This window comes from Salmo trutta, chromosome 33 (assembly GCF_901001165.1).
Source record: "Salmo trutta chromosome 33, fSalTru1.1, whole genome shotgun sequence".
Taxonomy (NCBI): Eukaryota; Metazoa; Chordata; class Actinopteri; order Salmoniformes; family Salmonidae; genus Salmo; species Salmo trutta.
Genome location: NC_042989.1, coordinates 18,795,880 through 19,076,547, shown reverse-complemented (window position 1 = coordinate 19,076,547; position 280,668 = coordinate 18,795,880). Strand labels below are relative to the sequence as shown.

The 280,668-nt window shown below is 43.6% G+C and overlaps 2 protein-coding genes and 3 long non-coding RNA genes across 13 annotated transcripts; 4 read left to right on the top strand and 1 right to left on the bottom strand.

Moving 5' to 3' along the window:
- The first annotated feature begins 18,085 nt into the window (after positions 1 to 18,085).
- On the top strand, positions 18,086 to 18,872 carry LOC115172576 (uncharacterized). Its single transcript, XR_003871461.1, has 2 exons — positions 18,086 to 18,192; positions 18,422 to 18,872. It is a non-coding gene; the product is annotated as an uncharacterized LOC115172576 (long non-coding RNA).
- A 32,703-nt stretch (positions 18,873 to 51,575) lies between these two features.
- Positions 51,576 to 52,417, bottom strand: LOC115172126 (uncharacterized). Of its 2 annotated transcripts, XR_003871386.1 has the most exons (4): positions 52,355 to 52,417; positions 52,063 to 52,241; positions 51,783 to 51,825; positions 51,576 to 51,611 (listed from the first exon to the last, which is right to left on the bottom strand). It is a non-coding gene; the product is annotated as an uncharacterized LOC115172126 (long non-coding RNA). The 2 variants fall into 2 exon arrangements; XR_003871385.1 differs by having other exon boundaries at positions 52,063 to 52,417.
- Positions 52,418 to 57,509: 5,092 nt separating this feature from the next.
- On the top strand, positions 57,510 to 77,382 carry LOC115172574 (60 kDa lysophospholipase). 6 transcript variants are annotated; one of them, XM_029730134.1, is made up of 19 exons: positions 57,510 to 57,839; positions 61,084 to 61,222; positions 63,691 to 63,726; positions 66,171 to 66,282; positions 66,580 to 66,705; positions 66,785 to 66,868; positions 68,723 to 68,849; positions 68,954 to 69,066; positions 70,009 to 70,194; positions 70,277 to 70,390; positions 70,662 to 70,781; positions 71,068 to 71,163; positions 72,502 to 72,665; positions 74,326 to 74,412; positions 74,840 to 74,939; positions 75,111 to 75,176; positions 75,457 to 75,474; positions 75,758 to 75,781; positions 76,208 to 77,382. In XM_029730134.1, the coding sequence occupies exons 1-19, from the start codon at positions 57,524 to 57,526 to the stop codon at positions 76,250 to 76,252; spliced, it is 2,073 nt and encodes a 690-aa protein (XP_029585994.1). In that variant the 5' UTR covers positions 57,510 to 57,523; the 3' UTR covers positions 76,253 to 77,382. The 6 variants fall into 6 exon arrangements, with proteins under 6 accessions (XP_029585994.1, XP_029585997.1, XP_029585995.1 ...); XM_029730137.1 differs by lacking the exon at positions 63,691 to 63,726; XM_029730135.1 differs by lacking the exon at positions 75,457 to 75,474.
- Positions 77,383 to 78,831: 1,449 nt separating this feature from the next.
- Positions 78,832 to 80,443, top strand: LOC115172573 (uncharacterized). Its single transcript, XR_003871460.1, has 2 exons — positions 78,832 to 78,938; positions 79,162 to 80,443. It is a non-coding gene; the product is annotated as an uncharacterized LOC115172573 (long non-coding RNA).
- A 758-nt stretch (positions 80,444 to 81,201) lies between these two features.
- Positions 81,202 to 205,498, top strand: kif26ab (kinesin family member 26Ab). Of its 3 annotated transcripts, none has more exons than XM_029730131.1 (16): positions 81,202 to 82,374; positions 86,921 to 87,160; positions 150,044 to 150,520; positions 155,941 to 156,149; positions 182,372 to 182,564; positions 186,724 to 186,933; positions 188,209 to 188,302; positions 188,848 to 189,110; positions 189,990 to 190,173; positions 193,610 to 193,769; positions 194,282 to 194,444; positions 195,516 to 198,792; positions 199,744 to 199,937; positions 202,581 to 202,604; positions 202,936 to 203,086; positions 203,286 to 205,498. In XM_029730131.1, the coding sequence occupies exons 1-16, from the start codon at positions 82,240 to 82,242 to the stop codon at positions 203,468 to 203,470; spliced, it is 6,159 nt and encodes a 2,052-aa protein (XP_029585991.1). In that variant the 5' UTR covers positions 81,202 to 82,239; the 3' UTR covers positions 203,471 to 205,498. The 3 variants fall into 3 exon arrangements, with proteins under 3 accessions (XP_029585991.1, XP_029585992.1, XP_029585993.1); XM_029730132.1 differs by lacking the exon at positions 81,202 to 82,374 and adding an exon at positions 86,355 to 86,603; XM_029730133.1 differs by lacking the exons at positions 81,202 to 82,374; positions 86,921 to 87,160; positions 150,044 to 150,520; positions 155,941 to 156,149 and adding an exon at positions 176,189 to 176,737.
- The last annotated feature ends 75,170 nt before the right edge of the window (positions 205,499 to 280,668 follow it).

The window sequence follows — 280,668 nt, the reverse complement described above, 5'->3', positions numbered from 1 at the left end:
AGTAGGAGAGCCTGACGATCCGGCTGAGGCAAGACGCCTGTCGATCCCGCAGCAGAAGGGGAAGGGAAGCCCGATGATCCCGTTGGGATGGGAAGCCGCCGAGCCAGGAAAACCTCTCGAGCAAGCCAGGGCGTGAAAGCCCGACGGGCTGGCTTAGGCACCCCGGTTCCATCAGCGGCGGAATCCACCCCGATGTCACCAACAAAGCAGAAGACAAACAAAAAAACTCCTGGACCGGCTGGGCGAACAAAAACTGACGATCCAGCTGAGGCCCGACGTGGGATGGGCGCCATCCGAGCCAACCGGGGCAAGGAAACCTCTCGAGCCAGCTAGGGTGAGCTGGCTATGCATCCCCGGTTCCATCGGTGGCGACCCAGAACCTCTGCCACCATTCCAACCAGAACGCCAGTACTCCCCGATGCTTCGTATGTTGGCTGCTTCATTCTGTCACGCGGAATGACGCTGGAGGGACGATGCAGGTACGGGGAGTAAACATTTAATAAATAACTGACACAGAAGAGACAGGAACAGCGTCAGCAAACAGAAACTAAGACAAGAAACAATCAATGAAGCAGCAGGGAACAGAGCTAGGGAACTGACAAATATAGGGGAGGAAATAACAGGTGATAAGTGAGTCCAGGTGAGTCCAATAATGCTGATGCGAGTGACAAGGGAGGACAGGTGTGCATGATAGATGGCAGGAGTGCGTGATGCAGGGTAATCTGGCACCTTCAAGCGCCAGGGGAAGGGAAGAGCAGGAGCAGACGTGACACCATCAGACTATTCTTGATTTAATCTTGTCTTTACATATACTAAATAATATGTGTGACATATGTTTTGATTTAGAATGGACCATTATCATGCACTTGTATCGAAACAGGGGCAGCGGAAAAAATACATTGTCTTTGCATACCTGCCAGCCAGGTAGGCTATACTCTTGTTGTAAATATAAGCAATGTGCTTAATATTAGGAAACTTGAGAAAAATATAGTAGGCCTAGCCTATAGAAAGCTGATGGGATCCTCATCTTTTTATGTAGCGGCCATCACTCTGTTTTCTTGCATAATTGCATAGCCTATAGAAATGTTGCGCAACATGAGCTCATGGGCTCTCATGAAGTGTTTGATTAGATTTTCAAATACATTTGGATTGATGTCAGAGTGATTAGAGGGACAATCAAGTGCTGAGTACCAGGCAGCTAGCAAGTTTGGTAGGCTACTAATGACCAGCAGCAGCTTCAGAGCTTGGAGAAGCCTAATTACCATGATTAAATGGTATAGTTGAAAAATTACAAGATTATGTTATAGTATTGTTTATGCATCAAATAACTTTGAGTACCCTCTCATCTGTGTCTGTGGGACTGAGTTGGGTCTCTGGGGCTGAAACTGACAATTGATTTATGGCTTGGTGATAAAAACCTACAGCCTGCATTCCATAGACAAGATGTGGCGTGTGTGACCCAAGATGCAGATAGCCTGGAGGAGTAGAACGAACCCCTCATTGTTTCTAATCATCCTTGCATCTGGGAAACTAAGCCAGGTTGGGGGTAAAACAAGATGAACCCAAGGTGGCTTACGATGCCCCGATCTGCATGGGAGGGGTGGAATCAGCCATGACTAAGCATTTTTAGGCCTACTATATAAGACCTCTGTTTTTTCATTATCGTAAAGCCTCGAGTGTGGGGTCGACAGCTTCATTATTGCAATAATTAATCAATATTAAATAAAGATGATTATTTGAAGAAATGACAGTCTCTCTCACTTGATTAGAATATTCCATGACAACGGTAATGTTGAATTTGACTGCCTTCATGACTCGTGACCACTGGTGTGGCGGTAATACGGTCACCGCAACAGCCCTAGCTGTGGCTATTACTCTCCATACCAACACACCTTATTATAGAGCTGCATTTGTCCTCTGGTTGGGTGTAGAGGTAATACATATCAAGTCCTTCTCCTCTGTAAATACTGGAGTCATGAGAGGCTGTGGGGTAATGACTCCGATTATAACGTCCCAGTTCCCACTTCCTGTGAAGTCTTATTTCTCTGCTCACGGCCACATGCTGTTCATGGATGTGAAAACTCAGCCTCTGAGAGTAAAAGGCTGGTCTTTGGAAGTGGCTCATTGTTTTGCTAAACAATGCTCATCTCTTTATTTTTTAGGAGAGAGGGGTGCAAGGAGGGAAGAAAATAAGCGAGTGGCGTAGTTAAGGCCCATTTGACCTTCGCCATGCATTGAAAGTGTTCCTGTATGGCTCGCCCCACCATTCCCATCACTGTTAAATATAGGCCCTCAGACTTTTTGTTGTTGTCGCTTCTGCGTGAGTTTGCCCCAGGGATGCTTCTCCTTTGTTGTCCTTTGTTCTCCTTTGTTGTTGGAGGGACGGTCTCATGCTTAGCTTGGATTACAAACCATCCAGCCTCCTCTGAATCCCCTCAACACCTAATTTGTTATGGGAACAGGGAGATACGGGACGGGGAAAAACTTTTTGGAGGAATTGAACTTCTGTATGTGTGGTCTAGTCTCTATGTGGGGTGGCCTAAATCATATCAGATCTCTATATATTGAAGCACTAGGTAAGTCCTCCCTCCCCCAACAGACATACACTATCCCACCTGCCAGTCCTTCTCCATGGGAACTGAGTCCTCCTCTCTCAGTTACCTGTGTGGTCCTCTCCAGGTGTGGAGGGGTTGGAGGGTGGGATGGGGGCTGCCCCTTCCTTCTCCTATTATGCACATGTTGATGGCTAAATTGGGCCCTAATTCTAAGGTGGTAAAGAGCTCTTATTGCCTTAAGTTGTAACTTAGAGTAATACTAAAGTTTAACTGTCATGATGGAGTTTTGTCCTTGAGGTAAGATCCTGCTCTAAAGTAAAATACAGTGACTTGGACACACATTAATTAATTAGACATTGTTAGACAAAAGAGCATTAAAGAAGAATGGGTGTTGCTTAAGAGGCAGCATTAGTGGAGACTCAGGTTCTGCAGAATTGATTCTCATCCCCAATCAAAGGCGTTCACCTGGTTAATATCATTAAAAACTAACAAGCAACATCAAATGGTAAATGTGACTTGTCTTATGTAGCAAAATTTGAAATGGTGTTAACATTGGATAAAAGTAGAGACTCAGAGCTACAAAATTATATCATACACTGCATTCTTGTGGAACAACTGGAAAGTTATTCTGCTTTGAAAGTAAGAAACTTGTAAACTCACTTTTGAGAAAATGGCATTTTAATGTTTTTGTGAGGACAGACGCTGGGAGACGAGAAGCAGGTACAGGTAGTGAATATTTAATAAATAATAGAGGAAACATAACGACATTAATGCTGACAAAGGGATCAAATTGAGGCAAAGACAGAGGAGGCAATCAATAAAGTGATGGAGTCCAGGTGAGTCCAATGAAGCGCTGCCGCACATAACGAGAGTGACAGGTGTCTGTAATGCTGGGCAGCCTGGCGCCCTCAAGCGCCAGAGAGGGGGAGCGGGGACAGGCGTGACAGTTGGTATCTAGTGAAGAGCTCTTCTTTGTCTACACCCATTCAGCATCGTTCACACCCTCTTAAGCTTCATCCCCACCCATCTGATTTTGCTCGGAGCGTTGAGAGCGCACATTTGACGCTCTGGCCAATGATTTGTTTACCTATCGATGACATGAAAACAGCCCAACCACCTCTGCTGGCAACAATTTCATTACTCTTTTTTGCAGATGTTTACTGACACCGCCCATATTCAACGAGGGTTGTACACTTTAGCTTAAGACATGTAGCTAGCGAGGTAAACAATGAACCTAGCTAGGTAAACAATGTGTAAGTGTAACGCCCTGGCCATAGAGAGGGGTTTTTTGTTCTTTATTTTGGTTAGGCCAGGGTGTTACATTGGGTGGGCGTTCTATGTTCCTTTTTCTATGTTTTTGTATTTCTTTGTTTTGGGCCGTGTGTGGCTCCCAATCAGGCACAGCTGAAGCTCGTTGTTGCTGATTGGGAGTCACACATAAGGAGCATGTTTTTCCTTTGGGTTTTGTGGGTAATTGTTTCTGTTAGTGTTTTGCACCTGACAGGACTTTTTGGCTGTCGGTTTTTTTATTTTGTTGTATCGTGTTCGTTCTTAAATTAAAATTCAATGATGAACATTAACTCCGCTGCACCTTGGTCTACTCTCTCTCACGACAGCCGTTACAGTAAGATCACACATGTCACGTAACCTAACGAGCCAGCCAGCTAACTAGCTAGTTAAACAACAATGAACACAGTGGCATATTATGTCGTTTCTACCCCGCATGAATATGCTGGGAGCTAACCAACCAGGTTGAATGCTAGCTAGCTAACATTAGGCTCTAACGAGCAAAGCAAACGGCTCTGGTATACAAATAATGTCAGCTAGGGAGCCAGCCAGCTAAAGTTAGCTAGCTAGCTAACAGTACACTTTATCTTCAAATGAAACCACTTTGTCAAAATTAGAAACATCTAATATCTGAAAATGTAGCTAACTAACTTTAGACAATTTTACCTGTACACATCATCATGCATGACGGAGGCGTCTCCCTGTCATGAATGCCATGCCACGGTTGTCCGTAGTTTGAAGATGTAATCTGGAGACGGGTGTTTTCTCCATCTCTTTAGCAATCATACTCTAATTTCACTGATTTCAAAACTTGATCCTCCAGAAAGGGGAGAGCAACACTTATGCAGCTCCACTACACAATACATTTTTTAAAAGCTGCATTTGACAGGATTACCAATACAGACTGACCAGCTCAAATAGACAGAAGCCTTCTATAAGGCAGATCAATCCGAACTCCTCTCTCGGCATGTCCAGCCCACTCATTATCTCAGCCAATCATGGCTAGTGGGAAGGTTGCTGGCTTTTTCTGTGGCTTAACGAACAAGGCTCGTAATTAAACAATTGTATTTGTATTTACAGACGGCATACACATTTGTTGTTAAGGCACATGAAAGGTCACATGTTCGAGAAGGCATTTCTGCCAAAAAAACGCAATTTGATAAACAATTATTTTTTACGTTCAAACGGCTCTCCTGTGAAGTCGTGACTTGCGACATATGCCTAGTTTCCTGAATCGGGTCACAAATGGCAGACAGTCTGGATGACTACAGCAGACATTACACACTATATTTCAGGTGGATGGACAAAAGCAAGGTAATGTGATCACTTAAAGGCTAACCTCAGGTTCAAAGCACTAATTTCCCCTCTCCCGTAATCAGAGGATCTGTCAACATTCAATATTTTGTCAATGCCATGTGATGGATTGGGAGGAGGAAGGTTTGTTTTGTCTGCACTGTCAGCCATCTCATGAAAAGTTAAGGATCTGTCAGTGACAACAATGGGCCATTGGGTTTCTAAAGGCCCTAAAGCCCGGCGGTATTGTGACCCACAAGGGCTTTAATTCCTCAGCCATGGCCAGGCAGCAGCATCTGAAACCCCTGGTCTAGACATGCTGACAGTTACTTGATATGGTGGTTGAAATGAGTATCCTCCCTCTCTATCTCTATCACCCAAAGCTTGAAAGAGAAAAAAGGGCTCAGGGAAGGAAAACCATTGTTTGTTAGGTATACAAGCTGGTGTATCGACACTCTGCTTTCAAAGCATGCATCCCTGAAGCTCCTTGTGAAGCAAAGTTTATAGTTGATGAAACACACTGTACAAAGAATGTCCTTTAGAAACGTACCTTCATGTTTTCCTTCTACTTTCTTTGTATTCTGTGTTCAATGTAAGCGCATTGTAAGTTAAAACCTCTTAACGCACACTACAGCGATTTTTGAAAAAAATACGTGCCCATTTTAAACGGCCTCCTACTCAAACTCAGAAGCTAGGATATGCATATAATTAGTAGATGTGGATAGAAAACACCCTAACGTTTCTAAAACTATTTGAATGGTGTCTGTGAGTAAAACAGAACTCATATGGCAGTCAAAAGCCCGAGACAGATCCTAAAAGGAAGTGGAAATCTGATTTGTGGACTCAACTTCAGCACTTTGCCTATAAAACACACCGTGAGTTAGGATTCATTGAGCACTTCCTATGGCTTCCACTAGATGTCACCAGTCTTTACAAAGTGGTTTGAGTCTTCTACGGTACAAACTGACCGAATGAGAGGCTGTGGAACTTGGTCATAGGGGGAGGGCCATTACCATTATGACGCGGGCGCCCCAGGCTACCCTCCCCTTTCGAAACGTTTAGAAAGACAATGCAATCGTCCCCCGTGAATATTATTGAAGCTCTGGTTGAAAAAGGCCCTAAAGATTTATGTTATACAACGTTTGACATGTTTGAACGAACTTAAATATATATTTTTTGCACATTCGTGACGAGAAGTCCCGCGCACTATGGTACATTTTGAGTAGCCTTCGGAACGCGCTAACAAGAAGAAGCTATTGGGACATAAATTATTAACTTTTTTGAACAAAACTACATTTGTTGTGGACCTGGGATTCCTGGAAGTGCCTTCTGATGAAGATAATCAAAGGTAAGGGAATATTTACAATAGTATACAAGAGTAGATTTGATCTTCCATTGTTCCAAGATGGCGCTGACCTGTATCGCTAGCCTATTTTTCTGAGTATAGCATCCCCTTTTATTGCAAAGTGTGATTTCCCAGTAAAGTTATTTTTAAATCTGGCAATGCGGGTGCTTTCACGAGATGTTAATCTATAATTCTTTGAATGACAATATTACATTTTAAAAATGTTTTCGAATGGTCATTTAGTAAATTGTAGTGCTGATTCACCGGATGCATTTGAGGGAAAATATTTTCTGAACGTCACGCGCCGATGTAAAATGCTGTTTTTATATATGAATATGAACTTTATCGAACAAAAGAATGCATGTATTGTGTAACATGATGTCCTAGGAGTGTCATCTGATGAAGATTGTCAAAGGTTAGTGCTGCATTTAGCTGTTTTTTGGTTATTTGTGATGCATGTGGTTGGTTGGAAAATGGCGATGTGGCTACTTTGACTATGTACTCCTCTAACATAATCTAATGTTTTGCTTTTGCTGTAAAGCCTTTTTGAAATCGGACAACGTGGTTCGATTCAGGAGAGGTGTATCTACAAAATGATATGAAATAGTCCTATATTTGACAAGAAAAAAAATATTAAATTTTGTTATGGTTCGGTTATGAATATGGCGATATGATTTTTCGCTGGATGTTGATCCCACATGCGGGACGAGTGCTTCAAGAGGTTTTAAGAAGCCTTCCTGTTCTCCACTCATTACCTGTATTAACTGCACCTGTTTGAACTCGTTACCTGTATAAAAGACACCTGTCCACACACTCAATCAAACAGACTCCAACCTCTTCACAATGGCCAAGACCAGAGAGCTGTGTAAGGACATCAGGGATAAAATTGTAGACCTGCACAAGGCTGGGATGGGCTACAGGACAATAGGCAAGCAGCTTGGTGAGAAGGCAACAACTGTTGGTGCAATTATTAGAAAATGGAAGAAGTTCAAGATGACGGTCAATCACCCTCGGTCTGGGGCTCCATGCAAGATCTCACCTCGTGGGGCATCAAGGATCATGAGGAAGGTGAGGGATCAGCCCAGAACTACACGGCAGGACCTGGTCAATGACCTGAAGAGAGCTGGGACCACAGTCTCAAAGAAAACCATTAGTAACACACTACGCCGTCATGGATTAAAATCCTGCAGCGCACGCAAGGTCCCCCTGCTCAAGCCAGCGCATGTCCAGGCCCGTCTGAAGTTTGCCAATGACCCTCTGGATGATCCAGAGGAGGAATGGGAGAAGGTCATGTGGTCTGATGAGACAAAAATAGAGCTTTTTGGTCAAAACTCCACTCGCCGTGTTTGGAGGAAGAAGAAGGATGAGTACAACCCCAAGAACACCATCCCAACCGTGAAGCATGGAGGTGGAAGCATCATTCTTTGGGGATGCTTTTCTGCAAAGGAGCCAGGACGACTGCACCGTATTGAGGGGAGGATGGATGGAGCCATGTATCGCGAGATCTTGGCCAACAACCTCCTTCCCTCAGTAAGAGCATTGAAGATGGGTCGTGGTTGGGTCTTCCAGCATGACAACGACCCGAAACACACAGCCAGGGCAACTAAGGAGTGGCTCCGTAAGAAGCATCTCAAGGTCCTGGAGTGGCCTAGCCAGTCTCCAGACCTGAACCCAATAGAAAATCTTTGGAGGGAGCTGAAAGTCCGTATTGCCCAGCGACAGCCCCGAAACCTGAAGGATCTGGAGAAGGTCTGTATGGAGGAGTGGGCCAAAATCCCTTCTGCAGTGTGTGCAAACCTGGTTAAGAACTACAGGAAACGTATGATCTCTGTAATTGCAAACAAAGGTTTCTGTACCAAATATTAAGTTCTGCTTTTCTGATGTATCAAATACTTATGTCATGCAATAAAATGCAAATTAATTACTTAAAAATCATACAATGTGATTTTCTGGATTTTTGTTTTAGATTCCGTATCTCACAGTTGAAGTGTACCTATGATAAAAATTACAGACCTCTACATGCTTTGTAAGTAGGAAAACCTGCAAAATCGTCAGTGTATCAAATACTTGTTCTCCCCACTGTACTTGCAAGTTCCACACATTTTATGAAGCAGCATCACACTGACCTGATTGCAGCTAGCTTTTTTCTCTGCCGTCAAGCTGGTCTGGTGTCTCGATTATCAAAGTGGATAATTCTTGAAATAATGTTGAAGTTCTCTGACAGTTTCTGCATCCCACAGGGATTCTGTGGATTCCCCATTGGATCTGAGAACACCAGCAAGGATAAGAACCCCAAAGTATGCATGTAAATGAGTTCGGTCCATCTCCTTCCATCTCTCTCCAAAAACACGCCTTCCCTCCAAATTAGTGCAGTCCAGAATGATTTTCTGGATGGTGTCTTGGATGAACAGTTCAAAATAAGACTTTATGTCCTGCACATGAGTAACCGCCATCCACGTTGGCCCTGTTTGCATCCTTTTCACATTGGCAGCCAAGCGGGGTGCCTCATTCTTTGGACAAGAAGACCATTCAATTTCACAATTGTTTGACATCCATATTTCTCCTCCTTCAGGCTGCTGATAAGCTGGTTGCTGACGGGCTGGTTCTGGGGCTGGACGCTGATGGGCTGGTACTGGCGCTGGCTGAGGAACAATCTCATCTTCTTCCAACTCACTGTCAGACTCCGAACTAACAGAGACATGAGCCTCATATTCTGAAGATTCTTCATCTTCCAAAGTGGAAGACGCTCCTTCCACACTAGCTTCTATCTCTGCAAAAATAATTTCTAAGGCCCTATGAGCAGAGATGATTTTTGCCATAATGATTGATTGTGGTAAGGAGCCACACATTCAAAGCTATTTATTTGTGTCATTCCCCCAAATTGCAATTGGCTGGGGTAGAGGGTGGGAAAATACTGCATTTTTTACTATGTATTTACAATGTGACAACATTGTGCAGGTTCCCGCAAGACATTGTGTCGTTTCACACACTACAAATGCTAAAGAGTGCAAGGAAAGCGGGAGACAGGCAGACGGGAAGGGTAACTGACAGGTTATTGGTGCTATGTTGAAACAGCAGGCCCAGGGAGGACAGAGTGAAGGCACACAGCAAACCTTTTTGTTTAATTGTTCTTGTTTTCACCTACACACACACTTTTCCAGACTTTTATTACCCTCAGGTCCAGTGGACCTGAACACCACATATGTAATATAAATGTGTAGGGCATGCACAGCGTGCCCTCAATGAAAATATGTTATTGTACATGTTCTTCACAGAAAATGAGCCAAGGCCAATGAGTCTCAGGTTGTAAATATAATTAATTGTACCATTTTTCTTTTAGTAAACATTAAAAATGGGTCCCACAGACCTGAAAACCACATAAGGGTTAAAAGTTAATTTGTGGAATTTCTTTCCTTCTTAATGCGTTTGAACCAATCAGTTGTGTTGTGACAAGGTAGGGGTGGTATACAGAAGACAGCCCTGTTTGGTAAAAGACCAAGTCCATATAATGGCAAGAACAGCTCAAATAAGCAAAGTTTAACAACAGTCCATCATTACTTTAAGACATGACGGTCAGTCAATCTGGAAAATTTCAATCACTTTTAAAGTTTCTTTAAGTGCAGTCGCAAAAACCATCAAGCGCTATGATGAAACTGGCTCTCATGAGGACCGCCACTGAAAAGGAACACCCAGAGTTACCTCTGCTGAAGAGGATAAGTTCATTAGAGTTATCTGGACGTGGTTCGTCAGGAACTCCACCAACCGAAGCTAAGTAGTAACATTAACATTATGCCTTCTAATTGCAGTCGCTGTACTCATAATACACAGGAGAACGATCGCCTTATGGCAAGGATAGCCGTGATTCAAGCCCAGCTTCAGACGCAATAGTTAGGCAAGGGTAATTTAAGTGTAAGAAAGGATGAAACAGCGTCTGTTCCACCAATAAGTACAGATAGTAGTATAAATCCCTTCACACAGTCCCCGCAGCCGGACAATTTTGTCATGGCTCCTGGAAGGAAATGCTGTAGGAATGCTCAACCGGTGCCGCTCATTCAGCCGACAGAAACTTTCAACCGGTTCTCCCCATTAAGCAACGGGTCGGAGTCAGAGGCCGAGCCTTCTCTGGAGCCTCCCACCATTAGCTCTGACAAATTGAAAACCCTAGTCATTGGTGACTCCATTACCCATAGTATTAGACTAAAACGAATCATCCAGCGATCATACACTGTTTACCATTGGGCAGGGCTACCAATGTTAAGGCAAATCTGAAGATGCTGCTGGCTAAGGCTAAAACTGGCGAGTGTAGAGAGTATAGGGATATTGTTATCCACGTCGGCACCAATGATGTTAGGATGAAACAGTCAGAGGTCACCAAGCGCAACATAGCTTCAGCGTATAAATCAGCTAGAAAGATGTGTCGGCATCGAGTAATTGTCTCTGGCCCCCTCCCAGTTAGGGGGAGTGATGAGCTCTACAGCAGAGTCTCACAACTCAATCGCTGGTTGAAAACTGTTTTCTGCCCCTCCCAAAAGATAGAATTTGTAGATAATTGTTCCTCTTTCTGGGACTCACCCACAAACAGGACCAAGCCTGGCCTGCTGAGGAGTGATGGACTGCATCCGAGCTGGAGGGATGCTCTCATCTTATCTATGAACATAGACAGGGATCTAACTCCCCTAGCTCCACAATGAGATAGGGTGCAGGCCAGGCAGCAGGCTGTTAGCTAGCCTGCAAGCTTAGTGGAGTCTGCCACTAGCACAGTCAGTGTAGTCAGCTCAGCTATCCCCATTGAGACCGTGTCTGTGCCTCAATCTAGGTTGGGCAAAACTTAACATGGCGGTGTTCGCCTTAGCAATCTATCTCACTGGAATAAAGACCTCCTACATTACTGTCATTATTGAAAGAGATTGTGATATCTCAAAATAGGGCTACTTAATGTTAGGTCCCTCACTTCCAAGGCAGTTATAGTCAATGAACTAATCACTGATCATAATCTTGATGTGATTGGCCTGACTGAAACATGGCTTAAGCCTGATGAATTTACTGTGTTAAATGAGGCCTCTCCTCCTGGTTACACTAGTGACCATATCCCCTGTGCATCCCGCAAAGGTGGAAGTGTTGCTAACATTTACAATAGAAAATTGCAATTTACAAAAAAAACTACTTCGTTTTTGTCTTTTGAGCTTCTAGTCATGAAATCATTGCAGCTTACTCAATCACTTTTTATAGCTACAGTTTACAGGCCTCATGGGCCATATACAGAGTTCCCTGAATTCCTATCGGATCTTGTAGTCACGGCAGATAATATTCACATGGAAAAGTCCACAGACCCACTCCAAAAGGCTTTCGGAGCCATCATCAACTCGGGGTTTTATCCAGCATGTCTCCGGACCTACTCACTGCCACAGTCATACTCTGGACCTAGTGTTGTCCCGTGGAATGAATGTTGTGGACCTAACTGAGGAACTCAATTTAACCTTAATACCCTAGATGCAGTCGCACCCCTAAAAACAAAAAACATTAGTCATAAGAAACTAGCTCCCTCATATATATGAAAATACCAGAGCCCTGAAGCAAGCTTCCAAAAAATTGGAACAGAAATGGTGCTACACCAAACTGGAAGTCTTCCGACTAGCTTGGAAAGACAGTACCGTGCAGTATCGAAGAGCCCTAACTGCTGCTCGATCATCCTATTTTCCCAACTTAATTGAGGGAAATAAGAACAATCCAAAATGTATTTTTGATACTGTCACAAAGCTAATCAAAAAGTAGCATTCCCCAAGAGAAGATGGCTTTCACTTCAGCAGTGATAAATTAATGAACTTCTTTGACAAAAAGATCATGTTCATTAGAAAGCAAATTACAGACTCCTCTTTAAATCTGCGTATTTCTCCAAAGCTTAGTTGTCCTAAGTCTGCACAACACTGCCAGGACCTAGCATCAAGGGAGACAGTCAAGATTTTTAATACTATATCGCTTGACACATGATGAAAATAGTCATAGCCTCTAAACCTTCAAGCTGCATACTGGACCATATTCCAACTAAACTACTGAAAGAGCTGCTTCCTGTGCTTGGCCCTCCTATTTTGAACATAACAAACGTCTCCCTGTCCACCGGATGTGTACCAAACTCACTAAAAATGGCAGTAATAAAGCTTCTCTTGAAAAAGTCAAACCTTGACCCAGAAAATATAAAAAAACTATCGGCCTATATCGAATCTCCCATTCCTCTCAAATTTATTTTAAAAAGCTTTTGTGCAGCAACTCACTGCCTTCCTGAAGACAAACAATGTATAGGAAACACTTCAGTCTGGTTTTAGACCCCATCATAGCACTGAGACTGCACTTGTGAAGGTGGTAAATTACCTTTTAATGGCGTCAGACCAAGGCTCTGCATCTGTCCTCGTGCTCCTAGACCTTACTGCTGCTTTTGATACCATCGATCACCACATTATTTTGGAGAGATTGGAAACCCAAATTGGTCTACACAGACAAGTTCTGGCCTGGTTTAGATCTTTTCTGTCGGAAAGATATCAGTTTGTCTCTGTAGATGGTTTGTCCTCTAACAAATCAACTGTACATTTCAGTGTTCCTCAAGACTCCGTTTTAAGACCACTATTGTTTTCACTATATATTTTACCTCTCGGTGATGTCATTCGGAAACATAATGTTAAATTTCACTGCTATGCGGACGACACACAGCTGTACATTTCCATGAAACATGGTGAAGTCCCAAAATTGCCCTCCTTGGTAGCCTGTTTTTCAGACATAAGGAAGTGGATGGCGGCAAATGTTCTACTTTTAATCTTGGACAAAACAGAGATGCTAGTTCTAGGTCCCAAGAAACAAAGAGATCTTCTGTTGAATCTGACAATTAATAATGATGGTTGTACAGTCGTCTCAAATAAAACTATGAAGGACCTCAGCGTTACTCTGGACCCAGATCTCTCTTTTGACGAACATATCAAGACTGTTTAAAGGACAGTTTTTTTTCCATCTACATAACATTGCTAAAATCTGAAACTTTCTGTCCAAAGATTATGCAGAAAAATGTATCCATGCTTTTGTCACTTCTAGATTAGGCTACTGCAATGCTCTGCTTTCCGACTACCTGTATAAAGCACTACATAAACTTAAGGTAGTGCTAAACACAGCTGCAATAATCTTGACTAGAACCACAAAATGTGAGCATATTACTCCAGTGCTAGCCTCTCTACACTGGTTTCCTGTTAAGGCTAGGGCTGATTTCAGGGTTTTACTGCTAACCTACAAAGCATTACATGGGCTAGCTCCTACCTATCTTTCCGATTTGGTCCTGCCGTACGTACCTACACGTATGCTACTGTCAAGACGCAGGCCTCCTAACTGTCCCTAGAATTTCTAAGCAAACAGCTGGAGGCAGGGCTTTCTCCTATAGAGCTCCATTTTTGTGGAATGGTCTGCCTATCCATGTGAGAGACGCAGACTCGGTCTCAACCTTTAAGTCTTTACTGAAGACTTATCTCTTCAGTAGGTCCTATGATTGAGTGTAGTCTGGCCCAGGAGTGTGAAGGTAAACGGAAAGGCACTGGAGCAACGAACCACCCTTGCTGTCTCTGCCTGGTCGGTTCCCCTCTCTCCACTGGGATTCTCTGCCTCAAACCCTATTACAAGGGTTGAGTCACTGGCTTCCTGGTGCTCTTCCATGCTGTCCCTAGGAGGGGTGCGTCACTTGAGTGGGTTGAGTCACAGACGTGATCTTCCTGTCCAGGTTGGCGCCCCCCCCCCCTCGGGTTCGTGCCGCAGGGGTTATACTCGGCCTTGTCTCAGGATAGTAGGTTGGTGGTTGAAGATATCCCTCTAGTGGTGTGGGGGTTGTGCTTTGGCAAAGTGGATGGGGATATATCCTGCCTGTTTTGCCCTGTCCAGGGGTATCGTTGGATGGGGCCACAATGTCTCCCGACCCCTCCTGTCTCAGACTCCAGTATTTATGCAGCAATAATTTATGTGTTGGGGGGCTAGGGTCAGTCTGTTATATCTGGAGTATTTCTCTTATCTTATCCGGTGTCCTGTGTGAATTTAAGTATTCTCTCTCTCAGGACCAGAGCCCCTAGGACCATGCCTCAGGACTACCTTGCCATCTGACATTTACACCTGAGGTGCTGACCTGTTGCACCCTCTACAAACACTGTTATTATTATTATCTGACACTGCTGGTCAACTTTAAACATCTTGGCCATGTTCTAGTATAATCTCCACCCGGCACAGCCAGAAAAGGACTGGCCACTCCTCATAGCCTGGATCCTCTCAAGGTTTCCATGCTTCTAAGAAGGGCTTTATAAATACATTTGATTGATTGATTGACCAGCCTCAGAAATACATTTTTCACAGAGTTCAAGTAACAGACACATCTCAACATCAACTGTTCAGAGGAGACTTGCTGCAAAGAAACCACTACTAAAGGACATCAATAAGAAGAAGAGACTAGTTTGGGCCAAGAAACAGGAGCAATGGACATTGGATCGGTGGAAATCTGTCCTTTGGTCTAATGAGTCCAAATTTGAGATTTTTGGTTCCAACCACCGTGTCTTTGAGATGCAGAATATATGAACAGATGATCTCTGCATGTGTGGTTCCCACCGTGAAGCATGGAGGAGGAGGTGTGATGGTTTGGGGGTGCTTTGCTGGTGACACTGTCTGTGATTTATTTAGAATTCAAGGCACACTTAACCAGCATGGCTACCACAGCATTCTGCAGCGATACGCCATCCCATCTGGTTTGCGGTTAGGGGGACTATCATTTGTTTTTCAACAGGACAATGACTCAACACACCTCCAGGCTGTGTACGGGATATTTGACCAAGAAGGAGAGTGATGGTGCGCCGCATCAGATGATCTGGCCTCCACAATCACCCGACCTCAACCCCATTGAGATGGTTTAGGATGAGCTAGACCGCAGAGTGAAGGACAAGCAGCCAACAAGTGCTCAGCATATGTGGGAACTTCTTCAAGACCGGTGGGAAAGCATTTCAGGTGAAGCTAGTTGAGAGAATGCCAAGAGTGTGCAACGCTGTCATCAAGGCTACTTTGAAGAATCAAAAATGTTAAATATATTTTGATTTCATTTAAGCATTTTTTTTGGTTACTACAGAAAAACCCTTGAATGAGTAGGTGTGTCCAAACTTTTAACTGGTACTGACCAGTACTATATATTTTACAATATAAAGGACTGTTTTTTAAATGTTATTTTTCTGTTTAGTTTTGTCACCAGTTTCTGTGACCGCTGCTTTATTGCGGTAAGAGGTTGAGAAGTTGCCAGGAGAGATGGTGAATGTCATGCAGTTCATTTATAGAACATGTACTAAAATAAAATACTTTTGTTGCCAACATTGAAATCTGTATTTTGACATAATCATGGGGAATGTCTCAAACATCTTTCAATACTTACAGTTGAAGTCGGAAGTTTACATATACCTTAGCCAAATACATTTAAACTCAGTTTTTCACAATTCCTGACATTTAATCCAAGTAAGAATTCGCTGTCTTAGGTCAGTTAGGATCCCAACTTGAATTTAAGAATGTGAAATGTCAGAATAATAGTAGAGAGAATGATTTATTTCGGCTTTTATTAATTTCATCACATTCCCAGTGGGTCAAAAGTTTACATACACTCAATTGGTATTTGGTGGAATTGCCTTTAAATTGTTTAACTTGGATCAAACGTTTCGGGTAGCCTTCCAAAACCTTCCTACAATAAGTTGGGTGAATTTTGGCGCATTCCTCCTGACAGAGCTGGTGTAACTGAGTCAGGTTTGTAAGCCTCTTTGCTCTCACCTGCTTTTTCAGTTCCACCCACAAGTTTTCTATAAGTTTGAGGTCGGGGCTTTGTGATGGCCACTCCAATACCTTGACTTTGTTGTCCTTCAGCTATTTTGACACAACTTTGGAAGTATGCTTGGGGTCATTGTCCATTTGGAAGACCAATTAGCGACTAAGCTTAAACTTCCTGACTGATGTCTTGAGATGTTGCTTCAATAAATCCACATCATTTTCCTTCCACATGATGCCATCTGTTTTGGGAAGAGTCCCTCCTGCAGCAAAGCACCCCCACAACATGATGCTGCCACCCCCGTGCTTCATGGTTGGGATGGTGCTCCTCGGTTTGCAAGCCTTCCCCTTTTTCCTCCAAACATAACGATGGTCGTTATGGCCAAACAGTTCTATTTTTGTTTCATCAGACCAGAGGTCATTTCTCCAAAAAGTACGATCTTTGTCCCCATGTGCAGTTGCGAACCGTAGTCTGGCTTTTTTATGGCGGTTTTGGAGCAGTGGCTTCTTCCTTGCTGAGCGGCCTTTCAGGTTATGTCAATATAGGACCTGTTTTACTGTGGATATAGATACTTTTGTACCTGTTTCCTCCAGCATCTTCACAAGGTCCTTTGCTGTTGTTCTGGGATTGATTTGCACTTTTTGCACCAAAGTACGTTCATCTCTAGGAGACAGAACGCGTCTCCTTCCATAGCGGTATGACGACTACGTGGTCCCATGGTGTTTATACTTACTTGTGGAGGTCTACAATTTTTTTTCTGAGGTCTTGGCTGATTTCTTTTGATTTTCCCATGATGTCAAGCAAAGAGGCACTGAGTTTGAAGGTAGGCCTTGAAATACATCCACAGCTACACCTCCAATTTACTCAAATGATATCAATTAGCCTATCAGAAGCTTCTAAAGCCATGACATCATTTTCTGGAATTTTCCAAGCTGTTTAAAGGCACAGTCAACTTACTGTATGTGAACTTCTGACCCACTGGAATTGTGATACAGTGAATTATGAGTGAAATAGTCTGTCTGTAAACAATTGTTGGAAAAATTACTTGTGTCATGCACAAAGTAGATGTCCTAACTGACTTGCCAAAACTATAGTTTGTTAACAAGAAATGTGTGCATGGGTTGAAAACAAGTTTTAATGACTCCAACCTAAGTGTATGTAAACTTCTGACTTCAACTGTACCTATCTGATGCTTTTCATATGAATTGGAGTCTTCTGTTATTGGAGGTCATTTTCATTAGCTAGGTGAAATGCCTGCATTCAAGGAGATGGATGTGAATAATAAGGGGTTGGAGCTGCACCTCTCATGTAAACTACACACAGAGCCTTGGATTGATTATATCCTTCCCCCTGTTGGAACAGAATAGGGGAGAAGTGTGTGTGAAAACAATTTGAGATGTTTGAATAATCTATGAATATGGATAATCATAATTCAAGACTACTGTTCTATTGCACCTCAAAAAGTTACGCAACCCAAGACACCCAAAAGTATGCTGCCTAGTGTTTGCCTATATGATGTTGCCATCCATGCAGTATTTAATCTAGCTGTATTTATTAGTTCGTTGGACTATGTACTATAATAGGCTACATTTGTGTATACCCATCAGATAAATATTTAGCAAGGACCATCATTCTTTGTTTGGTACAGAGTTGATACTTCAGAACATTTCCAGCAATGTGCAGAGAGTGAGTGACTACACCTGGCGTCGTCATCAGGGCGGCTGTATGTTGTACAGCACAGGTTGCTGGTGGAACCCAGCTCAGCCAGTCAGACCTGCATGGCCTTCATTCCTCGCTGAATGAAAAGATTGTGTGAACCTACCCCCAAAACACTATATAAAGAGCTGCTGCTCCCTGAAGTCACAGCATAGGCATGGATGGCTCAGATGAAACCTCCACTAACGGTAAGATAACTTTTGTAAAAATATGCCTATTTAGCTTAGGGCCTACTACATCAGGCCTATGAAAATCTGTCAAGGCAAGGCACTTAAGTCTAATTGCTCATGTAAGTGGCCCTGACTAAAATGCAAGAAATGTATTTTCAAACTGCTCTAAAAATATGAAGTACTGGTGGTGTAATTTAGGCCTACAGTGATGGCTGTAACCTGAACAAAAATCTTTTGTCTGTTGCAGACAGTGCTCTTTATGCCAGTTTGGAACACCTGAAGTGACGCCTCCATGTAGTTTGGTCTCTCTGGTGGAGTGGTTCTTAACAGTTCAACAGTTCTTTGCCAAAATTGTGAAATGTTTAGGACCACTTGATCTGGTGGACAAATACTTCCAAGGCAATAGATGAAGTGCCCTACACTGAGTGTCATGAATCCTTGAGTATAGCCTAGGCTGATTAGATTGTTAATTAAGAAGAGTGGATTAGATTGATTTCACGCCATGTCTTTAGCATAGCTTAATCAAAGATGCCAGAAGTTTTGAGAAACTTGTTTTATTGTTATAACACCGTAGCCTACATTTGTACATCAATGTTCACCTGTGTATTAACCTTGTTTGATATATGAGTCTCTTTCTATCTCTCTCCCTGTCACAGGTGTAGAGAGGAGTAGGCAGGAGGCAGTCGCAGGTTTCGAACTACTGAATTTATTAAAGCACTATATATATATATGTATATATATACTGCTAAAAAAATAAAGGGAACACTTAAACAACACATCCTAGATCTGAATGAAATAAATAATCTTATTAAATACTTTTTTCTTTACATAGTTGAATGTGCTGACAACAAAATCACACAAAAATAATCAATGGAAATCCAATTTATCAACCCATGGAGGTCTGGATTTGGAGTCACACTCAAAATTAAAGTGGAAAACCACACTACAGGCTGATCCAACTTTGATGTAATGTCCTTAAAACAAGTCAAAATGAGGCTCAGTAGTTTGTGTGGCCTCCACGTGCCTGTATGACCTCCCTACAACGCCTGGGCATGCTCCTGAGGAGGTGGCGGATGGTCTCCTGAGGGATCTCCTCCCAGACCTGGACTAAAGCATCCGCAAACTCCTGGACAGTCTGTGGTGCAACGTGGCGTTGGTGGATGGAGCGAGACATGATGTCCCAGATGTGCTCAGTTGGATTCAGGTCTGGGGAACGGGCGGGCCAGTCCATAGCATCAATGCCTTCCTCTTGCAGGAACTGCTGACACACTCCAGCCACATGAGGTCTAGCATTGTCTTGCATTAGGAGGAACCCAGGGCCAACCGCACCAGCATATGGTCTCACAAGGGGTCTGAGGATCTCATCTCGGTACCTAATGGCAGTCAGGCTACCTCTGGCGAGCACATGGAGGGCTGTGCAGCCCCCCAAAGAAATGCCACCCCACACCATGACTGACCCACCACCAAACCGGTCATGCTGGAGGATGTTGCAGGCAGCAGAACGTTCTCCACGGCATCTCCAGACTCTGTCACGTGCTCAGTGTGAACCTGCTTTCATCTGTGAACAGCACAGGGCGCCAGTGGCGAATTTGCCAATCTTGGTGTTCTCTGGCAAATGCCAAACGTCCTGCACGGTGTTGGGCTGTAAGCACAGCCCCCACCTGTGGACGTCGGGCCCTCATACCACCCTCATGGAGTCTGTTTCTGACCGTTTGAGCAGACACATGCACATTTGTGGCCTGCTGGAGGTTATTTTGCAGGGCTCTGGCAGTGCTTCTCCTGCTCCTCCTTGCACAAAGGCGGAGGTAGCCGTCCTGCTGCTGGGTTGTTGCCCTCCGACGGCCTCCTCCACGTCTCCTGATGTACTGGCATGTCTCCTGGTAGCGCCTCCATGCTCTGGACACTACGCTGACAGACACAGCAAACCTTCTTGCCACAGCTCGCATTGATGTGCCATCCTGGATGAGCTGCACTACCTGAGCCCCTTGTGTGGGTTGTAGACTCCATCTCATGCTACCACTAGAGTGAAAGCACCACCAGCATTCAAAAGTGACCAAAACATCAGCCAGGAAGCATAGGAACTGAGAAGTGGTCTGTGGTCCCCACCTGCAGAGCCACTCCTTTATTGGGGGTGTCTTGCTAATTGCCTATAATTTCCACCTGTTGTCTATTCCATTTGCACAACAGCATGTGAAATTTATTGTCAATCAGTGTTGCTTCCTAAGTGGACAGTTTGATTTCACAGAAGTGTGATTGACTTGGAGTTACATTGTGTTGTTTAAGTGTTCCCTTTATTTTTTTGAGCAGTGTATATATATATATATATATATAAAAGCAGGACAAATCCCAAAGTGCAAATAATAAAGTACTCAGGAAATAGTACAAGAGATTCTTCTCAGGAATACAAGCAACATTTACAATGACCGACAAAGACAAATGACAGAGGGAGTATATATAGAGTGGAGATTGGATCCAGGTGTGTTTAATGATGACATTCAAGTCCAGGGTTGATGAGTGAAGGGAGTTTGCCAACAACAGGTTTGCTCCCACTCTCTTTCTTTCTCTCTCTCTCTCTCTCTCTCTACAATTCAAAGGGGCTTTATTCGCACCGAAAACATGTTTACATTGCCAAAGCAAGTGAAATAAACAAACAAGGGCGAGAAGAAACAAATTTAACAACATCAAAAAACTATTCGAAAATGAACAGTAAAGCTACACTTGATTTCCTTTTCTCATGACAGAAAACTTGCTATGTGATTGCACATTGTGGTATTTCCCCTAACAGATATGGGAGTTTATGAATGTTGGATTTATTTTCAAATTATTTGTGGGTCTGTGTGATCTGTGGGAAATACAGAATCTCTCTCTCTATCATTCTCTCTCTCTCGCTCTCTTTCTCGCTCTCTCGTGTGCCCCCTTGTGTTATTAATATCAATAGCCTCGCTGTGTCCAACTGTTTCTGAAGTCCAGACAAACAGCGCCTTGGGCATGGTCGCTGTCCGAGGTGCTGAAAGAAAGAGCAAATTGGATTCAATACAGTTTGACACATTTTCCGGTGACGGATAAGCATCTTTGTGCTTCCAGAAGGAGAGTACAATGAATAGGCTATTGATAACAAAAAAAAAAGCATTCTAGACAAAAATAATTCAATTTTACACCGCTATGAAAAATGATACCAATGTTTCTGTCGGAATAACATTAGCTTTTGGTGTTGACCCAGAAAAATCATTCATTAAAGCACCATCGAAAGATTATTCGCTGCATCCAAGGCGCAGCTTTCTTTCCTGTTTTCTCAGCAGTGCGCCAACAACATGACCACTATGTGGTAAATGGTTCTCATGAAGCCCTGTGTACTGCAAAGGTTAGCAAGTTGGAGAAGATATTGAGCGGTGTTAATGATATGCCAGAGCGATTTCCCTACATGCTCAAGGGTAGCAGATGTAGGGGTAGTAGTCCCATGGGATGTGGTGCTTGGAATTTCATCAGCGGCCCAGGGTGACCCGAACCTTCTCCAGTGGAGAACTGGGTGGTGGTCGGACATGGTAAATCATCTTTACTACGGAGAGTAATTATTGGTCTTCTGAAGCTTCAGTGAATCCTTCCAGTTAACAAGTCTAAGCTGTGGTTGTGTCTGTGCGTATTAGTGTGTGTTTGGTTGATCGTTTGTTTGTGGTGGAGTGGGAAATGTGCATAACTGGGTCACATATAGAGTTTATGATGGGCATCCCCACAACACTAATAAGCCTACTGCATCATTTAAACCATCTTGATATCCCTCAGGTTAATCTTGCTTCTAAATAGTGCTTTATCTCTATGAGACACACCTGATAAAGGCTGATTAATATTGACTACCCACTTCTTACATTTGCAAAAACCCAACCACGAGCGCACATAATTGTTTATCGAATTGTATTCCGCTCTGGCATAATAATGATGAAATACAATCTTAAATCAAACTTGAAAACATTCACACACACCAAACTATATATGTGCTTTAAAGAGACATCTTCAAAGGGCGTTGGGTACCAATGAGTTTATTATGGCGGTAATGACTGGCTGCTTATCTAATATGAGGTCCTCTGTGCACCCCAGATAAGATGTTTTATTAAGAGAACAGCCCTAATGTCCTCTCTTCAGCTTTCAAAGCACACAAAATATACATGTTCTACTTTGAAATTCCAGTTAAAACGGCTTTGTATTTGATAATGCTTTGAAAATAAGACATTATTGTCTTTCAAACATTTTTACATATTAACATTTGATCTGGAAGTGGAAGGCAGCTAAGCCAACAGCCTACATATGTTAGCGTCGTAATGAATCGCCCTAAGTTACACACACACCCACCTGAATGCAAGAGCTGACTCTGTGTGCACTGCACTGACCAACTCAGGGTTTTCCCTGCAAAATAGTTTCATTCAAAAAAACGGGAAGATCCAACTAAGATAAAAGGGACAAGTCAAAAGTTTAGTTCACCAAAGATCTCAAACCGGCTCATTGCGAAGCTGTTGGATTACGCAGGTCTCTCGTGCGTGTTTGCGTAGATAAATTAATGTTGGAGCCTCTAGCAAGTCCGCAGTAAGCGCAGCAAACCGCTGACTGACAGGGGAATTGCGCGACTGGGCGAGTGAGTGAGTGAGTGAACGAGAGAGGAGGAAAGAGTGAGAGAGGGTGTGGGACTGCAAAAGGTGGTCCTCCTTAGGCACATGCGATTTCGTTCCGAGACCTACGAGCTGAAAGACCAGGCATGCGAACAAGGATGGGTAAAAAAATGCTATACCTGTGGATATAAAGATATCGATTACGGATGGATTGTATTGGTTTATTGTCTTGCTGGACTGCTGGCCATGCACGGGAAAGATATATTTGCGCACACGTCGCTATTGTTGGGCATTGAGTGGAGTGGTCATGGAGAGACAGTGAGCTCTCTCTGAGTCATTGTTGGATGTCCGAAATAGCTTTTGAATTGAAACCATGCGATCTTTTAGGGTCTGAAAATATCTCCTGAAATGGAAATGAATATAAAAATATAGATGTCAATTCGGTAACCCGGGGTGTGGAATATTACGCACATTTCCCTCATGGCTTTACCAAACTCCTCGGGCTCCTCTGGAGCTGACAAGCCCAACCCCAGTCTCATAGATCTGGGAACATTCTTCGTGGACTCTGATATCATATTTGGATTTACCAGTCATCTTCTGAGGAGAAAAGCAAAGGTGAGTGAGTGCTCTCCAAATAACTGTAACATACTCAAAACATACAATTTAACCTAATACACACTACCTTGAAAATGATCATGCTAATAAATAAGTCAGTTGATAGACAAAGTGATCAGTAACGCTACAAACCTGGATTTACAGGTAGCCTAAACTACAAAGTCTATTGTCTCGGACCCTGTACATCTTAACATGACGGGCGCCAGGTATTTCAGGACCATGAACAGCTCCTCTGATTGTCCGATGCGTCTTATCAACCATGCCAACTTCGTAGCGTGATCGCTGGTTGGATTGCTCTTCTTCCAATTAATTTAAACAAACAGAAGAGAGTAACAGGGTGGATGGTGCTTTGTGGTCCAAAACAACCATTGCTTAAGCAATTTGACTACTGTAAACGAGGTGCTCATTCGCTGTGCGTGTAACGGTTGTCGTCGGATTTAGACCAAAATGCAGCGGGGAAATGTGCACTCATCTTCTTTATTATAAACGGACAAGAAGGAGAACCAAAACAAACACGTACACAAAGAAAACACAACGACTAATCACAGGCTGGTAAGGCACAAGGCTATACACAGAACAATCTCCCACAAAGTACTCAACAAACACATACCTATATATAGGACTCTCAGAGGCAACTAGAAAACACCTGCCTCCAGTTGAGAGTCCAACCCCAATTAACAAAACATAGAAATACAAGACTAGACAGAACATAGAAATATACTAACATAGAACAGTGCCCAAAAACACCCGGAATACATAAATCAAATACCCTACTAAACAAACCACCACCCCAAACCACATAAAACAAATACCCTCTGCCACGTCCTGACCAAACTACAATAACAAATAACCCCTATTACTGGTCAGGACGTGACAGTGCGCTCTACCTCCTGTTCAGAAAGTACCGAGCAGTGATAGCCAAAAATAAAGACTCGAAATCCATGACCACAATGACAGACTTGATTGGCCATAGTTTCAGATATTATTTATGACAAAATATTCTGAGTCAATTTTATAACTGCCTTTTTGGGGGAGTAGCTTATGTTATGTTTCATGTGTAATTGTAAAATAAACGTTAGACAGCATTAAATGTGTCTGCTTGTGTGAGAACAGGATACAGCCATTGACTACAATAATCTAAAATCACTATGAATATTTCAAATAATTATGTCATTAGGCTATAGAAATAACTCAGTCATTTCCCTACTATCATGCTATATAGGATGGGGTCTGATACCAACAAGGTCAGAGACAGTTCTATCCACAAGCCATCAAACTGCTGCACACTTGAACTGGACTGAACACCTGCACTACACTTTTGCACACAAACACTCACTCACTCACTAATAAAAATAAATTTGTCACAAAAGTAATGCACTGGTCCTTTACTACTCCTGTATTCAGGGCAGGTCCTGACCATTCCGGGAAAATAATATTGCCCCCCTGCACAACTAGAATAGTCCCAGTATGTTTATTTTTCTGTATTTGACTCTGGCGACAATAAAACAGTAATTGAAATTGTTGAGGGGTGAGGTCTTTTTGGTTTCATTCTACAAAATGTCCATTAGAGTGTAGTGTTGAGAATGTTGAGCTGATAGGCCTAGATGAAGTACACTATTTCATTTATAGGCTATAAAATAACATCTGGGCTACACCAAATAATTATAATCAAGTATGATGATAATGATAATAATGTTCCACAAAAATACATAAAACATGTTTTAAAACATTTAATTTGCATGAACAATTGACTTTTATAGTTAAAATATTGAAATTACTCATACACTCTAATGTATACTTCTTTACAATAAATAATTAAGTGTCCCACTTTGCCAATCAAGGTGTACCAATTTGCCAGGTATCGACTGAAAAAAAATTGGTCTCAGCACAATTTGTGTTTGAAGAAGTGTCACCCATCCTGATTTTTTATTTTGTACAGTTATTAAGTGTTTTAGCCATATCAAGTGTTTTACACATACAATTAAAGTGATCAGTTCCGATTTGCAATAACACCTGTCGCAGCACACCCTTTTGTTTTGTAACGCATTTAGCCTACCTCTGCAGATTGGTAATGCTCATGTCTACCTATTCATATTGACATTCATGCAATTTGTCAAGGTATTCAACAAACAACTCCAGACAAATAACGTTATGCTTCCACACCTGTGCTTGTGCGTCTACAAGTTTGAATCCATTGTATTTTCCTACATAGAAATCAATGAATCTATTTGAACTGACTTGCGTTTCTCTCCTGATGAAGGTGGAGGGTTGTCCCAGCGGAGAGTCGCCGTTTCCTCTTGATCTGAATACCAGGAAAATACTTCACTCATCAGAGTATGCAAGGTGTAACAGCCGGCCACCACCCGAGGGCGCTGGGTCGGTGACTGTCTCCGAGTCGGAGAGAAGGGACGGCAAAGGAAGCTTTTGCCAACAGTGTCAAATTAATGTGACTGAGCTGAAGAGGCAAGCGCTGGCCTTGGCAGACCCAAGTTCACTAAAGTTTTGTGAATACATGTTTAACTTTACTTTGAGTCTTAAGTATTGGTTGTATTTGACCAGTGGCGGTTCTAGACCATTTCAACTGGGGGGGCCAAGCTGGGGCCAGTTGTACTGTTAGAGGGGCCAGTTACATTAGACGTTATTGTTGTCATATTGTTTTCTTCACTGCATTGCAGGCATTAGCAGGCAAAAGAACATGTTCATAATCATCATCGTTGCCACTGTCTAATAACGGATGCAAAAAAGAATGATAGCAAAAAATTATGTAAAAATGATTTCATACTGCACATTTAGGGGGGCCACAAGGGGGTCCAAAATTGTTGTCACAGGGGCACTGCCCCCCCCCCCCCCCCACAGAACCGCTAGTGTATTTGTCCCGTAATGCTCGGTTGGGACAGGGACAGGCTGCCTTGGTTCCAACTTCCACTCATTTACTGCAGGTGATATAGGGGCACAGATGGCATGCTCAGAATAAAGCGTGCTGCCACCCTCCTCCCAGTGTAGTTAGCTGTAGGGATGCAGTGTGATTCTGCAGGTTTCTGACAAAGTCATGAGTCATGACCCATGCCCCAGCTTTGCCTTGTGGTCCATCACCACGTTTGTACCCACTGCCAATGTGCCTATGAGATAGTCCAGTGCAATGGGTACACAACGGCAGGGTGAGACATGGCTGTAAGACTTGTGAGCTCTGTATTTCCAGCATGTTGTAGCTGTGGCTGTGGTGATTGTCAAGCAAATAGCTGTTGGTCTCACGATAACTGACCGTTAATTAATATAAACACATTTATCATCTCCTGCCTTCCACACATAGCCTACAAGCCATTTAAAAAGTCTGATAAATCCCTGTAATATAACCTACACCAATGAATCCATTATTTGTTTTAGACAGTTCTAAAGAAGCATAATATGAAGAAAATCTGGTCTATTTCCGAATAAAAGAATAGCATACTCTGAGTTGTCCATATGTTAGGTCCTGATGTGACTATGCCAAATGGCTGTGGGCTACACTAGTTCATTTAGCAGACCAGATTTGATTATAATTCCGTGGAATTATTTTATAGTATGAAGAATACAATTGAACAAAGCTGAATAAAATATAAATATTTTCTCCAAACGATTTGAGGGAGTGCGCACATGCGGCTATTTTGTGACGGACTCCATCCTAGCTGGAGGGGTGCTCTCATCTTATCTACGAACATAGACAGGGCTCTAACTCCTCTAGCTCCACAATGAAATAGAGTGCAGGCCAGGCAACAGGCTGTTAGCCAGCCTGCCACCTTAGTGGAGTCTGCCACTAGCACAGTTAGCGTAGTCAGCTCAGCTTTCCCCATTGAGACCGTGTCTGTGCCTCGATCTAGGTTGGGCAAAATTAAAAATGGCGGTGTTCGCTTCAGTAATCTTACTAGTATAAAGACCTCCTCCATTCCTGCCATTATTGAAAGAGATTGTGATACTTCACATCTCAAAATTGGGTTACTTAATGTTAGATCCCTCACTTCCAAGGCAGTTATAGTCAATGAACTAATCACTGATCATAATCTTGATGTGATTGGCCTGACTGAAACATGGCTTAAGCCTGATGAATTTACTGTGTTAAATGAGGCCTCACCCCCTGGTTACACTAGTGACCATACCCCCCGTGCATCCGGCAAAGGCGGAGGTGTTGCTAACATTTACGATAGCAAATTTCAATTTACAAAAAAAAAACAATGACGTTTTCGTCTTTTGAGCTTCTAGTCATGAAATCTATGCAGCCTACTCAATCACTTTTTATAGCTACTGTTTACAGGCCTCCTGGGCCATATGCAGTGTTCCTTACTGAGTTCCCTGAATTCCTATCGGATCTTGTAGTCATAGCAGATAATATTCTAATTTTTGGTGACTTTAACATTCACATGGAAAAGTCCACAGACCCACTCCAAAAGGCTTTCGGAGCCATCATCGACTCAGTGGGTTTTGTCCAACATGTCTCTGGACCTACTCACTGCCACAGTCATACTCTGGACCTAGTTTTGTCCCATGGAATAAATGTTGTGGATCTTAATGTTTTTCCTCATAATCCTGGATTATCGGACCACCATTTTATTGCGTTTACAATTGCAACAAATAATCTGCTCAGACCCCAACCAAGGAAGATTAAAAGTTGTGCTATAAATTCTCAGACAACCCAAAGATTCCTTGATGCCCTTCCAGACTCCCTCTGCCTACCCAAGGACGTCAGAGGACAAGAATCAGTTAACCACCTAACCGAGGAACTCAATTTAACCTTGCGCAATACCCTAGATGCAGTTGCACCCCTAAAAATTAAAAACATCTGTCATAAGAAACTAGCTCCCTGGTATACAGAAAATACACGAGCTCTGAAGCAAGCTTCCAGAAAATTGGAACGGAAATGGCGCCACACTAAACTGGAAGTCTTCCGACTAGCTTGGAAAGACAGTACCGTGCAGTATCGAAGAGCCCTCACTGCTGCACGATCATCCTATTTTTCCAACTTAATTGAGGAAAATAAGAACAATCCGAAATTTCTTTTTGACACTGTCGCAAAGTTAACTAAAAAGCAGCATTCGCAAATGGAGGATGGCTTTCACTTCAGCAGTAATAAATGTATGAACTTCTTTGAGGAAAAGATCATGATCATTAGAAAGCAAATTACGGACTCCTCTTTAAATCTGGGTATTCCTCCAGGGCTCCATTGTCCTGAGTCTGCACAACTCTGCCAGGACCTAGGATCAAGGGAGATACTAAAGTGTTTTAGTACTATATCTCTTGACATAATGATGAAAATAATCATGGCCTCCAAACCCTCAAGCTGCATACTGGACCCTATTCCAACTAAACTACTGAAAGAGCTGCTTCCTGTGCTTGGCCCTCCTATGTTGAACATAATAAACGGCTCTCTATCCACCGGATGTGTACCAAGCTCACTAAAAGTGGCAGTAATAAAGCCGAATCTTGACCCAGAAATTATAAAAAACTATCGGCCTATATCGAATCTTCCATTCCTCTCAAAAATTTTAGAAAAAGTTGTTGCGCAGCAACTCACTGCCTTCCTGAAGACAAACAATGTATACGAAACGCTTCAGTCTGGTTTTAGACCCCATCATAGCACTGAGACTGCACTTGTGAAGGTGGTAAATGACCTTTTAATGACGTCAGACCGAGGCTCTGCATCTGTCCTCGTGCTCCTAGATCTTAGTGCCGCTTTTGATACCATCGATCACCACATTCTTTTGGAGAGATTGGAAACCCAAATTGGTCTACATGGACAAGTTCTGGCCTGGTTTAGATCTTATCTGTCGGAAAGATATCAGTTTCTCTCTGTGAATGGTTCGTCCTCTGACAAATCAATTGTAAATTTCGGTGTTCCTCAAGGTTCCGTTCTAGGACCACTATTGTTTTCACTATATATTTTACCTCTTGGGGATGTCATTCGAAAACATAATGTTAAATTTCACTGCTATGCGGACGACACACAGCTGTACATTTCAATGAAACATGGTGAAGCCCCAAAATTGCCCTCGCTAGAAGCCTGTGTTTCAGACATAAGGAAGTGGATGGCTGCAAATTTTCTACGTTTAAACTCGGACAAAACAGAGATGCTTGTCCTAGGTCCCAAGAAACAAATAGATCTTCTGTTGAATCTGACAATTAATCTGGATGGTTGTACAGTCGTCTCAAATAAATCTGTGAAGGACCTCGGCGTTACTCTGGACCCTGATCTCTCTTTTGAAGAACATATCAAGACTGCTTCAAGGACAGCTTTTTTCCATCTACGTAACATTGCAAAAATCTGAAACTTTCTGTCCAAAAATGACGCAGAAAAATTAATCCATGCTTTTGTTACTTCTAGGCTCGACTACTGCAATGCTCTACTTTCCGGCTACCCGGATAAAGCACTAAACAAACTTCAGTTAGTGCTAAATACGGCTGCTAGAATCCTGACTAGAACCAAAAAATTTGATCATATTACTCCAGTGCTAGCCTCCCTACACTGGCTTCCTGTTAAGGCAAGGGCTGATTTCAAGGTTTTACTGCTAACCTACAAAGCATTACATGGGCTTGCTCCTACCTATCTTTCCGATTTGATCCTGCCGTACATACCTACACGTACGCTACGGTCACAAGACGCAGGCCTCCTAATTGTCCCTAGAATTTCTAAGCAAACGGCTGGAGGTAGGGCTTTCTCCTATAGAGCTCCATTTTTATGGAATGGTCTGCCTACCCATGTGAGAGACGTAGACTCAGTCTCAACCTTTAAGTCTTTACTGAAGACTTCTCTTCAGTAGGTCCTATGATTAAGTATAGTCTGGCCCAGGAGTGTGAAGGTGAACGGAAAGGCTGGAGCAACGAACCGCCCTTGCTGTCTCTGCCTTGTCGGTTCCCCTCTTCCCACTGGGATTCTCTGCCTCTAACCCTCTTACAGGGGCTGAGTCACTGACTTACTGGTGTTCTTCCATGCCGTCCATGGGAGGGGTGCGTCACTTGAGTAGGTTGAGCCACTGACGTGGTCTTCCTGTCTGGGTTGGCGCCCCCCCCTTGGGTTGTGCCGTGGCGGAGATCTTTGTGGGCTATACTCGGCCTTGTCTTCGGACGGTAAGTTGGTGGTTGTAGATATCCCTCTAGTGGTGTGGGGGCTGTGCTTTGGCAAAGTGGGTGGGGTTATATCCTGCCTGTTTGGCCCTGTCATCGGGGTATCATCGGATGGGGCCACAGTGTCTTCTGATCCCTCCTGTCTCAGCCTCCAGTATTTATGCTGCAGTAGTTTATGTGTCGGGGGGCTAGGGTCAGTCTGTTACATCTGGAGTATTCTCTTGTCTTATCCGGTGTCCTGTGTGAATGTAAATATGCTCTCTCTAATTCTCTCTTTCTCTCTTTCTTTCTTTCTCTCGGAGGACCTGAGCCCTAGGACCATGCCTCAGGACTACCTGGCATGATGACTCCTTGCTGTCCCCAGTCCACCTGGCCATGCTGCTGCTCCAGTTTCAACTGTTCTGCCTGCGGCTACGGAACCCTGACCTGTTCACCGGACGTGCTTGTTGCACCCTCGACAACTACTATGATTATTATTATTTGACCATGCTGGTCATTTACGAACATTTTAACATCTTGACCATGTTCTGTTATAATATCCACCCGGCACAGCCAGAAGAGGACTGGCCACCCCTCATAGCCTGGTTCCTCTCTAGGTTTCTTCCTAGGTTTTTGGCCTTTCTCAGGAGTTTTATTAGGGAGTTTTTCCCAGCCACCGTGCTTCTTTCACATGCATTGCTTGCTGTTTGGGGTTTTAGGCTGGGTTTCTGTACAGCACTTTGAGATTTCAGCTGATGTACGAAGGGCTATATAAATAAATTTGATTTGATTTGATTTGTTCAAATCAAAGTTTTTTTGTCACGTGCGCCGAATACAACAGGTGTAGACCTTACAGGGAAATGCTTACTTACAGGCTCTAACCAATAGTGCGAATAAAGAAAGAAAAAAAGGTGTGTGTAGGTTAGTAAAGAAATAAAACAACAGTAAATAGACATTTGAAAATAAGAGTAGCAAGGCAGACACCAGTTAGTCTGGCTTATTGAGGTAGTATGTACATGTGGGTATGGTTAAAGTGACTATGCATATATGATGAACAGAGAGTAGCAGTAGCGTAAAAAGAGGGGTTGGCGGGTGGTGGGACACAATGCAGATAGCCAGGTTAGCCAATGTGCGGGAGCACTGGTTGGTCGGGCCAATTGAGGTAGTATGTACATGAATGTATAGTGAAAGTGACTATGCATATAAGATAAACAGAGAGTAGCGGGGGGGGGGGGGGGGCAGGGGGAGGGCACACAATGCAAATAGTCCGGGTAACCACCTGTTCAGGAGTATTGTGGCTTGGGGGTAAAATCTGTTGAGAAGCCTTTTTGTCCTAGACTTGGCACTCCAGTACCGCTTGCCATGCGGTAGTAGAGAGAACAGTCTATGACTGGGGTGGCTGGGGTCTTCGACAAATTTCAGGGCCTTCCTCTGACACCGCCTGGTGTAGAGGTCCTGGATGGCAGGCAGCTAAGCCCCAGTGATGTACTGGGCCGTACGCACTACCCTCTGAAGTGCCTTGCGGTCGGAGGCCGAGCAATTGCCGTACTAGGCAGTGATGCAACCGGTCAGGATGATCTCGATGTTGCAGCTGTAGAACCTTTTGAGGATCTCAGGACCCATGCCAAATCTTTTTAGTTTTCTGAGGGGGAATAGGCTTTGTCGTGCCCTCTTCACTACTGTCTTGGTGTGTTTGGACCATTCTAATTTGTTGTTGATGTGGACACCAAGGAATTTGAAGCTCTCAACCTGCTCCACTACAGCCCTGTCGATGAGAATGGGGATGTGCTCGGTGCTTCTTTTCCTGTAGTCTACAATCATCTCCTTAGTCTTGGTTACGTTGAGGGATAGGTTGTTATTCTGGCACCACCCGGCCAGGTCTCTGACCTCCTCCCTATAGGCTGTCTGATTGTTGTCGGTGATCAGGCCTACCACTGTTGTGTCGTCAGCAAACTTAATGATGGTGTTGGAGTTGTGCCTGGCCATGCAGTCATGGGTGAACAGGGAGTACAGGAGTGGACTGAGCACGCACCCCTGGGGAGCTCCAGTGTTGAGGATCAGCGTGGCAGATGTTGCTACCTACCCTCACCACCTGGGGGCGGCCCGTCAGGAAGTCCAGGATCCAGTTGCAGAGGGAGGTGTTTAGTCCCAGGTTCCTGAGCTTAGTGATGAGCTTTGAGGGTACTATGGTGTTGAACGCTGAGCTGTAGTCAATGAATAGCATTCTCAGATAGGTGTTCCTTTTGTCCAGGGGGGAAAGGGCAGTGTGGAGTGCAATAGAGATTGCACCATCTGTGGATCTGTTTGGGCGGTATGCAAATTTGAGTGGGTCTATTGTTTCTGGGATAATGGTGCTGATGTGAGCCATTACCAGCCTTTCAAAGCACTTCATGGCTACGGATGTGAGTGCTACGGGTCTGTAGTCATTTAGGCAGGTTGCCTTTGTGTTCTTGGGCACAGGGACTATGGTGGTCTGCTTGAAGCATGTTGGTATTAAACTCAATCAGGGACATGTTGAAAATGTCAGTGAAGACACCTGCCAGTTGGTCAGCACATGCCTGGAGCACACATCCTGGTAATCCGTCTGGCCACGCAGCCTTGTGAATGTTGACCTGTTTAAAGGTCTGACTCACGTCTGCTACGGAGAGCGTGATCGCACAGTTGTCCGGAACAGCTGATGCTTTCATGCATGCCTCAGTGTTGCTTGCCTCGAAGCGAGCATTGAAGTGATTTCGCTCATCTGGTAGGTTCGTGTCAATGGGCAGCTCGCGGCTGTGCTTCCCTTTGTAGTCTGTAATAGTTTGCAAGCCCTGCCACATCCAACGAGCGTCGGAGCCGGTGTAGTATGATTCAATCTTAGCCCTGTATTGACGCTTTGCCTGTTTGATGGTTTGTCGCAGGGCATGGTGGGATTTCTTGTACGCTTCCGGGTTAGAATCCCGCACCTTGAAAGTGGCAGCTCTTCCCTTTAGCGCAGTGCGAATGTTGCCTGTAATCCATGGCTTCTGGTTGGGGTATGTACGTACAGTCACTGTGGGGACAACGTCCTCAATGCACTTATTGATAAAGCCAGTGACTGATGTGGTATATTCCTCAATGTCATCGGAAGAATCCCGGAACATGTTCCAGTTTGTGATAGCAAAACAGTCCTGTTGTTTAGCATCTGCTTCATCTGACCAAGTCACTGGTGCTTCCTGGTTTAATTTTTGCTTGTAAGCAGGAATCAGGAGGTTAGAGTTGTGGTCGGATTTACCAAACAGAGGGCGAGGGAGAGCTTTGTACGCGTCTCTGTGTGTGGAGTACAGGTGATCTACAATTTTTTTCCCTCTGGTTGCACATTTAACATGTTGATAGAGATTTGGTAGAACTGATTTAAGTTTCCCTGCATTAAAGTCTCCGGCCACTAGGAGTGCCGCCTCTGGGTGAGTGGTTTCCTGTTTGCTTATTTCCTTATACACCTGGCTGAGTGCAGTCTTAGTGCCAGCATCTGTCTGTGGTGGTAATTAAACAGCCACGAAAAGTATAGCTGAGAACTCTCTAGGCAAGTAGTGTGGCCTGCAATTTATCACAATATACTCTACTTCAGGCGAGCAAAATCTAGAGACTTCCTTAGATTCCGTGCACCAGCTGTTGTTTACAAATATTCACAGACCGCCCCCTTCGTCTTACCGGAGTGTGCTGTTCCATCCTGCCGGTGCAGCGTATATCCCGCTTGCTGAATATCCATGTCGTCATTCAGCCACAATTCCATGAAACATAGGATATTACAGTTTTTGATGTCCCGTTGAGTGGTTAACAAAGTAGTATGTACTCCTATATGCTTATTTTAGAGTTATTAATGTACCTTTAGTTGTTCTACAAAGGTTGGGCTTCATGTTTTCATTTGTAATACATCGTAAGGCTGCATGATGAGACTAATGATGATTTTAAAAAAGTTGCTTGAAAGGCATGAGCTCTGCTTTGTTTTTTTTTACAGCATCTGTGCTGTAACGTGACACTTTCTAAGGCTTCCATTGGCTCTCTAAAGCCGCCAAAAAGTGGAATGGGTGTCTGCTGTCTCTGGGCAAAGTATAGGAGCAGAGATTGTGAGTGGTCAGCCTGGGGACAGTGAGACTGGAGATGCGCATTCACGAAACGTCTCCATTTTTGTCTTTCAGTCTTTGAATGAATACAACGTTGCCCTGTTGGAATATTATCACTATTTTACGAGAAAAATAGATTTTAAACAGCGTTTGACATGCTTCTAAGTACAGTAATGGAATATTTGTACATTTTTTGTCACGAAATGCGCTCGCTCGTTACCCTTCGGATAGTGACCTGAACGCACGAACAAAACGGAGGTATTTGGATATAACTATGGATTATTTGGAACCAAAACAACATTTGTTGTTGAAGTAGAAGTCCTGGGAGTGCATTCTGACGAAGAACAGCAAAGGTAATCCAATATTTCTAATAGTAATTCTAGTTTAGGTGACCCCGAAGTTGCCGTCTGGTGTTCAACCTTCCCAAGTTCTCTCACGTCACCCCGCTCCTCCGCTCTCTCCACTGGCTTCCAGTTGAAGCTCGCATCCGCTACAAGACCATGGTGCTTGCCTACGGAGCTGTGAGGGGAACGGCACCTCCGTACCTTCAGGCTCTGATCAGGCCCTACACCCAAACAAGGGCACTGCGTTCATCCACCTCTGGCCTGCTCGCCTCCCTACCTCTGAGGAAGCACAGTTCCCGCTCAGCCCAGTCAAAACTGTTCGCTGCTCTGGCACCCCAATGGTGGAACAAGCTCCCTCACGACGCCAGGACAGCGGAGTCAATCACCACCTTCCAGAGACACCTGAAACCCCACCTCTTTAAGGAATACCTGGGATAGGATAAAGTAATCCTTCTAACCCCCCCCCCCTTAAAAGATTTAGATGCACTATTGTAAAGTGGTTGTTCCACTGGATATCATAAGGTGAATGCACCAATTTGTAAGTCGCTCTGGATAAGAGCGTCTGCTAAATGACTTAAATGTAAATGTAATGACAAAATAGCTGGCCGTGATGGCAGAGCTATGTACTCAGAATATTGCAAAATGTGCTTTCGCCGAAAGCTATTTTAAAATCGGACATAGCGATTGCATAAAGGAGTTCTGTATCTATAATTCTTAAAATAATTATGTATTTTGTAAACGTTTATCATGAGTAATTTAGTAAATTCACCGGAGGTTTTCGGTGGGTATGCTAGTTCTGAACATCACATGCTAATGTAAAAAGCTGTTTTTTGATATAAATATTAACTTGATTGAACAAAATGCGTCTATTGTATAACATAATGTCCTACGAGTGTCATCTGATGAAGATCATCAAAGGTTAGTGCTGCATTTAGCTGTGGTTTGGGTTTATGTGACATATGCTTGCTTGGAAAATGGCTGTGTGATTATTTGTGTCTATGTACTCTCCTAACATAATCTAATGTTTTGCTTTTGCTGTAAAGCCTTTTTGAAATCGGACAATGTGGTTATATTAACAAGAGTCTTGTCTTTAAAATGGTGTAAAATAGTCGTATGTTATAGTTCTGTTATACTCAGACACCATTCAAACAGTTTTAGAAACTTGAGTGTTTTCTATCCAAATCTACTAATTATATGCAAATTCTAGTTTCTGGGCAGGAGTAGTAACCAGATTAAATCAGGTACGTTTTTTATCCGGCCGTGAAAACACTTCCCCCTATCCCAAACAGGTTAAACAATGCCACTTTATATCATGTTTACACACCCTACATTACTCATCTCATATGTATATACTGTACTCTATACCATCTCCTGCATCTTGCCATCTTGATGTAATGTATCACTAGCCACTTTAAACAATGTCGCTTTATGTTTTCATACCCTACATTACTCATCTCATATGTATATACTGTACTCTATACCATCTCCTGCATCTTGCCTATGCCGTTCGGCCATCACTCATTCATATATTTTTATGTACATATTCTTATTCATTCCTTTACACTTGTGTGTATAAGATAGTTGTTGTGAAATTGTTAGGTTAGATTACTTGTTAGATATGATTGCATGGTTGGAACTAGAAGCACAAGCATTTCGCTACACTCGCATTAACATCTGCTAACCATGTGTATGTGACAAATAACATTTTATTTGATTTAGGTGAGAATCAGTAAGAGATGATCTGTGCCTGACTTGTTATATTTCATCACTGCAAATGTCTGTTTACATACATATGTTGACCCAAACAGTACACACATCTTCTGAGCATGACTCTTAATCTTTGGAAACTTTTGTTCATCGAGAGATGCATAGAACCACGTCAGTGACATTGTTTTGAATAGTTCCACTCACTGCATCAGAGTGAAGATCGATAAGCTCAAGTTGCAGGTCAGTGGGAGCGTTAGGTGAAAAGGAGAGGAAACCAACAGCATGTCATTTTCCAACACTTTGTGAAATCCTCAAAACTACGAGAAAACTCATCATTCAAAGCACGCAGTAGCAATGTATACTTCTCCCGCTAGTCATCTGATAGGGAACAGACAAGTAGTGTCGGAAGGTGGGTGAGATTGTTGGCTTCTACTTGCCGGGTCAGGAGGAGTAGTTTTCCCTTGAAGGCTTTGACAAAGCTGTACATCTGATGTGCAAAAAGGCCCTTCCCTTGTAGTTTGGAATTCAGTTCATTCATGAGGGCCATGATGTCCACGGTGAAGGCAAAATCAGCCAATCATTCTTTATCTTGCAGTTGAAGGAAATCCACATATTTTCCATTCATTTGCACAAACTCAGCAATCTCTGACTTCAGGTCCCACACCATTTTAAGCACCTTCCCCAAACTCAGCCATCTCATGTTTGTGTGGTAGGGGAGATCTGCATGACCCGACTGTCTCTTCCAACTGTGACAAACTGCCTGGGGTTTAAAGAGTTTGCTCTTAGGAAGTTTACCACTTTAGTGACTGTATCCACAACATAGCACATTTACAGAGCACCTCCTGATAAATAATTCAATGCAGGAAAAAAATATTCTGATCTGGGTTCAGCTCAGCTACTTGATATTGTATCCTTTTCAAAAGGCCAACGTTTCTCCTATAAACTGTGCATAGTAAATAGCCACGCCCTTGAGTGAGGTCAGAGAGCATGTCAGCCTGACGGAACCGCCCTTTTGAATGAACTGTATAAAATTATGGGTAACGAATTAAAATGAGACCAGGAAAGATGGGGAGTTGCAGCCCAAAGTGTGGAGTGGTCGCTACACATTGGGAATGGTTGGAACTTTGAACCTCAACACAAGGTGAAGGAAATAAACTCACCTCCCAGACTAGACCAGAACGTCGCCAGGCTGCAGCCGCACGTGTAGAGTGGTTCAAACTCTGACTATCAACATGAGGTGGAGAGAGGAGAAAACTCCCCTCTCTGACAATCACTGGTACAGCTGATTATCTGTCTTGAGTCAAAAATCTAGGAATGCGAATCTAAGTGGGACCATCCTACTACTCTTCAAGTCATCCTACTGAACTAAACTTCTCAAATCACCATAGTATGCTATTCTCATCACCAATGGGAACTGTTGACACGGCTGGCTAACCACTTCCGAGGAGCATCTTCCAGAGTGAACAACAGTAGAAGACGGGAAAAGGGAGACCCCTTTCGGACAATCAGAGCCATACAAGCATGCCATAAAAGGCTAACAACCTTCCTAAGGAGGGCTGATTCTGACAGAGATAAATGGAGAACAAAGGCATTCAAATGTAAATACATTCATATTTTCTTACTTCAAAACAGGTGGTGGTTTGTGTGCAAAGTATATTTAAAAATATATATATATATATATATATATATATATATATATATATATATATATATATATATATATATATATATATATATATATATATATATATATATATATATATATATATATATATATATATAATATATATTTTCACCTTTATTTAACCAGGTAGGCAAGTTGAGAACAAGTTCTCATTTACAATTGCGACTTGGCCAAGAAAGCAAAGCAGTTCGACACATACAACAACAGTTACACATGGAGTAAAAACATACAGTCAATAATACAGTACAAAAATAAGTCTATATACAATGTGAGCAAATGAGGTGAGATAAGGGAGGTAAAGGTGAAAAAAGGCCATGGTGGCGAAGTACATACAATATAGCAAGTAAAACAATGGAATGGTAGATTTGCAGTGGAAGAAAGTGCAAAGTAGAAATAGAAATAATGGAGTGCAAAGGAGCAAAATAAATAAATACAGTAGGGGAAGGGGAAGTTGTTTGGGCTAAATTATAGATGGGCTATGTACAGGTGCAGTAATCTGTGAGCTGCTCTGACAGCTGGTGCTTTAAGCTAGTGAGGGAGATAAGTATTTCCAGTTTCAGAGATTTTTGTAGTTCATTCCAGTCATTGGCAGCAGAAAACTGGAAGGAGGCGCGGCCGAAGGAGGAATTGGCTTTGGGGGTGACCAGTGAGATATACCTGCTGGAGCGCGTGCTACTGGTGGGTGCTGCTATGGTGACCAGCGAGCTGAGATAAGGGGGGACTTTACCTAGCAGGGTCTTGTAGATGACCTGGAGCCAGTGGGTTTGGTGACGAGTATGAAGCGAGGGCCAGCCAACGAGAGCGTACAGGTCGCAGTGGTGAGTAGTATATGGGGCTTTGGTGACAAAACGGATGGCACTGTGATAGACTGCATCCAATTTATTTAGTAGGGTATTGGAGGCTATTTTGTAAATGACATTGCCGAAGCCCAGGATCAGTAGGATGGTCAGTTTTACGAGGGTATGTTTGGCAGCCTGAGTGAAGGATGCTTTGTGGCGAAATAGGAAGCCAATTCTAGATTTAACTTTGGATTGGAGATGTTTGATGTGAGTCTGGAAGGAGAGTTTACAGTCTAACCAGACACCTAGGTATTTGTAGTTGTCCACATATTCTAAGTCAGAACTGTCCAGAGTAGTGATGCTGGACGTGCGGGCAGGTGCAGGCAGTGATCGGTTGAAGAGCATGCATTTAATTTTACTTGTATTTAAGAGCAGTTGGAGGCCACGGAAGGAGAGTTGTATGGCATTGAAGCTCGTCTGGATGGTTGTTAACACAGTGTCCAAAGAAGGGCCAGAAGTATACAGAATGCTGTCGTCTGCGTAGAGGTGGAGCAGAGACGCACCAGCAGCAAGAGCGACATCATTGATGTATACAGAGAAAAGAGTCGGCCCAAGAATTGAACCCTGTGGCACCCCCATAGAGACTGCAAGAGGTCCGGACAACAGGCCCTCCGATTTGACACACTGACCTCTATCAGAGAAGTAGTTGGTGAACCAGGCGAGGCAGTCATTTGAGAAACCAAGACTATTGAGTCTGCCGATGAGGATGTGGTGATTGACAGAGTCGAAAGCCTTGGCCAGGTCAATGAATACGGCTGCACAGTATTGTTTCTTATCGATGGCGGTTAAGATATCGTTTAGGACCTTGAGTGTGACTGAGGTGCACCCATGACCAGCTCTGAAACCAGATTGCAGAAGGTGCGTTGGGATTCGAAATGGTCGGTAATCTGTTTGTTGACTTGGCTTTCAAAGACCTTAGAAAGGCAGGGTAGGATAGATATAGGTCTGTAGCAGATTGGGACAAGAGTGTCCCCTCTTTGAAGAGGGGGATGACCGCAGCTGCTTTCCAATAGGGGTTGCAACAATTAAGGCAGATCATTTTACAAAGAAAGGGTCCAGATTGTCTAGATGGATACTATCAATTTATGTTATAATAATCCAAAATTCAGTCTGCCTTGTGTTCCTGTATAGGTTATTATAGTTTTGTGGTTTTATATTCATTTGATATTGTAGGGGTGATTTGTAGGGGTCCAGATTTTGCAGCTCTTTCAGAACATCAGCTGACTGGATTTGGGAGAAGGAGAAATGTGGAAGGCTTGGGCGAGTTGCTGTGGGGGGTGCAGTGATGTTGACCGGGATAGGGGTAGCCAGGTGGAAAGCATGGACAGCCGTAGAAAAATGCTTATTGAAATTCTCAATTATAGTGGATTTATCGGTGGTGACAGAGTTTCCTATCCTCAGTGCAGTGGGCAGCTGGGAGGAGGTGCTCTTATTCTCCATGGACTTTAAAGTGTCCCAGAACTTTTTTGAGTTTGTGTTGCAGGAAGCAAATTTCTGCTTGAATAAGCTAGCCTTGGCTTTTCTAACTGCCTGTGTATATTGGTTTCTAACTTCCCTGAAAAGTTGCATATCATGGGGACTGTTCGATGCTAATGCAGAATGCCACAGGATGTTTTTGTGTTGGTCAAGGGCAGTCAGGTCTGGAGTGAACCACGGGCTATATCTGTTCCTGGTTCTACATTTCTTGAATGGGGCATGCTTATTTAAGATGGTGAGGAAGGCATTTAAAAAAAATAACCAGGCATCCTCTACTGACGGGATGAGGTCAAGATCCTTCCAGGATACCCGGGCCAGGTCGATTAGAAAGGCCTGCTCGCTGAAGTGTTTCAGGGAGCGTTTGACAGTGATGAGTGGAGGTCGTTTGACTGCTGACCCATTATGGATGCAGGCAATGATCGCTGAGATCTTGGTTGAAAACAGCAGAGGTGTATTTAGAGGGCAAGTTGGTTAGGATGATATCTATGAGGGTGCCCGTGTTTACGGCTTTGGGGTGGTACCTGGTAGGTTCATTGATATTTTGTGTGAGATTGAGGGCATCAAGCTTAGATTGTAGGATGGCTGGGGTGTTAAGCATGTCCCAGTTTAGGTCGCCTAGCAGCACGAGCTCTGAAGATAGATGGGGGGCAATCAGTTCACATAGGGTGTCCAGAGCACAGCTGGGGGCAGGGGGTGGTCTATAGCAGGCGGCAATGGTGAGACTTGTTTTTAGAGAGGTGGATTTTTAAAAGTAGAAGTTCAAATTGTTTGGGTACAGACCTGGATAGTAGGACAGAACTCTGCAGGCTATCTCTGCAGTAGATTGCAACACTGCCCCCTTTGGCCGTTCTATCTTGTCTGAAAATGTTGTAGTTAGGGATGGAGATTTCAGAGTTTTTGGTGGTCTTCCTAAGCCAGGATTCAGACATGGCTAGGACATCTGGATTGGCAGAGTGTGCTAAAGCAGTGAATAAAACAAACTTAGGGAGGAGGCTTCTAATGTTAACATTCATGAAACCAAGGCTATTACAGTTACAGAAGTCATCAAAAAGAGAGCACCTGGGGAATAGGAGTGGAGCTAGGCACTGCAGGGCCTGGATTCACCTCTACATCGCCAGAGGAGGAGTAGGATAAGGGTACGGCTAAAAGCTATGAGAATTAGTCGTCTTGGACGTCCGGAAGAGAGAGTAAAAGGAGCAGGTTTCTGGGGGCGATAAAATAGCTTCAAGGCATAATGTACAGACAAAAGTATGGTAGGATGTGAATACAGTGGAGGTAAACTTAGGCATTGAGTGATGATGAGAGAGATATTGTCTCTAGACACATCATTGAAACTAGGTGATGTCATCGTATGTGTGGGTAGTGGACCTGAAAGGTTGGATAAGGTATAATCAGCAGGGCTAGAGGCTCTACAGTGAAATAAGCCAATAAACACTAACCAGAACAGCAATGGACAAGGCATATTGACATTAAGGAGAGGCATGCTTAGCCGAGTGATCATGAGGGTCCAGTGAGTAGTGAGGTTGGTTGGGGTCCCGGCGATTCAGACAGCTAGCCGGGCCATGGGTAGCAAGCTGGCAGAAGATGGTCTGTTTTTAGCCACCTCGTGCGTTTCCGTCGGTAGATTAGTGGGGTTCCGTGTGGTAGAGGGGACCAATCCAATTGGCAAAATAGTTATATTGTCCGATAGACCTAGCAGCCGTAAGACAGCTAACGATTAGCGGGCCGCAGATGGGCGTTCAGGTTACGTCACGATGGAGGGGCCAGTTGGATAACTCCCTCGGGCAGATAACGTCAGTAGTCCAGTGAAGGCCCGGTGGGGCTCCGCATCGGCAGTAAAACGGGTCCGGATAGGTGATTGTAGCCCAGGAGTGGCTGATGGAACTCTTCAGCTGGCAAGCTCCGGAATAATTGATTTTTGCTCCGGGACCGACGTTAGCCAATAGTCACTCGGATAGCAGCTAGCTAGCTGCAAGATCCAGGTGTAAATGTCCAGAGCTTGCGGTACAAATCCGGGGATATGGAGAGAAAATAGGTCCGGTATGCTCTGGTCTGAGTCGCGTTGTACAAAAACTGGCGATAGCTATTCGAGCTAAAGGATAGCTGATGACTACCAACCGTGGTTAGCTGAATACTAACATTAGCCAGTGAACTGGCTAACTTCTGGCTAGCTTCTGTTGTGGATTTCAGATTTGAGGTGAATAATACCTTTTTTTTAAAACAATTGGTGAGGCGGGTTGCAGGAGAGTGTTTTGAAGTTGAGTTTAGAAAAAAATATATAAAAAGATAAGCGCAGAAAACATGTAAAAATATATATATATATATATACACACACATATATACACACACACACGGGACACGACAAGGCGAGGACAAAGGACTTCTGACTGCTATGCCATCTTGGAACCCTTACCATATATGATTACTGTGAGAATAGTTTAAAAAATGTATCAACGATAAGTGTCCCTTCCCCCCCCTTCATTTTCTTGTAACAAGACGCCATATGTTGTCAGTCCGCTAGGGACCTTTTTCTCATGCATTAAGTCTGTATGTTATCCTGTTTTATCATTTAGTTAGATAGTAAATAAATAATTTAACCAATTTGTGTAGTTCTGAATTATGAGTAAGGCTGGGGGGTTTTGCAGATCCAAGAAGGTTACGACTGTTCAGAATGATGATATGATAAGAGGTAATGATGAATTCACTGACTGTTTTTTGATGTGTTAGGTAAAGACCTTTAGAGTTTAATTCGCAAGATGGTAACTCTTTAAACAACCGCTCACTTGGTGCCCCAAATCCTAATGAGTTAATTGTTACTTGATTAATTTAAATCATGTAACAATTAAACATAGTTGACTAAAATAAATAACATAAATCATCAGATTAATGAAAGTAAAGTCACGACACCCACCTCCTTGCCCTATACTCCTGCCGTTCCGTTTTTGTGATGAGGAAGTCAGCCTGCCCCCTAGACAATCCCCCCCTCTGCTTCCTGTAGACTTATTTTTCAAGTACAGTAGCAGTAACAAGCAACAGATACATTCAAGGAACAGTTTGGGTTTAATGAGTGTGATGTGCTGAATCCCTAGGCAGGGACTGGCTTGGGAGACTTCACTATGAAATACAATGACCTGAGAGAGTTCTTTGAAAGACAAACAGGATAACACAAGCCACCTCTGAGGCAGTTCAGTGTCTGTCTAACATTGTTATGACTCATTGGGGAACTTGAAGAGCTCCTGTTCTCACTAGTGTCTCTATGCTCTGGGCCACTGGCTCAGTGTCAACCTGAAGGAGCTCAGAGTAGCAGCAGCCAGAATACACTACAGCTGGGCTGGGAGGGAGACGGCTGCTGCAGTGCTGTGAGGCGTTGTCGAGGGAAACGCAGGGTCAGCATTAGGACAATGAAGGTGACAGATTATTTTCTTTATGTCTGCTGCAGCTTGCACAACCAGTGACAGCAATTAGTATTTTTTCACTCTCGCCGACTTTAAGTACCTGCCTCATTTTCAGAGGAGCAGTTCCCATGTCGCCATGTCTTTTATTTTAATATTTATAGCTGGCATGTGCTTTGTCTGACATCACCCATTCCACTTCACCTCACTTAATGCAGACAATCACGTAATACCTACTCATCTTAATACAATATGTCAAATCTCAACTTAGAGTAAGACTAAAGCTCAACTCTGTCATGATGGAGTTTTGTCCTTGAGGTAAGACCCTGCTCTAAAGTAAAATACAGTGACTTGGACACACATTAACCAGACATTGTTAGACAGAACAGCATTGCAGCAGCCTGGGGAGAATGGGCTTTACTTAAGAGGCAGCATTAGTGGAGACACTGAGGTTCTGCAGAATTGATTCTCACCCCCAATCAAAGGCATTCACCTGGTTAATGTACAGTATTTGATTCATATCATAAAAAACTAACAAGAAACTTCAAAGGTAAATGGCAGACAGTCTGGATGACTACAGCAGACATTACACACTACATTTCATGTGGCTGGACATGAAGGCAAGGTAAGGTATAATAGGGGGAAAGATGGTCACTTAAAGGCTAACCTCAGGTTCAAAGCACTAATTACCCCTCTCCCATAATCAGAGGATCTGTCAACATTCAACATGCCTATAGAAAGACACTACCTGTACACCTGTCATAAATGTTGAAGCCATGTTGAATGGACCAAACCGCAGGCGGAATGTGGATACTCATCTTTTAATGTAAAGAATAATAAATTAAAGCAAAGTATACACAGGAAAAAAATAAACACGAACTTACGACAGGCTACGTCCAACCAAACGACTAGCAGTGTTAGCACAACCACCCACAAACCCAAGTGACAAACATACTCCTAAATATATGACTCCCAATCAGGAACAACAATCCCCAGCTGTTCCTGATCAGGAGCCACAAGACCAACACAGAAACAGACATACTAGACAACACATACAGACTTCTTCTGCCACGTCCTGACCAAAATACTACACCACTACTCCCTCTGCTGGTCCGGACGTGACAACACCTGGCTCAGATCCACCCGCACTTAATGAACAATACCCCCCTCCTACACTCCTTCAGATGGTTTCTGCCCTGAAAGGGTTACTCAATATTTTGGCCGTGCCATGTGATGGATTGGGAGGAAGAAGGTTTGTTTTGTCTGCACTGTCAGCCATCTCATGAAAAGTTAAGGAGCTGTCAGTGACAACAATGGGCCATTGGGTTTCTAAAGCCAGGCGGTATTGTGACCCAGAAGGGCTTTAATTCTTCAGCCATGGCCAGGCAGCAGCATCTGAAACCCCTGGTCTAGACATGCTGACAGTTACTTGATATGGTGGTTGAAATGAGTATCCTCCCTCCCTATCTCTATCACCCAAAGCTTGAAAGAGAAAAAAGGGCTCAGGGAAGGAACACCATTGTTTGTTAGGTTTACAAGCTGGTGTATCGACACTCTGCTTTCAAAGCATGCATCCCTGAAGCTCCTTGTGAAGCAAAGTTTATAGTTGATGAAACACACGTTACTAGGAATGTCCTTTAGAAACGTTCCTTCATGTTTTCCTTCTACTTTGTTTGTATTATGTGTTCAATGTAAGAGCATTGTAAGTTAACCAATTTGTTCATTGGTTGAAATTGTGTTGATTCCAGTCGCTTCCATTGTGTATGTTTAGAAATATGTCTTTGTGTTTGTGTATGTGTGTGTGTACTGTATGTCTTTGTTTTTCGTACAGCCAGGGCCAGTGCCAGGGCCAGTGTGAGATTATGCAGGGTTGTTCTGATGGCTAGAAGAGATAAGTAGGTATTGTGTTATGACTGCAACAAGGGTACAGGTCAGTCAAACAAGCACCATGGCCTACACCCCCACATAGGCACTTATAGTATGTACTAAGACATAAGAATATGAATACAGAGTGGACTTCACAAACTGCAATGATTAACCAGAATGATTAACAGAGAAAGCCTTGCAGCGGTTTAAGGGTTTGCAGACTTGGATTAATCTGAGCAGTTGGAGGTAGAGGTCATTGGCAGGCAGACCTCACCTCTCTCTTAACCTCTGACCTCTGGCCACAGGGAAACCAGGTTTACTGCCCCAGGGCAGTGTTTGTAGGTAGGTGGAGGAATGAAGCGTGCATTTTGGAGTGGTGAATGAAGTGTTTTATTGGTGTTTGCAGACAATGACTGAACAGTTTACAAGTCCTAGTCTATCTCTTGGAGCACCAATAGTGATGGGTAGGTTATCTATTATCTGTCAGTTTTGTTAAACTGTTTAAATCTCTGTGTGGATGCATGTGGATGTACTCTCTGTGTTCTGATGCTGGCTGACCTCATGACCTGTGGGCTGTTTGGATCTTGCTGGTTCCAGCTAGGCTCTTGGTTGGTGTCTGGCTGACCTGTAGATGACAAAATCATGTGTTTCCATTTCCTGAAGGGTTCCATCGTTTGGATCATGGCCATGTGCCTGTGTCTTATATCTGCAAACGTCAAGGTTGCCCAAGTAGGCTGTCTGACAACAGCCCTAGTCCAAATCATGTTAGTCTCAACACCGGCAGAATGGTCCAAGGACAATCTCGGGTCGGGTTGTGGTTCCTCAGTGTCACTCCTCCCATCCACAGATGTGGCCATCTGGGCCCTGGTGCACTCCATTCTCCAGCTCCCTGTATGTGTACCGTGGAGGGCAGGAAGATTGGAGCTACAGGGAATCTTTGCTCTAGACCTCTGGGATGAGGGACAGCAGCCAGGCCCCAGTCTCCCCAGAGCCCTGTAGTACTGTCTCTGCTGCTGCTCGATCCCCCTCATACAGTATCTATGCTCCAACTCCAGGCTACGGAGCAGGCCCTTATGTTGCTGGACTTGGTACCTGTGTAGTCCATGCTTCGTGGCAGTCAGCGGCTTCTGCATTTAGTTGTCAGTGGCTTCTGTAGTATCACCGTGTGGGGGAAGGGATTGCAAAACGATGGAAGTTCAATAATTAGCTATACCAGTGAAGTAACAGTGTATTTCCTGTGGGATCACCATTGTATTAACATGTGATAATTGCTTCGTAATGGAGTTGAGCATTTAGTTTTTTATATTATTACAAAAATGTAAAAAGGAATGGCCCTGACTCTTGTGTAATAACAAAGTTCTTGATCAATACATCTTTCTAATTTTAAAGGAATGTAAAATCATACTATGGATAGATACCTCATAAAAATATCATTGTTCAAACTAATTTATTCATTTTTCTCATCAAAGGATGTTTCAGAGTAAGTCAAATAAATGGCACTAACCTGAGAATGAAATCAGTATCCCTTTGATGAATTTGATGAGACACATATCTGCTACTGTGTCATTTCCCCAAATCTCACAGGGAACTCAAGAGGAAAGTTGGTTGTGTTTTCTCTACTTTATAGGGAGTCTCTCTCTCTCTCACTCTCTCTCTCTCTCTCATGATGTAATCTGATCCCCTGGCCCATGTAGATGTTGGTAGTCATGTGATCTCTTGATAAGCTTTATTTACAGCCCCCTGGATTTCATTAACTTTGCAATCCCTGCTAATTGACAGGTGACAGGTGAGGCTAAATCCAAACCCAATTTTATTTAAAAGAGCATGTAAACCCCAATATTGAGAGTTGGTATGTCCATTACTTAGCTATAGCTCTCAGGACATTGCAGGGGACTATACATGTGAGTTTCATTATTGTTGTGGTGTAAGAAAGAGCCAATGACAGACTTGTGGCAATGAAATATTTACAGAAAACTTTTAATATTACTTCACTACATTCCTAAATAAAATTATGTACTTTTTACTCCACACATTTTCCATGTCCCCCAAAAGCTACATTTCGAATGCTTAGCAGGACAGGAAAATTATCCAATTCACGCACTTATCAAGAGAACATCCCTGGTCATCTACTGCCTTTGATCTGAGTGTTGGAGTGTTACACTGGCTATCTGTAAATAAATAAAAAAACTGAAAATTGTGATGTCTCGTTTGCGTAATTTAAGGAATTTGAAATGATTTCTACTTTATTTTGATACTTAAGTATATTTTAGCAATTACATGTACTTTTGATACATAAGTATATTTAAAACCAAATACTTTTACTGAAGTAGTATTTTACTGGGTGACTTTCTCTTTTACTTGAGTGATTTTCTATTGAGATAACTTTACTTTTACTCAAGTTTGACAATTTGGTACTTTTTCCACCACTGCCCATGTTGACTCCAATGTTTACCACAGTTGTGGCAAGTTGGCTGGATGTCGTTTAGGTGGTAGACCGTTCTTGATACACATGGGAAACTCTTGAGTGTGAAAAACCCAGCAGATTTGCAGTTCTTGACACACTCAAACCGGTGCGCCTGGCAACTTGTCACGACTTCCACCGAAGTCGGTCCCTCTCCATGTTCGGGCAGCGTTCGGCGGTCGACGTCACCAGCCTTCTAGCCATCGCAGATCCACTTTTCATTTTCCATTTGTTTTGTCTTTGTCTTACACACCTGGTTTCAATTCCCCAATTACTTGTTCATTATTTAAACCTCTGTTCCCCCATGTTTGTTTGTGAGTAATTGTTTGTATGTAATACGGCCCGTTATTGTGGGCTCGCATTATTGCGTTGTATTTGTTTGTATTTTGAGTAAATACGTTTTTTACTCATATCTGCTGTCCTGCGCCTGACTCCTCCACACCAGCTCACACAAACTTTATTACACAACTACTACTATACCCGGTTCAAAAGCACTTCAATCTTTTGTCTTGCCCACTCACCGTCTTAATGGCACACATACACAATCCATGTCTAAAGGCTTAAAAATCCTTCTTTAACCTGTCTCCTCCCCTTCCCCTACACTGATTGAAGTGGATTTAACAGGTGACATCGATAAGGGATCATAGCTTTCACCTCAATTCACCTGGTCAGTCTATGTCTTGGAAAGAGCCGGTGTTCCTAATGTTTTGTACTCTTCTGTATATCCAGAAGAGTTTAATTCCAGAATTCCACATTTTTCCCATTTGTGTTTTTTCATCATAAATAATTGCTTATGTGTACGTTCATGTGTGTGTAAAATATTACTGTTCTCACATTTTTTATTCATAGATTTTAGACGTGTATGAAGATGTTTTTTTTTGCTAATTGCTATATAACCATTGTTTAGCTGGAATGGAATGTTCCCATCCTTCATATCCATTGGCAAATGACAGGAGTGGCAATGAGTGGAATTCAATGACAGGAGTGGCTTGGAGTGGAATGTAATAGCTGAACAGAGACGGCAACCAGGCTAACAGCAATCTCACTGAAGATATTCAAAATAGGTCAACAGTGAGCTGAGTTTAATGGACGTCTGTTAGTCACTTACTAGACACAATAATGTCGTTGTTATTGTCCTGTGTAATTACATTGTGTAATTGTGCGCCATCTACTGGCAAATAACGGAACATCCATTCAAGGACGATGACGTTTTAGTAGAGAGAAGAATGGAATAGAAAGTTTAGAAACGACTGTAGTTGTAAAAACACCAAACATTATGATAGCATTGAAAATATATTAACAGTAATATAATTCCATGCAATGGTAGGAATATTGCAGAAAGATAAATAAGAAGTTAAAAGAACAGGTTTTGGGCAAGGCAGAATGACACAATTGTGAGGCTGTTCCCCGGGCGACGAAGACGTGGATGTAGATTAAGGCAGCCCGCACCTCTGATTCAGAGGAGTTGGGTTAAATGAGGAAGACACATTTCAGTTGAATGCATTCAGTTGTACATCTGACTAGGTATCCCCCTTTCATTTTCTTTGATGGGGGTAGTCAGCGTAGCCTAGTGGTTAGAGCGAAAGGTTGCAAGATCGAATCCCCGAGCTGACAACGTACACATTTGTTGTTCTGCCCCCGAACAAGGCAGTTAACCCACTGTCCATAGGCCGTCATTGAAAATAAGAATTTGTTCTTAACTGACTTGCATAGTTAAATAAAGGTAAAATAGTCTAGGTCTCTAGTAACGCATTCAAAACATCTCGGAAGGCAGCAATATCCGACTTCAGTATGTTCAAGACAACTGGGAACTCTGAAAAAAACTAGCTCAGACTGGGATTTTTGTTTTGAACAGTCAACCAACTCGGAATCTCTGGCATCTTTCTCTGACCTGAAAATCACTGATGTCATGATTTGACCTCGTTTTCCCCCGTCTTCCCAGTTTACCGGATTAACAGACTGTCACCATGCAATCCTTAGTCTTTACATTTCTGTGGAGATGTTTTATGATTAAAAGCAGGGTTCGAATTGAGGGGTTATGTGAGGACATAGGTCTTGTTATAGAGACGTGAAAAAGCATATGCTACCACGTATTTGCTTAGCCATAGGAAAAGCAACAGTCCAGATGTTATAAAGCGGTCTAGGCTATAACAATGATAAACTCCACTATTATGTCCGTAGTCCACTAGCCTACCGAAGGTCTTGCGCAGCAAGATTGAACGGAACCGAAAACACCCCAGCCTGTTTTGATCACGTCATGATGAAGCCTGAACATTTAAACTGTTTGCCATTGATTTGGCCCACATTTGCCTACATATTTGATAGACATGAAGACACATATTTAATCTGGAATTGACAAACAAAATCCTGACTAGGATCCCGATTTTCCCCCACGTCATATTACCAATTAGGCTAAATGTATTCCTATTATTTGCATAAGCTAACCACTGCGATGAATGTTATTTATCATCTTAAACAGGCATCAGGGTAAACATAATATCATTTAAATGCCCCCCACACACATTAATGTTACTTACCTTACAGATCACAAAGTGAACTAATTTCCACTCCATTCATAAGCAAATACATTTGATTCATACACTGGCTTGTCTGGCTGGCATGTATTCATTTTAAACAGGCATTCCCTTACCTACACTGAAATAACTTTAGTCCTCAATTATGATTTAAAAAAATTACATTTAAATCATAGCTCATTAGTACACCCCTGTGGTTGAATATATATATATATTTTGTTTGTCTTATGATACAATTAATAATGTTGAACAAATACCATCAAGAGATACGTTACAATTTACATTAACGAACACCTTATGAAACAGCTGTGAAAACCAATCTAGCAATATTTTAGATTTAAATACATAACCATTGATATTTTTTTGGTACATGTGTGTCAATTTACATTCAGATTTTTTGTACACTCACATGGCAATCATAGACTGAAATACAGAATTCTGGTGTGTGGAATTGAGAGCAGGTGGGGCTTGTGTGGATGGGAGGTTCTGCCTGTCACTTGTTTTCAACAGGTAGTGGACTCGAAGAGGGAAACTGCGAAGTCCAGGCGCTGCTGCCCTCTTTGTTCTGAGTGTTTGCAGTGCTAGTGTTTTTAGCTAATCTGTGCAGCTCACATTATGTGCCCAGTATGATAGTTGTCTTGCTCTTTCTTAGCAGATAATGACAACTTGACAATAACAGTAGCTGATGTAATGAAAAGTTGGAGGGTGGTTGGTAATGGAGGACATCAGGTGGATCCATGTCTGGGTGTTAGGCAGAACCCCTAGGTCCTGGAGAAGAGGAGCAGAGTAAAGGGAACAGGGTAGGAGACAGACTTAAACAAGCAAACACACAGGTTAAATGATTATCAGGTATGTAAAAATACAGTTATTGAATTATTTAATTTAGATGTTTGATTAGACATGCAATAATGTTAATAGCAGACAGAAAAGAAAGGATACCTGTCTAATTTTTGATGTCAGTGGGGTTGGTAAGGCATGGTCCCTGGGAAAGATAAGAGAGATGAGTAGAGAAACTCGAGGGTGGTGTCATGATGACTGGAGTCATACACCTTAACAGTACCTAGCTGGAAGTGGCGGTTACTTAATGTGTTCCAGTGGTTAGCCTTGAGATTGACTATTTGTAAAAACCCCTGGGCCAGTGTTGGTACTGCTGACAGCATGGCGATGCCACCCACCACAAGGCAGCAAATGCAAATAGTTATGACATTTTTATATTCACCTTAACAGATGTTGATCCCAGCTAGGAGCGAAAGAGCACCAAGTTTTCCGGGGTCTCGCCTTCCTTTCGTCCTTCTTCCAAGCCAAGTAATTCACCCAGATGTCGAAGCACTTAGTCCCCTTGATTCTTCTCGGGTGGCTCTCCTTTTTCTCATGCGCTCAGTCCATGTTCAATCTCACCTTGATTGATAATAGAAATTAATGCAATTAAATTTCATATTATTAAAAATACATCTCTTATATATCTCCTGGAAGGCCAGAAAATAAAATTAACAGCGGACAATAATTTTTACCTAGTCAAAAACCTCCACATCCTTCTCAGTCCCATGCCTGAAACATTTACATTTACATTTAAGTCATTTAGCAGGCGCTCTTATCCAGAGCGACTTACAAATTGGTGCATTCACCTTATGATATCCAGTGGAACAACCACTTTACAATAGTGCATCAAAATCTTTTAGGGGGGGGGTTAGAAGGATTACTTTATCCTATCCCAGGTATTCCTTAAAGAGGTGGGGTTTCAGGTGTCTCCGGAAGGTGGTGATTGACTCCGCTGTCCTGGCGTCGTGAGGGAGCTTGTTCCACCATTGGGGTGCCAGAGCAGCGAACAGTTTTGACTGGGATGAGCGGGAACTGTGCTTCCTCAGAGGTAGGGAGGCGAGCAGGCCAGAGGTGGATGAACGCAGTGCCCTTGTTTGGGTGTAGGGCCTGATCAGAGCCTGAAGGTACGGAGGTGCCGTTCCCCTCACAGCTCCATAGGCAAGCACCATGGACTTGTAGCGGATGCGAGCTTCAACTGGAAGCCAGTGGAGAGAGCGGAGGAGCGGGGTGACGTGAGAGAACTTGGGAAGGTTGAACACCAGACGGGCTGCGGCGTTCTGGATGAGTTGTAGGGGTTTAATGGCACAGGCAGGGAGCCCAGCCAACAGCGAGTTGCAGTAATCCAGACGGGAGATGACAAGTGCCTGGACTAGGACCTGCGCCGCTTCCTGTGTGAGGCAGGGTCGTACTCTGCGAATGTTGTAGAGCATGACCCTACAGGATCGGGTCACCGCCTTGATGTTAGTGGAGAACGACAGGGTGTTGTCCAGGGTCACGCCAAGGTTCTTAGCACTCTGGGAGGAGGACACAAGGGAGTTGTCAACCGTGATGGTGAGATCATGGAACGGGCAGTCCTTCCCCGGGAGGAAGAGCAGCTCCGTCTTGCCGAGGTTCAGCTTGAGGTGGTGATCCGTCGTCCACACTGATATGTCTGCCAGACATGCAGAGATGCGATTCGCCACCTGGTTATCAGAAGGGGGAAAGGAGAAGATTAATTGTGTGTCGTCTGCGTAGCAATGATAGGAGAGACCATGTGAGGATATGACAGAGCCAAGTGACTTGGTGTATAGTGAGAATAGGAGAGGGCCTAGAACAGAGCCCTGGGGGACACCAGTGGTGAGAGCACGTGGTGCGGAGACAGATTCTCGCCACGCCACCTGGTAGGAGCGACCTGTCAGGTAGGACGCAATCCAAGCGTGGGCCGCGCCGGAGATGCCCAGCTCGGAGAGGGTGGAGAGGAGGATCTGATGGTTCACAGTATCAAAGGCAACAGATAGGTCTAGAAGGATGAGAGCAGAGGAGAGAGAGTTAGCTTTAGCAGTGCGGAGAGCCTCCGTGACACAGAGAAGAGCAGTCTCAGTTGAATGCCCAGTCTTGAAACCTGACTGATTAGGATCAAGAAGGTCATTCTGAGAGAGATAGCAGGAGAGCTGGCCAAGGACGGCACGTTCAAGAGTTTTGGAGAGAAAAGAAAGAAGAGAGAGAGAGCGAAGGTTGGGACGGCGCAATACCATCCGAGTAGGGGCAGAGTGAGAAGTGTTGGATGAGAGCGAGAGGGAAAAGGATACAAGGTAGTGGTCGGAGACTTGGAGGGGAGTTGCAATGAGATTAGTGGAAAGTGGACTTCGAAGGCGTTCTGATCTGGTTCGACAACTTCCACATCAGGTGGAGTATCAGTGACCTCAAAGTACGTTATACAAAAACAGCAAAATAAAAACACTAAGTCAATCAAACATTTTTTATACTACAGTATATGCAATAATGTTATATACAATTATATTGTTTACATCAGTTAACTGCTGCGGCTCCCTTCCATATAGCAGGCGATTCAGAGTGAATACTCTGGAGGCCTGGACACTGCTGTGTTGTGTGCAAAGATAATTACCTTCAGATTGTCCTCCTTCCACCATTCCTGGTACCCGTCAAGGGACTTGCCCATGGCAGTCCCGTTGGTCCATTCATCCAAACGTGAAGTCACCATACATCTACACATTCAGTTTATATATACAGTTGAAGTTGGAAGTTTACATACACTTAGGTTTGAGTCATTAAAACTCATTTTTTTCAACCACTCCACAAATTTCTTGTTAACAAACTATAGTTTTGGCAAGTTGGTTAGGACATTTACTTTGTGTATAACACAAGTAATTTTTCCAACAATTGTTTACAGACAGATTATTTCACTTATAATTCACTGTATCACAATTCCAGTGGGTCAGAAGGTTACATACACTAAGTTGACTGTGCCTTTAAACAGCTTGGAAAATTCCAGAAAATGATGTCATGGCTTTAGAAGCTTCTGATAGGCTAATTGACATCATTTGAGTCAATTGGAGGTGTACCTGTGGATGCATTTCAAGGCTTACCTTCCAACTCAGTGCCTCTTTGCTTGACATCATGGGAAAATCAAAAGAAATCAGCCAAGACCTCAGAAAACGAAACAATAGTATGCAAGTATAAACACCATGGGACCACGCAGCCATCATACCGCTCAGGAAGGAGACGCGTTCTGTCTCCTAGAGATGAACGTACTTTGGTGCGAAAAGTGCAAATCAATCCCAGAACAACAGCAAAGGACCTTGTGAAGATGCTGGAGGAAACAGGTACAAAAGTATCATTATCCACAGTAAAACGAGTTCTATATCGACATAACCAGAAAGGCTGCTCAGCAAGGAAGAAGCCACTGCTCCAAAATCACCGTAAAAATAGCCAGACTACGGTTTGCAACTGCACATGGGGACAAAGATTGTACTTTTTGGAGAAATGTCCTCTGGTCTGATGAAACAAAAATAGAACTGTTTGGCCATAATGACCATCGCTATGTTTGGAGGAAAAAGGAGGAGGCATGCAAACTGAAGAACACCATTCCAACAGTGAAGCACAGGGGTGGCAGCATCATGTTGTGGGGGTGCTTTGCTGCAGGAGGGACTGGTGCACTTCACAAAATAGATGACATCATGAGGATGGAAAATTATGTGGCTATATTGAAGCAACATCTCAAGACATCAGTCAGGAAGTTAAAGCTTGGTAGCAAACGGGTCTTCCAAATGGACAATGACCCCAAGCATACTTCCAAAGTTGCGGCAAAATGGCTTAAGGACAACAAATTCAAGGTATTGGAGTGGCCATCACAAAGCCCTGACCACAATCCCACAGAAAATATGTGGGCAGAACTGAAAAAAACCCGTGTCCGAGCAAGGAGGCCTACAAACCAGACTCAGTTACACCAGCTCTGTCAGGAGGAATGGGCCAAAATTCACCCAACTTATTGTGGGAAGCTTGTGGAAGGCTACCCGAAATGTTTGACCCAAGTCAAACAATTTAAAGGCAGTACTACCAAATACCAATTGAGTGTATGTAAACTACTGACCCACAGGGAATGTGATGAAAGAAATCAAATCTGTAATAAATTATTCTCTTTACTATTATTCTGACATTTCACATTCTTAAAATAAAGTGGTGATCCTAACTGACCTAAGACAGGGAATTTTTACTAGGATTAAATGTCAGGAATTGTGAAAAACTGAGTTTAAATGTATTTGGCTAAGGTGTATGTAAACTTCTGACTTCAACTGTATATATATATATATATATATATATATATATATATATATATATATATATATATATATATATATATATATATATATATATATATAAACTCATTGTACTATCAGTGTCAATTTCTAAAAAACTCCAAGCTAAATTTGGTTAGCATCAAGCTAGCAAACTGTTACACGCTATTTTCGTATAAATATTAACACTAACGCATTTGATCATGACATCACATATTTACATATATTACCTAAAGTAAACTGAGCCTTTGTTCATGGAAAATAAAACAAATTGGATCAATACGTTTGGGAAAAAAAGTACAGAAAGTTTGGACGTCATGTTAATTCCTTCTCATTCATGTAAACCATTAGCAACCTAGCCTAACTCCATTAACTTACTGACAATGGGGAAAATACCAACCAGTTTTTCACTCAGTTAATACTGCCTTCAAACATCACCAAACTCATGGACTATGCAATTAACCATGTTACCTCAATATTTTGAGTCATATAGCATTATCGCACATTACATGCCTGAATTAATAGGGTCAAATTATGAGACAGAGAAACGTTCGTTTTCAGAACTTGTCATTCTCCATAATGAAGAAGAAATGTTAAATATCTCACTAATCATCTAAGTCAGACACGTCACGCAGACGTTAGTAAAGCGTTGGTGTCATGTCATGTCAGGTGGTACAGTTGCCTAGGCTTATATATGCCTTCTTCTGGTGAGTCTCACATGCTGACCACAGAGCTTTGCAAAATACATTTACACATACATGTTATTCAATCATTGCATCCACACTGCTCAAGCGTGCCAACGAGCGTCTGTGTTGCCAAGCGCTAAAATAGAAGTCAGTTCTATTTGTGATGCTGAACACAGTGCAAGTCCTGACTCCCATGTCTTCATTGGTTTATAGAAGCAGATACCCACATGCCATCTCCACATTGGTTATAATTACGTGGGTGATTGAAAGATGAACTGAGGTCGGTCGGTAGTGGTAATACACCTTATTATGAAAGTTAGATGCCAATTGCCATATAAAGTCCAAAGAAGAAAAAGCCTGGAAGGAGGAGAGATGACTAGAAACGATTCCGTTGACCGTTTTATGTGTGGATCAATAGTCGGCGTAGAGGACCTTGTGCATTTCAGGTAAAATAACAGCAACGTTTATATCCCAGGACAAATTAGCTAGTAACTGCAAACTAGCTAGCTAAATTCCCATAAATGTTTAATGCTTTTCGACCTGTCCCCAAATTAATACAATTGTTTTGATATTTCATTGTCGTGATCGCGTTTGGTCTGGATGGACAAAATCAATTTGCACACGATGGTGCGGGTCTGGTTTGGGATGGTGTTAGTCTCACTGTTATCATGGCATTGCATGCGCTTTGTTTTACTTGGAAAAACATTTTGGGCAATATTATCATTGTGAATCATTATATTTGCTTAGGTTTATAATACAATCAAGCAGATTAACATTACAGTTTTGATATTGCTAGGTTTCTGTAAATTGCGTTTTGGCACATCACAGCAACCTGTCATTGGTAGCGGTCTGTCACTTTAAGCACATCCCTTGGTTCAACATGCACTCTTCCTCCGCCATCAGCTGTCTAGGAATCATGGCGGAATGTAAAAAGTCTACCTCATGTCCGTCTCCAGCTTCAGAAATGACTTCTCTCGCTAGAGCTTTGTCCCATTCAAGGTTGAGTCAACTTGATCAGTCTGATGTGTTTAAATCGCAGACTTCTTTTTACCGGAGCAATGTGGCACAGCCAGGCCGACGAAGGAGGTTGTCGAGCAGCAACAGTGTTGAGTCTCTGGATGTGAGCCCATGTGCTGAAGCGCGAGTCTTGGTCATCAACACCGGAGGAACTATCGGGATGATGTACCATAATAACGGTAAAGAGGTTTTGACCGGGACTTTTAAAATGTATTTGTTGTAGCCCAAACAAAGTACATTTATTTGATTTGAATGATGCTGTGTGACACGTGTGGATGCAACATATTGATGGAGGAAACTTGCTAGCTACAGTCGCAGTGTATTCATTACACAGACGAAACGTTTTGCAACAGAAACCATTTACTCCAAACGAAAAACTATTGCAACGGAAACGGGTTTATATTGGTCAAATTCTGGTAGGTCCCTCTCCGTTTCCTTCCGTTTGGTTCATAAACGGTAAACTGTTTCCGTTGCAAGACGTTATGAATACACCCCTGGCACTCAGGGGTCACGTTTCGTGAGTTGTCAAATGAAACTGCTGCTACACTTGTTTTGTAAATTATAACAATAAAACACTTAGACGTAATTATCTACCTGTAGAACAGGGATCATCAACTAGATTCAGCCGCGGATGGTCGTAGGGGGGAACATATTTACAAATAATCGCAAATTGATAACAAGAAGCCCAAACAGAGATAATATGTCATAGTCATTTGTAACATTATTATTTTTTTGTATAGATCACGTGTCTCTCTATTACGCGTGGAATACTTGGGAACACAGTTACAAAATTAAAGTCACTTGAGCTGATTTCCTGATGTTTTTACAGTTTATTTTTTATTTAACCTTTTATTTAAGTCCGTTAAGAACAGATTCTTATTTACAATGACGGCCTAACCTGGACGACGCTAGGCGCTGCTCTATGGGACTACCAATGACGGCCGGTTGAGATACAGCCTGGAATTAAACCATGGTCTGTAGTGACGGGTCTATCACTGAGATGCAGTGCCTTAGACCGCTGCGCCACTCGGGAGCCCAGCAATAAAAATAAAACATAAAAAAATATAATTTTTGTTCAGGAAACGTAGGGGGGAATAAAACCACCCACAGGCCACATTTGGGCTGCCAGTAGGGGAACCCTGCTGTAGAAGGTCATGTGAACCTCTTGCAACATATTTGTTGTACCTTGAAAATCATGGTCATGTTTGTCCATGCATGGTTAGTAAAGATTAAAGTTTCAACATTTGCTACCAACACACAGTGTGGATGGATGTGTACTGCCCTAACGGTCAACTAATGAATAACTAGCTATGGTGTACAAGATAATCACATTTGCGATACAACACGAACTTTTATCTGCCCATCTTTTCAACTCCATTCTTTGGATAGAGAGAGAAACTCTCAGCCTCTGTAATAGTGGCAGAGACTCCCAGTGGGGAGACTGCAAGGGCGGTTCTTCGCTCCAGTGCCTTGCCGTTCACCTTTGCACCCCTGGGCCAGACTACACTCAATCATAGGACCTACTGAAGAGATGAGTCTTCAGTAAAGACTTAAGTTTGAGACCAAGTCTGCGTCTCACATGGAGAGACAGACCATTCCATTAAAATGTAGCTCTATAGGTGAAAGCCCTGCCTCGAGATGTTTGCTTAGAAAGTCTAGGGACAATAAGGAGGACTGTGTCTTGTGACCGTAGCGTATGTGTAGGTATGTACGGTAGGGCCAAATTGGAGAGATGAGTATGAGAACGTCCATGTAGTGCTTTGTAGTTTAGAAGTAACATCTTGAAATCAGCCCTAGTATTAACAAGTAGGTGAAGAGGCTAGCACTGGAGTAATATGATACATTTTTTGGGGTTCTAGTCAAGATTCTAGCAGCCATATTTAGCACTAGCTGAAGTTTTTATTTAGTGCTTTATCCGGGTAGCCGGAGAGTAGAGCATTGCAGTAGTCTAATCTAGAAGTGACAAAAGCACGGATTAGTTTTTCTGCATTTTTGGATAGAAGGTTTCAGATTTTTGCAATGTTATGAAGATGGGGGGGGGGGGGGAGAAAGCTGCCCTTGAAAAATTATTGCTCTGTTCGTCAAAAGAGAGCTCAAGGTCCAGAGTAACGCTGAGGTCCTTCAATTTTAATTTGAGACGACTGTATAACCAGATCTTTGTTTCTTGGGACCTAGAAATAGCATCTCTGTTTTGTCCGAGTTTAAAAGTAGAACATTTGCCGCCATCCTCTTCCTTATGTCTGAAACACAGGCTTCAAGGATATGCAATTTTGGGGTTTCACCATGTTTCATTGAAATGTACAGATGTGTGTCGTTCGCATAGCAGTAAAAGGAGAGAGAGATCCTGAAACGGAACCTTGAGGAATACTGAAAGCTACTGTTTCCTGAATAGTTCATTTCCTGGAAAGGGAAATGGGGAAAGAATGAAGATTCCTTTGTGGGCCAAGGAAATGTGTTAACTGTTAAGCGCTTTGGATCAAATGTCTGCTGAATGAGATCTCTAGGCTAACCAGCCCTTCTCATTTCATTCAGCATCCATTACTGTGGATGGTACTTGGAGTAAACACTAGACCATAAATAACATGGCCATAGTTTCTAGGTCTACCGTTTTCACACCATTCCAAAGGTTCTGTTTGGAAGTCCCAAGAATTATCTTTATGCAATCTTTACATCTACTGTAACCAGTGGCTGGTGGTCCACTTTTCACAGGTCCTAATTTTAGCCAGCAGTTTATTCCAGTGGGTTGGACTCAGGTTTCACTCCTCTCAGCTGCCCTGCCTCATCTCTCCCATTGAAACGCATTTGCAGTCATGTGCCAGTGTGACACTTAGCCTGCAACCTACTCCGGCTACTTGGGGACTCATTTCAGGAAAGCGGCACTCAGTGGTAACTGACTTCACCATTGAAGACCATTGAAGACCCAGGCTCTGTTGTTGGTTTATTAGATTAGCATATTCTGGTAGGCTATTGACCTATGATGAGTTATATAAGACATTTCCCAATACATGAATGATTAGAACTATATTCCAAACAGCCTACTTTTCATATTGATGTAATTCTCACATTTGCCACTAGGGTTGAGTATAATACAAGGCATGATTTACTGGGAATAGTAAACCTGGGCAACATTCGATAGCCAAACTCATTCATAGCCAAACGTTATTGAACGTTGCAGATAGAAATGACACGAATAGAGCTGACGTGAAACCTTATTCTACATGTCAGAGAGTGTGTGTTGTACATAGGAATATGCTATCTGAATGCTCCAAAATGTTGCTTACTGCCACCCTCTCTTCAAAATAAACATCACACTCAGATCTATGTAGGCTGTTATTGGGCTCACCCTTCCTGAACTCTGATTAGTTATGTTGCTCTGTACACTAATGGCAACATCTTCTTTCTCTCTGTCACTCTCATCCACAGTGCTATCCCCAGAGCCTAACGCGTTTGTGAAGGCCCTGCGAAAGCTTCCCATCCTCCATGATGAGCAGTATGCCCTGCAGACCCGTATGTACGACTACTACAGCACGAGTGGCCCAGAGGAGAACACCCTTGTCCTGCCGTAAGTCACCCATACACTCCACCTCACCCCACCTCTCCTGGGCTCCTCTGCAGCCTTCTATTTCTGTTTATTCTGCTTCTTTTTGCTTTGTCTTTGCTGTTATTAATATATAGGCTAGCGTTAAATGTTGACATGTTTTACTTTATTGTACAGTCTTCGTACAATCATTCAAACTGTGAAAAGATTACTATCCATGTAACACATCACTGTAGAAAACGCAACCTTGTGCTGTTTGACTGACAAACTTCAGATGGAGAGCTTGGAGTTTGATACAGATGATGATACAATTAGAGAAGAGTAATAGTAGTTAGGCTATAACTGGTCTTATAGAAATATGGGGACCTCAACCTACCGGTACTACCGATACATACATTTTCACGCCCTTACCATTTCTTTAACCAGGAGATGAGTGTGTAATGTAGGGATGCAACGGTACACAGTGTGTTATCGAACCGTTCGGTACGCCCCGTACGGTTCAATATTTACACATGAACAGCAGAATTACGGAATGCCTGTCATCTTCCTATAATTTCCAAAATGTTGTTATTGCGCTGCAGACTACACACACGTTGTACATTCAGGGTAATGAAGACCATAAACAAACAAAGTACAGTCTGCAAGCGTTGCTTTGCCACTGTCGGCTACTCCAGTGGAAAAACTTCTAACATGTCATTTACGTGGCCATCACCCGGCCGTATCCTTTGCAGGTGGAGCTGGAGCAAGGAGAGTCCACTCGTTAGCCAAAACAGAACAATCTCTCGCTGCTGCCTTCCAACAACAATTTGTGACAAATTCAGAAAAACAAAGAAATAACGAAAGCAGTGGGAGTATTCATAGCCAAAGATTTGCAGCCCTATTCGGTGGTTACTGACTCGGGATTTCGTCACCTGATGAAAAATAAAAAATGATTACTGCGTTACAATATCACCTCCCGCACACATTTCAGCAGCAAACCAATTCCCAAACTCTATGAAGCATCACAGAGAGACATTGAAAAGGAATTGACACAGACACCCTATCTAGCTCTTTCCACTGATAGTTGGCCCTCCAGAGCAACTCAAAGCTACCTCTCTGTGACGGTGCACTATGTACTGGAAGCTACCTCACTGTGACGGTTCACTATGTACTGGAAGCTACCTCACTGTGACGGTTCACTATGTACTGGAAGCTACCTCACTGTGACGGTTCACTATGTACTGGAAGCTACCTCACTGTGACGGTTCACTATGTACTGGAAGCTACCTCACTGTGACGGTTCACTATGTACTGGAAGCTACCTCACTGTGACGGTTCACTATGTACTGGAAGCTACCTCACTGTGACGGTTTACTATGTACTGGAAGCTACCTCACTGTGACGGTTCACTATGTACTGGAAGCTACCTCACTGTGACGGTTCACTATGTACTGGAAGCTACCTCACTGTGACGGTTCACTATGTACTGGAAGCTACCTCACTGTGACGGTTCACTATGTACTGGAAGCTACCTCACTGTGACGGTTCACTATGTACTGGAAGCTACCTCACTGTGACGGTTCACTATGTACTGGAAGCTACCTCACTGTGACGGTTCACTATGTACTGGAAGCTACCTCACTGTGATGGTTCACTATGTTTGGAAGCTACCTCACTGTGATGGTTCACTATGTACTGGAAGCTACCTCACTGTGACGGTTCACTATGTACTGGAAGCTACCTCACTGTGATGGTTCACTATGTTTGGAAGCTACCTCACTGTGATGGTTCACTATGTACTGGAAGCTACCTCACTGTGACGGTTCACTATGTACTGGAAGCTACCTCACTGTGACGGTTCACTGTACTGGAAGCTACCTCACTGTGACGGTTCACTATGTACTGGAAGCTACCTCACTGTGATGGTTCACTATGTACTGGATTGGGAGATGAAGACCTACAGGTTGTCAAAGCTAAGAAGCACTTTTAATTGTTATATTTTTCATACAGTAGAAACAGAAACCAGGCCTAGTCAGTCATGCTGCCATTTTTCTGGATGGAAAGTTTGATTTGTCTATAGGCAAAAAGAAGTGTTCATTGTTTTAAGGGTGCCGTTTTTATTTTTTAGAATATAAAGATACCGAAACCATACCATTACCGTGGTAAAGCGTGATACCTACCGAACCGTGGGCCCACGGTACCGTTGCATCCCACAAGACTGAAGCTCTGCTTCCTGTTTTATAACCATTGACAGCTTTTATTTCATGGTTTTTTCAACCTACAAGGCATACGAGGCTTTTTCAAACGCTCTTTGAATAGCAACATATTCTAGTGCACAGCATATCATGTCAGGATAAAGGTTGACCTCCTCCCCCAAAATCTGTTCACTATGACCCCTCCATAGCAGTAGGCCTACAGGATATACAATGTTTGTTAGGGGATATCATACACACGTTTCTATTCCCTGCATGCCTGGGAACATTTCACTCTAAAACTGTCTGTTGTTTTGACAGGATGCCGACACACCTCGCTGATGAACTATCAAAAAGGTCCTGAAATACTGGTAGCATACTGTGCCTGCGCTACGCTGTGTGGTTTGACTCCTCTGTATCTGTCCCGCCTGGTGTCAAACAGTGCCTGGCAGGAACAGTTTGCTCTGTTGTCTGTGTGGACCTGTCAGGGAGTGATCATTGGAGCACACACCTGCAGGGAGTTGTGCTGCAGCATTTCAGTAGCGGTGTTCACGCCTGCCTGACATTCTACCCTTATTCCCTCTCTTCAGATACTTCGCCTCGCTCCCGCTGGAGGGAGCTACTCTCATTGGTTCATGTCTAGCTAAAACCAGTGCAGAACAGTCAAGTTCTCATAATGTTTCTGTAATGTTACAGTCGCAACCCCAGGAGTATTGCTGCTGCCAGAGAGAGAATAGGCCTGCGAGGGGTTGCTGGTGCCACGCTGGCAGAGAGCGAGGCTAATCTGTGTTGAGCGTGTTTGATTCCTGTAGTCTGGTTCTCAGTGTGTGTGTTCAGGAGAAGCGAGAGGGCCCTCTGCTGAATATGGTCCTGGCAGATCGGATTCAAGGGGTGTTGGCTATCGCCCCTCCAAATGGAGGTTGCCTGAGTCCAGGCCAATGCACCCTGGGTCAAATCCCTCCCAGCAACCTCCTCTCCTTTCTGGGCCTGCGATGCAGTGGGGGCGCCTCTGCCTGCCTGCTTGCTAATCTCTACACAGACACCCAGCACAGGGCTCAGCACCTCCACCTCAAACCCACTCAGAGCAGCTCAGGACCACAGATATAGAGACTGGAGGGGGCAGGGTGGGCCTGGGTTATAGGGGACAGATAAGAGAACTACACAAGCACGCTATTTTTAAGCTGTTTGAGTGAAGGGGGGCTGGTGGCACTGTGCCTGCTTGGATCATGGTAATGTTTGTTTGGAGGACTGCCATGTCACCTCCATAGCCTTCTACTCCTCATCGCTTCAACAGTCTCACAGGAGATTCATAGGACGTATGGATTCAGATTCCGTCCCACAGACAAATGTATCAGTCTCATTATGTTTTCAGTGTAATTTCAGAAGTTGGTTCAATCATACTCTTTCCTCCTTGCTTCTGTAAGGTTAATTTTCATTATTAACATCATTATGTTCCTTTTTGTGGCTTCAAGTTAATGTTGATTAACACATACTAGCTGTCACCAAACATTGCTATTAAATGTCCCTAATGCCTGAGTTATTTGTTTTTTGTTTTGTTTATGTTATGCTTTGCAGTGAGCATGTGCAGTGGACTTGAAATAACATTGACAAAGCTAATGTCAATATATCCTAACATTGCTTCAATTTTTTACATTGTGTGGAGTAGGAAGTTGGTTTGTTCATTTATTGAACAGCTGAGTGAAAAGCGGCAGTAGTGAGATTCCCTGTGGGAAGCCTTCACCCCAACCTCCCATATGCCTCTGTCACCACTCTGTTCCTCATCAGCAGGCCAGGCCACAGGGCAGCATCCTACCCAACCCTCGATATGCTAATACCCATTTCCCTGCCACACCGTCGGCTATACCAGGAGATAAATGAATCATTTGTGATTTGAATATTGTTTTCAGCGACACTATCACTTTAATATTATCAACAACATATGTCTGAGGATTGTGTCTGGAGCCAGGGCTAATTAGGTGGGTGTCTTTAGGCCTTTGCTTAGGTGCTGAGGGGTAAGCTTGCTATTTCCCCTGCTGTTCTATTGAACCCTCAATAAGGGGGGGTTCAATGGTTTGCACCCCCTGCCCTCCAGTGTCTTGTCCCATGTCTTAAAAATGGAGATTAGGCGGTAAATCTTTGCACAGCTGCTTAGTCCAGGCACAATCTCTTAATAGAGCGCAAGCAGGAGAATACGGGACGCCAACGTTACCTCCATCTAGAGGACATATTAATATGCATGGGAGGCCAGGATGAGCTGCCCGTCTAATTAGAACATGGGGTCTCGCTAAAACATGAACACACCCCTTTTCATCCCCCCGCCGTACTCCCAAAAGGCACCCCTTACCCCTCAGAACGCCCGCAAATTAGTAACTCCTCATGCAGCATCATAGACTTCCCAGGGAGTCGCCCCTTCCCTCATCATGTCCATAATTCACACCCAGCGCTTAGGAACTGTTTTGGGCACCCTGCTGCTGAAACAGAAGGTCCAACCAAATAGACTTTGTCTCGCTTCATAAAGTAGGCTAGGCTTGTTTCACTCTTTTCCTTTATCTTCAGCCTTTTCCTCATGTTAACAGAACCGGCTCCATGTCTTAATGAGGTTGTAAAGTAAACAGAACAACCAAGACAAAAAAATAGTTTATTTTTTATTTTTTTAAATGTAGTAGCCACATTTGCTTAACCTTGATTGTTTGTGTCTCTATGTAAACTGTCTTCTTTGTTGGAGACGCAGAGTTTCTTTGGGTGTTTTCTGAAGATTTGGTTATTATAGGATGATTATGACTCAACTTGTCTTTTCCCAGGCTGTGTAAACAAAATAAGAGGATAGTGTACACTGTTTTAGAGTACAGCCCCTTGCTGGACTCTTGCAATATGACCACAGATGACTGGGCTACAATTGGGAAGGACATTGAGGTACTTGGTGTGGTCATTTTATTTATCTTGCACTTCACCCCAACATTAACCATAACCCTGACTTTAACCATTTACATAAGCAGAGGCATTATGATGCAATAACACAACAATCTCAAGTCATTCACTGAAGTAAAAGTCAGCTGTCCCTTTCCTTTTATGTAAATGTACTGTACTGGAGCTTTTGTATTAAATACAGTACTTATTTCAAGTAGCCTGTGGCAAGATGTAGGCTACACATTTTGACCTTGGAACCTTTGATTAAAGTCTGATCCTGTTCTCTTTGTCTCTTGGTTCCAGAAACACTATGAGAAGTATGACGGTTTTGTCATTCTCCACGGCACGGACACCATGGCCTACACAGCATCTGCTCTGTCCTTCATGTGTGAGCACCTGGGGAAGCCTGTCATCCTCACCGGCTCCCAGGTACACCTGCCATCCGTACAGCTAAACTGCTTCATAAAGATAACAGAAGGGTGAAATGTTGTTTTATGACCTCTTGCAGGTGCCGATCTATGAGATGAGGAACGATGGAAGAGACAACCTGTTGGGGGCACTGCTGATCGCTGGTCAGTTTGTCATTCCTGAGGTGAGTAGAGGAGGGAGGGACACTTCTTCTTGGAGCAGCACTCGCACACAGCTGACGACATGTCACCTGCACTTGTTTTTGAATGCAATGTAGTTGAATCATCTTGGCCAAACATTCCTAGTTGCACATTTTTAGATGAACTATATCACATTTCTCTCTTCATTGAATGTGTTCATACTATCGTCCATGCTGTTGAAATGTGTCTAGCTTTTTAGCCTGCTATGGTAATAAGGTGATATGACTGGCTATGTCCTCCCTGATTGATGGTGTGAGGATGAACTTTGTTGGCAGACAATAGGCACCAAAAGCCTTAAACCACCTGTCTAACAAGACTGTTCAGTAAAGCATGAATGTGTGAGTGTCGCAATACAGGACCTGAAACTGCCAGATGAGACTTCTGAGTTGTCAAAGCATGTTTTATCTTTAAGAGTCACAGAATAACAACATGTACACGCTCACCGGGGCCTTTATATAATGCTGTATCTAGACAATGTGCTACTATCGATAAAGATGGAATGATAACTTTTAAATGAAGATATGAGGAAAATGTGATTGTAATTGTGTTTTATCAATTGGTTTGTCATATGCTCTGTTAAGTCAATAGCACAAAATGACTGTGACTGTAGAAGGGAGCATACAAAACATTAAGGATACGTTCTTTCCATGACAGACTGACCAGGTGAATCCATGTAAAAGCTATGATCCCTTATTGATGTCAATCAGTGTAGATGAAGGGGAGGAGACAGGTTAAAGAAGGATTTAAGCCTGGAGACAATTTAGACATGGATTGTGTATGGGTGCCATTCAGAGGGTGAATGGGAAGACAGAATATTTAAGTGCGTTTGAACAGGGTATGGTAGTAGTAGCCAGGCACACCACTTTGTGTCAAGAACTGCAACGCTGCTGGATTTTTTTACGCTCAACAATTTCCCATGTGTATCAAGAATGGTCCACTACCTGAAGGACATCCGACCAACTTGACACAACTGTGGGAAGCATTGGAGTCAACATGGACCAGCATCCCTGTGGAACACTTTCGACACCTTGTTTTGTACACTTCGTGTATATACTATACCACTAGTACAGGGGTAGGCAACCATGTTACTGGAGTGCTGCAGGTTAAATAAAAAACATGAAGTGCCTGCAGCACTCCCAGACCAGGGTTAGAGGGGGAGAGCGGCTGCGTGGCAGGACAATGGGCCTCAGGCTCTTGTCAAGGTATCTCTGAGTTACAATAGCATTTTTATCAAAGTAAATTTTATTTGATGTCCATAGCAGCCCATACCATAACCCCACCTTTACAATGGGGCACTCTGTTCACAACGTTGACATCAGCAAACCGCTTACCCACACAACGCCATACACGTGGTCTGAGGTTGTGAGGCCGGTTGAACGTACTGCCAAATTCTCTAAAATGACATTGAAGGCCCCTTATGGTACAGAAATGAACATTCAATTATCTGTGTAGGACATTCTTACAGTCAGCATGCCAATTGCACACTCCCTCAACTTGAGACATCTGTGGCATTGTGTTGTAACAAAACTGCACATTTTAATGGCCTTGTGTCCCCAGCACAAGGTGCACCTGTGTAATGATCATGCTGTTTAATCAGCTTCTTGATATGCCACATGTAAGGGGATGGAATATCTTGTCAAAGGAGAAATGCTCACTAACAGGGATGTAAACAAATTTGTACACAACATTTTTGTTTTGGGACATTTCTGAGATCTTTTATTTCAGCTCATGAAACATGGGACCAACACTTTACATGTTGCGTTTATATTTTAGTTCAGTGTATATGCTTAATGAGGATGTCTTAGGAGGTTTCATTCATTCTCCATATGCGTCTCTAGGTTTGTCTGTATTTCCACAACAAGCTGTACCGGGGCAACCGTGTGACCAAGGTGGATTCTGGGAGTTTCAACGCCTTCAATTCTCCTAACCTGGCTCCTCTGGCCAATGCTGAAGTGGATATTAAAAGTAATCAAGTGATGTAATACTGGGTCTGTCCTGTTATGTGTTCAAATCTTTGACGTGGCTGATGGATTGATGTTTTCACTGAACTCTTTCCCTCTCCCCCGCAGTTAACTGGGACACGGTGTGGAGAGCAAACACAACCTCGCGGTTCAGAGTGAGCACTCAGATGAACCGTAATGTGGGTCTGCTGAGACTCTTCCCTGGCATCACTGCGATGACTGTAAGAGGCTTCCCAGGGTGGGGGTGAGAAGGGGTGGATAGTGGCTCTGCCCTGTTTCTGTTGACTATTCAACCACATCATTAAATCACAACTGTCTTCCTACTTCTGATATACGGCAATAGTGAAAGTAATACCCTATTGTAGAAAGACTAAATCAGAACAGCCATTTGGGGTCATATTTATCTTAAACTCTTCATTGTAGCTCTGTTGTGGTGAATCCTCTCATGCAGGTCCTACTGTGTTTTCTGACGAGCCAGCACGTGTGGGCGTTCCAAGTGGTCTGCATACATCCGGGAGCTGCTTTGGGGCTGCCAGCGGTGTTTAGTCCAGTGAAAAATGAGACAGGGTTATGGGGCATGTCCAATTACCCACTAAAGACGAGGGGCCTGGCACAGACACTTAAACACTTAGATACGCCTCCCTCGCTACAGATTGAGGGGAGGATGGCTTTACTGTCTCAATCTGCTCCCTCTGCCTACGCTGGCCATCATGCTTTTTCAATTTGTTATCTGCCTTCCATGGTCTCTGCCAGCATGGGGTTTATTTGGGGTTCTGTGTTGCACACGTTTTTGGCTAGCTAGCCGCTTGATCTGAAATCCAATGGAAGATAACTTGCTATGATTCCCTCCCTCCACAAGTTAGGTCTCGGGACCGTTGCCAAGTGAAATGCTGCTGTCTCTGAACACCTTGAAGTTAATGGTTCCCCCTGCCTGGCCATTTGAGTCATCTCCTCCAGATGCCAGAGCTGGTGTTTTAAAGAGAGATCCTAGAGCCAGTGAATCACCCTGGGGGGCATATGCACCAGATGGGCTGGGGGTCTGGGCAGGTTGTTAAACCTGATCCTAGCTTCATACACTCCTTCTTTGTCCACAAGCCAGACTAAGATGGCCGCTCATCTTGCTGGCTGTTTTTGTGTGTGTGTGTGTGTGTGTGTGTGTGTAGGTGAAGTCCTTCCTGCAGGCGCCCATGGAGGGCATCGTCCTGGAGACGTATGGTAGTGGAAACGCCCCTGACAACCGTGCTGACCTGCTTGAGGAGTTCCGGAATGCCACAGAGAGGGGCGTGATCATGGTCAACTGCACCCAGTGCCTGAGGGGTTCTGTCACCACATCGTACGCCACCGGAAAGGTACCCCAGAACACTGTGTTCAGTGGGAGAGTGCACATGATGTGGATGGATGTGTGTTAACATGTTTTCCTGATCCCCTCAGGCCTTGAGTGACGCAGGACTGGTGGCAGGCTGTGACATGACTCCTGAGGCTGCCCTGTGCAAGCTGTCCTACGTGCTGGCCAGGACGGACTTCAGCAAAGAGGCCAAAATAAAGGTAGGAGTCCCAGTCAAACCACACTCATTACCTCACTACACTTTGTAGGCCCCTTATAGAAAATCTTTTGAAGCGAATGTCAACATTAGGCTGAACTTTAGAGTGACATCTGTGTTAGTCCTATTTTAAGAAGAAAATAACAGCAATAGATGGCAGAGATGATTCACATGCGGATAAAGCTCAGTGACATGATGGTGGAATCCTTGATCATGCTTGTCTGTATTGACTGTGTTTGTGTCTTATCTGTCCTTTGTCTCTTGTACCTGTCCAGATGCTGAGTCAGAACCTGAGGGGAGAGATGATTGCTGACCTGCATGGGGCCAAGCTCACTCTGAGCGACAGTCGCTTCATCCAGGTCATCGCCAAGTCCCTGAGCATCAGCTGTAAGGAGGTGAGGCCACCGCACAGCCAGCCACATTACACACACTCACCACCACTGAGTCTACAGGGTTACTTTCCATCTGACATGTTTTCATCGGGCTCTGGCTTATCTGATAGGACAGAGACATTTTTTGGGAGAAAAAAAACTATCGCTGGGCATTGCAATGTGTTAAATTCAATTTGATAGTGTATTTTTATATGCGTTACTTACAACACGTTACATAAAGCATTCCTCTACTGATTGTCAGTCTTTGTATTGACATGACAGCTGATGGTTTTTCTGCTGATGTTTCCAGGAGCTAGAAGCCGTCCGGGATGCTCTGACCCCCACCTTAGCTTGTGCCGCTTCTAAGGTGGGAGACGTGGAGGCCTTGGATGCCATAAAGGAGATGGTGAGGAACATTTACATAAATATAACATGTCTGTTAGTAAAAAGAGTCACTGCAACAACTGACCTCACATACTATAAGGAGGGGAGAAGAAAACACCTGTTCTAACCACATGATTACAGGACTGTAGGACAGAGTTCAAACCATATGTTTGTGTGTTATAAGACACGTTTCCATACTGATACTACAGACTTTGCACTGTACCATGAACATCACATATGTTATGATGACCTGACTGGTTCTGCTACATTCACTGGCTCAATGCAGAAAGCAGATAGATGCCTAGTAGCCCAAATTACTCTCAAAATCCAATGTTAAATACCAGTTCTATCTATTCCTGTTCCACTCTGAAGACTGTGTTCACCTATCCTGCTTGGTGAAAAGAATACAGCGTATTTGGTCTTCTTTTACGAGACCCCTCATGTTGATGGTCAATTTGACCCAGTAGTGAATTTAACAACTCTGAAATATTATTTAACTTCAATTTTTCACCATGACCCCTCATCTAGTCCTCTAGGTAGGGTTAATTGACTTGTAAGGATAGTGATCTGGAGTTTGGCTAAAAATTTGCTTAAAATTTCATTGATTTATGACTTTGGTTTAAGTATCAAACATCTGGCTCTACATTTTGAATAGTTTGGGATATAAACATAGCAAATACAGCATATTAAAGAGGACATCCTCAACTACTGAAAATGAATGTTTGGAGGTTATAATCATGTATTTATGTACTTACTGTATTTAGTGTATTGGGTCAAATTGACCCAGAACATCATCAGTGTACAGGGTAAAAGAGAAAAATGTGTGTGCTTGTATTACTTCCTCAGTCCCACGCTACAGTTGGTTGAACCTTTTTTATAGGTGATATATTTAAGCAATAAGGCCCGAGGGGGTGTGGTATATTGCCAATATACCACGGCTAAGGGCTGTTCTTATGCACGGCTCAACGTGAAGTGCTTGGACACAGCCCTTAGTTGTAGTATATTGGCCATATATCACAAACCAACCGAGGTTCCTTATTGCTATTATAAACTGGTTACCAACTTAATTAGAGCAGTAAAAATGTATGTTTTGTCATGCACGTTGAATACTGTCTGATATACCACGGCTGTTAGCCAATCAGCATTCAGGGCTCGAACCACCCAGTATCAATTCGAGATGAGTCTGAACGGTGACAATAAGGTGTGCAACAGGTCAATGTGTAGCACAACATTCACTACATGGGTTTGATACCTCAATACATGGTTTTAAAATACACAGTATTACCATGACAGCATAATATTGATTTATTATTTAACCTTTATTTAACTATACAGTACGAGATGTGTTTCTTGTCATCAGGGCAGTAACCTCAGTCTGGGGGACTATGATGGACGTACCCCTCTGCACATCGCTTCCTGTGAGGGCCACCTCAAAGTGGTGCAGTATCTACTGAGCCAGGGCGCCACTGTCTATGCCAAAGACCGCTATGGGGACACACCCCTACGCAATGCTGTGCGCTTCAGGTAGGACTGAGCTAACATGTGGGCAAAGACGAGAGCTTTACATTTTGGGGGGGGGGGGGGGGGGTGGCTGAGGTCCGTTGAGGAATAGAGGGATGGCGTTGGTGGAAATGGAGTATCATATGTCCTTAAAAGCTTTGCCTCTACAGTAGATGTTCACCCATCCCTTATGATTCAAGCCCCCAGTAGCCCATTCTAAATGATGGCTTCTATCTGCCCAGGGAGGGGGGTGTGCATCACACAGTAATGATATCATTCACACAGAATTAAGTGGGGCATTTGGCCATTAACAACCTCCTTATATTTCCATGGCAGTCTTTAGAGGGAATGGTGTACAAACAGTAGGCCGCTAGACTGCAGCTCATTACGGTGTCTGAGGCAGGGAGTCTGGGCCTGCTAAATTACTATCATGTCCAGGAGGGGAGGACTGCTACTGGGGCTCTCAGATGGGGGTTGAAACTAGAGGAATTCTGATGGAGTTGAGGCCACCACAATAATTAGCTGCTAGTTGTAATCTGCCAATAGCGCCAGTATTTATTTTCACCCAAAGTTGTTATTTTCATGTATTTATGATCATTTGTTGACATTGCCGTGTGCTCATCGCTTGGGGACAGTAAGCCATTCAAGGCTGCAGTCTTAAATATCATGCTGTGGGTGCCTCAAGGAGAAATACACAAGTGTGTACACTTGTACAAGTGTGTGTGTGAGAGCACTGAGAAAGGTGGCTGTAAACTGTTGGCAGGACAGGCACAGGCATGCCCATGTGGACTTGGAACTGAAGGACAGAGGGTTGCAGAGTGGGATTTTCAACCTGGCAGCATAATTAACCTCCGACACCTGTGTGCTTGGGGAAATAGCCTTGTCCCATTCTGGCTCTCTTACACTGTCAAAAATCAGTAAGTCTCTATGATAATGCAATATGTTCCATTTTGTAACAGTTACAGTACTTGCAATAAATAACAATTTATGGAATTTGTTAGTTTTTTTAGGCTTTATGCCATTTTAAGTTTAAACCACATTTCAAAGCCACCCATCTCTCCTTTCTTATGACCATATAAGGAGTGAAACTAAGTGGAGTGGCTTGAACCAGTCTTACCTGTCTGTCTTCAGTTTCATGGATGATAGAAACTGTGACTAGTCTCTTACAAAAGGACTGGAAATACATTAGCCTTAGCTTGCCACTGTCTCTATGGCCAAACCTTATCTCAAAGTGTCCCTGGTTCTGGCCATCTTTAGACATGCCTCTATTTGAGGAGTGTGCCAACTTGGAGCTTTGCTTTCTACCCCCACCATTGTGTAGTGTATCCTTGGAACTGCTGAGACGTTCTGTTAAGACTCCATGTGTGGGTGGTTAACTGGAACTTGTCCCTACTCGTTTAGCACCCAGTCACAGTGCCATAACCGGTCACTGTCAGCAGATACTATGAAAACTAGAAATATGACTAATACACATTGCAGTCCTAATAAATTAGACCTCAAACAATGGATCAGTAGTGTTCCACCTTATGGTTTCAGTTGAACTCTGACTCACACTGTGTGATGTTGATTTTCTTTCTACCTTTCATCTTTTCCTTGATTCTAGTACACTGTGTATAGCATCTGTATTTGAAAAGGGTCGGTCATATCTATGCGTGTGTGTCTGTCCGTCTGTCTGTCCATCCAGACACAAAGAAGTGGTGAAGCTGCTGAGAAAGACTGGAGCTCATTTCTCCAGGGATGAGTTGGAGGATGCCGGCTCAGAGCTGTGCAGGTGAGAAACACACAGCACTTTCTCACACATGTATTGCCCAAGACTGATCCTACATAGTTTGTGCAGGTACGACCAGTTGTCCTAGTTGTCTTGCGTAAACACTTGGAATGCTCCCTGACCACATAGCTTCAGACCTCTGCAGCATCCAAACATCACCAACACCACAGAACCCTGAATTGCTCCGTTTAGCTGATATCCTCACTTTTAGAAAAGATAGATTTAGTCTGTTACTGGAGCAAGATCTTTGTCTCTGGAGGCAAACAAGCACACTCAGTCCTATTCAGAATCGAGTAGCGTGTTTATTCTAAGATTATACTATAAAACCTGATGTTATTACTGTAGATATCTGATTGCTTGTTTAGTACCTTTATCATGGAACCTCTTGAATATCAACCCTCCCAATGAATTATCTGGTACTGTGTCGCAGTCTGGCAGCCAGTGCTGACATTGAGGGCCTGAAGATGTGGCACCTGGCAGGGGGAGACCTGGACACGCCAGGCTACGACAGGCAGACTCCGATGGAGGTGGTGAGTGTTTGGGACTGGGAGTCTCTCTCCAACTTACAAACATGGATAGTAAAGGATGTGTAGGCTAAGGGTAACCCAGACTAGTTATGTAACATGGATAGTAAAGGATGTGTACTGTAAAAGTAAACCAGACTAGTTATGTAAGATGGATCATTGGGTTTTCTCTCTTAGGCTAAGGCTGTGGGGAATGAAGTTGTGATTGACTTCTTACACCAGGTCAGCCAGTACCACGCCCAGGTAAGAGATGGACTGTGATCTAGCTTTACTGTTCTCCTCTGTGCTCCTCCAACAGCGTTCATCTCTGCCTCAATTAAGAGAGCTTCTCTCCCCGACCTGAGCTCACTGAAATCAAACAAAGTGAATAATATTTTACTGTACCGGTCTTTGTCAGTTTATATTGTGTGACGGACCTAAACCAGTTCAGCACACTGTATGATCCACTTTTTTTCTATCTTCAACTTGTTACAATTTCCTATTCATTAAAAACCTCCTAGTCACCACTGTTTTTCCTCATCAGTCAGATGAAAGAAATGAGGTAATCCATCTTTGGTCATTTTACTTTTCAACATGAGAATGAGTCTCATCTCATCCCTGTATTAACAGATTTTTTATAGATGTTTATCAGATTAGCAATATATTTACTAAAACATTACTATGATCCATGCTTGTGAATGAATGGTGTGGCATGAAGCATCCAAGAGGCAGCCTATAAATTAGATTTGACATATAGGCTAGTAAAACCATGTAGGCTACAGAATAGGGACGTAGTTTCAACTTTGCCATGTGCCCCAATAACATGTTTTCTTGCTTACTTCCAGCCTCTGTTTAAAGATATTGCTGAGGTAAATCTAGAAGGGCCACAACTAGCTCTTTGGATTCTCCTGTGCATGGTGGTCGTACCTTTGTCTCCTCTCATTGTATGGTGATGTGTTGCATCTGAGTATGACCTACATGAGTGTCACTCGTTGTAGCCTGGCTTGAACAGGTGTTTTCAAAATGGCTGCCTGGTTGAGTTCGATTAGACAGTGACACAAAGCTTTGCAGTTGTAGTCTGCCTGGCTTTTGTGATTTGTTCCTGTGATGGCCTCTAAGCTGTGTTGTCTGGTATGATGACCGCCTGGTGAGAAGTTTACTCTGAGATGCATTATGTGGATTAGTAGCAGAGATTGCAAAGAAAGCCTTCATTTGATGTCATCACTGCTGCCCTTTGTATTGAACAGCACTGCTTGAAATTCAGCTCTTAACTGTTTTCCCCTTGTGTGTTTCAGAATGGAGAATACATTGAGTTCTCAGCCTGTCCAAAAGAATCCTGAAGACTAAGACCCTCAACTCTTACCTTTCCATTTTACTCTCTTACTCTGGACATTTGCACAAGCCTGCAGATGAACAGTTTTTATTTAGATTCATCCAAACCATTTACAATTGATATATTTGTGTTAATCTCATATACAGTTGGTAAACTGTAGTTGTAGAAGCACTAGTAGCACAACATTGAATGTCAAGTAATATGGATGCACTGTGCCTAGAACGGGCAGCACTATATCTGTTTGTTTTGTATATACCACAGTATGTGATGCATGTGGAGCAATTCACTCTAATATGCATTATCAGAGATCATTGGAAGCACAGGGTAGAATGCTGTTCTTTATACTAGGCACTTGATGGGTAGAATGCTGTACCTTTAGATGTGCTTTATGAAACGCTTAGAGACATTTATTGTAAACGGAAATCATTGTGTGAATAACTGTTTGCCTATATGTTTATAGTCTCACTTAGACTGCATGAGTGATACATTTTTTCCACCTCCTGAAAGTACAGGTATCAGAGGTGTTTCCTGTTTATGAAACAGGACAATCCGTCCCTCTGTTCTGCTTCCACACAGCTCCTAGCATCCAAATCCAGCGTCCTCTATAGTTGATAAAAGCATCTGCTAAATTACATTTTTATCTAAAGCAACTTGCAGATACAAACGGTTACTCCAATCAATGTGAAATTCCAATCCACATTGTCTTCTGTTGTTGGGGTTGTGTACTACATCTTCTGCCTTTGTCTCATCCTGCTTACTTGTTTCCCTACTCTAACAGCCCGGGCAGAGAGACCAATGTCATATAGCTGGACATCACTACAGCTGTTATCCAGTAACTATTACTGAGTGGTACACTCCTACTCTCTATGTTCATGGTCAATTAACTATTTGATTCAATTAATTTCGCTACACTAATTTCGCTACACTTGCAATTTCGCTACACTTGCATTAACACCTGCTAACCACGTGTATGTGACAAATAAAATTGGATTTGATTTGAAATGTCAACATTATCATTAGTTTGTGTCAATCCATGTCATTGTTTTTGTCATGCATATTTGTACTATTGTGTAACTAGTAGAAAATGTATCATAACTTTATACTTGACTGTGATTAAATGTATACATCTATGCTGTATCTGAAGCACACAGGTTTGTGGACAACAGGATGTTCCCTGTTCGCTTCTACCATTCAAAAGTTTGGGGTCACTTAGAAATGTCCTTGTTTTTGAAAGAAAATCACATATTTTGTCCATTTTAAAATCATTGATCAGGTATACAGTGTAGACATTGTTAATGTTGTAAATGACTATTGTAGCTGGAAACGGCTTTAAAAAATGTTTTATGGAATATCTACATAGGCGTACAGAGCCCCATTATCAGTAACCATCACTCCTGTGTTCCAATGGCACTTTGTGTTAGCTAATTCAGGTTTATAATTTTAAAAGGCTAATTGATCATTAGAAAACCCTTATACAATTATGTTAGCACAGCTGAAAACTGTTGTTCTGAATAAAGACGCAATAAAACTGGCCTTTAGACTCGTTGAGTATCTGGAGCATCAGCATTTGTGGGTTTGATTACAGGCTCAAAATGACCAGAAACAAAGACCTTGCTTCTGAAACTCATCAGTCCATTCTTGTTCTGAGAAATGAAGGATTTTCCATGTGAGAAATTGCCAAGAAACTGAAGATCTCGTACAACGCTGTGTACTACTCCCTTCACAGAACAGCCCTTTTTGTTCTGTTTTAGTTTTGTCACCAGTAGATTCTGGTTTCTGACTGTTGCTTTATTGCTGTAAGAGGTTGAAGTTGCCAGGAGAGATGGTGAATGACATGCAGTTCATTTATAGAACATGTACTTCAATAAAATACTTTTGTAGACAGCATTGAGATCTGTATTTTGACATATACATGGGGAACGTCAGGCTCACAATTCTCAGATGAAGTCTCAAACATCTTTCAATACTTACCTATCTGATGCTTTTCATATGAATTGGAGTCTTCTGTTATTGGAGGTTAGTTTCATTAGCTAGGTGAAATGCCTGCATTCAAGGAGATGGATGTGAATAATAAGGGGTTGGAGCTGCACCTCTCATGTAAACTACACACAGAGCCTTGGATTGATTATATCCTTCCCCCTGTTGGAACAGAATAGGGGAGAAGTGTGTGTGAAAACAATTTGAGATGTTTGAATAATCTATGAATATGGATAATCATAATTCAAGACTACTGTTCTATTGCACCTCAAAAAGTTACGCAACCCAAGACACCCAAAAGTATGCTGCCTAGTGTTTGCCTATATGATGTTGCCATCCATGCAGTATTTAATCTAGCTGTATTTATTAGTTTGTTGGACTATGTACTATAATAGGCTACATTTGTGTATACCCATCAGATAAATATTTAGCAAGGACCATCATTCTTTGTTTGGTACAGAGTTGATACTTCAGAACATTTCCAGCAATGTGCAGAGAGTGAGTGACTACACCTGGCGTCGTCATCAGGGCGGCTGTATGTTGTACAGCACAGGTTGCTGGTGGAACCCAGCTCAGCCAGTCAGACCTGCATGGCCTTCATTCCTCGCTGAATGAAAAGATTGTGTGAACCTACCCCCAAAACACTATATAAAGAGCTGCTGCTCCCTGAAGTCACAGCATAGGCATGGATGGCTCAGATGAAACCTCCACTAACGGTAAGATAACTTTTGTAAAAATATGCCTATTTAGGGCCTTCTACAGTAGCCTATGTTAATCTGTCAAGGCAAGGCACTTAAGTCTAATTGCTCATGTAAGTGGCACTGACTAAAATGTAAGAAATGTATTTTCAAACTGCTCTAAAAATATGAAGTACTGGTGGTGTAATTTAGGCCTACAGTGATGGCTGTAACCTGAACAAAAATCTTTTGTCTGTTGCAGACAGTGCTCTTTATGCCAGTTTGGAACACCTGAAGTGACGCCTCCATGTAGTTTGGTCTCTCTGGTGGAGTGGTTCTTAACAGTTCAACAGTTCTTTGCCAAAATTGTGAAATGTTTAGGACCACTTGATCTGGTGGACAAATACTTCCAAGGCAATAGATGAAGTGCCCTACACTGAGTATCATGAATCCTTGAGTATAGCCTAGGCTGATTAGATTGTTAATTAAGAAGAGTGGATTAGATTGATTTCACGCCATGTCTGTAGCATAGCTTAATCAAAGATGCCAGAAGTTTTGAGAAACTTGTTTTATTTTTATAACGCTGTAGCCTACATTTGTACAGCAATGTTTACCTGTGTATTAACCTTGTTTGATATATGAGCATCTTTCTATCTCCCTCCCTCTCGCTCCTACTCTCTTTCTCTGTCTCTCTCTCTCTCGCTCCCACTCTCTTTCTCTCTCTGTCTCTCTCTCACTCAATACAAGTCAAAGGGGCTTTACTGGCACCGAAAACATATGTTTACATTGCCAAAGCAAGTGAAATAAACAAACAAAAGTGAGAAGAAACAAATTTAACAAAAAAAAAACTATTTGAAAATTAACAGTAAACATTTCACTCAAAAAGGTTTAAAAAGGTACACATTTCAAGTATTATATTATCAGCTATGTACATTGTTTTAGCAATGTACAAATAGTTGTATGAAAAGTGGGGGAAGATAAATAGATAAATATAGGTGGTATTTACAATGTTGTTTGTGCTCCACTTGATGGCCTTTTCTCATGGCAAGGGGCCACAAATCTTGCTTCTGTGATTGCACATTGTGGTATTTCCCCTAACAGGATATGGGAGTTTGTCAATGTCGGATTTATTTTCAAAGTCTTTGTGAGTCTGTGATCTGTGGGAAATACATAACGTCTCTCTCTCTCTCTCTCGCTCGCTCTCGTGTGCCCCCTTGTGTTATTAATGTCAATAGCCTCGTTGTATCCAACTGTTTCTGAAGTCCAGACAAACAGCGCCTTGTGCATGGTCGCTGTCCGAGGTGCTGAAGGAAAGGGCCAATTGGATTCCAGCCAGTTTGACACATTTTCGGTGAAGGATAAACATCTTTGTTGTTTCAGGAGAGTACAATGAATAGGCTATTGGTAACAAAAAAAAGCATCCTCGACTAAAATAATTACATTTTACACTGCTAGGAATAATGATACCCATGTTTCTATGGTAATAACGTTAGCTTTTTTGTGTTGATGTATGAATCATTAATTAAAGCTCATTCCAAAGATTATTCGCTGCATCCAAGGCGCAGCTTTCTTTCCTGTTTTCTCAGCAGTGCGCCAACAACATGACCAATATTTGGTAAATGGTTCTCATGAAGCCCTGTGTACTGCAAAGGTTAGCAAGTTGGATAAGATATTGAGCGGTGTTAATGATATGCCAGAGCGATTCCCCTACATGCTCAAGGGCAACAGTTGTAGGGGTAGTAGTCCCATGGGATGTGGTGCTTGGAATTTCATCAGCGGCCCAGGGTGACCCGAACCTTCTCCAGTGGAGAACTGGGTGGTGGTCGGACATGGTAAATCATCTTTACTACGGAGAGTAATTATTGGTCTTCTGAAGCTTCAGTGAATCCTTCCAGTTAACAAGTCTAAGCTGTGGTTGTGTCTGTGCGTATTAGTGTGTGTTTGGTTGATCGTTTGTTTGTGGTGGAGTGGGAAATGTGCATAACTGGGTCACATATAGAGTTTATGATGGGCATCCCCACAACACTAATAAGCCTACTGCATCATTTAAACCATCTTGATATCCCTCAGGTTAATCTTGCTTCTAAATAGTGCTTTATCTCTATGAGACACACCTGATAAAGGCTGATTAATATTGACTACCCACTTCTTACATTTGCAAAAACCCAACCACGAGCGCACATAATTGTTTATCGAATTGTATTCCGCTCTGGCATAATAATGATGAAATACAATCTTAAATCAAACTTGAAAACATTCACACACACCAAACTATATATGTGCTTTAAAGAGACATCTTCAAAGGGCGTTGGGTACCAATGAGTTTATTATCGGTGATGACTGGCTGCTTATCTAATATGAGGTCCTCTGTGCACCCCAGATAAGATGTTTTATTAAGAGAACAGCCCTAATGTCCTCTCTTCAGCTTTCAAAGCACACAAAATATACATGTTCTACTTTGAAATTCCAGTTCAAACTGCTCTGTATTTGAAAATGCTTGTCTTTCAAAGTTTTTTACATATTAACATTTGATCTGGAAGTGGAAGGCAGCTAAGCCAACAGCCTACATATGTTAGCGTCGTAATGAATCGCCCTAAGTTACACACACACACACCTGAATGCAAGAGCAGACTCTGTGTGCACTGCACTGACCAACTCAGGGTTTTCCCTGCAAAATAGTTTCATTCAAAAAAACGAGAGGATCCAACTAAGATAAATGGGTCATGGCACAAGTTTAGCTTCATCAAAGATCTCAAACTGGCTCATTGCGAAGCTGTTGGATTACGCAGGTCTCTCGTGCGTGTTTGCGTAGATAAATTAATGTTGGAGCCTCTAGCAAGTCCGCAGTAAGCGCAGCAAATCGCTGACTGACAGGGGAATTGCGCGACTGGGCGAGTGAGTGAGTGAACGAGAGAGGAGGAAAGAGTGAGAGAGGGTGTGGGACTGCAAAAGGTGGTCCTCCTTAGGCACATGTGATTTCGTTCCGAGACCTGAAAGACCAGGCATGCGAACAAGGATGGGTAAAAAAATGCTATACCTGTGGATATAAAGGTATCGATTACGGATGGATTGTATTGGTTTATTGTCTTGCTGGACTGCTGGCCATGCACGGGAAAGATATATTTGCGCACACGTCGCAATTGTTGGGCATTGAGTGGAGTGGTCATGGAGAGACAGTGAGCTCTCTCTGAGTCATTGTTGGATGTCCGAAATAGCTTTTAAATTGAAATCATGCGATCTTTTAGGGTCTATGAAAATATCTCCTGAAATGGAAATGAATATAAAAATATAGATGCAAATTCGGTAACCCGGGGTGTGGAATATTACGCACATTTCCCTCATGGCTTTACCAAACTCCTCGGGCTCCTCTGGAGCTGACAAGCCCAACCCCAGTCTCATAGATCTGGGAACATTCTTCGTGGACTCTGATATCATATTTGGATTTACCAGTCATCTTCTGAGGAGAAAAGCAAAGGTGAGTGAGTGCTCTCCAAATAACTGTAACATACACAAACATGAAATGTAACCTAATACACACCCCAACTACCTGGAACATTATAATGATTATAAATAGGTAAATTGATAGACAAAGTTATCACTGGTTGGCTGTAACGCTACAAACCTAGATTTACAGGTAGCCTAAACTACAAAGTCTATTGTCTCGGACCCTGTACATCTTAACATGACGGGCGCCAGGTATTTCAGGACCATGAACAGCTCCTCTGATTGTCCGATGCGTCTTATCAACCATGCCAACTTCGTAGCGTGATCGCTGGTTGGATTGCTCTTCTTCCAAATAATTTAAACAAACAGAAGAGAGTAACAGGGTGGATGGTGCTTTGTGGTCCAAAACAATCATTGCTTTAATAAGCAATTTGGCTTCTGTAAACGAGGTGCTCATTCTCTGGGCGCTCTCTCTCCTGTTCAGAAAGCACCGAGCAGTGATAGCCAAAAATTAAGTCTCGAAATCAATGACCACAATGACAGACTTGAACGGCCATAGTTTCAGATAAAAACACAATTTTCTTATTTATGACAACATATTCTGAGTCAATTTTGTATATGCATTTTTGGGTGAATAGCTTATGTTATGTTTAATGTGTAATTGCAAAATGAACGTTTGGCAGTATTAAATTCACCTCATTCTGTTAACCCCATAAGGACGCCTATAATTTGCTACCAGTTGCGCTGTCAAGCGTAAACCCACTCAACCCAGTCGACGACACAGACAGACAGACAGACAGACAGACAGACAGACAGACAGACAGACAGACAGACAGACAGACAGACAGACAGACAGACAGACAGACAAAGGGCTGCAACTGGGTCATGTGAGGGTAGAAGGGATCCTCACAATGAAGAACGAAGCCTCTGTCGCTTACATCATCAACATGAAATATTTAAAGTTTTTTAATGAAATATTGAACATGGCCCTTATTTTGGGAAATCCATCCTGCAATCTGTGTATTTACCAAAGGATGGCGCCAAAGTAGCAAGAACGGGACGCATTGGCTGTAAAGCTCAGTAGCTGAGGCTATGTACTGTGCCCATTGACTTGTCTGTGAAGCAATGTCTAAAAATGTGTCTGCTTGTGTGAGAACAGGATACAGCCATTGACTACAATAATCTAGAATCACTATGAATATTTCAAATAATTATGTCATTAGGCTATAGAAATAACTCAGTCATTTCCCTACTATCATGCTATATAGGATGAGGTCTGATACCAACAAGGTCAGAGACAGTTTCTATCCACAAGCCATAAAACTGTTGAACACTTGAAGTGGACTGACCACCTGCACTTTTTCTCTGCACCTTTGCACACATTCACTCACTCACTCACTCACTCACTCACTCACTCACTCACTCACTCACTCACTCACTCACTCACTCACTAATAAAAATACATTTGCCAGAAAGTAGTGCACTGGGCCTTTACAACTCCTGTGTTAGCGGACGAATACAGCCGTCTGCAGCGCGGGGAAAATGTTCTCTCACAAAAGTAATGCACTGGTCCTTTACTACTCCTGTATTCAGGGCAGGTCCTGACCATTCCGAGAAAAAAATATTGCCCCCCTGCACAACTAGAATAGTCCCAGTAAGCAAAATGATGTTGAAAAGATGTCTAAAATATGTCATTTCCAGACGTTGAAATGGAATGGATTAATTTTTATTGTAAATCAAAATGACTGTAAAATTATATATTTTTTTTACTACTTTCACCTTTTTAGAACATTGACATGTTGATGGTGTCCCAGTAGGCCAGTAGCCTACTGTGAAACTGCGAAACCCTGTTACTGTCAAATTGGGACACTCTCCTCTGCCATTTTAATGCAGAACAAATATTTTGGGGGTTATGAAATACATTTTTTCTGAACAGAAATCCATTTTGTAAATAGGATCAAATGTTCAATTTCATTTTCCTCAAATCTGCTATCAGCTAGCTTGCTAGAAAAAGCTAGCATAGCTGCACTTTACGTAGAAATATATTACCTCACCAAAATTACAAATCCTTGCTAGCTATATTCATAACCATACAGGTATATGATGACTAAAACGGTTTATTTTTCTGTATTTGACTCTGGCGACAATAAAACAGTCATTGAAATTGTTGAGGGGTGAGGTCTTTTTGGTTTCATTCTACAAAATGTCCATTAGAGTGTAGTGTTGAGAATGTTGAGCTGATAGGCCTAGATGAAGTACACTATTTCATTTATAGGCTATAAAATAACATCTGGGCTACACCAAATAATTATAATCAAGTATGATGATAATGATAATAATGTTCCACAAAAATACATAAAACATGGTTGAATACATTTCATTTGTATGAATAGTTTAAGTTTCTAGTTAAAATATTGAAATGACTCATGCTCTCTAATGTATACTTATTTACAATAAAGAATTGAGTGTCCCAATTTGTCAGTATTGACGGAAAAAAATTGTTCTCAGCACAATTTGTGTTTGAAGAAGAGTCACCCATCCTGGTTTTAACATTTATATATGTTTTATTTGGTATAGTGTAGTAGAGTTATTAAGCTATTTAGAATGGTATCGTGTTGGGCTTTAAGACAATAGGATGATTATGTAAGGTGTTCTGGAAAACGAAAGTGTCCCACTTTACCAATACACACCACACCCTGTGTTAGATGACTTTTTTGACTGAACGTTGGTAGAGCGTGCAGCGAGGATTCTCTCCACAGCACCCTGGAGAGGACGCTGGGAATGGAAACACAAAATATTTTGGTCCCCATGCATAAGCCAAAGTGGTCTCTTCTTTTCACTGGGCGGCATCAGCAATCACCTAAAAACCCATATACCACTGGTTGAGAGAATTATGTGAGGTTTTATGTGTTGTTGGAGGTGGGTCTTGGTCAGTTTAGCTCAGAAAAGTCATCCCTCTTCAATCTGCTGCCATAGGCGGCCGCCTAATCCTGCCCAATTAGCGGGCCTGCCTGGCCTGCATTAGCGGACCGATGTTTCCCTCTGCAGCGTAGGAAAACATATCAACAAAAGAAGTGCACTGGGCATTTACTGCTCCTGTATTAGGGGACCGATACAGCCGTCTGGGCATTTACTGCTCCTGTATTAGGGGACCGATACAGCCGTCTGGGCATTTACTGCTCCTGTATTAGGGGACCGATACAGCCGTCTGGGCATTTACTGCTCCTGTATTAGGGGACCGATACAGCCGTCTGGGCATTTACTGCTCCTGTATTAGGGGACCGATACAGCCGTCTGGGCATTTACTGCTCCTGTATTAGGGGACCGATACAGCCGTCTGGGCATTTACTGCTCCTGTATTAGGGGACCGATACAGCCGTCTGCAGCGCAGAACGAAATGTAGCATTCATGCCACACACACATCACAATTGCTGCTACTACCAGACTCTTATTTACAGTATATTGCTTATGCTGCACAATTTAAACACTTGCACCCCAATCCCCCCTTTCTCTGATAGATGTCTAAATATTGAACTATAATTTGTGCCTTCCTGTATTATACTCATGCTAAAATGTTTATTATATTCTACTGAGCCATTTACTTTATGTTCATATATCTTATATTTTATTATTTATGATTGTTGTTCCATTCTCGAGAAGGAACCTGCAAGTAAGCATTTCGTTGGACGGTGTACTGTATTCCATGTGTATTCTGTACATACGACTAATACAACTTGAAACTACTGCAATGCATTGATAAAAGCAGCAATTACAATGGGCAAGTTCAGCTTTATAAATATCTAGCCTAATAACCTATAAACCTAATACAACGATCACACATTGAACTACCCTGTCTGATCCACGCACCTACGGTTTTTACGTGATTTACAATTGCAGTGTCAAATCATGCGCCAAAAAGTTTCCCAAAAGTTGTCTTGTGAACCCCACCCATTTAAAACAGTTGATTCCCGCCCACCGTGCGCAGTGAGGACCAAAACTTCACTTCACTCGTATTGTATTGTCATGGGACTGATCCAGTGCAGCACACAGCCATGGTTATCAGTCTACTCTACAGAAGTGGTAGCCAGCAGACGGTTTTGCTTTAGTCACAAGTGTGTAGGGACTGACACTTCAATTTACAACTACGCAGTTGAGTGTATGTGAGAACTACGTCTAGTAGGTATACCCAGACCTAGGAGAATGAACTCATTTTGGGGAAATGCAACTCATGGACGGGACCCTGACAACTGCAGGTTTACTGTAAGTGTTTTAAGCATGTAAGCATTGTACACATACAGTTAAAGTGATCAGTTCCGATTTACAATAACACCTGTCGCAGCACACCCGATTGTTTTGGATCGCATTTATCCTACCTCTGCAGATTGGTAATGCTCATGTCTACCTATTCATTTTGACATTCATGCAGTTTGTCAAGGTATTCAACAAACAACTCCAGACAAATAACGTTATGCTTCCACATCTGTGCTTGTGCGTCTACAAGTTTGAATCCATTGTATTTTCCTACATAGAAATCAATGAATCTATTTGAACTGACTTGCGTTTCTCTCCTGATGAAGGTGGAGGGTTGTCCCAGCGGAGAGTCGCCGTTTCCTCTTGATCTGAATACCAGGAAAATACTTCACTCATCAGAGTATGCAAGGTGTAACAGCCGGCCACCACCCGAGGGCGCTGGGTCGGTGACTGTCTCCGAGTCGGAGAGAAGGGACGGCAAAGGAAGCTTTTGCCAACAGTGTCAAATTAATGTGACTGAGCTGAAGAGGCAAGCGCTGGCCTTGGCAGACCCAAGTTCACTAAAGGTTTGTGAATACATGTTTAACTTTACTTTGAGCCTTAAGTGTTGGTTGTATTTGACCAGTAATGCAATGTAATACTTTTCATAAATTTTACACCAAGGCTACCTACAGTTGATCAACCTGAATTGACAGCACCATGACTCTGCTGATCTGTGCTCTTGGTTGATTTGTGTGAATATTGCAATGACATGGAAATAACCTCTTCTTTCCTCCCCCCTCTTGAAATGAGCCCAGTGAGGTGGGTCTTACGTTTATTATGAGGCATGTGGTAATGGGAGATCGGTGTGTGTTTGTTCACCTCATGCTCTGTTGGCGTAACAGGGACAGGCTGCCTTGGTTCCACTCATTTACTGCAGGTGATATAGGGGCACAGATGGCATGCTCAGAATAAAGCGTGCCGCCACCCTCCTCCCAGTGTAGTTAGCTGTAGGGATGCAGTGTGATTCTGCAGGTTTCTGACAAAGTCATGAGTCATGACACATGCCCCAGCTTTGCCTTGTGGTCCATCACTGATGGGCACCGCTCTGATGGTTTTACGTTTGTACCCACTGCCAATGTGCCTATGAGATAGTCCAGTGCAATGGGTACACAACGGCAGGGTGAGACATGGCTGTAAGACTTGTGAGCTCTGTATTTCCAGCATGTAGTAGCTGTGGCTGTGGCGATTGTCACGCAAATAACTTTCGGTCTCACGGTAATTGACCGTTAATTAATAAACACATTTATCATCTCCTGGCTTCCACACATAGCCTACAAGCCATTTAAAAAAAGTTTAATAAATCTATGTAATATAACCTACACCTTCACAATACATCTATTATTTATTTTAGACAGGTCTAAAGAAGCATGCAATGAAGAAATAGGTACTCCTATATGCTTAATTTAGAGTTGTTAATGTAACTTTAGTTGTTCTACAAACATTGGGCTTTATGTTTAGATGTTTAATACATTGTAAGGCTGCATGATGAGACTCATGATGATTTGAAAGAAGTCCCTTGAAAGGCACGATCTCTGCTTTGTTTTTGTGCAGGATGTACACACTCCAATAGTCTCTCATTCACAATTTGACAAGCACTTGATAATGCCGCACATTTCACGGAGGCATCCCCTTGTTGGCCGTAATGCACCCTCAAATAATTCATGCCTTTTGCGGCCGGGAGTGCTGCATAGTGCCCTTCTCCCTGAGTGTGCTGCGCAATCCGAAGCGTCTCTCACACTTTCATGGCTCTCTGTCACGTGATCGGGTCTTCTCACAGGCTACAAGTCAGACACATCAAATCAACGTTTATTTGTCACGTGCGCCGAAGAGAGAAATGCTTACTTACAGGCCCTAACCAACAGTGCGATTTTTTTTAAAGTAAAAAATATGAATTAGGTGAACAATAGATAAGTAAAGAAATAAAAACGACAGTAAAAAACAGTGAAAAATAACAGTAGCGAGGCTATATACAGGCACCGCGGAACTGCGTGCGTCCTTATCAAATTCCGAGGTGCATATTGAAGATATTGGAAGAACTGTCTACATTTACTTTTCGTCAGCCAACAAGATGATTAGGCCTAACAAACGGCAAAAGCACTAGCCTATGTCAATCTGCTATCCCCATAGTACAAAAGTCGACCTATTCTATTCTGTGCGATAAATAAATATTGCAAACATAGTCTGGGACATTGTGGGATGAGAACGATCCCAAATGAATACAACAACTAGCATCAAAAAAATATTTTTTTTATGAAATGTGGCTGACGCAACAGATCAGAATGTTTACCTTAAAATGTTGATAAACTATTAGGCTATTTCTTAACATTGTAAGTGCAGCATTGCACACATGGTAGTAGGCTATAAGCGCAAATGTTCCATTAGCGGAAAACACCATTATCAAAAGTGACCGCAAATGCAATTATGCATGTAATGCTTTTATTATAAAGGTGCATTTTTTATGGTGTAAATTATCTTCCCCAAACTTGAAACTCAGGTGCTGCTTATATATGCCAGTTAGGCTCTACACCCCTTGTAAAACGGATTAATGTGCTTAATTTTAAGAAATAATTTGGCCATGGGACATGCTTAACACCCCAGCTGTCCTACAATCTAAGCTAGATGCCCTCAATCTCACACAAATCATCAAGGAACCTACCAGGTACAACCCAAAATCTGTAACCATGGGCACCCTCTTAGATATCATCCTGAACAACCTGCCCTCTAAATACACCTCTGCTTTCTTCAACCAGGATCTCAGTGATCACTGCCTCATTGACTTCCCTTGACCAGCACAAAAACATCCTGTGGCATTCTGCATTAGCATCGAATGACCCCCGCGATATGCAACTTTTCAGGGAAGTCAGGAACCAATATACTCAGTCAGTTAGGAAAGATAAGGCTAGCTTTTTGAAACAGAAATGTGCTTCCTGTAGCACTAATTCCAAAAAGTTTTGGGACACTGTAAAGTCCATGGAGAATAAGAGCACCTCTTCCCAGCTGCCCACTGTACTGAGGATAGGAAACACTGTCACCACCGATAAATCTAAGATAATCGATCATTTCAATAAGCATTTTTCCACGGCTGGCCATGCTTTCCACCTGGCTACCCCTACCCTGGCCAACATCTTAGCACCCCCTGCAGAAACTTGCCATTACTAAATAATATATATTTGTTTTGATTTAGAATGGACCATTATGATGCACCTGTATCGAAAACGGGGGCAGTGGAAAAATTACATGTCATCTATGCACTTAAATAACGAATGGAGGATGCTTTTCCCGTGGTTTATTTTCATGCCAGCCAGGTAGGCTGTACTCCTGTTGTAAATATAAGCAATGTGCTTAATATTAGGAAAGTTGAGAAATAAATACAGTAGGCCTAGCCTATAGAAAGCTGATGGGATCCTCATATTTTTATTAGCAGCCATCACTCTGTTTTCTCGCGCAATTGCATAGCCTATAGAAATGTTGCGGAACATGAGCTCATGGGCTCTCATGGGGCGGCAGGTATCCTAGTGGTTAGAGTGTTGGACTAGTAACCGAAAGGTTTCAAGATCGAATCCCTGAGCTGACAAGGTAAAAATATGTCATTCTACCCCTGAACAAGGCAGTTAACTTCTTTGGGATAGGGGGCGGTATTTTGACGTCCGGATGAAATGCGTGCCCAAAGTAAACTGCCTGCTACTCAGGCCCAGAAGCTAGGATATGCATATAATTGGTAGATTTGGAAAAGTTTCTAAAACTGTTAAAATAATGTCTGTGAGTATAACAGAACTGAAATGGCAGGCGAAACCCCGACGACAAACCATCCCCTCCAAAATAAATGTCATCCTACCATTGATTTCAGTGGCTGGCACTTTTATAATAGGGCAAAATCGTGCCCAATTGCAGTTCCTATGCCTTCCACTAGATGTCAACAGTCTTTAGAAAGAGTTTCTGGCTGGTTTTTGGAAAAATGAGTGTCTAAGTGTCTCCCATTTTGGCTGTAGTGTTTCCAAGCGCGCGAATGAGAACGCGTTCTTTGGTATTTTTCTCCGGTAAAGACAATAACGATTCTCCGTCTTAAATTTGATCGTTTATTTGCGTATTAGGGTACCTATTGTTTGATTATAAACGTTGATTGACTTGTTTGGATAAGTTTATTGTTAACGTTTGGGATTAATTTTGTATGCATTTTGAAGGAGGGAAACCGAGTGGATTATTGACTGAAGCACGCCAGCTAAACTGAGTTTTTATGGATATAAAGAAGGACATTATCGAACAAAAGGACCATTTGTAATGTAATTGGGACCTTTTGGAGTGCCAACAGAAGAAGATTTTCAAAGGTAAGGCATATATTATATAGCTATTTCTGACTTTCGTGTCGCAACTCCCTGGTTGAAAATGATTTGTTATGCATTTGTGTGCTGGGCGCTGTCCTCAGATAATTGCATGGTTTGCTTTCGCCGTAAAGCCTTTTTGAAATCTGACATGGCGGCTGGATTAACAACAAGTTTAGCTTTATTTTGATGTATTGCACTTGTGATTTCATGAAAGTTTAATATTTATAGTATTTTAATTTTAATTTGGCACTCTGCAATTCAACCGGAAATTGTCGAAATGGGACTGTAGCGTCCCACTAATCCACAAGAAGTTAACCTTGAAAATAAGAATTTGTTCTTAACTGACTTGCCTAGTTAAATAAAGGTAAAAAATAAATAGAAAGTGCTTGATTAGATATTCAAATATGTTTGCATTGATCTCTTAGTGATTAGAGGGACAATAGAGTGCGGAGTACCAGACAGTTAGCAAGTTTGGTAGGCTACAAATGACCATCAGAGCTTGGAGAAGCCTAATTACTGTGACTAAACGGTCATGTCAAATTTGACTGCCTTCATGACTCGTGTCCGCCGGACTGGCGATAATATGGTCACCGCAAAAGCTGTGGCTATAACTTCCCATACCAACACACCATATTATAGAGCTGCTTTTGTCCTCTGGTTGGTTGTAGAGGTAATACATATCAAGTCCTTCTCCTCTGTAGATACGGCCACACGGTGATCATGGATGTGAAAACTCAGCGTCTGAGACCGAAAGGTCTTTGGAAGTGGCTCATTGTTTTGCTAAACAATGCTTATCTCTTTATTATGTTGTCGGGGAGAGGGCTCGGGGGGGGGTAAGGAGGGAGAAAATAAGCAAGTGGCAGAGTCTGAGGAGGAAGTTAAGTCCCAATTGACCTTCGCCATGCATTGAAAGTGTTCCTGTATGGCTCGCCCCACAGTTCCCACCGCTGTTAAATATAGGCCCTCAGACTTTTTGTTGTTGTCGCTTCTGCGTGAGTTTGCCCCAGGGTTTCTTCTCCTTTGTTGTCGTGTTGGAGGGACGGTCTCATGCTTGGATTACAAACCCTACAGCCTCCTCTGAATCCCCTCAACACCTACTTTCTTATGGGAACAGGGAGATACGGGACAAGGAAAAACGTTTTGGAGGAATTGAACTTTTGTATGTGTGGTCTAGTCTTTATGTGGGGTGGCCTAAATCATATCAGATCTCTATATATTGAAGCACTAGGTAAGTCCTCCCTCCCCCAACAGACATACACTATCCCACCTGCCAGTCCTTCTCCATGGGAACTGAGTCCTCCTCTCTCAGTTACCTGTGTGGTCCTCTCCAGGTGTGGAGGGGTTGGAGGGTAGGATGGGGGCTGCCCCTTCCTTCTCCTATTATGCACATGTTGATGGCTAAATTGGGCCCTAATTCTAAGGTGGTAAACAGTCAAGGCATGGTGCTCTTATTGTGCTTGCCTCATGGTATCAATTTCTCCAGCTGCAGGAGAAAGGGCTCCATTGTCCTGTTGGGCCTGTGCTGCCCACCTGGAGGCTCTGGACTGGATGTGGTGGTGGATGGATGGCTTTCACAGATTTCCTTTTGTGGAAAAGGGCCAGGTGATGTGTGGTGGAAAGATTGCTGTGCTAGGTTGTTGGTGCTCCTGGCATCAAAGCTACAGAGTTCTGCTGTACCTATCATGTGAGAGCGGAGGCTGTTTATGTGAGGGCTTTCCCCCTTCCTTGCCCTATCCTCCTGCAGTCCCGTTTTTGTGATGAGGAAGTCAGCCTGCCCCGACTTCCAGTAGACTAATAGTTTGAGTACAGTAGCGGTAACAACCAACAGATACATTCAAGGAAGACAGTTTGGGTTTAATGAGTGTGATATGCTGAATCCCTAGGCAGGGACTGGCTTGGGAGACTTCACTAGGAAATACAAAGACACTGAACTGCCTCAGAAGTGGCTTTTGTGTTATCCTGTTTGTCTTTCAAAGAACTCTCTCAGGTCAGTCTAACGTTGTTATGACTCATTGGGGAACTTGAAGAGCTCCTGTTATCACTAGTGTCTCTATGCTCTGGGCCACTGGCTCAGTGTCAACCTGAAGGAGCTCAGAGTAGCAGCAGCCAGAATACACTACAGCTGGGCTGGGAGGGAGACGGCTGCTGCAGTGCTGTGAGGTGTTGTCGAGGGAAACGCAGGGTCAGCATTAGAACAATGAAGGTGACAGATTATTTTCTTTATGTCTGCTGCAGCTTGCACAACCAGTGACAGCAATTAGTATTTTTTCACTCTCGCCGACTTTAAGTACCTGCCTCATTTTCAGAGGAGCAGTTCCCATGTCGCCATGTCTTTTGTTTTAATATTTATAGCTGGCATGTGCTTTGTCTGACATCACCCATTCCACTTCACTTAATGCAGACAATCACGTAATACCTACTCATCTTAATACAATATGTCAAATCTCAACTTAGAGTAAGACTAAAGCTCAACTCTGTCATGATAGAGTTTTGTCCTTGAGGTAAGACCCTGCTCTAAAGTAAAATACAGTGACTTGGACACACATTAACTAGACATTGTTAGACAGAACAGCATTGCAGCAGCCTGGGGAGAATGGGCTTTACTTAAGAGGCAGCATTAGTGGAGACACTGAGGTTCTGCAGAATTTATTCTCACCCCCAATCAAAGGCATTCACCTGGTTAATGTACAGTATTTGATTCACATCATAAAAAATTAACAAGAAACTTCAAAGGTAAATGGCAGACAGTCTGGATGACTACAGCAGACATTACACACTATATTTCATGTGGCTGGACATGAAGGCAAGGTAAGGTATAATAGGGGGAAAGATGGTCACTTAAAGGCTAACCTCAGGTTGAAAGCACTAATTACCCCTCTCCCGTAATCAGAGGATCTGTCAACATTCAACATGCCTATAGAAAGACCATACCTGTACACCTGGCTCAGATCCACCCGCACTTAATGAACAATACCCCCCTCCTACACTCCTTCAGATGGTTTCTGCCCTGAAAGGGTTACTCAATATTTTGGCCGTGCCATGTGATGGATTGGGAGGAGGAAGGTTTGTTTTGTCTGCACTGTCAGCCATCTCATGAAAAGTTAAGGAGCTGTCAGTGACAACAATGGGCCATTGGGTTTCTAAAGGCCCTAAAGCCCGGCGGTATTGTGACCCAGAAGGGCTTTAATTCCTCAGCCATGGCCAGGCAGCAGCATCTGAAGCCCCTGGTCTAGACATGCTGACAGTTACTTGATATGGTGTTTGAAATGAGTATCCTCCCTCCCTATCTCTATCACCTAAAGCTTGAAAGGGCTCAGCCCAGGAAAACCAGCCAGGCCATTGTTTGTTAGGTTTACAAGTTGGTGTATCGACACTCTGCTTTCAAAGCATGCATCCCAAAAGCTCCTTGTCAAGCAAAGTTTATAGTTGATGAAACACACGTTACTAGGAATGTCCTTTAGAAACGTTCCTTCATGTTTTCCTTCTACTTTGTTTGTATTCTGTGTTCAATGTAAGAGCATTGTAAGTTGACCAATATATTCATTGGTTGAAATGTTTTGGTTCCAGTCGCTTCCATTGTGTATGTTTAGAAATGTGTCTTTGTGTTTGTGCGTGCGTGTGTGTGTGTGTGTGTACTGTATGTCTTTGTTTTTCATACAGCCAGTGCCAGTGCCAGGGCCAGTGTGAGTTTATGCAGGGTTGTTCTGATGGCTAGAAGAGATAAGTAGGTATTGTGTTATGACTGCAGCAAGGGTACAGGTCATGGGTTTGTAGACTCGGATTAATCTGAACAGTTGGAGGTAGAGGTCATTGGCAGGCAGACCTCACCTCTCTCTTAACCTCTGACCTCTGCCCTCTGACCAAAGGGAAAGCAGGTTTACTGCCCCAGGGCAGTGTCTGTAGCTATGTGGTGGAATGGAGCGGGCATTGTGGAGGTGGTGAATGAAGTGTTTTATTGATGTTTGCAGACAATGACTGAACAGGCCTGCTATTTGCTCACAAGCTGATAATGAATAACTACATTGATATGTGTAAGAGCAGACGATGAACAGGTAGGCCTAGTTTGTCGACAGTATGTATTTATATATAGACACGATAGAACTCTAATCTTGTGCTACATGTCCTTTAAGGAGAGTGGACTCCACCATTCTGCACTGAGGCCCTCTGGCCACTAGGGACTTGTGTGCTGCACTGGGCCTGTTTCCCAAAAGCATCTTATGGCTAAGTTCATTTTTAGAACCTTCGTAGGAGCATCGTTAAATCTCAGAGATGTTTCCTAAAACCATTGTTATTAACGTTGCACTTGAAAACGCTCATAATCTAATGCCTGCCTCAGACCACTCGTAGAACAGCATTTTTAGATTTAGATTTTAGATGCATTTTTGCCCTCCCGTGTCACTTTATACACAGAAGGTCCACTAAACATATTTTATCCATGGTTTATCCATATCTCTATGACCGCTGATAACTTCCCAACAAAGTTGACTACAAATACCAAGTTGCCAATGTTTTTGCAATTGATACAAACAAACATAAAAACTGAGATGCCTGCATTAAAATATAAACAATAAGCTATATGCCTATTTCAATCATATTGAAATTAATTTCATGTTCAGTCAATTGAGATCTATTTTGCTACTTGTAAGCTACTGTCTGTCATTTGTCACAATATATTTAATGATGTGTAGCCTACAGTGGCGATTTTAGCATGGAAATCTTGGTGCTAAAATATAACAATATATTAATTGCACTATAACGGTGAGAAACGGTGCCCACAAACTGTTTGGGCCTACATAAAGTCCCAACATCTTACCACCGCTACAATGTTAAAGAAAAAAAATGAAATAAATACACCTGGCTATCAGCTGAGCCTTGTCTGGCAGCAAAACAGTTCATTCAGCCTCATTTACTGCCTTTTTAAAAAACATAGCTGGTATGGCTGACTTGCTTAAACAAATGTGGCTTCTAATGACAATTGAGATGTACAAACTATGGCATAAGGGGATGACAAGCGGATAAGAGGCAATCCGTAATTTTGATTAAGACATTAATGAGCGAGCTAGGATGGACGTAGTGAATATAACTATTTGTTTAGCACTTTTGAAATGTACAGCGACAGAATTCAGAACATGGGCAGTTCTTACAGTGTTCTCCCTGTACACCAAGTCAGAACCGTAGGATAAATAAAGTGGGGAATATAAGCAAACAATGAAAGCTCTTACAATATTCAATGATTACATTTCTCTTAAACAGGTTATAGGCTACATGTACACCACCAAGTTAGAACAGTAGGTGAAATTAAGAGGGGTAAATGGACCAAATTATTAGGGTGAGGCACATGGGCTACTAACATCTTACTACACAACATGCACTTAGTATTACTTTCTTAGCTACGGTATACATATCTCGCTAGCATATCATTTATGCAGCAGCATACAAGACATTTCTGGACTCACCTTGTTGGGCTGTGGTCACTTGAACAGGAAGGTGGCGCGGCGGTCTTTTGTGGGCAAATTTTGTCATCAAAGTCTGGCATTTTCTGGATTTATGGTGCTTTCAAAACAACTGTGAACTCTGAAAAAAACAAAGCCAAATCATGATGACGTCATTGATCTTCAGGTTGTAGCTCTAGAAAGAGGCCAGATTTACAATTCCAAGCTGGATGACCGTTCAAAACGTATTTTCCCAGTCGGAGCTCATTTATTCCTGACTTCCCAGTTGTCTTGAAGTCACTGAAGTCAAGTTTTGAGCACGGCACAAATCATGCTTCATTGACAGCATGGCCAATGTTGAATGTTTATCACTTTAAACTTGGAAAAGAGCCCTTTAATCCCAGACTTGGACCACACAGCCACTCCACTGAATAGCAAGCTAGTGAATACTTTGCAATGCTTGCAGTTAGCTACTGTCACTGATTCCTTCCAAACCACTCATTGTTGAATTTGCGATTTCCAACTTGTTGTGTAATGTTTATGTCCAATGGCCGATGAGCACCGATACATTTTATCTATAATTTCTCTTCATTATTTCTCTTCATATGATAAGGATTAAAAAGGATTTGCCAGTAGATTGTTGACTTAATTCATGATGATTACTGCTAGCTAATATTTTGAAAGTATGATGTTGACATGATTAGTCCAATCAAAGCTAATGTGATTTGACTTCATTTCATCTGTGGCCAATGACCTTGAGCCTTCTTGGATGGGCACTTCTAATGTAACTCTATGGCAGCACCCAAAGGGCTAGAATTTTCTAGCTCTACCCTTAGACTTGGCGGTGACGTAGTGTCCCCATGAGTGACAGAACACTGAGCCAATAACGGCGCAACGCTCCGCATTTTCTGCTGGCTTGCCCCACCACCACAGAAAGCACTGAGCTAGGCTGAAACACCTGCATTTTGGAGCTGCCTTACTCAAGAAAACAAAAAAGAGACCATGTTAGTATGTGGCTTTATGAACTCAATGATATATATATTTTTTTTACATTGTTTGCAAACTGATATGTGACACGTATTAATGCTAAAATTACATGTAAAACAGGCAAGCCCAACATTTATTTTTAATTATTATTATTATTACTTTTTGCTAAATATGTGTGGCTCAATAAAGCCCCACCTGCCCTGAATGACAGGTCACCACTGGTAGCCTAACATGTGCGCAATGATCTGTTATTTAGTACATTTGTATTGGGTAAGCATTAGAATGATCTCCCTCAATATTTGCAGCCGTAGGTGGTAATATCTTTCTATGAGCTGATCCTTCGTCAGTATTGTCAAGTAATTATAATGTTAAGGAAAGATTTGAATGGAGAAAGCTGATCCGAGTGCAGCGCTCCCTTTTTCTTTTGATCCTATCATAATTGACATATGTTCCAACGATGCACTTCCTGACCGTTGTCTCTGGGTAGTGTTTTGGGAAAAGCATATTACATCGGTCGTTGTAGGAAAGATGCATCGTTAAATACTTCTAAGCCTAAGTTCCATCGCAATCGGGAAACCGGGCACTGGTCAAATAAAAGCCATAGTACCCATGTACAGGTGTGTGAGATTGCTTGGTCAATGGTTGACTTGAGAATGTGCATGTAATGTATTTGTAACATTGTCATGCAATTTCTCACCTTCGTGGATTTCTTTCAGCTGAAGATGTTAAAAACGGTTTAAAAGGGTTACTTTGATTTCAGCCAAGTAATTGTCACACATTTTTTCTAAAGTAAGGTGAAAATGAAATTACTTAACCGTGCTATATCTGTTTGTATGTCCTTGTATTTGCTTATCCATCTGTTTATGTCTGTGCTAATGTATATTTATCATTTGTGTGTGCGTGTGCCTGTATGTCCAGGCTAGGTACAAACTTTCAGTATTTGCATCACCACCTTTGTAGCCCTGGGTGACATTTCAGAGCTTATAAAACCTTAATTCACTTCTCATCTGCCTCTTCCATGTTGAGTTGTCAGGGTCAGTGCTCACCATGCATCCAAACCAAGAAAGTGAAGTATCTGAAGAGATTGAAGTCATGAGTGGTGTTTTCAAAACTTTGGGGATTTTTGGGGGGCTTTGCATAATTCATGTGTGTATACACTGAGTGTACAAAACATTAGGAATGCCTGCTCTTTCCATGAAATAGACTGACCAGGTGAATCCAGGTGAAAGCTATGATCTCTTATTGATGCCACTTGTTAAATCCACTTCAATCATTGTAGATGAAGGGGAGGAGACAGGTCAAAGATGGACATAAAACAGTTGAAACAGTTGAGGCATGGATTGTGTATGTGTGCCATTCAGAGGGTGAATGGGCAAGACAAATATTTAAGTGCCTTTGAACAGGCTATCATATTAGGTGCCAAGCGCACTGGTTTGAGTGTGTATCTATAATGGTCCACCACCCAAAGGACATCCAGCCAACTTGACACAACTGTGGGAAACATTAGAGTCCATGCCCCAATGAAGTGAGGATGTTCAGAGGTAGAGGAGTGCAACTCAATTTTAGGAATTCTTAATGTTTTGTACACTGTGTATATACAGTATGTGTGAAATGGAGAGAGAGATGGAGAGTTGTAGAAAGAGAGCGATAGAGAGATAGAGGGGTCAGACTGAGTGAGCCTGTCTACCTGGCTGGCTGCTGTTTCTCTGGCTTGTCTGGGGGGTTACCTCTACCTTTGTTGTTTAACACCTGCTTCATTTTTCAATCATACCTGTAGATCTATTCATGAAGTCAGACTTTGTATAACAGTGGGGGTACACAAACTGTCTGGGGGTCCTACTCCTGAACATTTTTGCATCTTTAAAACCATTTTCCTGCAATTCTATGTTGTTTTTCAACAGGGGTTCCATGTTTACTTGACATAACACAACCTTTTTTCTTAGGTTTTTGCCATAATAACCTACATTGAAAAAGTAGACTAGATTTAGTTTTTGGCACAATAAAATTTAATTGAAAGAGTAGACTAGACTAGTTTCTAGACTAGACTTCCCTCAAAGTCCCACCCACAGTGATTGATTGACAGGTCTGAAACCCTACCAACTCTGTGACTCAAACATCCTGTCCCCTCTCCTGACAATCCCACCCACGGTGATTGATTGACAGGCCAAACTGTTAAAGGGATAGTTGACCCAAATTACAAAATGACAAATTGGTTTCCCTTAGTATCCACAGCAGCAGAGCCAATGAAATACATAATTTGAAGAACAAAAATCATTGTGTCAATCCAACACAAAACTGTAAATAGAATTTTAATCTGAAGAGTTTATTTTACTTAGAAAATAGTCCTGGTCAAGTCGTTAACGTATTCAATAATTTAGCTGTGTATTTCAGATGGAATCAAGGCATTAGAATGTACCAGAGGACACGAAAATGGAGCCCAGAACTCCCTGGCTGGCTACTTTTTACTTTTTGACTGACTACGTCATGTACTTACTGAAAACACTGGGGGAGGATTGTGGGATGTCATAAAACCTGAGCTGAAAGGTAAATACAGAGCATGACCACATTCAAGAAAAAAGTAGGCTCATACATTATTTTGTTCATTATATGAGCTATGGATCCTCAGGAGTTTGTTGGTTTGGTTGTAACCGGTCTGGGATGGGGGTGAAGGTGTAGGCGTAAGGTCCCACCCTGCAGAGCCTGCTGAGGGAGAGCCCTGCCTGGGGAGAGAGGGAGTAGACTGCGGGCTGGGCTGTCTCCTCCTCCATGCCCACCCTGAGGCTGGCTAGGCTGTGCTGCTGTGCTTTATGGCATGTGTGCAGTGTTAAACTGCAGAGCAATAATCTGATGTCAACCAGTGTAGAGAACACAGGCATCAATCAAAGCCCTGCTGTGTCTGTGTGGCTCAGTCAGCAGTACAGAGCTGGAGCAGAGGACAATCTCATCACACTCTACCTCTGCATTCAGAGACTCTTTTGTTTTCCTCTTGCTTTGCTATTTTCTTTACCTGGTCACCTCATTAGTACCTCATTGCTGTACTGTGCGGTTTTTGTATTTATTTACATTTGATTTAACCTTAATTTAACCATTTGATTGTTTACTTTGCTGGATGGGTGTCTGCACAACAGATGACCACAATTGTGACCGACCGGCTCGATTCGGTCATACGTAGAAAAATGTGAAATTGTGTTTTTTACATAGGATTAAAGTAGAGACTCAGAGCTAGAAAATGGTGTATCATACACTACAGTTGAGGAACAATGGGAAAGTAATAATGCTTTGAAAGTTGATAAACTTGAAACCCCACTTTTGAGAAAATGGCCCTCGAATGTTTTGGTACATGTACTGGAGATTTCTTCTTTGTCTACACCCATTCAGCATCGTTCACACCCATCTCTTTAAGGATTCACATGTGAGGCCATGTGCTAAACAGAGTCGGTATGGTAGTGTACTAAACAACCAACATTTTTAAGACTGAAGGCTGGTTTATACTACGTTTATTGACATGTCTGTAGACAGTTGTCGCAGTGACATCATGAACATTCCATTGTCGTCCAACATCAAACTTGCTGTTGTCGTTATGAAAGAGAATAAACACAAAAATGACAGGCTGCATGACATCAGCAGCCGGTGGTGTATTTTAACACCAATAAACCCATCCGTTTAAATAATGTCAATCTAGCAAACCAGGCAACTAAAAACAACTTTCTAAACAATTCTTTGGTTCGTTTCTATCTTGTTAGCTGGCGAGCTCATGTTAAGTTAGCTGGCTAGCCAGTTCAGATAATGACGATATCATATAGCTGACAACGTCTTAACTTTAGCTAATTTGTATTCATTATTGAAGGAAAATAAACTCACAACAAGATCATTATTTACAAGTTAATGGCAAACTAATTACAGAAAATATTTTACGGTTGTGAGTGTGATGAAATATAAGCAGGGCATTCTACCAGAGAATTGTATAACTTGGACACTGTCTTGTTGGCCTAACGTTATATCCTAATTTGACTTTGGTGCAGATCATGTTGTTCTTCTTATTACCGTCTCTGGTAAACAAACACTATATAAAATTAAATAATTAAAACAGTTGATTTGTCACATGCACAGGATACAGAAGGTGTAAACGGTACAGTGAACTGGTTACTTGCATATTGTAGTCTTTTTTTTAACATGTAGGTAGCTAGCTAGCTAGCTAAACAATGAACCATAATCCTAACTCATAACGTTACTACCCTGTATGAATCTGTAGCTAAAGCTAGCCACCTAGGTTCAATGTTAGCTAGGGTTATAACTAGCAATGCAAATGGCTCTGAGATAAGAATAATATTACTACACCGATCATACAAGTAACGTTAGCTAGTGAGCCAGCCATCTAATGTTAGCTGGCTAGCTAACAATACGCTTTAACTTGCAATGAAAATTACTTTCTGACTAAATTAGAAACGTATAATATCTGAAAATATAGCTAGCTAGACTCTCTTACCCATATACATGGATGAACACTTCTCTCTGCCACGGATGCAATGGTTGCCCTTAGTTTGAAGATGTACAGTTGAAGTCGGAAGTTTACATACACCTTAGCCAAATACATTTAAACTTAGTTCTTCACAATTCCTGACATTTAATCCTAGTAAAAATTCCCTGTCTTAGGTCAGTTAGGACCACCACTTTATTTTAAGAATGTGAAATGTCAGAATAATAGTAGAGAGAAATATTTATTTCAGCTTTTATTTCTTTCATCACATTCCCAGTGGGTCAGAAGTTTATATACACTCAATTAGTATTTGGTAGCATTGCCTTTAAATTGTTTAACTTGGGTTTTGGGTAGCCTCCCACAAGCTTCCCACAATAAGTTGGGTGAATTTTGGCCCATTCCTCCTGATAGAGCTGGTGTAACTGAGTCTGGTTTGTAGGCCTCCTTGCTCGCACAAGCTTTTTCAGTTCTGCCCACAAATTTTCTATGGGATTGAGGTCAGGGCTTTGTAATGGGCACTCCAATACCTTGACTGTGTTGTCCATAAGCCATTTTTGCCACAACTTTGGACGTATGCTTGGGGTCATTGTCCATTTGGAAGACCAATTTGCTACCAAGCTTTAACTTCCTGACTGATGTCTTGAGATGTTGCTTCACTATAGCCACATAATTTTCCTGCCTCATAATGCCATCTATTTTGTGAAGTGCACCAGTTCCTCCTACAGCATAGCACCCCCACAACATGATACTGCCATCCCCGTGCTTCACGGTTGGGATGTGTTCTTAAGCTCGCAAGCATCCCCCTTTTTCCTCCAAACATAACGATGGTCATTATGGCCAAACAGTTCTATTTTCGTTTCATCAGACCAGAGGAAATTTCTCCAAAAAGTACAATCTTTGTCCCCATGTGCAGTTGCAACCCGTAGTCTGGCTGTTTTATGGCAGTTTTGGAGCAGTGGCTTCTTCCTTGCTGAGCGGCCTTTCAGGTTATGTCAATATAGGACTTGTTTTACTGTGGATATAGATAGTTTTGTACCAGTTTCCTCCAGCATCTTCACAAGGTCCTTTGCTGTTGTTCTGGGATTGATTTGCACTTTCACAGCAAAGTACATTCATCTCTAGGAGACAGAACACGTCTCCTTCCTGAGCGGTATGATGGCTGCATGGTCCCATGGTGTTTATTCTTGCGTACTATTGTTTGTACAGATGAACGTGGTACCTTCAGGCGTTTGGAAATTTCTCCCAAGGATGAACCAGACTTGTGGCGGTCTACAATTCTTTTTTCTGAGGTCTTGGGTGATTTCTTTAGATTTTCCCATGATGCCAAGCAAAGAGGCACTGAGTTTAAAGGTAGACCTTGAAATACATTCACAGGTACACCTCCAATTAACTCAAATGATGTCAATTAGCCTATCAGAAGCTTCTAAAGCCATGTCATCATTTTCTGGATTTATCCAAGCTGTTTAAATGCACAGTCAACGTAGTATATGTAAACTTCTGACCCACTGGAATTGTGATACGTTGAATTATAAGTGAAATAATCTGTTTGTAAACAATTGTTGGAAAAATGACTTGTGTCATGCACAAAGTAGATGTCCTGACCGACTTGCCAAAACTATAGTTTGTTAACAAGAAATTTGTGGAGTGGTTGAAAACAAGTTTTAATGAATCCAACCTAAGTGTATGTAAACTTCCGACTCCACTGTAATCCAGAGACAGGTGTTTTATACAACAGCCTTCTGTGTGTTCTCTTTTCGACTCCCTCCGCATATTTGCAATCAAACGGCAAAATGTTCTCCATCTCCTTAGCTATCATACTCTGCTTCCATCGGGCATTCCACTGATTTCAAAACTTGGTCCTCCAGAAAGTAGAGAGCATTAGCAACACTTATGCAGTTCTTTGTGATATCTTTAAAAAAAACCTGCGATAGAAAGGATTACCAACACATACTGAGCAGCTCATGTTATAGACAGAAGTGTGCTACATGGCAGACCAATCCGAACTCATCTGTCGGCAATTCCAGCCTATTCATTATCTCAACCAAACATGGCTAGCGGGAAGGTTCCTCGCTTTTTCCGTGGATAAACCAATTAGGCTCGTAATTTAACAATTGTATTCATATTTACAGATAGCATACAAGTTTGTTAATAAAGCACATGAAAGTTCAAGTGTTCTAGAAGGCATTTCTGCCCCAAAAATATTTTTATGGAAAATAAATGTTTCCATTCAAATTCCTCTCCTGTGAAGTAGTGACGTGCGACATACGCCTAGTTCCTTGACACAAGTCACATTTGTAGTGTGTAAGAGACAGTGTTTCTATACATCTGTAAACAGGACAGCATGTGGTTGAGAGAGAGCAATATGTGTTGGTCTCCCCCCCGATCCCGCCCCTCCGGATTCTATTCTTGTCTGGCAACAACAAAAGGAAACGGCTGTCCGCTGCAGGGCGGTGCCACAGGAAACAACCTTCGAGGGGGACTTTGGTTGATTGGCCTGCATGGCATACATCAACTCAATCAAATGTATTTATAAAGCCCTTCTTACATCAGCTGATGTCACAAAGTGCTGTACAGAAACCCAGCCTAAAACCCCAAACAGCAAGCAATGCAGGTATAGAAGCATGGTGGCTAGGAAAAACTCCCTAGAAAGGCCAGAACCTAGGAAGAAACCTAGAGAGGAACCAGGCTATGAGGGGTGGCCAGTCCTCTTCTGGCTGTGCCGGGTGGAGATTATAACAGAACATGGCCAAGATGTTCAAATGTTCATAGATGACCAGCAGGGTCAAATAATAATTATCACAGTGGTTGTAGAGGGTGCAACAGGTCAACACCTCAGGAGTAAATGTCAGTTGTCTTTTCATAGCCGATCATTCAGAGTATCTCTACCGCTCCTGCTGTCTCTAGAGATTTGAAAACAGCAGGTCTGGGAAAGGTAGCACGTCCGGTGAACAGGTCAGTGTTCCATGGCCGCAGGCAGAACAGTTGGAACTGGAGCAGCAGCACGACCAGGTGGACTGGGGACAGCAAAGAGTCATCAGGCCAGGTAGTCCTGGGGCATGGTCCTAGTGCTCAGGTCCTCCGAGAGAAAGAAAGAAACAAAGAAAGAAAGAAAGAGAGAGAGAGAGAGAGAATTAGAGAAAGCATACTTAAATTCACAGGACACCGGATAAGACAGGAGAAATACTCCAGATGTAAAAGACTGACCCTAGCCCCCTGACACATAAACTATTGCATAGGTCCGGAATTATTGGATCCTTTGATAAATATAAGCAAAAAATACTGTATAAAATAAATAATAAATACTGAAGTATATTGTATGCTCCAAAAATGAAAAAATTATATTATTTTATACAAATAAAATAGATTTTGTTTAACAAGTAATAAAACATTTAAAATAAATGATAGTGGTCAAAATTATTGGATTCCCTGTTTTCAATACTCCAGCACAATGCCCTTGCGAGGATAGCGACACTGAGCCTTTCTCTAAAATGTTTTATGAGATTTTAGAAGACATTGGGAGGGATCTTAAACCATTCCTCCATACAGAATCCTCCCATATCCTTGATCTCTTTCATCTACACTTATGGATTGCCCTCTTCAATTCAAACCATAGGTTTTTAATGGGTTTTCAATGGGCCAACAATTTCTTTGTAGATTTTGATGTGTGCTTGGGGTTATTGTCTTGCTGGAAGATTCACTTGCGACCAAGTTTCAGCATCCTGGCAGAGGCAACCAGTGCGTGTGTGTGTGCGTGTGTGTGTGTGTGCGTGTGCGTGTGTGTGTGTGTGCGCGTGTGCGCGTGCGCGTGTGTGTGAGACATAGATTGTTGTGTGCTTTCAGGCTGCCCTGCTGCTGGGTTCCATATGACATAATGAACTGAGATGTACAATAGTCTGGCTGTCAGGAGCACATCTCTGGAACTGATTCAGAGTATAGGAGAAATTATTGTTGAGCTACATTTCCAGTGTTTTTCTCAGAGAAGTGCAGTAAGTTAATAACAGGCCTTGTGACAGTAGACAAATCACCAGCCTTATAGCAATGTGCTGAACGAGACCACCAGCGCTGTGTATCCTTGCCAAGATGGATCTGCATTCAGCAAACTCCCAAGTCCAGCCTTTCTGGGCACGGCAAGGCTCCCCTCCGCACAACAAACATTGGTGTGTTTGTGGGGGGCACGGCTCCCCCCCTTTGTCTCACTGGCTCATTGCCCTGTTTGGCAAGGTTTACCTGTTGTAAGTGCATGTGACTGTGTGTGTGTGCATGTGTTTTTGTGGTGTTTGATGGTGGTTAAGTAGTATAAATCTGTACTGTGTGAAAATGTCAATAAAAATTCACGCTGCTGCTCTTTTCATGGTTGCGCATCCCGCTCCGTGAGGAGAGAGAGAGATACACAGATACTTTATGGAACACAAAGCCTTCACTATCTCATGCTGGAATATCCAAGGCCTGAGGTCATTTGCCTTTCGCCTAAAGAGCAGGAACCTGGACTTCACCAAAGAAATCAGAAATACAGACATTGTCATTCTACAAGAAACATGGTATAGAGGAGATGGACCCACTGGTGGCTGTCTAGGTTACAGAGAGCTGGCAGTCCCATCCACCAAACTACCAGGTGTGAAACAGGGAAGGGACTTAGGGGGTATGCTAATTTGGAAGAGAGCAGACCTAACTCACTCTATAAAATTAATCAAAACAGGAACATTTTACATTTGGCTAGAAATTCAAAAGGAAATGATCTCAACAGCGAAAAATGTCTTCCTATGTGCTACCTACAGTTGAAGTCGGAAGTTTACATACACCTTAGCCAAATACATTTAAACTCAGTTTTTCCACAATTCCTGGCATTTAATCCTAGTAAAAATTCCCTGTCTTAGGTCAGTTAGGACCACCACTTTATTTTAAAAATGTGAAATGTCAGAATAATAGTAGAGAGAATGATTTATTTCAGCTTTTATTTCTTTCATAACATTCCCAGTGGGTCAGAAGTTTACATACACTCAATTAGTATTTGGTAGCATTGCCTTTAAATTGTTTAACTTGGGTCAAACGTTTCGGGTAGCCTTCCACAAGCTTCCCACAATAAGTTGGGTGAATTTTGGCCCATTCCTCCTGACAGAGCTGGTGTAACTGAGTCAGGTTTGTAGGCCTCCTTGCTCGCACAAGCTTTTTCAGATCTGCCCACACATTTTCTATAGGATTGAGGTCAGGGCTTTATGATGGCCACTCCAATACCTTGACCTTGTTGTCCTTAAGCATTTTTTGCCACAACTTTGGAAGTATGCTTGGGTCATTGTCCATTTGGAAGACCCATTTGCAACCAAGATTTAACTTCCTGACTGATGTCTTGAGATGTTGCTTCAATATAGCCACATAATTTTCCTGCCTCATGATGCCATCTATTTTGTGACGTGCACCAGTCCCTCCTGCAGCAAAGCACCCCCACAACATGATGCTGCCACCCCGTGCTTCACGGTTGGGATGGTGTTCTTCAGCTTGCAAGCATCCCCCTTTTTTCTCCAAACATAACAATGGTCATTATGGCCAAACAGTTTCATCATACCAGAGGACATTTATCCAAAAAGTACGATCTTTGTCCCCATGTGCAGTTGCAACCCGTAGTCTGGCTTTTTTATGGTGGTTTTGGAGCAGTGGCTTCTTCCTTGCTGAGCAGCCTTTCAGGTTATGTCGATATAGGACTCGTTTTACTGTGGATATAGATACTTTTGTACCTGTTTCCTCCAGCATCTTCACAAGGTCCTTTGCTGTTGTTCTGGGATTGATTTGCACTTTCACAACAAAGTATGTTCATCTCTAGGAGACAGAACACGTCTCCTTCCTGAGCGGTATGATGGCTGCGTGGTCCCATGGTGTTTATACTTGCGTACTATTGTTTGTACAGATGAGCGTGGTACCTTCAGGTATTTGGAAATTGCTCCCAAGGATGAACCAGACTTGTGGAGGTCTCCAATTTTTTTTCTGAGGTCTTGGCTGATTTCTTTTGATTTTCCCATGATGTCAAGCAAAGAGGCACTGAGTTTGAAGGTAGGCCTTGAAATACATCACAGGTACACTTCCAATTGACTCAAATTATGTCAATTAGCCTATCAGAAGCTTCTAAAGCCATGACATCATTTTCTGGAACTTTCCAAGCTGTTTAATGGCACAGTCAACTTAGTGTACATGCACTTCTAACCCACTGGAATTATTATACAGTGAATTGTAAGTGAAATAATCTGTCTGTAAACAATTGTTGGAAAAATGACTTGTGTCATGCACAAAGTAGATGTCCTAACCGACTTCCCAAAACTATAGTTTGTTAACAAGAAATTTGTGGAGTGGTTGAAAAACAAGTTTTAATGACTCCAACCTAAGTGTATGTAAACTTCCTACTTCAACTGTATATATATATTTCGCTTTTTCTGAATCTGGCCCATTGTGTGAATATGTCTACAGGACATGTCTTCTCAGTTAGTAGTGAAATGACTGAAGCAATATTGCCCTGGAAAAAGCCTCCATTGAAGACAATGACATTGCACTCCTCCTCACAATGAAAGCAAGGTCACCATTACACTGAGAAACTGAAGCTGAATTATTGGAAAGAGAGAACTCTGAAGAGAGCAACTCTGGCTGCACAGTTAAATAGATTTTCATCAGATGCTATCTCCTCAGTTGTTATATGAATGTATTTTTTACAAATGTCAGGCTTGACTACTGCTGCCCTGGCAAGTGAAGCTATGAAGTCTCTGGACCATTTCCAGAGCTGCCAAGACTAGACTGCCTTATCGTTGTTTTACTGACCGGGATATTCAGAGAGAGAGTGTGTTTCTTTGCTTACACAAACAGGAGATTAACTGTATCATAAAGAGCTGATAACTCTCCCTCCGTCCTTAGCGACCATGCTGTTATGCAAATGTTAAAGTCTTTATTTTGACAACGTTGTTATGTCTTCCCTAGTCTCTTTAGATTACTGATAAAGATGACTGATAACATCCCAATATGACTGCTTCTCTAAACACTTTATCCTGAACGATAGCTTCCTATTGGCCCGGAAGGTGTTTGAAAGATGTGCGTTGAACTTTGATAGTAAGAAATTACACCTGATAAATTCTCCTCATTATCCCATGTCTGTTTATCAGTCACCTGTCATGGAATTGCCAAGGGTTGTGCCAGGGGTTTCTTGGTTGACAGAATGTTTTTTGTGTGATGAGGAATCCTCAGATGAACCTTATACAGAGCACTGGGTGGGGTAACATTATAGCTTGGCAGAGTTTGAGAGGGAGAAAGAGAGAGTGGAATGTACTTGAGATAATCAGAGTCTGTCATTAGTTCAGAGAATGGTTGGCAGGATTATGCACCAGTGTGTGTGTGTGTGTGTGTGGGGGAGGGGGGGATAACATCAGAGGACAGGCAGACACTCACTCACTGACATACAGTACCAAGGTGACTAGGAATCTGTGAACAAAACACACACGCACGCACGCACACACACACACACTCAAACCCTTCACTGTGACTCTGTAACTAACACATAAATGAGTAGGATTCTTTATTCATCCCCTCTGTTACAGTGAGGCTGGTTTATGATGTCACTCTGTCCTCACATGCTTCTCCTGAAGAGCCCTGTTTCATCCCTTCTCTGTGCTGGGCACTTAAACTCACACCTCTCTGTCTCTTTACGAGTCCCAATCTGCTCCCCTCCTCAACGTTTACTATCAATTCACCACAAACAATAAAAGCCATCCAGTTACTCCTCATTCCCCTCTCCCTGTAGCCTGGGAACTCAGACTCAGCACACACCATCCGGCCCTCCAGCCAAGTGCCGTCCCACTCCCCACTCTCAAGCTGTGTGTGTGTGGGTGTTAATGGCCTTATTTTTAGCTCTCTGTAACAGCCAAGCTTGTAAGTTGCTCTCTCCAGAGTGGCCATTGGCGTTGGCTTTGAGAGTCTCTCTGCTGATTCCTCATCCCCATCACTCCTCTCCCTGGTTTAGGTTCCTCTCCCTGCTTATCTCCATACTGTTTTTATACTACGCCATGATAACAGCCTCTGTTTCTAATGGGATGTTATGAATTTGCCTGCAGATATCACTCTGAGCATATTTTGGAGTTGGTATCAGTGGCCATTTAGTTGTTAGGTGTTTCTGATAGCATTTTGCCAAACACTGTATTCTCACATTGAACCTACAAGCCTGGCAAGTAAGCCTAAAGCTAGCTGTCTTATAATCTTTAGACGTATGGTTGCCATGGAACTTCCCATGCCATGGTGTTTCGTGTACTGCAGAGAATTTGTTTGGACTCCTTTGTTTACCACTCTAAATGTATGCATCCAACATAACATAGCTGGAATGCCTTTGAACGTGTCTGTGCAACATGGAAATCCTTCCCCTCTTCAGATGCACAGTGAGAGGGGAGGGAAGCTCTTGGTGAGTACACCTGTGCCTGTGGCCTTCATGGATTCCTGCGCAACTTTACTGCTGGGAGGGGGGATGGAGTGGTAGGTGGGGGTGGAGGTGGTGGATGATGATCTGAAATAGTTTGTGTCCTGCCTGGCCGTAGACCCTGACCCTGGGCAGCCTCCAGCCCACCTCCCCTCTCTGAGTCATCTGTGCCTGGAGCCCTGGAGCCTGTGGTGGGAAACAGATCCTATACAAACCAGGGACATCTTGTAATGTCCACCACAAGTCCAGACAACCAGCGGGCTGTAAAACTTATGTGGTCAAGCTTAACTGCGTCGTTTTATTTACGCACAGTGTTTTACTAGTTGCTTCAGTTTGGCATCCAACTATTGCTCTGGTTTCCAAGGGAGGCCTTAGTCATACCTAGCAATGCTGTTCTTTGACTAGACCTCAGGAGCCTTTCAGGCCACAGTATTGTGTTGCCAATTTCAATTATGTTTCAGTTGATTTGCTCTGAATAGATTTAAAGGGATACCTGTGAGTCTTCATACAAGGTTAGAACTTCAACTGATTATGAAACCGTTGTATTGTGCTTCACTAACTTTGTCTTTTCTTTTCCTTTCTGTGTTAATGGACCTGACCTCACCTCTGGCCTCGGTCCTAAACATGTCAATATTTCCTTCACTCTGTGTGTCCTTGTTTCAGTTTTAGAACACCCCTGTCCTCAGCTATGTAGCTCCTGGTCTCTTTAACAGGGACACAACATCCAGTTCTTACTCTATCTCAGAGTAATATATTGCACCAACATGACTGTCAGGCTGTCGATCAGTCTCCAAGATCAGAGAGACTACACAGTATGTCAGGAAATCCTGCAGCTGAGACGTTGTCCTCTTCACTGACCGTCCAGTGACCCCTCTGTGTCTAACACGGAGCCATCATGCCCTCATGTCTTTTTTCCTGGGAGGCTTGTGGGGCCCCAGCGTCCTATAGTGGGGTCAGACAGGGGCAGACTTGAACTCCCAATAAAAGACTTTGGGTCACTTAAGACATGATAGCACATTTGAACTGTATTTGAACTGTGTATGTGTGAATATGAGCCCTCTCTGTCTCTATCTTTTTGATCTATGTCATGTTCTCTCACTCTCTATATATCTATATCTATAGGCTACATTTTATTTTTACATGCTTTGCATGGTAATCTACATGATATTGCATTCATGAGTTAGATAAATAGCCCCAGCAGTTCATTTAAACTTTTTTTTTTTTTTATGTAACCTTTATTTAACCAGGCAGGTCAGTTAAGAACAAATGTTTATTTACAATGACGGCCTACTCCGGCCAAACCCGGACGACCCTGGGGAAATTGTGCGCCGCCCTATGGGACTCCCAATCACGGCCAGATGTGATACAGGGCTGGCCATGTGGCGCATTTCTATATAGGGTTTACCCCAGTGTTTTACCCAAAAGGCTCAGACTTTTCTGTTTCCATCTATGTTGTCTATGGCTCCCACCTTCCTTCTCTCACCTGGGGTCAAAGCCAGGCCACTGGTACTTTTCAGCTTGCCTTTACATAACAATGGCTAACTGTGAACTTTAACACTTCACAAAGCAATTGTTTTGATTATGCAGGGGTTGTTTATTCTGCTCTTCAGAAGTCCTCACTGTCAGCCCTACTGTAGCTATGGAAACACAATTTTCCTAGTGTAACACGAGGGGGTATATACTAGTGTAACACGAGGGGGTATATACTAGTGTAACACGAGGGGGTATATACTAGTGTAACACGAGGGGGTATATACTAGTGTAACACGAGGGGGTATATACTAGTGTAACACGAGGGGGTATATACTAGTGTAACACGAGAGGGTATATACTAGTGTAACACGAGAGGGTATATACTAGTGTAACACGAGGGGGTATATACTAGTGTAACACGAGGGGGTATATACTAGTGTAACACGAGGGGGTATATACTAGTGTAACACGAGGGGGTATATACTAGTGTAACACGAGGGGGTATATACTAGTGTAACACGAGGGGGTATATACTAGTGTAACACGAGAGGGTATATACTAGTGTAACACGAGGGGGTATATACTAGTGTAACACGAGAGGGTATATACTAGTGTAACACGAGGGGGTATATACTAGTGTTACACGAGGGGGTATATACTAGTGTAACACGAGGGGGTATATACTAGTGTAACACGAGGGGGTATATACTAGTGTAACACGAGAGGGTATATACTAGTGTAACACGAGGGGGTATATACTAGTGTAACACGAGGGGGTATATACTAGTGTAACACGAGGGGGTATATACTAGTGTTACACGAGGGGGTATATACTAGTGTAACATGAGGGGGTATATACTAGTGTAACACTGGTGTTACAGTCAAAAAGCAGAAATAGTGAGCTGTAGGGGGTAGAGCACTACACAGTCACTGAAAGCTGTTCTAAAGGGGGTGTTATGTTATAGAGGGGGCGTAAAGGAATGAAAGTCATGCTTATGGTGGTACTTATGGTGGTATGAGTAGAAGGAGGGAGGGGGTGTTGGGGAAAGAGTTGAACAATGGTTAATTATCTCATAAACAAGGGGAGGGGGAGATAAGAGAGGGCAGTCAAGTGTCCCGTCCTTTTGTGGCTCTCACACCGTCAACAAAGGCCCTCCTAACACCCCCGTCCCTCTTCTTGTTGTGTCTCACCGCCAGGGGCTTCCTGAGAACATGAAAGGCACACATTCCAAAAAGAGGCCCGGAGTCAGACAAGAGACGGAACCCGTCCACACCTCCCTTGGCCTTCAAAGCTCTCCTTTCAGCCCCAGCCAGATATTGACATTGCTCCATCGCTGACCCCCCCAAATTTGTCCTTAGGGTCCCTGTATTGACAGACCACACTTGCTTTCATCTATCTCCTCTTCTGTTGCTTCCATGACTTTGGAGGTCTGTTTTATTACCCAGTGGTTTGTCTGTGCCTTGTTCCTCTGACAAACCGCTGGGAGGCTGGAGGGATGTGTTTTGCATGCACACGACTGTATTGGTGTTGTGCTAAAAAAAAACAGGAAAATGGACAAGTCATCTAGGGTTTGCAGATGAAAACAAGTGGAAGGTGTGTGTGTGCAGGGGGTTAAACATTTGTGTGTATGTTTTTGAATATTTGTGTGTTTCAATGTTTGTGTGTGTGTGTGTGTGTGTGTGTGTGTGTGTGTGTGTGTGTGTGTGTGTGTGTGTGTACGTACTCCCCTATTGATTGAGATTTCCTACCCTGGTACGGCCACTTGAGGACAGCTGCTGCCGTGGGTCGGAGGTAATCTCTCCTTGTTTGTGTCGATGTGCTATCATCCCCGGCTTCCTGTCAAAACAGGAAATGACAGCGGCGAGATGGAGGATAAGAAAGTACTGCCTTGATGTGTGTTGGCTGGATGTCCAGCAGGCCTCCCTGAAAGTGACCCTCCTAGCTGGGAAAACAAGCCTGTAAAGGGCGTTACCCACAGCGGGATACTCCACCGCGTTGTTTTTATCATTTTCACAAAGCACAGACAGGGAGGAATCCTTTTCCCAGCTGTTGACACAGTTTTGAGAGAATCGTCCCTTCAGAGAAGCAGACACGGGCAGAGGAGTTTAATCATCCTCCACCTATAGCCAGAGTGGGTGGCCAGCCTCATGAGATTTCAGCCACTGTTTAGGAAAGGAAGTCACTGCTGGCATTTTGTTAATAATTTTTTAAACGGGACCCTCCTTTTCAGGATGATCCCCTGAACTTCAAACACAATACGTTTTCCACAATGTAGGGAATGGTCTTATTATTTTATCGTATTCAATGCATCACACCTATTTGTTAATAGTTAGAACAGGAAGACAACTCCCCTGCTCACACCTAGTGTCTGGTGGGAGATTTGCTTTTATAATGCCATCAAATAAACTACTAAGAGTGTGCATTCCAGCGTGAGCTAAACTAGCGGTGTGGTGCAGGCAGCAGAGTCAGAGCTGATGCTATGGAGAATCATGGCACAGCGTCTGCACCCATATGGGTTAATGAGAAGAATGGACAGGTATGCTGCACAAACAGCTGATTAGAGAGCTGGCTAAATATTGACTCCTGTTCTGCCTCTGCTCCAGATTAGGGTTTAGGAGCCAGCCAGAATAGCTGAAAGGTATTCCTGTGGAATGCCAGGAGTTAGTGGCAAGCTTTAGTTAGGTTATTTATGGTTCTTTAAAAGGCTGCTTACTCAAGAATGTCATTGTTAGATTGATCAGATTGCAGCAAACGGCCCTGTCGTCGTGACCTACGTCCAAAAAGCAGCCTGTGTACCTGCTTATTTAGGTGACAGGTTGACCGAAATGCTTGGCTGTTACAAATGGGTAGAGTGGAGCAATTTCAGCATGTTTAGAGATATATAGATGTCTGTCCTGCAGCTCCGAGTCAGTCTGGAGAGAGTTGCTGGTCATGGGCTATCCATAGAGGGCCACTGATGAGACTGGCTGAGATGAGATGGAATAAGGTGTTTGTGTTCCAGCCTTCATATTTTTATAACTAACTGAGAACACGACCAGAGAAGTATACATCACAGAGAGCCCCATCAGCCCTGTGTAAACTTGCAGGTATCAGCGATCTGCTCCTTACCCAGATTAAGACGTGGCCCGTGTTTGCTGACTGAGGTTGATGTCATCAGCAGAGAGGTCATAGTTCATTGTCTTCCTAACAGACCTTCAGGTGATGTTCTACAGCTAAGACAGAATGCCACAGTGATGCTGACCTCCAGGAGTCACACAATTAAGTGACCTTTGACCCCACAGCCCCACAATCAAATCCAGAGCACGGACAGAGCATGCTCCTGCATCTTTGAACCATATCAAATCAAATCACATTTTATTGGTCACATACATATGTTTAGCAGATGTTATTGCAGGTGTAGCTAAATGCTTGTGTTTATAGCTCCACCAGTGCAGTAATATCTAGCAAGTAATATCTAAGAATTTCACAACAATACACACAATACACACAAATCTAAGTAAAGGAATGGAATTACGAATATATAAATAATGGACGAGCAATGTCAGAGCGGTTTAGACTAAGATACAGTAGAATAGAATAGAATACAGTACATACATATGAGATGAGTAATGCAACATATGTAAACATTATTAAAGTGACTAGTGTTCCATTTATTAAAGTGGCCAGTGATTTCAAGTCAATGTATATAGGCAGCAGCCTCTAGTGTACTAGTTATTTAACAGTCTGATGGCCTTGAGATAGAATCTGTTTTTCAGTCTCCCGGTCCTAGCTTTGATGCATTTGTACTGACCTCGCCTTCTGGATGATAGCGGGGTGTACAGGCAGTGGTTCAGGTGGTTGTTGTCCTTGATGATATTTTTGGCCTTCCTGTGACATCGGATGCTGTAGGTGTCCTGGAGGCAGGTAGTTTGCCCCAGGGATGCGTTTGGCAGACCGCACCACCCTCTGGAGAGCCCTGCAGTTGCGGGTGGTACAGTTGCTGTACCAGGCGGTGATACAACCTGACAGGATGCTCTTAATTGTGCATCTGTAAAAGTTTGTGAGGGTTTTAGGTGCCAAGCAAAATTTCTTTAGCCTCCTTAGGTTGATGAGAGGCTGTTGCACCTTCTTCACCACACTGTCTACGGGTGGACCATTTCAGTTTGTCAGTGATGTGTACGCCGAGGAACTTGACGTGTTCCACCTTCTCCACTGCGGTCCTGTCGATGTGGATATGGGAGTGCTCCCTCTGCTGTTTCCTGAAGAACGCGATCATCTCCTTTGTTTTGCTGACGTTGAGTGAGAGGTTATTTTCCTGGCACCTCACTCCTAGAGCCCTCACCTCCTCCCTGTAGGCTGTCTTGTCATTGTTGGTAATTAAGCCTACACTAGTTGTGTCATCTGCAAACTTGATGATTGAGTTGGAGGCGTGCGTGGCCAGGCGGTCATGGGTGAACAGGGAGTAGGGGCTGAGCACGCACACTTGTGGGAGTGTAGGTGTTGTGGAGGTGTTGTTTCCTACCTTCACCACCTGGGGGCAGCCCGTCAGGAAGTCCAGGACCCAGTTGCACAGGACGAGCTTGGAGCGTACTATGGTGTTGAATGCTGGGCTATAGTCAATGAACAGCATTCGTACATAGGTATTCCTCTTATCCAGATGGGATAGGGCAGTGTGCAGTGCGATGGCGATTGCATCGTCTGTGGATCTATTTGGGCAGTAAGCAAATTGAAGTGGGTCTAGAGTATCAGGTAAGGTAGAGGTGATAATGCTCTGAGGACGTGCTCTGAGGAAACGGCTAGGGATGCCGTCTGGGCTGGCAGCCTTGCGAGGGCGCTTAAATGTCTTACTCACGTCGGCCACGGAGAAGGAGAGCTGATAGTCCTTGGTAGCAGACCGCGTCGGTGGGACTGTGTTATCCTCAAAGCGGGCAAAGAAGATGTTTAGCTTGTCTGGAAGCAAGACTTTGGTGTCCGCAACGTTACTGGTTTACCTTTTGTAGTCCGTGATTGTCTGTAGACCCTGCTACAACATCTCCTATGCACTTCCTGATAAACTCAGTCACCATATCAGTATATTCATCAATTTTATTCTCTGAGGTTTCCCAGAACATATCCCAGTCCGCGTGATCAAAGCAATCTTGAAGCGTGGACTCCGATTGGTCAGACCAGCGTTGAATATTCCTTACCACGGGTACTTCCTGTTTGAGTTTCTGCCTATAGGACGGAAGGAGCAAAATGGAGTCATGATCAGATTTGCCGAATGGAGGGCAGGGGAGGGCCTTGTAGGCATCCCGGAAGTTGGAGGTGCAGTGGTTGAGTGTTTTAGCAGCGCAAGTACTACAGTCGATGTGTTCGACTGTAGTACTTCGGTAGCACTTTCCTCAAATTTGGTTTGTTAAAATCCCCAGCAACAATAAATGCGGCCTCAGGATATGTGGTTTCCAGTTTGCATAAAGTCCAGTGAAGTTCTTTCAGGGCCATCGTGTTATCGGTTTGAGGGGGAATATACACGACTGTGACAAGAATTGAAGAGAATTCTCTTGTGAGGTAATACGGCCGGCATTTGATTGTGAGGTATTCTAGGTCGGGTGAACAAAAGGACTTGAGTTCCTGTATGTTATCACAATCACACCATGAGTAGTTAATCATGAAACATACAACCCCGCCCTTCTTCTTCCCAGAAAGATATTTATTCCTGTCTACGCGATGAACTGAGAACCCAACTGGCTGTACGGACTCAGATAGTAAATCCCGAGAGAGCCATGTTTCCTTGAAACAGTGTATATTACAATCCCTGATGTCTCTCTGGAAGGAACTTCTCGCCCTCAGCTCGTCAACTTTATTCTCCAGAGACTGAACATTCGCGAATAATATACTCGGGAAGCGATGGGTGGTGTGCGTGCCTCCTGAGTCGGACTAGAAGTCCACTCTGAGTACCTCTTTTCCGTTGGCTATGTTTTGGGTCAGCCTCTGGAATCAGTTCAATTGCTCTGGGGGGTACGAACAAAGGATCCGATTCGGGAAAGTCATATTCCTGGTCGTAATGCTGGTAATGCTGGTGAGTTACCGCCACTCTGATATCCAAAAGTTATTCCCGGCTGTATGTAATAACACAAAAAATGTTCTGGCCTAATAATGTAAGAAATAACACATAAAAAAACGAAATACTGCAAAGTTGCCTACGGGCCAGAAGCACGGCTGCCCTCTCTATCGGCGCCATCTTTCATCTTTATATGTGTGTGTGTGTGTGTGTGTGTGTGTGTGTGTGTGTGTGTGTGTGTGTGGTACCATCGAATAATTTACAGGCTCATTTTTATGTTCTTAGAGCAGGAGACATTGATGTAGTATGTGATTTGGCATGACATGATAGCACTGCACTCACATTTCACACTCAAACATAATGCATAAAATGGGCAGCTTTGAAATGCATAATCCCAGGCACCCCTGACATTATGCTAAATGCAGCTGTTCTCCACTGTCATAAATGTACAGTATAATAGATATTTTGCACTTTGGCATTGTAAGCATTTGGGCTGCAGATGACTGTGATGCTCTCCTCTTGTAGTGAGGATTGTTATTTCTCTGCTCTGTTACTCGTGCTCTTAAATGGACTAAAATCCTTACATCAGTATAGGGCCTGGGGGCCGTGTAGACAGAGGATCAGACAAATGCCACTGTACCCTTGAGCAAAAAATATAAATCATGCTGCTGGAAAGCGTTTCCGCCCGACTTTCTATTTTCACGTCAACTGCCATGTTCCGTTTTACTGCTGTGGAGGCAAGGCCATGCACTCACAAAGCAGCTGTGAACCTGCAGGTCTAAGCAGAGGGCAGCCAGTCTGCTTCTCTCATTGCTCTCTCTGTGTTAATGCCAGCCTGGCCTGCACTCCCTGGATCCCTGACTCCCACAGGCTCTGTTCTGACAGGCGATGTGAACAGATAGATCTGGAGGGAAGGGAAAAGCAGAATCTAGTCAACTTAATCCTGATGAAAACTCCACACCCATCTCCCAACCCCATTCATTCATATGCAGATGAGAAATGACTGTTGCGTATGCTTTTATCTGCTAATATTTACATCTGTGCCATGACAATAGGAGTTGGATTGTAACTCTTTTCCTGTGTTATTGGTTGTACAGACTGAAGGCCAGTCTGGTGCTGTTGGTTACTGTTGCTCTACTGTGGCAGTGATTTGTCAGTGCCTTTCAGCACATGTACAGTACCGGCTCGCTCAGACAGGTGGATAGTCTAAAGCTTCAGCAAACTGACCTACCTTTTTTGTGCAAAAAAAAGAAGGTGTATTATATACCTAGCTAATCCTCACTGTAGAGAAGAATGGTATTTTGTCACCTGAATTAATGGCCCATGAATGAGCCTGTAAAACATATAATGCACATTTAGCAAAAATCCCCAATTCCTTTCTCTTCAGGACCAATTTGGTCTCACATCAACTCACCAGGCCACCCCCAACTCATTTGAATGTAAAGTGAAATGGTGGAAGTAGCTCATTGGTTTTATTGTGGGCTAAACAGCCACTTGCAGTATTCCATTGGTTCTAGCAGACAAAGTGGTGAAATGGCCATTGTAAACACCCTTGATAAGCGTAGTATTCACTAGGAAAAAGAAAGAAAAGTCTTTACAATCATTAAGTGGATTAGTAGTCTTGTTTCCATCCCAGATAGAGGGGGTTCTGCCTTTCCCCTTATCCCTTTATCTTACAGAGATTCAATTGTATATGTCTAGACATCTCAATTAGCCAGGAGAAAACAACCAGTCCTGGTAAGCCACAGTACACTTTGTCTGGAGATGTTTTCCTGTCAATGCTCTCTCACCATTAACATGCCTCCAATTCAAGTCAAGTCCTGATAGCCAAATCGACTGCAATTTTCAATTAAAATGTCATTTCCTGACTGAGAAGTCTAAATTGATGCTAAATGCTCAAATTATTAATGATAATTGCATTCTCTTAGAATCCATTATTAGAATGTTAATATAATTTTGTTTCATGGTTAAATTGGTATTTCCTTCTATACCAGGCCTCGGTGTTCCTGCTGTCACGCCCTGACCATAGAGAGCCCTTGTTTCTCTATGGTGTATTAGGTCAGGGCATGACTGGGGGGTATTCTAGTTTATTATTTCTATGTGGGGTTGTAGTTTATTATTTCTATGTTGGTGATTTGTATGATTCCCAATTAGAGGCAGCTGGGAATCGTTGTCTCTAATTGGGGATCATATTTAGGTAGCATTTTTCCCACCTGTGTTTGTGGGATATTATTTTGTGTTTGTGCACCACTTAGTCACGTTTTGTTTGATCATTTATTGTTTTGTGTGGTTCACTTAAATAAAATATGTGGAACCCAGATCACGCTGCACGTTGGACCGAGTATGCTTCCAGTTCGTACGACGAGCGTGACACCTGCATGCTAACCTGTGCTGCAGTTGCCACACTGTCTCTTTCCACTGTCTGTTCTATTGTTCTGCTCACACACCAGCTCTGTGGAGACAGCCTGGAATGGAGCAGGGCAACTCAGCACAGCTCAAAGAGATGCAGTGCTTTATAGTACAGTGCACACAGGACAGTAGAGCAGAGTACAGGACAGCGCCAAATGTGTCAATAATAAGAGACACTGGCAATATGCCAGCATAATTACTGTCCATTCCACCAGGGGAGTGAAGAGAATAATTATGTGTATTCAACATTTCACCTTGTCGTCAGTTGCATACAGCTTTATTCTGACAAGTACATATAAATATTTGGTTGGGGCTTTTTTTCCTGACAGTCACAACGATTTCAATGAAATAATTAATATTGTTTTTCAAAGACAAAGGAGGTTTAGTAGTCTGCTTTTGTTGTTGTTCTTGTTGCAAAACTCGTCAGTACATTATGAATTCTGTTCATGCTGATGTGTTGATTAAGATGAGACAAAGTTCTCCATAATGCTATGGAGAAATCTCATGCAATTACCTCTGTTCTAATATTTTCCTCTGTATTTGCATTTTTATTCAATAATTAACCTTTTCCTTTCAGAGTCAGTCTCCTACTGGCTGCAGCTGTAGTTTGCCATCTCAGGGGGTTTAAGAGAGCTTTTCTGTGGATTACCAGCCGAAAGGACCAGTGCTGCTGCTGATTCATTTTTGTGATGGTTCCGTGTGGCACCGTTGGTATAGCATGGCGTGTGCAACACCAGAGTGGTGGTTTGATTCCCATGGGGGACCAGTACGAAAATGTTTGCACTCACTACTGTAAGTCACTCTGGATAAATTACTAAAATGTGATTGCAGATTTGCTCATCATCAGATTTTATACGTCACATGCTTCATCAACAACAGATGTGGACTAACAGTGAAATGCTTACTTACGGGCCCTTCCAACAATGCAGAGAGAAATAAATACTAAAAAAGTAATAACACGTAGTAATAAAAGTAATAATAAATACACAGTGAGTAACGATAACTTGGCTATATACACGGGGTACCAGTACCGAGTCGACGTGCAAGGGTACGAGATAATTGAGGTTAATATGTACATATAACATGGAATAAAGTGACTAGGCATCATGATAGATAATAAACAGTAGCTGCAGGGTATGTGATGAGTCAAAAAAAGTTAGTGCAAAAAGGGTTAATGTAGATAGTCCGGGTAGATATTTGGTTAACTATTTATCTAATTAGCATTCTTATGGCTTGGGGGTAAAAGCTGTTCAGGGTCCTGTTGTATCCAGATTTGGTGCATTGGTACCTCTTGCCATGCGGTAGCAGAGAGATTAGTCTATGGCTTGGATGGCTGGAGTCATTGACCTTTTTCTGACAACGCCTGGTATAGAGGTTCTGGATGGCAGGGAGCTCGGCCCCAGTGATGTAGTGGGCCGTACGCACTACCCTCTGTAGCACCTTGCGGTCGGATGCCAAGCAGTTGCCATACCAAGCAGTGATGCTGCCAGTCAAGATTCTCTCAATGGTGCATCGGTATAACTTTTTGAGGATCTGAGGGCCCATGCCTCCTGAAGGGAAAGAGGCGTTGTCTTGCACTCTTCATGACTGTGTTGATATGTGTGGACCCTGAGATTCCCAAAGGCTGGCCAGCTCCAATTTCCCTCCAGTAGTGCTCACTTCACAAGCTCAGGGCATGCCCGGCCCAGCATGCATTTGTAGTCTACTTGTGTAAAAAGATGGAAGGTTGACATTCCTGAAGGAAATTACAGAACAGCGCAAAGTTCTGTACCTACTCTTCAAGGAGAATAGATTAAAAGGGAAATGTGTAGCTCTCGAAGTCAATAAACTATATTTTGATAACCAAATCTTCCGTGACACCAAGACTACTCCATGGCTATTCTAAATATTACAAAGTTCCCATAGAGGAGTCGAATAATGGAACATCCAATATTATCCATGGTAGAGATTGTAATGAAAAAATATATAAGAAAACAATCAGAAACGGCAATTGATAAAGAAATAAACTACAACTACACCATTCAAGATAGGGAATGTTGTAAAATAATTTGTATTTGACTTACTATTTATAGTATTTTATAAATAGATAAGACAGCATTAGAAGAAAGGACACTTAGCGAAAGAATAAATCTTCAAATATAAGGAACTGGAACACAAAAGTACTCAGAATTAACAGAGAACATAGAAGTCACAGTTTGTGTATTGTGATGGAAGGTGGGGTGTGTGTTTTTGTGTTTGGAAAAGTATGGAGTTAAGTGAGTGAAAAAGGAAAATGGTTGCAAATCCCAGAGCCAATGTGTGTCTGCGAGCAGGGGTTGTGAGAGAGGGCTTTCAATTTTGTGCATTTGGAAAAAATCCTGCCCCCTTCACTTTTTCCACATTTTGTTACGTTACAGCCTTATTCTAAAATGGATTAAATAGTTTTTTCCCCTCATCATTCTACACACAATACCCCATAATGACAAAACAGGTTTTTAGAACATTGTGCAAATGCCATTTTTTTTTACTGAAATATAACATTTACATAAGTATTCAGGCCCTTTACTCAGTACTTTGTTGAAGCACCTTTGGCAAACGATTACAGCCTCGAGTCTTCTTGGGTACAAGCTTGGCAAACCTAGATTTGGGGAGTTTCCCATTCTTCTCTGCAGATCCTCTCAAGCTCTGTCAGGTTGGATGGGGAGTGTCGCTGCACAGCAAAACTTTATTAAAACCTGTTTTCACTTTGTCATTATGGAGTATTGTATCTAGATTGATACATGAATTTAATCCATTTTAGAATAAGGCTGTAACATAACAAAATGTGGAAAAAGGGAAGGGATCTGAATACTTTCCGAATGCACTGTACATTTTAAAATAAATTATAAATGTTGTTTATTTATTAATTGTCCTATCATGATGGAATGGTCCCCAACCCTACACCCTAGACACCCACCTGAGCGACCCATACACTAAGGAGAAGTCCTTATCTGTTTTATGAACCTACTTTAAGTAGCCTATATTCACCCAAAACAGAAAGATAACTGCGGTCAGAGACCCACTAAAGCAGCACAGTCCATCAAGATTCTGAGCCTGCCTGGCAGGGTTGGTCCTACAAAGCCAAAGCCCCCGGATGGGTGAGCATAATGTACAAGTAATTTCTCAAAGCTGCTAATGATAACCTTGACGACCTTGTACCTAGCTGGTAGGGATTTCGGTGGGGTGCCCCCACCCAGGTAGTGGCAGTGCTGGCAAGACTAGCTGCAGTAACCCATGGGGTGGGGGGGTCACACTCGGATAATCAGATAGGGGGCTAATTATTGTGGCCCTGGTGACACAAAATAATCAAAGGTCTGACTGCACTGAGATGCTTGGGAAATTGGTCACAACTGGGGACCAGCATGTGTGTGTTTTAGGGGAAGGGGGTGTATCTGATCTCCAACAGCTAGGACTTGACATTGGTTAATCAAAACAACAGTCTCAACGTCAACAGTGAAGAGGCGACTCCAGGATGCTGGCCTTCTAGGCACAGTTGCAAAGAAAATGCCATATCTCAGTCCGGCCAATAAAAAAGAAAAGATTAATATGGGCAAAATAACACACACCGGGCAGAGGAACTCTGCCTAAAAGGCCAGCATCCTGGAGTCGCCTCTTCACTGTTGATGTTGAGACTGGTGTTTTGCCGGTACTATTTAATGAAGCTGCCAGTTGAGGACTTGTGAGGTGTCTGTTTCTCAAACTAGACACTCCAATGTACTTGTGCTCTTGCTCAGTTGTGCACCGGGGCCTCCCACTCCTCTTTCTATTTTGGTTAGATCTAGTTTGTGCTGTTCTGTGAAGGGAGTAGTACACAGCGTTGTACGAGATCTTCAGTTTCTTGGCAATTTCTCGCATGGTATAGCCTTCATTTCTCAGAACAAGAATAGACTGATGAGTTTCAGAAGAAAGTTCTTTGTTTCTGGCCATTTCGAGCCTGTAATCGAACCCACAAATGCTGATGCTCCAGATACTCAACTCGTCTAAAGAAGGCCAGTTTTATTGCTTCTTTAATTGGGACAACCATTTTCAGCTGTGCTGACATAATTGCAAAAGGGTTTTCAAATGATCAATTAGCCTTTTGATATGATAAACTTGGATTAGCTAACACAACGTGCCATTGGAACACAGGAGTCATGGTTGCTGATAATGTAGATATTCCATAAAAAAATCTGCCGTTTCCAGTTACAATAATCATTTTTTCTTTCTTTCTTTATTTATTTATTTCACCTTTATTTAACCAGGTAGGCAAGTTGAGAACAAGTTCTCATTTACAATTGCGACCTGGCCAAGATAAAGCAAAGCAGTTCGACAACATACAACGACACAGAGTTACACATGGAGTAGAACAACATACAATCAATGATGCAGTAGAAAAAAATAAGACTATATACAATGTGAGCAAATGATGTGAGATAAGGGAGGTAAAGGCAAAAAAAATGCCATGGTGGCAAAGTAAATAAAGTATAGCAAGAAAAACACTGGAAAGGTAGATTTGTAGTTTGAAGAAAGTTCAAAGTTAAAATATAAATAATATGGTGCAATGGAGCAAAATAAATAAAATAAATAAATACAGTAGGGGAAGAGGTAGTAGATTGGGCTAAATTATAGATGTGCTATGTACAGGTGCAGTGATCTGTGAGCTGCTCTGACAGCTGGTGCTTAAAGCTAGTGAGGGAGATAAGTGTTTCCAGTTTCAGAGATTTTTGTAGTTCGTTCCAGTCATTGGCAGCAGAGAACTGGAAGGAGAGACGACCAAAGGAGGAGTTGGCTTTAGGGGTGACCAGAGAGATATACCTGCTGGAGCGCGTGCTACAGGTGGGTGCTGCTATGGTGACCAGTGAGCGGAGATAAGGGGGGACTTTACCTAGCAGGGTCTTGTAGATGACCTGGAGCCAATGTGTTTGGCGACGATTATGAAGCGAAGGCCAGCCAACGAGAGCGTACAGGTCGCTTACAACATTAACAATGTCTACACTGTATTTCTGATCAATTTGATGTTATTTTAATGGAAAAAAATGTGCTTTTCTTTTAAAAAACAAGGACATTTCTAAGTGACTCCAAACTTTTGAAAGGTATTGTACTTCTCCCATCAGCAAAGAAACTCAAAATAATAATTTTTATCCGAATGTGCAAATTGTCTGAACAGATCTGCAGGGTCGATGGATCATTTTAAATATGTTATTGGACCATAAACAGATATTGTTCATTAATCTATAATAGAGGTCGACCGATTAATCGGCATGGCCGATTAATTAGGGCGGATTTCAAGTGTATATAACTAACTAATTAGCATTCTTATGGCTTGGGGGTAAAAGCTGTTCAGGGTCCTGTTGTATCCAGATTTGGTGCATTGGTACCTCTTGCCATGCGGTAGCAGAGAGAACAGTCTATGACTTGGATAAAACACACAGGTGCAAAATCAAGGTGACTAACAAAGATGAGGACCAAGAGCAGGAGTGCGGTGATGTAGTGTCCACAACTAAATATATTATATTTTTTTATTTAACTAGGCAAGTCAGTTAAGAAAAAATTCTTATTTACAATGACGGCCTAGGAATAGTGGGTTACCTTCCTTGTTCAGGGGCAAAATGATTTTTACCTTGTCAGCTTGGGGATTCAATCTAGCAACCTTTCAGTTACTGGTCCAACACGCTAACCACTAGGCTACCTACCACCCCATAGTGGAATCTGAAAAGACATGTATCTCAAAAGCATGATGGTGTACTTACTACATGCACATGCTAAAAGAAAGGAATTTGGTTGGTAGATAACTAAGAGTGTCATTGTAGCAAAGTATTTCAAAACTAAAAATCAAATCTCTTAAACGTTTAGTTCATTTTTATTCTATTATCTATTAGGCCTGGCATATTCCCACATTCAAGGAGCTTACCATTTTGATTGGATCGTTTTGCCTAGAAAACTTTTAGGCCTACCTATAGAAAAATAAAAAAACAACTGCATCTCTGCCCAGCCTGACAAGAGTGGCCAAAAGAGTGTTTAGCATCCCCAGTGTCTGCAAATGTGGAGATGATAATTCATTTTTTGTCCTTCTTAGGCTCCCTGTCTGGCTCCTGACGTATTTAGAGTGTTTATATGCTGTTTAATATGACATGTAGCCTATTTGAAATTATGTGAGCTTCTTACATTCACCTTCTCATGTTCATTCAAATTCTTTTCTTTCAAATCTTATGGTTTGGTTTCAATACTTCAAAACCAAATGGTAGGTTCAGGTAGTCACAAATATAGATGGGTATTGGTTCAATTGTGATTATAGTGAATGGAGCAAATTTCTTCTGTGAGCGCGGAGTGGTTGGAAAGGATGTGGAGCGCCCCGGAGTGGTGGGCAAGTGAGATTTCCAACCGCTCAACTCCTCTCACATACTCTGGTGTGGACCATGATCGATCCTTAGTGATGTGGACACCGATGAACTTGAAGCTCCCGACCTGCTCCACTAAAGCCCTATCCTGTAGACTATGCTGCCAGGTCTTTGACCTTCTCCCTATAGGCTGTCTCATCGTCGTCTGTGATCAGCGCTACCACCGTTATTTCATCAGAAAACGTAATGATGGTGTTGGAGACATGCACGTCCACAGAGTTGTGGGTGAACAGGGCGTACAGGAGGTAACTAAGTACGCACCCCTGAGGGGCCCCGTGTTGAGGGTCAACGTGGTGGATGTGTTGTTGCCTACCCTCACCATCTGGGGGCGGCCCATCAGGAAGTCCAGGATCCAGTTGCAGAGGGAGGTGTTCAGTCCCACGGTCCTTAGCTTAGTGATGAGCTTGGAGGGAACTATAGTGTTGAACACTGAGCTGTAGTCAATTAACAGCATTCTCACATAGGTTTTACTCTTGTCCAGGTGGGAGAGGGCAGTGTGGAGTGCAATAGAGATTGCGTCATCTGTTGATCTGTTGGGGCGGTATGCGAATTGGAGTGGGTCCAGGGTGTCTGGGATGGTAGTGTTGATGTGAGCCATGACCAGCCTTTCAAAGCACTTCATGGCTATAGATGTGAGTGTTACAGGGCGAATGTCATTTAGGCACGTTACATCATCATCTTGTGTTCTCAGTTAGTTTGTCTAGCAGAATCGTACTTGGAGATAATGTAATGCCACCCATATAAACAATTAACAGATTCACAAACCTCCAAACTCTCAATGGCTATAATGGAATGGAACTTGAGTGGGACAATTCACACAGAGAGGCAGCTGGCTGTTATTACTCTGTAAAGATTGGGTAGGAAATGAAGCACTGTGCTGGAGCCACTTCAGCTATAACTGTTGTATCAGCATCCTCCTCTGCACTGAAAGGTCTGGAGTGGGTTCTCCTCATGTACAGTAATAGGTCTTGTTACAAGCCCCAGTTTATGACTTCGAATACCAATATATAAAGTTAATGCACAGCTATGAGAGCCCACTTACTACTGTATAAAACATCTCATAATGTCACTCCAGTTGGTTTTCCTTGATAGGGGACAAGGCCTTCCGCCTCCCAGCTGTAGCCAAGCTATCCATACCAAACCATGAAAGCTATCAGACCGATCTGACAGACATTTTGTTGTGGGAGCAGACATGATCCTCTGCCAACATTTAGTTTCTGTCCTCTAACCTCCTGCTGCTCCCTGAGACACTGCAAGTCTAGGAGAGGCAGGTTTCTGACAGACTCAAAACTGAATGGGTGGAGAGGGAGAGCGACAGATGAGAGAGAGTTGTTATTTTTCTTCCTTTTGACACTTTCAAGAGGTTTACTTGAAACAATTACTTTTCTATTTCATTACCAGCAAGCACCAACAAGGAGGGCAGGATGAAGTTGGACTGGTTCTTTGACAAGGGCCTTCCAGTGTGTAGAACTCCAACCAGTACAGCTCTTATTAGCATGGTGCTCCTGGACTGACCCTGGGGGCTCTAGCCTCCTTCCCCCTACCATCTCCTTCTCCTCCTCCTTCTCCTCAATACCTGCAGAGCTTAAAACAACACCTGGTTCTCCAGTTTGCCTGCTGAATTTTTCATGATTTAATTTTGTTTGTTTCAGTAAACCTAGTAAAAAAATAAGAACTATCTGGAGAGTTTCCAAGAGTGGTAAATCAGGTATTCTAATTAGAAGTGCTGAGTAGCTGGTGAGCAGCATGCATTGTCTCCCTAGTGGGAGAGAGCAGTGTGAGTGCTGCTGCCGCTGCTGCTGCTTGGTCTCTTCCAGATTGGCCACAGGCAACAGAGTAGAAGATCTCTGGTATAAGAGAAAAACATATATATTTAATCATACTTGCTGTATGTGTACTGCTGCACTGGCGAAATAGAGAGGCACATGTAGAGCAGTTGCTGAGACTTTGCTGTAGAGCAGTTGCTGTGGTCTGATGTGTTTGAATCTACCTGCTCCCCATCACACTAACCCACCTGACACATCTCATGTGCCTCCTCACTCTAGAATCTCAGGGTGGGCAATTCCAGTCCTTGAGGGCCTGATTGGTGTCAGAGTTTTGCCCCAGCTCCAGCTAACACACCTGACTCCAATAATCACCTACCGTAATTTCTGGACTATAAGCCGCAACTTTTTTCCCACACTTTGAACCTCGCGGCTTAAACAATGACGCGGCTAATATATGGATTTTTCCCGCTTTCACATTTTTTTGAAAGGAGATGACTTCAGTGGTTTCAGTGCACAGGAGGAGGAAGATAGTGACCAATGACTTTCTTGGTAGGCTACAGTTTACTGCAAATGTTTTATTTTTTGTTACAAGCCGTGTTTTGTTAACCTGTTATGGATAGGGGGCAGTATTTTCACGGCCGGATTAAAAACGTACCCGAATTAATCTGATTATTACTCCTGCCCAGAAACTAGAATATGCATATAATTATTAGCTTTGGATAGAAAACACTCCAAAGTTTCTAAAACTGTTTGAATGGTGTCTGTGAGTATAACAGAACTCATTTGGCAGGCCAAAACATGAGAAGATTCTGTTCAGGAAGTACCCTGTCTGACCATTTCTTGCCCTTCTTGATTATCTCTATTCATTACAGAGGATCTCTGCTGTTACGTGACACTTCCTACGGCTCCCATGGGCTCTCAGAGCCCGGGAAAAAGCTGAATGACTTAATTCCAAGCCCTGGCTGAAACACACGAGCGCTTTTGCTAAGTGGTCTATCAGCGGACAAAGGGACTCATGCTCGTGCACGATACGACACCATGTTTTTATTCTATCGTCTCTGAACGGATTCAACGACTCCCGGTCGGAATATTATCGCTTTTTTACGAGAAAATTAGCCCGGCATCACAGGGCTAGCTATTTAGACACCCAGCAAGTTTAGCCTTCACCAAACTCCGATTTACTATTAGAAAAGTTTGATTACCTTTGGTGTTCTTCGTCAGAATGCACTCCCAGGACTTCTACTTCAATAACAAATGTTGGTTTGGTCCAAAATAATCCATAGTTATGTTCCAACAGCGGCGTTTTGTTCGTGCGTTCAAGACACTATCCGAAGTGTAAATAAGGGTCACGAGCATGGCGCATTTCGTGACAAAAGATTTCTAAATATTTCATTACCGTACTTCGAAGCATGTCAACCGCTGTTTAAAATCAATTTTTATGCCATTTTTCTCATAAAAAAGCGATAATATTCCGACCGGGAAAGTGTGTAAACGTACAAAGAGAGAGAAAATAAAAGCATGCTATCCTCTCGTGCACGAGCCTGAGTCTCATAGTACTGTTACTGGCCACTATCCAAACGCGCTAATGTTTTTCAGCCAGAGCCTGCAAAGCCACGATTCAGCTTTTTGACGCCTTCTGAGATCCCATGGGAGCCATAGGAAGTGTCACGTAACAGCAGAGATCCTCTGTAATGGATAGAGATAATCAAGAAGGGCAAGAAATGGTCAGACAGAGTACTTCCTGTACAGAATCTTCTCAGGTTTTGGCCTGCCAAATGAGTTCTGTTATACTCACAGACACCATTCAAACAGTTTTAGAAACTTTGGAGTGTTTTCTATCCAAAGCTAATAATTATATGCATATTCTAGTTTCTGGGCAGGAGTAATAATCAGATTAAATCGGGTACGTTTTTTATCCGGCCGTGAAAATACTGCCCCCTAGCCATAACAGGTTAAACTAAATATTACATTTAGTCGTGAATGATAGTAGTAATTCTAGTAGTGTCCACTGATGTGATGTCATTGATGAAGATGTCAGTTGATTAAGTCATTCACTCTCTTACAGGGGAGTCTAACCTGGATCCACTGCTCCCCAGCTCTCCAGCCTAGCCTATAGCCTAACCCAGCTGATAACAGATTGACTGATCTGGAGTAAAAACAGAGTGCTGACGGCTGGCTTAGGTCTCTGCGGGAGAGAGAGACATTAAATGGGAGAGGGATGGATGAAATCTGCCCAAACAGTCTGAAAGGAGCTTGTTTTCTTTGTGTGCATGGGTGAACAAGAAGAGGTAATTAACTGGCCAAGTGGCGAAAGGTTGGAGTGATGGATGGATGGGTGTGGTGTAAACGGACACACACACACACACACACACACACACACACACACACACACACACACACACACACACACACACACATACACAAGGTTCAGTCACTCACCCTCTTATTTTCACCCATTCCTCCCACCTTTACAGCTGTACAGTGATTCATATCAGGCGCTGCGTGTTCTTGTAATCACAGACATGACAAAGTTACTACGAAAGTTAGCTAGAACCCTATTGTGTTTACTCTTTGGTAACATGAGTGACAATGACAAATGGGCCAGCCATATGGAGTTGTGACTAGCTTTGGGACACAACATTGGGAGTCTTGTGTCTGAAAGCTAGTTGTGACATACAATATCATTATATGAGGTCATTTGACTGCAGGAAGGTTGTTTTACAGAGGTCCATTAATTCTTGCATCCTACTTGGCCCATAGCGTCTATCTATGGCTGACTGTTTGATAGACAGTGGCATCTGGTTGTATAAATAATGGAAAAGGAGTGGCTCTGTAATAGTAGTGTAATAGGCTTCTTCTTGCATATGTCAAATTATACATAGCATATTACACACATACTGTAGCACTGTGGTCACCAACCTTTTCTGAGTCAAGATCACTTTCGCCGTCAAAAAGCAAGCCGAGATCTACCGCTAAACATAACTTTAAAAAAATGTAACATTAACCTAATAAAAACAGTTCTGTAGGAAGGAGGTTTGTGCATTAGGCCTAATAGATTATCACAGCATATTGGCATATATGCCTGGCAACATTGTTCCTCTCAGACCATATTATATTTCAAAACTTACATTTACATTTAAGTCATTTAGCAGACGCTCTTATCCAGAGCGACTTACAAATTGGTGCATTCACCTTATGATATCCAGTGGAACAACCACTTTACAATAGTGCATCTAAATCTTTTAGGGGGGGGGTTAGAAGAATTACTTTATCCTATCCTAGGTATTCCTTAAAAAGGTGGGGTTTCAGGTGTCTCCGGAAGGTGGTGATTGACTCCGCTGTCCTGGCGTCGTGAGGGAGCTTGTTCCACCATAGGGGTGCCAGAGCAGCGAACAGTTTTGACTGGGCTGAGCGGGAACTGTGCTTCCTCAGAGGTAGGGGGGCCAGCAGGCCAGAGGTGGATGAGCGCAGTGCCCTCGTTTGGGTGTAGGGACTGATCAGAGCCTGAAGGTACGGAGGTGCCGTTCCCCTCACAGCTCCGTAGGCAAGCACCATGGTCTTGTAGCGGATGCGAGCTTCAACTGGAAGCCAGTGGAGAGAGCGGAGGAGCGGGGTGACGTGAGAGAACTTGGGAAGGTTGAACACCAGATGGGCTGCGGCGTTCTGGATGAGTTGTAGGGGTTTAATGGCACAGGCAGGGAGCCCAGCCAACAGCGAGTTGCAGTAATCCAGACGGGAGATGACAAGTGCCTGGATTAGGACCTGCGCCGCTTCCTGTGTGAGGCAGGGTCGTACTTTGCGAATGTTGTAGAGCATGAACCTACAGGATCGGGTCACCACCTTGATGTTAGTGGAGAACGACAGGGTGTTGTCCAGGGTCACGCCAAGGTTCTTAGCACTCTGGGAGGAGGACTCAATGGAGTTGTCAACCGTGATGGCGAGATCATGGAACGGGCAGTCCTTCCCCGGGAGGAAAAGCAGCTCCGTCTTGCCAAGGTTCAGCTTGAGGTGGTGATCCGTCATCCACACTGATATGTCTGCCAGACATGCAGAGATGCGATTCGCCACCTGGTTATCAGAAGGGGGAAAGGAGAAGATTAATTGTGTGTCGTCTGCATAGCAATGATAGGAGAGACCATGTGAGGATATGACAGAGCCAAGTGACTTGGTGTATAGCGAGAATAGGAGAGGGCCTAGAACAGAGCCCTGGGGGACACCAGTGGTGAGAGCACATGGTGCGGAGACAGATTCTCGCCACGCCACCTGGTAGGAGCGACCTGTCAGGTAGGATGCAATCCAAGCGTGGGCCGCGCCGGAGATGCCCAACTCGGAGAGGGTGGAGAGGAGGATCTGGTGGTTCACTGTGTCAAAGGCAGCAGATAGGTCTAATAGGATGAGAGCAGAGGAGAGAGAGTTAGCTTTAGCAGTGCGGAGAGCCTCTGTGACACAGAGAAGAGCAGTCTCAGTTGAATGACCAGTCTTGAAACCTGACTGATTTGGATCAAGAAGGTCATTCTGAGAGAGATAGCAAGAGAGCTGGCCAAGGACGGCACGTTCAAGAGTTTTGGAGAGAAAAGAAAGAAGGGATACTGGTCTGTAGTTGTTGACATCGGAGGGATCGAGTGTAGGTTTTTTCAGAAGGGGTGCAACTCTCGCTCTCTTGAAGAGAGCGAGTTGGTGTAGCACTTGCAACGCACAGCCGAGCATAAATTGAAATAATTTGCAAATAATTGGCTTTTTTATTTTACAGGACTGATGGTACCAGCGTCTAATGGTCATGTTGCTTTCAAGACAACTGTGAACTTGGGGGGGGGGGGCGACGACGACGACCAGGTAAAATCATGACGTCAGTGATCTTCAGATTGCAAACGATGAGCTCTAGAAAAGACGCTAAAGTTTCCGACTTGGAATTCCGAGTTGGATGACTGTTCAAAACTATCATTTTTTCGAGTTCCCAGTTGTCTTGAACGCACTGAAGTTGTAAGTCTGAGATTTCCGAGTTCCCAGTTGTTTTGAACACCGCATTAGTCTCAGCGGTGGGAGGGTGAGAGCAGCAGAGGGTCCGCCTCTCATGGTCCCTACTCTCTCCTTCCTTTCCTCCGGTGAGACTGTTCAGAGAGAGGGGACAACATCTTCCACCTGATAGCGAAGCTGGAGACGCACCTCATCTGCCTCATGCACAAATTCATGTTTTTCTATGACCAGAGAAAGTTAAATATTCCTCGACATTAAAATGGAGGGCTATCAATACACTTGGCTACTCATTCATTGCAGCTGCAGCGTAAGTGGAAGTAGGGAGAAGTACGTTTTATGTTTTGTAATAGTGTTGAATAAAAACAGTGTTGACAGTGCTGAATAAAAACTTACACATGAACTCACTTATAAAAACAGCAGCTCTTTGCTGTGTTCTTTGACAGTCTCTCTCTGTGGTCATGGTTTTAAAAGTCATAAAATGTTATTTAGGCTAGTATAAAACTTTGCTGAGGGCGGAGTTGTGGAAGCTGTTGGTGTTTTGAGCTATCCGATTGGTAAGTGCAATAGGCACACTCGATTTAGCCACAGATCTCCCGGTCCGCCAGGTAGTCATTGTTTGTCTTTTCAAACAAACAAAATGGTTCAAAATGGGAAGTTCTGGGCTGGCGTGTCTGAATCCAGTGCACCTATTGCCAACAGCGCAACATGAATACAATAAAAAGGAGCGCAAGTCTTTATCATTGGCTTTTCTACAGAGATATTTGGTGATCGACTGGGAATGTTTTGAAGATCGACCAGGTCGGTGACCACTGCTGTAGCATTATCTATAACTATACTGAACTAAAATATAAACGCAACATGTAAAGGATTGGTTTCATGAGCTGAAATAAAACATCCCAGAAATGTTCCATATGCACAAAAAGCTTATTTCTGCACAAATGTGTTTACATCCCTGTTAGGTGTGGCATATCAAGAAGCTGATTAAACAGCATGATCATTTCACAGGTTCACCTTGTGCTGGGGACAATAAAGGCCACTTTAGAATGTGCAGTTTTGTCACACAACACAATGTCTCAAATTTTAAGGGAGGGTGTAATTGGCAAGCTCACTGCAGGACTGTCCACCAGAAATGTTGACATAGAATTTTATATTAAGCGGCATCCAACATCATTTTAGAGAATTTGTTCAACCAGTCTCACAACCGCAGACCACGTGTAACCATGCCAGCCCAGGACTTCCACATCCGGCTTCTTTACCTGCGGGATCGTCTGAGACCAGCCACCCGGACAGTTGATGAAACTGAGGAGTATTTCTGTCTGTAATAAAGCTCTTTTGTGGGGAAAAACTCATTCTGATTGGCTGAGCCTGGCTCCCCAAGTGGGTGGGCCTATGCCCTCCCAGGCCCACTCATCATGGCTGCTCCCCTGCCCAGTCATGTGAAATCCATAGATTAGGGCCAAATTGATTTATTTAAATTGCCTGATTTCCTTATATGAACTGTAACTCAGTAAAATCGTTAATTGTTCCATGTTGCGTTAATATTTTTGTTCAGTATTAACACTGCACATAACAGTCATAAAAATACTGCACACATAAATCCATTCCAAGGTGGCGTAGCAGTCAGGCGTCTTTTGTCTTCGTCTTGTCGTGTCCCGTGTATATATCTGTCTAGAGCATACCGGACTGTTAGCTGAAGTGGTCCTTCAGTCAATTTCTATGGCTACTATACCTATTTTGCCAATTGGCCTGAACCTTTTTACTACACAGACCCCTGCTGATCCATCACGACTGGTCTGCCGACGTAACCACACGAGGAGTCTACAACAACAGACTTCTTCCGTCGCGACATCCTTCTAAGGCCCTTCTGCTAGCTCTGGCTGAATTGTCGTGTCTCCATCCAGCTACTCATTGGACCCTATGATCACTCAGCTATGCATGCCTTTCCCTAATATCAATATGCCTTGTCCATTGCTGTTTTGGTTAGTGATTATTGTCTTATTTCACTGTAGAGCCTCCAGCCCTGCGCTATATGCCTCAGCTAACCCTCTTGTCCCACCTCCCACACATGCGGTGACCTCACCTGGTTTAATTGATGTCTCTAGAGACAAAACCTCTCTCATCGTTACTCAATGCCTAGGTTTACCTCAACTGTATTCACATCCTACCATACCTTTGTCTGTACATTATGCATTGAGTCTATTCTACCGCTCCGAGAAACCTGCTCCTTTTACTCTCTGTCCCGAACGTACTAGACGACCAGTTGTTATAGCCCTTAGCCGTACCCTTATCCTACTCCTCCTCTGCTCCTCTGGTGATGTAGAGGTTAATCCAGGCCCTGCAGTGCCTAGCTCCACTCCCATTCCCCAGGCCCTCTCATTTGTTGACTTCTGTAACTGTAAAAGCCTTGGTTTATTGCATGTTAACATTAGAAGACTCTTCCCATAGTTTGTTTTATTCACTGCTTTAGCACACTCTGCCAATCCGGATGTCCTAGCTGTGTCTGAATCCTGGCTTAGGAAGACCACCAAAAACCCTGAAAATTCCATCACTAACTATAACATTTTCCAACAAGATAGAACTGCCAAAGGGGGCGGAGTTGCAATCTACTGCAGAGATAGCCTGCAGAGTTCTGTCTTACTATCCAGGTATGTGCCCAAACAATTTGAGCTTCTACTTTTAAAAATCCACCTTTCCAGAAACAAGTCTCTCACTGTTGCTGCTTGCTATAGACCACCTTCTGCCCCCAGCTGTGCCCTGGACACAATATGTGAACTGATTGCACCCCATCTATCTTCAGAGCTCGTGCTGTTAGGTGACCTAAACTGGGACATGCTTAACACCCCGGCCATCCTACAATCTAAGCTTGATGCCCTCAATCTCACACAAATTATCAATGAACCTACCAGGTACAACCCCAAATTGTAAACACAGGCACCCTCAAGATATCAACCTAACCAACCTGCCCTTTAAAAACACCTCTGCTGTCTTCAACCAGGATCTCAACGATCAAAATCAAATCAAATCAAATTTTATTTGTCACATACACATGGTTAGCAGATGTTATTGCAAGTGTAGCGAAATGCTTGTGCTTCTAGTTCCGACCATGCAGTAATATCTAACAAGTAATCTAACCTAACAATTTCACAAGAATAAGAATATGTACATAAAAATATATGAATGAGCGATGGCCGAACGGCATAGGCAAGATGCAGTAGATGGTATAGAGTACAGTATATACATATGAGATGAGTAATGTAGGCTATGTAAACATTGTACCTGGTGGCATTGTTTAAAGTGGCTAGTGATACATTTATTACATAATTTTTTTCATTATTAAAGTGGCTAGAGTTGAGTCAGTATGTTGGCAGCAGCCACTCAATGTTAGTGATGGCTGTTTAACAGTCTGATGGCCTTGAGATAGAAGCTGTTTTTCAGTCTCTCAGTCCCCACTTTGATGCACCTGTACTGACCTTGCCTTCTGGATTATAGCGGGGTGAACAGGCAGTGGCTCGGGTGGTTGTTGTCCTTGATGAACTTTTTGGCCTTCCTGTGACATCGGGTGGTGTAGGTGTCCTGGAGGGCAGGTAGTTTGCATTGTGCAGACCTCACTACCCTCTGGAGAGCCTTTCGGTTGTGGGCGGAGCAGTTGCCGTACCAGGTGATGATAGAGCCCGACAGGATGCTCTTGATTGTGCATCTTTAAAAGTTTGTGAGGGTTTTTGGTGACAAGCTGAATTTCTTCAGCCTCCTGAGGTTGTGTGGGTGGACCATTTCAGTTTGTCCGTGATGTGTATGCCGAGGAACTTAAAACTTTCCACCTTCTCCACTACTGTTCCGTCGATGTGGATAGGGAGCTGCTCCCTCTGCTGTTTCCTGAAGTCCACGATCATCTCCTTTGTTTTGTTGACATTGAGTGTGAGGTTATTTTCCTGACACCACACCCGAGGGCCCTCACTGTAGGCCGTCTCATCGTTGTTGGTAATCAAGCCTACCACTGTAGCGTTGTCTGCAAACTTGATGATTGAGTTGGAGGCGTGCATGGCCACGCAGTCATGGATGAACAGGGAGTACAGGAGAGGGCTGAGAACGCACCCTTGTGGGGCCCCAGTGTTGAGGATCAGCGGGGTGGAGATGTTGTTACCTACCCTCACCACCTGGGGGCGGCCCGTCAGGAAGTCTAGGACCCAGTTGCACAGGGCGGGGATGAGACCCAGGGTCTCGAGCTTAATGGCGAGTTTGGAGGGTACTATGGTGTTAAAGGCTGAGCTGTAGTCGATGAACAGCATTCTTACATAGGTATTCCTCTTGTCCTGATGGGTTAGGGCAGTGTGCAGTGTGATTGCGATTGCGTCGTCTGTGGACCTATTGGGGCGGTAAGCAAATTGGAGTGGGTCTAGGCTGTCAGGTAGGGTGGAGGTGATATGGTCCTTGACTAGTCTCTCAAAGCACTTCTCGATGGCGGAAGTGAGTGCTACGGGGCGATAGTCATTTAGCTCAGTTACCTTAGCTTTCTTGGGTACAGGAACAATGGTGGCCATCTTGAAGCATGTGGGAACAGCAGACTGGGATAAGGATTGATTGAATATGTCCGTAAAACACCAGTCAGCTGGTCTGTGCATGCTCTGAGGACACGGCTGGGGATGCCGTCTGGGCTGGCAGCCTTGCGAGGGTTATCACGTTTAAATGTTTTACTCACGTTGGCTGCAGTGAAGGAGAGTCCGCAGGTTTTGGTAGCGGGCCGTGTCAGTGGCACTGTATTGTCCTCAAAGCGAGCAAAGAAGTTGTTTAGTTTGTCTGGGAGCAAGACATCATGGTTGCGGTGGAGATTGTTTTCCTTTTGTAGTCCGTGATTGACTGTAGACCCTGCCACATACCTCTCGTGTCTGAGCCGTTGAATTGCGACTCTACTTTGTCTCTATACTGACGCTTAGCTTGTTTGATTGCCTTGCGGAGGGAATAGCTACACTGTTTGTATTCGGTCATGTTTCCGGTCACCTTGCCTTGATTAAAAGCATTGGTTCGCGCTTTCAGTTTTGCGCGAATGCTGCCATCAATCCATGGTTTCTGGTTGGGGATTGTTTTAATAGATGCTGTGGGTAGAACATCACCGATGCACTTGCTAATAAACTCGCTCACCGAATCAGTGTATTCATCAATGTTATTGTCTGACGCAATGTGGAACATATCCCAGTCCACGTGATCGAAAAAATCTTGAAGCGTGGAATCCGATTGGTCGAAGCAGCGTTGAACAGACCTGAGCATGGGCACTTCCTGTTTTAGTTTCTGTCTATAGGCTGGGAGCAACAAAATGGAGTCGTGGTCAGATTTTCCCGAAAGGAGGGCGGGGGAGGGCTTTATATGCATCGCGGAAGTTAAAATAACAATGATCCAGGGTTTTGCCATCCCGGGTCGCGCATTCAATATGCTGATAAAATTTAGGGAGCCTTGTTTTCAGATTAGCCTTGTTAAAATCCCCAGCTACAATAAATGCAGCCTCAGGATGTGGTTTCCAGTTTACATAGAGTCAAATGTAGTTCCTCATTGCTTGCGTCCGTAATGGGTCTGCGCTCAAACGACCACCCCTCATCACTGTGAATCGCTCCCTAAAACACTTCAGCGAGCAGGCCTTTCTAATCGACCTGGCCCAGGTATCCTGGAAGGATATTGACCTCATTCCGTCAGTAGAAGAGGCCTGGTTATTCTTTAAAAATGCTTTCCTCACAATCTTAAATAAGCATGCCCCATTCAAAAAATGTAGAACCAGGAACAGATATAGCCCGTGGTTCACTCCAGACCTGGCTGCCCTTGACCAGCACAAAAACATCCTGTGGCGTATGGCATTAGCATCAAATAGCCCCCCGATATGCAACTTTTCAGGGAAGTTAGGAACCAATATGCACAGGCAGTTAGGAAAGCAAAGGCTAGCTTTTTCAAACAGAAATTTGCATCCTGCAGGACAAACTCCAAAAAGGTCTGGAACACTGTAAAGTCCATGGAGAATACGTGCACCTTCTCCCAGCTGCCCACTGCACTGGGGCTAGGAAACACTGTCACCACCGATAAATCCACAATAATTGAGAATTTCAATAAGCATTTTTCTATGACTGGCCATGCTTTCCACCTCGCCACCAATACCCTGGTCAACAGCCCTGCACCCGGCACAGCAACTTGCCCAAGCCTCCCCCATTTCTCCTTCACCCAAATCCAGATAGCTGATGTTCTGAAAGAGCTGCAAAATCTGGACCCCTACAAATCAGCAGGGCTAGACAATCTGGAGCCTCTCTTTCTAAAATTATCAGCCAAAATTGTTGCAACCCCTATTACTAGACTGTTCAACCTCTCTTTCATATCGTCTGATTGGAAAGGGGGAGACACTCTAGACCCAAACTGCTACAGACATATATCAATCCTACCCTGCCTTTCTAAGGTCTTCGAATGCCAAGTTCACAAACAGAAAACCAACCATTTCGAATCCCACCTTACCTTCTACGCTATGCAATCTGGTTTCCGAGCTGGTCATGGGTGCACCTCAGCCACGCTCAAGGTCCTAAACAATATCATAACCGCCATCGATAAGAGACAATACTGTGCAGCTGTATTCATCAACCTGGCCAAGGCTTTCGACTCTGTCAATAACCACATTCTTATCGGCATACTCAACAGCCTTGGTTTCTCAAATGATTGCCTCGCCTGGTTCACCAACTACTTCTCAGACAGAGTTCAGTGTGTCAAATCGGAGGGCCTGTTGTCCGGACCTCAGGCAGTCTCTATGGGGGTGCCACAGGGTTCAATTCTCGGGCCGACACTTTTGTCTGTATACATTAATGATGTTGCTCTTGCTGCTGGTGATTCTGTGATCCACCTCTATGCAGACGTCACCATTCTGTATTCTTCTGGCCCTTCTTTGGACACTGTGTTAACTAACCTCCAGACGAGCTTCAATGCCATACAATGCCAAACTCTCCTTCCGTGGCCTCCAACTGCTCTTAAATGCAAGTAAAACTAAATGCATGCTCTTCAACCGATCGCTACCCGCACCTGCCTGCCCATTCAGCATCACTACTCTGGACGGTTCTGACTTACAATATGTGGACAACTACAAATACCTAGGTGTCTGGTTAGACTGTAAACTCTCCTTCCAGACTCACATTAAGCATCTCCAATCCAAAATTAAATCTAGAATCGGCTTCCTATTTCGCAACAAAGCATCCTTCACTCATTGCTGCCGAACATACCCTCGTAAAACTGACCATCCTTTCGATCCTTGACTTCGGCGATGTCATTTACAAAATAACCTCCAACACTCTACTCAGCAAATTGGATGCAGTCTATCACAGTGCCATCCGTTTTGTCACGAAAGCCCCATATACCACCCACCACTGCGACCTGTATGCTCTCGTTGGCTGGCCCTCGCTTCATATTCGTCGCCAAACCCACTGGCTCCAGGTCATCTATAAGTCTTTGCTAGGTAAAGCCCCGCCTTATCTCAGCTCACTGGTCACCATAGCAGCACCCACCCATAGCACGCGCTCCATCAGGTATATTTCACTGGTCACCCCCAAAGCCAATTCCTCATTTGGCCGCCTTTCCTTCCAGTTCTCTGCTGCCAATGACTGGAACGAATTGCAAAAATCACTGAAGCTGGAGACCCATATCTCCCTCACTAACTTTAAGCACCAGCTGTCAGAGCAGCTCACAGATCACTGCACCTGTACATAGCCCATCTGTGAATAGCCCATCCAACTATCTCATCCCCATGTTTTTTTTCTCCTTTGCACCCACTATGGCCTATTTATTGCCTTACCTCCCTTATCTTACCTCATTTGCACACACTGTATATAGACATTTTCTCTATTGTGTTATTGACTGTATGTTTGTTTATTCCATGTGTAACTCTGTGTTGTTGTTTGTGTCGCACTGCTTTGCTTTGTCTTGGCCAGGTCGCAGTTGTAAATGAGAACTTGTTCTCAACTAGCCTACCTGGTTAAATAAAGGTGAAATAAAATATATATTTTTTTAAGTTGCACAGCAGGCAGGAACTAATAGCTTGACATATTTGTCTTTATTTTAAGAACTGTCAGTGCTTCCATTTGCCTTGATGTTTAGGCTTGATGTTGGAAAAATGTCAAAACAGCCATAAATTGTTCATGTAGGCCCGTCCTGCTAAGTTATGTTTCTTCCAGACACAGTATGACAGGTATAATCGATTCTGAGTAAGTAATTAGACTCGATTATATAGGCCTTGAGTCAGTGGGGCTTTTGCGTATTAGGTTCCCAAAACACCCCAGTCAATAGGTTGCGCTGCACGATAACCTACCCCTCCAATGCAAATTGCAGAAGCATCTCGAGAAAGTTCAGCGCAAGCGTTTGCAGCAGTCTTCTCGTGCTCACAACAACATCAAAGCACATGAGGGATACAGCAACTCAAAAAGTCCACCCGCTGTCATCTGAAAAGCACAGTTAAATTAATGTTTGCATAGCGCTAATTAAGCAATATACCATGGCTAAGGGTTGCCCTCACACGACGCAACGCGGTGTGCCTGTATACAGCCATTAGCCGTGGTATATTGGCCATATACCACAAACCCCCAAGGTGCCTTATTGATATTATAAACTGGTTACCAACAAAATTAGAACAGTAAAAGAACACCTCTGCCCGCTGGGAGGGGGTTCTACTAAGCTATATGGAATGTTTTAAGAAGGTCATGCCAAGGATCATTTAGTTATTTGATTTAGAATTTTAAGAATGACAATTTTTGGGCCTTACTGCTATTAGCCCATAGAAACGCATTGAATAACAGATTCACTACATGGAACAACAGATAGAACAAACTTCCTTTCGATTTTTGGGGGGACTGAGGTGCCTGTCCGATATCTGAGAGATATAAGAAAGATCAATAAACATATTTTGAGAATTTAACCCCTTGATTTTTGGCACAAAACAGTCTCCATATATACTGTACTTCTATTCCTTTTTCAACTGGTACCGGGGGACCTTCAGACGAGTCTTGTGAGGCCTGTGGGCATCCTAGAGCAAAACATGTACGTGTTCATGAGTCTCACCTTTCCACAGAGGGGTCATATTAGTGTGTAGCCCAAACTGTTCAGACACTACAGACAGAAGTTGGCAGATCAGCTGTACCGACTTCAGACGCTTGTGGAGGTCGTAGAGCAAAACGTTTGTAGGCCAAACTGTTCGACACTACAGATGATTTTGTGAGAAGACTGATTTTCGGGATGTATCATGGTCTGACAAACACCTCTCTAGCTCTGTCACCTTTCACCGCTGATGTGGAAGTGTGACATCTGTGGATGTGGTGGATTGAGATGCAACAGATATCTCTATCTTAAACTGATGGATTTTTATGGGAATTCTTGTATTATGCTAATTAGATTTCCTCGGGGGTGCAGACATCGACTCTAGGGGGTTATTAATATAATAACTGTCTGCCTGTCTGAACTCGCTGTCTGCCTGTCCGAACTCGTTGTCTGCCTGTCCGAACTCGGAAACAGTGTTTCACTTTTGAATTTCTATCTCTGTAGTACCATACACGTGCCCAGAGGAGACAATTTTTCTGAGCCAGTCGAAATCACGGACCAACGTCATTATCAAATCAAATCCAATTGTATTGGTCACATACACATGGTTAGCAGATGTTAACGCGAGTGTAGCGAAATGCTTGTCATGGACATAGCCAAGTAAATGCCAATAGAGAAAAAGCTCAAATGAATATGCAGCTAGTGTACTGTTATTCCAGGTTCATTGTTTGACGTGACTAAGTTAGCTGAAGTTGGCTAGCTAGCTAGCAAGTGACAAGAACATTATCCAGCCTGCATAGCAACCATTTTGTTTAGAACGGACAACCAGTCCTTTTGCATAGATACTATGCAAAAACAACTGAGTTGCATCTGTAGAAACATGGCCAAAATAACTAACAAGGAGATTTGTCCAGACTATATCTTCTGGTGGAAGAATGAAATTGTATGAATTGACTTATCAAAATAAAGTTTTAATGAAAGTATTTCATTTATTGTTATTTTAGTATGTTGGTAAAAGTGTTATTAAAGCAATAGGGCACAAAAGGCAGTGCTGTATCATGAACACAGTCACAGGTAAATGGCGATGATGGGCCCGACACAATATCAGAGGGCCAGTCAACCGATTTACCTGTGACTGTATTAAATAATGATGCAATTTGCTGTTGCTTTTTTGTTGGAAAGTGACTTGAGGTAGGTCTGCATCCATTGGTTTGACTAGAAAAATGAAATAAACAATTGTCAACCATAGTTTTTCCGCAAGTAGAGTCATAGCCTAATAACGTACTTAGTTAGACATGAAAGCATTTGTTCATGTATTGACTAATAGGGATTCACTTTGATGGGACATAAGGATGACTAAGCAGAGCACATACCCTCTATAACACATTTGTTAAATGACAAAATTATATTGTCTAGGTTATTTGGGGAAAATACTGTAATGTACTACTTTAATGTTTTGTTTTCCAGTACTTAATGGGGTCCAGATATCATCATGAATCATGAAAATAGGGCAGTCTAGAGTACTGTAGCGACGCTAGTAAGCTACTTCAACTGAGAACTTAGTTATTTTGTCAGTCAGGAGTGAATTAAGTACTTCAGTGGTGGATATTCTATCTCTGGAATTATGTTCTTATTTTGTCATGCAGACAAATAACAAAACTCCAATGCTGTTGCTATAATACAGAGTTTCTGCTTGGGAAAGTGTTCTGCGTGCTACAGACAGACAGGCAGGCAGCAGTAAACATCTATTTGATGTGGTTTGATGACCCTCCCAATTTGTGTGGCACAGGAGATGTTTCCACAGAGGTAAACAGCATACCAGTGTGATATCCTGACTCATTGTCTTCTCTAGCTCCACAGCACAGGACCTGGGTGGTTAAACTTAATGATCTGTTGTCCTCTGCTTCTACTGGTGGTTCAGCATTAACTGCTCCTGAAGTCAAATTAGATCTACGGGTCTGCTGAGGCTGTCCAGCCCACTGCTGCTCCAGGGGATGGCTGAGGGGTGAGAGAGTTGAGGGTATGAAGGGGAGGGATTACCGCTAGATGTGGTCCTTTTATCCTGGGAATGTAATCTGTCTTAATGGCCTGTGGTCACCCAGGGCAGGTCTGCAGCTGTGCTCGTTTTTCTCTGGCCTGGATGTCAGGGAGAGCCCAGGCTACCTGTGGGAAAGTAGGCCTGTTGGCGGCTCTCGTCCTCACTGTGGGAAATGTCTGTAGGCTCCTGTGGTTTATTGGGGCCTAGTTCCATTGAAACACACTGGGACAGTACTACTGACAGGGCCAAAGGTGTCAGAGAACAAGTAAACAGATACGGCTCAGACTTTCTTAAGCTGTCCTTATGGAGAAATAAGAGAAGGGAGAGTGGAGGATTTCCAGTTTTTAAAAGGCGTCAGAATAAGCAGCTGTGTTGTTGTGTGGTCCTGTTGGTTTTATACGCCGTTATAGGAAGTATGAAAAACTCTGCCGGATTCTATTGTGTTAACATCAATAATACTATTGAGAATGGGCTCAAGTGTGGAAAGACAGCACTGTGTTGACCTACTGAGTCATCGGGGGGAAAGTTTCCCTCTACAATAGTGTAGGAAAAAACTGGAAGAAGGAAGGAAGGAATAAGAGATTGCACAATTGAATCTTATGAAGTCAACTCTTGGGTGTGCTGTGGCTGTACTGCCTCTTGCTTCCTTTAACTGAATGGCCACCACAACACAGAGACCTGCTCTGTGGTAAAGGTCACTGCTTCCCATCTGACAGGCGCTCCGCAACTCAATGGAATATAAATGATTGTTTCCAAGAGTTTTCTACTTTTAATGGAGCGTGCCTGAAAGTCTTTAGTCTGACAAGGGGCCTCATGCATTTGAAATCGCTTTGACCGCTTCCTTAATTAAGTAAGTCATGGTTCGGCTTTCTGTATCCGGTCGGTCGATCCATGGCTGAATTTCATCAGACGGTAAACGTAGATTCCACAGGCCCTTCTTTTCCATTGCATGCTGGCCTATTTTCCATAATAAGGCCACAGCATCTGACTTAATTCGTCCCCAGAGTTTAATAAAGATCCTCGTCGACAGGCAGTAAACCAACACAATGACCCACAAGCCCCCAGGCAAGGGGCACAACCCCAACCTGCCTCCCTCTCTCTCTCTCCATGTCCCTAACTCATGCTCCCTCTCTTTCTAGAGTGCTTGTGCTCTGAAGGCTAGTGGTCTTCCACTTGTACCCAACAATGGTTGAAGAAGCTCAGGCCTTCATGTCCCTCTCAATGGATGGAACACTTGTATTGTGTTGATGCAGCTCTCAAACTGGGCTATTATTTACACTCACTTGCACCTGTCAGCAATAGATCACATGGATAATAAAAAAACGCATCAGGCCTCAATACATGCATAGTACAGTATGTCACGTCTCATGTATTCCACATTAGGAATTACACAACTTCCTTGGGTCATCGGTTTGTGTTAAAATATCTTGGAACTTGCCTGTACAATCCAATTTTGTTATCTGTACATTGGAATCAGATATCACCTAGGAAACAGATATTGGAAACCGCTTCCTACAGACAGCATTCATTTTTGAGGTGTGCATTTCTGAGAATTTTGACAAGCTGCAGTTCAGGCTGAAATCCTTTAAGAAACCTTAAAACAACAGACAGACAGAGAGTCAAGGTCATGCCCTTTCGGATTATTTTTGATTTACGGCTTGCTTTCCTCATACCTGATGTGGAGATAATCACATATTATCTGCCCTTCAGACTTTCCACCTCAAAGATGGGCTAGCATCATCATCTCCACTATCATAACCATCATCATCACCATCAGCATCACTATGATCCACTTCCTACCCCTGACCTCTAGCTCACTCTTCCCCAGAGCATAATGCTCACAGACAGACAGCTTTACAAGGGAAACTCACTCGCTAACCTCCAGAACCTCCAGAATAGCAGATGGGCTGAGCTTTGTGGCTGGTTTTATTGGCACTCCTAAATCAACACCTAACAATACATGGAGGGAGGAAGGTATAGGATGTATGGGAGAGAGAGAAGGAAAGAGGAATTGATTTATTCCATATAGTCTTGCCCTGAGGTGGGATAGGGTTGGCTTGGTGGGAGGGTGAGGGGTGAGGAATGGGTGGAGCTGAAGAAACCAGGGTGGGTTACTCTGATTATGACTGCTCACAACTAAATACATTTTCCAGACTGAAGCGTGTCCGTGGTGATATGTTATCCCCGCTCTCTCTCTCTCTCTGATTTCTCCCCTGATTTGTCACAGACCCGGTGAGTTCAGAAACTGCCCTCTGTTAAACGGGTTGAAATAGAATGCCTTCACATTAGATCCCTCATACGTATCAGTGTCTTTCTCCAAAGCTCAATGGTGTTTACATTTTAAGCCTCTTTACATAAATGCATGTTCATGTGAATTTCCTCCTAAATCCTCCTAAGAGGATAATTGTAGCTAACATATCCTGCATTAAATCCAAATCCAAATCAGATTTATTTGTCACATACACATGGTTAGCAGGTGTTAATGCAAGTGTAGCGAAATGCTTGGGCTTCTAGTTCCGTAGCCAGCATAACCCCACCGAACACTATGATAAGAGCTGTAGGATGATCTACAGTATGAGCTAGTTATCCCAACTATCCCAGCTTTACATACTAGCTGTTACGCTCGTCGTTAGAAATGGACCAAGGCGCAGCGTGCGTAGAGTTCCACATGATTTAATGAATGAAACTCACCAAAGCAAATACAGAAGCAAACGAAACGTAAAGTAATGGTGTGCTCACAGGCACTACACAAAAACAAGATCCCACAATCACAGGTGGGGAAAAAGGGCTGCCTAAGTATGATCCCCAATCAGAGACAACGAAAAACAGCTGCCTCTGATTGGGAACGATACTAGGCCAACAAAGAAATAGAAACCTAGATATGCCCACCCAAGTCACACCCTGACCTAACAAAATAGAGAATTAAAAAAGGCTCTCTAAGGTCAGGGCGTGACACTAGCTATGCATTGCCAATAGTGTCAGTATCATGTAATTAATCATTTATCAGAGTATATCACTAAGTATACAGTATTAAACCCATTTTATCCCATGAAAATCCATATTGGAAGAGGACCAGCACAGTCGTGTCCTGCCCAGGGCCAATCCGAGCAGCAGCCTCTCCTTGGGCAGGCCTATGTGCTCTGTGGTTCCCTCTCTAGATAATCTGCTTGGTGATCTATTTCTCTCATCGTGAGGGCTGGATCAGTATTGTGGATAGATCAGTGAGATATAGGGACTCCTTACACTGCTTAGATACTCAGGGACCAAATGAAGATGATGATGTCCCCTGCCCTGGCTTGGCTGTTAGTTAGAAAGAGCAGGGCCGGGACGATACCAGTATCGCAATACTCGTTAGTATCGTGACAAGTAAACAAAACATGAAGCAGATTTAACTTTAGGAAAACAGCCCTAAAAGCTCAGACACACCTGTAGGATTTTCAAACAATTTCAAACCCCTTAACAGTGTTGGCAGTCAATCTCTTTTGTGTTCACACAGCAAAGACCTTGGAAGTCGTCAGCCACTCAGCCTTGTTAAAATACTCCAAACCAGAAAGTGTCTGTAGCGTTGTTTAGTAATGCATATCCGTGCGTATTGCTTATGGTCTAGATTCCAAGCTATGTGCGCAAATGTTGCAATTTTTAGAAAGCCCTTGTTGATACTAATCAGATGGTCACAGCTAGATAACTACCTAGCAAGATGATTATCCCATACTGCCAGTGCCAGCCAATAGCCAAATATTTAGCTAGCTAACATTAGCAAATTCCATAGCTAGCACAACATAGCATAGAAAATGGGTTGGCTCTCCCGTGCTCTCTGATTGGCTCAAAGTCAAGTTGTTGGCCACTGAGGAGCATTGCGATTCTACAAATAGAAATGGCAGGTTTGTCGCTATCGGGTCGGCACGCAGCAGGTACCGCTTTTGACTTAGCAAGAGAAGGAACGGCCTCCCACTGTGATAAGTACCGGCAGTCTATCGGCTGTGAGATTCTCAGTGTGTTCCATGCTTAATGTTAGAAGCATTCAGAGTCACATGTATTTATTTTCCAAGCTATAGGACACACTATTTGACATACAGCAGGTTTTTAAAAAGAGTTTGGTCTGCTTTGTGTTTTCATTTTTGCCATGGAAAAAAATGTTGTGATACTGGTATTGTCCCAGCCCTTATAAAAGGATGAGGATAGAGAAACTGGATAGAGAAACTGGTCAGTTTGTATTCTCTCTGTAATGATACCCATTTTTACTGTAGTTATAAGCGTTGATAGAGGTCACCTGAAAGTCTCTGTATTGAGCTGTCTTCAGAGGGAGGAGATTTAAAGTCTACGGGTTGTGTCTCTATGGAGACTGCTATATTGGGCCTGCTGTATTAAGTGGCACTGCATTAAAAGCAGTGGATTGTTGTTTGGCCAGGCCGTCTCACTCCTCCTAATCACCACAGAGGTTCACTGGAACAGAGGCCTAATAAACAATATGTATCTGTGGTCTTCTGTCTTAGAGCTCCACTCCAATGGGTGGGAGGTTACCGCGCCTTTATACCCCTTCAGAGACTGGGACTGTATGTTTGTGAGTTTGTGTTTGTGTGTGTGTTTGTGTGTGTGTGTGTTTGTGTGTGTGTGTGTGAACGCGTCTGTGTGTGGGCGTCTGCGTTTACGTCTGTGTACACAGAGTATTTGAGAGTGTAACTACCAATTGGATATCATGAAATTGGGGATAAAAAGGGGTAAACAACAACAACATAATAATAATAAAAATAAAATTATAATAATTAAAAAAGGGGTGTTAGAACTTCACTTGCATGATGAGGAAAAGCAGCGATGACGTGACTTGTAATCACTAGTGAAAGGCTGGGTGTTGTGAGTGATCGTCAGAGACTCTATGAGCCTCTAGCTGTCAGGGGGAGATTCTTTTTTCACGCTGGGCATCTTATCGTATGTTTTCATACTGACTATCATCATATGTAAATAGCACGCTCTGAGCTCCTAGGATCGGCTCAGCTGTTGTTTTATTTTGTGGTTCCTTCTCTAAACCCCCACAACTCCCTTCCTACCCAACTGTGAGGGACACTCCAGGGAGTCTTTTAACAGGCAGAGGGAAAGGACAAACCTCCACTGGTTTCCTTCTCTAATTTGGTGCCGTGTAAAACCCTTATTCAGGGTCTGGGGCCTTAAGCAGCCTTGCAGAAAGTTGGAGAAGAGTCTGGCTGAGTTGGTGTTCCAAAGGAATGCTCAGACTTTGATTTGGTGGAGTCTCTCCCACTAATCCCCCAAACTCCCTTTTCGTTATCTCTTCTGATTTGCCCCTGTTGTTTGACTTGGGTCCAAGGCCCAGGCAGGGTCATCCACCAGCAACATGATCTGCTGTCTCTGGTTGCAGGCGGAGCAGCTCTAGACAAACTGAGTTCCTGAGGGGGAGGATGTGAATGTGGTTAGGGCAGGCAGGCAGGGGGGGAGGGAGGTTGAGCTAGGATCACAGAGGGCAGCCTCCGGGAGGCACCACACCAATAGCCACTGTCTGACACGCCTGGAAAGTATTAACATCAAGGAAACCCCCTAATCACACTGATATGGAGATATGACGTAGTCTACCATGCTTTTCTCTGAATGGGACCATGTTAAGTCTCTCTCTTTATTTCCTCTGCAGGATCCTGGCTACGCAGCCTTCCTATTCGACCAGCTCCAAGTGCCTGGGAGCCATGAGGGCTGCTGTCAGGTGTGTTCTACGCCTCTCCACCAGCTGAGGCAGGAGGCCCTGCAGACAGTAGGCGCCACGCCCGCGGCCCTGACCCTGAGCCACGACATGCCTGCTCTGCCCTCCACCAACCTCTCTGGGCAACCTCATAAACTGACACTCTCCTCCGCCAGTGCCCATGTGAGGCAGCCTTCCAAAGCTCACGCCCAAGCCCACACCATCCTGCCCCTGAGGGAGAGTTGTCACAGGGGGCAGGGCTGTCCACAGGGCTCCTCTGTCTCTGCTGGGCCCAAGACCAGTGTCCAGGTGACGGTGGGGGGAGGGCAGCTGACTGGGACCCTGGGATCGGTCACTATCCAGGCCCAGCAGTACCTTGAGGGCATGTGGAGCATCTCCAGAGTCAACAACTTCCTCCCTCAGCCCAGCCCAGTATGTATTCAGACCTTCAAAACTCATCATTATCACTATTGATACAGATACACTATGTCAAAGCACATCTAGGAATATTTTGTATAGACAGCTTGTTACTCTTGTCGATGTTGTTTTCAAAGTTATTTGTGAACCTTGGCTTGAGAACTTTGAACGAACAAAGTCTGACAATGGAATGATTACATCCTTTAGAGAAATGAGAAGAACCTCACTCAGACCCTGAGCCTCAAAACTCTGCAGGAGAGGTGACCTCTCATTCCTCAGGAGTCATGGCTCCTGGGTGGTACTGGCTACTTGGGGAGACCAAGACTAATGTACTGACCTCCTCCTCAAGGGCAGCTCAGAACCAATGACCACCTTACAATCTTCCTGTAACTCTCGTCTCAGGCATACTACAGTATATTGCTCCATACAGACATATTCCCCATGTCTTGTAATATACTTTATTCCAGGGTTATCATTATGGGATGTTGTCCTTTATATTGAAGAGTTTTCTTCCTGCAGCGAGAGAGAGATGGGACAGCTGGACCAAGCCTCTAACCTGTCTCTTATACATTGCTGTGACATTCTACACAAGGGAGTCTGAGAGCACTGAGCAAAAAGCAGTCGTCAATTGCTAATATTTTCTACTTCTGTCATTTTTATGTTCTCAATCAGAAGCTGTTTATGGCTCCTCCATTTTATTTCTGTTTTGGGTGCTTCTACTTAATATGGCATTGAAAATCGCTGTCTCGAAAATTGCACTCAATTACGGCATCCATCAGTGTTATTCCTTATTCTGGACTCTGAAGATTACAAACAGGTTTTCTCTTAAACTGTCAACAAGTGCTTTTAGTGGCAGTTTATGTGCGGCTTCCAGAATCTTTTAACAGCATGTGTGCAATCTAGGGCAAATCAAAAGGTCTTGCATAAAGGGAGAGAGACTGACTTGTGTTCTCCTATGTGTCTAAAAGCAATTAGAGCCGATGGGAGCTAGGATGAAGTGTTGCACAATGCCACACGGCTGAGCCTGGGCCTCCTCAGAGACACATGTTCCTTCAGGATACCACGATACAAACAGCAGAAATGTGCCTGGTGTTACTTCTAAAGCCCATTTCTTTCATTAAAACAAGATCCCTCAGAATGACAAAAACCCGCACAGGCCATAGATGATTTGGTGCTGCGCTGTGCCCTAAAGGCAAGTGCTTTAATTCACAATTCCCCACTTGAATACTTTGTGGGACGAGTGTTGAGCTCTGTAGTGCAGACAAAGGAAGGGAGATGCCACCTGTTTGACAGCAATCTTACAGAGTGTCTTATTCCGAGGGCTTTACGACTCAGGCACACCAATAGCGTTTGCTGGTCGGGAGTGCTTAGCACCCGTGAACGCAATTTGTGAACCGTGTGCTCACCAATTTTACAAATAGAATCGCGTGATCGGCAGACGAACGCTAGATTCATTTTCGGTGTGATGTGTGCCAGCCTTAAGGCTCTATCTAGTCTACCAGCACACAGCCCATTATAGGACACCATGAAACTTTCATACAGTGAAAAGGCTCTGGCTTGGCATTAAATGTGTTCATTTACACTACAGTTAACAGCTGGGGCAATGGGCTCACTGAGAGAATGAGTCATATTTGGGTTAAATGGAGGAAACAGCACATCCATCCTCTGGGAGGTCCGCTAGAGAACTCCAGTCTCCCAAAAACCTGATGAAGCAAAATCAAAGCATCTGTTGTTGAATTCCCCCCTCAGTTGATAATTTAACACATATGACTTCTAACCCCTGATGTCAGGTTTAGTTAGATTAACAACTCCGTCATTCTAAGCAATGCAGACAACAGTTTGAGTAGTGAATACTGAACTTAACAGTGGACACTACAAAATGACTAATTGATTGACACAAATCTGGGATTTGCTCTCTGCTCCACAATCAAATGCGCGCTAATCTGCTAAAACCAAGTGCTCTTGACCCTGGGGGTTTAGAGTGTGTTGTTGGCCGCTAGTGGCCCTGTGTGACCTCTCACTTGTCTGGTACCCACTGGAAGCCCAGTGGACCATCTGGGCTGCTGTCTGCCACAGTACAGCTGGGCCTGCATGGCACCCTGCCACACATGGAGAGAGAGAGTGAATGATGGCGGAGAGCGAGAGTGAGAGAGAAAGAGAGAGAAGGATAGAGGGAGAGAGTGAAGGATAGAGGAGGGAGAGAGTGAGTGAAGGATAGAGGAGGGAGAGAGTGAGTGAAGGATAGAGGAGTGAGAGAGAGTGAAGGATAGAGGAGGGAGAGAGTGAGTGAACATTAGAGGAGGAGAGAGAGAGAGAGAGAGAGAGAGAGAGAGCATTAGAGGAGGAATGAGAGAGAGAGAGCATTAGAGGAGGAATGAGAGAGAGAGAGAGCATTAGAGGAGGAATGAGAGAGAGAGAACATTAGAGGAGGAATGAGAGAGAGAGAACATTAGAGGAGGAATGAGAGAGAGAACATTAGAGGAGGAGAGAGAGAGAGAGAGAGAGAGAGAGAGCATTAGAGGAGGAATGAGAGAGAGAGAGAGCATTAGAGGAGGAATGAGAGAGAGAGAGAGCATTAGAGGAGGAATGAGAGAGAGAGAACATTAGAGGAGGAATGAGAGAGAGAGAACATTAGAGGAGGAATGAGAGAGTGAAGGATAGAGGAGAGAGAGAGTGAGTGAAGCATAGAAGAGGCACATTTTTATTTGAACTCTTTTCTGATGAGTCCATCCTATACTGTTCAGTCCCCAAAAAAACATTTTCTAGGGCAACATTTAAGGAAAATCAAGAAAGAAATGTATTTATTGTTGTGCATCCCAGTCTACTGTATACACTCCTCCTCCACCATTTGTAGTTGTTGCAGAAGCCATTGGAGCAGGACGGGCCCAGATTAGCAGGGTTTATTTCACCTCAGCAGTAATGGCCTGTCGGACAGTGGGATCAGAGGTCACCGGGGATCCCTACTAGGCTCCGGCTCTGAGAAGCGGATGCTCTTTAGAATGCTGATGGGAAGGGAGTCACTGAGCCCAGCTGGCCTGAGACAGTCTGTATTGAAATCATGTTGTCTCTTCTTCTCCCCCTCATTGCTGGGGAACAGGAGCTATCGGCTGTGCGGGGGGCCAGGGCGTTGGGCGTTGAAGGGTGGTAGGTCCCCTCATTACTGACACTCTGGACACATGGCACCACTGTCAGTGCCTAATTACCTGACCAGGGCCCTTAACCAGGGACAGCAGTGGTCTTACTGGCCTACCGCCTTGTAGAGCAGGTTGCTTGAAGAGCTTAAGTCCTGAGTCTCTCTCCTGACAGGCATTATGATGTGTTTTTCAACATCATATGGGTGTCCGTGTGTGTTACAGTGAGCTGTTTATTCTGGTTACACCCCACAACATCCCTCCGCCACCCTCACTCCCTACCCTCAATGGGCTCCTCAAACCTGCTGCCGTTTTGATTCTAAAACCTGACACCACAATTGGCTTAATCTATGACAGGGTTGTGGATGAGCTGTCCAGATAGGCTTCCTGCCTAAGTGTGTGAAGTATTTCAGTCTTTCTGGATGATGTGACATGGGTACACCTGTCTGGTATGGGTTGAGTTCCTGTCCTGTCACGGACACCCGCCTGCCGTCGTGAGTCTTTCCGCTCCGCCAGGTGCGTGTGAAGAATCTACGCTCGGCTCATTTCAGTTTGCACCTCGTCTCTCCATCACGCACTTCACAAATCATAACCCTGACATGTACACGTACAAGAGGCCCTCGCTGTCTCACAACCCACCAACCACCATGTTGGACATTCAACACAGCCAAAACACCATCCTAAATAAGCATGTTCAATGATTAGTCTTGTTTCCATGGATATCCGGAACAACACAACACAGGTGTCTGGCATCTAACAAAAATAACTTCATGTGATTATTAATAAGAAGAAGTGGCAAGCACAAATGGCTCTCTGAGGTACAGTCAATGAGCAATTCCCTTGGGATTCAAAACAACCACATTTTGATTGTGGTGATCATTACAAGCTTCTAGTGTCAGTGTTTGTGCTGAGGTATAGCCCTACTGCCGGAGGTGCCTGTGTTCATGTGAATGTCTGAATGTATGCCCCTGCATATTGATGTATAGCACTCGCATGTCAGTTATGTCATATAAATAGTTCAGCTGTCAGCCTCCGTTGATAGATGGCGTACACCAGTAGAACACTTTATACAAATATTGTAAATTATGTTATTTTACTTACATGAACATGAATCTAGGGCAAACATTGAGCAAGTACATTTGCAGAGGGACTGGATAGTGTTGACAAAATATATACTGTGAAGCCGCATGCCGTGTTTGACTCCAGGTTGCTGGTTATCCAGTGTGGAGGTGTCACCAGGATAAATGTAAATGAAAACAGAGGCTTAATTCTACCATTTGTTTTGGGCTGACCCACAAAACTGGTTCTTGTCAAGTTTCATTGATCACTGTACAGTTGGGTATACTCGTGGTTAGGGTGAGGATTAACCCTGTGTTGTCATGGTGAACCTGGTAGGAACAGGGATGTGTATTATGGGCTGCCTGGGTGATCAGTGGACTTTGTCAGAGATAGACCAACTCTGGCCCCCTTCCCCCAGACTAGCACTCCGAGAGCAGCCTGGGACCTGCCTCATCACCCCTAGTCATTACCACCCCTGGGGCCTGGGGCCAGGCTGAGGCAGCTTCCTTCTGCTCCTGACTCATACCCCAGCTGTCAGGCAGCGCTGCAGACAGGCTCTGCTCTGTTACCCCTCTACATCTGAACCTTAAGCATACCTTCACAGAGCAGTAGTCATCATGGGCCTATCAGAGAAAAGGGTTGCGTCTACTATGGTATTCTACTGCTTATGGTTTGTGTGTAGATATGGAGATGTCTTTTGTTGTTGGATGGTAAATATTTATTTTCCTGTTTAAATCAAGTTGTGATTTACAAAGCTGCTCACACATGCCACATTAGCTGCTGATGCATGTATATATGGACAATGATTTAACGGCTAAACTGTAATTAGATGTTGACTATCACTTAATTATCATTCACACCGTGCATCCTCCTTAGTGTTGCCAGAATCAAGCAGTCCAGTCTAGTCCAGTCTAGTCGAGTCTAGCCCAGTCCAGTCTAGCCCAGTCCAGTCCAGTCTAATACAGTCCAGTCTAGTCCAGTCCAGTCTAGTACAGTCCAATGCCCTTGCCATTCTGTGGGGAGTTAGTTGTTGCTGAGGTGAATAGTTGACACCCGTTTACTGGGATTGCCATAGCAGCTGCCTGCCCATCTGTGGCGGAGGAGAGGAGAGAGGGAGTAAATGGGCTGGAAGAGAGGTGTTGGGGTCCAGTAGTGGTGGTTAACTCTTGAGGCCCACTCATTGCTAACTCTCTGTCTCTCTCTGTCGGTCTCTCTGTCTGTCTCTCTCGGTCTGTCTCTTTGCAGGCACAGGGTCTGATGGGGGACTTAGAGAGGGACGTCCCTGTCCCTGCTTCGGAGGCCCCTGTCCCCAGCTCCAACTGTAGTCTGACCCCCAGCCAACAGAGGAGCGCCGTCCAGCTGGGACAGTGTGACGTCACCCCCCCTGCCCCTGGCCACACCTCCACACCCACCTCCACTCAGAGTGCATCTGCTGCAGCCTCCTTCTTCATCAGGTAAGCACCATCCACAGTACACACAACCCGCCTTTCACTCAAATCACACCTGAAGAGAGAGTCTGACACAGGGCTGAGAGTGATGATGATTATGGTCTGTTGTGCTGTATCATGTTGGCTTTAAGGCGTGTTTGGTTGGTTGCCTCTGTATGGCGTGCTGCTGTGGAAGGGATCTGTGTGGAGACTTGTCTTCACACAATGAGGTCATGGTTCATTATTGCACTAGAGTCTAGCGTGATGTGGACCTATTCCATGAAGATGTTGTCCTTGCCATGGTTGAATTATGGCATGATTTTAGGCTGTGCTGGAACAGTGTGTGGAATATGCAGTGAGTGTACATTTAGCAAGGCACCAGTGACTATGAATGGATAATGTCTCACAAAAGGGCTTAGGTTCAAGCAGTTTGTTTTTCTTTGATGCACAGCTGTGTTTTCTTTGTTTGGCTCTATTTAAAGTCAGTCAGTTTTGCCTCTCGTGCAGTTTAGCTTGTATTCAGTCTTGCTATTGTCTAAATTCCCAGTGAGTTGTCTACTGCTCCCTGTATGTAGTCAGTCTCAGCAGACACTCAGTGCTCTATTTGGCTGTGGCAACACTAATGCTCTGGATGATATGTATGCCTCCACTGGGAGTACAGACAGCTCTCAAATGGCTTCTCTAATGCAGAAGGATGTCATTGGTAGATTCTCAGGCAGGTTGGTCAGTGTGTACATTCACCGTCCCTGTACAGCCTCAAATCCCCAAGGAGCTGTGTGCCCTAATGAATGTTAGCCTGAGGGAAACTGGGGGAAGCTGGTAAGGATGATGCATAGGGCTGTTAGCGCGTTGCACCCTGGGAGGCAGAGGACACAGGCGAGGGGGACGTTGTGAAGTGTGACAGTACGGCTCAGCTTTCTCCCCAAATGCTCCAAATGAGCTCCCCTTGTCAACTTTAGCGGGGTCAGAGTATATGACTGGGACTGTGGGGCCTCTCCTTTGGCAGGGAGGATATTCCAAATGCTCTTCTAAAAATGTCACTTCCTGTACGTGTCACTTCCTGTGAGCGAGGCGGTGGGTCAAGTGTGAACAACGGCAAGCTGTGACCTAGATATGGACAGGGTTAATTTCAGAAGGTGATTTATTATTTCTACTGTTTTCTTTGGACAAGGGCTCAAAAAGCGAAGGCTGGACAGCCATGCTGTGTGTGTCTCTCAGAGGGAAACAGAGGGAAAGAAGGGAGAGAGACTTGTTTTCCCCCTCATTTGCGTCCTGGTGGGATAGGAGGGGAGGTGGTGTAAGCGTTGAAGGGTTCCTCCTTTCATTTCATCCCAGAGATACTTCCCTGCCAAGAATGTGTGTTGTTTTGCTTGGCGAGGAGACATATGGTGATGACAGGGCTCAGTCAGCTTTAAACAGCATCACATTCCACAGATACAGATACAGGAAAGGGCGGTGGACGGCTAGGTGGTGGGGATGCACTGGAAGAACACCCACTTCCTCAGTTACTGCAACTGTTGCCTCCACAAGCACCTCCACTGCTTCCATTACTAGAATGTAATCATCATCATCATCTTCATCTTTACTCTAACAATGTAAAAACCTGAAGACCAAATTAGCCTAATCACGTTTTGAAGGTGATTGAAAACTAATTTGTAATTAATATTCCTTTTTGTGTCTTCCAAAGATAAAATTTGTTAAATCCATGTGAAAGTGGATATTTGAGCTGAATAACCAAAGTGTCTGCTTCCCTCTGGAGTGTAGCTCCACAGACATTCAGGAAAGCTGTTCAACTCACAGATTACATTTTTGTTAGAATGCAATTATGGAGATTCTGAGAAGAAAGAGAAAAATGTGAGAGAGGGAAAGAGAAAGAAAGAAAATACTGGTTCCTCTCAGTGATTGCCTCTGGTGCAGATAATAAAAAAAATCAAGCATTTGAAATGATTTTAAACTTGTCTGTTTCATTGAAAAAACATTTTATTATAAATGTTAATTTGATAACCCATAAACTCCAACTACCATTACTCTTATTGTCAACTGCTGGGAGAGTTCTCCCACAGAGCATTATCTCATGTGGCTTCCCTACTCTCTGCCCAGGTACAATGGTTTAGGTTGAGTCCCCTCTCCATAATGGGAAAGGGAAAGGGAAAGGGAGATACCTAGTCAGTTGTACAACTGAATGCCTTCAACTGAAATGTGTCTTCCACATTTAACCCAACCCCTCTGAATGTCTCTAGTCATTATGTAGACAGGAAATGGGCCTCAGTATGAATTCAACAATTGAAACTAAACTATTGCTACCATTTCATTACTAGTTGCTGATTCCTCATCAAACCTCTTCTCCTAAGCTTTCATTTTTTTCCTCACTTTTTTCGTTCATAAATCAGTTATTTTCCCAAACTCACCATACAGACACATGAAGAATGGGTCTTATAGCGCCAGTAAAAATAAAATGTAGAGGTAATGTTTAATGAAATTAATGCTTGGGTCAAAGCTAATAAAGATGCATCACATACAGTTAGGGCTGGGTGATATGGCCAATTATTATATCACGGTATTTAAATAGAATTGGACGGTATGACGGTATTTTTAGTTTTTGAATAACAGAAGTTCTACATTTGCTTTATGAGTAGTGAGTGATCCTAGGGTGGCAATACATACATTCTAGGTGATATCAATGAGTCTGTAACGATGTGCACTGAGAGTCGGGAAGCAAGTTCAGAGAGTGAGTGTTTTAATAAATAACCGCAAAACAAGAAGCACGAACAACGCACAGACTTAACACTGGAACAGAAACAATAATGCCTGGGGAAGGAACCAAAGGCAGTGACATATATAGGGAAGGTAATCAGGGAGGTGATGGAGTCCAGGTGAGTCTGATGAAGTGCAGGTGTGCGTAATGATGGTGACAGGTGTGCGCCATAACGAGCAGCCTGGTGACCTAGAGGCCAGAGTTTTTTTTTTTTTTGGAGCTTCAGCTCAAACGACATAAGAGTTATCCAATGTGTTGGATGAGTAAACTTTTATTTTTGCCCTCACTTTGACGGAGTAGTAGTGCGTCTCAGCTGGACCCTGAGGGAGTGTCCTCTGGGAAGATTGATTGGCTAGGCCTTGCTCCGAGCCGCCACCCCCAATCCCCAATGTTGTAGCTGAGCACACACATTTGGCTCGACTCATTTCATGGCCAGATAGCATTTCAAGTTAATTTATGGAATAAGAGTTTATATGCAGTTTCACGCATATAAACTCTTATTGAGGTGGATGTCTGCTTTATCTTTTTTCATTTGTTGATTGTTTTATACTGTTCAATTCAACTTCAACCAAAACAAATTTCAGCACTTTTATAATTTCTGCATTTCCTGCACTCAATTGTTGTGGTGGAAAAAGTACCCAATTGTCATACTTGAGTAAAAGTAAAGATACATTAATAGAAAATGACTCAAGTGAAAGTGAATGTCACCCAGTAAAATACTACTTGAGTAAAAGTCTAAACGTATTTGTTTTTAAATATACTTAAGTATCAAAATTACATGTAATTGACAAAATGTACTTAAAGTATGAAAAGTAAAATTATAAATCATTTCAAATTCCTTATATTAAGCAAACCAGATGGCACCATTTTCTTGTTTTATTTATGGATAGCCAGGGGCTCCAACACTTCGACTGTCACGCCATGACCAGGTGAACTCTGCTATTTTGGTCAGGGTGTGGCATTTCTATGGTTTATTTTCTATGTTTTGGTTATAGCTTTTCTTTGTGTTTTATTTCTATGTTGGGCTCGGGGGTGATTTCCCAATCAGACAGCTGTCGCTTGTGAAGTCTGATTGGGAATCACATTTAAGTTCCTTTTCCCCCACGATGTTTGTGGGTTGTTGTCTCTTTGTTTCGAGCACGTAACGTATCGACAGTTTTCTTGATTTTGTGTACATGTTTAATTCCAGTGTGTTCAATAAACATGTGTTCGCTCCCAGCTGCGTTTTGGTCCGCTTCCTCGTCACCAGGCGACGAACGTTACAGAACAACCCACCGAACCAGGACCAAGCAGCGGGAGGAAAAGGAGCGCGAGAGATGGGCTCGCGAGGGGAAGGAGTTCTGGACCTGGGAGGAGATCATGTCGGGGAAAGGACCCTGGCGGAAGGATTCCCAGGTCGAGGAGGTAAAGCCAGCCGGTAGACGGAGTGAGCAGAGTTCACCTGGTCAGGGCGTGACAGTACCCCCCCTCCAACGGTGCGTACTCCCGGCGCACCAACCTAAAGTCTATTAGGGGGGGGACCCGGGTGGGCGCCTCACCCTCGGTGGAGGCTCTGGCCCCGGGCGTGTTTCTCCCCCTGCCTCCACCCTAGCCCTACCCCTCTGGCCCGGACTGGACCACGGTGGAGCGGCATGCTCAGGCTCCGGAGCGGAGCCGCCGACCGGAACAAGACTGGTCACCGGTGGACCGGACACAGGCCGTGCCGGACTGTGGACACGCGCCGTGGGCCTAGTGCGGGGAACAGGGACGGGCCGGACAGGACCGGGGACACGCACCACCAACCTGGTGTGGGGAGCAGGGACGGGCCGGACTGGACTGGGAACACGCACCACTGGCTTGGTGCGGGGAACAGGAACGGGCCGGACAGGACTGTGGACACGCACCGTGGGCTTGGTGCGGGGAACAGGGACGGGCCGGACAGGACTGTGGACACGCACCGTGGGCTTGGTGCGGGGAACAGGGATGGGCCGGACAGGACTGGGGACACGCACCACTAACCTGGTGCGGGGAGCAGGAACGGGCCGGACAGGACTGGGGACACGCACCACTAACCTGGTGCGGGGAGCAGGGACGGGCCGGACAGGACTGGGGACACGCACCACTGACTTGGTGCGGGGAGCAGGGACGGGCCGGACAGGACTGGGGACACGCACCACTAACCTGGTGCGGGGAGCAGGGACGGGCCGGACAGGACTGGGGACACGCACCACTGACTTGGTGCGGGGAGCAGGAACGGGCCGGACAGGACTGGGGACACGCACCACTAACCTGGTGCGGGGAGCAGGGACGGGCCGGACAGGACTGGGGACACGCACCACTAACCTGGTGCGGGGAGCAGGGACGGGCCAGACAGGACTGTGAACACGTACTGGTGACCTGAAGCGTGGAGCCGGTTTAGCCACTCGTCCTGGCTGTATGCCCATCCTAGCACGGCATGTGCTGGGCATGTCCACCGGACGCACCGGGCTGTGCGGGCGCACTGGCGACACAGCGCGCAACTCCGCATACCATGGCTTGGTGCGGGGAGCAGGGACGGGCCGGGCAGGACTGTGGACACGCACCGTGGGCTTGGTGCGGGGAACAGGAACGGGCCAGACAGGACTGTGAACACGCACTGGTGAACTGAAGCGTGGAGCCGGTTTAGCCACTCGTCCTGGCTGGATGCCCATCCTAGCACGGCATGTGCTGGGCATGTCCACCGGACGCACCGGGCTGTGCGGGCGCACTGGCGACACAGCGCGCAACTCCGCATACCATGGCTCCTCCTCCAGATCTTCCCTCTGCAGGTCCTCAATCAACTGCCTCATCATCTTCGTCTCTTCCTCCGCCGTCATACCCTTCCCCAGATCTATGCCTCGACACAGTCCTGTCTCGGAGCTCTATGGACAAATCCTTCGACATCATGGCTTTTGCTCTGACATGCACTGTCAACTGTGGGGCCTTATATAGACAGGTGTGTGCCTTTCCAAATCATGTCCAGTCAATTGAATTTATCACAGGTGGACTCCAATCATGTTGTAGAAACATCTCAAGGATGATCAATGGAAACAGGATGCACTTGAGCTCAATTTCGAGTCTCATTTTTATTTTTTTATTTTATTTCACCTTTATTTAACCAGGTAGGCTAGTTGAGAACAAGTTCTCATTTGCAACTGCGACCTGGCCAAGATAAAGCATAGCAATTTGACACATACAACAACACAGAGTTACACGTGGAATAAACAAAACATACAGTCAATAATACAGTAGAAAAAAAGAAAACAAAAAGTCTATATACAGTGAGTGCAAATGATGTAAGATAAGGGAGTTAAGGCAATAAATAGGCCACGGTGGCGAAGTAATTACAATATAGCAATTAAACACTGGAATGGTAGATGTGCAGGAGATGAATGTGCAAGTAAAGATACTGGGGTGCAAAGGAGCATGATAAGTAAATAAATACAGTATGGGGATGAGGTAGATAGATGGGCTGTTTACAGATGGGCTATGTACAGGTGCAGTGATCTGTGAGCTGCTCTCATAGCAAAGGGTCTGAATACTTATGTAAATAAGGTATTTCTAAAAACCTGTTTTTGCTTTGTCATTATGGGGTATTGTGTGTAGATTGCTGAGGATTTTTATTTATTTAATCCATTTTAGAATAAGGCTGTAACGTAACCAAATGTGGAAAAAGTCAAGGGGTCTGAATACTTTCCGAAGGCACTGTAGTTTAGTGTTACAATTTTCCAAATCCCCGTTCAAACCTTCTTCTTGCCCTATCAACCAGAGTGTACTGAAAGAAAGATTGATCCGGATCAATAATGAGATGGCCAATAAAATAGCCTGAAGACAGTAGGTGTTAAAGGTCAGGGTCTGTCCTAGCAGAGTGGTGTGTGTGTGTGTGTGTGTGTGTGTGTGTGTGTGTGTGTGCGCACGTGCCAGTGTTTGTATCTCAGTATAGCGAGTGAGGGCAGTAGGGAGTGCTCATTCAGCTCACTAGCGTGCTGAACACTGATTTCTTTGTGACGGAGCATGTGATTAGTCCATTGACACAGCGTTCAGTAATGAGAGCAGGCACCGCTCACAGCAGGGGCCCTGGCAGCTCAGCTAAATGACGTGTCTCCGCTGCCACTGCTGCCGCACTGACCGCCCTGCTCATCCCTCTGTTCCATTAATACCTGCTGATTGGGAATGAGGTGTGTTTCTATCCCTAAGGACCCATGCAGGGAGGGAGAAAAAGAGACAGAGAGAGGGGGAATGGAAGAGAGAGGGCGAGGGAAAGCAACTGGAGCACAAACCACTGAGCAGTTCTCCTCAATGCTCAGAACTACATTTGCTGTTCTGAGTAACAGAGAGCAAACCGTACAGCTAAGAGGAGTGTTTGCTGCAGAGGCGGTGTGCAGGGCGGCCAGAGGAACAGGGATAACAGCTGTTAGGAATGTGGCCCTGGAGGAGTGTCAGCACAGGAGGAAGTGTCTTTACGGCCCTGTGCGGCCCTGCAGCTGCTGCTGCCCAGGTGAGTGTGTGTGTACTGCTGTAATCACTGTGATTGTGGGTTGGGGAAGGCAAGGCTTTATCCTGTAATTACAGTCGAACAATCCAGCCTCTCCCCAGACAAGACCTGCCTGGTCTTTGTGTCAGAAATTTAAAGTGCTGCTTCATTATTGAGGCTGTGGAAAGTAACCATAGAAACAATTGTTTTGCCTCCTTACAACTAACATGAAAGCTGGTCAATGCAGAAATATGTAGATGTACTCAGAACACATGATTCCCTGTGATCCATGGTGAATGTATTTGTTTGACTTACAAATGGGTAATGTTTGGCCGTTGGGAACTCCAGCCCTGATGCACTAATCAAACTATGAGAAGATCTCCATACAAATACCTTAATCAAAGTTTTGTTGCAACAACTTCCTTTTAAAAGCTGTGGGCCCGGGCTGCAATTCATTAAAGTATAATCAAGTGATTGTTGCTGTAGAGAAGTCTCTAGAAGTTGTTCTTATGGTGTGTGTGTGTGTGTGTGTGTGTGTGTGTGTGTGTGTGTGTGTGTGTGTGTGTGTGTGTGTGTGTGTGTGTGGTGTGTGTGTGTGGTGTGTGTGTGTGGTGTGTGGTGTGTGTGTGTGCGCATGTGCGTGTGTGCTAATGTCCTTGTGTTCTTCCTGTGTGAGGTTGTTGGTGGGGGCTGGTTTGGGGTTGGGATTGGTGTAGTGGTGGGGGTAAGTGTTGGGGGCAGGGATGTGGGGGTGAAGTGTAACATGGGTCACTCACACCCACACTCCACTTTGACTACAGAGGAGACAGGAGAGAGAGGGAGATACTGTGTGAATGCAGAAGGGAAATGCAATGTGTTTGTCCGGCTGTGTTGTGAGTGACAGTGGAGATCTGTGTCAGGGATAAATTGGCGGACAGATTAATGCTGAGTGGAGTTGCGGAGTGGCTTTACTCTGCTCTGGGCTGGACCTGCTGGCTAGGGGATAAAGAGACTGAGTGGACGCAGGCAGGGGAGTGGAGTTCTACTGAGAGCCTCACACACTCTCTCACACACACACACACAGTCAGCATGCTCGGGGTGATGCTCCAGACTTCCAGCTTCAGGAGGAGGAGGTCAGGACCTGTGGAGGGGAACACCGGACACACCACCACCATGGGACTCAAGTAAGTCACACACATACCAACCCAGGGCTGGAGGAGATCTTAGTTTAGATGGGTGATGCAGCTGCAGTGTTTTTGTGTTTGTGCTCCTCATGTTAGTCATGCAGTCAGTGTGTGTAGTGTTGATGTTGTGGTGGCGTTGTTCTGTGTGATCCCTGAATCCATGGTAAAAGGGTAATGGTTTGGTTGCTGAGCTTCACAGAGATGGATGTTTCAACGGATGGGAGAATGTGAGCAGAATGCTTAGTCAGGAGAGAACGCTGTTAAAATGCAAGTTAAGCCTCAGCTTTATTATGAGGAGAGTAAGCGGAGTGGAGCTGCATAGTTAATGCTAGCTTCTGTGTTGAGCATTGCCTGACTGGCAGGGATTCATTTAGCCAAACCTTTAGTTGTATTGTTGTTGGATTTTTTTACATAGAATCTGTTGATTCTTAGCTGTTGAACACATGTCTAAGGCCCTCAATAGACGCGCTGGAGAGTTGGTAGATGATGGTTGGTAGAGGATGCTTTTGGTCTCTTTGTTTACTGTCGGATAAAATACCAGCTGGTATTTTCCTGTCATAATCAGGCTATCAGCCTGCTGGGGCTAATGTCTGGCAGTGGAGAGCAGAGCTGAGCAGCCGTAGCAGCAGCAGCAGCAGCTGAGCCTGGGGAAGGGACTCTAGCACTATAGCCTCCGGATAAGGCCAGGTGTGAAAAGCTATCAGGGCCCTGTCTAGCGTCATCAGTGGGGAGGTGTTGATGGAGATCCAGCCTAGACCCACCGCCTCTGGGATTTGCAGCAGACCAGCAGGCAGGCCCCATCCTTTCCTGAGGGGCCTACTACTACCACCCCAGCCTAGCACCAACCAGATGGATCACCCCACGTCCCTTCTACCCCAATATCACACCTTCCACCCCTTCCTCAAGCCCGTGTCTATTGCCCACACCTCTACCCACCTCTCAGATCCAACCCCAGTCCCCTTCTTCTGTTATAGTGTCAGGTGATAGATCCCCTCATTTGCTAATTCATATTTTAGGTTGAACTGAACAGGAAATGCCAAGTTTGTTTAATTGATTATTTAGTATTGGCAGCTTTAAATAGTTGTAGTTCTTGTTTTCTTGGAGGAAATTGGAGGGAGCTAGGTTATCTTAGAACAGCCTGAGTGTATCCCAAATACAGACTCTCCCTCTCAAGCCAGTCATACTTCCTCTGGCTGTCCTGGGCAGTACAGTCTGCTGCACAGTGGAGATAGCGCCACCTCATCAGACCACCACTGAGGAGCTCTACCACCCGCTACCACTGCTGTGGTATAGACTGGCTCTGCCTTCCCTTGGCGCGACTCTGCTGTGCCCCCTGGGTGTCTGTGTGAAGGCCAGTGTTGTGACGGCCAGGGTGGAGGCGGTTGTGGCTGTCACCCTGCATGGTAAACACATCAAGAGAGAGGACTGGTGTAGGGGCGACCAGAGGGAGGGCGAGGGCTGTGCTCTGGGTCCACTGTGAGCTGGCTGTTTGAAGGGAGAGAGACCCCCGAGGAGGGCGCTGACTACCACCATGTCTACTTCCCCTAAACTCCTGAGTCAGGAAGTCTGGTTGGCCTGGCCCACTCACATAGCGGGGGGGGGGGGGGGGGGGGGGGGGGCTGACAGACAAAGGCTGAAATGCTGACTCAAGGTAGAGCTATGGCTAACACTGGGTCATAGAGATCCCTGTAGGACAGGGGGAGGCAGTGAACAGGCAGTGACAGATCCCTTTCACACAGGGGGAAACGAGGGAATATGGAGACCCTCTACCCACTACATCCTGTGTGCCTGCCACTTGACATAAGAGTGCCTTTGTCTCTTCGTGTGCTGTTGGTGATGATCTGAAAGGCCAGGTTGTGTTTGACGGTGTGTGGGCTGGAGACGGACTGTGGCCTCAGCATTTAGGTAGTACATGACCAGGCCTGCTAGGCTGTTCCTCTACCCACGGCCAGCCAGGACTTCACCGTTCATTCACACAGACGATGAGGCTACTAATGGAGGGACATAGGAATCCTGCTGGGCTGCAGGGATCTGGGCATTAGTGTTCAGTGATAGGAGTCTCTAAACTGATATTTTCCCACCCCGGCTACCCCCACACCATGTAAATCTCTATGGCATCCCTCAGTTAGAGGTGTCATGCAAATCTATTATCATTGTTCTGGAGACAAGAGAGAAAAGCTGGAATAAGAATACAAGTTAATTGCCCAGTAGCTGCCTGCATGGAATATGCGTTGAAGAATGTTATGACCTATTGTCTCCCTGTGATCCCTGCTCCCATGTGCTCACCCTGGCTTTACTGCCTCAGTCTGCAGAAACAAGATGGCTTCCGGTGGGCTGCTGTGTTTCTGTGTCCTCCAGACCCCCAGCTCCACACTGTCAGCCCTGTCTGTCCCAGGTCCCAGCCTTGCACTACATATGAATAATGAATAGCTGCCTAGGCCTAATCTGTGTGAGTTGATTTCCCCAAATGGTAGTTCTCTATATATCAGACCAAAGCGATTCTTATTCACACAAGGATAGAGAGCCATTTGGGAGATAGAGAACAAGAGAGCCATTATCAGGCCAGGCAGTTAAGCTTTTACCTCATCATCACTAACAGAGGGAATTTCTCTGCCACTGCTCCACCACCACCTCTCTACTGTCCTCCTGCTTCTCTAGCTGGCTCGGGGGCTTGGGGCCTGGTTGACTTTACAAACAGCTGTAAAGAGAATTATACTTCTCTGCAGAGAGGAAACCATGCAAAGCCAAGGTGGACAGGGATTGTATTGACTGTGATTGTCTACCTCCACTATGGGAATGCACTTACGAACATCTCTTGCTGTTCTTTCTGCTTGCCTTGGCTGGTCGCTACTGTTGTTCTGCTACAGGGTCCTCTTTGTGTTGTGTAACACTGGCCATGGTTGGAGTTTTGAATCAGAGATGAGACAGTGTCTCTTATTCTTGGTAAAGGATCAAAATAGGATCAACATAAAAACACTAGTTGGAACACGGTTTATCTTGTGTTTGTATTTACAGCCTGCCTGCCACTGGCTCCATGCAGACTGTCTGGGTGTAGTGGATTATATAGCTTGTAATCAGTTCATCACCCAGCACGTGAGAGTCTGCTGCAGAGCTGACTATGTGACTGAGTGTGTGTGGGTGTGTATGAGGATGTGTGTGTCAGTAGGTAACATTGTGCATGTGATTTAGGTGTGTGTGTGGGTGAGTGTGTAAACCGTTTATTAACCTGAATAATACTGTAGAAGTCACTGACCCCTGGCTCTGTTTACAAATGTCTACATCTCTAGCCTCATGTGTTGGTTTGGTACAGCTCTGTAGTCCTTCTCTACCTCTCCTTAGCCTCTCAAAATAGCTTTTTCAGAACCTAGGAATTCCTCTACCCTTTTGGAATCCCAAATCCATTTCACTGGACTTGGATCCCTCATGTTTACCAAGGGGTGCATATTGACTCGGATGGCAGATTTAGGAAGAATTTAATCTGCCATCTACAGTATATCAATGTTTGAATCCCCCCCTCGATTTGCTGACTAATCTTTCCCAAATGTTCCCAGCGGCCCGCGGGGCTCGACCAGGACTGGTCGTTGTGATAGTCTCGACGTGGAGGAGAGCAAATAAATAATCGCTAGGTGTCTTACCCTGCCAGGCCCTGATTAATGATGTAGAGAAGTGGAGAGAGAGAACTCTCTCTCTCTACGATATGTTGATTAATAAGGAAAGGAGCAAGTGTCTTTAATAGAAAAGGCATCCAATAGGAATATTAGATGTCTTGCTCTCTCACGATCTCATCAGATATGTTTTCTCCATTGGTCAGTGGAATTGATTATTGGAGATATAGTGAAATGTCAATCAGCCAATGACAGCTTAATGTTATGGTCTTCATGGTAGTGAATGAATGTTTCACATTATCTGATATGTGAGTGAATACAGAAAGTTTTTCTTTACAGTAGTTTTGCTCTGAGTAAAAATGTGCTCTTAAGGCTTACAGCGAAGACGTGGGCGAGTGAGTTTCAGCTCAGGAAGTGTTGGGCGTGTAATTTTATTCCACATACTCTACGACCTGTGAAGACAACATAACAGTGTGGTGGAGTACCTGGGAACAGCGTCGGCGAAGCAGTGGAAAATATTCTGCAGGAGATGAAAGTAGCTCTTAATCTTTGTCAGAAGTAGCAGGGGTGGGGATGCTACAGCCCAGAGAGAAGGAGAGAATATCTTCATTATCATCTGTCACATGCTGCATCAAATCAGGGGGGAAATACTATGTTCTCCAAACTCAGCAGCGTACATCAAATCAGCATGCTGACTGTGTATTTTCTCCCTTTCCTCCCAAGCTTCTCTCCTCTCCTGGTGGGACTTTAGTAAATACGCTATTGTCAATCTGTAGAAGAGAGATTGTCCTACTGTATGAAGACCTGTTGACTCCACTGTAAAGATGTTCAGCTCTCTCCTCCAAGGCCCTGAATTGGTCCCTCTATCTCATTGACTGACAAATAAAGGCTGCTGAGCTAAAGCTCTCTGCTTGGACTGCCTCACCAGGGCTTAAGCAGATGCTCGGAGAGGCCACATTAGCACAACATGTTTGCAGAGGCCATTAAGGAGGCAATTTAGGAAACAATAAAATGAACTGCAAATGGAATTATATTGTACCTTCCTCCGATCCCTCCTGTGGCCACCCTAAGCCCTCCTTAAGCCCATGGCTTGGCTAGAGGGGTGCTTGGCCTCTCAATTGGATGGGGGTTGAGTGGGAGGGAGCTCGGGTATGGAGGGGACCTTAGGGTGTGGGTATGTGTGAGTTCTGGGCTTGACTTCTGGAGACACAATGCTTTATGGCTATTGGAGGAAAAACACAGGCACAGGAAGCTGTACCAGGGAGGAGTTTCAGCTCACACATCCCTTATAGAAACCTGGCTGCAGCTCCATCAACACACCCTCCCTCATCGCTAAGGGGTTAACCTTGGCATCCCAGAGTCTGTTTCATGCTACATTCATTGGGATTGATTATTTTAGCATCGTTGGCATAAACCTCTTCTCCTTGATCTAGTATCCAATAAAATGGCTCCAGGACCTAGACAACAAGAATTTGTTGAAACATTCTGGAAAATGTGTCTTCAAATTTAGAATAAAGTCAAACAAAGTTGAAAAAAGACCAACTTCCACTCAGTGGATACAAGCAACTGACAATGTCTACCTCTGCCCAGTGCAACACAGAACCAGGAGTAATGACATTTTAATTAGAATGTTTTCCATTTAGTTTCCAACTGTTTCATGTATTTTAGGTCAACAGGGGATTCCCGTCTTGGTGCACTTTGGGAATAAAGCAACTCCAAATAATTTTTCTGTTTCTTTCTCAGGCATAACATTATTTACCTCCTCTCAGACAGCCCCCTCACTGGCACTGGGCCAACTCAGTAAGGACCAGGCTATACAGAACACCGTACATAACATCTCCTTCATTCTTCCTCTCTCGCTCCTGTGGTCCCGGTCTGTTTTCTACCATCTAGTTCTCTCTCACCTATTTCATCTCTGTTCTCTCCATCATTTCCCCTCCTCCCCATCTTTACCTTGCTCTGCTTTTACACCATATTCCTCTCTCCCATTGTATTTTCCTTATGCCCCCTCTTTCTGCTGAACCCCTGTTTCTCTCTCTCTCTCTCTCTCTCTCTCTCTCTCTCTCTCTCTCTCTCTCTCTCTCTCTGTATGTATGTATGTATGTATGTATGTATGTATGTATGTATGTGTGTGTGTGTGTGTGTGTGTGTGTGTGTGTGTGTGTGTGTGTGTGTGTGTGTGTGTGTGTGTGTGTGTGTGTGTGTGTGTGTGTGTGTGTGTGTGTGTGTGTGTGTGTGTGTGTGTATGTATGTATGTATATATGTATATATGTATGTATGTATGTGTGTGTAAGGAAGGATTATGGGAAAGGAAGGATTAAGGCAACTATATATATAGTTGCCTTAATCCTTCCTTTCCCACATCACTCCACATGCAGTTTCACTTGAATGCTAAGGAGATCATGAGAGATTGTTGTGTCTTTACACATTTCTGCTTTACTCAACCAAAAGGGGATAGCAGTATGTGATCAATCAAATTTGATTTGATTTGATAAACCCTGCACTGTGTGTATTTGTATGTGTATTGCTTTAGCTGGCCAGGGATCAGTGCAGCAAAAATACCCGCAGCCTTGAGCAGTCAGCACACATATTATGCCCCATTTGGTATTCTGTCTACAAGGCCAGACATGTGCTTTTGTGATGAGGTAAACAGGTTATTGGTCAGATAACAGGACATCACATTCATAGCTGCCTGGTTGGCCTGCCAGGGATTCATCAATCTATTTCTGGTTAGGCTTTATAGAAACTCAGTAAATCCTAGCCTAGAGGTATTTGTCCACTTCCTCTCAGATGCTGTGTGGACGAGCCTAGGAGAGAGAACCATCCCTTTAGACCACCATTAACATGGACTGTGGGACGGAAGCAGGCGCTCAGTTAAGAGGTAGAAGCTTAAGATTGATAAAATTTGATGGACAGCGAGATAAGCCTGTTAGTTTTCTCCTCCATTTTAATGTTCTGCAGAAAGCCGACTGGAGAGACAGACACTCCTCTATAGTGACCAAGAAGATAATGATCTAGAGTTGTTAGTTGAAGGGAACCTGATGCAAGAGAGGAACAGATAGGGATAGTGTGTAAAACAGAGATAAGAATAAAAGCCCCATTCAGTTTGTGGCCTCAATGAACATTTAACAAATTCTGTGAATTTTCTTTGATGAGTTGCCATTTTAGGCATGAGTTTAATTTAGCGAGATGGGGTTAAGTAGAGAGGAAAGAAAGAAAGGTTGAGAGACACCAGAGGAATATTTATCCCTGTGGTGCCATGATTGCACTGATGTTAACATCCCCGCTAGAGAGGAAGCATAGCTCATGGCCAGACTAAACCGTGGTGACACATTGTCACATGTCAGCCTTGTCATTCCCCCCTCCGATTTGAGAAGTGGACATGAACAGCGCCCTTTCCTCCCCTCCTCCCATATGGGGGCCCAGGTAACACTAGCCCCCGCCACACTATACAACAGCAATTTTCCCACATCCCTTCAGGTTATTTAAAGAGCCCACTCTATGCACTCCACAAGTAGTCAGTGTTGGGGCTAATGAATGTATTAATACATCACCCAACATACATCAGGAGAAACTGTCACTCGGTGGAACCAAAGATTCATGGGGAATTAGATGAAGTCTCTGGTCCACTGAGATATAGCTAGCTACCTCAATTCCCTGTGGTGAAATACTTGTTAAGGTATGTGAGTGTTTTACCTGTCCTTAAAGTGACACCCCAGTTTAACTTTGAACTCATTTAACACCTGATTTAGTTAACAAAAGTCACATCTCAGTAGGTTGTCATGGTAAGTCATGACATGGCACATACTTTTGTTGTATATTGATCCTCAAGCAAGGGGGAGGCCGATGACATCACGACTTCCCATCAGACCAACTCCTTGAATGCCCTACTCCTTGAACTTTGCGGTTGCGTCTAAAAAACACTATTTTGCAAAAAATATATATTTTCTTACCCTTGAGTGTGTGTACTTTATGGTATTTATACTTGGGATATCGGTTTTCAACAGTAAAAGTTAAACAAATCGCTGGAGGACGTCTTTAATGATCAACCCGATGACCCTGATACTTAATCTTGGCGTTGTGTGGTGGTGTGCTCTGTCTGCGGCCAGACCCTGGCTACACTATGACATCATCTCTGTATCCAGTCCCCTGCCCAAGCCTGTCCCGATGTCATCTCAGCTTAATCAGAGGAAGGCTTAGTGATGGTCTGTCTGTTGGGTCAGTCTGGATGTGACCTGGTTCTCTGGCCGTCCAGGCCACTGCAGAGATGCAGATGCTGTTTAATTTTGGCGAGCTGTTGTTGTCCTCAACACTGTCGGTGTTCTGTAGAGGTGGACGATTGGCGTTGTTTTGGTGCCCAGCTGTGATGATCTAATTCAGCAGCCCCACAAACCCTGTGTTTCACCCTTACAGTTGAGCCACTGTGTCAGCTGTCCATAGGACTTCATACTACATGCATGTATTTAATCAGGGGAGCCCAATTGAGACACGTGTCTCATTTGCAATGGTGCCTTGAGGACAAAAGTTAAATCAATACAACAACAAAATGTAAAAAACTACAAGACAACTATAAATACATTACATCAGGTTATGACAAGTTCTAATTGTCAATTGAAACAATTGCACACTTTAGAGAACTAATTTAATAAAATAGTTTTAAACTGCCCTATCGGCACCAGAGAATCAAGGTGTAATTTGTTTTGTAAGGTTTTCCATAACTGTGGTGCGTTAAAACTAAAGGCGGACTTACCAAACTTTGTGGAGACAAGCGGGACCTCAAGAGTTAACCAACCCTGTGAACGGGTTTGGTATCTCATATTTGTATATTTCAACAGGAAAGTGAAGTTGGAAGTATGTTGGAAGCTTGTGGAGCAGAGTTTTTCTAAACAAGAAGGGAGTAATGAAGTGATCTATGGGATTTAAGTGAGGTCCAGCCATCCTTCTGATACAGGTTGCAGTGATGAGTATTAAACCTGTCACCTGTAATAAAGCGAAGGGCGTTGTGGTAGACGGCATCCAATGGTTTAAAAGTAGTGGCTGCTGCAGTCTGGTAAATGGTGTCACCATAGTCAAGAACTGGCAGGAAAGTTGACTGTGCAATCTGCTTCCTGCTGTTTAGGGAGAGGCTAGATCGATTTCAAAAAAAATTAAGCCCACTAAATCTTTATCAATCCAAACGACCAGATATTTATAGGCGGGAACCTGCTCGTTAAGTGAGCCATCCAATGAGTGAATATGTAGCCCATCTGAGACATTTTTAGAGAACAACATATATTTCCTTTTTCCCACATTAAATACAAGTTTTAAATCAACAAGGGCTTTCTGTAATGCAACAATATCAGATTGGCCTCTAACAGTCAATGCAATGGCATACATAACCGTATTGTCTGCATACAGATGAATAGTACACAATTTAATACATAGACTAATGTTATTTATATAAATAGTAAAGAGAACAGGTCCTAATACTGACCCCTGTGGTACATCTTTCATAATATTGAGGAAACACATAGTAGTATGTTTTTCTCACACTTATGGTGGCTAGGGAGATGCCCTCCAGGGGGGGAAATCCTATTGATTGTTCCTTTAATTAAAAACACACCTTTACTGATTGACAAACACATGCATGCAATCAATCCTGAACACATGTGGAACTTCTTTGTTTGCTACCCATAAGCCAATGTTTTAGCCATTCCTTTCATTCATTACAAACCTATAACCATTTCACCTCCAGACTCTCCTGTTGAGAGCAGCAGAGACTCCAGCAGGTCTGCTACTACATTGAGCCGGGTTCATTGTGATGTGGTTGTTATCAATGTGTTGTACATGTACAGTCTGACTGGGGCCCAGAGCTTCCATCTCCATTCAGACAGACAGGAGCTTGGCTGCTGCTAATCACCAGAGAAGGCAGACCCACGCTGGGGAGGCTAATGCAGTCTGATATCAGCCCCAGTGATCTGATCCCTGCATGAATGGCCAGAGCACCGTTATCTTGTCTGGGGAGAAAAGAGGGGGAACCAAAGAAAGGCAATGTCAAGGATGGTAAATGGGGCCAACATGATAATTAGGCTGGAAAATGCCCTGTTACCTAAAGAGCCATGGTGCTGGGCTGAGGAACAGAGACACATTTTCCCAAACAAGCTAATGGGTGCGCCGGCTAATGACTCTCCGGTCCAGAGGAATTTATCTTGCTAATTTGACAAAGCCTGAATAGGGGGCTAGGGACATTATTGACAACAGGCCAAACTGTGAAACAGCAGGCGGGCACCCCCCTGCAGGCAGCCCCAAATATAGATGTCCATTGTGTCATTAACAAAAGCCTAGCAGAGCCTTTATTTCTGATGCCAGTGCTGCTCTTCCATTAATCTTACCTTGGCTCATTTATATATATATTGCAATAGTTATCTGTCCAAAGGGTCTATACAGAGGGTGACATTGAGGAGCTGGATGGACAGTTTGGCCCAATGGTGACTCCCTATACTTACCCCGTTTTGATGTACACATGAAACCACACCAAGCATGATCCCAATGGGTGACACTGTCACAATGACCAATGTCCACATTAGGTTGGTCTTACAGATATTGATCGCTGTCAGCATTGGTCTGAAGGTGGTCTGTGGATTTGTAGGTAGGTGGTGGCCAAGGGTGGGTGGGGTTTGCCTTATCACTGCCCAAAACACCAAGGTTTCATATGTGAAATGAATTGGATTTATCTCAATGTAAGACACTGCACAAAAATTGTTGTATGCGTTATGGGGGTATTATAGATGATATATTCTAGATAGTTTTGTGTCTCACACTCGACTGTAGCTCAGATATGGGGCAGTGTGTCAGAAGGAAAGCTCTGTAGTCACTGGATATGTCTGCTCAATGGCAGAGCCACTCTGCTCGCCCTAATGGTGTCGAAATCAGACTGCCTATTAAACAGGACCAGAGAAGAGCTAAAAGGCTTGCTGGTAAATTGGCAGTTGTGGGAATACAGGCTACTTTCAAACTAGCTTCGCCCACTCACACACAAAGCTTTCCCCTTTTTACCCTTGACCAGACCACTGAGTGAGTGCACTGTCTGTCTCTGTCGGCCCTGCATAAATCTGCCTCTCTACCTGTCATCTGTTCATTGTCTGTCCTCCTCTCTCTCTTTCCATTGAGTGAAAGCATCGTTCAGCCAGCATCTGATTCAGTGGTCTATCCATCTTCACACACTTAAGTATCTCCCTTCTTATCTATCTGTCACTCCTTACAATTAATTACATTATCTCAACTAACTAATTACATCCTCAGTTAAAGACAAATACACACACACACACACACACACACACACACACACACACACACACACACACACACACACACACACACACACACACACACACACACACACACACACACACGTGTGCACTGTAGGCATACTAACCTAATCTGTTTGAAGCAAAAGAAGAGAGGGTTCCTTTATGCATGAAGTATTTATGCGACGTGTGTGTGTGTGTGTGTGTGTGTGTGTGTGTGTGTGTCTGTGTGCATGTCTGTGTGTGGAGACAGAGAGAGCGACCGGGAGCAGCCAGCAGTAGCGCACTGACACCTCATCTGGCTGTCGGAGGGAAAAGGGGCTGGGCTGAGAAGAGAGAGAGAGAGGAGAGAAAGACACGGCAGGACAGCTACCAGCATTTCTCCGGCAGAAGGAGCAGGGTTGAAAGCCGGAACAGGAGCAGGAATTCTCCCCATTCCCAATCCCCCCCCAGCCCAGGCTAACACTGGTTCTCTCTCCACCTCCTGGCTGTCTCTGACTGATACCTGCTGCCGAGCCCTCCTCCCTCAGCCTGTGGCACGGGGCACAGGAAAGGACACAGCCATCAGGACTCCCTGCTACAGCCACACGGCAGAGATGTAGCAGCATGGATTAACTGGGAGAGAGAAAAAGAGGGAAGAAATAAACACAAACCAATGGCTATTGGATGAAAAGAGAAAAGGAAAGTAGTGAAAGAAGAAGACAGAAAAAGAGACAGTGAAAGAGAAGAAGACAGAAAAAGAGACAGTGAAAGAGAAGAAGACAGAAAAGGAGAGTGAACGAGAGAGAGAGAGAGAGATCTGAGTAGGACCGTCTTGCCAGACTGCTGGAGAGCCTGCCTCTGTTGGAGGTATTGCATCTTTGAACTGAGACTGAACTTTTGTTTGTGGAGAGGTGTGGACACAGAACAGGCGTTTGTTTCACTGGAATATGTACAGAGGAGGAGGTGCTTCTCTCTACTCGGACCTCTTCTCCTCCTCTCCCTCCATCCTGAGAACCTGTCTGGACCCCCTGGACCTCCTTACTGGGACCTCTGCTATCCACCCCATCCTCTCAACCCTTCTTGGATTTGTCTCAGTCCACTATGATGACGTTGGTTCCCCCCTTCCTCTGTCCCCTTGGCTCCTTACAAACCGCTGTGCAATCAAGTGGAAACCTCAGTGATTGCAATCGGGGGTAAAAAGGACACCCCTTGCCCCCATCCGTGACGGCCCCGCCTCTTTCTGCTCTCTCCCTGCGTCTCTGATGCTAAAGTAATGGAGAACCCTGGACATGGAGACATGGACCCTAAAGTTGAACTTGGGCACTTTCATTAGATAATGGATTGGAAAGAGCTGTAAGTACTCTCTTTCTCTCCATCTCTTGCACTATCTTGCCATTTTATTAGATTGTATTTAGGCACTATTGGACAATTTACTCTTCAGTAAACCTTCTTAATTTGCCATGTATGAAAAAATATCAGAGGGACTGAGGCTTCTTGTTTACTGCCTACCCGCAGCGCTGTATTGCCTGATAATCCTCTAAACTGGCTGAAATGTGTTTGGTGTATCTGAGCATGCATTCAGATATTCAGACCCAAGGTGTGTACTGAAACGGCTTCATTAGTACAGAGATGGGTGTTGAACAGGTGGGCAAGCTGTAGTGGGTGAGGGAATCCGAGCCTCTCCTCCCTCTACATTTTCCATTGAGCGCACACAGGCAGCTCCCTCTTACTGGGAAGGCGAGAGTGAGAAAGAAAGAGAGAGAAAATAGAGAGGGAAAGCCATGTGACAAGCAATTAATTTCCCCATTAGGGTATGTGTGCGTTGTTACAGAGGCGAGCACTCAATGTTATTGCTCATCACCCATTGAGTGGTTCTGATGGAACAACAGAATTAGACACAACCCTGACTCTCTCTCTGATCTCTCTCTCACCTTTCTCTTTCCCTCCTTTCAAATAGATGCACATGCATTTTCTTCTCATTGTGTGACTGGTTTTAACCCTCAAGGTTACAGGCATACCCTGCAATGCCGTATGGGCACTTAGAGGGACCGGGGAATAAGCAAAAAATGGAACCTGTGAATGCTATGCAAATGTTAATTGTAGTTCACTGTTTGTTGCCGTGTGTCTTTGTCATGTTGGCAGATTCCTTTCATCTCTACGACAGCACCTCTGAATGTATCTAATCTGAGAGAGAAAGAGAGAGAAAGGAGAAAGAGGGAGAGAGAGAAGAGAGAAAGAGCCTTTGTCTTGAGCAATGAATGTGTAATGCAAACTCCCTGTCATACATGTGCAGACTGACATCTACACACACACACACACACACACACACACACACACACACACACACACACACAGAGAGAGAGAACATTGCTGAGTTTTTCTTTCCTTTTCTTCATCTCACATTCATCTATTCCATCTCATTTTCTCCCTCACACTCTCCTTCTCACATGCTATCACACACAGACTGGTCCCTAGGGAGAGCCTCCTCCTGTAGCCCTCTTGGATGTAATAATAATTTCATCAGCCAGCGGTGTGTTCCCTGATTGTGCTCTTGGGCTGTCGCTGCAGGGGGCGTGCTGTGCTGTACTGGGGAGGTGGGGAGGGGTGGGGCTGTCACTCCAGTGGGGTAGACGGGGGTATATTTTGATAGCCGCCCACCTTGTCCGGAGGAGCCCAGAGCAGCACTAATGAGCTCAGGCTGCTGGGTTCTCAAGCAACAGTCTCTCGCTGAGACAGACACACGTGGATGGACAGGCTCTCTCTCTCTTTCTCGCTCTTGCTGTAGCCCTCCCTCTTTTCATCTCTCATTCCATCTTCATTTCTCTCTGTCTGTTCCTCTTGTTGACAACCATTTTTTGTCTCTTGCGACTCTCCAATTCTGAACTGTGTGACTGAAAAGTGTTCAGTGCATATGAATTACCTGTAGATGTTCCTTTACTCTGACCTTGACTTTTAAGTTGAGGTGTGGTTGTAACTGACACACAGTAGTGCCATATCGCTGGCTGTTATAAGTGTGGCTTAATGTTACAGATTTACATAGCTGGTAATATTGCAGTTGGACTAAAAGGAATGTGTGCGTCTCGCTCTGTTGGCCTTGTGACCAGTCTGTGCCACTCCAGCGCTAACTCTGAGTCGTAGAGAGAGATAGACGGACAGAGTGAGAGAGAGTGAGAGAGAGGGAGAGAGAGGGGAAAGAGTGAGAGAGTGAGAGAGAGAGAGAGAGAATGAGGGAGTGAGAGAGAGTGACAGGGACTTAGAGAGAGAGAGAGAGAGATGACCGTGGATTAATGTAGAGTCCCATCACACAATCGGATCTTACCCTGAGAGGCGTGCTAAATGCCAGAACAGTGGAACTGCGTTAAGACAACCACTTAACGAGATGGACTAACTAGCCCACAGTACTAGGAGAGATCTATCTACAGTGCCTTGCAAAAGTATTTATCCTCCTTGGCGTTTTTCCTATTTTGTTGCATTATACAACCGATTTCAAAAAGCCTTTACAGTGAAAGCAAAACATTAGATTATGTTAGGATACCACCACAGCAAAAAAACAACAACACAGCTATTTTCCTAGCAAGGACAGCCATTTTCCAAGCAAGGGTAGCCGTCCAAAAGCACAAAACCAGCTAAAATTATGCACTAACCTTTGACGATCTTCATCAGATGACACTCCTAGGACATTATGTTAGACAATACATGCATTTTTTGTTCCATCAAGTTCATATTTATATAAAAAAAACATTTTACATTGGCGTGTGACGTTCAGAAAATGTATTCACCCCAAAAACTTCCGGTGAATTTACAAAAATACTCATCATAAACGTTGACAAAATACATAACAATTATTTTAAGAATTATAGATACAGTACTCTTTTATGCACCCGCTGTGTCAGATTTCAAAATAACTTTACGTAGAAAGCACATTGTTCAATATTCTGAGTACTGAGCCCCAAGCTATTCAGTTAGCCGTCCAGCCACGGCATCCACAAAATGCTGAAATATGTTAAAAATATTATCTTACATTTGCTGATCTTCGGCTGAATGCACTCGGAAGGTCTCCCACTTCCACAAGAAATGTTAATTTGTTCGATAAAGTCCATCATTTATGTCGAAATAAATCCGTTTTGATGGCGCGTCCAGATCACCATTCCAAAATGCATCTATCCACCGTCGACGAAAAGTTATAAAGTTCCCTCAGCGTTTGTGGAAACATGTCAAACCATGTTCACAATCAATCTTTAGGGTGTTATTATCGTAGAATTTCGATAATATTCCAACCGGACAATAGCAGATTCATTACAAAAGAAAAAGAAAAATGGCTAATCCTTCGTGAGCGCGGGCGAGGTAAGGCAATGACCCCAGGTTGACCACATACTGTTCCGGGTATTATTCAAATTGTATTCTAGATGCCTCAAACGAGGTTCTAATGACTGTTGACATCTAGTGGAAGCCTTAGGAAGTGCAATATGACATCACAGACACTGTAGTTTAGACAGAACATCATTTGAAATGACTACAGCCATCTGAGGTCAAACTTCCTGGTTGGATTTTTCTCAGGTTTTTGCCTGCCATATGAGTTCTGTTATACTCACAGACATCATTCCAACAGTTTTAGAAACTTCAGAGTGTTTTCTATCCAGATCTACTAATAATATGCATATCCTACCTTCTGAGTCTGAGTAGGAGGCAGTTTAATTTGGGTACATTTTTCATCCGGCCGTGAAAATACGGCCCCTATAGTGAAGAGGTTAAAAAAAAGTGGTGCGTGCATATGTATTCACCCCCTTTGCTATGAAACCCCGAAATAAGATCTGGTACAACAAATTACCTTCAGAAGTCACGTGATTAGTTAAATAAATCCACCTGTGTGCAATCTAAGTGTCACATGATCTGTCACATGATCTCAGTATATATACACCTGTTCTAAAAGGCCCCAGAGTCTGCAACATCACTAAGCAAGGGGTACCACCAAGTAAGCAGCACCATGAAGACCAAGGAGCTCTCCAAACAGGTCAGGGACAAAGTTGTGGAGCAGTACAGATCAGGGTTGGGTTATAAAAAAATATCCGGAACTTTAAATCACTATTAAATCCATTATTTTAAAAAATGAAAGAATATGGCATCCCAACAAATTTGCCAAGAGAGGGCCGCCCACCAAAACTCACGGACCAGGCAAGGAGGGCATTAATCAGAGAGGCAACAAAGAGACCAAAGATAACCCTGAAGGAGCTGCAAAGCTCCACAGCGGAGATTGGAGTATCTGTCCATAGGACCACTTTAAGCTGTACACTCCACAGAGCTGGGCTTTACGGAAGAGTAGCCAGAAAAAAGCCATTGCTTAAAGAAAAAAATAAGCAAACACATTTGGTGTTCACCAAAAGGCATGTAGGAGACTCCCAAAAAATATGGAAGAAGGTACTCTGGTCAGATGAGACAAAAATTGGAGCTTTTTGGCCATCAAGGAAAACGCTATGTCTGGCGCAAACCCAACACCTCTCATCACCCCAAACCCAACACCTTCATCGGCAGGGACTGGGAAACTGGTCAGAATTGAAGAAATGATGGATGGTGCTAAATACAGAGATATTCTTGAGGGAAACCTGTTTCAGTCCTCCAGAGATTTGAGACTGGGACGGAGGTTCACCTTCCAGCAGGACAATGACCCTAAACATACTGCTAAAGCAACACTCGAGTGGTTTAAGGGGAAACCTTTAAATGTCTTGGTATGGCGTAGTCAAAGTCCAGAACTCAATCCAATTGGGAATCTGTGGTATGACTTAAAGATTGCTGTACACCAGCAGAACCCATCCAACTTGAAGGAGCTGGAGCAGTTTTGACTTGAAGAATGGGCAAAAATCCCAGTGGCTAGATGTGCCAAGCTTATAGAGACATACCCCAAGAGACGTGAATAGTTATGCATGCTCAAGTTTTCTGTTTTGTCTTGTTTGTTTCGCAATAAAAAATATTTAGCATTTTCAAAGTGGTAGGCTTGTTGTGTAAATCAAATGATACAAACCCCTGAAAAAATATTTTATTTACAGATTGTAAGGCAACAAAATAGGAAAAATGCGAAGGCTGGTGAATACTTTCGCAAGCCACTGTTTTTCTCACTCTCCTCACCAAGTCTGTCTATCAGGGGACTCAGTGAATGGGGGATCCAGGGATCAGTCATGTTTTTCATGGGACATGACCAGGGCCCCCCTAACAAGCTTCACCTATAATCCTGAGTAACATATGAAATGGCAGAACATTTCTTATCACAATCTATAATGTGAACATTCTATGAGAACAAACATTTCCATTGCCTGTAAGGCAACATTGTGCCAGCCATCCTTACCTGTCATGTTCCTGTCATGTCCTGTGTTGTTTGAAGAAGATACATGGATCCGTTTAGTGTACATTAGCACCATAACAACCACCAGCTGACCTACTAATAACACAGGTGTCATGGCGGCTTGTCTTATGTAGAAACCTGCAAAGCTCTGCTGCAGAATTGGGCTTGATTGTGTCTTTAGTTCCATAGCAGTGCGTTAGCAATTGCAGTGCTGAAATTAAAGCATTTGAGATGTTTATGTTTGTACTGTTTTGAATTGGATAACTGGAGAATTTTACAAAGCCTTGGCCACAGGTAGGGAGTGGGGAGTTGAAAGAGAGGTAGCGTTGGGAGTGGTGGCACAGCGCCCTTCTCCTGTCGACTTTGTTTACTTTGGCAAAGAGAAAAAGGAGCTTGTTGACCTTTCCGCTACAATCTCAGTGTGGCTTCTAAAGGCTCTGCACACCCTCACAAATGTCAACCCTGACCATTAAATCAATCAGCTGAATGATTATACAGCCTTCTCTCTGTTGGATACCTCACTATGAAAAAGATAAATGCCTGGTGGCTCCTATGAAGTTTATCTTCCTTCCTGCCCAGCACAATACAGATGACTGGCTAATGTGTATGTTTTTGAAGTTAGGCTGAAACCTTCTTGTGTTTGCTCCTCCCAGGGCAGCTCAGAAGCTGAACCTCTCGTCCAAGCGGAAGAAGCACCAGCCTCCCTCCCTGCTGCACCCTGGAGCCCAGGAGCCCTCCATCTACCCCACCAACTTCTGCGGCATCCTGCAGCTCTCGCCACCCCCCGCCCCGCCATGCCTGCTCCGCGCTGTCTCAAAGGTCAAGGAGAACCCTGGGATGGGAAAAGTAAGGAGCAACAGGCATTACTTGTATACACAAACAGGCCTACAGTATGAACACACACGCATATGTTTATTATTGACTGACATTTAAATGGGAGAATGCACAGTGGCGACGCATTAGTACATAGACAGCCAGTCGTCTGGCCCAGTCCATACAGATGCAGACAGATAAGCCTGCTGGAATGTCATGAATTCACTCAGTTTGTTATGGCCGCATTCCTCCCTCTGAATGGACTACAGTTTGTGAGTGAAAGAAAACACAACACTTCAATCCAATTCACTTACCCAGAGTCAGATGAACTTGTGGATACCATTTTTATGTCTATGCTTGCAGTATTAAGGAAGTTAGCGGTAGTTTCGAGAGTCAATGCTAACTAGCATTAGCTCAATGAATGGAAGTCTACTGTTATAGTAGCAATGCTACTGTACCTGAAGGAAGTTTCGCTAGCTTCCTTCATACTGCATGCAGAGACATAAAAATGGTATCCACAAGTTCATCTGACTCTGGGTAAGTAGAACAATGACAGAATCTCACAGTATCTCTTTAAAAGTTAAAAGTTTGCAAACATTACTACAGCGTATTCCAATATTCATTCCAATGTTCTTACACATCACTGCATTTTTTTATAGTTCTATTGCCCAGTATTGGCTACTTTTTGTATATAAAGCAGTTCTTCAGAGACTCTCCCACTACCCCAGCTCACGTATCAACTGAAGATCAAGCAATTTTCAGACCCACTCTTTGGACTGGCTGGTTCTAATTTTTCCCCACTGATCTGGGGAAAAATTATTTTAGTTTTATGCACCCAGCTCATGGAATAGGCTTCAAGCCACCTTGAAATTAGACTCGTTGGTCTCCATTGGACAGTTTAGATGGAGTTTAAGGGAGGTGATATGTGAGAGTTGTTTGTTCTGATGAATCTTGTTGTATGTATTGTATTGATATTATTTATTGTATGTTCATGTTCACAGGGCTCCCTTGCAAATGAGAGCCTGGTCTCAATGGTGACCCACCCTGTTTAAATAAAAGTTAAATACAATTCCTGCTAGCTGCGTTCCATAAACCTCTTGATGAAATCGAGCAGGATGGCGATGATTGGTCTGTCAATAGCGTTAGTGCTGTATAAACACACCCTTCCTCTAGGGTTTATTGGGTATTGTTTGCTGGGCTGAGATCCTGTATTTACATAGCAGAAGAAGTCCCCTAACAAGATTAGGTCCCACCTGGTTGGGAAGTTGTTGCTTACTCTGCCAAATTTCCACACCATTGAGAAATTGTGAATCTCACTTCATAAAACACCAGCATTATTAACAAGCTTCCTCTCCCTCCACCTTTTACTGAGCTAGACATTATGTATGTGACAACCACAGGGTTGTTTTGAAAAGGAAAATCAGCTTGTTTACAGCATTGTTCTGAGTTTATAACCTCAGGTTACCTCTTCATTAACTAAGCTGTTATGGGAAACTCAATCTCTGTCATTGTGTCTCAGACAGTACTGCAGTTTGGAGTCACCTGGTTCAGACAACCAAGAGTTCACTGCTGTGAAACAATGCATGTTTGAGGAACCACAGCCAACACGATTTGAGTTGCCAACATTCTTTTGTCTACGGTAGACAATTAATCCCAGCTCCTTTCCCTCTAATCTACCGTATGCATTTTCTGTGGTCAAGAATTGACTGAAACACTGAGAGGCATAGGTGATGTTTTGTTATGTATTTATTTAAGACACACATGTCCATCCATGTGTAGTTGATGTCATTGCTGACCCAGGCGATGTGTCAAGTGGAGGATTTGGACATGAGGAGGGGTGGCTGCTGGGGTAAAATCCCAGCTAATGGATTTCTTGGTGGGATCAAGACATAGGAGAACAGGGCCATTAGCAGAGGGGCCGAGGTGTTAAAATGCAGCAGAGGCTCCAGACGATCCTCACCGGCCACTGGTATCACATCTCTGCCAATGTAAATATAGAAGCTCTAGACATTAGCTATTGCTCCCCCGCCCGGTTGGTGGGCCGGCCAGGCTCAGCAGTCATATATGGAAACCTGTTTAAATGTAATTTGCTTAACATATGTACACGTCAGTCATGATAACAGCCCCCCATGGAGCACAAAGAGAGTTTGCACTCAGCTGCCGGAAAGCCAGAGAGGAATTCCCTCTGTGGCAGAATGGGGTCGCCACCACACATTGTTCCTTAACGCCAGAGCCAGGATTTGTGGCAATATTTATAAACAAGCCAGGGGAAGAATGGGCCTTTTGTGTGTGCACGGATGGCACAGGAGAGACACACAGAGGATGAAAGGACCAGCCCTGTGTCAGTTTTGCTGCCTTTGCAGAAAGGGGAGGTGGGGGAACAGTTAGAGTTGTAATCGGCAGCCTCATATCGCACAGCCTCTCACTGGCATCATAGTCGTTTTTGTGTGATGTTTTTTAAAATATTTGTATTATCCCAGGTTTAATTTGTTATCAATGCATAAAGCTCGAGCTGTTTGTAACCATGGAGGACGAGGAGAAGTGTGCCGATGCACTTGTTTAGTGGATTGACTACCACTATGCTAAACCCTAAACACACTGAGCTGTCAGGGAGGAGAAACACCACTATCCATTCCTCTTCCTGACAACACAGATGTTTATGTCTCCTGTCTGTCATCCTACAAGATAGTCAAGGTTGAGTTTTCACAATCAAATGTTGACAGAATGAATGAGGATGTTTTTCTTATCAGAGGAACCATCCACTCCTACCTGTTCTTTATAAATGGTGTTGCAGTTGTCATAGAATAAAAAAAGGTGTGATTGTGTTTGAGGAGGCTTGGCAGGAAGAATGACAGATGAAAACACACACACACACACACACACACACACACACACACACACACACACACACACACACACACACACACACACACACACACACACACACACACACACACACACACACAGCTTCCATATAACGTGGTGTGCATGCAGATGAAACCTTACTCCACTTTCTCCAGTTCAGGAAGTACCATCAGACACAGCTGGCAGAATGGCTCTGCAAGTCATGGCCATAACATAGTTACAACATTAGACTAGATGAGAAATGTCATGGCCATAACATAGTTACAACATTAGACTAGAGGAGACATGTCATGGCCATAACGTAGTTACAACATTACACTAGATGAGACATGTCATGGCCATAACATAGTTACAACATTAGACTAGAGGAGACATGTCATGGCCATAACATAGTTACAACATTAGACTAGATGAGGCATGTCATGGCCATAACATAGTTACAACATTAGACTAGATGAGACATGTCATGGCCATAACATAGTTACAACATTAGACTAGAGGAGACATGTCATGGCCATAACATAGTTTCAACAACATTAGACTAGAGGAGTCATGTCATGGCCATAACAGAGAGACATGTCATGGCCATAACATAGTTTCAACATTAGACTAGAGGAGATATGTCATGGCCATAACATAGTTACAACATTAGACTAGAGGAGACATGTCATGGCCATAACATAGTTTCAACATTAGACTAGAGGAGACATGTCATGGCCATAACATAGTTACAACATTAGACCAGAGGAGACATGTCATGGCCATAACATAGTTACAACATTAAACTAGATGAGACTATATGTTCCCATGTTGCAGAGCTGCAGTCAGAGTTGCTCTTGGTCCAGAGAGCAGCCTGCTGGTTGGATAATCCCTCAGCATGGTGGGCGGCTCAGAGTCACAGTCATTTAAGGGCCCATATTACATTCACTGTTATGATTTACAATATCATCGTTACATTAACACCATTAGGCCCATGTGTTGACCCACGAGTGGCAGCTTAAATTGCAAAGGTGGTCCATTTGTCAGGGGTAACCTTTGTCTCCATGGTAACAGGCACTGTTGTGTCCATCATCGTTGACTTGATGGAAATGATGTTTATCAAGATTCAGCGTTGCCATGTGATTTCAAGATGTCCATTTTCTCCCCACTACAAATTCCTGCCATGTCCCCTGTAGCTCTGTGTGTATCATGTTAGCTATTTTATGTGCCTGCTTTATCTGTGTTTAATGTGTGTTTTTTCACCATATGTTTGCTTAAATGTATGTTCTTTGCTCTCTCTCTCTCTCTCTCTCCCTCTACTCTCCTCTCCTCTCTCCTCGTGTTGCAGGTAAAAGTCATGATGCGTATCTGCCCCTCCCTGGAGGCTCCTGATTCGTCAGAGTCCATGTCTTTCCTGAAGGTGGACCCCAGGAAGAAGCAGCTGACCCTTTACGACCCCTCGGTCAACGACCGCGCCAACTCAGGGCACAGGAGAGCCACCGTGGCCGTCCCAAAGATCTTCGCCTTCGATGCAGTGTTTACCCAGGATGCCTCTCAAGTAAGGACCAAGCAATTGAGGAGTGTGTGTGTGTGTGTGTGTGTGTGTGTGTGTGTGTGTGTGTGTGTGTGTGTGTGTGTGTGTGTGTGTGTGTGTGTGTGTGTGTGTGTGGCGGTGTGTGTGTGTGGCGGTGTGGTTGTAGGGGGGCACTCTTTCAAGGGTAGGAGGATATCTTCATGCTGGCTGGGTGCGGTCCAGGGGCTTAGTAGAAAAATGCCTGCCTTTGGTTGGGGGCATTCTTCCCATTATGGGCCCTCAACAGCTGGCCCTTTTAAGTCTGGGGAATTAATTGAATTCAGTCCGGTTATATCTAACCTCTCTTCTCCCAGTCCAGACCTTATAGTCTATTCGAGCCATGCCCAAATTAAGATCAAAATGGAAGGGCCAGACATTGAGGACATGTAACATCCAGACAAAAATTTTCCATAGAGGTCTGTTTAGAAACATTTGTCAACAAAACCATTGAGATTTCCATTGATCACTCAGTATCTTCTGAACTGATTGTTGAAGAGATGAGATCTAGCAGTGAGGCAACATGCTGTTAGTACCTACTAAAAAGGGAACATGAACCATTGACTCAAGCTTTGTGTTGCTCCCCATAGAGCGTACAATCTTTAGGTTTGAGAAGCTGAACCATTAGGGATCTCATCAAGCATTGGTAGAGTCAGTAGCTACAGGGTCTACAGCATGGGTCAGTGTCTCCACAGTGGGGGTAAGGTTCAGAGCTTCCTCCATCAGATACATCTCCTCCACAGTAAGCCAGCTGATATGAGCTGATAGCCCTGCTCCTGCTCCAGTAAGGCAGACTGAGACGAGGCTGCTAGATTGTGCCGCTGGGACCACACTGCTGGCGGCTAACAGTAACAGAAAGCTGTTCTGCAGTAAGAGGCCTTGTTATCTGTGTTATGTATGGGAGGAGATCTCTGTCTGCAGCAGAAGCCTTGCCCCCAGTGGAGCCATGGTGGTGAAACAGATTGTAAAGATGAGCCACACATTCCAGCATTTGTTCCTTTTGACGACGCCCTCTGAATCTGTGATCAGAGCCTGTCTTCCTGATGCTCCTCCTGTGTTTGATAGCTAGAATAATGTTTTTGTAGAAATAATTGGGAATTCTCAAATAGAAAATACTTTGTACGTGTATGTGTTTGGCAATGACTTGATATTTCCTATTATGTTGGAATGTACACAATTCTAAAAGGGGAATGGCAGATATACGCTCTTTAACCACTCCATCTCTCTCTATCTATCTCTCTCTTTCACCCTCTCTCCTTGCAGGCAGAGGTGTGCTCAGGGACAGTGTCTGAGGTCATCCAGTCTGTGGTGAACGGTGCGGACGGTTGCATCTTCTGCTTTGGGCATGTCAAGCTTGGTAAGCAAGCCCCGCTACTCAACTGAAAACTGGCAAAAGGACTTTGTTAGACAAAGAAAAGTCTCCCTTTATCGGTTTGATGCCCACATTCACAAATGGATTAGTGGTGCAGTGGAGTGGGCTGTGGAGAAAAGAAGACAGTGGGGAGGGGCTAGTGAGAGATGGTGGGGGCTGGAGGGAGAGAGACTTCTATATAGAGGCTGCAGGGAACAGTCTTGAATTAAAACCACTGTAATTCACCTGGACTCTTCACCCAGTCTGGGTGAAAAGTCTAATTGAGTCACCCTTTTCTTCTCCACTGTGCTCATCCTCCAGGGATTGCTCCTTGAATCACCCCCTTCGTAAGTTCTTAGAGATACAGTAGATTCCCAATCAACAGGTGTAATGCATTTTCCTCTCCTCTACACATTCCAGACAGTATTACTAGTGTTTCTTAGTTTATCGGAGGGAAATTAGCAGCAGGCTGCTGCCAACAGCACAGGACTTGTATATTAATATCTCCATCCCCCTTCCCCGCCGCCTCTCACCCTCTCCTCCGTCTCCAGGCAAGACATTCACCATGATTGGCAAAGATGGCTCCACCCAGAACCTCGGCATCGTGCCCTGCGCCATCTCCTGGCTCTTTAAGCTCATCAACGAGCGTAAGGAGAAGACGGGCACGCGCTTCTCTGTCCGTGTGTCTGCCGTGGAGATCTGTGGGAAGGACGAGGCGCTGAAGGACCTTCTGTCTGAGGTGTCCACGGGAAGTGTTCAGGACGGACAGTCCCCAGGGGTCTACCTGCGTGAGGACCCTATCTGTGGCACTCAGGTGAGGAAAAAAGGTGGCCAGACGCGTGCCTGTTTTCCTCCCTTTCTTTGTTCTCACTCTCTATTTACTCACTCTCTGTCTCTCTCTCTCTGTCTGGTATATATTAGTGTCTGTGTATTGATCTGATTCTCACTACTACCTACATCTTGTCTACCCCAAAGATTATCTGTTTTCTTTCATATCTCAGGTCTTTCCTCTGTATAATCTGATCCCATATTTCACTGTTTTACCTATCTCAATAATCCCTGCGCTATATTCTCACCAAAGCCATCCACAATGTCGCTGTCTTTCTTCATACCTTTTTATTAACTCCCCTGTCAGCATGCTTGAGCATCTATTACTCCTGCATTAGCTCTGGCCCTCTGGATAGCAATGGGACTAATTGGGGGGTGGGGGGGATTTGAAGACACTGACAGGTGTTGCCGTCAGATGTTGTTTTTTTGGGCTCTGTGTGGACCGTGACCTCAAAGGCTGCCTGGAGTCCTGTGAAGCTCCTCAAGGCTTCTCCTCCAACCACGTGATGTGGGCCTCCTACTAGATGCTCCCCTCTCCCCTCTTTCCTCCCATTCCCCACTCCCCCCTCTCCATACCCCACCACCACAACATCCGTGTGGAGGGAAGTGCCCCTGCCTCCTGCTCCTCCATTACCTTCCATAATCCCCCTCCCTCTGTGTGCATACCTGTTTCTTTAATTGCCCCCAAGACCCAATCTAATGGGTAAGAAATGTGTGCCTAGGTCCAATTACCTGGCTATCCTCTCTCTGTCCTCTTTCTCTTTCCTTCCTCCGATTCCTCCGACTCTTTTTCTAACCCCATACTCTCTCCTTCTCTTTATTCTCCCCCCCTTACCCTTACCTCGCCTCTCTCTTCCCCCCTCAGCTCCAGAACCAGAGTGAGCTCCGCGCCCCCACGGCAGAGAAGGCAGCCTTCTTCCTGGACGCGGCCATCGCAGCACGCAGCACCAGCAGGCCCGACTCAGATGAGGAGGAGAGACGCAACTCTCACATGCTGTTCACACTGCATATCTACCAGTACCGCATGGAGAAGAGCGGCAAGGGAGGCAGTGAGTACAACTGCTACTACTTCTACAGGTAGTCTAGCAGGTAAGAGTGTTAGGCCAGTAACCGAAAGGTCACTGGTTCGATTCCCCAAGCCGGCAAGGTGAAAAATCTGCCGCTCTGCCCTTGAGCAAGACAGTTAACCCCCAACAACAACCCCGGGCACCGATGATGTCAATTAAGGCAGCCTCATGCATCTCTATGATTCAGAGGGGTTGGGTTAAATGCGGAAGACACATTTCAATTGAATGCATTCAGTTGTGCAACTGACTAGGTATCCCTTTTACTACCACTACTACACTAAGCATATCTATCATTACTACATGATTTGAGGCGCTCTCTGATCTCTAGTGTCACTCTGTGTGTTTTTGACAGTGATGGTGTCGTATTTTCATTCATCATTCTACTATACTATTTATCATTAACCCATTCGATTCAACAAATGCTCTGGCCTTTTCGATTCATCCTACAGAGATGAATGCACGGAACCATATTTCTGCACATGAACAGAATTTTTTTTCTTCCACTGGCTGATTACGGACTTAATCGAGTAAAAGAAATGACCAAGAATTGAATGAAGACTTTATTATGCCTTAATGATAGTGTTAATTAGCAGATGTAATTCCCCCCCATCAGTTCTGCTGCTGATAATGGTAGTTCTACAGATATCTGTGCTGTCAGAGATTACCATCATAGCCAAAGGAGACTGCACTGGGCGAGATGGTGGATAAAGCCGCAATAAATCTGAATGGATAACAAGCCTCCAGCCTCTCATTTGGAATGTTTATGGATGGGTGAAAAAAATAGACTTGTTTGCATTCATGGGTTGTGCTTAGCGGAACGAGAGCGTGGATTTGAAGCACACAATTTCTAACTCTTGCTGACAAGAGTTTAATGGTTCGCCGCTGCCGCCTAATCCCTCGGGAGGCTGAAAAGATTTGTCATGGGACTTCGGATCCTCAAAAAGTTCTACAGCTGCAACATTGAGAGCATCTTGACTGACTGCACCACTGCTTGGTATGGCAACTGCAGCACCCTCAGTCACAAAGCGCTACACAGGGTGATGCGGACAGCCCAGTATATCATTGGGGCCGAGCTCCCTGCCATCCAGGACCTCTACAGTGAGGGAAAAAAGTATTTGGTCCCCTGCTGATTTTGTACATTTGCCCACTGACAAAGAAATGATCAGTCTATAATTTTAATGGTAGGTTTATTTGAACAGTGAGAGACAGAATAACAACAAAAAAATCCAGAAAAACGCATGTCAAAAATGTTATAAATTGATTTGCATTTTAATGAGGGAAATAAGTATTTGACCCCTCTGCAAAACATGACTACTAAGTCACTTGGTGGCAAAACCCTTGTTGGCAATCATAGAGGTCTGACGTTTCTTGTAGTTGGCCACCAGGTTTGCACACATCTCAGGAGGTATTTTGTCCCACTCCTCTTTGCAGATCTTCTCCAAGTCATTAAGGTTTCGAGGCTGACATTTGGCAACTCGAACCTTCAGCTCCCTCCACAGATTTTCTATGGGATTAAGGTCTGGAGACTGGCTAGGCCACTCCAGGACCTTAATGTGCTTCTTCTTGAGCCACTCCTTTGTTGCCTTGGCCGTGTGTTTTGGGTCATTGTCATGCTGGAATACCCATCCACGACCCATTTTCAATGCCCTGGCTGAGGGAAGGAGGTTCTCACCCAAGATTTGATGGTACATGGTCCCGTCCATCGTCCCTTTGATGCTGTGAAGTTGTCCTGTCCCCTTAGCAGAAAAACACCCCCAAAGGATAATGTTTCCACCTCCATGTTTGACGGTGGGGATAGTGTTCTTGGGGTCATAGGCAGCATTCCTCCTCCTCCAAACATGTTGAGTTGATGCAAAAGAGCTCCATTTTGGTCTCATCTGACCACAACACTTTCACCCAGTTGTCCTCTGAATCATTCAGATGTTCATTGGCAAACTTCAGACGGCCATGTATATGTGCTTTCTTGAGCAGGGGGACCTTGCGGGCGCTGCAGGATTTCAGTCCTTCACGGCGTAGTGTGTTACCAATTGTTTTCTTGGTGACTATGGTCCCAGCTGCCTTGAGATCATTGACAAGATCCTCCCGTGTAGTTCTGGGCTGATTCCTCACCGTTCTCATGATCATTGCAACTCCACGAGGTGAGATCTTGCATGGAGCCCCAGGCCGAGGGAGATTGACAGTTCTTTTGTGTTTCTTCCATTTGTTATTCTGTCTCTCACTGTTCAAATAAACCTACCATTAAAATTATAGACTGATCATTTCTTTGTCAGTGTACAAACGTACAAAATCAGCAGGGGATCAAATACTTTTTTCCCTCACTGTATATCAGGTCAGAGGCCGGAAAAATGGCCAAAGACTCCAGCCACCCAAGCCAAAGACTGTTCAGTCTGCCAAACAGTACTCTCGCACCAGCAGGCTCCGAAACAGCACTACCCACAAGACCGCTAAATATCTTACACTGACACAGAAACTACACACACGTCACTAACATAATTTTTTATTTATTTTACTAGGCAAGACAATTAAGAATACTTTCTTATTTTCAATGACAGCCTAGGAACAGTGGGTTAACTGCCTTGTTTAGTGGCAGAACAACAGATTTTTACATTGTCAGCTCAGGGATTCGATCTTGCAACCTTTCAGTTACTAGTCCAACGTTCTAACCACTAGGCTACCTGCCACCCCATACCAACACACAACACACACACACTTTTACACTCATCATATGCTGTTGCTACTCTGTTCTTTATTTTACTCTTATTATTATCTATCCGGATGCCTAGTCACTTTACCCTGCCTTCATGTACATATCAACCTCAAATACTTCATACCCTGCACATTGATCTGGTACTGGTACTCCCTGTATATAGCTTCATTCTTGTGTAAAGGCTCTTAAGCAAGCATTTCACAGTTAAGTCTACACTTGTTATATTTGATTTGACTGGATTTTAATCTGAAATAAAATATCAGTGACCTACATTACAATGTGCTGCCCCTCTGCTGAAAAACATTTTGAGAAATTCTGCTCCCCTTCCGTCTAAACTGAATCAATGTATACTTTTGCTTTCATAGCACAGCCCCCCAAACTAGTCATCATCTCCAATGACTATTTAGGTACAAAATACAGAGATTGTCCTCCTTTCTTTTGTATGTATGTGACAACAAGATACTTTTATGTGTCTGGAACGTTATTACCTGTCTGTTAAACTGAGACAATCTCAGCCCAGGTTTGAATCACTTCAGACCGAGAGGCTTACTCATGAATAAATCAGACTGCCATGTCTGGTCTGGTCTGGGCTGTGCCACTCCTGCCTGTAAGGCGCAGCAGCAGCATGTGGGAACCCCTCAGAGGGAGTGTCTGACTGTGTCTGTGCTGAGATATAACCTCACCTGGCTCTTCCTCCTGTGTCATCTACAGTGTCGGGCGGACGGAGCAGGCTGCACCTCATAGACTTGGGGAGCTGTGAAAAGGTCCTCAGTAAGAGCCGAGACGGAGGGGGGGGCCTGTGTCTGTCTCTCACCGCACTGGGAAACGTTATCATGGCTTTAGCCAATGGAGCTAAGCACGTACCTTACAGGTAGGGAAACTAGTACTGAACTTTCTGTCTATACCTTAAATATATAATATGCAAAGGAGTCGAGTCATGTAATGAAAATGTTCGAGACAAGTTTATGCAAGTACATTTAACTTGACTATCAAGGCTGTGTTTATCTAGCGTGCTATAGACTTAAAGAAATATCTCAGTCTCAGCTATGTAGTTTGCTACACTATGGAATCAGAAATGAGGTGAAGAGATAGAATGTTTCATTTGGGGAATGCATTGCAGACAAAGTGTGAAATGGGGAAAGCGAGCTAAAACGGGAGGAAATATACTGTAAAAGGAGTGTTCAGCTTAGAACCCGAGATAACAGTCGAAGAACCAGTTGTTCCAAATGTGAAATTAAAAAGATCTCTGGCAACCCAGACTAATATAAGGCGTAGAGAACCGTGGTTGAACGTAAACCGACACTGATATAAGGCACTGAAACATCCTGCCGTTTCCTGAGCAGTGATGATGATGATGATAGTGTGTGAACGTTTCATATCTAGGGACAGCAAACTGACGATGCTGCTGAGAGAGTCACTGGGGAACATTAACTGCAGAACTACAATGATCGCCCACATCTCTGACTCCCCTGCCAACTACACTGACTCCCTCACCACCATCCAGCTGGCCTCACGCATCCACCGCATGAGGAAGAAGAAGTCCAAGGTCTGTGTCTGGACTTGCAGAGCTTTCAGTATCGTACATTGTTTACATTGAGTAAGAGACATGGGTATTCTCCATTTGAACAGTAGCATATTTCGATGTACAGGGAACTGTTTTGATGAGAGGAAGCCATAGATTGTCACAGTTATAATAAGTATTTAGTGATCTCAAGAGTGTATTACAGTGGCTTTATTAGCAGAAGTTGCACTGTTCACCATTTCATGTAGTAGCCTATTCGTAACTGAGATCTTGAAAAAGCTATTCCCACTTTACTGTAAATTGGAGGCCATGGTATGAAATGAATCAGGGCCTCTCTTAATGCAAGGTTATTAATTCAGAGTTCGTTTTTCTTCCTTGCTCAACACATAATCATGTAATCAATAGGGCTGCCTAACAGGGTTGGGCTCAATTTCAATTTAAGGCAGTCAATTCAGGAAGTAAACTGAAATTGCAATTCAATGATTGAAAAAATCTGCATACATTTTTACTGACTTCTCAATTAACTGAAAAGGAGAAGCTATTTATGTCAAAAGTTAGAAGAATGTGAGATTTTAAATTTAAATCACTTCCTGAATTGACTGGCTTCCATTAGAATTGATCCCAACCCTGCTGCCTAAGGATGTGTGTAGTGCATGCCCTCGGATTCGGGAAATATATACTCCAGATAATTAGGTGTAATGACAGCATGTATTTATTTAGCATCTGTCTTCGGCATAATTATAATGCATTCTACGCACACTGATTCATATTATTGACATTAATTTCAGTGTGCCTATTGATGTTCATGTGTAACCTTTAAATGTATGGACTGGCAATTTCAAAGTAATTTATATTTGCCTTACGATGTATTCCACCGTGAATTCATTATGCGATTGAATTAACTGTAAATCTACAGCAGGAAATAGGAAAATGGTGGAGAAAATTATATAGACTTTTTCAATAAGTCTAAAGTAATAATGTTATGTCTTGAACATGTGAATTATGCAGAAAGTCTAAGTATGTAGCGCATTCATGTGCTAAGCACATTTCCTATATACACTGTTTTGTAAGTCTCTGTACGTTTCTGTGTTGTAGTATGCATCCAGTTCCTCTGGAGGGGAGAGCTCCTGTGAGGAGGGGAGGATCCGTCGGCCACCTCACCTCAGACCCTTCCACCCCCGGACGGTGGCCCTGGACCCGGACCTGCCCTCCCTGCTCAGCGACCCAGACTACTCCTCCAGCAGCGAACAGTCCTGTGACACTGTCATCTATGTGGGGCCAGGGGGCGCCGCCATCTCAGACCGGGAGCTGAGTGACAACGAGGGCCCCCCCACCTTCGTTCCCATCATCCCCTCCCTGAACAGGAAGCGGTCTGGGAAGGATGGCCCCCTGGACAGGGATCACTTCTTCAAGTGCAACACATTTGCTGAGCTGCAGGAGCGCCTGGAGTGTATCGATGGCAGTGAGGAGCCTACAGCATTTGTTGGAGAGGGCAGGGGAAGTCAGGCCAGCCCCAAGATGGACAGCAAAGCAAAGGAATGTCCTGGCTCTGTTTCCCCAAAGACTGTAACTAAAGCCTCCTCCTCACAGGAGAACATATCACCTAAACTTGCTCCTAAATCTGTAGCCACTCCTCCATCCAGTAGCCCCCATATCAGCCCTTCTAAGTCTAAACTGGAACATTCCAGAGGGGTGTCACAGAGCATATGTAGAACAAGTGCTGATGGTGAGAAGGTGATGACGTCAGAGAGCAGAGCAAGCCCAATCAAACAGGGTGTGGCCACGGTGCCGGTCTCTGAGCCAGTAGTACGGGAGAAGGTTTACTTCAACAAGAAGCCCTTACCCAAGCCTGCTCCCCCTCCCCCACAGCAGAGAGATTCACGCAGGGGCAACGGAGAGGCAGAGGAGAGGTCCCCCACTAGAATGCCCCCTGTGGGAATGAGCCATCAGGTTGGAAAACAGGGGGAATCTGGGGACCCTTTCCTTGATAGGACGCAGACCAGGGGACCTGTAGAGGTGTGCCAGCTACGCTCCACCCTGAGAGAGAGGTGCCTGGACAGGGACATCCTCCGGGCTACGGTCACCCTGCAGCAGCCTGTAGAGCTGAACGGAGAGGATGAGCTGGTGTTCACTGTGGTGGAGGAGCTGTCCATCGGCAGCATCATAGACAACGGGCGGCCCTCCAGCATCATCAGCTTCAACAGCGACTGCTCCCTGCAGGCCCTTGCCTCCGGCTCCCGGCCCGTCAGCATCATCAGCAGCATCAACGACGAGTTTGACGCCTACACATCTGCTGTGGGGGGTGAAGAGGTCAACATCGAGGTGCTCACCCCCTTACAGGATGACTCATTTGTGTGTGTGGGCAGCAGGGGCTCGTCCATCAGCTCCTGGCTCAGCGAGGTCAGCGTCTGTACTCTGGAGAGTGAAAGGGTACACTCTGCAGACGTTTTCCTCCCACAGACTAAGCACATCGGCCCAGACGGCATCTTCTACCTGGATTCCCTGGGTATGTTCCACTGTGAATCATCCCGAAGGGATGCCAAGAACTCCCTGAACGACAGTGGCTTTAGCTTTTCTGAACTGGACAGTGACAGTGCAGCATCTAGCAAACTGTCCCTGACAAAGTGCCCTCTGTCTCCCGAGTCAACCAAAGGATCCCTCAGATTCCCATCCAAAACAGCTAAAGTTAACTCTCTCAGCTCCTCCTCCCAGCCCTCCCAGGGCCCTTACATAGTCCACTCCAGTCTTCCCAGGAAAGTAAAACCTACCTCATCAATTGCCTATAGTAGCAGCAGCAGTCATGAACCACAGAGACAGGAAGTCAAGCAGGAGGACCCATGGCAGCGCATCGTCAACCCCTCTGAACCTCAACTTCCAGACTCCAGCGCCACCAGCAAGCTCCCCAGAACCCCAGTAAGTGGCATTCCCTGCCGCAAAGCTGGTGTTGTCAACAGCAATGGTGTATCTCGCCCACCCAAGGTGCAGGGTTCTACCTCAGCCCAGAGGGTGGTGGACGGCTGTGAGAAGTCCACCAGTAAGAAAGTGGAGCCCCCCAGCAAGATGCCTCAGCTCAGACGAGGGGCCACCACCCTGGGCACTGTGCCTGTCATCCACGTCTCCCCAGAGACCAAGGCCACAACCAAGAACATCATCACCACAACCAACATTCTCAAGTTCTCCTCTCTGGGGAAGAATGGAAAGGCAAACGGGCAGCAAGCCAGCATGCTCCCCAAACCCGGTGGTACCTCACCTCCTCCACCTCCAGTGCGTAAGTCCAGTCTGGATCAGAAAAACAGACCTCTGCTGCCCCAAAGTGCCTTAAAGTCTGCGTACGGGGAAGCAGGGAGGCCCAAACTTACCAGGGGGGCGGTGTCAGAGGATGAACTAGAGATCCGCTGCAGAGGAGACTCCAACAGCCTCAAAATCTCCAGCCTCAGAGGTGACTACACCCCGGCCAAAGCCACATCCAGTCTGAGGGCCAGAGGAGATGCTAGTCGGCAGCATTACGGCAGTCAGATGTCTCTGGAAAGGTGTGACAGCATGTCAATGGTGGGCTCCAAGCCCACTCTCAGTCGAGAAAACAGTGGAGCCAGCCTGGGCTGCAGCAAGTCCAGCAGATCCATTCCCAGATATGGTGTACCAAACTCAACCAGCTCTCCCATTGCTACATCCCCAACTTCCCCCTGTTGTGCTACAGGTGCTCTAGGTAAACCTGGGCAGGTCAAAGGTAGTGTTAACCCCAGAGTGCTAGGAGCGGTCAATGGAAGTAAGGCCCGTTCGTTGTCAGCGAGCAACTCTAAGGGCCTGAGCTCCTCCACCAAGTCCCTGGCAGCTCCAGCCACCAGGAACCCCAATGCCAACCTTCCCCCGACTGGCAAGACCTCCGCCCCGCGAGCCAACGCAGCCGTCAGCAGCAAGCCTGGCCGGGGGACTATCATGGGCACCAAGCATGCTATGCGGGCAGCCAACAGCCGGGTCAGTGAGCTGGCGACAGGCAGCACATCAGGCAAACACCTGAGGGGCTCAGGGGACTCTGACAGTGGTAATGACAGTGGGGTGAACCTGAGTGATGACAAGTCCCCCGTGGCCATGCTGCCCTCCCCCTACAGTAAGATCACAGCCCCCAGAAGGCCGCAGCGCTACAGCAGTGGTCATGGCAGTGACAATAGCAGTGTTCTGAGTGGAGAGCTGCCCCCAGCTATGGGCCGCACAGCCCTCTTCTACCACAGCGGGGGCAGCAGTGGTTATGAGAGCATGATCCGGGACAGCGAGGCCACAGGCAGCGCCTCCTCTGCACACGACTCAATGAGTGAGAGTGGAATGTCCTCCTCAGGCCGCCCCAGGACATCCAAATCCCCCAAGAAACGCAATGGTAATAGCTCTGAATCTGTATACATCATTATGCATTATCTATCTGATAATATTCTGAACAACAGCATACTGTAGGTGTAGTCTAGGAATGAATTGAGGCATTCAAAAATGTGAAAGTTCTATAAAATCCCAAGAATTATCCAGGTCCTTTTCCAAGTTGTCTTGTTTAAGCCCAGTCTTTGTTGTTATTTACAATGTCAAACAGTCCACTTGTTAAATAATGGAGAAGGTTGTTCAGGGAGGTCATAATTCTAACTGTTTCTACCACTCCTCAATAAAGCCTATTGTCTAAATGTCACACAGCACGTATATAAATACCCCTGATTGCTGTGCAGATCAGCTTAGACAATCTCTTGTTAAGGGTTGTTAAGTGTCAAGGTTCACTGCTGTTGACTTTAACTAGATGTGTCATGCTGAAAGCAGACTGAGTGGTGTTCCCATCTGAAATAAGAAATACAGATCTACTGAATGAAGTAGTATGCCAGAGAAGTATAGCACAGAATCTCCAAGCAACATCAAGGACAAACTGTCGCTTTCCCCAACTCCCCCAGGAAATCATGTACCTCATCAATCTAACTTTTTAAAATGTGATTCTTATAGTTGGTTTTGTCACCTTTCTGATTCAGCAGAAATTAGATGACTTTGAACTCAGTTGAACAGCAGCAGAATCTTCCACTTGTTCCAGCTCTCTTAGATTTATGCAGTCAATCTTTTAAATTCATATTGTTTGGTAGGGATTTAAAATAGACAGTGGTGAAAGCCTTATACATATGCAATCAACAGCACGCTCAGGAGGCCTGTGTAAAGTGTGCTATCTCTTTACATCTCAGTCTCAGCTTCATACATATTTACTAATAGATAGAGCTGTACAGCTCGGCCCTGGCAGATATTACCATTGTATATTTCCAGCAGTAATTGAGGTGCCTGTCTGTCTGTGTCTGTGTCTCTCCAGGGCTACAGCGGAGGCGGCTCATCCCGGCCCCCCTGCCAGACACCTCGTCACTGGGGAAGAAGGCTGGCACAGCTGGCCAGTGGGTGGACCTGCCGCCCATGTCAGGACCACTGAAGGAACCCTTCGAGATCAAGGTGTACGAGATCGATGATGTGGAACGGCTCCAGAGGCGACGACAGGAGGACTCGGCTGAGGTGAGTGAAGGGTCATGCTTACTGTCTGTAATACAAGCTCCCCGTACTGTTACTCCACTTATTTTAGAGTCATTAGGTTTAAGTTCATCCCTACATACAGTACATGCTGCTTAGCAATGTCAAGCTCAGCAATAGTCTGCATGTGTCACATTGATCTCAGAAATATTCTGAATGTGCTCCGTTGAAGTCAGGCATGCAGACCCAGTGCCAGGATAAAGTGACTAAGGGGGCAGTGAAAATTGGTGAGGGGGCACAATTATTTGTGGTTCTTGCATTTGAATTATATTAAAGTCTGCTTATGTCACGCAATACCATAATAAACATAAAAGTTAAAATACCGAGACCATAGAGTGCTTTTGACCAAGAAGTGACAAATTGTTGCGCTCTATCAGTACCATGGACAGCACCCTGGACAGCACCCTACGCACTAAATCAAGGCTTTTGAAAACCTAGGCTGTTGTCTAAGGAAGTCATTTTGCCATTCCATACCCTAGGTTTTTGCTGAAATGACACCACTGGCTATACCACCAAGATTTTGATTAAAAAAACAACCAGCTAGATTGTTCTTACCTTTTCAGAAGATTTTGCAGCCTCGTTGATTCTCTGTGGAACTTCCTGAGTAATCGATCATTCCATTCTCCCCAAAATCTTCATGTATGATCCCCTCAAATGCCAGTTGGATTAGTTGAGCTTTCCTCAGGTGCAGCATGCTTCTTCTGTGCTGACTGAACACGTTTGTCAAAGTGGAAATGAGTTCTCGCATGTAGCTGTGGACGCCCCAAAGGTCAATCCATGTGTCAGTCTAGTAAGCACGGTTGGCATAGCGGAGAGAGGCCCAGATAATCGTTTCAGGATATCAAGTGGGGTCCATATCATCTTCATTGGAGCCAGAGGGGGCAATTTCAGTCTGCAAAAACTGGCGAGCGACACTAAACTCAGCTTCCACCCAAATTTTTTTTTAAAATTATTATTATTATAATTTTTTATTTAACCTGTATTTAACTAGGCAAGTATTTAACTAGACAAATTCTTATTTACAAAGATGGCCTACACCAGCCAAACCCGGACGACGCTGTGCCAATTGTGCACCGCCCTCTGGGGCTCCCAATCACGGCCGGTTGTGATACAGCCTGGTTTTACTTAGATCTAGCAGTGGTTTCAACTTTTTCAATCTAGAAAGTCATGGCTCTCTGGGTCAAGGGCACACAAGGCCTCCACCAATTGGCTGTTGCGTTCTCTGAATAGTTCTGAAATTTCACCACTGACAGCATCCAAGAACATTATTTTATACTTTGGCTTTGTGTGGGTATGTTGGCGAAGGCAATTTCTGATATCCATCGTGGCAGTGAGCTAGCTAAATAGGCTAAGGTTAATAACACTCATGTTTTTAACAGCTAGATAGGAAGCTAACTAAACTCTGTAGTGGTAGGGCGTGAGGCAGAGTTGAGTGAAGCAGCTTCAACAGTAAACTTGACTGCGCCCGTATAAATCAAAATCAAATATTACAGGCAGAGGCGTATTACGTTATTCGCTTAGCCTACCACAGATGAAAAGTGTTTTTCCCGCTTTTATGGAAACCCAAAGGATTCATACCTAACTGCCCAAGTGGCTTTCCATTGCCCCCCTACACACACCGCGGCACGCTCTGTCCATTGTGCTGACACAGCGCAGCGGAGATACAGATTTTGCATCAACCCGTCACTCAATTATTTTTTTATATTTTCGTATCGGAACATACAACTAAAACTGAGGGGGCACAAGTTTTAACTGAGAGTGTTAAGCCTCCCTTAGCCCCCTGGTGAAGTCGGGCTGGTAGGCATGACATCGTGGGAAGGTCTTAGCTCACTCTTTCTCAGGTTCTTATTAAAGAACAAGGTGAAAATATGCATCTGAGATGTTTGACCTTTAGTCTGGCCAATGGCGAATCCCAAAGTCTTTATGTGTCTGTGTGACCAGGAATGTGAAGAGATCAGGAAGCAATTACTGTCTGGCGTTAATTGCTTTAGATATGACTGATCGCTGGGGCTCACTGCTGGTGCTGATTGACAGAGGGGGAAGGAGTGGTGGTGGTGGAAAGAGCAGTCCAGGAATGTATGATGAATGTGCATCCCCGCTCTACATCCCCACACCCTATCAGCCATCACCATGGCCCATCCCTGGCTGCCTGATGGCTCTTTATGGCTGGCTCCACTTGCCACGGGTCATTAACTGCTCCCACAAGTTAGAGGCAGCCAGACAGGAATTTGTTAAGAGAAGATATTACATCAGCTGAATGGTGGTTTGATTTAGTTTCAATTAGGAAAAGATGATCTTCAATTTGTCTTTCCCAACCATCACTGGCTGAATGGCTGGTAATGAAGTGCTTGGCCTTGCACATCCCCCACTGTTCCCGGGCCAGTTTTGGAATACCATGCAATGTGTGCATCATGGCTGGTTTCCGTGCTTGTATTCTCAGATGTCTATTTGTATGCACATGGCTTTTTCTGTCTACATACAGTATACATGGTTTAGTACTCTGTATATTCATGCATGTTTGTGTGTTGTATTTGTTTGAGTTTTAACTGTGAGATCATTACTCTTTCTAGAGTACAAGCATATTTTTTACATTATGTATTTTATTTTCCTCTCTTTTCTCATCTTTAGCAGCCATTCCAGGATGTTGAGAAGGTATGTTGATTTCGCTGGATGGCTGAGGCTTGATTATTCTTTAATGGGAGTTGGGGAATAGTTTGGAGTAAGGGTTAAGAGGGGAAGAACAGGAAGTAATTGGATTGTTCGAGTTGCATGCACATATCTCAAATTAGGTTTGTTCTATTGTGACAGGAAATGTTAATACACACGACTGTGTCTGTATATCCTGCAATTCTTCAGCAGCAACAAAAATGCTAGTGAATGACTATTATTATTCTTTATTTCAAACAGTTCCTCAGTCACTCACCCTCTCTCTCTCTCTCTCTCTCTCTCTCTCTCTCTCTCTCTCTCTCTCTCTCTCTCTCAGGGCCTGCTGTACTTCAACAGTAAGCTGAAGGTTCTGGAGCGGCGGCAGCAGCAGATCAGGGAGCTGAAGGTCAAACATGAGGCACTTAAGGAAGAGCTAGAGGACACCAAGACCCGGTTGATGATGGACCCTTGCAAGTGGATAGGAGAGTGTGAGTGTCTGCTACATTATTCTACCAGGATTGGGGCATATGGAGATGTACACCTTTTTATTATTCATATTCCCTACAAAAATATAAAGTTATCTTCCTATTGAAAGTTAACTTGATTCTGTGGACAGTCTTCCAGTTTTCAGTTGATTGTGTGTGACCAGGACTTTACTCCTCTGCTCTCCTGTCTCTTCTCTTCCAGTTGAGGTGGACCAGGATTTGGACAAGGAGTCCCAGGAGTACCTGCAGGCCCTAGGTCAGGTCACAGAGGAGCTGGAGTTCTGTGTCAACCTATGCAAGTCACGTGTCATGATGGTGACCTGCTTCGACATCAGTGTGGCATCACCGCCCAACACTCAAGAGGGACTGCGAGAAGTGGAAGTCTGACAATGAGCAAAAGAAGAGATGGAGAATCCAGGAAGTGAGAAAGGAAGAATTATGAAACGTAGCAGCCAGTTCATATTGCTGGAATGAAGTGACAAGAAAAACAAAAAAGACGAAGATGAGACAAACGGGTTGGGTGTCTTTGCATGGAGACAGGAGATCTGAACCGACTTATCTGCAGTGCCTCGTTCTGGACATGTTCATGTTGGAATGGGAGATAAGTGTGTGCACAGACACAACAGTTTCTGTGTTCCAGCATGATGAGAGAGAGGCCATCATTTACCCAAGAGTCATTCAACGAGACCCGGAAGTGCCTTTTTCACTCGACTTATTTTGAGTCATTATTTTTTGTATGGTGCTAGTATCATAACCAGCATACCTAAGCAAACCCTGAACATATTCCTTTTAAGAAATAATTATTTTATATTGCATTGTATAGTGTATTTATATGATTATGCTGTGTGTAAATATAATTTCTAGGTAAAAAAAGAAAAAAAAGAAGAGCAATAAGCTAATGTTATTGCGTTCCCAAACTTTGCCTTTTCTCATGTTTCAAACCAACCTCAGTCAGCATTTTGCCCATGTTCATCCAGCCTCTTGCGCCTTATGTTATCTTTCTGGTTCAGTAGTCTACCTTTTAAAACAGGTCTGTGTTATCTTGTCAAGGACTCAATTTACTGTTATCACTCAGCCACTGCCAGCTGAAAGCTAGCAGGGTTGAGTAAATGTTGCCTTGATCACAAAGGGCCCCAGTGGAGGTGCTGAGATGGGTGATGGTGGAGGTGTAGAGAAGGGGAGAGGAAAGTATGTGGTATGTGGGGCGGAGCTGTGTTTGCCCTTGTTTATTTAATTGGAGATGTGGCAACGGCAGAACACATCAATCAGAGGGGTCACCATACAGGGCCTGCTCCCAACAGGCTGTGTGTACGCCATGATTCATGGGTGTGACAGTTGGCTCTCCCCAGTGCTCTGTGCTAGGGGTGTCCAGAGTCAACCTGACAGACCTCTGTCACCCTCCCTGTACCCACAGAGCGATGGGGAAAGCATGCTGAGTATTTTTCCCAGGCACAGAGGTGCTCGTCAGTGCGCCTATTTTATCCCCAGATGGGCCTCTATTGCGTTCTACTGACACAAACAAAAGGGCATAGATGAGATGCCACAAGCAAGCGTCATTCAATGGCTATTTTGTGGTGTGCTCTTTTAAGTGGGGCCAAGCCTTGGTTCTATGCATTCCAACATTCTCACTTCCACTATAGGAATAACCTCCATAAAGCACTAAGATCAACAGCACAGACGGTTTGCAAGGACTCAGAACCCTCTCTGAGTTATGCTTCAAAACTACACATATTACACATATAACACTTCTCTCCAACCTACTTTCTTTACTAATTTAACCGGATGTCTCAATCAAAGACTAGGATAGTCTCCAAGAGGACAGTGTCCTAAATAAAGGCCATGAGAAACCACAGTTTCCTGTGTTTACATGCAGTGAAGAAATTGCCGCCTTCAGATTTAGACGTTGTTTGGCAAATACAATCAATCAACTAGCTGTATGTAGCTGCCAGAATGTTTGTGTTTTAATCACTTCTCTGAAAACGGTGTGGACAAAGAAGATTAACTGGATTTGGTTATCTAGAGTAAGAAACTGGATTTGGTTGTATTTTGATGTGTTTGATTTATATAATTAAAATATTCCTTTGTTTTGTTTCCTCTTACAAAGATATACCCTCAGGCCCTTTCTGAAGATGCTGCATGAGATTTTTTATTAATTTGTAAGAATGATTTCTATTCCATTTTTACCATTTTCATTTTTATAATATCTTTGGCTCTCGATCATGCTGGGTTAGTTTCATGACTATTAGCAAACTAAAACATTTTTTTCAAGAAAGTTGATGTATGTCATATTTCATATCAAAACCCATATTTTCTAATGTCTTTGGTTTTCTATAGGATTTTCTGACCCTGTGTACAAATGTATGATATGGCAGCTCGTGTTGAGTTTTATCTGTGAATAAAATGTTTCTTCTTATAGCTGACTTGGAATGATTTTTCCTTTATTGGTTGTCTTGAAATAAACCATTATGTTTGGCCTACATAATTCAAAACCACATGACCTATTGGTCATTGGTATCCTATCCTCTGCCAAGTCCCAAACAACCAGATGTTCCCGTGTTCAGGGGAAATGAAAAGAGCCTGTGACGCAGCTTCTACTTTTGGACTTTAACAAAGCTACACCACAGATTTTCTAAACCCAGAGGTGCAACATCACAAGACTTCTGGGAACTTTTGCGAAGCAGACCAAGCAAACCAGGCTGGCGTTTGGGGCTAGAGAAGTCAATGAGAGAAGTGAAACATCTTCCTTAGTTGTTCATTTTCTAGCAATCTAAAGGCACAATCTATATTAAGGCATCCCCCCAGTTGGGTTAAATGCGGAGGACACATTTCAGTTGAAGGCATTCAGCTGTACAGCTGACTAGGTATCCCCGAGTAGATGATGTGTTTCTGCTCATGAGTTTAGCTGGCCAACGTCACCATGACATCACCTAAATGCGTGATCGGGGATTTCTATTGGAGAAGCAGTTTCTGCCTATCTTCATACTCCTGAGGTTGAAGAGGCGCTGTTGCACCTACTTCACCTTGCTGTTGATGTGAAGGGACCATTTCACTCCATCTTAACTCCTCCATATTTACTTGATTGGTTGAACAGTGCAGAAGGGAACCATCCATGACAGTTTGTTTTCTTCTTCTCAAGACCAGTATGTAGGGAATCTAGTTTCAGGCATTTATTTTATGCCTGCTACATTAGGTATTGGTACCCATAACCGTCCTCAAACCAACTAGATATGAATGTCATCGAGTTAGGTTGAGGAGAATGTAATGAAGGCCTTACCAAAGACAGTACAGTATGACAGTACAGCAGTACAGCAAATATTTAACAACAACCTGTTCCCACAGATACGTTTTCCCCATCTGATTAATGGTACCAAAGAGCTGCTTGTGATGATTCATCTCCCAGGTGCATATGTAAGCATTTTTGTGCAATGATTTATGAAGAATAAAACTTTTTGGGGTGGGAGTTTGACAAGAATGAAATATGCAGCCATCAAATAGATATTAGAGGTGCAGCAAGATTAATGACGCCTCTATCAAATATGGTTTTCTACTCCGTGTGATGCCAGGTCTCCTGGTGTGCAATATATCGTAGATGAGTGGAGATGTTGAAGTCCACCATGCTGAGTGATACCATCTTGCTTCCTCCCTGTTCATTTAATTTGATTAAAAGCGTAGTGGGATGATTTGGTGGCCTGGCAGGAGAAGCTGGTTGCTGTGTTTCTAATCAAATCCATGGGTGCATTTAGCCTTTAGCAGCGCTGGGTCTGGGTGCTCTTTGACTCAGAGGGAAGGAGGGCCAACTCAGAGCTCTCAGTGGTGAAGAGAAGTGCCCCACTCTCTTGCACATTAGATTCCTGGTGATGAGTACCATATGTTTCAAGTTTTATTTGTCATATGTACAGGATGCACATGGGATACACCGTCCAGCGAAATGCTTACTTGCAGGTTCCTTCTCGACAATGCAACAACAATGAGAAATAATAAAGGAAAAGAATACAAACATAAAGTAAATAACTCAGTGGAATAGAATACACATTTTAGCATAAGTATATTACAGGAAGGGACAATACCATATGGCACCATATGACGACACAACAGGGTGTCGTCATATGGTTACCAACAACGATGATTACCAACAACGATGAGACAGCCTACAGGGAGGAGGTGAGTGCCCAGGCGGTGTGGTGACAGGAAAATAACCTCTCCCTCAACATCAACAAAACGAAGGAGCTGATTGTGGACAACCAAAGTCATCAGAGAGAGCACGCTCCCACCCACATCGAGGGGGCCGCAGTGTAGAGGGTCAAAAGTTAAAAATCCTTGGTGTTCACATCGCCTCTTCAACCTCAGGAGGCTGAAGAAATTCGTCTTGGCCCCTAAGACCCTCAGAAACTTCTGCAGATGCACCATCGAGAGCATTCTGTCGGACTGTATCACAGCAACTGCACCATCCGCAACCGTAGGGCTCTCCAGAGAGTGGTGTGGTCAGCCCAACGCATCATCGGGGGGCCAGTACAAAAAAAAATCTATGAAATGAAATTGTATGAAATGTATGCACTCACTACTGTAAGTCGCTCTGGATAAGAGCGTCTGCTAAATTACTAAAATGTAAATGTAAATGAATCGGGGGCACACTACCTGCCAGGACATCTACAACACACTGTGTCACAGGAAGACCAAGAAGCTCATCAAGGACGTCAGCCATTTGAGCCAAGGCCTATTCATCCCGTTACCATCTAGAAGGTGGAGACAGTACAAGTGCATCAAAGCTGGGACCGAGAGACTGATTAACAGCTTCTATCTCCTGGGCAGCAGACTGTTAAAGTCATCACTAGCCGGCCTCCACCCAGTACCCTGCCCTGCACCTTAGAGACTGCTGCCCTATGTACATAGTCATTGAACACTGGGCACTTTAATAATGTTTAGATACTGTTTTACCCACTTTATATGTATATACTGTATGCTAGTCATGGCTCATCCTATATAATTATTGCTGTACACACCTTTTCCATTAATATACTGTCCATACACACCATCCACATATATATATACATATTTATTTATATTCTGCACTCTGATATTGCTCGTTCTAATGTCTTAATTTCTTGTTCTTTTTTTAAACATTGGGATTATGTGTGTAGTGTAATTGTATTGATAGATATTTATTTATTTATTTATTTATTTTATTTCACGTTTATTTAACCAGGTAGGCAAGTTGAGAACAAGTTCTCATTTACAATTGCGACCTGACCAAGATAAAGCAAAGCAGTTCGACACATACAACAACACAGAGTTACACATGGAGTAAAACAAACATACAGTCAATAATACAGTAGAAAAATAAGTCTATATACAATGTAAGCAAATGAGGTGAAATAAAGGAGGTAAACGCAAAGAAAGGTCATGGTGGCAAAGTAAATACAATATAGCAAGTAAAACACTGGAATGGTAGATTTGTAGTGGAAGTGCAAAGTAGAAATAGAAATAATGGGGTGCAAAGGAGCAAAATAAATAAATAAATACAGTAGGGGAAGAGGTAGTTGTTTGGGCTAAATTATAGATGGGCTATGTACAGGTGCAGTAATCTGTGAGCTGCTCTGACAGCTGGTGCTTAAAGCTAGTGAGGGAGATAAGTGTTTCCAGTTTCAGAGAATTTTGTAGTTCGTTCCAGTCATTGGCAGCAGAGAACTGGAAGGAGAGGCGGCCGAAGGAGGAGTTGGCTTTGGGGGTGACCAGAGAGATATATTGCTGCACTGTTGGAGATAGAAACATAAGCATTTCCCTGCATCTGTAATAACATCTACAAAACTGTGTACGCGACCAATAAACTTTGATTTGATTTGATGTACAGTACTGGATACTTTGATTTAATCCTTCTATGCGCTGACATTTCTACCTTTATAACTATAGTTTTACTGATTTTACACAGCACACTTTTATTTACATTGGAGAGGAAATCTAAGCCTGCAGTTGTTTGGTGGAAAGTGAGTGTCTTGTGACAAGTCATTCATTCCCCTGACAGCTCAGACGGTTTCCCACTGCTCTGAGCGAAGTGCTTTGTGTCTACATGGAGACAGTTGGTCAGGCCTGCCGCTGAGTACTAATGGCTGCTGAGTCCGTGGGCTCCTGGCCCACTAGACCCAGTCTTCCCCTGCTCTCTTTGCCTCAGGGCTCTTCTCATATGCGCAGGGAGTCGGATATTATGAGAATAAAAATGAGTTCATGGAAAAGTCAAGTAGGCCCTCCTCCCTCACCCCTCGGCTCAAAAAAGTTTAATCATAATTTAGATTTTCCCTTTCCTGTCATCTGAAAATAAATTGAAGGATTTTTCAGCTCACACTGAACTGTTCAAAAAAAGTATCCTAATAGTGTCCCACTTCAATTATAGCACATTTTGATCTCTCTCTCTCTCTCTCTCTCTCTCTCTCTCTTTCTCTATCTCTTTCTCTCAACCCCACCTCTCCAGTGGATGTCTTCTACTAAGTTACCTACTGATGTTTGATGCTACGCTATTGTGTTTCTCTGTCACTTCAACATGGGTGCAACTTTAAATCATGACAGAAACAGTGTGCTCTCTGTATTTCCTAGTTAATTTAGAAGAAAATGACCCAGCTGACGGCCCAGGAGTGACTGAATGTAACCATTTCATAAATGACATTGGAATACCCCAATGAGTTGTTTACAACAGCAGCACTGACTGTCTCTGTCAATGTAGTAGATAACACTGACCAGTTGTTTGCTGTATCCACTGTCCATGTAGATGGGAAAAAAACTGAATTTATGAGTCCCCTTGCTCTATTGGGGTACCTGGAAGCTGGAGCTGCCCTGGGCATTGGATTTACTGCTCTGACTGAAATCACATAGATTGCACAGTCTAAACCCAAGCCTTTTCTCTCAAGAAAAGCTATACATTTGACCAAATGTCGCCACTTATTCCCAGTAATTAAAGCAAGCTGGTTTGGGAAAAAGTCCTTAAATGATCAAAGGCTTGGGGAGATGTAAGACTCACACGTCTCCCTCCCCCTGTCCCTGCTCTCCAAAACAGATGACATTAGTGAGTCCACTTCCACTCTTAAATAGGGCTTTAAGATCTAGGGTCCCATAAGATGTAGTGTAAGGGCTGTAAGTTCTGGGTGTATAGACATAAAGGTCTAACGCTCTGACATTGAGTTCAGATAACACTACAGGCACCAAATCAAAGCCAGACCTATTCATTATGTGAAAGGGAATGAAATGCCTGTGGAGACAGCCGAAGTGATCTATCACTTAACACTTAACCTTGTTTATTGAATCCTCCTATGCAGAGCATGACCAGATGAGGGTAAAGGCATGAACTAGGCCTCTGTCACGTGGCAATGGGAATATAATAGAGATAATTGGCATAATAGATTGTAATCTTCGCACCGGCCACAAAGTGAAACATCTTGTAGCCTCATGAAGAAAGCCCCCCCACGCACACGCACACGCACACACACACACACACGCACACGCACGCACGCACACACACACACACACACACACACACACACACACACACACACACACACACACACACACACACACACACACACACACACACACACACACATACATCCCAGTTCTGTTCACTTCTGACAGGGAGCTGGCAGTGGCAGCCGACAACAGAGCAGTGTCGCTCTGCCTGACTGACCAGCTAGGTGTCCAAGATGGACACATACTGACTGGCTCTGAATGGGCTGTCATGGAAACATGCAGAGTTACATGGGAATACTTCACTTTACTTTGACTCGGTTTAAGATATACAGAAGTCATTAGTATGCTTGCTGAGTACATTTGTAATTTGTCCTGTTGACAAGATGTGTGTTTGAAGTAGGGAAATAAACAACTGCTAGTAGCTACAGACAGGAGTTTGGGTTCTTCTTTGATCAGCAATACGGTAAAGGTATGAAAGGCCATTTAATTAACCTCATGTGCCACTGTTGGAAAACAACCGAATCGTTGTTCTATGGATCTCCACTGACCTGTGGTAGACCTTGTAGATAAGGTATCTAGCAGCACAGTGCATGAATAGATGAGTAAGATACGGAAGCAAATGAGCGTGGTCACCTTCTGGCCACCTGCTAGCCCCCTCACTGTCACTTCTAATCCTCCTGATCTCAGAGGATTTTAATCGGCCTCTATCTCTGCATCTTACAACAGGAGGGAGAGACTGGGCCGGGTGGGGATCTAATGCTCAAATTATGCACAGATAAAACATGGTCAGAAATCGACCAGACTACCACAGAATATTTGACCTTATGAAAATGCTGATGACAGCTGGGAACTATTGTTTCTATCGCAGTGCTCTTTTTGATTGGTCTTTGTATCCCTGGCTCCAGATTGATTCATGTAGATAACTGAAGATTTACATAACGATGCACTTTGTTTGAAAGAGTTATGTGTGAGATGCTTTTAGTATACTGATTGTAAATGTTAAGGCAATGTCATCTACTATTTGAATTACACATGTAAGAGTTTTTGTGATTAGCCTATTCAGATTGGCTTAATACCTAATTGAGTGTGTGTAGTAAGGTGCATTACATCCAACAGATAGGTTGCTCTACTGTACATCAGAGGAAATCAGGCTAATGACTGTGTCCTCCTGCCAGGGCGTGTAAAAGATCTGTAGATGGCCCTCCTAAGACCTGGTGTTGCTGAAAAGGGCGGCCTACTTTGATGTTCCCTATTGGTGACTATTTTGTCAACCCACCATAGAGCTGGCTGGGATCAATGTGGGGATTGGGGTCTATACCTTCTGAATGAACTCTGAACTGAAAGTCAGCTGGATTTGTTGATGGGGTTACACACCATTGCTCTGCATTAGGTCTAGATTAGGAGATGTGTAACTGGCTTATCTGGCTCTGTCCTCATGTTTATCTAAAGATCAGATCTGGTAAGTAGTGTGGGGAATACACTGTGGATTAGCTTCAAATAGTAACCTGGCAACCCTTTTCCCTTATTGCCGGCATTCTATAATTGCATCTCATAGTCCACAGTCACATTCTGTTATATTGACGTAACAATGTTGACATAGCAATGTTGACATAACAATCTGTCATGTGTGTTCATCTCAAAAGTAAACAAGGGTAGAGACCTACGTTAAAGACATTATTTGTCACATATAGGAGTTGAAGAATCTGACTTCTCACTTCCCATGAGGCTTGCACAGCCCATATGCATCATTTGTCTACTTTTTGGGGTTAACTGTAACTCAATGAAATCAGAGACTAATGTGGTTGCAGGTCTCCATTATAGAAGTGGAAAAGATGAATTGAATTTCCCGTTTTGCTCATCACAGAGCAGAATGGAGTGTGTTTGGCTTCACTCTGTCTTTTCACCAGGATGAACTCTTTGTAGCACGTTGTCGGAGGGAGACAGAGCTTTGATTGCTTTCTCAGCAGCCCTTATGCAGCAGGCAGGCAGGTCACTGCTGTCTGTCTCCCTCCATGATGAATGGCCTGTTCTGTCTGAACAAAAACAACCTTCACAAGTCGCACAAGTTTCTAACCCAGCCTCTCAAGAAAAGTTTCCGCTGTGCCTCAATGTTTCATTTGCTCGGTGGTGCCGTCTCCACCTTGAAGGCCAGGCAGGAGTGCTATATTGGGAATGATCTTTCTTACTGTATTAGGCTACGTGTCAGTCAGTGCATTATAATCCACATTCACAAAAACCTGAATATAGATACCCACTTTGAGGAGAGTTAGTATCTAGGCTATATGATATTCATAAGATATCTGCAGGGTTTTCATGAGAAGGCTAGTGGAAATGGACTCATCAACAAAGGACAGAGGCAGGCAAAAAAGCCACACACCTATTAAAATCTCATTTCTGATGACATGCCTACAGAAGTAATAGGAGAGGAGAAATTATTCATTGAATTGTCTCCAGGTCTGTATTTCAACCACTTGATTACCTCATCCTCTTTTTTTTAAATTTTCTGTCCATTTTTTGTCTCTTTTTCACATGCATAAATATGATGAGGATGCTTACTCAGGATAATTCATTAGAATTTCCCCAAATATACATCTCAGTAGCAAAGAGCTCTTTCATTGTCAAAATGGAGATGTTGATACTGTACGTCAGCAGTGTGTCTCCTTAGACTCTTTCAGTGACACCACGACGGTGACAGCCCCAACACTGTCTTTGTGTTCTCTCTCTCTGTCAGGGAGATTAGCAGCTGATTGGTGCAGGCTGCTGACAGGAAGCTGTCACTCGTTTTGATTTCTGAAGAGGAATGTGGCAAAGTGAAGAGGTTAATTACACAACATTTAAGCCCCCCGTCCCTACCTCCTTCCTTCCCCCTCTCATCCTGGCAGCATCACATCCGAGCCTCCGCTCCGCAGGCAGATCAAACCAAGGCTGGCAGCTCTGTACCGTGGCAACAGTTGCCGTGACGATGGCCTGTCTGGCAGGAAGTATCATGTCCTGCTGTTTGCCTATTTGAATTGGCTGGCAGACTGGTACAATCCCCTCTACTTCTCATGACTATTCATCAACAGCCAAAGAAGGGGGAGAATCAATGCATCCTTTGATGCCATGATAGGTTGGATCAATCTGCCTTGTGTCTTGTCCTTCACTAGTCGGGTCTTTGGGACTACTAGGTACTGCCCTGCTTTGCATTTATTTACAGCAAAGGTGTTTTCTTTTAATTACTTTCTTTGATTCAGCCGCAGGACTATCTATAGTTACTCACTCTCTGCAATTTATAACATGAGCACAAGTTCTTTATGGACCTCTAGTTAAGTGAATGCCATGTTAGTACACTCAGTAAAATCATACATAACATACCAACTATGGTACGAGTGAGCATTTCTTGTACTGGACTGTTTATAGCTGTTACAAAGTCAATATTAATATTTGCCATTTGTTTTCATGTGAACACATTAAGATATAAAGGGGGAACATATGTACATGTTGAAACCCTTTCTCATACTTGGAGAATTCACAGATTTGGTCAAAATTGTCTGACATAAAGCATATCCTTTCTTTTGTAATGACATGTGCTGAGAGTCGGGAAGCAAGTTCAGGGAGTGAGTGTTTTAATAAATAAACGGAACATAATACAAAACGAGAAACACGGACAAAGCATAGAGATGAAACAGAAACAATGAGGCTTGGGTAAGGAACCCAAGGTAGTGACATATATAGGGAAGGTAATCAGGGAAGTGACAGAGTCCAGGTGAGTCTGATGACACGCAGGTGCGCGTAACGATGGTGACAGGTGTGCGCCATAACGAGCAGCCTGGTGATCTAGAGGCCGGAGAGGAAACACACGCGACAGTACCCCCTCCCCGACGCGTGGCTCCAGCCGCAGGACACCAACCAAATGACGTTCCCAGGGATCTGGAGTGGACCGGTCACCTCTGCTGAGGCGTGGGAAACCTGTCCGGCTGAAACGCGGGAGCATGGAGTCCTAGAGCGCCGGAGAGAGCATACGTGACGGTACCCCCTCCCCGGCGTGTTCGGTCTCAGCTGCAGGACGCCAACCAAAGGGACGATCCCGGGGATCAGGAGCGGACCAGTCACCCCGGTCACCCCTGGCAATCCGGTTAAGGCATGAAAGCCCGACAAGCCAGCTATAGCAGGGGAGCCTGGCGATCCGGCTGAGGCATGAGAGCCTGACAAACCGGCGGAGGCAGGGGAGCCTTGTGATCTGCTTGAGGCATAAGAGCCTGTAGTGGCTCCCGAACCCGAAGACATTCCCACCGGAACAAAAAAAACTCCCTGATGCTTCCCTTAGGTGAGGCGTCATTTTGTAACGATGTGTGCTGAGAGTCGGGAAGGACGGTCAGCGAGTGAGTGTTATAATTAATAAACAGAGTATAATACAAAACAAGATACACGGACACCACACAGACATGAAACAGCAACAGAAACAATGATGCCTGGGGAAGGAACCAAAGGGAGTGACATATAGGGAAGGTAATCATTTACATTTTTACATTACATTTTAGTCATTTAGCAGACGCCCTTATCCAGAGCGACTTACAGTAGTGAATGTATACATTTCATTTCATACATCATTTTTTTTTTTTTGTGCTGGCCCCCCGTGGGAATCGAACCCACAACCCTGGTGTTGCAAACACCATGCTCTACCAACTGAGCTACAGGGAAGGCTAGGGAGGTGATGGGAGGTGATGGAGGTGATGGAGTCCAGGTGAGTCTGACAACACGCAGGTGCGCGAAACGATGGTGACAGGTGTGCGCCATAATGAGCAGCCTGGTGACCTAGAGGCTGGAGAGTGAGCATACATGACATATTTCCATACATTTATGATACTGTTGTTTGTTGTTATATCGCATACTAAGCACTTAAAAATGTAATTACACATTGAAGTTGATCCTGTCAAATTCCTGGATATTGCTGTTGGACACTTTTTTGTATGGAGATCTCGGAAGTGCACTGTCACCTCGTAACATTTCGTATCTCCCTATGCTATGGTGTGAAAACACACACATCTCCAAAATAATGCCAGTGATTACAAAATCGAGTAACTTTAACATGATTAATAAAAGAAAAATCCATACTGTCATTAACGGGGTTCTTCAATAATTATCTATAATAGTTGTTTGATGCACATTTCATGTCTATCTGTTAAGTTACAAGGGGACAGTATTGCGCAACATCAACTGATTCAGGAGAGGAATCAGTTGATTGTCATTAATCAGATTGTCATTAATCAGATTGTCATTAATCAGTTGTCATTAATCACTTGACTTAATGACAGTCAAGTGATAAAGAGCTTGTGTGATACCATACACGATTAAGGGAGGTCCTGTATAAACACAAACTCCCTTCCTTGACAACTTCCTTCACAGCAGCTCTGCTCAACAGCTCTGCGCTTCTCAGCGAAGCGCAAGAAGTATGAATGCCCTGACTTCTGCAGAGGTCATATCACTGCACGGCCAATGCAGACCAGCGCATTTTATGGCAGATTTGTTACATTAATCAGAGAAAGTGTCAAGTTCGTGAGTGAGTGAAAGTGATGGGTGATGGAACGCTAGCTGACTTGTGATGGGACAGTGAGTCTGTGTAAAAGGCTCTGCATGGTCAATCGACGTCTGCAGTGGCAGTACAGTATTTACTGCGATCCGGCCTCCGCAGAAGTCAGAGCATTGATTATATACTTCTTGCACTTTGTGGAGCAGTGTAGAGCTGTTGTGAAGGAAGTTGTCAAGGAAGTGAGTTTGTGTTTATACAGGACCTCACGCCCTCACCTACCGTCAAACAATCATGTCAAAGCGGAGCTATACAGAGGAGCCCTCCCCATTGATAAAACATTTGGGCGGTGCATGGTGATATGGTACGGAGCTCGATTTGGGATCCGCAAGCCAGCAATTTTGACAAACCCTCCACACGGAGCCTCCAGATGCATTGCCAGAGCAAGCATAAATTGGCTTTTATGTGGAGCCATCATGACTGCTATGCACATACAAAACGTTCATTTCTAAAGGCTATTCCAAAAATCTTTCCCAATTAAATGTTGACTGCAAAGGAAGCATACCTGGCAGAATGATTACATGATGGTTTGTGTAAATTGGGTGGGCGTTCGTTTGTTTTGCAAACTCTCCCATCACATGTCTAGTCAATTTCTCAATTGCAAGGTGCACAGTTTAATTAAAGAGGAACTACAGCAAGTGGTCTACTGATGTTGTTTAAGCATTGTTGTGGATATACAACATCCAATTTGCTATATTTTCTATAAAAAGTGTGATTTTGAAAGGGAAACCTACAATATTTGAACATTTTCTAAATCTCCAGTTTTCCATAGGCCTACTTGTCGTCCTTTATTTATGATTAATCAATATTATAATATTATTATTATTTTACATAGCCTTCCAGAATATATTGTTAGACAGTTTAAAAATGTATTCATTTTTATTAAACCTTTATTTAACTAGGCAAGTCAGTTAAGAACAAATTCTTATTTTCAATGACGGCCTACTCCGGCCAAACCCCAACGACGCTGGACAAATTGTGCGGCGCCCTATGAGAATCCAAATCATACAGCCTGAATTTCGAACCAGCTACTATAGTGACGCTTCGAGATGCAGTGCTTTTGACCGCTGTGCCACTCGGGAACCCAATCCTATTTGATGGAATTTTGTGTGTATTATTTACAATTACATTTTATTTTAAATTTTACAGGTTCAAAGTTCAAAGTTGAATAATGTCCCAAAACAAGCTGCCATATATGCTACACATAAGAAGTAATAAGGTAGATGAATGAGTCTCATCCTCTCCGAAAATAACAAGTGGAACCACAAAGTCAAGTTGGAGAAGCAGCATGAAGACTAAAGACCCTAAAAAATATGAGGAAATATAAAACAAAGGACGAAACTACAACACAAAATAGAGACATGAGATGTCCCTTGCTGATAGCATCCCAAAAAATAGGAATATTTCAAGCGAAGACAAAGAGAAGGCAGAAAAGCTGCAGCAGCAGAAAAAAATATATAATGCCAGTGATTCCCAGAGAATGCGGAAGATGAGAGCAAAGCGAAGAGAGGAGAGCAACCAAAAATGTGTTAAGAAAACACTTACAAGAACAGAATTGCAGAAAAAGAAAGAGAAGAATGTGAAGCTGGCTTTAAAAAACATGAACAGAGAGCAGCTAGGTCAAAAGAGGAAAATGAAATTGTATTGGTCACATACTCATGGTTAGCAGATGTTAATGTGAGTGTAGCGAAATGCTTGTGCTTCTAGTTACGACAATGCAGTAATATCTAACAAGTAATCTAACAAATTCACAACAACTACCTTATACACACAAATGTAAAGGGATGAATAAGAATATGTACATATAAATATATGGATGAGTGATGGCCGTGCGGCATAGGCAAGATGCAGTACATGGTATAGAATACAGTATATACATATGAGATGAGTAATGTAGGATAAGTAAACATTATTAAAGTGGCATTATTTAAAGTGACTAGTGATACATTTATTAAGTCCATTCATTAAAGCAGCCAGAGATTTGAGTCTATATGTTGGCAGCAGCCACTCAATGTTAGTGTTGGCTGTTTAACAGTCTGATAGCCTTGAGATAGAAGCTGTTTTTCAGTCTCTCGGTCCCAGCTTTGATGCACCTGTACTGACCTCGCCTTCTGGATGATAGCGGGGTGAACATGCAGTGGCTCGGGTGTTTGTTGTCCTTGATGACCTTTTTGGCCTTCCAGAGACATCGGTTGCTGTCGGTGTCCTGGAGGGCGGGTAGTTTGCCCCTGGTGATGTGTTGTGCAGACCGCACTACCCTCTGAAGAGCCTCGGTGATACAACCTGACAGGATGCTCTCGATTGTGCATCTGTAAAAGTTGTTTGTGAGTGTTTTAGGTGACAAGCCAAATTTGATGATTGAGTAGGAAGCGTGCATGGCCGCGCAGTCATGGGTGAACAGGGAGTACAAGAGAGGGCTGAGAACGCACCCTTGTGGGGCCCCAGTGTTGAGGATCAGCTGGAGATGTTGTTTCCTACCTTCACCACCTGGGGGCGGCCCACCTGGGGCCGGTTAGCAAATTGGAGTGGGTCTAGGGTATCAGGTAGGGTGGAGGTGATATGATCCTTGACTTGTCTCTCAAAGCACTTCATGATGACAGATGGGGCGATAGTCATTTAGTTCAGTTACCTTACTTTCTTGGGAACAGGAACAATGGTGGCCATCTTGAAGCATGTGGGGACAGCCGACTGGGATAGGGATTGATTGAATATGTCCATAAACACACCAGCCTGCTGGTCTGCGCACGCTCTGAGGACGTGGCTAGGGATGCCGTCTGGGCCGGCAGCTTTGCAAGGGTTAACACGTTTAAATGTTTTACTCACTTTGGCCACGGAGAAGGAGAGCCCGCAGGTTTTGGTAACGGGCCATGTCAGTGGCACTGTGTTGTCCTCAAAGCGAGAAAATAAGTTATTTAATTTGTCTGGGAGCAAGACGTCGATGTCCTCGACGGGGCTGGTTTTCTTTTTGTAATCCGTGATTGACTATAGACCCTGCCACATACGTCTCATGTTTGAGCCGTTGAATTGCGACTCTACTCTGTCTCTATACGGACACTTTGCTTGTTTGTTTATACGGAGGGAATAGTTGCACTGTTTATATTCGGTCATGTTTCCAGTCACCTTGCCATGATTAAAAGCAAAGGTTCACGCTATGAGTTTTGCGCGAATGCTGCCATCAATCCAGGGTTTCTGGTTAGGAAAGGTTTCAATAGTCACAGTGGGTACGACATCGCCGATACACTTGCTAATAAACTCGCTCACCGAGTCAGCGTATACGTACATCAATATTATTGTCTGAGGCTATCCGGAACATATCCTAGTCCACGTGATCGAAGCAATCTTGAAGTGTGGAATCCGATTGGTTAGACCAGCTTTGGATAGACCTGAGCACAGGCGTTTCTTGTTTTAGTTTCTGTCTATAGGCTGGGAGCATCAAAATGGAGTCATGGTCAGATTTGCTGAAGGCATGGCGGGGGAGGGCTTTTTATGCATCGCGGAAGTTAGAGTAGCAATGATCCAGAATGCTCCCAGCTCGTGTCGCACATTCGATATGCTGATAGAATTTAGGAAGTCTTGTTCTCAGGTTAGCTTTGTTAAATTCCCCAGCTACATTAAATGCAGCCTCATGAAGTATGGTTTCCAGTTTACATAGAGTCCAGTGAAGTTCTTTCAGGGACGACGAGATATCTGCTTGGGGGGGATATACATGGCTATGACTATAATCGAAGAGAATTCTCTTGGAAGATAATGCGGTCGGCATTTGATTGTAAGGAATTCTAGGTCAGGTGAATGAAAGGACTTGAGTTCCTGTATGTTGTTATGATTAAACCATCAGTCGTTAATCATAAGGATACACCCCCGCCCTTCTTCTTACCAGAGAGATGTTTGTTTCTGTCGGCGCGATGCGTGAAGAAACCGGGTGGCTGTACCGACTCAACATATCACGAGTGAACCGTGTTTCCGTGAAACATAGAATGTTACAGTCTCTGATGTCTCACTGGAAGGCAACTGGTGTCCTAATTTCATCCACTTTGTTATCTACAGATTGGACATTGGCGAGTAATATGCTCTGAAGCGGTGGATGATGTGCTCGCCTTCAGTGTCTGACCAATAGGCCGCGCCGTCTGCTTCTCCTGGGGTGACCGCGTTGTTTTGGGTCAGCCTCTGGGATAAGATCTCATGTCCAGGGTGGAGGTCCGAACAAAGGATCCGCTTCGGGAAAGACGTATTCCTGGTCGTAATGTTGGTAAGTTGACATCGCTTTCATATCCAATAGTTCCTCCAGACTGTATGTAATAACGTTTGAGATTTTCTGGGCTAGCAATGTAATAAATAATACATAAAAAATGAATAACTGCATAGTTTCCTAAGGACCTGAAGTGAGGCGACCATCTCTCTCGGCACAAAGAAAAGGCAAAGCAGGTGAAAGCACAACAAGAGTATGCCAAAACAGGCAGCACAGTATGTCACTACTACCATGGACCTTATTGACAAGGCCTCATCAAGGAAGTCAGCCATTTTCCATCAGAAGAACATCCGAATCACAACAGAGAGAAAGTTGAAAGTGGCAGTGGTTGAAGCAGTAGCCAAAGGCCTACCAAAGTCCAGACAATCTGCAACTAGGAAGCCTTTGGCTTGTTATCTGAATATGATTAAGAATTACAACCTAAGAGACAGTTAAGAAAACTCTTAAGGCAAGCATTAAAAGCCCAGGAGTTCCACATAGATTACCTAAATTTACAGTCTCATCAGTGAAAAAATTATATGAAGCAGTCTCTCATAAAGTGCCAGATATGAAAAAGGTGAGCAAGAAGACTGGGAAGGCAGCCAGCTTTCTTGATAGCTCCATTGCTTGGCTGCACTAAGAATTTCTCAAAGCCAACCCTGGAATCTCAATAGGATCTGCTATGTTTTACAGATTAGGACCAAAATCCATTAAGCCACAGAGAAGTGCAAAATGTATGGGTTGCCTCTACTAATACTGTGGAAATATCAAACTGAAATTACAGACAGTGAACCTAGTGTCCTAGTGTCCAAAAATTCACCAACCATAAATGATGTGTATTCCAATGTCAGGGAAGAACTTTGAAGTGGTTCTGGACCATTGAGAGACATGGATTTCTCACATGCCCTCGTGCTGACACTTAAACACGATGACCCACGTCCACATCTTAAACTGTACGGCTCCAGCCCCCTGGCCCCGTGTCAACAGCCCCATCACTCTCCCGTCCCAGCCCAGCCCAGACTCCTTTCATCCAGCCACATTAGAGCCTCTCATTAGAGCTTGGCCTCCCTGGCCTGAGACACACACATCCACTCCTTTCATACTTACGGTGTCTGTGGGGTCTCTCAGCACACTGGTTATGTGGGGACCGGGAAACCTGAGACAGGGTGCATGGGTAGGATGACAGAGATAGAGAGGGTGGGAGATTCAGGAGAACACTCTTTATGATCAGTTCACTAGTGATTTTCAGAATTAACATGCAATCTTACTATTGTAGTGAGAGATTGCCTGTGGTCCATTGGCATTCAGAGAGACCATGCCTAGCTCTCAGATCTCTGCCAGGTCTATGTGCTGTAATCATGTTTTACCCAGGCCGGGATAGCTATTTCCCTATGGGATTTCCTCTACAGTGCCTTCAGAAAGTATTCACACCCTTTGACTTTTTCCACATTTTGTTGTGTTAAAGCCTGAATTTTCAATGGATTACATTTAGATTGTTTTCCAACGGCCTACACACAATACCCCATAATGTCTAAGTAGAATTATGTTTTTTGACAATTTTACATATTAATAAAAGATGAAAAGCTGAAATTTGTTGAGTCAATACGTATTCAACCCCTTTGTTATGTCAAGCCTAAATAAATTATGGAGTAAAAATGTGCTTAACAAGACACGTAATAAGTTGCATGGACTCTCTGTGTGCAATAATAGTGTTTAACATGATTTAATGACGACCTCATCTCTGTACCCCACACACATAATTATCTGCAGTACATTTTAAGCACAGATTCAACCACAAACACCAATGAAGTTTTCCAATTTCTTGCAAAGAAGGACACTCATTGGTAGATAATTGAATATCCCTTTGAGCATAGTGAAGTTACTAATTATACTTTGGATGGTGTATCAATACACCCAGTCACTACAAAGATGCAGCCATCCTTCCTAACTCAGTTGCCGGAGAGGAAGGAAACCGCTCAGAGATTTCACCATGAGGCCAATGGTAACTTTAAAACAGTTACAGAGTTTAATGGCTGTAGCAGGAGAAAACTGAGGATGGATCAACAACATTATAGTTACTCCACAATACTAACCTAATTGACAGAGTGAAAAGAAGGAAGACTGTACAGAATAAAAAATATTCCAAAACATGCATCCTGTTTGCAACAAGGCACTAAAGTAATACTGCAAAACAAATGAGGCAAAGCAATTCACGTTTTGTCCTGAATACAAAGTGTTATGTTTGGGGCAAATCCAATGCAACACATTACTGAATACCACTCTCCATATTTTCAAGCATAGTGGTGGCTGCATCATGTTATGGGTACGCTTGTAATCATTAAGGACTGGGGTGTTTTTCAGGATAAAAATAAATGGAATGGTGCTAAGCACAGGCAAAATCCTAGAGGGAAAACTGGTTCAATCTGCTTTCTACTAGACACTGAGATGAATTCACCTTCAGCAGGACAATAACCTAAAACACAAGGCCAAACCTACACTGGAGTTTCTGACCAAGAAGACAGTGAATCTTCCTGAATGGCCGAGTTACAATCTATGGCAAGACCTGAAAATGGTTGTCTAGCAATGATCAACAACAAATTTGACAGAGCTTGAATTATTCTTTTTTGGAATATTGGGCAAATGTTGCACAGTCCAGGTGTGGAAAGCTCTTAGAGACTTACCCAGAAAGACTCACAGCTGTAATCACTGCCAAAGGTACTTCTAATAAGTCTTGACTCAGAAGTGTGAATAATTAGGTAAATTAGATTTTTCTGTATTTAATTTTCAATATATTTGTAAACATTTCTAAAAAACGTTTGGTCATTATGGAGCATTGTGTGTAGATAGGTGAGAAAAAAACATTTAATTTTGAAGTCAGGCTGTAACACAACAAAATGTGGAGTAAGTCAAGGGGTATGAACACTTTCTGAAGGCACTGTACCTGTACTCCGGACTGGAGGTAAAGTACATGGCCAGTCTGTCAAGCGGCCCTCAGTACATGGGTGTTCTACAAAGACGTTTGGATATCGAAAGATGGATAGATGGCTTTAATGTGTGCTAATTATTTTTAATTTACTGGTGTCCCTCGATGTGGAGAAGACTGCTGAAGTTGAAAGCATTATACATGGCTGCGTGAGGAGAAGGACATTGAGGTGCTCTGATTATGTACTGTAATATATCAAAGGAATGTACAGTGCATTTGGAAAGTATTCAGACCACTTACATTTTACACATTTTGTTACGTTACAGCCTTATTTTAAAATGGATTTAAAACAAAACCTCATCAATCTACACACAATACCCCATAATGACAAAGCAAAAACAGGTTTTTAGAAATGTTTACAAATGTATATATAAAAAATGAATATATCTATTTACATAAGTATTCAGATCCTTTACTCAGTACTTTGTTGAAGCACCATTGGCAGTGATTACATCCTCGAGTCTTCTTGGGCATGATGCTACAAGCTTGGCACACCTGTATTTGGGGAGTCTCCCATTCTTCTCTGCAGATCCTCTCAAGCTCTGTCGGGTTGGTGAACCTTCGCCCCCAGTCTGAGGTCCTGAGCGATCTGGAGCAGGTTTTCATCAAGGATGTCTCTGTACTTTGCTCCATTCATCTTTCCCTCGATCCTCACTTGTCTCCCAGTCCCTGCTGAAAAACTTCCCCACAACATGATGCTGCCAGCACCATGCTTCAACGTAGGGATGGTGCCAGGTTTCCTCCAGATGTGACACTTGGCATTCAGGCCAAAAAGTTCTATCTTGGTTTCATCAGACGAGATAATCTTGTTTCTCATGGTCTGAGAGTACTTTTGTGCCTTTTGGAAGACTCCAAGTGGGGTTTCATGTGCCTTTTACTGTGGAGTGGCTTCCGTCTGGCCACTCTACCATAAAGGCCTGATTGGTGGAGTGCTGCAGAGATGTTAGTCCTTCTGGAAGGTTCTCCCATCTCCACAGAGGAACTCTGGAGCTCTGTCAGAGTGAAAATTGGGTTCTTGGTCATCTCCCTGACCAAGGCACTTCTCCCTTGATTGCTCAGTTTGGCCGGGCGGCCAGCTTTAGAAAGAGTCATGGTGGTTCCGAACTTCTTCCATTTAAGAGTGATGGTGGCCACTATGTTCTTGGGGAGCTTCAATGCTGCAGACATTTTTTGGTACCCAACACAATCCTGTCTCGGAGCTCTACGGAAAATTCCTTTGACACCAGTGCTCTTACATGCACTGTAGACTGTGGGACCTTATATACAGTGGCTTGCAAAAGTATTCACCCCCCTTGGCATTTTTCCTGTTTTGTTGCCTTACAACCTGGAATTAAAATAGATTTTTGGGGGGTTTGTATCATTTGATTTACGCAACATGCCTACCACTTTGAAAATGCTAAATATTTTTTTATTGTGAAACAAACAAGACAAGACAAAAAAACAGAACACTTGAGCATGCATAACTATTCACCCCCCCAAAGTCAATACTTTGTAGAGCCACCTTTTGCAGCAATTAAAGCTGCAAGTCTCTTGGGGTACGTCTCTATAAGCTTGGCACATCTAGCCACTGGGATCTTTGCCAATTCTTCAAGACAAAACTGCTCCAGCTCCTTCAAGTTGGATGGGTTCCGCTGGTGTACAGCAATCTTTAAGTCATACCACAGATTCTCAATTGGATTGAGTTCTGGGCTTTGACTACGCCATTCCAAGACATTTAAATGTTTCCCCTTAAACCACTCGAGTGTTGCTTTAGGAGCATGTTCAGGGCCATTGTCCTGCTGGAAGGTGAACCTCCGTCCCAATCTCAAATCTCTGGAAGACTGAAACAGGTTTCCCTCAAGAATATCTCTGTATTTAGCACCATCCATCATTCCTTCAATTCTGAACAGTTTCCCAGTCCCTGCCGATGAAAAACATACCTACAGCATGATGCTGCCACCACCATGCTTCACTGTGGGGATGTTATTCTCGGGGTGATGAGAGGTGTTGGGTTTGCACCGGACATAGCATTTTCCTTGATTTAGTCTCATCTGACCAGAGTACCTTCTTCCATATTTTTGGGGAGTCTCCCACATGCCTTTTGGTGAACACCAAACATGTTTGCTTATTTTTTTGGAGTGTATGGCTTGAAGTGGTCCTATGGACAGATACTCCAATCTCCGCTGTGGAGCTTTGCAGCTCCTTCAGGGTTATTTTTGGTCTCTTTGTTGCCTCTCTGATTAATGCCCTCCTTGCCTGGTCCGTGAGTTTTGGTGGGCGGCCCTTTCTTGGCAGGTTTGTTGGGATGCCACACTCTTTCCATTTTTGAATAATGGATTTAATGGTGCTCCGTGGGACGACCAAAGTTTCGGATATTGTTTTGTAACCCAACCTTGATCTGTACTTCTCCACAACTTTGTCCCTGACCTGTTTGGAGAGCTCCTTGGTCTTCATGGTGCTGCTTGCTTGGTGGTGCCCCTTGCTTAGTGATGTTGCAGACTCTGGGGCCTTTCAGAACAGGTGTATATATATTGAGATCATGTGACAGATCACGTGACACATGGGGCGGCAGGGTAGCCTAGTGGTTAGAGCGTTGGGCTAGTAACCGAAAGGTTGCAAGTTTGAATCCCTGAGCTGACAAGGTACAAATCTGTTGTTCTTCCCCTGAACAAGGCAGTTAACCCACTGTTCCTAGGCTGTTATTAAAAATAAGAATTTGTTCTTAACTGACTTGCCTAGTAAAATTAAAAACTAAACTTAAGATTGCGCATAGGTGGATTTATTTAACTAATTATGTGACTTCTGAAGGTAATTTGTTGCACCAGATCTTATTTCGGGGCTTCATAGTAAAGGGGTGAATACATATGCATGCACCACTTTTCCATTCTTTATTTTTTATAATTTTTTGAAACAAGTCATTTTTTTCATTTCACTTCACCAATGTCGACTATTTTGTGTTTGTCCACTGCATGAAATCCAAATAAAAATCCATTTAAATTACAGGTTGTAATGCAACAAAATAGGAAAAATGCCAAGGGGATGAATACTTTTGCAAGGCACTGCAGACAGGTGTGTGCCTTTCCCTATCATGTGCAATCAACTGAATTTACCACAGCTGGACTCCAACAAGTTGTAGAAACATTTGAAGGATGGTCAATGGAAACAGGATGCACCTGAACTGAATACTTATGTAAATAAGCTATTTCCTTTTTTTAATTTGTAATAAATGTGCAAACATTTCTAAAAACCTGTTTTTCGCTTTGTCATTATGGGGTATTGTGTGTAGATTGATGGGGAACCATTTTAATGTAATCCATTTTAGAATAAGGCTGTAACGTAACAAAATGTGGAAAAAGTCAAGGGGTCTGAATATTCTCCGAATGCACTGTATGTTGACTGTATTCCATGAGTCAACTCTCCACAGCCCATTGTGTGACTGCAGTAATGAAAGTACAGATGTGAGGGCTTTGGAAACATTCATCTGAGAAAGGGACAAAAGAGATGTGCTTGACTACACTACGCACTGCTCCTTTTATACCTGGAATATTTTCTAAAAACAAACCCCAAAAAAGACAACACACAAAATATCTTTATCAAAAGAACAAGAACAAGATGCCCTCCCACCTCCCCATCTGTTTTGGTATATGTTGTTCCATAGCAACCCAGATGAAATTGTTTTATTGATTGGTTCCACAGCAAATTAGGCCTCACCCAGGAGTCTCAGTACAATACATTTTGTTCAGCCTGCTGCGTCCCACTACCTGGGACCTTCGACAGAAATTTCTCCCTGCTTTTAATTACCGATACTTACCTGACTGGCTGACAGCACAGACAGAGACCTGCCCTGGTAATTAACTTTCAGCTGTTTGGGGCCACAGCTCATTGATTAGGCCATGATAGCTAATAGGATGTAAAATCGTGCTCCTTTATTGAAATGGATAGTATAGAGTGAAGGGTTAAATTAACACCACATCCTTGAAGTGGATTGGTTGCTTTGAATGTGGCCCCCACTGCTTACTTAGAAACTGTAACAGTATTTGCACAGCTGTACAGTTCATTGGCAGAATGAAAATTCTACCAGCACCTCAACATGCAAACCTTCCCTTTGTAATCCACTGCATATGAAGTTCTCTGCTGATGGTTTATATATGTCAAATCCCATTTTGGGATTGAACCGGCGACCCTGTGGGTCTGTGGATTATTTGTTTAAGGTTGTTCTGCTCTGCCATGCTGATTATGAGTAGGACATTGTAATCCTCTTCTTTTCAAATAGGTTTTACAAATACTACAGTTGTGTGACATCCTCCGATCTGCTAATCTAAAGCTTTTGGGTTTATTACTGTCATTCATGGACTTATTGTTGTCCAAAAGCAGTTAACCTAACTGCAAGCTGCCTTGCTATGTCCACCCGCTTTTCAACATGGTGAATTGGGCAACTGAGATGGAATTGGAAGACCTGAAGGTTTCACTAGCTGATATCCACAATCCTCAGAACATGTCCCTCCCTTCCCTGCTGCGAGTCCACAGGCAGCCTGGTTGGTACCCCTTTACATCCAGGAGAGCTTTTACCACTCTACTCTCCTCCTAGTCTTTTACAGTATGCAGCTAGGTTTCCATCCAACTGGCCACAGATTTTCATGTGAATATTCTTAAATCTGCATAAAAACAATTTGAGCATTTTCCCACCAGATGTGTGTTTCCATCAAACTGACTTGTTGCGGCTAAAAGGCTGTGCGTGATGACGTAATGCACATAAAAAGCACTTCTGTGGTTAAGTTCCCATGTAACGAATAAAAACATATGTTAAATCGGTTTCCAGCGTATTTTCAACTCTACTGTACCAATGTTTTTAGTTTTTTTACAAGAATTGTTGCGATAAAAAGCAAACTTGCCCAATCTGGTTTGGCACATGCTCTCTAGACAAGATTTTACAGATTGTGGCTGCTTTGCATGATGTATTGTTGTCTCTACCTTCTTGCCCTTTGTGCTGTTGCCTGTGTCCAATAATGTTTGTACCCTGTTTTGTGCTTCTACCATGTTGTGCTGCTGCCCTGTTGTGTGTTGCTACCATGTTGTTGTCATGTTGTGTTGCTACCATGCTGTGTTGTCATGTGTTGCTGCCATGCTATGTTGCTGTCTTAGGTCTCTCTTTATGTAGTGTTGTGTTGTCTCTTTTGTCCTGATGTGTGTTTTGTCCTATATTTTTATTTTAATCTTTATTTTTAATCCCAGCCCACGTCTCCGCAGGAGGCCCATTTGGTAGGCTGTCATTGTAAATATGAATTTGTCCTTAACTGACTTGCCTAGTTAAATAAAGGTTAAATAAATAAATACAAAAATGAAGTGGACAGGGGTTTATATGATGAGATGTGGATAAGAGCAAGCTCATTTTATCATGTCACCAGCATGAAATAATAGCCTACCCTTGATATTTAGCCTATTGGAAATGTGCATGATCCTCGTGCACTTAACCGCCATGTTAAGTTCATCATAACTTATTTAATCTGCCAATAAACATTTCATTATTTTCCACGTTGTGGTGGTAGGCCTTTATGTACCAAATCATTGTGTGATTCAAAGTTGACTTCGATATTTGTGCATAGAGGCGATTCCACCGCCATTTGTCACATAATTCATTTTACCAACGCAGAAAGATTTCACCATGTCGACATTTATAAAATTCTACCGACATTTCCTGTTTCCATCATCCCTGTCGATACTTTTTTATGCGTCAAGTAATTCCTCTGCATGAAATGGTTGGATGAAAACCTGGTTTGTGCTTCAAAATGTCAGAAGGAATGATAAATGTATTAGATATCCAAAGTCTGGATGTATTCTTGCAACTCTTGCCTTTGGCAGCTCTGGTTTGGCATTGGTACGCCTAGTGGAGCTCCTCCCCCTTCCACTGCTCCCTTAACACAGTTGTTCATGAATATGGATGGAAGGCAAGGCAAGGCTTGCTGGCATCATTAACATGCCACAAGTCCATATAAATCACATCATCATAAAATCTCCAAATGCTTTGATAAATAAGGTTACATTATAACAACTCAGGCAGCGCAAGAACATTAACAGTCTTGAGCACATACACACACTGATGGTTATTGACTAGACAGTAGGGAGTTTTACAGATATTGTTACTGCAGATACTATGGTTTATCACAAAGAAAGCAAATCTCAGGAGGCAAAGATGTGCACACACACACAGACAGACACTTTAATGGATGTGATGTGTATCGTGGACTGGTGAACAATCTCTGTGAGTGTCTTGAGCCCTTAGAAAACTTTCCCTTCTACATGTGATAGTGGGGCTCTGACATGTTGTTAGATATAAGGAACATGAGTGTTCATACTGTACAGCACTCTGTCTATCTTACCCTCTACCCCCCCCTCTTCCTTCTAACTATTTCACAGAGTGGGAGTACAATGTCTGAATGCACTGAATTAAATTGACTGTTGTTCCAACCCATTTGGCAGTATAATGTTCTCTTATTCAAATGAAAAGGCTCTCTCAAGGCTCTCCCTCTGTCTATCCTCTCTCATGTGTCCATACATGGGGTGGCAGTGGGGTGAGGCCAGTCAAATGGTACAATCAGCTCCTAAATTCTGCACAGAAAATATTCTTTCCACATGAACATGGAACATACACGTGTCACCACAATTTGTGGACCACATTACCCCTGACTGTCTTACCCTCTGTTTCCATCTCTCTGTTTTGAATACGATATATCACTTTCCTTTTGACGCATAAGCTGCCTGAAACAAAAGCCTGTGACTGCTCTTGTCAATGTGTACCGGAATCTCACTGGTTTTTATCATACAGACAGAAGGTAGCCAAGCCAAGGATGCTGCTGGTGCATCCAGATGCCCTGACTTAATTACATCACCATACCTCCCTCACACACATCAAACAAGCTCTCACATCCAAGACGGGAGCGGTTTTATTAAAAGGAATTTTGGGAGGTTTTGATTTTCCAAAAAGCGTCCTATGAATATGTAGGAGCTGGGCCAAGTTTAACTTCAGGCATGCAGGCGTCGCTGTCTGTCTCTCCCCTCTCAAAGTCAGTTCAGACGGGTTTCTTTGCGGGGGGTCTGATCTGGGTCCGGAAGGCACCACAGTGCCAGCACTCCAGAAAGGGCTCTTATTGTCTGTCAAAGTATGGAGAAAAGGCATGTAAAATTCATAAAGTGTGCACGATATAAAGGGGGAGGCATGCAGTAAACATCATGGGAGTGTAGGCCTACAGTTTGAAGATTTGTGCCAGTGTTGCACAGTAGTCTTCCATCATCTGTGTATGAACTGATGCTGGGACTCCACACTATCTCTCCCCTTATAGAGGATTTCAGTTGTAATGATTTCTCTACTTTGACAGATGACCTACCAACTGCCTACTGATCTTCCCTAATCAATCTAGTTTTCACTGAGCATTATTCAATACTGTTGAATATTTGTACACATAAAGAGACGACAGAGATATTAAGAGATTTTTCATGAGTATACATCCATCATTCATCAGAGCACAATAGTTACATGTATCTCAACTGTCTTTCTAGTGGATAAGAATTGATGTCTGGTTATTCATATCTTAGTGAAAAGACCCTGAACATACTAAAACAACTGAATTATTTCTACAACAAACAATACATTGCCAGGATTGATGCGATAACGATATATGGAACGATACATTTATAACAGTGCAACACAGTTTTTAAATGTATCCTTTAAATTACTAAGATTAACAATGACCCATATTAACAAACGTATTTCATTTCAAACTTCACATTTCTCTAGTATAGGCTACTTCCCAGTGATAAGTGGTCGGTGTTGATCATTTTCCGTTTATCGGCTGATGCCAAGGCTATCAGAGTGCAATAATGGCCATGCATTAGTCAGTGTGAGACTGTGTGCATTTTAAGCAGCAGCCGTTTGTGTGTGGGTTGGTGAATGCGTGTTCACGTCATATTCAAGAGCTGTAAAAGTGTGATGATTAATGTCTTATTTTGAATCAGTGATTCGTCTGTCACTTGTGCTTCATGTCTGCTGGGGGATTGATTTCTTTGGGGACAGCGTGAGCCAGTGAGTCACCCCTCTAATGGCTCTGGAATGTAGCTGAATCGCTGAAAACGATAGTCTCTAACACAATCAACAGGATTTAACAGCTATGCTCACCCACTCCTCCCAGTATTAGATTAACATAAACCCAATGCTGATATTAACCTAGTGATGTAATTACAACTAAAAGTTGAGTGGTAAAGCAATTATCAAGACAAAAGAATATTCACTAACCATATTAGGACGGCGACCTCCACCCTTCCTGGATTGAATTTGGCCTCATTTGTGGAAAAGGAACCCAGAGATGCCTCTCTTTGCTTTTCAGTCATCTTTGAAAGAGGGAGAGTGGGGTGTACATCTGACCCCAGTCACAATCACCACGGTCATTTCTTTTCTCAGTGACCTGCTTTGATTGATGACTTGACTAACAAGAAACAAGCTGAATTCTGCATTAATGCTGTTATGTATTTCAGGAATATTTTTTTTTAAGATATAGCTTGCGTATATTTGCAATCCATGTTGATCTGCCAACATTGGCTGTATGTCTAAATTCTCACTTGAACAATAATGAAAGTAATTTTTACTTTTTACTTTTACAGCGAGGAAGGACAAAATAATGGGCGGGAGAGAGGAGACTATAAACTGAGCCAAATGAGATTCAGGAAAAATAAATATATTCAATATTAAATGGATTATGACTATTTATCAAATAAACCTTCTCTCTAAAATTGTAAACGATAGGTGAGAGTAATCCCAGTGACTAGAGGGTTGGTGCTGCGTTAAATTGGAAGTGGAGGGGTATTTCATTACAGTGCCCTGGCTGGATGGAGAGGCCTCTCAGACACACACAGCCAGGTCATTAATAGTGCCCAAGGGCAGGATTATGGAGAGGCTCATGTTAAGATATGCAGCTGTATGGAGACCAGGGTCCCTGAGTCCCTAATGAAATTACACCCACTCAGGGGACAGAGAGGGACAGATAGGGCAGGGGGTTTTGTGCCAGCACTACAATAGAGTGGAGGAGTGTGTGGTTGTGTGTCCCACAGTTGAAGGTCAGCCTCAGGCCATTCACTGGAGATTAAAGGATGCAGGTCCAAGGCCTTGGGAACCAGAGACCTGGCATGATAGGTGGAATTATAATAGGTGACTGGAGCACTGTGCATAATGTTCAGACTCTTCACACTATGCACAGACCTACAGTATCTACCTGCTCTAGTTCATTGAGAGAATGTAGGAACTCAGGTGCTACCACAATCCCCACACTAACACACTGTACTGTAGTTTGGCCCTTATGTTGATGTGTTGAGTCTCCTCTCTGCCAGTCCTCTCCCCTCTTTGGATCCCCTGGTGAGCTGGTTGAGGGAAAGAGTTTCAATTTGGACCCCCAGTCACCAGCGCACCAATCTCAGTATGGATTGTCCACTCTTGCACAGGAGATCCTTTTACACACAGGCAGAACAAGAGAGAGAGATGGAGAGGAGAAAAGAAAAGGGTGCTTTGATAATAGCACTCACCCCAACACCCCACCCTCTCATTCCTATATCCGGCCTCTCTTGTTCCCTCCTTTGCTTCCTCCCTTCATTTGCCCTGTGGAGTTAATCTGGGAGAGAGGAGGTGGCAGCCAACATCACCAGGCGCAGGCAATTTGCAGAAAAAGGAGCAGCTTCCTGAGTGCATGGTGCCATCACCCCCCCCCACACACACACACACCACCACTCGTGTGGTTCCACTCACACACACCCCCTTCCCCTACTCCTCTGTGTAGGTCTTTGTTTGGGGGTGTCCTGCCGAGTACAATAGGGAAGAGGAAGTCCCCTACCCCTAGTACAGTAGCAGTCTCCCGGATAATAGCAGCTACCGCCATGCCCACACACCCCTGGTGACAGACAGCACAGCCTGTCTATGGGAGTATCCACCCATCTCCACCTCCACCTTCCCTTTGTTTGTTTACACTGTCACTCTTCCACCTGTATGGTTTTTGGCAGTACCTTCGAACACAGGGAGGGACTGGGATAATGTTTTCTGTCTGCATGATTGAGTCCCCCCCCCCTGACAATGTCAGACTAGCAGCCCTTTTGGGAACCGCTTCACTTGGTTCTGCATCTGAGAACATAGTGAATATAGACTCTGATCACGGTGTCATTACTCGCTGTCTTTAGAAAGGATCAACATAGCTGGATTAATTGCATGATTAATTGCTTGAATGGTTTGTATGTTTTTGTCTGCACGGTGGCATTCATTCTGACTGAAACAGTTAATGAATAGTCCATCTCCATGACAGTACACAAATTACGGCAACACAAACTATCGTTTTTGTTCTGTAATGATATTAGTCATGCTGGTGACAGAGGCATGTTTCTGCTCTCTGCTGTAATGTGTTCAATAAATCCTCCAGCCACACAGATTCTCTCACAGTTTGGATGGTGAGTCATTGTCGCCCATCAATTCTCCTCAGCCAGGCCTGACCAGATCAATGAAATCAAAGTTCATCTCAGCCAGACGTTAATTATTAAATAAATGGCATCTGGGTTCTCGTGAGTCTGTCCATGCATGTGAGCTATGATGTGGACTGTGTGCAAACCTGTCTGTTGCTCTTCCTCAATAGCTCAACACCACATGAACAACTTACATTAGAGCAGACCATTGTATAAATGTGCTATAGACAGGAAATTCTATTCAACACAAAATGGAGTAAGATGTTACAAAAGCATTGAGATATAGGCCCTGGGTCAATATGAGCCTGGTATGGTCCGTCAGTTTTATAAATAAGCATCAACCAGTAGGTCTTGCAACGGGTATACAGAGATGACCAGTTTACAGAGGAGTATAGAGTGCAGTGATGTGTCCTATACGGCGCATTGGTGGAAAATCTGATGGCCGAATGGTAAAGAACATCTAGCCGCTTGAGAGCACACTTACCTGCCGATCTATAAATGATGTCTCCGTAATCTAGCATGGGTAGGATGGTCATCTGAATGAGGCTTAGTTTTCCAGCAAGGGTGAAAGAGGAGCATGTCTAGATTTAACTTTAGCCTGCAGCTTTGATATGTGCTGAGAGACAGTGTACCATCTAGCTATACTCCCAAGTACTTGTATGAGGTGACTACCTCAAGCTCTAAACCCTCAGAGGTAGTAATCACACCTGTGGGGAGAGGGGCATTCTTCTTACCAAACATCTGCATTAATATGAGAGGGGAAATTGAATGGGGAAACGTTTGGTTGATATGCCAGCTGTTTTTGTCCTGTTGGAACACCATGCATTTGTAATCTACTATCATAACATAATATGTTTCCATTCTTGCCCTCCATTTAAAACCTTTTCTCCGTTTGTTCAGTCCTGTCAGTGGTCATTTTCATCTCAATGGCAAAATTGAATTTAAGTGACATGATTCTTTGATCCGTATTTTTGTTTGATCGATTTACTGGAACCCATTGTCTGTGCATTGTGAAAAATATGTGGTTAAATCTCTGACAAAAGCCTGGCAACTGGTTTTGACCGTCATTTGAACAAAGAAAGAGAGAAGGTTTTATCTGTGGTCTTTGTAAAGGAAGGTTATTAGGTTGTGCTGGAAACGTGCTTTGGTAATTACCAACTGGGCTGACATTTTGAATGCTGCCACTTAAATAATGTAGTGTAGGAGCATCATCATGGTAGTAATGATCTCTGGCCAATTAGAAGAAGTCGTCTCTACTACACTGTGTTCCCTGTTCCTGCTTGTAAACAGCTACTGTACCAAGGCCAATATATCCAGGCACACCCTAATCAAGGATGCTCATATATGTTGCGTTGTGAATGTTGATGATTGCATACATATTTATGTAACATGTTTTTGTACATGTGTCTACAGTGTTGTGGTCCAATATTTATGTGAATTAATTGCCAGTGCATGCAAAATGTAGTAATTATCAGAGGGCTGGCGTGTACTGAATTACGATTAGTGCAAGTAAATAAATAAATAGTATTTTGGGACCTTATTTGGAGGAAATGCTGTCTGAATTGCCGACAGTTACCTCTAAATTGGGCATATAGACTGGTGATAGGCAATGACATTGCCTTGCAGAAATAGAATATGTTAATGTCCTGACTCTGTTCAGTGAAGTTACAGCACAGCTGGGCCAATTTAATAACACTACCGTGCTATTCAGAAAATCAAATGTACTGCAATTAATTGGCGTATATTGAAATGTAATGTCTTGAGACACTAATAAATGTCTCAATTAATTCATATTCCAATTCCAGCTTAGTGACTTTTACTTCATCATGCTATTATATTTTCTAGTTGGCTCAGCTGATCGCGACAGTCCTCTATGTGCGAGTCATCGTGAAGCAGATAGAGGTTCCTCATTTACATAATGACAACTCCATATACCTCCATATTACCCCTTATATATTTTTCATTTGTTGTTAAAATATGTCGGGTGTTCCTTTTACTCTCTTATTCCCTCACCCCGATGATATCTCCCCAACCTCCTGCTGAAAACAATGGACCGTTAGTTGTTAATTATTTAAGACAAAATATGTATATTCTAGTATCTACAGGACGGACTGAGGTCATTCAAATATAGATTTTCTACCCCTTGTGTTGTGTTCCCACACAGAGTGAGTATGACTTCTGTCAAGGGGTGAGTGTAGCTGGTGCATGGAAGTCAGGCGCAGGAGAGCAGAGATGAGTGGACAAAGCACTTTACTTAAGCAATCATGTTGCACAGAACGCAACTGCATCACAAAACAAATGCCCAACAAACAAGTGAGGCAGCACAAAGTACAAAAACCCAAGTACAAAGTACCGGGAGCCACAAAGCCCGGGTATCAAACAAAAACCCGGCGCAAACAAGCCGGAAGCGTACCAACCTTAACAATAAACAATTTCACACACAGACATGGGGGGGAACAGAGGGTTAAATACACAACAAGTAATGAGGGAAATGTAAACCAGGTGTGTGGGAAAACAGGACAAAACAAATGGAAAATGAAAGGTGGATCGGCGATGGCTAGAAGACCGGTGACGTCGACCGCCGAATGCCGCCCGAACAAGGAGAGGAACCGACTTCGGCGGAAGTCGTGACAATTTCAGATTAAAGCCACTGTGGTACAGCTCATACAGGGAAATATAGCTGTGTATGTGTATATTACATGTATACTGTACCACTCTCAATAGACATCAGCACTTTGAGTAGACTTTTGAGGTTTTTATATCACAGTGTAGCACATCACATATTGTTCTTCCATGATATTATATGTAATCTTAACTTCTTTGGGAACGGGGGGCAGTATTGAGTAGCTTGGATAAGGTGCCCAGAGTAAACTGCCTGCTACTCAGGCCCAGAAGCTAGAATATGCATATAGATAGAAAACACTCTAAAGTTTCCAAAACTGTTAAAATAATGTCTGTGAGTATAACAGAACTCATATGGCAGGCAAAAACCTGAGAAAAATCCAACAAGGAAGAGGGAAATCTGAGGTTTGTAGTTTTTTAAAGGGATTGCCTATCCAATATACTGTGTCTATGGGGTCAGATTGCACTTCATAAGGCTTCCACTAGATGTCAACAGTCTTTAGAACGTTGTTTCAGGCTTCTACTGTGAAAGGGGAGCGAATAAGAACTAATTGAACCAGGGGTCTGGCTGAAAGCCTTGAGTTGATTATCGCGCGCAGCCGTGAGCGCGAGCTCCATTCCCTTTCCTTTCTAAAGACAAAGGAATTGTCTGGTTGGAATATTATTGAAGATTTATGATAAAAACATCCTAAAGATTGATTATATACATCGTTTGACATGTTTCTAGAAACTATAATGGAATTCTTTTTACTTTTCATCTGGACTTTGTGAGTGCGCCTTGTGCATTTGGATTACTGGACTAAACGTGCGAACAAAAAGGAGGTATTTGGACAACAAAACAAACATTTATTGTCTAACATGGAGACCTGGGAGTGCCATCAGATGAAGATCATCAAAGGTAAGTGATTAATTTTAACGCTATTTCTGACTTTTGTGACACCTCTCCTTGGTTGGAAAATGGCTGTATGGTTTTCTGTGGCTAGGCGCTGACCTAACATAATCGCATGGTGTGCTTTTACCGTAAAGCCTTTTTGAAATCTGACACAGCGGTTGCATTAAGGACAAGTTTATCTTTAATCGTATGTTAAACACTTGTATCCTTCATCAATGTTTATGATGAGTATTTCCGTAATTTAATGTGGCTCTCTACATTTTCGCTGGATGTTTGTTTGAGACAATGCATTTCTGAACATAACGCGCCAATTTCAAATGAGGTTTTTGGACATAAAGATTAACTTTATTGAACAAAACACACATTTATTGTTTAACATGGAGTCCTGGGAGTGCCATCCGGTGAAGATCATCAAAGGTTAGTGATTCATTTTAATGCTATTTCTGTCTTTTGTGACACCTCTCCTTTGGAAAATGGCTGTATGGTTTTCTGTGGCTAGGCACTGACCTAACATAATCGCATGGTGTGCTTTTGCCGTAAAGCCTTTTTGAAATCAGACACTGTGGCTGGATTAACAAGAAGTGTATCTTTAAAATGGTGTATAATACTTGTATGTTTGAGGAATTTTAAATATGAGATTTCTGTTGTTTGATTTTGGCGCCCTGCAATTTCACTGGCTGTTGGTGAGGTGGGACGGCATATCCCAGAGAGGTTTTAAGACAAATGACTCGGTTGCATTCCGATGCAGAATGTATCTACCCATAGTCAACTATTTGCATTTAAATATAGTTTTACAGCTTGTGAGAGCTCAGGAGAAGGAGGATACTCTGCAGCAGAATTTCAGATGAACTCCTGGCTGCTCGTAACTCTGCTGACAGACAGACAGAGTTTTCAAAACACAGCATACTTCACCTCGGCTCTCTGATCCCAACCGGATCTCTCTGGCACCATATTTAACAGGGAGATGAATGGGTGGTTGGGCGGTGCTCATGTGTCATAGCGTAGATCGCAGCGGGCCAGATAAATAACAGAGAGAGACTGACGGGACACAGGACAGTAAAGTAGTGGAGACATCAACATCAGCACAACCTCTACTGCAATGCAATTTTGTGAGGCGTTAAATCAGCAACAGAGAAATATGAGTCCAAGGTTATTGAGCTCAGAGTGAGTGATGGAGGCTCGGAGTGGTCCATACGGCTCAAGTTGCCACGGAAATGAGATTTTACAGTGTTATCTCTGGACTAGAGCCAAGCTTGAGTAAAAATCTTTGTGGATTTGATTTGTATCTGTTGATGCAATACTTGAGATATTTGGTGGTTGGGAATGAGTAGGTACTGTAGATGTAGCCTCTGGTTCTATCAGTGTAGAAATCATCTGAATGGGTAATATTTTGGTATTCTATGTGCCCCGGAATAATTATAATGTATAATATGGCAGTAGGCAGTATGGTCTGATGCACAGAGCTAATCTGCTCTATAATGGGGAGGAGAGGAGCAAAGGGGATGGAGGCAGGGGGTTCTATTCAGACAGCTGCTTTACCCTTGAGTGAGGTTCTTTACCCCAAACGATGCCAGTAAAAATCCTATCTGTTAAAACAGGACCTGGAATACCTACATGTCAGCAATGACTGAAGGCTCTCTTACTGTGTGAGAGCTCACTGTCTCACAAGTTCATGTGTTAGAGGCTGTGCCCTGTGGGTCCAGAGAGAGATAAAGAGAGAAAGAGAGAGAGAGAGAAAGAGAGAGAGAGAGAGAGAGAGAGAAAGAGAGAGAGAGAGAGAGAGAGAGAGAGAGAGAGATAGGGGGGGGGGTTGAGGGGGAGAGAGATGAGGAGAGGGAGAGAGAGATAGAGGGGGGGGGGGGGGTTGAGGGGGAGAGAGATGAGGAGAGGGAGAGAGACTGTCATGGCATTCAGATGGCATGACAATGACTGCCTCAGCCTGTCAGCCCTATGGTCCCCCTCTCCAAAAGGGAGAGAAAGGGATAGAGAGAAAGCTCATATCATATCCTATACCCACATGTGTAATGGGGTGCTGGAGCGAGTGCAGCACAACTCCTCTCTCCTTAACTGGATGTCATACAGTCTGTAATGTTGATCTCTCCAGTAGTATACTGTATGTACTATAGAGAAGAGTCATATGCATCAGTAATTGAGTCTAAAGCCTGAAATATTGCTAGGAGCAAGCCCTGGGATGAAGGAAACAGAGAGTAAATACTGAAGTAGGAATGACATAAATGAACTGTATCAGCCCTGCTAATAGATGTCATTCACTGGGACTTTACCAGTCTGAATGGTACTTTTTTAAACTAGTGTGCTCTTAAAAGATAAAAAAATCAATCTGTTGGTTTTGTAGACCACTTTTCTCCACTTGACAGTCACAGATCACTTATCTGGTTTCTTCAAAAAGCTCTAGCCCTGAGCCTCCTTAAAGCAAGCCTCAGGCACAGTCTTCTGTATGAGGACATTTAATAGAAAGGCCTCATAGAATAGTGCAGAATCAAATCAAATCACATTTTATTTGTCACATGCTTTGTTAGACAGGTGTAGACTTACAGTGACATGCTTACTTACGGGTCCTTCACCAACAATGCAGAGGAATAAATGCATAACAATAATGAGTAACGATAACTTGGCTATATACAGGGACTACCAATACCGAGTCGATGTGCAGGGGTACAAGGTAATTGAGGTAGCTATGTACATATACATATTAAAGGGTGGCAGGTAGCCTAGTGGTTAGAACATTGGGCCAGTAACTGAAAGGTTGTTAGATCAAATCCCAGAGCTGACAAAGTAAAAATCTGTTGTTCTGCCCCTGAACAAGTCAGTTAACTCACTGTTCCTAGGCTGTCATTGTGAATAAGAAAATGTATTTTGTTGTTTTCATTGACAGATACAGTGAATAAGTGATTGAGATGGAGGAGAAAAGAAGAGACATGGAATGGAGAGTCAGGGTTTGAACCTGTACCTCCAGGGTTAATGTGTGGTCAAGGGGAAGCACCACTACCACTATACCAGTACCCTGCAGATTTCAATTATTTTGTTAGAGTATGTAGACATATGACTATTTTCAAATGACTTATTTTGTCAGGTCTGTGTCTGTTGGTGTAATTATGTTTAAGTGAAATGGCTGCTCTTTGTCTTGCTCTGTCTCTCTCCACTCATTGCTGATGAGCCTTACTAGACTGACTATGTGGAAAATTTGAATCTAATCATGTTTTTCTGTCAAATAGGCTTGGCTGGAGGTTCAGTTCAGGTTATTACTGGTGGGAAGGGGAGAATCTTTGGCCCACTTCTGAAGGAGCCTGAAGGTGAGATGAGCATGAAGGTGAGATCCACTCTGGCCAGTAATCTCCATAGACAGAGGGAGTGTTGGCTGATCACATGAGACACTAGCTACCACTATACTCTCTCTACCTGGAGAGGGGAAACACACAGCACCATTTTCAACCCATCCTACTCAATTTAACTGAGCAATTTCACTCTGTCCATCTTGGTAAAGGGCTGCAGATGGAACGGGACAAGTTCCTATCATGTGTCTGTGAAATAGCTGTAACTGTGTTTTTTAGATGCAGGGCTAAAAGCAGGGGTGAAAGTAAGGCGGTATAGTACGGCGTCCCAGCAAAATAATGCTGTATGCTGTACCTGTAAAATATACGCCTATCACAATAATGAAAACAAAATGTCAAGACAACTGTAGGCTATTAAACCATTATTTATTGTTACTGCATGTCAGAGGCATGAACAATGAACAAATGGACATGAATACGGGTGGTATAGCCTACACTCCAAAATACCATGTGGTTCAACGAGAACACTGACATTTTGCCAAGGCAGAGATGAGTGGCCAAAACCGAGATGTGTTGGACAGCAGTGGAGGCATCGATTCTGGCCTAATGACAATCACCAAATGTCATTACACTTTGTGGTGTTTTGTGTAACAGATGTCTCTTTCCATTCACCGCTTTGTTTAGAGGCTGGAAATATGTTGTGAGTGGATGAACGTGCGCGGGATACCTAGTAAAGGAGGCCTTTGAAGTGATTGAAAATTATATAAAAACATCATGACTGGTTGTGTTTATGCCACAATAAAAGGTAATACATTTTTATGACTAAGCCCACAGAGATGCGGGATGCTATTGAATTAATAGGGATTTTAAATATAATTATATGATTAGGCCCCACGGCCGGCCCGACCATTAGGCAGAATTAGGCAGAATTAGCGGCAGATTAAAACGAGCGCTCAAATTGAGTGATGGTATGCCATAACCTTTCTTAAAGAAAAGGACACCTATTGTTAACTTTATATTTTGAAATAAATACAAAGTATCCAGATAATATAAAGTCTTCTATAACAATGCTTAACTCCGTGATACCTTATGCGAGATACAAGCTTTAAAATGCACACAAAATACAGGACTGAGGCATATGACTGATCTCTAAGACGTTCTGAAGCTCAGCTGCGGCCTTCAATATTCGATGAGACAGAAAATAGACTGCTAATCTGTCCTTATTAATTTAGCTTTTCACTTTCTGAAAAGAGAAGATGTTTAAACCATGCAGGAAGCTTTTAGGGAAGCATGTACGTTGTTGGATTAAGAAACAGACGAATAGCCAGCATTAAGCTTATTTGTCTGCGTCGTTCGAGCCTGGGTGGAAAGGTACATTTTGAAAGTGCCGTGCTTAGATTCATAAGGATGTCTAATATTGAATTATTTGTAAACAGCAATCGTTTCGTTGCTCTGGTTTGGCATTGGAGAAATATGGTAACAATGCCTATTGACTTTTTCAGAGCAACATTTCTCTTTGTTGCAAGCTTTTTTCCCCAATCAATGCACAAAGAAATATAAAAACACATTTAATAGAGACATTGGTGATTTCATCAGTGTAATCAGATTGAAAATATTAGGATATGTTATTGACATTGAACTGATTATACAGCCTACTAAACTGTGTTTAATTTGTAGCATAGGCACATGAATTAGCTATTAGCTGAGAAGAAGGCTAAACCTTTTGCCGACCCCTGCTGTACCCTATTCTAGTTTAGCGGGGATATGAGGGGGGTGGTCATGTTTTGTCTCGCCTAGGGCGGCAGAACATACAGGGTCGCTCTGCTGCCGATACATTTTTTGGGTGCACGCAGGGTGCACCCTCAGGAGGTCCCGTACCGGGAAGACATTACGTCTTCTTTCACCCCTGTTTTTTCTCCCAGCTGGCTCCAATCATAGGGTGAGCATGGCAGTGTGGGGAGGTCTGGTGGTCCACTGTGCTCCAGGACTCACAGGGAGGATGGTGTTGGTCACTGACATTGCTCTGCCCTGTTACAGCCAAGCCAGTCATTTCCAACCAGCACTGTCCCCTCTGCTTGGACGGCATTTTGAACAAAAAACAGTTTCTTAAACAAAAGCAAATGTTTAATTTTGGTTGTTGGTTTTGGGGTCCACATAGTGAAATGATTGCAAATTATATATTGAAATAGTAATAAAAGATATAGAAAAAAAGAATTGACATTGTCGCCTAATATTGTCATAACAAAGTCTTTGTTAGGAGATATTTTGTATTTCTGCAGTTTACACAGCTTTCCTCATTAGGACCAGTTTTCACACCTGGAGCACTTTTATGCCTGTGTGAAAACATAATCAATCCCCTAGCAGTAATCAATGGGGGAGAAGTGTGCTGTAATTTAGTTAATTAAAAGCTGGAGGGCATCAGACAAGACTGGGCTTCAGATCTCCATTTTAGAGCCTGATATAATGAACTGCAGCACTTAAAATGGCTGTAGGGATTCCCTCCCTGGCAGTGCAGATGTTTGAATATTCATCAAGCCTTGTTTAAGCCAATGTCTGGCCTGTTTGTAGACATAAAGACACTTATGAGGGTTTACCCCCACTCTTCAGTCATTCAGCCAACAAACAGAGTAAGATTCATTGAATTTCAATAATCGTTTCAATATAATTGAAAACATGAACGTCACACAAAATGGTTAGTGTACATACAGTTTATATTGTATACAGGTCGTTCAATATAAAAACATCAAATATTTTCAATTTGAGACATTCCTGAGATTGTGTGTTATCTTTCCTGGCATCAGGCAACATCAATTAGCCACAATCTGTTGCTTTCAAAAATGGACCTGCAGCTCAAACAGAAATCAAATAACAAACCAGAAGAATGAATTCCCTTTAGTTTAAAATCATTTTGAGAAGAGGCAACCTGAGTGGCACGGTAGATGAACATATGGTTCAGGATTCAGACGATTCAGCCCTGTTTTGATTGTGTTCAATAACAGAGAACATTGCTGTGCTTTAGGTCAACTTAAGTGCACTTTGCTTAAGATTAATGGCCAACACAGAGACGAGGATGTGTAAATCGGTCCGTAATTGTGTTCCCCAGGGAGAAAGTTGCAGGTTGACATTTATTGTCATGAATCTTGTCATGGAGGCAGAACTGAGCGATGTCAACTATATGGGCCAGCTGGAAAGTCAAAATTGGCTATATTGTACAAATTTATGAAAACAAAAATAAGCTTTTGATCTTAATTTAAGGTTAGCGTTAAGAATAGGTTTAGCAGTGTGGTTAAGGTTGGGGTTAAGGTTAATGTTAGGTTTCAAATGAGATTTCATGACTTTGTGGCTGTGCCAGCTAGTGACCACTCTGCAGAGCTGCCTCCAGTACACAAATCATCCCAATAAATGCCAACCTGCAAGTTAGGCACAAATCTGATCCCACGCACATTGTCAGCGTGATGCCTATGCACATGTAGTCTCGCTCTATTTGCATGTGAGTAATTTCATGCATATGTGAACCGCCTGCAGAATAGTTCTCATCTGGAACCTGATGGCTTACCCAAGAATTTATATAGCTGTTACATTATTTAGGAAAACAATTTAATTATGCCGAATACCACACATATGTTGTGTCAGGACATATGCATGAAATTACTCACATACAAAATGGAGAAACCAAAATTCAGAATAAAGCAACCAATGATCTATATTTGATTCTGATTAATAGGTTTCTCTTGGGTTTCTGTGATTGCAATGTATTAGGCTACAGCTGATCATGTTCTCCTGTAGCAGCTCCATGCTGTACAGTGTGCCTCAAATCTGTTTGGCTGATGACCTCCAGCTGCCTGTCCTCTAGGATGAATCACAGGTTCCACACCTGAAGCTTCTGAAAGGCCAGCTCTGTTGGCATTCAATGGGAATGGATTACCACCTTTCAGGTAAGGGGCCTGTGCTCTCTATAGCTGTAGTGGAGCAGGTTGAGAGCTTCAAATTCCTTGGTGTCCACATCAACAACAATTATAATGGTCCAAACACACCAAGACAGTCGTGAAGAGGGCACGACAAAGCCTATTATCCCTCAGGAAACTAAAAAGATTTGGCATGGGTCCTGAGATCCTCAAAATGTTCTACAGCTGCAACATCAAGAGCATCCTGACCGGTTGCATCACTGCCTGGTACGGCAATTGCTCGGCCTCCAACTGCAAGGCACTTCAGAGGGTAGTGCGTACGGCCCAGTACATCACTGGGGCAAAGCTGCCCGCCATTCAGGACCTCTACACCAGGCGGTGTCAGAGGAAGGCCCTGAAAACTGTCAAAGACCCCAGCCACCCCAGTCATAGACTGTTCTCTCTACTACCGCATGGAAAGCGGTACCGGAGTGCCAAGTCTAGGACAAAAAGGCTTCTCAACAGTTTTTACCCCCAAGCCATAAGACTCCTGAACAGGTAACCAAAAGGTTACCCGGACTATTTGCATTGTGTGCCCTCCCCCTGCCCCCCCCCTGCTACTCATGTGTTTACCTTATATGCATAGTCACTTTAACTATACATTCATGTACATACTACCTCAATTGGCCCGACCAACCAGTGCTTCTGCACATAATCTGCATTGTGTCCCACCACACGCCAACCCATATTTTTACGCTACTGCTACTCTCTGTTCATCATATATGCATAGTCACTTTAACCATACCTACATGTACATACTACCTCAATAAGCCTGACTAACCGGTGTCTGTATATAGCCTTGCTACTCTTGTTTTCAAATGTCTTTTTACTGTTGTTTTATTTCTTTACTTACCTACACACACACCTTTTTTTTCGCACTATTAGTTAGAGCCTGTAAGTAAGCATTTCACTGTAAGGTCTACACCTGTTGTATTCGGCGCACGTGACAAATAAACTTTGATTTGATTTGAATTGTTGATTATCAGGACAGCAATTACTCACCTCATACTGGACGAAGATCTTTTCTTTAACGAGTCGGACGCAAAGGATTTACTGCAGACACCCAACAAGGCTCAAATCCCTGTGATTCGCATGAGAAAGAGAAGGAGATATCGGGGACGTAGGTCGGGGTGCTTTGTAAGGATCCGATGGCAAGTGGGTAATCTGCCTCTACCATCAGTCCTATTAGCCAATTTACAGTCATTGGATAACAAAATAGACGAACTACGATCACAAATATCTTACCAACGGGACATTAAAAACTGTATTTTCTTATGTTTCATCGAGTCGTGGCTGAACGGCGACATGAATAACATACAGCTGGTGGGTTTCACGCTGCATCGGCAAGATAGAACAGCCGTCTCCGGTAAGACAAGGGGTGGAGATCTGTGTATATTTGTAAACAACAACTGGTGCACAAAATCTAATAGTAAGGAAATCTAGAGGTTTTGCTCACCTGAGGTAGAGTATATCATGATAAGCTGTAGACCACACTATTTACCAAGAGAGTTTTCATCTATATTCTTCGTAGCTCTCTATTTACCACCACAATACCACCAACCGATGCTGGCACTAAGACCACACTCAATGAGCTGTATATGGCCATAAGCACACAGGAAAATGCTCATCCAAAGGCGGCGCTCCTAGTGGCCGGAGACTTTAATGCAGAAAAACTTACATCCATTTTACCTAATTTCTACCAGCATGTTAAACGTGCAACCAGAAGGAAAAAAACTCTAGACCAAGTTTACACCACACACAGAGTACAACGTGTACAACGCTCTCCCTCGCCTTCCATTTGGCAAATCTGACCATAATTACAAGCAAAAACTAAAGCAGGAAGCACCAGTGACTCGGTCAATAAAGAAGTGGTCAGACTATGCAGATGCTAAGCTACAGGACTGTTTTGTTGGCACAGACTGAAACATGTCACTGGCATCATCAATAAGTTCATCGATGACGTCGCCCCCACAGTGACTGTACTTACATACCCCAACCAGAAGCCATGGATTACAGGCAACATCAGCACTGAGCTAAAGACTGAATCGTACTACACCGGCTCCAACGCTCTTTGGGTGTGGCAGGGCTTGCAACTATTACAGACTACAAAGGGAAGTACAGCCGCAAACTGCCCAGTTACACGAGCCTACCAGACAAGCTAAATTACTTCTATGCTCGCTTCGAGGCAAGTAACACTGAAGCATGCATGAGATCATCAGCTGTTTTGGACGACTGTGTTATCAGGCTCTCCGTAGCTGATGTGAGTAAGACCTTTAAACAGGTCAACATTCAGAAGGCCGCAGGGCCAGATGGATTACCAGGACGTGTACTCCGAGCACGCGCTGACCAATTGGCAAGTGTCTTCTCTGACATGTTAAACCTGTCCCTGACTGAGTCTTTAATACCAACATGTTCAAGCAGAACACCATAGTCCCTGTGCACAAGAACACTAACGTAACCTGCCTAAATGAAGACCGAACCTAGACTCACTCCAATTTGCATACCCCCCAACAGATCCACAGATGATGCAATCTCTATTGCACTCTAAACTGCTCTTTCCCAACTGGACAAAAGGAACAACTACGTGAGAATGCTATACATTGACTACAGCTCAGCGTTCAACACCATAGTGCCCTCAAAGCTCATCACTAAGCTAAGGACCCTGTGAATAAACACCTCCCTCTGTATGTTCTCTGACTGTTCTCTCTGCTTCCGCACAGCAAGCGGTACCGGAGCGCCAAGTCTAGGTCCAAAAGTCTTCTTAACAGCTTCTACCCCCAAGCCATAAGACTCCTGAACAGCTAATCAAATGTCTGCCAAGACTATTTGCATTGTCCCCCCTTTTACGCTGCTGCTATTCTCTGATAATTATCTATGCATAATCACTTTAACTCTACCTACATGTACACTATCGTTCAAAAGTTTGCGGTCACTTAGAAATGTCCTTGTTTCCCATGAAAACATACATGAAATGAGTTGCAAAATTAATAGGAAATACAGTCAAGACGTTGATTTTTAATTGAAATAATAATTGTGTCCTTCAAACTTTGCTTTCGTCAAAGAATCCTCCATTTGCAGCAATTACAGCCTTGCAGATATTTTGCATTCTAGTTGTCAATTTGTTGAGGTAATCTGAAGAGATTTCACCCCATGCTTCCTGAAGCACCTCCCACAAGTTGGATTGGCTTGATGGGCACAACAGCTCAATAGGGTTGAGATCCAGTGTCTGTGCTGGCCACTCCATTATAGACAGAATACCAGCTGACTGCTTCTTCCCTAAATAGTTATTGCATAGTTTGGAGCTGTGCTTTGGGTCATTGTCCTGTTGTAGGAGGAAATTGGCTTGATTCAAGCGCCGTCCACAGGGTATGGCATGGCGTTGCAAAATGGAGTGATAGCCTTCCTTCTTCAAGATCCCTTTTACCCTGTACAAATCTCCCACTTTACCACCACTCCCACACACAAACCATCACATTGCCTCCACCATACTTTACAGATGGCGTCAAGCACTCCTCATGTTTTCTCACGAATGTTCTTCTTTGTGATCCGAACACTTCAAACTTAGATTCGTCTGTCCATTACACTTTTTTCCAATCTTCCTCTGTCCAGTGTCTATGTTATTTTGGTCAGTCTGAGGGTTTCAGAAGAAAGGTCTTTGTTTCTGGACATTTTGAGCCTGTAATTAACCCACAAATGCTGATGCTACAGATACTCAACTAGTCTAAAGAAGGCCAGTTTTATTGCTTCTTTAATCATCACGACAGTTTTCAGCTATGCTAACATAATTGCAAAAGGGTTTTCTAATGATCAATTAGCCTTTTAAAATGATAAACTTGGATTAGCTAACACAACGTGCCATTGGAACACATGAGTAATGGTTGCTGATAATGGGCCTCTGTACGCCTACGTAAATATTCCATACAAATCTGCCGTTTCCAGCTAAAATAGTCATTTCCAACATTAACAATGTCTACACTGTATTTCTTATAAATTTTATGTTATTTTAATGGACAAAAAAAACTTTTTTTCTTTCAAAAACAAGGACATTTCTGAGTGACTCCAAACTTTTGAACGTTAGTCTACCTCACTTACCTTGACTAACCTGTGCCCCCGCACATTGACTCTGTACCAGTACCCCCTGTATATAGCCACGCTACTATTATTTTACAGCTGCTCTCTAATAATTTTTTATTTATCTATTTTTTACTTAACACTTATTTTTCTTAAAACTGCATTGTTGGTTAAGGGCTTATACGTAAGCATTTCACTGTACGGTTGTTTTCGGCACGTGACAAATACAATTTGATTTGATTTGATTATGCCGTAAAGGATTTGGCTTATCATAGAACATGGCAGTGACGCCTCAGTCGTCTGTCCTCTGTGCTGACAAGCTTTACAAAAATCATCCATCATATTGGATTTATCTTTGAGAGCTTCTCTCTGTGAGTCCTATTGACGGTCCTCTACAATAGTATCGCCTGTGAAGTATCACTTGTGACCTGTGCTCATTTGGGTTGAGCCTCTTGGCTTGATCCAGTCTCTTTTGTTGCTGTAGTGTAGTTGGCTGGCCAGTGAGGGATGGGCAGGTGTAGCAGGACAGTCTTTACTCCACCCTAGAGGGAGACAGTTGCGTCATGTCTGATCCTATCATGTCTCCATCCTAGCAGACCCCGAACATCCTCTATAGGAGGGTTCTGGGATAGGCCTGCTTCCCTACAGGACGATAGTGTGTAACACGCTCAGCCCAGTTAGTACAACGTTTTAATTAAAAGAGGATCTGCGTTAGAGGAGGAAACCCCAGAAAGACTGTGATAGGGCATGGTGCGAGGGACATCTGCCCTCAGGAACAGACAGACAGATGGACACCTACGTGGGGTCCTTCACTGCTAATTAAAGGCCTTCCCACCCTGCATGTTGGTTTCAGTCTTTTAGGATTATTACATGCCACACTGTTCGATGTTACCAAGTTAAAATCTTGATATCAACCTGGCCAGATAGAACCATTTGCTTAAGTGTAGTCTTTACATTCTGCAATTGGCTTGCAAGGCTACGTCAGTGGATGTAGATTACGTCAGTGGATGTAGGTTACGTCAGTGGATGTAGGTTACGTCAGTGGATGTAGGTTACGTCAGTGGATGTAGGTTACGTCAGTGGATGTAGATTACGTCAGTGGATGTAGGTTACGTCAGTGGATGTAGGTTACGTCAGTGGATGTAGGTTAGGTCAGTGGATGTAGGTTACGTCAGTGGATGTAGGTTACGTCAGTGGATGTAGGTTACGTCAGTGGATGTAGGTTAGGTCAGTGGATGTAGGTTACGTCAGTGGATGTAGGTTACGTCAGTGGATGTAGGTTACGTCAGTGGATGTAGGTTACGTCAGTGGATGTAGGTTACGTCAGTGGATGTAGGTTACGTCAGTGGATGGAGGTTACGTCAGTGGATGTAGGTTACATCAACTGCAGTGGAGTATTTGATCTGCGCATATGCCAGCACCAGCAGAGCGAGCCTCCCTCTATCCTTATGCACAAGTGAAGCGAGTTCGTAAAAATTTTAAGTATCTATAAATAGTTTTCAGTTACAAATTCTGTGTCCGAACTCAGAATCAAATATGTTTCCCAAAAATAACATGGTCGCTGTGGTAGAACGTTTATTTTGTTTTGCGATTTTGTGCATTTATCAAAATTCCATCACTTAGCTTGATATCAGATGTGTCATGTAAAGATTATTATGGAAATAATTATTCTTGCAAAGCATGTAAACGTTAAAATTGAGCTATTATTTTAATTTAATTTGACAATTCTGTGCATAATCAGTAATTCTTGACTTCACAAGGAGCCTTTTTTCCAGCTACAGTGTAGGAAGAAATAAAATCAAATCGAATTTTATAGGTCACATACACATGGTTAGCAGATGTTATTGCGAGTGTAGCGAAATGCTTATAGTTTTCTGGGCTAACAATGTAAGGAATAATACATAAAAAAACAATACTTCAGTTTCCTAAGGACTTGAAGCGAAGCTATCGACGCCATCTTGTTGACAAACAGGGGGCAGTAAGGCAGGAATAGAGTGAAAATAAGGAAGGCACAGTATGGGGGCAGTACAGAGAGCATTCTATCTAATCATCTACTTGTGGCGAGTTTTCATTTGAGATTTACTCCACACCAGTGTGTCACCAGTGTTTTATGTTAATGTGGTCTCTAGTGTTTTTGTGTTTCCATCAGTGTGACACTAAAGACTTTGGGGGGCCACTGGAGGCAAGCACGGAGGACTATCGATGATGTCACAAACCCCGCCCTAAGTCACCAGTGCCCTCGCCTTGGCACCCAGTCCGCCGGAGCCATGGACTGGTGTGACACAGGTGCCGGTCCGCGTAGATGGTCTTTTGGGTAAAACACCGGAGTAAATTTCAAATGGGTACGTGCCATTACTGTACAGCACTAGAGAAAGGACATTCTGTCTGAATATATTCCGTTGCAGTACACTGGCTGTTGTTTGAGACAGCCCATTTATCTGAGTGTCAAAGGTGGTCAAATCAAATCAAATCACATTTTGTTGGTCGCATACACATATTTAGCAGATGTTATTGCGGCTGTAGCAAAATGCTTGTGTTCCTAGCTCCAACAGTGCAGTAATATCTAACAATTCACAACAATATACACATCTAAAAGTAAAGAATGGAATTAAGAAATATATATATTTCACACAGTACAAGTCAAAAGTTTGGACACACCTACTCATTCAAGGGGTTTTCTTAATTTATACTATTTTCTATATTGTAGAATAATAGATAAAACATAAAACTATAAAATAAGACATATGGAATCATGTAGTAACCAAAAAAGTGTTAAACAAATCAAACTATGTTTTAGATTTTAGATTATTCAAAGTAGCCACCCTTTGCCTTGATGACAGCTTTGCACACTCTTGGCATTCTCTCAACCAGCTTCACCTGGACTGCTTTTCCAACAGTCTTGAAGGAGTTCCCACATATACTAAGCACTTGTTGGCTGCTTTTCCTTCACTCTGTGGTCCAACTCACCCACACCATCGCAATTGTGTTGAGGTCAGGGGATTATGGAGACAAGGCCATCTGATGCAGCACTCCATCATTCTCCTTCTTGGTCAAATAGCCTTTACACAGCCTGGATGTGTGTTGGGTCATTGTCCTGTTGAAAAACAGATAGTCCCACTAAGTGCAAACCAGATGGGATGGCATATCGCCAGTGTCACCAGCAAAGCACCCCACACCAACACACCTCCTCCTCCATGCTTCACGGTGGGAACCACACATGCAGAGATCATCCGTTCACCTACTCTGCGTCTCACAAAGACACAACAGTTGGAACCAAAAATCTCAAATTTGTTCTCATCAGACCAAAGGACAGATTTCCACTGGTCTAATGTCCATTGCTCATGTTTTTTGGCCCAAGCAAATCTCTTCTTCTCAGTGTTGTCCTTTAGTAGTGGTTTCTTTGCAGCAATTCGATCATGAAGGCCTAATTTACAGTCTCCTCTGAACAGTTGATGTTGAGAAGTGTCTGTTACTTGAACTCTGTGAAGCATTTATTTGGGCTACTATCTGAGGTGCATACTTATGTGATATTTCATGTTTTTGCTTTGTCATTATGGGGTATTGTGTGTAGATTGATGAGGAAAAACAACAATTGAATGAATTTTAGAATAAGGCTTTAACGTAACAACATTTTGAAAAAGTCTAGGGGACTGAATACTTTCCGAATGCACTGTACATATGAAATGAGTAAAACAGTATGTAAACATTATTAAAGTGTCCAGTGTTCCATTATTAAAGTGACCAGTGATTCCATTTCTATGTACATAGGGAAGCAACCTCTAAGGTGCAGGGTTGAGTAACTGGGTGATCGCCGGCTAGTGACTTTGACTAAGTTCGGGGCAGGGTACTAGGTGGAGGCCGGTGATGGCTATTTAACAGTCTGATGGCTATTTAGCAGTCTGATGGCCTTGAGATAGAAGCTTTTTTTCAGCCTTTCGATCCAAGCTTTGATGCAGCAGTACTGACCTCACCTTCTGGATGATAGCAGGGTGAACAGGCCGTGGCTCTGGTGGTTGATGTGCTTTATGATCTTTTTGGCCTTCCTGTGATATCGGGTGCTGTAGATATCCTGGAGGGCAGGCAGTGTGCCCCTGGCGATACGTTGGGCAAAACGTACCACCCTCTGGAGAGCCCTGTATTTGCGGGCGGTGCAGTTGCCGTACCAGAGAGTGATGCAGCCCAACAGGATGCTCTCAACTTGTGGACTTGTTTACGTGCTGCTGTACGTTTTGTTGCTAGTGTTACTTTGCTACCTGCCAACTTTATGGTTTTTACTTTTTAATTACGGTTTTATATTTTTATTTTATCATTCAACTTTTTCACCCCGGACGCTTTATCTGGACATGGTTCTACAGGACCTCCACCAGCCGAAGCTAAGTAGTAACAATAACATTATGCCTTCTAATTGCAGTCGCTGTACTCATAATATACAGGAGAACGATCGCCTTATGGTGAGGATAGCCATGCTGCAAGCCCAGATTCAGACGCAATCATTTGTCAAGGTTAATTTATGGAAAGGATGAAACAGTGTCTGTGCCACAAATAAGTACAGATAGTAGGATAAATCCCCCTCGCACAACCCCAAAAGGTTAATCTGAAGATGGTGCTGTGTCACGCCCTGGCCATAGAGAGGGTTTTGTTCTCTATTTTGGTTAGGCCAGGGTGTGACTAGGGTGGGCATGCTATGTATTTTTTTCTATGTTTTGGTATTTCTTTGTTTTGGCCGGGTATGGTTCTCAATCAGGGACAGCTGTCTATCGTTGTCTCTGATTGGGAACCATACTTAGGTAGCCTTTTCCTACAGGGTTGGTGTGGGTAGTTGTTTTCTGTTTGGTGTGTTCACCTGACAGAGCTGTTGCGTTTTGTTCCACTTTGTTTTTTTGTTTCAGTGTTCAAGTTATAATAAACATCATGAACACGTACCACGCTGCGCTTTGGTCTACTCCTTCTTCCACAGACAACCGTTACATGCTGGCTAAAACTGGTGAGTGTAGAGAGTATAGGGATATTGTTATCCACGTCAGCACCAACAATGTTAGGATGAAACAGTCAGAGGTCACCAAGCGCAACATAGCCTAAGTGTATAAATCAGCTAGAAAGAATTGTCTCTGGCCCCCTCCCAGTTAGGGGAGTGATGCGCTAGCTCTACAGCAGAGTCTCACAACTCCATCGCTGGTTCAAAACTGTTTTCTGCCTCCCAGAAAACAGTGAGTCCCAGTCATTTCTGGGACTCACCCACAGAGCAAGCCTGGCCTGCTAAGGAGTGACGGTCTCCATCCTAGCTGGATTGGTGTTCTCATTTTATCTACGAACATAAACAGGGCTCTAACTCCCCTAGCTCCACAATGAGATAGGGTGCAGGCCAGGCAGCAGGTTGTTAGCCAGCCTGCCAGCTTAGTGGAGTCTGCCACTAGCACAGTCAGTGTAGTCAGCTCAGCTATCCCCATTGAGACCGTGTATGTGCCTCGATCTAGGTTGGGCAAAACTAAACATGGCGGTGTTCGTCTTTGCAATCACACTAGTATAAAGACCTCCTCCATTCCTGTCATTATTGAAAGAGATTGTGATATCTAACATCTAAAAATAGGGCTACTTAGTGTTAGATCCCTCACTTCCAAGGCAGTTATAGTCAATGAACGAATCACTGATCATAATCTTGATGTGATTGGCCTGACTGAAACATGGCTTAAGCCTGATGAATTTACTGTGTTAAATGAGGCCTCACCTCCTGGGTTACACTAGTGACCATATTTTATTTTATTTTATTGAACCTTTATTTAACTGTATGCAAGTCAGTTATGAACAAATTCTTATTTCCATTGACGGCCTACCAATAGGCAAAATGCCTCCTGCAGTGACAAAACACACATCACAACAAGAGAGACATATCTCCCGCGCATCACGCAAAGACGGAGGTGTTGCTAACATTTACGATAGCAAATTTCAATTTACAAAACAAAAAGTGTTTTTAAGCTTATAGTCATGAAATCTATGCAGCCTACTCAATCACATTTTATAGCTACTGTTTACAGGCCTTCTGGGACGTATACAGTATTCCTCACTGAGTTCCCTGAATTCCTATTGGACCTTGTAGTCATGGCAGATAATATTCAAATTTTTGGTGACATTAATATTCACATGGAAAAGTCCACAGACCCACTCTAAAAGGCTTTCTGAGGCATCATCGACTCAGTGGGTTTTGGTGACTTTAATATTCACATGGAAAAGTCCACAGACCCACTCCAAAAGGCTTTCTGAGCCATCGTCGACTCAGTTCGTTTTGTCCAACATCTCTCCGGACCTACTCACTGCCACAGTCATACTCTGGACCTAGTTTTGTCCCATGGAATAAATAGTGGATCTCAATGTTTTTCCTCATAATCCTAGACTATCGGACCACCATTTTATTATGTTTACAATCACAACAAACAATCTGCTCAGAACCCAACCAAGGATCATCAAAAGCTGTGCTATAAATTCTCGGACAAACCAAAGATTTCTAAACGTTCTTCCAGACTCCCTCCACCTACCCAAGGACGTCAGAGTACAACAATCGGTTAACCACCTAACTGAGGAACTTAATTTAATCTTGTGTAATACTCTATATGCAGTCGCACCCAAAAAACATTTGTCATAAGAAACTAGCTCCCTGGTATATAGAAAATACCCGAGCTCTGAAGCAAGCTTCCAGAAAATTGGAACGGAAATGGAAATCTTCCGATTAGCTTGGAAAGACAGTACCGTGCAGTATCGAAGAGCCCTCACTGCTGCTCGATCATCCTATTTTTCCAACTTAATTGAGGAGGATAAGAACAATCCTAAATTTATTTTTGATACTGTCGCAAAGCTAACTAAAAAACAGCATTCCCCAAGAGAGGATGGCGTTCACTTCAGCAGTGATAAATTCATGAACTTCTTTGACAAAAAGATCATGATCATTAGAAAGCAAATGACGGACTCCTCCTGAGTCTGCACAACACTGTCAGGACCTAAGATCAATGGAGACACTCAAGTTTTTTAATACTATATCTCTTGACACATTGATGAAAATAGTCATGGCCTCTAAACCTTTAAACTGAATACTGGACCCTATTCCAACTAAACTACTGAAAGAGCTGTTTCCTGTGCTTGGCCCTCCTATGTTGAACATAATAAACGGCTCCCTATCCCCCAGATGTGTACCAAACTCACTAAAAGTGGCATTAATAAAGCCTCTCTTGAAAAAGCCAAACCTTGACCGAGAAAATATAAAAAACTATCGGGCCTATATCAAATCTCCCATTCCTCTCAAAAAAAAATGAAAAAGCTGTTGCGCAGCAAATCACTGCCTTCCTGAAAACGAAAAATGGATACGAAACACTTCTGGTTTTAGACCCCATCATAGCACTGATGCTATGTGGATGATACACAGCTGTACATTTCAATGAAACATTGGTGAAGCCCCAAAATTGCCCTCCCTGGAAGCCTGTGTTTCAGACATAAGGAAGTGGATGGCGGCAAATGTTTTACTTTTACTCGGACAAACAGAAATGCTAGTTCTAAGGCCCAAGAAACAATGAGATCTTCTGTTGGATCTGACAATTAATCTTGATGGTTGTACAGTCGTCTCAAATACAACTGGTAAGGACCTCAGCATTACTCTGGACCCTGATCTCTCTTTTGACGAACATATCAAGAGTGTTTCAAGGACAGCTTTTTTCCATCTACGTAATATTGCAAAAATCAGAAACTTTCTGTCCAAAAATTATGCACAAAAATTCATCCATGCTTTTGTCACTTCTAGATTAGACTACTGCAATGCTCTGCTTTCCGGCTACCTGGATAAAGCACTAAATAAACTTCCGTTAGTGCTAAACACGGCTGCTAGAATCTTGACTAGAACCAAAAAATGTGATCATATTACTCCAGTGCTAGCCTCTATACACTGGCTTCCTGTTAAGGCTAGGGCTAATTTCAAGGTTTTACTGCTTACCTACAAAGCATTACATGGGCTTGCGCCTTCCAATCTTTCCGATTTGGTCCTGCCGTACATACCTCCACGTATGCTATGGTCACAAGATGCAGACCTCCTTATTGTCCCTAGAATTTCTATGCAAACAGCTGGAGGCAGGGCTTTCTCCTATAGAGCTCCATTTTTATGGAATGGTCTGCCTATCCATGTGAGCGACGCAGACTCTGTCTCAATCTTTAAGTGTTTATTTAAGACTCATCTCTTCAGCAGGTCCTATGATTGAGTGTAGTCTGGCCCAAGGGTGTGAAGGTGAACGGAAAGGCAGTTAACCACCCTTCCTCTCTCTGATAGCCGGTTTCCCTCTCTCCACTGGGATTCTCTGCCTCTAACCCTATTACAGGGGCCGAATCACTGGCTTACTGGTGCTCTTCCATACCGTCCCTAGGAGGGGTGCGTCCCTTGAGTGGGTTGAGTCTCTGATGTGATCTTCCTGTCCGGGTTGGCGCCCGCCTCAGGTTCGTGCCGTGGGGGAGATCTTCGTGGGCTATACTCAGCCTTGTCTCAGGGTAGTAAGTTGGTGGTTGAAGATATCCCTCTAGTGGTGTGGGGCTGTGCTTTGGCAAAGAGGGTGGGGTTATATCCTGCCTGGTTGGCACTGTCCGGGGGTATAGTTGTTCGGGGCCACAGTGTCTCCCGACCCCTCCTGTCTCAGCCTCCGGTATTTATGCTGCAGTAGTTTATGTGTCGGGGGGCTAGGGTCAGTCTTTTATATCTGGAGTATTTTTCCTGTCTTGTCCGCTGTCCTGTGTGAATTTATTAAGTATGCTCCCCCTAATTCCTTCTCTCTCTCTCTCTCTCTCTCTCTCTCGCTCTCTTTCTCTCTCTCTGAGGACCTGAGCCCTAGGACCATGCCTCAGGACTACCTGGCCTTATGACTCCTTGCTGTCCCCATCTGGTCGTGCTGCTGCTCCAGTTTCAACTGTTCTGCCTGCGGCTATGGAACACTGACCTGTTCACCGGACATGATACCTTGTCCCGGACCTGCTGTTTTCGACTCTCTCTCTCTACCGCACCTGCTGTCTCTAACTCTGAATGACCGGCTATGAAAATCCAACGGACATTTACTCCTGAGGTGCTGACCTGTTGCACCCTCTACAACCACTGTGAATATTATTATTTGACCCTGCTGGTCATCTATGAACATTTGAACATCTTTGCCATATACTGTTATAATCTCCACCCGGCACAGAAAGAAGAGGACTGCCCCCCCCCCCCAGAGCCTGGTTCCTCTCTAGGTTTCTTCCTAGGTTCCTGCCTTTCGAGGGAGTTTTACCTAGCCACCGTGCTTCTACATCTGCATTTCTTGCTGTTTGGGGTTTTAGGCTGGGTTTCTGTATAGCACTTGGTGACATCGGCTGATGTAAGAAGGGCTTTCGAAATACATTTGATTGGTTGATTGATATGTAAATGTTTGTGAGGGTCTTAGGGCCCAAGCCTAATTGTTTCAGCCTCCTGAGGTTGAAGAGGCCCTGTTTCGCGTTCTTCACCACACTGTCTGTGTGGGTGGACCATTTCAGAATGCCAGTGATGTGTACGCCGAGGAACTTGAAGCTTTTCACCTTCTCCACTGTGGCCCCGTCGATGTGGACGGGTCATGCTCCCTCTACTATCTCCTGAAGTCCACAATCAGTTCCTTCGTTTTTGTTGACGTTGAGGGAGAGGTTATTTTCTTGGCACCACTCCGCCAGGGCCCTCACCTCCTCCCTGTTGGATGTCTCGTCATTGTTGGTAATCAGACCTACTACTGTTGTGTTGTCTGCCAACTTGATTGAGTTGCCAACTTGATTGAGCCACGCAGTCATGGGTGAACAGGGAGTACAAGAGGGGGCTAAGCACACACCCTTGAGGGGCTCCTGTGTTGAGGATCAGTGTAGTGGAGGTGTTGTTTCCTACCTTCCCTACCTGGGGGTGGCCCGTCAGGAAGTCCAGGACCTAGTTGCACAGGGCAGATTTCAGACCCATGGCCCGAGCTTAATTATGAGCTTGGAGGGTACTATGGTGTTGAAGGTAGAGCTGTAGTCAATAAACAACATTCTTACATAGGTATTCCTCTTGTCCAGATGGGATAGGGCAGTGTGCAGTGTGATGGCGATTGCATCGTCTGTGGATCTATTGGGACGGTATGCAAATTGAAGTGGGTCTAGGGTGTCAGGTAAGGTAGAGGTGATATGATCCTTAACTAGCCTCTCAAAGCACTTCATGATGGCAGCAGTGACTGCTACGGGGCGATAGTAATTTAGTTCAGTTACCTTTGCTTTCTTGGGTGAACATCTTGATGCATGTGGGGACAACAGACCTGGATAGGGAGAGGTTGAATATGTCCTTAAGCACTCCAGCCAGCTGGTCTGCACACGCTCTGAGGGCGTGGCTAGGGATGCCGTCTAGGCCGGCAGCCTTGCGAGGGTTAACACGCTTAAACGTCTTACTCATGTCGGCCATGGAGAATGAGAGCCCACAGGAGCGTCCCATGTCAGGCGGCACTGTGTTATCCTCAAAGTGGGTGAAGAAGGTGTTTAGCTTGTCCGAGAACAAGTTGGTGTCTGCAACGTGGCTGGTTTTCCCTTCGTAATATGTGATTGTCTGGAGTCCCTGCCACATATGTCTCGTGTTTGAGCCGCTGAATTGCGACTCCACTTTGTCTCTGTACTGACGTTTCCTGTTTCATTGCTTTACGGAGAGCATAACTGCACTGCTTGTATTCAACCACATTCCCATTCACCTTGCCTTGCCGTAATTGTGATGGTTCGCACTTTCGGTTTTGCCCCGAATGCTGCCATCTATCCACAGTTTTTGGTTTGGGCTATTGGTGGTAATTGGTTAGCCTTACTCATGTAGAAGAACACAGCTAATGGAGCAGCAGATATAGCGTTGGACAAAAAACTCAACCAGATGTCGTTTAATCTCCATTGCAAGAGTGCTTTTTTCTCCTTCTGTGAGTCGTTATACATTTGATATGAGACCATTATACGATAAGACATGGAACTATAAGCATCAAAAGTGAAAAGACTGAATCAAATGTAGATTTTCTGTAATGCTGACCGTAGCATGTCTTTCTGTCCATTATGCTTTTAGTTTGAATCAAATATTAACGCTACACATTTATCAGATCATCAGATGCTTCTCTTCAAATTCTAATTGCATTTTTTTTAAATAGCAAAAGATATATTAGGGATAACACTGTTTTTCCTGTTTCTGATGTAAAACATATATGGTTAGATTGTCTCATTGCTAATTCATGAGATCTTTAGATGAATAATAGATGTGGTCCTTTGAGAACAGTGCCCTTGTGCCTACCCTTGTTATTGTGAGAACTCCAGATCATATCAAGCGCAGGCGCGCTTCCTTTGGTGTTTTTCTGGAAGGTCTTTTCAAAAGAGCACATTGATCCATCATCTTTCATTGGCATTGCTCTATGCCGTACTACGCAGTGGAGATTTGTGATAGTACTATTACTAGTCCAATTGTAATAGTATGCTTTACATTTACAGACACGTCTGTTTAAGTCTAAAAGTAAGCTGCTTGGTGGTATTTTCTTTGGAAATATGAATGTTTTCATCCATCTGAGTGAGTAGTCAGTCCAGAGATATTCTCAGAAGTAGTCTTCTCTGAACGGGGTGTATTTGGATTCAACATTGTGATCAGCTTCTGTTGATAAAATGGGATATAGGCTATAGTTGATGAACATTTAATAACTACATTTGCACAAGAGAGAAAATAACGACTCACTAGTGTTTATAGGGGGCATGAAGGAGGATATGAATATGATAGAATAAAACACACTTCATTATGATCTGTTGTGCTTGAAATAACAATAATTGAACATCTGCCACATTACAATTATTTCCACTTGTGGGGAAGAATGGCCCCAAGCGAAGGCTCTGCTCTGTTCCACACACCCTGAATAATATATCCTGAATAATCAAGATAATTATCTCCCCCATCAACAGGGTTTTTCAAAAGGAATTATCATAAAACAATGCTAATTTTAATGGGGCACCTCAAATAACGATGGAGGGAGGGAAGAAGGAGGGAGGATGGAACCATTCACTTACTTTTGGAGTAGGAGGAGTAGGAGAAAGGTCTAAATATGAGAGGTGGAAAGGAGGGATTCAGGCCTATCCTGCAGAAATCACTGGAGGAATAACTAATTGATTTCGCATTGAAACCAATGTAGTTGACTCTGATTGGATGTACTTATTTCATTAATCACAAAACATTTCATTTAGAAATGGGTATGTAATAATCTTTTTGTTTTGGCCACATGATCTGTAATGGCAGGTGCTGGATGAATACTGGCATGGAAATATTGGGTGATTGTTGGAGCTCAGGCCAGGCATGACTATGTTATACTATGTCTTGATGGGATACTGTTTGATCAATCATCAAGCTGTGCCTTCAGGTCTGTAGGTGGTTCTGTCTGTATCTGTCTGTCTTTCTCTGTGCCTCTGTTTCTCTTTCTCTCAAAAGAGTCAGACACAACTGCATGCACATACATATGTAGACACACACACACACACACACACACACACACACACACACACACACACACACACACACACACACACACACACACACACACACACACACACACACACACACACACACACACATGAACATGTAGATACACACACATGTAAACACACACATGCACACGCGCATGCACACACACACACAGCAAAAAGGTCAAGCAATTAATCCAACAATAAACCACGATTAATTACAAAGCCCAATTTTACGGAATAGTCCATAACAATATCAGTATTGGGCGAGCAGGCTGTAAATACAGAGGCTAGATGCTGTGACTTTGATGCATGGCTGCTGAAGTCAGTGGTGGAAATAAACTCCTAGTGGTGTGCTATCCCTCGCAGACTAAATGAAATTCAGGGTCAAGTTGTTTGTCATTATCTGTTCTCTACTTCTGCACCTGGTCGCCAACGTTTCGCATGGTTTGGAATGCTTGTGTTTTAACATCCTATAGGTGAATTGGCGATAAGTGGTTTGGCTTTGTTTTTTCTTTGCCTTTTTATTCACAGTGGATAGGTTTTTAATCTGTGTGCAGTGATAAACAGAAACTGCTTGGATAAATGGTCCCTCTGCCTTTCTGCATTTACCTCTGTGAGCTTTTTATAAAGATATAGGGGAAGAGAAGGTCAAGGAGGTGTTTGATTGGAAGGTGTTACAGTAATTACACAATTGGTTTCAGTCTTCCATTAGGTTAACACCCATGTGATGTTTATGTAAATATGATCAAATCGGCTAATGATTGAGTATAAAAGGTATAACGCCTGAACAGTAGGTTATTCTCCCTCCCTGTCACTCATCTCAGGCAGGTGTTATTGTAAGTGAGCAGGATAGGAGGAGAGGAGGAGAGGAGGAGGCAGCAGCTTCAGACCAGTGTATTAGAGTGTATCAGTCGGGACCTTAATGAAGCTGATGTAATCACACTTGTGCAGGACGGTCATCTCTCATTAGTGAGTTGGTTTGAGAAACACCCTGGAACTCTTTGATGTTGTCAAAGATGTTCACCATTGTGTTCAGAACAAAGAGAGCCTTCCACTGGGATGAGGGAGGGTTAGTCTTTCCTCTGTTCTGCTGGGGGTGGCAGGAAACTGTTTGTTGAGTTGGAAAATCCTTTGTTTCACTGCCAGAACAATCATACCATTTTTTTATTATTGTGATTAGCTTTTTGTGAACTTAGAGGACATCTATAATTTGAAAGAACATATCTCTTAAACAAATGTAATGTGAAAGTATGTTTTCCTTTTGAAGGGCAAAAGCTAATAGATAGAGAAAATGTGGTGTGACAGAAGAACTGTAACTAAGAGAGCATGAGCCAACCTGCTTACAGTGTACATTTACACATGCAAAACTATACACTACCATGAGAAATGCCTGCCAGTCAGCGGGGTGGGGGGGCCTGCCATGAGCTTTGCACTCTAAAAGACAACTTAAGTGCTATTAAAAAGTAGTTTTCCAGTATTCACTGATTTGCTTTACCCAACTGCAGACATTTGGAGAACACCAAAATGCCTGAAAAAAGTTAGAAATTTACACAAATGTTGGTATGTTTTGCTTGCTTTTTGCCAAAATCTTTGTCATTTATAGCAGGTCCGTTCTTGGGGCTGTGATAAGACTCTTTCCTAAGGTAGAGCCTGAGACAGTGAGGCAGGATCTATGTGGTGTCTGCCACCCCCGGTCTTCTTCACTGGGCATGGGCTGCTGTCTGGAGATAACAGACACAGAGGAGTCCCCAGCCTCCAGTCACACAACCCACAGAGAAAGACAGAGAGGGAGAGAGCGAGAAAGAGAGCGGAGCAAAACAACACTTGTTTTTTCCTTGCCTTATTTTGGTTTGTCCAGAGGGGACTTAGCCACACATGGGAGTTCCTAGCTCTCCTCTGATTAGAAGGCACCACCACCACTGCCCTCCAGAGAATGCCTACAGGGCGCTATCCCAAACAAAGAGAGCTTTTCAAATTGTGTGCATACTTGTAGGACAGGGAAGCTGCTTACTCAGTCAACCATGTCGTTCTTATCCTCTCTGTTCAGAAGAAGGGATGCAAACTAAACTGCAACATGACTCAGGGTTGAATCATAACTTGATATTAGCACATAACTCAAACCTTTATGTATTCCAATGTAGCTGCAGGCCTTTAGTATGATGCCTTCAGTTGCTGCCCATGTATACCTTGTGATATTGATTTATTTCTATAATGTGTTGTTATTAACCAGTAAAATATAACTAATTGAAAAAAATGTCTGGTGTGAGGATATGACGTTCCATTAATGTCAAATGCCTGTAGGGATGGGCATTTGACATGTTTTTACTGTTCGAGTTTAGGCCTATGCCAACAGTGCACAACATTGCCTAATTTATCATAACCATTACAGATAACAAATCCTAATTGCTAAATTGCCACATATATATTCAGTCAATGAAAAAGCAAGTGCCATTTAAGATAAATGTATTGAAACCATAATATCAACTGGTTATATTATAATGGAACACAATTTTCAAAAAGGCAGTAACCTCAGCATTGACGCTTGCTTGTAGAAACCTGTGGCTGTGCAATGGCATAGACTTTCTTTGTTCATTTATCAGGCAAGACACTCTTTTTCCCGAGCCCTTATCAAAGTCAAGACTCTTATTTTATTGTCAAATAACAGAATGAAATAGAACAGAATATTTTTCCAAATGAAAAAAGGTCGCCAGTGTGAAGTGATGTGTATCTTGAGTCTGGAACAGTTATTCTCAAAGAAACGGGCCTCAATTTGGTGAGTTGAAAGACCATTCTTTCAGTGTTACAAACCAAAATCGGTCTACTTTTCGATATACAGACATTCGATTTAGGTTATTCTGACTGTGCTTTGGAATTTTCATAATGGATTAACAATTCCACATTGACCACTGCATGAATTACGGTCATGGCATCTGTATGGTGAGTTAGCATATGCTTAATGATTATGATGAAAATATGCTCTTTGTCTTTATCAAACTAATGTGTTTGCATATTTTCAGTGTGGAACCTGTTTATGTTACGGGGGGGTTATAGCCTATGCTAAACAAATCAAATCAAATGCATTTATAAAGTCCTTCTTACATCAGCTGATGTCACAAAGTGCTGTACAGAAACCCAGCCTAAAACCCCAAACAGCAAGCAATGCAGGTGTAGAAGCACGGTGGCTAGGAAAAACTCCCTAGAAAGGCCAAAACCTAGGAAGAAACCTAGAGAGGAACCAGGCTATGAGGGGTGGCCAGTCCTCTTCTGGCTGTGCCGGGTGGAGATTATAACAGAACATGGCCAAGATTTTCAAATGTTCATAGATGACCAGCAGGGTCAAAATTCTAAATGACACGAACAGTTCGCAATGTAGACTAAGCGGAAAATAGACACGATGCAATTATTCCAAAACTCCAGCTTGTTGTTGTAACACATCTTTTTTTTTACTTCAATCCACCAGTCCATTTTGAATTTGTAATAAACTGTCGTCATTTGGCAAGGAATGTACCTTGTGTACCATATTTGTTAGATACAGTATGTTTTTATAAGCATGCATTTCTGTAGGCCTAATGGGAGCTTGTGTACGCACTCAGTGTGTTTAGGGAGAGAAACAAACTCATTTTAGTAAATGAGACACGGAGGGGAAGGGGAATGTCGGGAGAAGATCTGTGTGATACTTGGCTTGGCTTCTTTTTTGTTCTGCCCTGCAAATGTACAAATTGAACACTAGAGTCAAAGCAAAATTAACATTGTCGGGCAGCCACAAAGCACATTCCATCATCCTTTGTTCTCTGTAGTGATGTGTGAATATTATTAACTAATCAGAGCTGGTGCACTAGGCTGCTGTTCTCAGGCCTGGTGGTGTAAAGTGTCTTAATGAATGTTAGGAGCTCTGCTGGTCAGGGATCAATGCTCTCTGGATGAATCATCTACCAGGCAGCCAGCAACACGATGTACAAGTTAAACTGCAGTAATTAGACCAGGAGGAAATCGTCTATCTGCATAGGGAAATAGAGGTTTTAATTAAAGATAAGAATCAGCACCATGGAGCAGTACTAACATGAGGTCTCTGAAGCTATCTATTGAAGGGCAAGACGAGGCCAATATAGAACCAGCCTACTCATGTGCACACACAATATGTAAAATAAAACTAAACTAAAAAGTATAATTTGGCATTCTTTCAGACATGTACTACTCTGGCATGCTATTAAAAGTGTGTGCTTCAACATTAATCCACTTAAGTTCTTCCACCCCACAGAATCACTACCACCTGGACCATCCTCAGACTACCCCAAAATAGCTCTGCTGACATATGGTAGGCCTGAGACATGCCATGAACACAAACTATCATTATATCCCTGTGGGAACAAAAGGTAGGGTAAGATCTAAAATCACTCTGCATCCCCCCTGTGCTAACCACTCACACGTAGGGAGAGGACACGTCTGGTGACATGTTGATATTGCGATTGACTGTATTGGAGAGACCAGAGTACTGTTTGTTCTCTTGTAGATTTTCTTTCTGAAGTCAGTTTTTTTTTATTCTCTCAGAGAAATGTTTCCCATGAATATTGTTTTACATTTCCACATGTAAATGAATTTAAGCTGTGGCTCCAAAGCCATTCTAATAATTACAGTAGTACTTTATGAACAACAGAAACCTGAATTTCTACTAGGCAGCCCTTCTCATCTACAGTGTATGTAGCCTTAAGAGGGTGTGTGGCTGAACCAGGTCCTTCTAAGGCCTGTTAGTGTCCTTTTTTACTTTACCAGTCATAGAGACACTATTAGCAGAGCATCTGTTTTTACAACTCACAGTGGCTATTGACTAGGAGTTTATTGACAGGAAGAGAAGAGGCCTCTCTGAATTCTGATTACATCTGCTTTGCGACACCTGAGGGACTGAGGGCGGTTGTCTTTATACTCATCATAAATATTCACAGCAACTTTAAATTGCGTGCTGAAGTGCTGGTATAAAACAGCCTAACGCCACCATACTTGTGGGGAATCGATGCTTGAGCAGGGTACTGGCATTTCACTTAGACTGCACTGGGAAACTCTCAAGGTAGCCTGCATCATAAAGTCTTGAATCCTGCCTTTATGATAATTAATTTGTATTTCTGCAGTCTACTCCCTCCCTCCCTCCCTCCCTGGGTTCCATCATTGGCAGTGCGCTGGCAACGTTGATGCAACCACACCTCTCACCTCCTCCCATTGTGCCTCTGTCAGTCGAACCTCGTCCTGCTTTTATTGACTAACTCCCTAATTACAGCCTACATAAACAAAGCATGGTGACTTGGCTGTCTAAAATGCTCAGGTAATTAGTTTTTCAGGGGGAGGACTCTTTTCCTGGGCATTGATTTGATGGGTTGCTCTATTGAAGGGGAGTGGGAGGGACCCCTGTGTCCCTGACAAGTACCCACTCTCATTGATCATAGCCCTCAGTCACTACCCCCCCAAATTGTGTGTCCGCTTAGGATGGCACAGGTGCCAATTGATTTAGGATAATGTAGGCGAAGCATTTGTGATCTATCAAACCATTTTGACTGCTATGGCTTTTCTCATGGTTCTCTATTGTTGGACCACTGTTTCTAGCAGTGAAAGATGAACGTGCAGTATATCTAGAGGCGAGATGAGATCTACAGTCTTATGCATTAGTATACTCAAGCTCTTCACTCATACTGGTTCCTTTTTCTTTGCCTGTCCATTTGAACAGAGGACCCTGTTGGGGTTGGGGTTAGGGTTAAACAGGGTCAATGTCCCTGTCCCTGGGATGACACGTGCTGGGAGGGCAGGGGTAGCAAACTAGAGGAGAGAGCGGGGCTGGGGATGGGAGTAACCTTGGCCATGAGTGGGACCCCAGCGAGGAGGCAGCCATCTGGCTGGGGCGATGAAGAGGTCAGCCAGGATCATTGTTCTCCCAGAGGGGGGGGGGGGGGGGGGGGGGGGGGGGGGGGGCAGAGGTCATGAGACCCAGGCCGACCCCCTGGGTGGGGATCAGAGTAGATCATCCAGACTTATGGAACTGATACAGAAAAAGGAAGAAAAATGTTAAAAAGAGTGCAATAAATAAAACTATATATTTTTGTGTTCAGAAAAGCAGTTATACGCTCTATTATTTTGAGATGGAGGTATGAAGCACAAGTTGTGGTACATCATCTGTCTGTTCTCTGGTCTCCTTTTAGATCCTTCTATTCTACCAATGCAGAATTACTAATTATACCGTCATTTTGACATGGCAAACTATAAGCCTCACCATTTAGCCCTTTTATTGAAAGCACTACTGCTTTGAAAGAGCAGAAATGATTCAGACATAATTCCCTCTCCAAGAACCTTAGGCTTAAAGCTGGCTTTTCATCTCAGGTTTTCAGATTTCCTTAGAAGTGCTCAAGTGCTAATGCCCAGCCATTCAGACTGGGGAAAAGCAATTTCACTGAGTGAATAAAATGTTGCCTTGATTTTTATGAAATCATAGACAGGGCTTGTATGGACAGTTTGTTGTCACACATATTCTTACTTGAACACTGGATTGACTTAATATCTAGTCTGTATCTTACAGAAAAAACAGACGGACTGGCAATTCCAAAACTGCCCTAGATTGATGGCTTACTGTAATTACTTAATTCTACCCAGCTTTAAGAAGAAAACCCTTTTATGAACTTAACCTGAAGCTGAACAGAACAGCTTACCAAAGACATTAAATATTGTACCACTATGTGTGTCAGCCTCTGTCCACTGTTTCCTGAGTTCTCCAGGGACGTGCTCAGGACAAGTGCACCATGGGATGTTAAGGCCACCGGGTGGCCAGATGAGACACCTGTACCCAACCCCCGGTGACAACGGCACCACGGCCCCTCTAAAATAAACTGACACCAGACTGGGTCAGGTGGATTAATCAAGGTGGTAGGTGAGGGGGGTAAAATGTCAGTCTTCCCAGTTTAATCACAAGAATGTCCAACCCTTACCCTGCTGTTTTAATCATCACAATGTCTACTACAATGGTCTTCCATTTGCCCATCCTCACCCCAAACAAATAGATCATAACCCTCACACAAAAACTGACCTTCTCTGTTCACCTTCTTTTACTTAGTCCTGATGCACATCCCTCTTAACTGTGAGCTTTCACTTCTTATTCACCCTAACTTCATCACTTGGAGGATAAACTAGTTACAGGCCCTGTGAAGAGATGGCATAACAAGAGCACATAAAATTATTTATTTTTCAGTGTGTAGCCTTGTAATAAGAATATTTTATGTTCTTGAGCAAAAGGACAATTTTAGGCCTTATTAGCTAAAAGGAAAATGTGGTTGTGCTCTTTCAAACCACACTTCAAAGGCAATGCTATTCATTTCCTGGACTCTCTTATTTTGGGGGAATGTTTATAGCTTTCTTTATTGTTAAAAGTGGGTTCATATATTTCCCTATTCGGGGTGTGAATATATGCGACTGCCGGAGCAGCCGGGTCTCAGGGAACATGGTTTGTCAGCAGTGAAGCAAATAAAGAGTGACACAGAGTAGCGTGGGCCTCATAAAATCCACCATAAAATGGGGTTTACAGCTTTGTGTTTGGAATTGACCTCTCCTCATGGCCTTCCTGAGCAGGCAGCGAAATGACATTGAGTGCTATATAATACAGGCTACGCAGACCAGAGCAGAGCTAGATCAAATCAAATCAAATGTTATTTGTCACGCGCACCGAATACAACAGGTGTAAACCTTACAGTGAAATGCTTACTTACAAGCCCTAACCAACAACAATTAAAAAAATTGTAAAGCAAAAAAACAATAAATAATAAGAAATAAAAGTAACAAATAATTAAAGAGCAGCAGTAAAATAACAATGGTGAGGCAATATACAGTACAGGGGGTACCGGTACAGAGTCAATGTGCGGGGGCACCAGCTAGATGAGAACAGATGAATGGCATGGGGAGCAGCGGAGCCTGCCTGATTTGCCTAAGCCTGGGAGACTGCTCACACAGTTTTACTTGAAAACTTTCAGGTCAATCAGTGCCGCGGCTCCATTCAGATCGGATCAGACGTTCTGTAGTCTGCTATAATAATGTGGGCTCTGTTTTGGCCAGAGCGTGCACACACACAAACACACACACGCACACACAATCTCTTTGAATGTGAAGGAACAACTTTTCAGAGAGCGATGATAGAGCATGTGCAATTTAGGTAATTATGCACACTCCAAGTGGCAGTCAAGTCGTTTGAATGCATATTAAGAGTTTTCAGCAGTGAGTCAGCAAGGCCAATCTGAAAAGATGAAGAGGTGAGAGGCAGTAAACTGTTCTGATAAGAGCCCAGCGGTCAGTGTTGCGGTAAACAGATAATGTAGGCTGTGTCATTCTGGCAGGGTTTTATCTCCCCTATTATCCAGGTATGCAGGTGTAATTATGTATAAAATGTATGTCTTTCACGGGAGGCTGTTTTAGGAGGCTTTGTGTAAAATGTAATTTCTTCCTGGGGAAATGAAAGGTTGTACCTCAGGGTAGAACTTGTCTTAAACACTTATGAGCCTTCATCAGCCTGTCCTATCATGTCCTGTCAGAACATTGTCAGACAAAACGTCGTAATTGAGCTGTTATATGACAGAGTCACTGTCACTCCTGTCAGATTGAGCCAGAGTATAGATTACTCTCCACTGCTTTAAATTGATATAATTATCCCCCATTCCTCATCCAGGACAGGCCCAGCTGCACCCCTACCCCCCCTGTCTGTCCCCATGTCCCATGGAGAGTGTCTGGGACCCTGACCCCAACTGACCTCTGTGTAGAGCAGGGCTGGAGCAGACAGACTGACAGACAACCAACCAGGCATGGGCCTCACCCTGAAGGTCTGTGGACATCACAGATGATTGTGTTGTGTGTTGTGAATGGATGATTCCTGAACACAAAGGGATGAATTGTCAGCAAGAGGATAAATAACTATCATCAAGCAAAGAGCATCCAGAAAATGACTTGCCTAGTTAAATAAAGGCTAAATAAAATAAACTTGGATCAGTCCAATTTAATGAGAGTGCTGTCCTGGCCTCTTGAAAAATGTGAAATCGCTTTGTCACGCTTGTTAACGGTAAATTGTTGGATGCCATATTCATTATTTTCATAGCCTGGTTTATCTAGAGATATAAATACATATTTCTATTTCAAGCATTTCCCCCATATTTAAATCTGGCTTTCTGTTGGTTTCTGCTGGCTGAGAATACACTATTAACACTTTTTGTTTCTTGATTCAAAAACAGGCTTATTCCACATAGATGGTGCCGGAGGGGATGGCTGCCATTTTACAGGCTCCTAACCAATTGGGCTATTTTGTGTGTTTTTTCGCATTGTTTGTAACTTATTTTGTACATAATGTTGACGCTACTAGCTCTTATGACCGAAAAGAGCTTCTGGATAACAGAACAGCGATTACTCAATTTAATGAGTCTGACACGAAGATTATAGTGTTGATCCCTGACAAGGTCCAAATCCCCGTCATTCGCATGAAGAAAATAAGGAAATACAGGGGGCGTAGATCAGGGTGCCTTGTGAAAATTTGTCGGTGAATGGGTAAACCGCCTCTACCATCCGATCTACTGGCCATCATTCAATTACTGAACAATAAACTGGATGAGCTCCGTTCGAGACTATCCTACCAACGGCACATTAAAAACTGTAATATCTTATGTTTCACCAAGTCATGGCTGAGTGACGACACGGATAATATACAGTTGGCTAGGTTTTCCGTGCATCGGTAGGACAGAACAGCTACATCTGGTAAGACGAGGGGTGGGGGTGTGTGTCTATTTGTCAATAACAGCTAGTGTGCAATGTCAAATATTAAGGTAGTCTCGAGGTATTGCTCGCCTGAGGTAGAGTACCTCATGATAAGCTGTAGACCACACTATCTACCAAGAGAGTTTTCATCTATATTTTTTGTAGCCGTTTATTTACCACCACAAACCGACACTGGCACTAAGACCGCACTCTGCGAGCTGTATAAGGCCATAAGCAAACAAGAAAATGCTAATCCAGAAGTGGTGCTCCTAGTGGCTGGGGACTTTAATGCAGGCAAACTTAAATCTGTTTTACCTCATTTCTACCGCATGTCACATGTGCAACCAGAGGGAAAAAAACTCTAGACCAACTTTACTCCACACACAGAGACACATACAAAGCCCCACCTCGCCCTCCATTTGGCAAATCTGACCATAATTTTATCCTCCTGATTCCTGTTTACAAGCAAAAACTAAAGCAGGAAGTACCAGTGACTCACTCAATACGGAAGTGATCAGATGACGCAGATGCTACGCTACAGGACTGTTTTGCTAACACAGACTGTGTCACGACTGAAGTCGGCTCCTCTCCTTGTTCGGGCAGCGTTAGGCGGTCGACGTCACCGGCTTTCTAGCCATTGCCGCTCCATTTTTCATGTATCCATTTGTTTTGTCTTGTTCCCTGCACACCTGGTTTTCATTCCCCAATCAATCTACATGTATTTATTCCTCTGTTCCCCATCATGTCTTTGTGAAAGATTGTTTGTGTTACGTGTGTATTGTTGAGGCGCCACACTGGCTTATTTTTTCCGTGTTATTTTCACAAAGATGTTTACTGTTTTGCACTTTTGCCTAAAGAAAGTGTGTGCCTGTTCACAAATCTCTGCTCTCCTGCACCTGACTTCGCTACCAGATCGCACACACCTGACAGACTGGAATATGTTCCGGAATTCTTCCAATGGCATTGAGGTGTATACCACCCCAGTCACTGGCTTCATCAAAAGTGCATCAAGGATGTCGTCCCCACAGTGACCGTACGTACATATCCCAACCAGAAGCCATGGATTACAGGCAACATCCACACTGAGCTAAAGGGGAGAGCTGCCACTTTCAAGGAGTGGGACACTAATCTGGACACTTATAAGAAATCCCGCTGTGCCCTCAGACGAACCATCAAACAGGGAAAGCAAAGGACTAAGATTGAATCCTACTACACCGGCTCTGCCGATCATCGGATGTTTTTTTTTATTTTTTTTATTTATTTCACCTTTATTTCAGCAGGTAGGCAAGTTGAGAACAAGTTCTCATTTACAATTGCGACCTGGCCAAGATAAAGCAAAGCAGTTCGACAACATACAAAAACACAGAGTTACACATGGAGTAAAACAACATACAATCAATGAAGTAGTAGAAGAAAAAAAAATAAGACTATATACAATGTGAGCAAATGATGTGAGATAAGGGAGGTAAAGGCAATAAAAGGCCATGGTGGCAGAGTAAATAAAGTATAGCAAGTAAAACACTGGAATGGTAGATTTGTAGTTTGAAAAAAGTTCAAAGTTCAAATATAAATAATATGGTGCAAAGGAGCAAAATAAATAAAATAAATAAATACAGTAGGGGAAGAGGTAGTAGTTTGGGCTAAATTATAGATGGGCTATGTACAGGTGCAGTGATCTGGGAGCTGCTCTGATAGCTGGTGCTTAAAGCTAGTGAGGGAGATAAGTGTTTCCAGTTTCAGAGATTTTTGTAGTTCGTTCCAGTCATTGGCAGCAGAGAACTGGAAGGAGAGACGACCAAAGGAGGAGTTGGCTTTAGGGGTGACCAGAGAGATATACCTGCTGGAGCGCGTGCTACAGGTGGGTGCTGCTATGGTGACCAGTGAGCGGAGATAAGGGGGGACTTTACCTAGCAGGGTCTTGTAGATGACCTGGAGCCAATGTGTTTGGCGACGATTATGTAGCGAAGGCCAGCCAACGAGAGCGTACAGGTCGCAGTGGTGGGTAGTATATGGGGCTTTTGTGACAAAACGGATGGCACTGTGATAGACTGCAGTGTGACAGGGCAATGTGACAGACTGCAGACTGCATTGTGACAGACTGCAATGTGACAGGGCTTGCAAACTATTACGGACTACAAAGGGAAACCCAGACGCGAGCTGCCCAATGACGCGAGCTTATCAGACGGGCTAAATGCCTTTCATGCTCGCTTCGAGGCAAGCAACACTGAAGCATGCATTAGAGCATTAGCTGTTCGGGATGACAGTGTGATCACGCTCTCCGTAGCTGATGTGAGCACGACTTTTAAACAAGTCAACATTCACAAGGCCACGGGGCTCACTCACGACTGCGTGGCCAAGCACGACTCCGACACCATCATTAAGTTTGCTGACGACACAAAGGTGGAAGGCCTGATCACCGACAATGATGAGACAGCCTATAGGGAGTAGTTCAGAGACCTGGCAGTGTGGTGCCAGGACAACAACCTCTCTCTCAAAGTGAGCAAAACAAAGGAGATGATTGTGGACTACAAGAAAAGGAGGGCCGAACACCCCCATTCACATCGACAGGGCTGTAGTGGAGCAGGTCGAGAGTTTCAAGTTCCTTGGTGTCCACATCACCAACAAACTATTATGGTCCAAACACACCAAGAAAGTCATGAAGAAGGCATGACAATGCCTTTTCCCCCTCAGGAGACTGAAAAGATTTGGCATGGGTCCTCAGATCCTCAAAAAGTTCTACAGCTGCACTATCAAGAGCATCCTGACCAGTTGCATCACCGCCTGGTATGGCTAGGTACACAAGGCGCTACAGAGGGTAGTGCATACGGCCCAGTACATCACTGGTTCCAAGCTTCCTGCCATCCAGGACCTGTATATTAGGCGGTGTCAGAGAAAGGCCCCAAAAATGGTCAAAAACTCCAAAAATTGTCAAAGACTCCAGTCACCCAAGTCATAGACAATTCACTCTGCTTCCACAAGGCAAGCGGTACCGAAACGCCAAGTCTAGGTCCAAAGGCTCCTTAACAGCTTCTACCCCCACACCATAAGACTGCTGAACAATTAATCAAATGGCCACCTGGACTATTTGCATTGACCGCCCCCTTTATGTTTACACTGCTGCTACTCACTATTTATTATCTATGCATAGTCACTTTACCCCTACCTGTATCTACAAATTACCTTGACTAACCTGTACCCCGAACATTGACTTGGTACTGGTACCCCCTCTATATAGCTCAATTATTGTTATTTTATTGTGTTACTTTAAAAAATAAATGTTTTTTTACATTTAGTTTATTTAGTAAATATTCTCTTCACTCTATTTTCTTAAAAATGTATTATTGGTTTTGGGCTTGTAAGTTAGCACTTCACTGTTGTATTTTTTTAAATTTAACTAGGCAAGTCAGTTAACAACAAATTCTTATTTACAATGACAGCCTACCAGGGAACAGTGGGTTAACTGCCTGGTTCAGGGACAGAACGACAGATTTTTTTCCCCTTGTCAGCTCGGGGATTCAATCCAGCAACCTTTTGGTTACTGGCACAATGGTCTAACCACTAGGCTACCTGCCACCCCAAAATTCTACACGTGTATTCAGCACATGACAAATAAATTGACTTTATTTGATTTAGGTGGTGTGCGTGGCAGTGGGCGTGGCAATGGGCAGGGTGGCTCATTGGCGCGGCTGGATTTTAGAGATAAAATCCAGCCGCCCCTTTAGAATGCCCATCTTGGCGCTCTAGAGAACTGTTGGAATATACAGTTCCTTATGGGAGTGGTGTGCTGATGTTTGTGTAAGCTGTTATCTGGGATCTTCAGTATGTGTGGCAAACATCTTCGGGATCGGTGTCCCTTCCACGGGACGGTTGAGCTAACATAGGCTAATGTTATTAGCATGAAGTTGTAAGTAACAAGAACATTTCCCAGGACATAGACATATCTGATATTGGCAGAAAGCTTAAATTCTTGTTAATCTAACTGCACTGTCCAATTTACAGTAGCTATTACAGTGAAAGAATACCATGCCATTGTTTGAGGAGAGTGCACAATTTTGAACATGAAAAGTTATTTTAAGACAATTTTCAGCAATTCTACAAATTTCTCCATGGAGCTGAGAGAAATGGTTACATTTTTAAAGCTAAATTCCTGCAATTGTACACATTTTTCCATGACTAATGCTATGTTATTTTGTTGCTAAATGTATTGTTTGTGGAATTTTCATTAACTAACAATCATTGAATCAATTCAATTTCAATTCTCCTTAAATGTCTAGCTTTTATTTTGGTGATTGTTAGTTCTCAAAGTTTATAATATTTAAAAATGATATACTCTATGTCGGTTTTCTTTTCTAAGTACTTTATATCTCCTTTTTTGACATTTAAGTCTACACTGAAAGCGGTTTTCAGTCTACACATTTGGAAATAGGCATCCTGAAAATAAAATTCAATGGCAGGAAAATCCCTGATTTAAGATGTGCGGGTAGCCCAGTGAAAACTCAGAGATAATTTCATGGTTGGAACCAGGGACTGCCACCCCGTATGTATTGAGTGTAGAGAGTACTGTATATTTTTGTCTCCTCAAGCTACATGCCTCTAATGTTCTCCTGCTGATCCAAGTCCAATGTGTGTGAAATGGGTTGCTGTGAGTCCTGCTCCTTATTCCAGAAGCCTAACAGGCACCTTGTTGATTTCAATGGGTCCGTTACTCTCCAATCTCCAACATACTTAGAGGTGAAAAGGCATGGAGAGGACAGCCAGAATGTCTACTCTGGACGGTTCTGACTTAGAATATGTGGACAACTACAAATACCTAGGTGTCTGGTTAGACTGTAAACTCTCTTTCCAGACTCACATTAAGCATCTCCAATCCAAAATTAAATCTAGAATTGGCTTCTTATTTCGCAAAAAAAGCATCCTTCACTCATGCTGCCAAACATACCCTCGTAAAACTGACTATCCTGCCAATCCTTGACTTTGGCGATGTCATTTACAAAATAGCCTCCAACACTCTACTCAGCAAATTAGAAAACGTATATCACAGTGCCATCCGTTTTGTCACCAAAGCCCCATATACTACCCACTACTGCGACCTGTGTGCTCTCGTTGGCTGGCCCTCGCTTCATATTCGTCGCCAAACCCACTGGGTCCAGGTCATCTATAAGTCTATGCTAGGTAAAGTCCTGCCTTATCTCAGCTCACTGGTCACCATAGCAGCACCCACCCGTAGCACGCGCTCCAGCAGGTATATTTCACTGGTCACCCCCAAAGCCAATTCCTCATTAGGCCGCCTTTCCTTCCAGTTCTCTGCTGCCAATGACTGGAACGAATTGCAAAAATCACTGAAGCTGGAGATTCATATCTCCCTCACTAACTTTAAGCACCAGCTGTCAGAGCAGCTCACAGATCACTGCACCTGTACATAGCCCATCTGTGAATAGCCCATCCAACTACCTCATCCCCATACTGTTCTTCTTTTTTGCTCATTTGGATTGGTTAACCACCTCCATATCTGCTGTCCACTCAAATCTCTTTGGCTGATGACAGCGATCAAGGGTGGAAGATCATGCAGCCCTTTTTAACTTTTATGAAAATGACCTGTGTGGTCAAGTGTGGCCATATTGTTGGATGTCTGATATGTCTTGTTCATGACTGTCATGTCCTGACCATAGTAAGATGTTATTTTCTATGGTAGAGTAGGTCAGGGCGTGACAGGGGGTGTTTTGTGTTTTTCTGTTTTCTATTTCTATGTTTAGTTCTAGTTTTCTATTTCTATGTTGTTGTTTTTTGGGATGATCTCCAATTAGAGGCAGCTGGTCCTCGTTGTCTCTAATTGGAGATCATACTTAAGTAGGTTTTTTTTTCCACCTGTGTTTGTGGGTAGTTGTATTCTGTTTAGTCTATGTACTTGACAGAACTGTGAGCTGATTGTTTTCTGTTTGTTATTTTGTCTTTATTATTCTGAGTTAAATAAAATATCATCATGAGCAATCAACACACTGTGCTTTGGTCCCCTCTCTACGACAGCTGTTACAATGACCTGTCTGGCCAGTTCAATGAGAGAGGCCCACCAATACTCATAGCAATGCTACTCATTACAGCATGGATGTTTTTGCTTGGTATCCTCTTCACCTGTGACCTGTCACCTCACTCTTAACACTGGGCTGAGGCCATTGAACTTAGCAGGACCCTGACCCGACATGGGAAGGAACATTGGGGACAAAGGTTTAAAGTGACCCTGGCTTTTAACAGCAATGATTACTCTGTGCACTTCCACCTGACATTGACAGATATATAACTTTTCTCCACGTTGGTTTCAATGGATGCCTGGGTCTTAGGCTCTCTATTTAATTTCCTTATGGGCAGAAGGACACATTTACACATGGCAGGAGTGCAAACATTCATCTTCAGGACAAAACAAAGTAATCTGTGCAAGGGCAACCACACTTATAATTTGTTCTATTTGAATGAATCTTGGCATTGATGCTTGTTCTAGGTGTCAAGCATCCCCATGCATTGGCTCTCCAATTTCAGCAGGTGCATTGTGGACTGCAGGGTATTGAGTTCAGGGAAATGACAGTCCTTAGGTGAGAAATGTGGTGTAAGCCAGCATTTCAAACAGAGGAGAGAGAGAGAGAAAGAAAGCATTCTGAAACAGATGCCTCCGCAGATGGAGGATAAACAGGGACATATATTTGTGTTACAAAGCAGATCTGTCACTTTCAGTTAGGAAATGATAATTGCTTTTGTGGTGGAATAGGGCATTGGAGCCTTCCTGTCTTCCCTTTTGCTTCATGTAATGTTACTGTTGTACAATTGATAAATGACGGGAAATGAAAAACCCTCACTAGATTCAAATCAAATCAAATCAAATTTATTTATATAGCCCTTCTTACATCAGCTGACATCTCAAAGTGCTGTACAGAAACCTAGCCTAAAAGCCCAAACAGCAAGCAATGCAGGTGTAGAAGCACGGTGGCTAGGAAAAACTCCCTAGGAAAAACTCCCTAGAAAGGCCAAAAACCTAGGAAGAAACCTAGAGAGGAACCAGGCTATGAGGGGTGGCCAGTCCTCTTCTGGCTGTGCCGGGTGGATATTATAACAGAACATGGTCAAGATGTTAAAATGTTCATAAATGACCAGCATGGTCAAATAATAATAATCATTGTAGTTGTCGAGGGTGCAACGAGCACGTCCGGTGAACAGGTCAGGGTTCCGAAGCCGCAGGCAGAACAGTTGAAACTGGAGCAGCAGCATGGCCAGGTGGACTGGGGACAGCAAGGAGTCATCATGGAACCCTGACCCGTTCACCGGAGCAGCAGCACGGCAAGGTGAACTGGGGACAGCAAGGAGTCATCAAGCCAGGTAGTCCTGAGGCATGGTCCTAGGGCTCAGGTCCTCAGAGAGAGAGAAAGAAAGAAAGAGAAAGAGAGAATTAGAGAGAGCATATTTAAATTCACACAGGACACCGGAAAAGACAAGAGAAATACTCCAGATGTGACAGACTGACCCTAGCCCCCCGACACATAAACTACTGCAGCATAAATACTGGAGGCTGTGACAGGAGGGGTCAGGAGACACTGTGGCCCCATCCGATGAAACCCCCGGACAGGGCCAAACAGGTAGTATATAACCCCACCCACTTTGCCAAAGCACAGCCTCCACACCACTGGAGGGATATCTCCAACCACCAACATACCATCCCGGGACAAGGCCGAGTATAGCCCACAAAGATCTCAGCCACGGCACAGCCCAAGGGGGGGGGGAGCCAACCCAGACAGGAAGACCACGTCAGTGACTCAACCCACTCAAGTGACGCACCCCTCCCAGGGTCGGCATGCTAGAACACCAGTAAGCCAGGGACTCAGACCCCGTAATAGGGGTAGAGGCAGAGAATCCCAGTGGAAAGAGGGGAAACCGGCCAGGCAGAGACAGCAAGGGCGGTTCGTTGCTCAAGCCTTTCCGTTCACCTTCACACCCCTGGGCCAGACTACACTTAATCATAGGACCTACTGAAGAGATGTGTCTTCAGTAAAGACTTAAAGGTTGAGACTGAGTCTGCGTCTCTCACATGGGTAGGCAGACTATTCCATAAAAATGGAGCTCTATAGGAGAAAGCCCTGCCTCCAGCTGTTTGCTTAGAAATTCTAGGAACAATTAGGAGGCCCGCGTCTTGTGACCATAGCGTACGTGTAGGTATGTACGGCAGGACCAAATCGGAAAGATAGGTAGGAGCAAGCCCATGTAATGCTTTGTAGGTTAGCAGTAAAACCTTGAAATCAGCCCTTGCCTTAACAGGAAGCCAGTGTAGGGAGGCTAGCACTGGAGTAATATGATCAAATTTTTTGGTTCTAGTCAGGATTCTAGCAGCCGTATTTAGCACTAACTGAAGTTTATTTAGTGCTTTATCCGGGTAGCCGGAAAGTAGAGCATTGCAGTAGTCCGACCTAGAAGTAACAAAGGCATGGATTAATTTTTCTGCGTCACTTTTGGACAGAAAGTTTCTGATTTTTGCAATGTTACGTAGATGGAAAAAAGCTGTCCTTGAAACACTCTTGATATGTTCTTCAAAAGAGAGATCAGGGTCCAGAGTAACGCCGAGGTCCTTCACAGTTTTATTTGAGACGACTGTACAACCATCCAGATTAATTGTCAGATTCAACAGAAGATCTATTTGTTTCTTGGAACCTAGAACAAGCATCTCTGTTTTGTCCGAGTTTAAGAGTAGAAAGTTTGCAGCCATCCACTTCCTTATGTCTGAGACACAGGCTTCTAGCGAGGGCAATTTTGGGGCTTCACCATGTTTCATTGAAATGTACAGCTGTGTGTCATCCGCATAGCAGTGAAATTGAAATGTAGACCAATTTGGGTTTCCAATCTCTCCAAAAGAATGTGGTGATCGATGGTATCAAAAGCAGCACTAAGATCTAGGAGCATGAGCACAGACGCAGAGCCTCGGTCTGACGTCATTAAAAGGTAATTTACCACCTTCACAAGTGCAGTCTCAGTGCTATGATGGGGTCTAAAACCAGACTGAAGCGTTTCGTGTACATTGTTTGTCTTCAGGAAGGCAGTGAGTTGCTGCGCAACAGCTTTTTCCATTTTTTTTGAGAGGAATGGAAGATTCGATATAGGCCGATAGTTTTTTATAATTTCTGGGTCAAGATTTGGCTTTTTCAAGAGAAGCTTTATTACTGCCACTTTTAGTGAGTTTGGTACTCATCCGGTGGTTAGAGAGCCGTTTATTATGTTCAACATAGGAGGGCCAAGCAAAGAAAGCAGCTCTTTCAGTAGTTTAGTTGGAATAGGGTCCAGTATGCAGCTTGAAGGTTTAGAGGCCATGATTATTTTCATCATTGTGTCAAGAGATATAGTACTAAAACACTTTAGTGTCTCCCTTGATCCTAGGTCCTGGCAGGGTTGTGCAGACTCAGGACAACGGAGCTTTGGAGGAATACGCAGATTTAAAGAGGAGTCCGTAATTTGCTTTCTAATGATCATGATCTTTTCCTCAAAGAAGTTCATGAATTCATCACTGCTGAAGTGAGAGCCATCCTCTCTTGGGGAATGCTGCTTTTTAGTTAACTTTGCGACAGTATCAAAAAGAAATTTCGGATTGTTCTTATTTTCCTCAATTAAGTTTGAAAAATAGGATGAACGAGCAGCAGTGAGGGCTCTTCGATACTGCACGGTACTGTCTTTCCAAGCTAGTCGGAAGACTTCCAGTTTGGTGTGGCGCCATTTCCGTTCCAATTTTCTGGAAGCTTTCTTCAGAGCCCGTGTATTTTCTGTATACCAGGGAGCTAG

Bases quoted from the DNA above. Each gene is read 5' to 3' on its own strand.
- LOC115172574 (XM_029730134.1), top strand. From the start codon at position 57,524: ATGCACTCTTCCTCCGCCATCAGCTGTCTAGGAATCATGGCGGAATGT. The intron at 66,869-68,722 runs GTGAGTAGAGGA...ATGCGTCTCTAG, and splicing joins GTCAGTTTGTCATTCCTGAG to GTTTGTCTGTATTTCCACAA. The intron at 71,164-72,501 runs GTGAGGAACATT...TCTTGTCATCAG, and splicing joins TGGATGCCATAAAGGAGATG to GGCAGTAACCTCAGTCTGGG.
- kif26ab (XM_029730131.1), top strand. From the start codon at position 82,240: ATGGCTTTACCAAACTCCTCGGGCTCCTCTGGAGCTGACAAGCCCAAC. The intron at 87,161-150,043 runs GTTTGTGAATAC...TTTCCTCTGCAG, and splicing joins CAGACCCAAGTTCACTAAAG to GATCCTGGCTACGCAGCCTT. The intron at 186,934-188,208 runs GTAAGGACCAAG...CTCTCCTTGCAG, and splicing joins TTACCCAGGATGCCTCTCAA to GCAGAGGTGTGCTCAGGGAC.